The following is a 220674-nucleotide window of genomic DNA, read 5'->3' as shown; positions in this document are numbered from 1 at the left end:
AGTGACCGTGCACTGGAACAGATTGCCCAGAGAGGTTGTGGAGTCTCCCTCATGTGAGGTATTCGGGAACCGTCTGGATGCCATCCTGTGCCGTGTGTTCTAGGATGATGCTGCTTGAGCAGGGAGGTTGGACCAGATGACCAACTGTGGTCCCCTCCAAGCTGACCTTTTCTGTGTGGGTAGTTCTGCTGTCCTCCACAGCATATACAGATGCCCTGTAAAGTGACTGTATGGGTTAGGGCTACATTTCAGTAATTTCAATAATTTTACTTGCCTGCTGGCTTTGTTTGTTTGTTTTGGCAGATTCTGAAATAAAAGGCAAGGGTTTGGGGATTTTTTTTTTTTTTGTGATGACTTTTTGACTAGTAAGAGTAAAAAGCAGACGTCACAGCAACACAGGATCACAAAATGGGTACCTGGGAGTAGGAAAACCGCTGTAGTTCTCTTTCTTGTCCTGAAATTCCATGTGTTTGAACGGGCTCAGCTCTAGTGCAGTGTGCCCCTGGCTGTCATCTAGCCTCCCTGCTCCAGCAGGGTCATCCTAGACAACATGGCACAAGTCAATAAGGACAATCTAGCACAGCATAATTATTTCTACCTCTGCCTGGAAAGCAACATCTCATGCCGTTGTCAACACTGTGGAGTTAAGAGTTGGTTTTAATTCCTCCAAGTAACTTGTACTGGCCTCCAAGAAACAAGAAATAATATGGGGTTTTTTATTTCCCCATGTTTGTACCCTTTTGCTGCTGGCAACTATTGATTCTGTAGACCTTTTTCTTCACTGTTGTGTCTCCAACACAGTTTAAACAGACACATTCTGTTTATGCAGTGCAATGCCTACAGTAAAGTCAACCTTCTTATGTGACTAAAAATAAGTATTTACTGAATAAAAGCTTTCCACTTGGTTGTGTGTACCTGTCAAGTGTGCTTAAATTATAACCTTTCCACCACAAAAATGAACAGAGAGCAGCTCTGATGGTTACCCTGCTGATAAATTAGTACAGTTTCCCCATGACTCTGTGCATAATTTTATTTTGCTTTCCAGTTGATCTCCCTGTCAGCAGTTGGTGGCAAATTGGCTTTCACAGGACTTCCATCCCAAATTTCTCCCTGAGCTGCTGTGTGAGTTCCTGGACTGAGGGAAGATGAAGCATTTTGTTGTGTGCGGAGACAGACAGTGCAGTCCCTGGCTGAGACTCTCCCAGGATAAATGACAGCTCATGACCAGCTGGGACATGTTTTCAACTTACAGGATGATTTCCGCTCACACCGCCCTTAACCCCTGCACTCTCCTGATTCACATCTGAGTGAATGGATGAAAATTATCTCGGAGAGGTTAGCAGACTGGGTGAGACCACAGAAAAAAAGCCAGTATAAGATTTTGGAGCTTTTGTGTGCTTTTGGCTGTCCTCTTGACACCCTGGGACAATTATTCATTGCCATTTCTAGGCACTGCTGACATGGGGTCTTGACAATGTTTTTGAAATGGTGCTGCCAAACAGTCAGTGTTTAATAGATAAGTAACTCCTACCATAAATAAGGCAATGAAAAAGTCCAAATACCAAATAATAGTGTAAGTCTGGATTGGTTTTGGCCTTCATGGATTATCATACCTTGAAGAATACCTTTCTTCTTTCCTTCTCAGACTGTTTCTGGTTGGTCTTGGTTTTTCTCACCTAATTTCAGTTTCTGTTTACAGAAAATCTTACACCTTTTCTAGCTTTGTTTGATATTGGCTGCCTTCCTCACTATTAGAATCCAGATTGCACAATAAGCTGCAATAAAATCAACAGAAAGTGACACAAATTAAAATTTCAGTATATTCTCAGAGTAAGTTTCCAATATTATCTTGACAGAAGTCACCTTTTACATGTTCTAAGTAATGCACAATTTAAACCCATGTCAAACCTGCTTGACTTGTTTTTGTTAGCAGCTAATAAAAGTCATACCAGTAAAGTCCTTCCAGAAGAAAATAAGAGTTTGGTTAAATTTTAATTCTTTTAAAAATAGTGTCTGCAAAATGGCACTATAGCCAAGACTTGGTACAATACTTGCCATTTCATCAGAATCCCAGGATAGATTTGAGCTCATCCAGATGCAATTTGGGTTGTTGGTTAATATGGTAAACAGAGAAGAGCTAGAGGCTCCACATGGGCCCAAACCTAAGTGAGTGCTCATCAGGTGTGTCAGGTCTACCTTTGTGTATCGCATACATCTAACTCTCTAGGAAACATTTAAGATTGTGATTAATTTAGTATTAATCTAAACAGATTATCCTCAGCTTTGAGCAAATCAAATACATAAGTAGATTGTCAGGATGAGAAAGTAATGTTTTAGTGAAATGAATGGATTAAAAAGACAAAGGTCTAACTACTGAATCAGCTGTAATCTTGATAGCAGTGGGTGAGAAATATAGGTCAATGTAGATACTTCAACAGTCCAGAGACTTAAATGTATTTTAAAAATTGTAGATCTAAATTTGAGTCAGTAATTAGAATTTCAAAATGTTTTCAAGACAACATAAAATAAACCTCTCGTTATTTTGCTAATTTTTCTCGCTCTAAGCTGTATGGTGTTTTCCCCAGTTGAGGGGAAGAGCACTACACACACAAAATAGAGAGGTTTTCATTTGCAAACCAGGATGGCCAGGTGCTCCACATGAGGTCCCTTCCCCTTGGAAGTGAGAACCTCTCAGGTTCCTGAGCAAAATCCTGTAGCAATCATGAATCAGAGCTGTAAGCTACACAGCACACCATATGAGTGAAAATGAAACCCAACAATGCCTTGATAGCCCAGGCAAGGGTTGGAGACACCACCCACTCACCTGTCTCTCCTTGCTGGGCCAAAACTCATGCAGAGTGCAGAGAGCAAGCAGGGACACAAGCCCTGAAAGGACTCAGACTTTTCCAAACAGGATACCTAACACACTCTCCCTTGATCCCCACCTTCCCCACCTGGAGTTTTGCTTCCTAACCTAGTCTGTTTTCTCAGTCTCATTTCATTATGGGAAATAATTGATACAGAAATATTTGTATTTGCTTTAATAATCATAAGCTATTTTCCATCGTGCTGATAGTCCCCTGATTTCTTTTTTTAGACTTTGCACTAATGTGTTTGTTAGTATTTTCCACATAAAATGTTAGTCCACATAAAGCCTGAAGCTGATTGAGTGAATGGGTAATTCATTAGTTCCTCTATGGGAAATGTGAAGAAGTGCCCCAGTTGTTTGTCACTTAAATAGACATGGTTCCCAGATTTCCATACAAGTATAATTTTGCTTTGGCTGATAATTATCAGAATTGATGTTTGTGCTTCTTGGAATTGTTTTTTTGCTCCTACATCAACAACATGACTAGTATTTTTTTCAGCCTCCTAAAAAAGAGGATCTTCAAATACAAAATTATTTTTACCACCTACTTCAAACATCAGCCACATTTCATGTACTTAAATAATTTGTTTGGTTATTTTTTTCCATCCAACTTCTTGAATGTGGCTTTTGCTACTGAGTTTCATTTTGCTGTTGTTTACATATACGCATATTTAGTGATTTTGCTTTGAAACACAATGTCAGATAAAAAATGCAGGTGATTGGATTGCAGGGGGGTGAAGAATATCGCTTGACAATTAAAAAAGCAAGAAAATCATAGAGTAAATTTAAGAAAAATCCTTTCAAACTCAATTTACTATCTGAGCCCAGATCTCAAAGGAAAGAATTCTGAGTGAGACCAAAAAGATCAGTAGAAGCTTCACTTTTTTGCAGTGGATTTTATTTTAAAAGCACTCAGTTGTTGTGGTAGTGGAAGAATGAACGCTTGGAAGAGGTAGAAGAAGCAGTTATACTTTTGGGATAGAAAGGAATGGATTTGGGCAAGACTGGTCACATTACCAGGGGTGGAGCTTAGCCTTTAAATTGTGAGTTTTGGTAACTCCTAACAGGTATTACTTGTATTACAGGTATTACTGTTTGATGCCCCCTTTAGGTGGAGACTGGCCTTGATGACAAAGGAGGTTCCTGTCATCCAAACCAACACAAGATTTGTCATTCCTTGGTTTGTCAGAATGAAGAAGAACTCACACAAATCATCAGTGGAAGAAAAGATCAGCTGTGTAAAAAGTCAGAAACCTCCCTGCCCCATCCAGTGCCTGGTGACCAGGATAGCCCTGTCTGGTTGGAAAGTATCTGTGCCTATCCCCATGCCACTCATAAAAACACTGAATGTTATGAAAGAATTTTGAAAACATGCAAGATCCAGACTCAGTGGAATCATATTTACCAGCATTGTTTTAGCAGGCTCATGTTGGTACCCTGAGCCTGGGGCTGGGACATGGGGCTGACTAATTTTTCAGATCTAGGTGAGCCTTATTCTGAGGGGGTCTTACGCAGCACCTGTATTGTCTTATTTACAGAAGGGTTCATTTAACCCAAAACACACATTCTCCATGTTCCACGTGAAAGGCATTAGACCAGTGACAGTCAGCAGCTTCTTACTGATTCAGAATAAAATCAGTGTGGGAGTAGGTGTGTGCCTGTGACTGGGGAGAAATTATCAGAATCGATGCACCTTTACTTTTTTGCCTCTCATCAGCAGCTCAGTTTTCAAACAAAGTGGTTGGTACTGTATTTTCGTCTTGGCCATCTCCTAATGCTCTAGAACAATTTTGCTGTTGGCTGGAATTAGTTATATGCACTGGGAAGCAAAACTACTCCTTTGCAGCTTTCAAAGCTACACATTTCTTGCTTTTCATCTCAAAAGAATTTTTTGTAAGACTGTTTAAAACTTTGAATTTACAGTTATTTACAGGGAGTAAGAACTCAATCCTTGAGAGCTGGTGAGCTCTGGTCACAGTGACACCATATTGTCATTAAACTATCTACAATTCAGGGGCATCTAGGAATATTATGTCTCCTTATTGCAGCTAGGAATGCAAGTATTTGAAACCTGGCTTTTCATTCTTCTGTCTTTTTTGAAGTGTGTCATTGCAGATGGTAAGTCAGTTGTATGCCTAGAGGCAGGTGATTCCAGCTGCTCAAAGCCCTTAGTGAAGGCTGCCACATTGCTGTGGTACATCTCCTCTACACATGTGTGGGGGAGAGAATCATCCATCTGGACAGCCACCTTACAGAGAGGCACTGCATCTCTCTTCCTCCACCTCCTCTCACAATAACTTTTTGTATTACATAAGTGTGTGCTACCATGTCAGACAAGAAGACACGTCAGATACTTGTTAATTAAACACTTGTCATGTGTTGACTTTCTTTCATTAAGAACCAGGCCCTCACATTTTAAATAGATGGCAAATGGACATTTTCTATTCACTGTGACTGTTAAAACAGCTTGTTGTACTAATGGACCAACTTCATCATTGCAATTATCCAACTACTAGATTGCACTTGAACTGTGTAATGATAGCAGCAGGAAACAGTTTGAGTGCCAGGTAAAACCATCCTGCACACTGGGCTTGTCTTGGTGGCTGTCCGCTGGCTTCAGAAGGAGAAGTGGAAAAGGAGGAAAGTATCTGCAAGTCTCAAAATTAATGAGTATTAATTAATCCTTATTGTATAGACAAGTGAAAATGGTAGTATTTCCTTAAAAAGCTCAGTGCAGCTTGGAAGTTGTTGTGTACAAATATTTACGTGTATGTGTTTGTGTTGCCCATGTGTGTATGCAATACTCATATGTACATACACATATATATATATACTCATGTTTTCTATCTATAAGCTCATCAACATGCCCCAGATGGAAGTGGATGTGATCTCCCTCAACTTTCTTCTGTATTTCTACACATAGTAAAATTACCAATGGAGAAAGAATGACTAAATTATTCTTTCTAGTTAAGCATAAAACAAACTGAAAGGAGCCTGGATTTACAAGGTGGACATGGTGCCAGAATAACCTGATAGCTTCCCCTAAATGAGATATGGATTTTCCAAAATAAAAAATGTGGTAAACCTCATTTGTACCTTAGCAAAGTAGTTGATACACCCCTATACTGGAAAATACTAATGGAGCAAAAGAAGACGGCGTTTAACAGATGACATGAAAGGTGGGAAAGAACTGACCAATGGGAAATGGCAGAGGAAGAGAAAGAAATGAGAGTCAAGAAAGAAGTTACAGTGAGTTCCTCAAGGGTCAATTTTAGGACCAGTGCTGGCAATATTTTCATGAAGTGCATTAGCATATGAAGTCAGCAGGCTCTTGAAATCTGAAGGGGCATAGCTAACATGTAAGACTTATCATTTATTAAAACTTTTCTGACTCTGACAGATAAGTGGAAGAGATATTTGATTAGAACAGAATTTCAGTGTGTGCACTTCAGGCTTAATGAGGAGTTTGTCTAAGGGAGACAAGAGATGACTCGGATGGTGAGGACTGCGTGACTGTGACTGTGAATTGACCATGGGATGAACCCATGAAGAAGGTGTTTGTGGCCATAGCATACAACACACAAGGTATTTCCAGCAGAAAGTGAAAGCTCCATTGTAGAAGGCATGGGTGAATGCACATCTGCAACACAACTGCTGCCACGTTTCTCTGAAAAAGATTAATTAATCTGCAACAAGTGCAGAGGTACAATAAAGCATGTCATATGAGAGATGACATGAAGTGCTGCTTAGTCTAAAAAAAAAGGTTATGATAATATACTAAATACTTTCTAAGAAGATATTGGTTAGCCTAGTACCATCTTTTTCCTATTTAAGGAAAAGGAGAAAAAACACGAAGTAACCATATCACATGTAGACTGGATAGTAAGAACAGGTTCTCATTGTTGGATCGCAGAAGTCCTCTAATCTTCTAGAGGACTACAGCTGGAAACAGCTTCCTCCCTTCAATAACTCTAGCAAGGTTTAGGACAAAATTCAGCCCCTTAACAGCACAATCTCTCTGGAAAGCCAGGGCCTCCTCTAGATTTGGTAATGCAGGTGACCTCTGGAAATATTATAACCGGTCACCCAAGTCCCTATTTTCCTGGAAAAATTGTAAATTACTTTGGTAAATAACATTTAAATGGGAGCCTTGCGTGCTAAGATTTAGCTTGGAATCACAAAGTAAGGCAGATACTGCAGCCATCCTGCAGTACAGTGGGAATCCTGAGTGTCTCATAGATATGTAACGCAAAGTTGGCATTTCTATAAATCACTTTCTGCTACCCCTTCAAAACTTGTTATGCTTTTATAAAAATGAAGATTTACATTCCAACAGGGGGACAGTCCTTCTGCACATTTTTCAGCAAAACTGCCAGCATGGCTTGCTGGCATACCAGATGTACCGGATAAGCTCACTCAGCGTTTCTTACTCCCATTGAAATTACTTGCTAGAGACAGGCAGGAGGGAATGTTCCATGCCTTCCTCTTCCAAAAGAAAATTCAAGCAAAGGACATGCAATTTCAGCACAGGATATACCTTGATTCATACTTTATTGATGAAAGAAAATCACTTGTTTACTCAAGAATGAGATAAGCCTGGGAATGATGGTTATGGGTGGTGACTCAATGCTGTTCCGTATTACCATTTCTTTACAATCGAGCCATGATATCTCCTTGCAGCTAGGGTAATAAAGTAGGTAGTGTTTCAGGGTATAAACTGTTTTCTTGTGCTAGGACACTGTGCCCTTTTTATACCTAAGGTAGCCAAATTGTGTGTGTCTCTGTCCCAGACCAGTGAGGAGCGATGTGTGGGAATCCCACCTTGGACCCTGTGGAGCCCACTCTGGGCATGAGGCTGGAGGAGTTTTTACCATGGCCTGTTTTAGCTGAGGAGGGCTTTACACAAAGGGAAAAAGTTAATCCAGTGGCAACACAGTGTACCTAAGTCAGACCCTGCTCTTTCCATACAGAAAGAGACCAAGAAGGGAGCTGGCCTTCCCCAAGGGTAGCTTTTGTCAAACTCACTCACTTGTGCCCTCTGGCCATCATGGACTGTTGTGAAGATGTGAAAGCTGCAGGACATCTTGGCACTTTAAAATTAATATTTTATGTTCCTTTACCAATCTGCTTCTTCTCATGACGCATGGACAGGCAGAAAAGCCAACAGTGCATGAGAAGTGAGCATGAGAAATTTCATGAAACATTGAGTATGATGTTTTGTCCCAACCTGGCTGCTGATCTGGGAATGGTGAAGGCTGCTGAGGTGCAGGAGCCCAAGCAGAATCAGCACAAGAGTAGCTAGATACTGGACCCAGCAAACCACTATGTCAGGGATGATGCACATGCGGTCTGCTTGCTCACGGTCCAGCAGAGAGTGTTGCTGCTCTAGGGTATTGCAAGTATTACACCTGGGAAAGTTATAATGTTTTTATTATGGTCCCTTGCTATCTCATGCAATTGCAGATAACTTATGTTCTTCATTAGTACTATTTGCATCTTGGAGTCCAGCTAAAGGAATTTTAAATTTAATTTTCTTTGGAAAGGAAGCAAAACAGGATTGGTAACACATTGTGGATGCTGTTTGGAGTTTGATGATCTTTTCTAATGATCACCTACTGTGATTTAACTTTTTTCTTTCTCCTTTTTCTTTTAAAAATATTTTTTATTAATTTAGTATGTGACTATCAACAGATATATTTAATGGCATGTAAACTACACAGATATTATGTCCATTATATAGTGTGGTCTTTGTTGATAGCTATGATGCATATGCTATTCAAATCCACTGGTACTAGATAGAAATCCTCTTGCATCTAAATTATTAGATAATGAATAGGACTTTTGAATGCTCTGGACTGCAATTCTTAAATACCAATTAACACCTCCTTTTCAGGATTTGATGTTATGAAACCTGTCACTTATTTTCTCTTTGTAGCTGAAATTATAGGAAAAGATGTCACAAAGCCTAAATAAGAAAATGGAGAGTATATTGCTTCTTACAGAAGATATTTGAGATTTGTGTGATATAGTTAAAATTAGAAAATATATTTTAAATGTTAAGCAATTCTATTTCAACAATATAAGACTTTTTAAATGAGTACAACTTTTAACAGTTGAGAGTGTGTGTTTGGAGAGTATGTCTCATTAAAGATTCCATTGCCATAAATAAACTCAACTTTGCCAAATGTTATTCTGGAATGCAAGGAAATTTTTGCTTCTAGTTATGCAGACCCAGAGGGATGCTGTGTATTTCCTGTCATTGTGTCCTTCATGAGAAGTACAGGGCTGCTTCAGTAATTGGCATTCCACTTTTTTTGTTTTGATTTGGTTTTTTCTTAGGTTTGTTTTTTTTTTGTTTTGTTTTGTGACTTTGCATGAAGTGAACAAAATACCAAAAGAACATTCAGGTACTCTGTCTATTACTCATACAGTCAGATTCCTACTTTTGATTCTTATTTCTAAAGGGTTTTTTTGATGTATTTTTTTCTTGTCAACATTCCCAAGTCTAAGCAGAGCATGTAATGTTTGCAGTTTTTGCATATGTTTTGCAAACCAAATACTTACACTGTTAACCTTATGTTAATTTAAATATTGTGTTCTACTCTTTAACATTCAAAAGCCCACTAGAGGAGTTAAGATTAAAAGGTAGCTTGACAACTAGGATCACCTGCCCACATTAGCACTGCTTTTACATGAACATAATGCTAAGATTTCTTAAGGCTTGTCCAGGATATTTAGTGCCTGTTCTTTATAAGAGTGTTTTGCTGTATCTGGATTGAAAACAGCCCATTGCTTGTATAAAGAGTGACAGAAGAATCGAGGAATGCTTCTTATTCCTTTCAGGCTTCCATTGAAGTACTGTCACTTCTGTCCTAAATCAAGGGTTTAAACTCCAACCTGTACTTGCCTTCTTGAGGCTGAGGTGTTAATCCAACACAGGGCACTTCCCACAGGACACTGTGGACAATCATTCAGCAGCAGTTTCTGCACTGTAGGACTTGGTGTGCCTGACAGCATGCTGTCCTGGTAGAAGTCTACCAAGTCCACAGGTTGGGAACTGCATGATGACTGTCTCTCTATTGATCTGAGCTTTGACAAAACTGGAGAAGAAAACTGGAAAGGAAATTTTACATGCCAGCAACTTCCCAAAAATCTGGAAGAGGTGATGGAGAAATAGATAGGTAAAGATCTGCCTTTAGATGTGCCATCAGAGAAAAAATAATTAAGTTTTTGATAATAATTTAGAAACTCTAAAATGGTCTTAGTGCATATGTGAAATGCACTGGGGGAGTGCTATGGCTCCGTGTTTGTGAAGTACTAGGTGCAAACAGAATGATTTATATTCTCTGGGAAAGTAGATAGTCTTGGCTTTCTAATGATATAAAGCAATTGATTCCTACCTTAATGCATCCAGGGGTTCCAAATCTCAAGCCAGATTTCGGTTTCAGTGCTTGGAGACTTGCTGTTTGGAGGCTGCAAGCAAGTGTAGTTTTTGGAGATTAAATTAATGTTTTGGGAAAGAAAGAGACACCTTTGTCTGGCGTGCTGTTTTGTGTTTTAAAATTGTAGATACTCTTTGTAAAATGTTGGTGTGAGAAGCCACCATGTGGTGTGTACTTGTTGGTGCTTGTTTTCCCAAAAGTCAGGAGGCCAAAGGTGCGTGATAAATGGAGCTTATTAGGCATTCAGCTGTTTGGCTAATTACCTACTTTCTGATCAGAGTGTAACTGAGAATGCTTTTTGTCCCAGTCTCCTGGATATCACATGGCTAAAACTGACCGCCAGGCTTCGTGAACCATTAATAATGAAATTTCTGTTGTGAAAGATGTTGGCTTCTTCATCACATCTACATCACTACATTTTCTGGTTTGCTGTTACCTCCCCAAAATCTGGGTGCAGCATCTGATTTTGCTGACAAAGAATTGAGTAATTAGGCAATAGTCTAGGGTTTTCTTGATGTCAAAGATCAAGAATCAACTAAGAAGGAAAGGGCTTCTTATAAATTAGACTTTTATTTAGATACTGAGAAGAGGTAGCACAGTGCATCATGCCTTGAAAGCATGGGCACTTTCCACAACCCTGGCAGTAATCTCTGGAATAATCTCACAATAGTTAATCAATTTTTGGTTTTCAAATACTTCCCTCTTATCTCATTTTTAAGAAGTTCCCCATATCCAGTGATTTACAGCTGAAGAGTTGAGACTCTGTGTAACCTAACAAGGAGTGATCCATTCTAAACATCAGTTTCCTTGAGTCCACAGGAAGACATTAATGCCTTTACCAGCCAGGGATTTGCCAAAGCACTCTGGATTTTGTAAAAGCAGTTATTATTAGTAATCAGCTGGACGCTGTATGCACAGAAAGGGGAAAAGGAAAGAGTCTCAGATATGGTGATTCTCTTTATGGATTGATCTTTGTTTTATTATCTGTAGGAACTAATGAACAAACCAAAATGCCAGCCAATCTCTCCCAGAAATCTGGATTCTCATGAAGACGAGCGTGTAACAATAGTTTTTTGCCCAAATAGGCAGCTTTTTCTACCCTATTGTATCCTACAGTCCCTCATCTCCTCATTGAGCTGCTGCAGGTAAAACCTTTCTACTTCCTCTTAAACCATTTTGATTACTCTCTCCTTTCGATGTTTGTGATTAAAAAATACAATAGGAAGATGACGCCTTACAGCAAGAGAGGCCCCCACCTGAGTTATCTTCTGTAGCTACAAGCAGCCATGGTTTCTCCCCCAGAGGAAAGTGAGGCAGATGAAAGGAAACAGTGGTAACAATTCTCCACTGACAAATCTGGAACTAAAAGAGAGAGAATTTACAAGATTTGTGGAAAGGAGATAAGTAGCAGACCTCAAAACTGAACCCAGATACCCTGACAAACAGCTGTGTCTATACTGAGCAGGCACATGCATTGTTTCTTTGTGATTGCCAACACAGAGGTATAAATCCAAGCAAGCAGTACTGTGCTTTTTCAGCTACAATCAAAGAAAGTAGGGCTCAGAGGTGCCTGCCCTCAGCAGGAAGGTGACATTGGACCTGCTATAGGCCAGTGTGGGTTCAACTCCTGCCACCCCCAGGCTCTGCTACCTGCCTGCGTCAGCCACCTTCTTCTATTTCTCATATGGCTCTAATCCACCAAACACACACGTGGGAGTATCTAAATTAAAAATAGCAACCCAGGAAAAAAATGCAGTGCAGTTGGAGAGCTGATTTGCAGCTGAATTATTCATCCCCACATATCCCTCTCATCCCAGGATGATAGTGCTGGAGCTGCGCAGGTGCAGCCTGGCCCAGGGACTGGTCATGCAGGGGAGAGACAACAACTTTGTGGGTGTCTGTCCCCTGTCAGCAAGCTAAACCTCCCACCTTTCAGTTCCCCTGTCTTTTTATACCAACTGCTACATGAAAACGCTTTAAACACCACCTCTCTCCCTTCCATGTTACTCCTTTCACCTACTACTTATTGCTCAATAACCAGATTAATGCAGCTTGGCTCTCTCCAACCCAAAGAACTGAGTTATTCCAACCTTTTAAAAGGTTATTGGAATGTTCTGTTCCATTAACACCAAACTTTAGTAGAGAAATACATAAAAAAGCTGCTTCTGTGCTTTTATTGGCCAGACTTGAGCTGGGATGCTTTGGTGGGTTGCCAGCTTGAGAAATTGCAATTTGCGAGAGACCTGGAGTGATTTTCCCATGTATCTGCAGGGATGACCTCTAGTTTTAATCAGTGCTCTGGTAGTTGTGATTGCAGTGTATGATGTAGAAAAAAAATCTGGCAGTTAATTGTCACTTTTTTTGTAAAGAATTTTTGTAAATAACATTTTTATTTCCGCCAAGAATCATTCAATTATCAGAGCAATCATAAAAACCTCAGAAGCCAGAAGGTTCTGTGACATGAAAGAAAGGCACAAAAAAACCCTGGACTTAACTTCAAAGTAGTTTTCATGGTTCCTGGCTGGCATCCTGCTCCCCATGCTTGGTGTGATATATTTGGCTTTTCTCACCACCATATTCCTGGGCCGGAGCCTTGCAGGACCCCCATCACGCATCCTCCCTGAGGATCACACCCTGATGTTAAACTCATGGGCACATGAAAGCTGAATAATGGCATAATAATTAGAAAAAACCCTATATATTTGGTAGTGCCTCTTGGCTTCCAGCAGGCAAAACCTCCCATTTCAACTGCAATGTAAGCAGAATGTTTGTATTGCACAAAACAGAGCTTAGTCCTAGATTATTCTGGGCAATGTCTTTTATGTCTTCCTTTTTGTCTCCATTGGCACTCCTGCCTGCGGGGTCCTAGCCCTCAGTTTTCTCTTCCATGGCTTCTGTAGGATAACTACATGAATGTGATACTCCCCATCTCATTCCTACAACCTGCTGTCATATGACACCAACTCATACCCAGTCCAGTCATGGCTGCTTTGGAGGTGTGTTGGTTTCTTAGAAGGCTTAATCTTCCCCCACAAAACTGCAGTTACTTCATTCTGAATTACAGCAAATTCCAAGAAAGACCTTATGAAGATATGAGTTCATGTAAGGGTGGTCCTACCTCACTCAGCTGCTGCAGCCATTTGAAAGGGAAGGCAGTGATGACTTCAGTAGCACCCAACCCTCTCCCGTGATCCAAGTATCTTTTCAGCTTCCACCTCAGCGTGAGGCATTGCATAGGTGGAGCAGGAGGCAGGGATTGGCTTTGGATTTTAGCCAAAGTAACCATGGGACTGAAGTGACCAAGAGAAATGGGAAGACAGCAGCTGTAAATCCGTGATTATCCAAGGAAGCACTTGCAACTTTGGATAGAAATGCTACAGTCTCTCTCTCAAGTTTCTAACCTACTTCTGCAGCTCAGTGATACAGGAGACTGTGCTAGACATCAATCTGGGCGCTTGCCTCAGGCCTTCTGCTTTGCTTTCTTCTAGTTGGCACTCACTAGTGTCATCCCTTCAGGGCAGGGAGATTGTTCCCAGTGGGAGCTGCAGGGAGCAGGACTGCTACTCACAGACACCCAGGCATCCTTTTCTGGGCTGTAAATGCCCAGGCTCATGCACTTCCAATGTACAGCCAGAAATAAGCCCTCCAGTTTTCACAGCTCTCTACGGCTTTTCCTAAATTTTGTATCACCTTGTCTTTAGCAGATAAATCTCAGCTGGGAAGCAGCTGTTCACTAACCACTGTAACAGGGCCAATTTCTCCAAAAAGGGCCATTCAGCAGGAGTGTTGCTACTTTCTGTGTTCATGCATATCCTCTATATCCTTCTTTTTTTGCAGCTAAACATTAGTTTTGTGTGAAGATTTGCTGAGCAGTGAAAGATAAAGCAGGCTGGAGAGAGAAGGGAGCCACAGAATGCTATTCGTGTGATGTCAAAAGAGCACCAGGTTTTACTGTTATCTCTGATGAAATGCTGAAGGGCAAGGTGAGAAAATGGAGATTTATTATCACTGAACATAGTTCTTCTTTTGCTGGACTCACAAAACAGCAGGAAGTAGAGAAAAGAGAGAATTTTGACTGGCTTTCAGCTGTATATTTAAGTATGAATCATCCTCCATCTATTGCAAAGTCTTTTTTTTATGTAGCTGAATTTTCATGAAGGAATATATGAACTTTGGCTACAACAGATGTCATCTTGAAGGTTTTTTTGTTTTTTTTTTGCTTTCAATATCTGACTGTAGCCCCAGTAAAATAGGCAATATTGGGCTTTCATTTTTCACCACTACTAGCTATAAAATCCAGAGGAGATGATCATTAACATGAATGACTTAAGAGAGGTACAGCACTCAGTGAGTCAGGATAGAGACCAAGAATTAATTGTTGAAGAAATTAAAAAATAATTCAAGGATGTTTGAGAATATTGCAGTCTGTCCAGACTCCAAAGAGCCAGTGCACAGTGAAGATGGCTGGGGTAATCTATTCTCCTCTGGCTTCCCTAAAGAGATACAGGGAGAATTTGCTGGGAATACAGTGGCCAGTAGGAACATGTCTGGGTTTGCAAAGGAAGTGCTGGCAACATGCTGCAACGTGAGTGTGGAGGGTGAGGTTGGATGATGGGAGCTTCCAGTACCAGGACTGAATTTTCATAGGAAAAGTAGTCACTCACTGAGCTGAAAATGGCCAAGGTGGCTGTCAGAGAGGGGAGCAAGAGCTGGCCAGAGTGCAGGTTGCTGGAGGCAGCCTTTTGCAAACTGCTGAGGAGGAGGCTTCAGTTTTCACAGCCCACCAGTATGGATTGAACATGCACATGCAACAGGCTGCTGGACTATATACAGGATGTGTATGCTTGGAGATGAGTGAAGTGCTGAAGAGGCCATGCTCTGTGGCAGCATCCTCAGACAGAGCCCAACACTCAGGGCTGCAGCTGAAACAGAGCTTTTTAGTAGCTCCCTGCATGATTGCCCTACTGAGCTTTCCTTCAAAATATTTAAATCTCTCCTGAACAACTGTCTCGGTGGCAAAGCCTAACCCCTGCCACATTTTAAGGATGCTGGGAGTTTTTTGTTGCTATTATTATTCACCCTGCCCTTTATGCAATGCCAACACTACTGCTGATTTATCTGCTGTATTCAGAGCCTTTTTCAAGACCTCATTTTCTCCATGAGAATATTTCTTCTTGATTTACATGGGCTGTAGTGAATCAGGCCATTAGGGACAGGAATGGCCACACAATTGGCCTGAACCTGCAGGCTGCATGGGAAGCTGTACAGTGAAATACTTATGAAAGAGCTGCCCCAGAGCTCTGTTTTTTGGGAAGATAAAAAACAGGTTCAGCCAATGCAGAGTTTTTCTCTCCTCTCCCAGAGTAATTGCTGGGTTCAAGAGGCCAGTATTTCTAACCACTTTCTTTGATTAGATCATTTCTTTGTAAAGAAATTATTTTTGAAAATCAATCATTGTTTTCTTCTGCTAATTTCCCAAATTTCTCCCAGCTCTCTCCTCTACTGCATCATGCATGTGCCCTCCAGATTGCATTGTCCTGGTACGTTTCTGTTGATTTCATATCACTGCAGGACAGTGCTCCTTGAGTGGCTCCACTGTGGCCTCTGCTCAGCAGATTCCCCTGAGCTTGCTCTGAGTCCCAGTGTGAAAACTGGCTCTAGCAGCTGTATATGTGTAAAAATGACAAGCTGGAAGATGGAAATTGAGTCAGCCCATAGTGTCCTGCTCTCTGAAAGCAGGGGAGTGCTTTACATTGTGCTCTCCCACTAGCTAAGACAAGATGATTGCTTTTCTTACATGGACTTTGTGTAGCACAAGACTCCAGAAACGTCACTCTGACCACTGACTGAGAGTGAACAATGGACTGTCCTTGAGTTTTTGCCAATGGGACAGGGAGACATATGGACATGGGAAGATGTTTTCTCTGTTTTCAGTGCCAGTACTTATTATTTCTTTGATCTAGAAGTACAAATTGTTAAATGTTAAGTGGTGCCCTGTTAAAAAGCCATAATTTCTAGTGAAAAGGTTGCCCCTGCCTTAAAATCAGACAAGAGCCTTAAAAGACCTCTCTGGTTGTTTCCCTCAGACCATCCAGATACTGGGCATTTTTGCAAATAAAGGCTTTCATTCATTTGTCACACTAAGGCTTAATGACTCAATAAAACAGTAGAAGTAGGGAGTTAGGTGGTCTATTGGCTTACCATTTTCCCAAACTGTAAGTAGTTGAACTTTTTATTGCCTTTGTAAGAGGTTTCTGGCCTAGTTCTGCCCCCAGCCTCCTGGCCACAGGGCTCTTGCCCTCTCAGTGATCTTTTTGTGGCCTGTCTCTGACAGAGGGGACAAAATTCTCCTTCCTTTGTGGGTTTGTGGGAAAGGATGATAATTGGCAGTTACTGTATGTGCCTAATGCATTACTGCCCAAGTAGTATTTACAAAGGTAACAACCCTGTCTGAAGCTAAAGCAAGGGTGCAGCTAGGAGTGACAAAAGCCTGTCATTAGAGCAAGTACATTACGGAGTTGATGTCAGTGTGTTTGTCTCTTGGTGGCATAAAAAGCCCTAGTGCTAAAAGAGACACAAGAAGAGCTTCATACATTACTTTGCTGATTATAATCTCTGTTTTACTGCCTTGGTTAGCAGTTTGTCGTAGAAGGTCTGTGCTTCATTCAGGTGCACATACGAAAGCTTCAGTGCCTTCCCCGGTTGCTCCTGTTGGATAAGGAAACTCTCTGATCCTGACCCTTAATCTGACCCATACTGGCTTGCCCTTTCCATTTGAGTAGATTGAATGTCTGTGCCCTTCCCTGGCCCTTTGCAATTGCACATTCTCTCTGCCATGTGAACAAAGGGGAGATTCACACTCCACCACGGGTGAATGGAGTTGGAACCTTTGGCTGGAGACCCTCAAGGGGGCATTTGAGAATTGGCAGCCAATGGTCTGAGTACTGTTGTGGAACAGAAGTTCAGAAGTTGCATTTGGGCTGGGAATGGAATAGCATCTCTCTTCATGCCCGTGCTATTTGCCTTACAGGTAGTCACTGATGTGGGTTATTTTCTGCTACTAACTAGAAGATTAGTTTTAGAGCTACATGTCACTCTCCCATTTTACTTTTAAGAGACAGTATTTATTTTTAAAAGAAATTGCTTACAAACAGTAGGTTTTCCTGGCCATATCCTCTGATTGAAATGTCTGTATTGCAGATGGCAGCATGTCTAACCCTCCTGAGACAAATTTCCTGGAACTGAACGGAAGACAAAGTGTGAATATCACAGCTTCGAATAACTGTGCCTGTTCAGTAGAAAATCAGTCAGCAATACAAAACAATTATTTAAGAAAGCACTGTCTTGGGCATCCATCTTAAGTTGCATATAAACAGCTCAATCTTTCTCAATTTAGTTGTAGCTGGCAGAAGTAAAATTGGGAAATGAAAACATTGTTTCAAGATGGAAATTAATGAACAAGATATTTACTAATCAGAGAGTGTTTCTCTGCTGGCACACACTGACGCCCTCTGGTTTCTCTTCCTTCTTGAATGACTATAATAATGAGACAAAATAAAAGCTTTTGCTTCTTAGAGAAATAATAGCTCAAGAACTACCTTGCAAGCCAGCAGAAGAACAGGGTCTTGAAGGGCCTCCTGCCAACTTTCTCTTTGTTGAAGCTCAGTGAAGTAGCTACAAGCTTTCAGAGATGGGCAATCAAACAACCAGACGGACACCACAGCTGTAGCTGGACATGCTTATAGTGAAAGGCTACGCTTGATGAAGACGTCTGATTTCAGATTAATCTTTGCTATGCAAGTATATTGTAGAAAAAGAATGGTGTAAACAAGTTAAGGAGAAAAGAGAGAAGCAGTTAAATAAAACTGAGGTCTTGACTGTCCTAAGCGATCAGGAGTACAATGCTGATTTAAAAAGCTTTTGCATTTATGTTTTGATATTCCTGGATAACTACAAACTTGTGAAGAGTAGGAATCAAGAGTACTCAAGAGTGACCAGTGCAGTTGAAAATAAAGTATTAGCCCAGGTTATGTATTTCAGAGTAATCTGTTTTTCAGAGGGAGGTATGTGGGGGGATTCACTAATATAGTAGAAAGGGGAAAATTATTAAATTTTGTCTGAGGAAGATATTCTTCATCTCTCTAAAGAGACTTAATCCCAAGCTGATTCAAGAATAATAGACAAAGCCCAGGAGCAAGAATAATAAAACTCAATTTTTTTGCTTCTCTTCTTTTTTTCTTCTTCATTTACCCTTCCCACATTCACTGTTTAAGTCTAAAGAAAAATAATCTGCATACAGTAATAAAGGGAAGGTCAAGATGAGACAGACGCCCCAGAATTCTGCCAGCAATCACTGAGATCTTTTCCCTTACAGAGCTCAGGACAGGGTGATGGAAGGAAAACTTCACTTCTTTTCCTGTCTCCATTTCAGCAGGTTGGGCATTTTCCCTTTTAATCCAATCTTCATTTAGTGGAAGGGGCCTGTGACATTTATTCCTTAGTTGCTCTCCTATGTATCCTTTCCTATTCTGGAAAGCAAGACGTATTTGGGATACCATAGGTGAGCAGAACCACTCCCAGTACAAGCATAATAAATATTAAAAAATTTCAGCAGCACAATTTGCTGGCAGAGGAGATAAAACTAATACAAGGTACTGTTTATACAAATCAGTATCTTGAGCACAGAAAATACGTGGCCCAAAGGCTCTGTTGGCTTTTTTTAGGTTTAGTGTAGGTGGGTGGAAAGCTCCTTTGTGCCTACAATAGAGCAGAATGGCTAATGACTCTGGGAGAGAAGGGAGGTAGGATGGATTGAACACTGTGGATGAATCACTGGAGCATGGCCCTGAGGAAAACTAGAAATCTCAAGGTTATGCTGCCAGGAATGGACTGGTGCCCTGGTTATGCATGGGATGGAAGCTACTTTAATTTTTTACCTACTCTGATAAAGGAGATAAATAGCTTCTTTGCAACTTCTTAAAAGGGTTCATATTGTGAGTTACTAAACAACAACTGAAGCCATGTGAAATACGTAGGAATTTTATGAGGCTGAAATTATGGCACTTTTCTCTGCAAAATAATTTAAACATCCCTTATGCCATTTGAATTATATCCTCTGTCACTACAGTGAATTGCACATGTTTGTAGATGTCTCCCTGCATATATCTGTGCACATATTTGTTGGTATAAAAGAACCATCTTCAAATGAACTGCTGAACAGCAGCAGTAAACTGGCTGTACACTCAGACTAGAAGGCTGGCGAATCTAAGTCAGGAGAAGAATTTATTTTTTAAGCATGAATCTCTCTTCTTGATGTTTGCTATCACTCAGATATCTCACATTTTAACATACTGTATCTTCTGCGGGGTGAAGGGTGGGCAAAGGGACTCATGAGAATGACACCTCCATATCTGGGCAAACACAGTCCATAGCCAGGAACACAAAGAATGCCTGGTATTTGTTCAGCAACAGGCTTTCCTGGAAGAGGAACATTAAGTCAACAAACCACTGTCTCTGAAGACATGCAGCCAGCTTGCAGCTTTAGTACTACTCCAGTCATTTTAACCAAAATATTCCTTCCAAGACTTCTGTATTGCATATATGGAAAAGGATCTCTTCTGACCATGCAATTCATCACCATCAGAAAGAATGTGTATAAAATCTTATCTGGCTACAAGCACCAACTGCAGAGCACTTTATGAAACTCCTCTTTGTGACAAAAAAGGAAAATAATTTCTCCCCAGTTTCTTGTACCTCACTTGCTGTATACATTTCCCCATCTCTTTTCCAGGCATTGATTCCATCAAAGGAGTTTGGGTTTGCTCAGTATTGCCTCCTTTGACCCACACAAAAAGTATGTGATGGGCAAGATTTTGGAATTCCTCTCTTTTAGCAAAAATTAGTTGAAGAAGAGAGAATGCCTTTTAATACTTACCTACCCGTCTCAGGGAAGATGGAAATAATTTTTCTTTTACCTGTGTTTAGCTTTTCCCCAATATACAGAGGAGGAATTACTCATGATAAATCTGTTTTTACATATTTACAATCACTTGAGATGCAGGTCCCCTCTTTACTTTCTAGAAGGGAGATTATACCAGGAGAGTGATGTGTATGGAGGCTATTTTCTTTGCAGGACCAGATCTACAGAGCAGAACATCTTCTCACAGCCTCACCTCTGCTGTCTTTGATGAGTCTCACCCTGCATTTTGCCTATCCTGCTGAGAAAGCCTCCCTTCACATTTCTTATGGCCATGGTGAACTCAGACCATGGCACCTCCAAGACCAGAGTGTCTTCCTGCTCTCATCTAAATGACTTATTACAAGGCAACCTTTCTGGAGGAACAGCAGCTCAGCTAGTCCACGGGTTACCTTACTATGCATTAATCATCTGTGCTTACATTTCCCTGGCGGTTTGCATCATTGTGTGACAATCTCTGGAAATGAAACTTTTAATGCCAAAGCAGCCCCAAACAACTCCCTGCATGCTGGTCAGTGAATCTCAGCCTTTAGCAAGAGAAGTGACTGCAGAGTTTTTCTCTGACTCCTGCGACCCAACTGCTACTGAGAAAATTAGGCAGGCAGCAGAAAAAGACCCAAGATAATGCCACACATAGTTGCCATAAGTATAATAGCTGGCATTTGTGTCTTACTGGCAACTTAAGGATAGCATCCATGATGCCCAAGAGGTTGCCCTACCAGGCTCAGGATTTAGAAGAGAGATTAGAGGCAGCTGTTCCCTTATCCATGTAAAGATGGGAATTGAGGGTATAAAAATAAAATGCAACTGATGATCATTTCCTCAGAGGCAGTAGCCAACTTCAGCAGTGGCCCTTGTCTGGAGGAGCAGTGGCAGCAGCATGGCATGCCCACCCTGTCATTGTGGAGGGTGCTTGGCAGTGCAAGCCTCAGCCCTGTGCAGTGGCTGCTGGCATCTTTGGGGGGATCTCCAAGTCATCACTGCTTTTCAGCTCCCTGGAGGGATTTATTTTAGGGGACAGCTACCTCTTTGGAAAACTTTTGTTTGGAAGAGCTTTGCTATTGAATGAACAGCCATAAACAACCTTCAGAGCTGCTATAAAGGGCACCTAATTTTGTTTTAATCACACAGAATAATTTTTCTGTGTCGCAATAGGACACGAAATAATGACACGCACGCTGGAACTTCTAAGGGTAAAAAGAAGTTTATTTCTTGACTTCGATATATATAGAATTCCAAAAATTACTTTGGATTGGAGGATGAAATTGTCACTTCTCTAATGACACTGGTCAAACTAACAGTCTATCAAATTTCCCCTCCTCCAGAAAGGAATGCAAAAACAATCATTGTTTACATAAAAGTGTGTGAGAAACTCCATCACAAAAATGTAAACATCAGAAGGCTTAGAAGAACTTAGAAGAACAGGGCGACATTTCTGGAAATGTGAAGTGTCCATGCAGGCTGGGAAGAAGCACCTTTTATTATGCTTCCAGTCTCCTTGTCATGAGTGAACAGAACAGAACATCTCCTTAGGCATGGAGCTGAACTGCTCCATGCCTAAGGAGATGTGACTTGAGTCCTTAGCACTGGGGGACAACTGCCACAGAAATGCTGAAAATCATGCCTGATGGGCCAGGGCAACCATGGGGTTTTTCCTAAAAAACAAAAATGTAACAAACTTTCACAATGCAAACATAAATTGAACTATTAAAGCCCAGCTGATCTTAATATGTCTTCATCTGGGTAAGCTGTTTTCTGTAGAGCATAATAAATTATAACTGTTTCTGCAAGCTATGAACAATGAGATGAGAACAGAATACAAACCGTGGGAGAGATATTTCAAAACCTTAATCCCAAGAAAGGGTACTCAAACACTGCTTAAAATTTCTGTGGTGTTTTAATGAACATTTCTTAACATGTCTCTTGTTTAGAAAAATCAGATTATTCAAAACAAAATGGCGTAAAAAATGGTCTTCAGCAAAAAATGTTTTTCCCCAGTGGATGTCTCAGGTTGCCACCATCAACTTGTACAGTGAAGCATTTAGTGTTGGCCCACAACATTTGTTGAGTTATATGTACCCCCTTAAATCTGCCCCTTATCCTGTATCACCATACTTTTTCATCAACGGATACCTCTCTTAATCATACAAAACAGTATGCTTATATAACGTGTTCTTCAAATGTAGATACAAAGCTAGAATGATTATGAACATTCGAAAGGAATCATCTTTGGGAAGGAACTAAGCACTTTAAACTTCATTGCTCAAAATGATTGCATTGGAAAGTTGTGAGATTTTAAAGGTGGACTTTAATGACACCTTCTTAAAGTACTGCTGTCTGATTTATTTTATGTATAGTCTGACCATCTGCCTTGAGAAAGTATCACTGCTAGTCATAACTCATAGATATTACACTGTGTTACTGGAAATGGCTGGTTTTTTAGACAATTTGGTAGATGATTACCAGTTTTCTAAGTAATTGACATCTTTTTACCTGGCACTTAAGCCATTTATTAATAATAGGATTATGTTGGGTAATTAAGAGAAGGATATACTTTAATCCTCATTTTGGCTAACTTCTTACACTCATCTTCATTTACTTCACTTCTGAAAATCATCAAATCTTTAATTCCAAGTTTTAATGATATGCAAACTGACATGTCTCAAGTTATATATTTGATCATTTTGTTAAGCTCTGGAGCCCTCTGCTCTGTCATTGCTGGGCAGCTGTACAAAAACCTTGGGTACTTTCTGTAAAATATCAGGAAGCTTTGTGCAGTGTGTGTTAATCTCTGGTTTGAACATCAAAATACACAGGGAATCAAGCAGAAAGCAAAATGAAAATGTGAAGAGTGAGGAATCTCAGTCACTTAATTCTTCATAGACTCTTGGTCATAAATTAGATCTAGCAGAATGTATCAGTATGTGAAATATACATTAAAAGTCTCCCAATGGGATCAGTAATTTTAATTGTTCCCGTTTACTTAATGCTTTCAACTAGTTAAAAAATTGCAGGTGGAAGAACAAGATGGTCACTGGAGGACTGGCAGCTCCACTCTGCTCTGCTCTTTTGCCATGAATGTAAATCTATTATGTTTCAGGAGAGGTATCATACCATGAAGCAGGGGAGAAAAATGCATATTTATGCAAATAATCCCAGTGATTTCTGTGGAAGTGACACAAAAAATAGATTCCTGTGGTTCATCTGTGAGGGAGGGGGGGGTCTTGTCTGATCACCCTGGATAGGTGAAGATACCAAGGCACTTGCTGACAGTGAGATATATCATTCTTCCCACTGGACTCTGTCTGTCCTAATGAGCGCCTGCTAGACCTCTCTCTGCAGAAAATGGTCCTCCCTGTGCTAAACAGTACATTTAACACTGGCAGTCATCCAGAGCCTAGGGAATGTCAGCTGTATGCTCTGTCTCAGCTCCTTTTCTGCCAGGTAGACCCGTAAATGTGATCAAGAGTGCGCATCTTAAAATAGCATGTTGGAGACATAGCACTCTCCAAATGTTAGCTAATTGTCGCAGCAGCCTGGCACAGCACATGCCTAGGACCTGAGCTCTGCACTGATTAGGGATTCACACGTGGGGAAGAGCAGCACACATGGGGAGAATGACAGCAAGAGACAGAATAAAGAGAAAGAAGATCAAATCAGGCAGGCAAACAGGGAAAGAAAAACCAGTAGATAGAGTTAGGACTGTCAGGGATGAAGGCAGTAGCTCACAGAGGATACATGAGTGTTACAAGCAGAGGACAGGAAACAAAGGGTTTGATTTCTTCTTGCTTGTACCAACTACTGCTTCAGTTTGATGCTCCTGGCAAACTGACCTATTCAGAGATTACAGAACACTCTCCAACCCAAGGGGATCTCTAAGCAGAGGATGTGTTTTAAGGAGAAAAACAGGTTTCTCACTGATAGGCTGGGGGAAGAATCCAGGAGAAATGAAAAATGCATCTGCAGAGCCCCAGTGGGTGTCAAACACACACATGATCAGTCTTCGTACCCTGACTTCCCATATGGGAAGAGAGCCACTAAAAAGCCTTCAGGATCCCCATGATGTAGGAGTGCACCCCCTCTTGGTTTAGGAACGAGGAAGCACACACAATTTGCAGTCTTTGCTCAGCCCAGGTTTAGGGCTGAAGTCTCTCAAGTCCTGGATTTTTAGATCTCCCACAATTCTGCGGTTTCCTGTTCATCAACCCTATACTCATCACAACACATTCAAAGCATCGTGGTGTAGAAGCTTTTCCCATCTGCCTTGTTAGTGATGTGCTACACAAACTTGTAATGTCACATATTGCCACAACTAGAATCTCCCTAATAAATATTACAGTTAGGCATGTAGTTAGTATTGGAAGGACCATAACTCCCAGCTTTAGTCCATATCTGGCATGTAACACTTGGATTTTTGTGTTCTTGAAAAGCATAATCATGAAACTCCTGTTCTATGTTATTAATAGCAGAAAGTAAGCCATCATTTTGTTCACATGCAGGCTGCAGAGTAGCCAATGAAGATATCTGTATTTCCACTGAACTGGTGTCTAGAAGATAACAGAGGTCTGAAACAGCTGTAAGTTCTCCCCTAAAATCACACTTTGAGAAGCCAAGGTCAATATTGCTTATTATGGTGTTTGCAAGAGTGAAATTAAGCTGCATAAGCATGCTGGGCCAGAGGAGTTGTGCCTTCCCCACGCACCTGTTCTTGTAGAAACTGAGAGAAAACTCTTTTAAGCGATGAAATACAAATCTGAATCATGACATCATCAGAAGTATCTCGCTGGCTCACATAAGCTGTGAGCAGGTTACAGTTACCTAGCAACTCCTGCAAGCAGCTCGCTTCAGCACCAAAGCATTAGGGTTTAAGCGGCAGACACGGACCTGGCTCTAACCACTTTATTCATCCTCAGAACACGGTGTTCGGTTGGCAGAAATCAGAAAAAAATCAGGAATATTATTAAAGACCCCCATAGCAGCTTCCAAAGCAAACCTGCTTGGGGGCTCACCCCGTTGTGGTGCTGCATGGTAGATGCCAGGCTTTTTGTCCATCTCTGAACGGCAAGCTCGGGCATGCTGGTGAGACAGACAGCCAAGCAAGAGAGCTCACGAGTGTCTCACAGATCTGCGAGCGTTGCTTTTAGATGACACTTGATGCCAACGCCCATAAATTTCCCTTTGCAGTTCTGTATTGATCCTAATTGCACGTGCCCAGTTAGTGCACATGTTCTAGGAAGGCAGATGGTTTTTATAGGAAGGCACCAAGCATGGATGAATCGACCATATCCTGCATTCTGCAGCAGGACATCTGCAAGCTTCCCTGGGAATGCCTCCACAGTCTCCAGGATAAAGGACACAGAAAAGCCTGAACAAGCCAGCTACCAGGAAAACTGTTCCACAGACTTCAAAGTCATCACCACTTGGTGACTCCATCAAGTGAATTATATATTTATTTGTCTTCACATTTTTAAAGAACTGCAACTCTACTTGCCTTTTCCAACACATGCTGGCATATCCTGAGCCATTCACGCAGTCAGGATTTCACCCAGATTTGCCACTTACATTGGCATCCGCTATGAGACACCTCCTATTTCTACATGTCAGTACCCAAATTGTCTCGTTTGTGGGGGAGCCAAGAGATTGCAAAAGTCTGCAGCAGATAAGGGGTGAACTGATAGCAGTCTGTACTGAGTAGCTGAGGAAACACATTGTGTGAGCATGGTGTAACGCAATAGATGATATTATTTATAATCTCATCAGGCTTTTCATGCCTTCAACTGCTTCCTCTGCAGATTGTCATAGATTTATTTCTACATGATAGTGACAGTTTCTATTCAATATTAAGGTGCTTTTTCCTTTTCTTGTTGAAACACTGAAATTCTAGCCTATGACTTAGGTGTCTAGCCCTTTTGATGGACTTTTCTCAGAAAATCCTTCATTAAAAAGAGGTGAGCATGATGTTCCTTCTCTCAATATTTTCATCACACTCTCCTCTCCTGCAAGCCTGTAGGAGGATATTGTCATCTTGATTAAGATAGGGCTTTGATGGGGTGATAAATACAGATGTAGATAAACTCCCCTGAGCAGGACAGAGCAAAAGGTAAGAGGAGCTCTGTGTGTTGTGGTCCAGGCTCTGACACTGCTCCTGCTTGCCTGACAGGTCTCTGGGGAGCAGCCAGAGACCATGGCTGGTGTACATGGGTGTGCCTACCTGTGAAAGGAGGACTTTTTTTTTCTTGCTACAGTACCTGGATAAAGATAAGCTTATCTTTAAGAGTGGATGAAGAGGGAGCAAACCATCCCCTGGCCACGAAATCCAGTGGATTGAGTCTGTATCTCACCACACCAAGCTCACAGCTGCATTGCTGCTATTGCAATGTCTTTCTTTAGAGGAAGGAGTGTGGGAGAAGAGACGTTTGCTCTCCATCTACAGCTGTTACTCCTCTGTCTATTCCAGTGGCATTAGTGTATCTGAAAAATCTTAGTCCCCCAAAAAATGTCACGCAGATTTAAACAAAAAATATGAGGCCCAGGGATGAGATGAGCCATTCATGAACACACTGACTAACCTTTATCAGTTTTCTTCTTGTTAGTAACTTCATAGGTGAAAATGCAGGAATTGCTGTCAAGGAGCAGGTGAGTGGTCCACCCATTACCATGTCACTGATTCTTCCATTTCACAAGGCTGTAGAGGAAGGTGATGAAAAACAAAAGGAGATGATGAAAAACACATAGGAGATTTGCCTGCTCACTGAAAGGAAGACTACTTCTTATCTTTTTGTTAGTAAATTGAGTTCTCTAGATTATAGCCTTACATGAGATGGGACAGAGAAAATAATAAATTGATATTTTATTAATATATAGAAACTTCTAATAATTATTATAGCTTCACTAAGTTCTTGGTTTCAGTAGTTATTGTATCAGGTTATCTATACTTTCAATAAAACTGACTTCCTTTTATCAGATTTCAAATTTGTTGCCTTTAAGTTAACATCTTGTTCTTCTGTTAAATTAACATCTTGTTCTTCTGTTTTATGACCTATAAAAAAAGGTCATTTTACCTTCTCCATGGTGGACGTGAGGAACAGGGAATATGAATCTGTCACATCCTTCTTATCCACGCTCTCTCCCGATTCAGCACTGCTAATTGTTCCAGCTTGTTTACCTGCAAAAGCTATTCCTGTGCACTGAGGCAGTCTTTTGAGATATCAGCTTCTCTTTTATCTGTCATGGTGCTTTAACTGTGGCGATCAGAGCTGTTGGGAACTGAGGGAGGATGTACCACTTGAGTCTCACAATTTAATGCTTTTGGGGCATCTAGTCTGTCTCAGGCATGTCAGTTGTCTTGGGAATGACCGACTTCACCTAAAGAAGATGGCAGAAATTTTGCTTCATTGATGAGCCCATGGCTGGGTTCCCCTAACAAAGGCAAAAAGTAAAAATGAATGCTGCTGTCCTGTCTAAAGACTTCAGCAATCCTAAAGAGAAAAGGGACTGATTGTTCTTTAGCCTTCCATTTTTCTTCTCAACAAACTGTTAGGAAAGAGTAGGAGCTGCTAGAGACATAGCAAGAATAACAAAAATCCTTGCAGTGCAAGATGTGTGGAGGCTCGGAGAGTCGTGGTACCATCTGTGCCTGTCTATTTACAGCCAGAACAACTAACGCCCAACTAATGGTGAAGAGAAGCAGAGCATCATGTCATGGAGACAGCTCTCTCATCTTACATAAAAGCAGCTCTCTGAAAAACCTGAATTGTTCAGATGGAGAGAGGAATGGTCACAATTTACACTTAGGAAGATTTATTTATGGAATGGTAGAAACACCTCTTTGTTCCAGCCACATCCTTTAAGCAATCTTCATCTGAGACTTCCAGGCAAGTTTGATCAGTGCTTTTTCAGCAATACAAAGTTTAGTACACACAAAACACGTCATTACAGATAGATCCATGGTTACAGCAAAAGACCGGTAATGAGGGGAAAAGCAAGTAAGCTGTGGAAGCAGCGTGCTTGTTTTGAGTTCAGAAAAAGATCTTTATATTTACAACAGCTGCTGGATGCAAAGAATAGGTATTTACTCCAAGGGAATGAATGAGCTTTTGCTTTCATACTTTTCAATGAAAATATGTTTTGAAAACATACATAAGACTGACATTTTAAAAATTTGTGTTAGAAAGGAAAACATAGAGTTAAATCTCCTGTATTTATGTCAGGGGTAATTTTAGGCTCTCAATCAATTTGACTCCAGCAAGGATCTGAGACTGGATGAGAAGCAATTGTTTTTGGGTGAAATGGTTGCAGGCAATTATCTACCAAAGGAAAAGAGCTGGGTGCACAGTAAAGGGGCAGGAACATGGTATATTCTGAAGCAGGAATAGACACAGCCAGGGAATAGAGAATGTGGGGACCAGAGAAAGTCCCAGATGAAGGAAATAAGAGGTAGAAAGGAAAGAAAAAGCATTCAGACTGAGGGAGTTCCTGTACAAAGGATGAAAAGTTCTATGGTTAAAAACAGTGTGTAGAATAACAAATTAGGTTTTATTCAAATCTATTATATGTAAAGAAGTCTAGATAAATCAAGACTTTTTCTTCATTCATAAAATATATATGGATTTAAGAACTCAGCTTCCATAATTTAAAGTTTTAGATGTTAATGATAAAGAAAAATCCACTTGATTAACATCTGAAGCCTTGAACTCTTTCACAAAGTATGTTAAATTTGATTGCTGTCCTGTCTTCATTAGTTTTAGTGGAGCAGGGATTTAGTCTCTTTCTCCTTTATTTATTTACTTTTGTCAGAACAGATATGTAGACCTCTAAAAGCTCACAAAACCATAATAAGAAATTAATAAAACCCACAACACAAGAAGAACAAATGATCACAATTAAGACTAGGGACACTCATAGTCACACCCCAGTGGATAGGGGGAGTATCAAAAGTTCTGGAGGAAAATATGAGCTTTTAAGTATTATGTTTGCTCAGAGAGATAGGCTCCTGCAATCAGCTGGTCATTTTCCCTTCTGACTGTCAAATTTCAAGTGATGAAGGAAAAAATAACTCAATTCACTGATAAATTGTGATGCTATAGAAATGTTCCGTGACCATACAAATTTCTGCCTTGAAACATGTCTGGAGACTTCCACCAGCCTCTCAGTACTCTAATATGTGCTGCTCAAACCTTCTAATTAACAGAAGTGCCTCTGAAGATTGTTCCACCAAATAGATGCAAATTACTCCTTTAATTTCTTTCTTCATTAGATTCCTTGTTTCCTTTGATGCTGCAACGCCTTTTTCTCCCCATGACAACACACCGGCGATGGCTGATAACACCTTGAAAGTAATTGCTAACATTTGAAATTTTGTTTTTAGTCTTGTAAGAACTTCTCTTTACCACGTCTGGGGGCTCTTCCTGTTCCTTCTTCAGCTTTCTCCAATCCTCAAAGAATTGACTTCCCTTTTCTCTGGAATTACAGGACTCTTTGCTCTTCTTCTCTGCTTTTCCTGACCCCTGCTTTCTTTTTTCTTCCCCCCCCCCAGGGTTTTTTTAACCAAATATGCAAATAGCTATCAGTCCAAATTATGCTGTTTGTACATGCCTGCACTGAATGAGAAAATGTCTGTTTGTTGGGAAAGGAATGGAAATAGAATTAAATACCCCATCTCCTAGCAAAAGTTAAGTTTCTTTATGTGCATGATAAGAACTTAAATGTCTCAATATGTAGTTATGGCTATTGCACATTTTCACCAAAATAATAAGATTTTTTAGGTAATTATATATGTCCTATAGTTATTTGGTAGAAACAATATTTTCATCTCACAATATTTTGCAGAAGCCAAGCTCTTAATAATAGAAAAATAAAGACACTTGAAATAATGTGGAGTTATACAAGTTATGAAAAGATGTCCTTGGCTATTCATTGTCTGTGTTTTACATATTTAGGTTCTTGGCAGTAATACCTTTGGAATCCAGCAGATTTTCCTGCTTTCATCATGTTTTGATTGTTTCTCCTTTTACAAGCCAAAGATAAGAATTGTAAGCACAGGAAAAAAAATCACCTTACATTTGTTAAAGTTAAAAATCAAGATTATTCCATAAAGCAAGCACAGGATTTACCATTGCAGCACAGCTACCCAGATCCCACATGGGAGTGTGATCAGAGGAACTGAATGTCCTACGTGGGCTACAGCAAAGGAATTTTTCAAATGCAGACATTCAAATTGTGCTATAATTTGTCTATGGAAGAGGTTATGAACACATTCTTTTGTTTAACAGACCAGCATATACCAAGGATATGCTATAAAATAAGTAACACTGACTTAGGTTTCAGTGTACTGCCAAAAATAAGTATACCATATACTCTTAGAATAGAGTATGAAAGGAAAAGCAGGACTTAATCTGATGGTACAATGAGTTGTTACTGAATCCATCCAACTTAGCAATTTAATCATCCAGTAATCAGTAATACCAAAAGTAAGTGTTTATGCATACTACAGAAGAGGTGAACTTGGGAATAGATGTCTCATTGCAAGAAGCAAGATAAAAAGCAGTATTTGGAGTGAAAAAAAATCATCATTAAATGGTAAGAGAGATCCATTTGATGTTCAGCAAATCCCCTTAAATATTGGCAAACATTTCTGGGTCATGACAGTTTTCTGGAGTATAGTTGTAGACACGTAATAAGGTATGACTGCAAATCTCTTGCTTTTGGAGAATTTTAGGAAACTGGTTACCCTAAGCATTGACATCACAAATGAAGGTTTTTCAACTCACAGCACAGTCAAAGGAAATGGGTATGTTAAAAATAAAAACTCAATCCTCTTTCATTCTTCCGATATCCTGTAAGAACAACATTGGGGTGTGGGGTGATTCATTAGGGAAGTCTTTGTTTTGGGTTAAGGAAACAGAAAAAGCTCCTTAACCTCCTGCAAAGTCGTGGTGGACTGGCTTCAAAAAGCTCTTCTTTAAAGAAAGGGACATTGTTTTTCACTAACTGTGGCAGAAACAGCCCCTTTAGTAGATAACAGAGGTGAGTCTGCTCCCTGCTAACTGTGAACTATTTTTCTTCTGAAGGAGAAATGATCAGATCATAAAATGTACATACCTTAATATGCACATATATACACACAGAAATTCAATTTGCAAACAGCTGTACCATTCCAGCTGCCTGACACTCTGTTTGTATTGGTTGCCACTGCTTCAGCTCTGCCAGAGGAAGGGACCTTGTGAATGCTCACCTGCTTCAGAAGAAAATTCTGGTGGGGTTATCTTGGTTTCAAGGATGAATATGAACCAACACCACAGGCAGATTAAAGAGAGCTGACAAAGCAGAGCAGGGAGCAGGTACTTCCAGGTACTGGGCAGCTCTGAGTCTCCAGACAGCCATGAGCAGAACTAAGGTTGTACTCAGGCAGCACTGCTGGAACCAAGAAAGAAGAACCAGAGCCGTGGGCAGATATGGGCACAAGATGAAGACTGGGAGCTCCCTGTACAGCCGACAGCATCCTGATACCCAAGGGTAATGAGCCTGTTTGGAAAACATCCCTGAGCCAAGCCTGGAGCATTTGTAGCGATCTACTAAACAAGCTGCTGAACTATGAAGACAGCCAGAGAACTTGCATTAACATCACCACTACTGAATAAAAAAGGACAACAATTAGTATGATAATCCACTCGGAAAAAGAATGTCATACAATTTTTGATTTTTTTTTTTTTTTCAAAAATAAAGTCTACCTACAGTGAACAGGCAGGTTTTCATTGATTTCCTCACCCTTTCGTATTTTCCCTTCAACTAAAATCAATGTTATATTAGATTTGATTCCTCTGGTTTCTGTTTACATTTTGAAAAATCCATTGTTGAGTTACAACAAGTGTTACCATGTAGGTTTCTGATTTACTAAACTATAAATAGAGAGACTTCCTTTCCAGGTCCTGTGCAGTTACTGTAACTGCTCAAGGTTGAATGTTTGGTTTGTAATGGAAACTCTACAGGGTGATATAAATATATAACAGGATAATCTGATATAAATATACCACAGGAGAATCACTATATGGGAAAATCTAGATAAGTCCATCAAGAAATACACAAATATAGGCATTAGATTACATAAATCTAAATAAAGAATTAGATTATCTCTGTGTCTGGTTCTGATGGGATATAAGCAGGTGTGTCCAGCAGTAGATAGGAATTTGTTTCCTCCTCTGAAGAAAAGGAGTAAAGTTTAGGAAAGGGTCTAAATAAAAATGTCAGTGAATGGAAATGAGAGCCTGAATTCATTAGGAGGTTGGACATCAATATTAGTTCAGTAAAGACTGTGTTAGGTTTCACAAACTCTTCCCATATTCCAAGACCAAAAATACACTTCACAAAGCCACTTCGTTCTTGAGATTCCTACAGGCATTTTTATGTCTTTGATTCCATCCCCTTATGAGCTTTACTTGAAGTTTCAGCTCCACAAGTGCCCAAGTCTAAATAATGGAAGTGAATTGATCAGAAATGACACCTGCTGTTTACTCTCACCGTTCGCCTTTCACTTACTTCAGAGTAACACAAAAAAAATCTGGTTGGTAAAAATGGCACAGGCCTTCCTTAAAAGGTCCTTGAAAGGTTTTGTATAAAAATTCTGCTAGCCCCAGCTGATGGTAGACTCCAGTTAGTAGAAAGGTTCCCTGCTGGCTGTAAATCTGGAACTAAAAGTCAGCTGAGTGGAGCTAGACTTTAGATGAGTTTCCCAACAAACAGATTTCTATTTATCTCATTTTGTAAGAATAATTTTCAAGCAAACAGATATGCAATGAGGCTACAATCTTCACTTTACAACAGATTATTTCTATCTCATTTTCTTTGCTCCAAAATTACCAGTCCTCATGCAATGTGTTCCCCCTTCTCTGCTGAAGGCTCAGGTGTCTCCACAGCTGCACAGTCTTTCCCTGCCTTTGCGATCCCCTGTACTGCATGTCCAAGTTGGCTTCATTGGAGCTGGGCACAGCAGCTGCTCTGGCACTGTGGGCTGAGGGAAATGCAGCAGCACTGCTCCAAGTGCACAGGGTGCTTCTTGGTGGGGCTTCATGCCCCTAGGAGCCTTGCTAAAACACATGTCCCAGCTGCAGTGCTGTGACTCATGTCGTCTCATGGACCAACACGTCCCCGGTGGGAGACCTCATGTCTCTCTCCGTGTGTGCCCCTCATGCAATCCATCACTGCAGTGCCCTTCCCAGTGACTCACTGTACTTGTTTCTCCAGCAGGAGCAAAGCTTCAAGCAGCCGGAAAACTGAAGCCACTGAGGTCTCAAATCAGTCAGCTCAAAATATTCTGTCATTTCTGGGAGAAATCTGCAGTCTGTACTAACCCTCAAGCTCAATAATATAACAAAATAAATTAGCTCACGGTGAGCACTATTTTGAAGTGACTAGTTCATTATCTCCTTGCCTAAGGGAGAGGATTGACAAAAGGAAGAAAGATCCAGATATTTTCTGGATTCTTCCTTGTGATAAGTTACAACTTTAATTAAAAATGCTGCCTGGGAAGATGGCTGAAGTGCAAAGCCTCTGTTGGTGCCCAGAAAGGAAAACGTTTGTCTCCTCAAAGAGTAGCTGTGCACATGTAGACTGTGTATTGCTTTCTCTGTCTTGATTTGGAATGGTGAAATGGAGTTATATTTATTTTTTAGTTTTAGCAGAAATTCAGGATTGTGCCTCCCATTCAGGAAAAAAAAAAACCCTCCTGAAAAACCTAGGAGCACCCACTGTCTGTCAGCCATGGCAAGCATTCCAGGTGCTGGCAGAAGTGGTGTTGGTCCACAAGCAGCTCCTACATCGCCAGGTGGCTGTTAGCAAGGCTGCAAGACATTCCTCCCCTTCCCCACAAGTACATCCAGCTCCATTTACATGGCCTTCCCCTCCTCCACAGTGCTATTTGCAAGCTGGAGTCAAGGCCTCGTGTCCATGTGCATTCTAAACTGTCCTTTCGGGACTGTCTGGCAAAGAAAACACCAGGCTTGGAGATGAATGAGCTGGTTTTGGAGGTGGCACCTGTGCTGGAAGGAGCACCCAGTGATTTAATTCCAGAGTAACTTCCTCTTGAAGTCGTGTGAAATACATGCATTTTATTAATTTTTGTCTGTTTAGGGATCATTTTCTTCATCTAGAATAGAGATTATATTTCTGGAACATACACGCATCTGCCTGGGTATGGCAAATGGGCAGCACCATGAGTGCTGCTTTGATAGAGCCAACAGTAAACTTTTACCCAAAAGACCCTGAAGAAATTAAATAAATATATGTGAGGCAACAGCCACTTTCTTTCTTTCTTTCTTTCCAAATGCAATTCCAAATCCTTAGTTCTTCAAAATGTTTTCAGAGATTTCTGTCCTAAAGCTGCTTTGCTGCTATCATCTGCTTCTTCGTAGCTCATGCAAACAATCACAAGTCTTCTCTGCTTGGGGCAGGATTGCTGATAACTTTCCAGGGCACTCAAGATGGGATGCTGATTCCTAAGTGGATTCCTTCTGCTTATATAAAGTTTGCTCCTTCTGGGCAGTCGTGATTATATTTGTGATAAGTGCTTATTGCATGGGTTCTTCCTTTGCCTGGGAATTAATGTGTTAGAGGCCACAGATGTGCAACACAAACCTGCAAGTCCCTTCACGTCATGAGGAGGCAGTTGCATTGTCAAGCCCTCCCATCCCTTCAGGCTTACTGGTTCCACATCCAGCAGATCATTGCAAAGTTGATTATGAAGCAAGAACAACCTAGTAGAGGGTTTGGAGAACAGGAACTAAAATGCTGACCTCACTTCTCATGAGGTGTCATAAAAGAGTGCAGCACTAGATTATATTCACTTGCTTGGCCTGACAAATAAACTATAGGTATTTAACCTGCTGGACCTTCACAAGCTCAGGAGTTCCATTCATATTCATCTCACTGTACTAAACATGCTAGGAGGACACAAACTTGGTGAACTAGAGCCCAAATCCAGGAGATGTGGGTGCTGTAGACTGCTCCTCACTGTGATTGGTGCTTGTGTGTACAGATGAGAGCTCCAGAAAAGACTGTTTTCTGAAAGCCATGTCAGCAAGGGGATGACAAGTGAATGACAGGTACCTCTGGAGAAGCAACGGTGATATTAGGACTGGGAAACTGCTAACACAAGCATTGGTGTTATACACTATATCCAAACTATCAACAGATCTGCTGCACTGAGATGATGTACAAAAACTGACTTGGCCTTTTTTACAGATACTGGCACAGGCTTCTGCTTAATTGGGTCATTATTTGCAGTTTAGTGAGGATGCATTCAGTCACTCAGGTGCCAGTATACCTAGCATTTAAGAGTTTAAATAGTTGCAAAGTCACAGGGTCTTGACAACAAATACTAAAGAGGCCACAAATTATATAAGGGAAGAATGGGGGGAAATCTCAGTTCAGTAAAATGTAAGCTCCTAGGAACCAAATTTCTCTTGTAACTTATTCAGTACAGCATTTCCACTTCATTTTTTGCCTTTTTACACTACTTAAGACAAAGAAATGGCATGAACTCATCTTTGAGGTATCAGGTTATCCACGGGAAGATTTAAGCGATCAGAGTCTTTTCTACACCATCAGGCACAGCTATTCTTGTGATATATTGCCCTTTTCTGTAAGTCAATAATAAACAAATGCATCATATTCTTTACTCTCTTTTCAAAACACAGCCATAGTTGATGTTATTTCCTTGAAGGAAATAAGAGTGTAAATAAAAAGAAGTAGCCAAAATTCTTGGCTTTGTTCAAGAATTCAAAGAATTCAAATTTACCAATTTGGTAAATTAGTTCAAGCTGCACGTTTTAAAGCCTTTTAGTGTCCTGGATCACTCTTAATAAATATTATACTGGACCAAATTACAACTAGGAAAACTGATACAATACTTAGCAAAATTTGGGTTCAGATTCTCGAAGACACTTCATTCAGCCTTCAGAGTTCAAGTCTAATAAGGCTGAAGTGTTACAGACCAACATATAAAAGCTCTGTTCATAACAAGCCCTTTGTTTTACAGAGTTTTAATTTGTTGTGGGGCACAGACCCAGTGTTTCAATGCTGCAAAATGGTGTGAATAGAGTTTGCAAAAATTCCAGACTGGAGGGTCACATTCTTTGCTTGGGATATACTCCAAATCATGCTAGACCCCCTTTAAAGTGGTAAAGCTACAACATATGAGAAATAGACCAGTTAGATTAAATTGTAATTTATATTGAATTTTGGGCAGGAAAGTCAAGAGCAGAGAGAGAAGAGTTCTTATTTCATGGGAACATATTCCTCCATTTCTCCATAATTTCTGCCTGCAAAGAAAGTTTGGTCAGACACCTGCTGCTTTGCTGAGTATTACAGGCATTAAAGGCTCCTCTACACCTTCCCATCCACTTCTCACTTTTGAACAAAGCTTCACATCAAGCATGCATTAAAATTGGAATAAATGCCACACAAAATTATTCAAATTATACATCTGAGTGACTGTAAAAGCAGTGCCGTCATCTTTAGCCTGTTAAGCTCGGGTTCCAAAGGTACACTGAAGAGTGCTACTTCTAGCTCTCCCAGACCACATCAGTGCTTGCTCTTTACCCTCTGCATTGTTGAGGTAAGAGCATGTAAGAGAAATCTGTTTTGGTTTGTCCATAGGATGATTACATGACCTTTAGGTGAAGCATGCAGAAAATACCAATTTTATTTAATGATTTGTAAAGCGGTTAGTTCCAGAAGAAATGGGACAGGTTAGATCATGTTTCTAGCTGACCTGGGAAACATTTTGCACCCCTCCACTGGGATAACAGCTCAGCTGCTGGTTGCATAATTCATTTTTATCCTGCCCAGCTGCATACAAAGGTTAAAAAAAGATATAATTAGTCTCCTTCTCCGTTCCCACCTCTGGCCCACACAAACCCTGTCTCTTATTCAAACCTGTCATTGTTGGCAGTATAATCCAGGTCTCCTGAAAAGAGGCAGCAATGAAAAAAATTATGGTAATTTAATTCAGAATGATCTTTCCTTTGTAGTTTTCACATTACTTTTGCAGATACATCTATTAATAACCTGTAGGAATCAGCTTCTATTTACGTAGCACTTTTCTTCCCAAAGGGTCTCTGAGTGCTTTGGTAACCTTAGGGATCATTTCATTCTTTCCTGACAAATGAGGCTCAGTTTCACCTTTGTGGCAAACTTCAGGCAAAGGATGGAGAAAGAAGAACACTGAGCCTGCCCTTGCACACTCTGCAGAGCCTCCAGCTCCCAAAGTGGGGTGCAAGTGTCCAGCAGAAGGTCTCCTGCCCCACAAAGGTATGTATTGCTCCAGTGCCTGAGGCTCTCTTTGTCTTTCTCTCCCTGCCTCCTCTCTGGCTGCGCAGAAGGAGCTGCAGCACCCAAGGAGACTCACGCTGCTCCTGTGTGGTGATGCACCTAGCTCCCACTCCATCAGCACCGAGCTCATCCTGAGCAATGTCTGTGGTGTCAAATGAATTCTTTATTCCATTTAACCAAAAAGCACAGGAATCCTCTGGGAATTATTGGGGAGAGAAATCCCGCATGACTGTTGCTGCTGTTTCTCTGTGGAGGTTTTTTTGGCCTACAGGGACCTCCAAAACTAGTTGTCCTTGTGGTAGGTGCTGTAGTGACAGCCACTGAGTTGTAGCTCAGTGCTATCCAGTTAAAGGACAAGAGGCAATATGCACATGTTGAAATAAAGGAAATTCCATCTAAGTGGCGGTAAAAGAGTGGCACAAGTTGTCTAGAGAGGCGGTGGAATCTCCATCCTCAGAGACATGAAAGACCTGACCAGACATGGCCCTGAACTATCTGCTCTAGATGACCCAGATTAGAGCAGAGGGTTGGGCTGAGTGGTCCAGCGGTCCCTTCCAATTTACCTATTCTGTGCTTAGCTGTTCTTGCTCGTATAGAGCAAAATGCATTCCCAGATGTTTGCCATCACAGGTTGAAGATGAAGAAAGAAGTGACAGAATGAAGCATCCTGTTCTGCCCAGTTACCAGACAGGTTGCTCAAAGGATTAGGATTCACTCCAGGACCTTTTCTGACCTCTCCAGGGTCTTTCACTAGACCACACTGGGGACAGAATACAGAAGGCCAGGAACTGCCTCCCATTCAGAGCTCAGTTGTTACAATGAGCTTCAAAATTACTCAGTGTATTGCTCAATTTCAGCCTAACTTTTATATAAAACTCACGGGAAAATGAAAATAAGCTTTCATATGAACATAATATTATAAGTGTATGTGTATTTATGGGGTCCTCCTGCCTCAGGTATAGGCGTTCAACTCTTGGAATAGTTTCGTGGGCTACCTATTTATAAGAGCACTGCCACCATATATTTTTCTAGTACTTCTTGTAAATCCTTTGAAGAGAGCTGAATGGATCCAGGTACAGTCATACTACAAGTACACCATTTATATAAACTGATCAACATCAGTGGTGAGCTCCTGGAGATCCTCATTTAGTGCTGACAGTCCCTGTGGGACACAGGAGTGTGAATACTTTTTGTGAAACAAATACTTTTTGAAGGGATTTGACTTCAAAAGCAGTTTCTAGTAGCTGAAAAACATGACCCAAAAAATTACTTCTGAAATCACAGAGAACACCATTATTTCAGCAGGTGCCTGGCCATATTGCAAATGAATTTATGGTCTCAGACCTCTCCACTCTTGTCTTAATCAGGAGTCTGTCAAAACCAACAGGATGATGTTGATGTAAACCTTGTAATCTGGCCTTTGGAATAAATTGTTTAGCATTCCTACCCAAACCTTTTTGTAGCCTTGGCTCACTGGACCCAGTATATTATGAGGACTAGAAGAATCTGGTCATTTGTGAGTGACCAGATGTAAAATCTCTACAAAGGATTTTTCTAACAAAGCTAATAATCAGGGCAGTGTTAGGTGTGTAAATGAGCCAAAGGGAAGGCCTGTAAAGTTGATACAAAATATGTCTTTGTCAAAATCAAACCATTTAATGACAACTTGCAACTTTCTAGTTCAGTTTTCAGTGATGTAGCCAACCCTCTCACCTTTTTAGTTCTGTTGGGATCTTGCAGAAATGCTTAGTGTAATAGAAAGCTTTTGGTGTTATTGCTTGATCATTGGCTTTTGCATGTATTATCTTCTGGTTTTTGTATTAAATCATTAGATAATATATAAACATGATATTGCAGATGTGGGATATTTGAGACATTAATTTGATGAAAAGCCTATGCAAAATTAATCAAGATAGTACAGCTGGCACAAAGCAGTTTCTGTTATTGACGTGACAGTAGTAAGCCAACTCCTTAAAATCCATATTTCAGTAGCTTGGAAACAAATTTCTTTTGAATTTTAATTTCCTGAGGCATTTAGTTTTTCAGTTCTACCTCAGAATGATTTTGTAGTCATTTATTGAAGGTCAGAATGGCCTGTGGAAGAATGGCCTCACCCTAAACCAGTTCTAATTATAGTAAACAAGAATTTTCACAAAAAAAGCTCTACTGCCTTGAAACTGTTTGGGTTTTTTTTGCCTTGAAGATGCCTTTTTCAAACATATCTCAAGCTCCTCTTTTCAAGACTGACACAAAAAACGCCCAGTTCTCATGTCAAATGTTTTTTCAAGGACTGTCACAAGACCACCTGTGTCAGTTAAGCCTCAGATTCAAGTTATATGGACAATTTTGCTTAAATTATATGATTTTCTTTTACCACTGGGGAAATCCTTGTACCACATCATGTCAATATTTGATGCTTAAAGATATTATTTTGAATAAGGAAGTAACGCTACAAAATTAACCGTATCATTTTCACTTATCAGTAGAACCTCAGTGAGTCCTGTTCATTAAACTCAGATTGTCCCTTATGTGTGCATTCAAAGGTATAAAATTATGGGACAAAAATAGCATCAGCATTTGTAAAATCTCTAGAGAAAACCAGCTGCTGATGTACGTGACAACAGGGAAAACAGCTGGAGAGCCTAATAACCACTTCCTCTGACCACATAAAACCCAAAAATTCTGCCAAACTAAGACTAATGCTCCATACTTCTTTCTAATTTTGTTCCTATGATCTTCTCTGCAAGGCACATTTTTTTTTGTTAAAATACTGTGTTTCCCCTTATGCAATTACCAGTTTAACAAGCAACTACCTTTACTTAACATTCCTGCAGCTTCCTTCTTATCACCACCGACATATCAAATCTGTCTTCCAATTTGTAGGCTAGAATCAGGGAGAATAGAAGTGATATAAAAACGCCCCTAAACTGAGACTGTGCTCCTCATCTCCTAGGACCCGCCACCCAGTAGGCCCATTTAAGCAGAGTTGCTGGCAGAAAGCAAAAATGAACTAAAACAGGTCACTTTAGGCAGAGAGAGATGTCTAAATTGGAGCCCCAGTTAGGCTGTCTCAGAACTGGTAGGTACAAGTCATAGAGGAGAAGGACTGGAAGTGTTGGTTCAGATGCTGCAGGCAGAAAACCTGTGCTGCCTGGGGAAACTTCTGCAGCCTCTAAGCATGTGAGTCAGGGTCCAGCCTTCTGGATTTGACATCAGTGGATTAGAAAACAAAACCTCTACAGGGATGATAACGCAGCAAAATTGAAAACAGAAAGTCCAAGAATTATAATTTTAAAAAAAGTTATATTGTTACATTGTACATATTATATGCTGCTCTGCACATAAAGGCTCTGACATCCATTCAGAGGTACTTCAGAAGTCATGATCAGTGGATTAACATCTATCACTTTGTAGCACAGAGAAGCCATCTGTTCTACTGTAGGCAGGAATATGTGTATTGGCAGACATCAGTGTCAAGAGATACGCATCAAAATCCAATGCAAAAGCATGAACACAAGTTAACAGAAAGGAAATGGAGGAACTTCTAAACCAGGCTAGTCAGGTAATCCTGAATCAAATTTCTCAGCAAACTGTTTCCCTGTGGAATATAATACTTTCTGTTCTGGCATTGCACTTGTACTTATGCAGTAAAGCTGGGAAAACAGGTTTTGATCTAACCCACTGCTTGCAGAGGCTATTGATCTGGCATGAAGAAGCAAATGTAGCCAATGAGTATTTTATGTAAGGGATGAAAGCTAATTCAATATTTAAATATGCAGACAACACAATGGAAATAATATTCTCATAAGGCATTAGGCTAATTAAAGCATTATAAACTCTCTCTCAGATTACCCACTTTATCCTAGTGGTCCAGTGGTGTCACCATCCCTGACCATTATGGCACATGGAAATCCCATGGAGACTAATTAAATTTTCCTGTCTTGCAATAAGAATACAGAGGATTATTTTTAAATCCTATTTTTATGGCTATGATTTTATCCAACTACAATGGATGTAACCAAAAGCACAAATATGCATATGCCACCTTCTCATAACTGCCACTTTGGGATTTGTATAACAGAGCCTGGAAACCAGGGGGCCATAGCAGTTCCACCAGCCCAGTTTGTTGACTGCAGCAGGATTAGGGCATAGTGTATGGGTATAGGTGAGAAGAGAAACAAAGCCTTCTTTCATAGCTAGAGCTTGAGAAGAGGAGCCTAAACACACGACACATTACCACTTACCAGCCTTCATGAGAAGATAAAAACCCAATTGTCAGCTCTAGTGCTTTACAGCAACAAAGTAAAAAGAGCCGAGGGCAATTAAAATGATGTGGGTGATGGACTTGTAAATATTAGAAACAGTAGCATTTGGCATGATGGTTTAAGCAACAAATCGCACAAACTAATTTAAGATAAAAATCTAAGGGCTGAGATGTATCCCTCTTTAATTTACAGAATCAAGCCAAGATATCATAAATATCCAGGCACACCTTCTAAACCTGGTCAGTTCAGCAAAGAACCAGGCACAAAATATCAGAGGCTATATTTCCTACTTGTCTTGTGATTATTAGTTCGTGGAAAGTGCAGGTAGTGCTGAGTGAATACGAAGCTCTTAGAGTACAAGCAGTTTGTACTGCATGCGTTTTCTAAGCATCTCCTTCTGCTTCAGAACATTGGGAACATTTGCATGAAAATAGAAAATCTTTTTTCTCTGAATAGCTGGTGTTCCTTTGCTGCTTGTTCAACGCATCAGGCTTACAGGAATTTGTTCTTACTTGGGTACCCCTGCACTAGAGGTGAGCCTGTACTATCATACGGAGCAGAATTTGTGAGTGCAGGGTCCTGCTGAAAGCAGTCAGCCACCTTGTTCATATGCTGACTTTGTTGGACTGGGACAGGAGTTCTTTAAAAGTTAGGAATTAAAGCTCTGACTCCCTTGACTTCCATGAAGCTACTTCAGCTGAGCAAAGGTATAAGTCTTGAGGCTGGAATGACTAATTATGGCTCATACTGATTGTGGCCATTGCTGGCAAAATAAATCATATGAGCAAGCAAATTCCCTGGAAATTAAGAATACTTTTTTTTTTTTGTTTGTTTTGTTTTTTTTGTTTTTTTTGTTTTAAGCTGACCACCAACTAACTCAGAAACAGATGACAGTTTTTTGAGTATGACATTAGAAACAGTCTGCTGTTTTGCAAATAACAATGATGCTGGACTGATGAGTGGAATGGGAAATATTAGCACCTTCTCTTTGGCAGTTCAGGATTGCTGCCCAGCTGAAGGAACGGGTGGGCATCAGGCTAGCTGTATATACTTGGATGACTCAGCCCCATTTGCTGGCACTGACACTTCCACAAAGAGTTAATGCTGTTCTGCTGACTCACTGAGGCAGATGAATCTCTTTTCCTGTTTGATGTACAGCAAAAGTGTCTCACTGGAGAAGGGACAGCCAGCAAGGCACTTATAACTACTCTGCACAGGGGAACACATATAACTACTCTGCTGACCACCAAGTGCTACCTGTGTGCTGCTTCAGAATTCTAGTCTGTTTCTGCATGTCAACAGCTTACAGCAGCTCTGAGAGCCCCAGTCTAAGGTGTTGATACATAGTCTGGAAGCAGAGAGGAGTTTAGCTTTTACTGCTAATTTTGCTGATTGTGTTGATGCTACTGTACTTGGTATGTCACTGATTTGTTTCATGCAGCATCTCCAAAGTATCACAATTCATCTCAGCTTGCTCTGCTGAAGGTCCTAGCCAAGGCTTGTACATCTCCCCTCTTGTAATCTCCTCTCTGGCTACACCATCTGGAGCTGTTCATTCATATGGGCACATCACTCTTTTTCCACAGTTTTCTTGTCATTTCTCCTCTTTTCCTGCTCCAATGCAAACTCCTTGTTCTCACTTTCAAAGCCTTTCACAATTTAATCATGCCTCATACCAGTTCTGGTATTTGCTATCCTTCCACCCACCCTCACTTTGTTGATTGCAGCCTCCACTTTTCCTTCTTTATTCTGCACTTGCTTTTATGGCTGGGGACAAAAACCTGCAGTGAAATCAGTTAAGTCCATGCTGTAGACTCCCTTACAAGGTCTCTGTCCTGTGTCATAGAGCACTGAAGAAGCAGCTAGTAACAGACACAGGATGGTCAGGGCTGCAGGTTGGCTAAGGAGCTGCCCACAGGATCTCCTGAACCCAGATTCTCTTATTCTCACTTATGTTTGGGAAAAGTTCCTTAGGATATAGACTGCCACTGACAATGTCATGCATTTTTGTGTCTTCTGTAGGACAAAACAAGTGTCAAATGGCCTGTGAACTAGCTTGTCTTCCTCTCCTCTGGAACAGGATTTCTTCACAGTCCAAGTGCCTTCAGAGGGAAGCAAGGTTCTGTATTTCACAGTTGCACTTCACTGAGATACTGAGGCAACACTGGACGTAAGCACCAAACTCACGTGTGCTTCATGCAGACTAATACCAGACTTTTTCACCTGTCTCTTTTTCTCTACAGAGATAAATAACAGTAAAGACAAGCCCTAGAGCCACGTTCAGAACAGGCTGGAAAATAAAGTATTTGTAGAATTAAATGCTTCCCAGGGAGCTATTTTTCAATGTATTATTGTAGTAAATGTTTAGATTTTCCAAAGGCAAACTCATAAAATAGTCATTAAGCAATGCTATTTTATGTACAAATATTTTGCAGAACAATTTAATATGTAATCACACCAAATGTTTTTCCATTCCTGCTACCTCCACAGCACTGGCATTACACAACTACTCTTTTACTGGATCTCTTTTCCTTCAAGAATGGCTATGACACCTCAGGGCTTGCTCAGGATCCCAGGGATCATTTAGACATTCAGAACATCTGTGCTTCAAGAACACATGAAGTCTGACACCTGGACAAACTCACCCTACAATGGCCTTTAGCAACTGGTAGCAACTAAGCCTGAGTCCTGCAATGTGTGTACTCTGGTGGGAACAAAGTTCTTACATTGCCCTTTAATCCTATATGAGGTTTCTTTAAAATGATTGATTGCTGCTCTCTCTACCTGCACCATTTAATTTGGATTCATTATTTTTTTTTCAACATATCAGATCCTAAATTTGCCGGTTTCAGCCAAGCTCCAGCACTGGATAGGTTGGCTGGTGAGATAAATATGAGGCAAATAGATTATAAATATAGTCTGGCTCCTGGCCAATAAAATATAAAATAAGCAAGCGTGGTAGTTACAAGAAAAAATAAATATAGTCCAGGGCTCAATCTTGCCTTAGCTTTAGAAATTCAATTGGGAGGAAGTCTCACATGAGTGAGGGTTTTGATCAACCTGCAAATGGGAACCTAGGCAAGAACATGAATCCAGTCTTCTGGAACACTGCTTCATGTTAAATTCAATCTTAAAAACTTCATTGTATAAATAGAATACATGAAAGCACTGCATTTAACAGTCTTTGTAGGCAAACTAGACCTACCCAACCTATATGGGGTGGGGGGGATTATATTTTGTGATTATGTCAAGATCACATTCATCTGTGAAGGTGCAAAGTTTGTTTACTGTCTTATACCCATTCCCACAGAATCCTTTTTTCCTGTTTTTTTTTCCCTTTGATGTTTGTCTAAAAGCCTCAACCTATATAAAGCATGTTACAAAAAAAGTTCTGAAAGTCTATTAATACATTCCCGTTAGCGTTCTCTGCATATATTTCACACTGATCTTTAGAATTGAAACAGTGTTTTTAGTCTGTGCTCGTACAATGCACAGTCTAGTGGAATACCAAAGATGACTTTGTAAGCAGTCCTCGAAGCTCCCAGAGCACTCATCCAGCAGGCTCTCTACCTTACTGACACCACCTGATGCTCTGAAAAATGTTTTCCTGATTTCTAGCAATTGTATTTACAGATGGATTCCACTTTGTAGCAATTGCCATGGGTAACTCCTCTTCAGTACTCCTTCTAGGAGCCCTGACTGGTGGTTGCTTTCCTTTGGTCCACTTTTCCATCATCTGTGTGGCTTGCAGACCATGGGAGCCCGAGCAGAGCCCATCTGACATCCAGTAAGGATGCCTGGCCATCATTGCTCAAACCCCTTCCCTTGCCCCATTCCCTCATCTACACAGGTACAGCTTTTTGCAGGAGTGTGTGGTGATCTGAATAAGGGGTTAAAGATTGTAGTTAAGGCTGGGCTGAAAATGTTTACAGTTTTTTAATTAAATAGGGCATGATTATCGAAGTTATTTTAAAATTGCAGTCATCTGCCCCAGCTCTTGCACGTGGGTCATTTTATGGCTTCAGGGACATCTGTTTGTTTAACTGAGAGGGTGGTGCAGAGGCAGAATCTGCTGCTGACAGAAATGCCTGTGAAATGATGAGCTTAGTGTCTTTACTGAGAGAGATGTGTTGACTTCTCTGGAGAGATTATGCCCTTGTTGTTGGCCTGCTTGCCAAGTGGCTGTTCCCTTTGTCTGGGCTTCTGCTATTCAGGTAAAGAGTGGTACAAAACCCTGGTTTGTTGTGTGCAGCACATGATCTCTGTTCTCTGCAGATAAATCATTCTGACATGATGTAGCAGTAGCAAGCTGCTTAGCCTGAACAGCTACTGTTATCTATTTCAGAAGCTTCAGTGGCCTTTAAGTATTTAATCACAAATAATTTCTGGCAAATCCACAAGAATACCAAGCAAAAAGGAGGAGAGTTAAAGTCCTGATTACTGTACTTACAATCAAAGGAACACCTTCATGGCAGTATGAAACATCCCTTAGCTCCTTCCTCAACCAGCAAACGATTGATTATCGATGACTCTTCAAAGGATACATTCCACAGACATTACATGATCCGTTCACTTCCTTGCATTATTCTGAGACTCTCCCTCCACATCAGCTGTGAAACCATTAGCCAACCAAGCCTTCTAAATTGTATCACAGAAACATTTTTCCTCAGCTAGGAACAAGTCGATCTCTCAGAAGAATTCCCAGAATGATCTGATCCTACTCCTTTCACAGAATTGAAACTCCTTTTTTTCTGAGAGGACTCAAGTACCAACTCCTTTCTCCTGGCCCAGCCTCCCTCTCCAGCTGTTGACTGTGAAATTCTCCCTATTTACTTGGCACTTTTACAGGGATTGGTAATGCATCACTATACTTACTTGCTCCCAACATCTTTTCCCCTGGAAATTGACAGCAGGAGTCTTTCCACAGAAAAATATCTCTGTGATGTTACAGCTGCATATCCAACCCTGTACTCCACTACTTTTCATGTCTTCTCTTCCACATGCAACTCCTTTCAGAAATGACAACCTCAAAAGCATATCCTCTGTCAAGAAAATTTACACAGTTACTCCCTTTCCTCAGTGCAGAACAACATGAGCTGGCTCAATTGAGAAACACTGCCTGAGCATCACAAGCTTTTGACTTGAATGCAACTACAGATTTCTTTCTGGAACCAGTACCTGCTTAGGATCAGTCTTCGCAAGCTGCAATGAGATTTGAGGCTCTGAAACAGCACCCTCATGAGAAGCAATTTTAAGGGTACTTGGGCAGAAATACTTATTCTTGATTTCATCTTACTTGAAGTATTTCTGAAGCAATACTTTATTAAAAATGCTTAGTTAAAATGTCACTAAAACAATTCCAAAGATTCTGATCATCCTTTACTATTAGTCTTCATCCTGCCAACAGCTCTGCAGTCTGTCTCATGAAACTCCTACTGTCTTGTTGCCTCATTATTCCCTTCTAAAATTTTATCATTATAGCCCACTTCACACCTCCTCTACCATACTGTCAAATGCTACTGTGACCTATGGTACATATTATAGTTCTAGTTATAGCTATAGAATCAAACCTGCAAAACCTACACTCTGATCTGCCTGTGACATCTAGATCACCTTTTTCTGGTCCCCAATATCTTTATGCTTCAGCCTCCCCAGCCATAAAACTACTTTGTTCTTTGAGATTTATGGCTGAAAACAACAGAATAGAGCTATATAATAATTCTGCTTACAAAGTTTTCAAGTGTGCTCTTGTCTCTTTGAATGGCTGAATCCACGCAGAGATTAATTATATATGGTAGACCTAGAAATAAAGTATCTGTAAAGGGCCCTGCTGGACAGTGCCTTTCAATCAATGATCTAACACACTTTCTGCTTCTTCCACCTGCTTGGTCAATTATTCCTTGATGAAGAGGAATAGGTATGAGGCACCCATGCATCTCCAACATAAAATAAATTGCTATCTTTTAGCTCTTTGCTATGGAGTTCTAAATGATGCTGAATGCATTTAAATTTCCTGTGGCAGGTTATTGTTCCTTGCAGAAAAAGAAACTTAGCTCAAGTCTTTCCCCCTCCAATTTCTTCGCAAATACCCCTGACTGCATTCAATTGGATGCTGGGAGTGAAAACCAAAAGAACTGAAGCTCTGCCTGAGAACATTTGCCACCCACATACTGCAACAGTGTTCAGGAGCTAAATCTTATTTATGAGGCTTAGTTTCATTTCCAGTCCTTTGTGCCAAAAAATCCCAATGCAATGTAATTTGTGCACACAGTGGCCACACAGTTTTGACATTACTTGCTACACACTGGCCCTACCTCAGTCTGGTCTGGGGTCTATAGACATACTATAGCCCCACAAATGTGTGGGCGTGTGGATATGGCAAACAACATCAAGAGAAGCATGTAGAGACACATTCAACAGGCAATAAAAAATATCCGAGAGCTCTAAAATGAGAGACACCAAGAAAGGTATTAACTGTATTGCAACATTTGAGCATGAGCCCAGAATTGGAAGCAGACAGCTTGCTTTCAACTTTTCATCAGGCATCTTTCTCTGTAGTAAGCCAAACTACAGGTAGCCAGTACCCTTTAGACAAATCTGTAACTAAACAAATTTGTAACTCACATTTTGCTGTGCAGATATCTTTTGAATATAAGGCAAACAATTCTGGATTTTGTCATGATATATTTAGGCACAGGTTTTAAAAGAAAACCGACTCACTACCTTCATTCATGTTGAATAATATAAAATTTAAAATTCACTCTCTACCCTCATTCACTACCCTCACTCACCTGAAGGACTTGAAGCTGATATTACAGGAACTCATTTTCCAAGTGAGAATGTGTCCATGTGTCACTTTGACATGGCAACGTCTGACATGGGACCAAGGCCAATCTCAAAGAGGAGCCTTATGGACTTTGATTCTATCCTTTGGGAAAGACTAGTGTACCCCTTTTGCATCTCTGTTTGTCAAAAAAGGGCTGCAAACACAAAGAAGACAGTCTTAGCTCTGGATGCCTGCCTGCATAATGTAACTCTATCCCATCCTCTGCTCGAAGTAAAGACTAAGAAACGTTCATCATTTGTGTCATTAGCTCTGGCCCTCCCCGAGGCTCCGAGTGTCAAACTGCAACACAGCAAGCCTCAAACCGTGTCAGGAGTAATACGGTAACTAGCACAGGGTCACGAAACAAGCCTGACTATCCGGTCTTTTTATAAATACCATGCTTATAAAGCAGCGATTCAAAAACGCTGCCAAATCTCACGGCTACCACGCTTAGGAGCTTTGTGCGGCTTGTAAGCAGATTCCTCGTTTAAATCTTTGCGACAAGGACCGACAGCGCCCGTCGGATGGGTGGGATGCCTGCGGTCCAAGGCCAGGCAGACCCTGGGGCCGAGACCGGACTTGGAGGGCACTGCTGTGGAGGACGCAGCCACCGAGTTTAAACTCCCTTTCTCCGCGTCTCCCCAGTCCTGTCCCGTCCCGTTCCGTCCCGACCCGTTCCTATAAAGTCGCAGTGAAAGCCTGTGCAGTCGTTTCCTGGATGCTATTCCCGGATCCGCGCCCCCCGCCCCGGCCCGAGGCGGCGGCGGGAGGGCGCTGCCCGCTGCCAGCCGCTTTCCCTCCGCCTTGCCCCCCGAGGAGGGGGAGCGGCGGTCACCCCCGCAGCCCCCGCGGGTGAGACGGCGGCGGTGGAGCTGGCAGGCTCCGGCTCTCCCCTCGGACATGGTTGCGGGGGGCCCGGCGCGGTGGCGGCGCGGCAGAGGGGGACCCTGTGGGGGGACGGTCCCCGGCTGAGGGGACAGCGGCTCCGCTGCCGGCCCGCGCCCCGGCAAGGAGCGCGGCGGCCCCGGGCGGCTCCGCCGGGCGCGGCAGCGGGGCCGGGCGGGCGCACGGCTCCTCCCGCCGGAGCGCTGCCGGGCCGGGCCGGGCCGGGGGCGGAGGAGGCGGGGAAGGGGGGAGCCGCTGCCGTCACCGAGGCTCCCGGCTCGCTCGGCTCGTCGCCGCGGCAGCCCCAGCCCCGCTCCCACCCCCTCGCTTGCCTCCACCCTCCTTCCCTTTCTCTCGCTCGCTCGGCGAGAGCACTGTGCCTCCTTTCCCAGATGGCAGCCGGCAGCGCCATGCAGCCTCCCGTTCCTCCTCCTCCTCTCCCTCCTCTCCGGCTGTAAGTTAATGCCATGCTGCCGCTGCTCTTCCCGGCACTGCTGGCCGCCTGCCTGCCGCCCTGCCAGGGCTGGAGCCCCTCGGCGGCTGCCAGCGGGCAGGAGGAACAGGAGCAGGAGCTCTTCTTGCCCCCTGCCAACTCCTCCTCCCGCTCCTTGGCCAGCCTCGAGATGGACCTCGACGGGGCAGCGAGCAAGGAGGAAGGCAGCACCGACAGCCCGGGCACGCCGGCTGCCCCTAGCCAAGAGCCTTTCCCTTCCGCTCCCACCACCTCCGGACAGGAGCAGCCGGAGCCGGAGCAGCCGGGGCAGGAGCAGCAGCAGCGTCCCCAGCCGCAGGGGCAGCCGCAGCCCGCCGAGGACCCGCACTGCAACATCAGCGTGCAGCGGCAGATGCTGAGCTCGCTGCTGGTGCGCTGGAGCCGCCCGCTGGGCATCCAGTGCGACCTCCTGCTCTTCTCCACCAACAGCCACGGGCGAGCCTTCTTCTCCGCCGCCTTCCACCGCGTGGGGCCGCCGCTGCTCATCGAGCACCTGGGGCTGGCGGCCGGCGGCGCCCAGCAGGACTTGCGCCTCTGCGTGGGCTGCAGCTGGGTGCGGAGCAGGCGGGTCGGGCGGCTGCGGGGCTCCGCGCCCCAGCCCCAGCCCCAGCCCCAGCCTCCCGCTGCCGCCGCGGCCGCCGCCGCCTCCTCCTCCTCCTCCTCCTCGTCCTCGTCCTCGTCCTCGTCCTCGCTTTCCTACCCGCCGGCGGCCGAGCCCGGCCAGTACTGGCTGCAAGGGGAGCCGCTGAATTTCTGCTGCTTGGATTTCAGCCTGGAGGAGCTGAAGGGCGAGCCGGGCTGGCGGATGAACCGCAAGCCCATCGAGTCCACCTTGGTGGCGTGTTTCATGACTCTGGTCATCATCGTGTGGAGCGTGGCCGCCCTCATCTGGCCCGTGCCCATCATCGCCGGATTCCTGCCCAACGGCATGGAGCAGCGCCGCGGCACCGCCGCCGGCACCGCCACCGCCGCCGCCGCCGCCAAGTAGCCTCTCCCGGTGACCCCCCTTCTCTTCGTCTTGTGCTCTGGAGGGACGCGGGACGGACTCTGTCGCGTTTTTCTTGTTTGCAGCGTGCCACAGGTGCGCGGCGGGACGTGCGGCCGCCTCAGCGCCCGGCCCGGCCCCGAGGGCACCAAATCATATGTGCGCGTTTTATATCTTTAATACCCGTTTTAAACGAACCTTTTAGTAAAAAAACCAAAAAACCAAAAAAACCAAACCCAACCCACTAAACAACCCCCCTCCCTCAGGGGAAAAAAAAAAACAAAAAAAAAAAAAACAAGGCAAGGAAAAACTCCCCTAAAAATTCATCAGTGGAGGAAATCAAAGACCCTCCTATTCGGCTGCATTTGTTGTCAGAGTAGCGTTTTTGTATAGGCTATGGTTTGAACGGGTTTTTCCTTTATGGACAGAAAGGGATATTTCTCTTTGGCAGAATGGAGAACCGATGCGGTATATATATTGTTACTGCTGAAGCTGAACTTTAATGAACCTTTCACACTTAATTTCCTGGTTGAGATAGTGTGTATTTATTATTGTAGCGCCGCGTTATTTGGCTTTTAATACAGAGGTTTTCTTTCTGGAGCCACTGTAGCCTTTTGTTGGTCTGTTTCCTCCAGGGTGGAACAGAGGGTTTGGCTGGCCTTCCTGTCTGCGAACCTGCCACGAAGCTCCTTTCCCCGTGAAATGGTGTTACCGGGGCTGCTGGTGGCAAAAGGAGAATCCCAAACCCTTTCTGACTGGTGCTTGCCCTATGTGTGCAGCAGATGTGGGTCTGAATGCCTGCACCAGGGTTGGGTGGAGAGGGGTGGGGAGCACAGCTGTGCCAGAGATCCTCTGAAGCAATTTCAGCTCCACAGACTACGGCTTTCTCCTCAGTTTGAGGTTGGGTGGCTTCAGTCCTGGGAAGATGAGGCCCTCTCTGAGTTGTGCGAAACAGCGTGGGGCAAGTCTCTTGACTTCCTCAATGTTCATTCCTCAAAACCAGCTTAGATGCAGTGTGTTTGTTGGAGACACAGTAATACTGTACCTCTTTTTCACCTACCAGTCTGCAGGGTTGCTCACAGCAAGTCTGTGGGGTGAGAAGGCAGGAGCTGCCAGTCCAGAACTAGATTCCAGCTGCTGCTGTGCAAGGGTGCAAAAAAGAAAAGATTTCTTCTCTCTTGTTTGAGCAGACAGTTGTGTAGCCTGAAATATCATTTGTTGTATACTTCCAACTGTTTAGCCTTATAAAAAGTTGTTTCATTTGCCTTAGACATGATTAGTCCAGCTGAAGTTTCTAAAACCAAAATAGGAGCTAAGTGACAAATATTTGCAATAGGAATTCTCTCTTTTTTTGTCGACATCAATGTATTTAATTTGCTAGGAACGCATGAATTTGCTTGGAGCTAATTTGGTATATTCGTAATGTATGGTGGAAATGACTGGATGGAAAGTCTGGAAGGATTAAATTCTTAGGACTCCCACATTTTTTAACTAACAACAAAATAAAATAAATGCATGCTCTATGTGTGTGCTGTCTGGACAAAAAGACAGAGATAAAAAGATTGACAAACAGCAGAAATAAATCAAGAGGTAAAAATGCTCCTTTTTACTAGGCTGCCTCTACACCCACTGTTCCTCCTGTTAATCCTCTTGTTGGGGATGTCACTTGAGTAAACATTGCAGTGGCATTGTTTTCAGAAAGCAGAGGATCTGGTCACTGTGGGAAGTGCTCTCTTGACCTGTTGATCCAAAGGGCACCTGTCCCTGTACACCTAGTTTAGAGAACCCCTATTTTCTTTCCTTGATGTGTAAAACAATGTCATTTACACCTTGTGCAAACTCTTGTCAGACATTTGACATGCTGGAGAGCAATTCTTTGCCTATCATCTCCTGAGTGACAGACATGTCTTCATCCTGAAAGGCAGGGCTAGCAGGAAAACATGAAGGTACTGCTGACACCCTCTCAAAAGAGAAATGTTCTACATATGGAATAGACCTCAGAAAAGTTGCCATGCTAGGGACTAATTTAATCTTTTGAATGAGATGCATTTAGGCAGAGCATTAACAATTTTTACTGGAAATTTTTCTGGCTTTATTAATTCATGCTGTGTAGTCCTCATTGTGGTGCAGGCAGCCTGTGCTTAAACTCAAGGGTGGAATCTCTTTTTTTTGCTTATCCTTGTTTCACCAGTGATGTTATATTGGGGTTTTTTTTTGCTGAATTGCATCAACACAATCAAGGGAATGGTGTCTGAATATCTGAAATAGGCAACTTCAGTTATTAAAGGCTTATTATTTTGCAGTTCTTGCAGACATGTAGCAGGTGGAACACCCAAACTGGTACAAAATGGGTTGTTTTTCTAACTTCTATCAATATTAGCTTGAATACAAACTTTGTGAATAGACAGTGACACAATCAGAATATTTTGCTTCTTCACTTAAAAAACATGATACAAGAGATGGATTTTCTTATAGTTATTCTATAAATACACTTGTAACTGAAGCTATTATTAAAAATCTGCTAAGACACGAATGTTTATAACACAGAAATGGCATCAAACATACGGCAAAGGCAAATCTTGTCCAGAATACAAAAAAATGCAATGTTTTCAGGGAGCGCTGGTCTCAGACACAATGTGCAAAGAGCCCTTGTGGGCTAGGGAAGGTGTTTCCTTAGGTCACAGTGATCGCGTGCGTGAGCGTGTTCCCTTCGCAGAGAGAGACTGCTCCGTGTTTCTGTGCCCTAGAGAGGAGTTTAAGGCACAGCAGGGGGCACAGGGATTACATGCTGTACAGCCTTTAGGCTGAATCTAACTCCCTGAACCCTCAGGTTTCAGTGAGATGGCAGCAGGGCTTCTCCTGTAAGGAACAGACAGTGGAAATGCACTATGCAAACTGTGAGCTTTCTTCAGTCACTGTTACACCTAACATCAGTAACTCTGCTCCTGGAGCTGTGGCTGCTACTATGACTCTAAGTAAACTATAATTCTGAGTAACTTTTGCCTTCATCCATGGGAATTTCACATGAATGCAACCTAGAAGAGGCAAGCCCAGGGCAATGTGGAATGATAAATCTGCACGCCAGCTAGTTTAAGATTACAGGTTTAGACACTGAAATGTCTATTTCTTTTCTTCTGCACTGGGAGTGGAGCTTTATTGTTTCTTAGCTGGAGTTGACTCTAAGCCATTTTTATTCATTTGGATTTATTTTTAAGACCAGCTGGTAGCAGGGTCAGCACGAGAGCAGATTAGGCACTATGTATAATCCTTTATGTACTCAGGGAGGGCATGTATTTGTATATCTATCTACATATAAGGACTAACTCTGTAGAAAAGAAGGTTAAAACAGAAGTGAGAAAAGGGATGATGAGAAACAAGAAATACTGAGGAAGTAGTACTGATTGTCCTTCACTATTTGTTTGATCGTGTTTCCTGGTAAGTAGTCCTGATTTTATTTACATATGAGTGTTTGTTGGAAAGCAAGGGATATCTAGGAACAGAGGGAGTTTCTTGATTTACTTTTAAAAATTCAATTCAACTCTATTACAGATTTTTGTTTTCATGCCAGAAACCAGGAACAATCTTGACATTTAGCATTAGAAGGTATTAAGCTTGTGTGCTAATGTGAGACTGGTACAATTTTTTTGTATATTCAGACCTCACAGTTTAATCTCTCACCTGTTTTCTTAGTTACGTTTCACAGATGTGTTAGAAGTGGAAGTATACAGAGGAATGTGTAGTTTTAGCATGGACACAGTTTTGCTGTTACTTAGTGCCACATCGATTCCAATAATAAAAATACAAAAATGTAGTGCAGTGTAATAATAGTTATATATTATGTAAGCACACTGTTGCTCAATAGGTTGTCAGTGATCAAGCGTTTCTGTATGTCAGGAGGCATTTGGATATTTGGGGCAAAATTGCCATACTAGTTTAGAGGTAAGAGTTATTACTTATCCAGGGCTTAGTTCACCAGTGCTTTCAATGATTAATGCAACAGCAGGACTATTTGTGCAGTGAATGTTACTCAGTATGAGTAAGGGCTACTGAACCAGACCGTAAAAAAAAACTAATTAAAAGCTGTAGTTGGCTGAAGAAGTATTATTCATCATGACATCTGCTTGCTGAATAAAAGTATCTCCTGGGCTGACATTATGTGATCCCAGGTGCTGAACAAAAACCTAGTGAAATCAAATAGTTAATTGAAGTTTTGTAGGGCTGGAGGTCAAAGGATTTATTTTGAAGATATATATATATATATATATGAAAGGGTAGGTATGATGTTCTTGTTTCTCTTTGGTTTTTATACATGTAGTTTATAAATCCGAAGCCAGGATTTCTCAGTCCAATGTAGGGCCTTGCCAGTTTGGAAGTTAGCTTCTTTCTGAAGCTAGTATGAAAATGTCAGTTATTTTTCAAGGAATTTTACAGAATAAATGTAAATTTTTTTCCAGTCTATTTCAGGGAGAGGCCTTGACTTTGCAAAAAGCATTTGTAATGATTCGGGGAAGACATGTAGATATCAAATCCAAAATTTTAAAATTTTGTCTTTAAAAGCATATTTTTAAACAAACAAAAAAAAAATCAGTTTCCATTTTTCCCCTCAGAAGCTGAAAATTTCAGTGAAGATCAGAATTGCATTTGAGTGTTTCACATTGTGATTTTGTATGTGATTTTTTTTTTTGTGGGAAAAAAATTCTCTTCCATGATTTGGAACTGATAGCAACTTTTGACAGTTAAGTTACTGTATTTCTTGTCCCATCTTCACGATAGTTCTGCTTAAATAAGTTGTCCAAAATAATTGTAAATCATCATCATCATAATAATAAAGTAGCTTAGCCCATTTGTTGTGTTTCTGTTCTACTGTAATGAGGAAGAAAGCAGTCTGGTGTAAAATTTGGGATATTAAAGATATTTATTGGAAATATCTGGGCAGTGTTTCATTAGATCTGTGGACAGGCTTCAGTCTCACAATCACATCTCCAACTTTTTATGAAGTCTGGGTTCATTACTGAGTGTAGCAGTTTGAGCCAATCAGAGTCCCTGGATCTGCACATTGGGAAAACCAGGATCTAAAACATTATCTCTTATTTTCACTTTTGTATTACCTCGGCTGGTTAACAATGTCAGAAAAAAACAGAGCAAAACTGAAAGATGAAAATATTCTGTGAAATGCTGTTTGTTTCTGCATGTTTGACTTGTTCTTAGCTGTGGTAGAAAGCATTGGATTAATGAGACGTAAATAAGAGATCAGTGCTGTTCTGAGGAAATTAATTCGCTGGGAGTGTGAAGGAAAATTTTATTTGTGTTCCTTGTAAGGTGAGACTTGTTAGAAACAGTGGGATTGTACCTTGTTGGTGTCATTCTGGGTGTTGCCTAGCAACATGAAGTGGTTTAAATGGAGATACAGAAGAACATCGTGGAGGAACAGAAAAAATGAGACATAGAAAAAGCATAAAAGGGAGAAAATGTGCCAGCACATCATGCAAAGAAGTTGCCAAGTATCAGCTGGGAAAAAGACAGTGTTTAAGATTATGGAGAAGAAAGAAAACTGACAAAAGTTGAATTAGAGACTTGATTACGTACTTCATATTTAGTCGTTCCATATTCAAACATTTCAGTTCTTTGCTTGAACAACTGATAGCAGTTTTGACCCCAAATGACCCAACTAGTGGCAAAAGAGAATAAAAGCCTGGAAAGAAATGTGAGGCTTAAGAAAAATTAGGAAATTATACCACCATACCATTAATAAAAAGAGAGTTCATTCCCTGTGTTGCTGGCAGCTAAGCAATGAAATGGCAGGGCACTTCCATGCATGTGTTTTCTGTTCTACCCCAGGGAAGTGGTCATGGCACCAAGCCTGCCAGAGTTCAAGAGTTCAAGGATTTGGGCAATGCTCTCAGAGACATGATGTGTTTTTTGGGGTTGTCCTGTGCAGGGCCAGGAGCTGGACTCTGTGGTCTTCCTGGGTCCCTTCTCCTCAGGATGTTCTGTAATTCTGTGGTTCTGACTCTAATTACCCTTCACATGTTCTCTGAGGTTGTAAGGAAAACATGCTAAAATACCATTTTTATGGAATGGGTATGGTTCTTCCATCACATCTTGCACTGATCCATGTCAAAAATATGCTTCTCATTGTCCAACAAGAATGTTCATCATGACTGTATTAATGCTTTCCACCTGAACTGAAGCAATGCTGGTCCCAGGCTGGGTCAGGTCACTGCTGCAGACAAGACTACGTGCTGGAATGCTGTGGATGGCATTCTGATTTATATTGCCAATACTTTCTCACTCCAACACTTTAACGACTACCTACAGAATCTTCCCCTTTTTTGTGCCTATCTTCATTGTTTCAAAAGTTCCACTCCATTTGTCTTCTGTCACTGAAAATTAATCATTCTTAAGATTTGTTCTTTCTCACTTGGTATGTCCCTCTTCCCTTCTCTCTTTCCATAGCATGTATTTATCTTGACATTTTGTGCCTTCAGATTTCCCACAAGTATATCTTTTGTTATCAAGCCCTAAAAAAGTACTTCAGGAAACTGAAGCTGTCTGTTTCTTCTGCTTTTCCACTCTGCTTCCCATCTGTTCAGACTGCACCTTTCATGCCTTTGGTCTGTGACACTTCTAGGGCAAAGATGAACAGGAAACCTTGTGTTGAGGGTAAAACCCAAGTGCAAAGTTGTCTCTCACAGCAGTCCTGCCATCACAGGATTTCTTCCACACATCTGCCCCAGACACTGAGCAAGGGACCTAAATTATTTTGTCTTCTGGTAAGTGAAAAGTAGACCCATTTGAAGAGTTCCTTCCTCCTTAATTTCTCAAAGTTCTGCCTATGAATCACCCTCTACTCATGCACCTGCCCAAAACCCTATCTCGTGCATCATGGGAGCCCTCACATGTCGGTTTTCCCACGTATCCTCAATTGAAATGTCAGGACACGCCTCATTCTGCCCTCTGCTCTAACCAAAGGTAGTTGTCTCACAGCCAGAGCAGAAATTATCTCACCTAGGAGTGGACCAGCATTGAAAGTTACACTCGAGTCAGGTACGCAGCCACAGGGCCAAAACCCACTACTTTTCAATTAAATCTTGGATTCTGCAGACAGTGAACACTGTTGCCCTGGATTATGGCCATGGGCAAGCTGTATGAGCCACAGATGTGGCAGATTTTTCAAGTGTTGCTCTAGTAGCCCTCTGGCTTTACCAGTAAAGCCGAGTGCCAGGCTAACTCACCACAGCCCTCCTTTTATTAGATGAGGACAAATACGTTCAGCTCAGACAGGGGCTTGTGAGGTTCAGGCCTTATGAAAACTTGTCTGTGTCCCTTTAGCTGTGGACAAAATAATATTTATGCTTTTCATACTGGTAGTGAAAGGATTTTAATGAGGTAAATTCCATAGGGCATTTTGATCGTGTGAAGCACAATAAAAATGCAAAGCATGAACATTACTTTATTCCTTCTGTGTTCATTTTGCACTGAAGGGCATGTACAGAGCCTTGTGTTGTTAAATTAAGGTATTCTGCACAATTTTGATCACAGTTTAGCCAGGCAATAGCTTTATTCTGGAAATGTTTTTTGCATTGATAGGTATTGCTGTGAGCAGACATATTAAAACAAATCATTACTAAGTGATGAATGTTACTGGAAGAGATTCTAATTAATCCAAAAGAATATGAAAGAATCCCCCAAAGTGTAAAAAATATTTTTTAGGAGGTGAATATATGAAAGATTTGGTATGGATGTAGCTGGTGGAGATTTAATCATGGGGCTATTTCATTTCTTTTCTTGCACTTTGTGTTTCATCATATTTTCTCTGGAGAATATGAGCTGTGCCTAATTATGCCAGAAATGTAGTTGCTCCTAAATGGAAACTGGAAAGTACTTTCTTCAGGCAATACTTAGTATGAATTCTTGAATTTTTTTTTTCATTTCCTCCAGGACATGTAAAGCACTTAATGAAGCAAGGTCACATCGTTTACTTAACACAGAGAAACCCACTCTTGGGGCATGGTATTTATGTGCAACATCTCATCCAATCCCTAAGATGAGCATTCTCCAGTGTATCTCAATTCCTGCTATCTTTTTGTAGGATTGCTTAGGGGCTGAGAAAATGAAAACTGATGTCTTATCCCTCTGTACTCCACCCCAGCCACACATGACCTTTCCTTCTTTCCTGGAAACACAGTTATGGTGGATATTACTGTGAATAAATTTACAGCAAGGCCATGCAAGCAGCAGTTTCTCACAAAAACTAAAACAGTAGTACTTGTAGCTCTTCATGGAAAGGACCACATCCAGCAGACCTCTCATTCCTCTTGCTCACTTGGTTGCATTCCATGCCTGTGGAGCGCTCCCCAGCACTGTGGCTGTGGACATTCCTTATAGGTCCATGTGGGGCAGCTAAGGAAAACCATATCCACCCTTTTGGAAATGAAATAAGGCTTGGCCTAAAAGTAATTTTGAGCAGAAAAGTTCTTTAGCTGAGCTGTCCAGGAGTGTCCGTGTATTATATGAGCCATGTATGGAAGTCTTTATCTTATACTCAGAGTTTTGCAGGCTTTTTTGGCTTGCTTTATTATTTTTTCAGAGTTTGACTTCTTTTTTTTCATAATTGACTGGGATTTTTTTTTTTTTAGAATTTGTAGATACTACCTGGGAATACTTCTTTGCCCTGCATATAAAATGTAATTTCCTAGGCTTTGCTCTAGCTATCCTAACGTTAGAGTGGATTCCTATTACAAAACCCATCCTCCAAAATATCACTTACTTATCTCCATTCCTGAAACAGAGACTCATCTCCTCTCCCCATGAGATCCCCATTGCAACACTTAAAGGCATCAGCCCATGCTGGGTTAAGACAGAAGACGACAACTCTTTTTTTCTTCCTACAGCTGGAATTTGTCATGCCTGTGACAATTCTGAGTTCCCTGAATTCAGCCAGTGAGATTGATAATGGTGATGCCCAGTGCGAACTGAAGTGCCGTGGGTGGAATGGGTCAGAGAGATTTACTCTCCTCCCACACACGAAGTGCAGAAGGAAAACAACATTGGCTAATCTGTTTTCCTACATGTGCAGAGCACAGTGAAGCAGAAATCAGAGAATTTACCCGTGTAAGGAAAACAAACCCCCTGAAGCACAGATGCTGAATGATCCAGTTATTCAAAAACAAAACAGGAGCCTTTATCTGTGCATGTAACTCCTGCTGATTGCCATGAGAACAGCCCCCTGAACTGCACGATCAGAAAGTCTTTTAACATAGTGACAGGAATAGGATCACTTTTCAAACATTTCCCAATTAATTTCATCAAATTGCCTGTGATTCATCCAGTAACTGCACTATCTTTAATATCTTTGTGTCAATCAAGTGGCCTCTATTGCTTTGTTCCTTTTGTTGAATATAAAAAATAATGCAAAGCCTATGAGGATGAATAGTGCTAATGAGGTTTCTGACCAAAAAACTGCTTAAAATTTCAGTTAAATCTTTCGAACAATGATATTCAGAGAGCTCATAAGCTAGAAAACACCAAAGAGTTAGTAAATTTCTGTAATATATTAAAAATACCAGAAACCTCAGTGTTGAGGGCTACAGGTTGACTATAGCAATAGAAAGCATTCACAGCAAGTTCCCAAGCATGTGTTGTCTGCTATTGCTTGGCAAATAATCATGGTGCTTAGTTGCTTCCTAATATCTTCCAGTGCCACAGTTACAGTAAAACCAGTGACTCATGACAATGCACATAAAATATTTTCAAACTGCTAGTCTGAGTTCCTCAACGATACAAGCATATTTCATCTACCTATAAGACTGTCTTGAATATTAGGATTTAAAAGGTACAAAATGTGTTTTCACTTTGACAATCTTCATTTTCTTGCCTTTGTTTCCTGCAGCTGCTGTACTATCGAGTTTTACTCAGCATGTTTATAGTTGTGGTTATTCAGGAAGCAGTGGAATATGTGAGCAATTCAGCAAAAACTTTTTTCAAGCAATACTAGGCTGTGAGGTAGCACAGGAACAGAGTGTGCTGGATGTTTCCTTAGGCTGCCTGTTATAAAGAGTGGAGTGTGACTTCAGAGAAAAATGAAATCAGCGTTTGCTGCAATGATTTTAAGAAATTGATCTTTAGTTCTCAGTTCAAAGCACTGAGCAGTCAGTCTGGATAAAGCATAAGGCAAGGAGGATATATCAGCTCCTTTGTTTTGAATTTGAGGGGTTTAACTTCCCATTTTACCAAAGATTTTTTTGTTATTTCAGACAACTGAAATGTAGGGGTTTGAGTTACTTCCGAGAAAGTACAGAATACATATACATGTGCTGAAAAAATAGATCCCATGAGAACCTTACTGATGGAAAGTACCACACAGCAGCCCATGCCTCTTATTGACTCACCCCATGTGTCGCAGTCAACCACACTGAACTGACACATCCAAGTCTTCTCCTGGGCGAGCAGGAGGTGAAACTTCTGAGAGAGGGCAGGCCAAGGGCTGAGGGCAGCAGTCACCATCCCCACTGCAGGGTCATCCCTGTGCCACCTCTGAGACACAGCCCCACATGTGGCACAACCCCACGTGTGTCTGTGAGCTGTGGGCATGTAGAGCAGATATCTGGCACAGGTTTAAGGAGGTGCTTTCCTGGTGTGGCTGCCTGGTGAGAGCTGCCACGTTGTGCTACCATGGCTGTGGCTGTGGGTGCTGCTTCAGACAGAGCAGCACAATCATCATGTGTGTAGGCTGGTCTAAAGAGGTACTTATAGCTGCTCTGACCAACTCTAGTTTCCATAGAACCAGAGAATTGTTTAGCTTGGAAAAGAACCTTAGATCCTGAAGCCCAAACTTAGCCTTGCATGTCTCCGTGTTCATCACTAAACCATATCCATAAGAGTCACATCTACAAGTCTTTTAAATACCTCCAGGAACAGTGACTCAAGAACTTTCCTGGACAGCCTGTTCCAGTGCTTAACAACCCTTTCTGGGAAGAAATTTTTATTAACATTCAATCTAAACCTTACCTGGTTAAGGCCATTTCCTCTTGTCCTGTTGCTTCTTACTTAGCAAAAGATGCAGACTCCTACTTGTCTACAGCCTCCTTTCAGGGAGTTCTAGAGGGTGACAAGGCTTCCCCGAGCCTCCTGTCCTCCAGGCTAAACAATCCCAGTTCCTGCAGCTGCCTCCTGTAACACTGGTGCTCCAGACCTTTCCCCAGCTTTGCTGCTCTTCTCTGGACCCACTCCAGCACCTCAATGTCCTTCTTGTAGGGAGGGGCCCAAAACTAAACACAGGATTCAAGGTGTGGCCTCACCAGTGCTGAGTGCAGGGGGATGATACTTAGTCCTGCCATGCTCAGTCATGTTGTCGTGTTTTTGCTTTGTTAGGTACTCATGGGAGCCAGAATTTTTAAAAAGTGTTTCAACTGAGCAAGATTTTCTGCAGTTTTTTGCACCTTAAGGTGCTGTGCAAGTGGAATCCAAATGTCATGGCTGAAAGACATTTGTGTTTACATTGCCTGTTTCAGTTCTCCAGGTTTCTTGCATTTGCAAGGTTTCACACTTCCTTCCGCAAGATATTTTTCCTCATTGGTGGTTTGGCTGCTAGATCCCACCATGACTTTGGTGGTTTCCTGTTTTCCCTGACCCACATATCAGAATATTCCATGTACAATGCTTTTGAATAAAAGTATATTTTTGTAATGTATTTCATTGCATATCAATTTTCTCTGAGTGCCTTTTTGAAGATGATGGCAAAATAAACCAACTACCACAGTTGTTCTCACAAGAAGAATCCATTTCTGTCTCTAATTTTGTTAGGTGAGCATCGCTTGTGCCCAAAGGTCTGAGTGATTAGCAGTAACATGACTGGTATTTTAATTCAGGAGTACATCTGGTTATAGTCTCTGTGCACAGATATTTATGCCTCATGTCACTAATAACCAGTAATAGTGCCTAATAAGGTTACATTTATGTGTACATTGTGCTGCGAATGCCATTTAAAAAACAAGCTATGCCTTGTCTTAAAGGTCAAAGTTGTAATCAGATTACCTTCTGCATATTGAGAAATGGAAAAAAAATTAATGTATGAGATGGATAGCAAAAACACGTGTTTGCATAATAATTGGAGGCAGTATTAACAATAGCTGGGCCTCTGTGAGGAACTACTCAGTATAGGAATGGTAACATGATTGACACGCAGTTGACCTGTGAGAAGATGTAGCCAGTGTATGACTTTACTACAGGCTTTCCAATCCTGGCATGAGTACACCTTTGTGTAACCTTCAGCAAGCCCATTCTGATGTGCTGCACACACAAGCCAGTACCAAAGCTGTGTTCCAGCAGCAAACTCAGCCCGTGGCACCTTGATGCTTCCTCACAGGAACTCCACTGAATTTTCAGCTGCACGCTTCCAGCTTACCACAGTGCAGCTGAAGAGGTGCAGTGCCATTGCTGCCCTGCTCTGAAGGAGGTCTCTGACTACAAAATGTCAGGGGAATTCTGAGCCCAATCTGTGGGTCCCAGACAGTCGAGCTGCAGTTGGTCACCAGCCCCTAGACTGTCCTTGAGGGCTGCTGAGATGCCCTGACTTTGCTTAACCCAGCTCTTGGCTGCTGTTATGCTCCGGATTCTTGCTGCTGGTCGTTGTTTTAGTCTCCTGCTTTTTGGCTCTGCATGCTGCTTCTGCCTCTGAACACCTCAGCTCTGACCTGCTTCTCTGTTCTCAACTCAAGATCACTTCACTTGATCTTGCTTGATCCCTGACTGCATCCTTCACTACCTCCTCTGGCCATCCCATGCTCCTGGCCTCACCCTGGGATATGAGTTTCTTAGATGGGAGACATGGAAAAAGGAAGTGCTTACTCCTTTAGAGCAGATAGCTTTTCTCTTTTTATCTCATCATGACCCATGATTAATTTTAAATGTAAATAATTCACAAAGTTAAAAGTAGCAAACAAGAAATTTAGGTAGCAACTGCAATTAAAATGAGTGATTTCTCTTAAGTACATCAGAGAAAAATGGGACTGTACATATCTTGCTTTCTCAAGGAAGACAGAGAGAGTCACAAAAATACGGATATTCACAAGGCACATCTTTGTTTGCTCTACAGAGATGGTTATTTGCTTTAACACCCGTGTGATTTATGATGTAATCACAGTCTAATGATGCCATCAAAGACTGGCCTGTGCAATGAGCAAAAGTGACTCATTGGCAAGTTAAATAGCAGAAAGGGAATGAAAATGTGCTTTCACCACATTCACCAGTTGTCCCATTAATGCACAGTGGTGTAAAGCACCATGAACACCTCAGTGTATGCAGGCTCAACAGACTTACCCAAATCTGTTTTATTACCTCAGTATGTGTGTGCTTTAGCCTGCACACCAAATCCCTGTGCTGGCTTTTCCCCCCTGGGAGCAGAGCTGTGTCCTGTCAGGCTCTGCTGGCTGCTTCCCTCCCCACACAGTCCAGCTGCCCATGGCAGCACCCACATGGCTGGGTGCCACCCACCCCACAGCCCCTGTGCACCTATCCATGATTATCCTGTTTCCAAGACAGCAAGAATGGCTATGACAATAACTGTGTCCAGAAAGTATCACCTGTTTGTCTTTAAAGACCTGCTTTTTAACTGTTTGTAGTGAATTAGGAAAGGATAGATGTTGTGTAGTACAGTGCTATTAGTCTAAGAGGAAAGATGTTAAAAATTGCCATAAATAATTTGTTGTGTAGTTCCTTAGCCTCTAGAACAATCGCCACCAAACATTTATTTCTTTAATGAAATGTCTTTTCTTCTCTGGTTGACTCTTTGTAACACAGGAAGAATTGAATCCTCTGTGTGATCAATAAATAACAAGGAATTATTCCCTTGCAACTACTCTGCTTCTAATGCTGCAAAAAACCCCAGTGGTTTCAGCATCGTTTCTCCTGACTTGCACTAGAGAAGCTGAGATCAGGACCTTTGTGTTCTTTAGCAAGTAAGACCAAACTCTTTCAAATGTCAGACAAAGTACTCCTAGCTGTCCCTAGCAATTGGTAAAATGTCAGGGGACAAACTGGCCTGGCATCCTGGGGCTGGCCATGAAATCTAGAGGGGAGGAGGCTGGTGGGGCTCCTGCAGCCAGCTCTCCGTTATCCTCCCACCGCAGCAGCTGGCTGACCAGGAGATCTCCTTCTCCAGGCTGCAGAAGGATTGGTGGCACTATGAAATTACTCCTGGGTGCAGGCAAACCAAGTGACTCCCCATGACTGAGCTATAAATTAGTCTCTGCAGCCTGCCAGCATATCCCGCCTGCTGATAGCTTATAAATAAGTCAGTTGCAGAGCAGGGTTAATATTTACCTACATCTCAGACGGGTGGCATTCTGAAGATGAAAAGTGTTACAGAAATGCTACAGCAAGTTATCATTAAGCCTCTGCACTGGCACATTTACTCACCTCTAACAGCTTACAGAGGTGCAGAAATACAATTAAACCAGAAGAAATCTATAGCTTCTTGCCTCCTGATAATACCTCATCTTCCCATGTATTGATTTAACGCCTGTGCTGGTGGTGTAACATATGTTTACTGTGTTTTACAAGTACCACTGTACTGACCTGATTTCTGTGCACTGCTTATGGCTGTTTCTTTGCTTCTTTGGGTGGTATTTATTTGTTTATTGTTTCTGATAAAATATATGGAAGCTTACCAGAGAAAGGCAGGGTGGCTTATCCATAGCATAGGTGCATATCTGGAACAGAATTAATATGTTGAAGGGAAGGTGTTATTTTGACAGTCATTTAATTTATTGTCTTCTGATACCTTAAGCTGTAACTCTTCTTTGATTATATAGGACTTGGAAATCAGACACTAATTGTCCACATCTCAAAAACCACGATGCTGCGCAGACATCTGTGCTGTGACTTCAGCTTAGAGTGCAAGAGAAAACCTGCCCTTCACCAAGGTAACGTTCCCTCTTCCTTTCTTCCCCTTGGTCCTTTTGAAAGGATTCATAGCAAGAATGACCCAGAGCCAGTTCCCAGAACATGGCAAGACGAAACAGGGACATTTATATTCTTCATAAACACGTGGTCTTTCATTGGCACTCACAGGGATGTACTACAACTGCTAAGTATGAGCCTGGTCACAGCACTAATTGGATGCAGCAGTTCAGCCTGCTCCAGGATTTGCTCTTTGCCTTAGCAAACAAGGATAAGGGGGGTTAGCAGACCCTGGCACGCCATCCCACATATGTGGTTCATTTGCAAACTTTAGTGTTTATGGCTGTGAGAGCAGGAGCCAGTTTGGAAGTGCTGGATGCAAGAAACAGGTTGCTTTGCTGTGGATGAAAAGCACGAGGTGTTGTGAAAGAACTATTTTAGATGTCTATTTTAGGATGAGATGATCAGTGCTCTGTAAGTGACTCTTTCTTTCCACGGTTACAGATGAAATGTAGATGGAGTATTTACATGGCAGATGTCTGTACTTGCTGAGATGAATCCCACCCTTAAAGTCAAATCTTAATGTCACCAGGTGTAATTTAAACCCATTATTCCTTGTCCTACTCACCACACCCTTTCCCAACCAAACAATCCCTTTCTCTGTCACTCTTCTCTTTGGCTAAAAACCTACATCCTTCCATTTCTCCTTGCAGGTCTTATGTTCCAGACTTTCAAATTTGTGTCATCAGGGATCTCTTGTGCAGGCTGGCCTTCCCAAGCCAGTCCATCCTGGGGTATAACATGCTCTGTAGGCTTCCTGCAGAGCTGTGCTTACTCTGGTGATGATCCTGCCACTGTACCTGCCTCACAGCCACTGCTGGTTTCGGAGCACCCAAGCAAATCCCTTAACCTTGACTGCCACAGGCGTCCCCCCCCCCGCCTTTCTCTCTCTACATGCTATTTAATATAATTCTATGAAGACTGGAATAGGAATAGAGTATAACAGGAATGATATCCTGTGTAGAATAAATTACCTCCTGTAAGCTCTGGATGGAATTCAGAAGCACATTCTATGGAGATATGTCTTTTGGAAATGAGAGGAGGTTCATAATCAGACACGTAAATGTGCAGAATATTCTGTTTTCCCAGCATCTAACTTTTGTTAGATGAGCCCCACCTTGAAAGTCCAGATCATATCTCTTATATTCTAAAACAGCCTACTGCAAAGCACTAGAAAAGAATAATTGATTTGGCAGGTCCATTTTCATGCCAAAAACTTGGATCTAGCATTTCCTGAAGTGTCTTCAACTAATAGTATCTCAAATTTACACTGATTACTGAAAAGGGAAGGAGCTGGGAACAGTGGATGTCCTAAATTTGTGTGAAGTCTCACAAACATCTAGTTACTGGACTGGGGGTTTTCAGACACCTATTGCTGGACCCATGAAGACACTGAGAAGTCATTCCTTCCTCTAAAACTTCACTGGTAGGGGCAGGAGCCTTGCTTGAACCTTGGAAACAGCACATGTAATACCTTTGTTAAACTAGTTTCCATGGTAACAATTTCATGTCACTGAACATCGATAAAGACAATAAGAAATATGAACTATTCTGTTTGCTTGTGTTTAGAGTTCTATTGACCTCCCTTTCTGAATAACTGTTCTCCTGGAAGAAAAGACTCAGGGCAAAACAACGGATGCTGGAGGTGTAGTTGCTTTGCTGTCACATTATTATCAAGCCTTTCCTTTGATTTTTCAGCTTGGGATTTCAGAAGAAAACTCTGTAAATATGAGTAGGCATGGAAACGTGGCACAGATATTTCTGTCTCTAACACAAAAATAAAGCAACCAAAGATGACTGTGGTTAAATGGCTTGTCCAGAGGGGAGTTAAAGAGAAGCATGAGGAGGCTGAGCAAGAAACTACTTGCTGTGATGACTTGACTCCCCCATTTACTCCTTGCCAGAACATGATGGTTCCACTTCATGTTAGAGCTGGATAAACCACTGTCAGGCTCCTTTGCCACCTGCCCCTCTGGCACTACTTTAAAAATTAAAACCCTGGCAAATCTTGACATATGTGAGCAGCTCAACTCTTTTTACAAAATGCTCTAGCAATAAAATAGAGCGAGATGCACTAGTAGGAAAATTCAGCAGTTGTCTGTCATTTTCTCTGTGCACTGGGTGGGGATTTTTTTAGCTTACATAATTAACATTTGTCTTCTTACCCAATGATTTTTTGTGTACTACACTCTTTTCTCATGGGCAGCATTTGTCACTCCTTCTGCTAGTGCAGGATTGCAGCCCCAGCACTGGAAACAAAGCGTGTCTTGGCTCTGGCTCTAAAACCACACTGGCTTCTACGTAAGGCTTTTCCAGCAGCCTGAAGGTCTCCTGTGGCACAACACCTGCAGGGACTTGCACAGCACTGAGCAAAGACCCTTGAAAACTACTGCTGAGAAAAGCAGTCAGTAAGAAGGATTTGTGGATGCCTTCTCCTCTGCATGGTAGCCATAGGAAGCTGGGAAGGGTCTTTCAAAGTGGGAGGACAACAGGGGAAAAAAAAATCTGTATGTCTGTACGTGTCAAAACCAAGCTCACAGAATCGAGTATTTCACATTTTTATCTTTGCAGATTTGATATTTGCAGATATGATGCTGGCAGCCCATGTTACTCCAGTATGTTAGACTGGGGTGTGAACTATATCCAGAAGGTGCAGAGTGTAGGTTTCAGAAGACAAACGGTTCCCCAGCTGAGATATGCATTCAGGATGCTGCCATCCTATGGCAAATAGGCTAGCTATTTAGCAAATATAGCTAATTGGCTGCTATCACCAGCAGGATGCCTGAACAGAAATCAAGGGAAGGACACGTGCTCCATTTCTGCCTGGTGGAAAGCTGTTTGAGGGGGGAGGAAATAATGCACTGTGTTACTATAGGATTATAATTCAATAAAGAACTATTCCTTTTGGACTGACCCTAAAATCAAGCATTATTTTCCACACCAAAAAATTGAGTAACTGTTTCAGGTGAAATGAAAAAATTTATAAAGCTTTCAGAGAGCCCTTCTGCTGCAGCCTGAGCAGCAGGAGGTGGAACACAGCTGCAAGGGAGCAAGAGGAAAGGTGACATTCCTGTTTCTTTAAAAAGTTCCAAAATTATTCATATTCAGGTACAGTATCACTTTTTGTTCTGGATACTGAAGACTGACAGCATCATGATAATTCTTCCCCCTTCTCTGGGAAGCCTAGCATTTTGGGGCATACACCCTAGAGGTGGGAAGACAAAGTTGGACTTCCTGATCTCTGAGTTGAATGATGTGTCTCCAAAATTCACTTCCTTAAATATACAGGAAAATATTTGTCACTACACTAAGCCAGCAGCTCCCTAACCTGGTTGGTGACAGGTTAGGGGGGTGAAGGGCCAGTGGGTTCCAACTCATAGAGTAGTAAGATGTGGACTTTCCCTCAGCACTGCCAAATGTAGTGAAGGATTTGACATTAAAAAGTGTTTTCCTCTGTTTCCTTTAGCTTTACAATGCTGCAGCAGAATGAAAAACCAAAATCTTAAAGTAAAATGATCTGACATTTTCAAAATATTTTTTTTTCTGCCTGAATTATTCAAAACATTGAACATGAAACTTCAATAAGCATAGAGACTCCTAAACTGTCTCTCACTGGCAAAAAAAATTATTTGCTATGAAAATCAATTTAGGTACCCACTAGGGTTGAATGAGGCATGAAAAGTTCCTTACATTAGTATTCTGATTTGTAATTTTTCAGGCAAAAACCCCTAAAAATAGTTTAGCATTGCAACTTAATTTTTTAAAATAACATTCTTCCTGCTGGAATGAAAGGAAATTCAGAGACTTTGAAATAAGGGAAACCTCAACCACAACCCCACTTCCAGCTTTTTTAGCGGAGCCTTGAGTATTTTCCTAATCCCAGGGCAAGCAGTTCCCCAGGTTATTGATCTGTTTTGGTCCTGGCTGTGTCTACCTGATGGAGCTGAGCAGAGCTGCTTCCAGCAGGGATCTGGGGATCCTGTCTCTGAGACACGCTCCTTTACAAGCTGCAATGCTGCTTGCCCAGAAAGTGGTTGGCTGAGCTGACAGAAACCCAGGATAAAATAACATGCACAAAACTTTGGATTTCAATTATCAAAACGTTTTTCATCTGACTTTTTTTCCAATGACCTTTTAAAATGAATTCAGCCTTCTTGGCACATTTATTATCAGTGAGAAAAACAGCCTTTACCTTTGAGCCTACACATGATATTTTCCTTCCCTTTTTTCACTTTCTCTGCTTCACTCTCTCTTTTAAACCTTAGCAACCCTTGTGTCTTTTTCCTCTTCTTGCAGCAAATCCTAAATCTGAGCAAAAATATGCCTCGTTGGTACAACTTGGGACCTTACCATTTACATGGGCATGAACTGTGGTGTCATCTGACACTGGAACTCATTTCAGATGAAAAAGTGATGCAAAGGAGGGGGTGGGCATTACTATTTCAAATTATGTACGTTACACCAGATACCTTTTCTTTCTTTTTAAAAACCTTTCTTAGTCCTAAAAAAATTTTTGTCCAAGCCTCCTTTCTACTTTGAGGAAATTAAAAGTTGTGACTGAGGATTGTCTCTATCAACAGCTCAAATCATTCTCTAATGAAGAGAACCAGAATCTTGTCTCTTTGTTTTCACACAGACTTCAGTTCAAAGGAACTTGCTTGAGGATAGCATTTAATTGACCTCAGTGATGGAGCACTAGCAGGATGCCTTTTGCCTAGCAACAACCTCCAGGTAGGAAAGCTTTAATAACTGCTGGGATTTAGACACCAGGGAATGCTGTTGCACAGCTGTGATGGTTTCTGAGCAGCCCAAAAGTGAGCCAGGCTGGCTCCCCTAAAGCAGCCTTAGACCAGGGAGGCTGGCTCATGGGTTCTGAGCCAAGCATCAGGAGGTTGCACCTGGATCTATAGGCATGCCAAAGCCTGCTCTGTCCTGCAAGCTGCAAGGGCTCACACCAGCACACAGCAGTTCTCCTCCACCTGCTGGGGCTCCCAGGCTCTCTGAGCCATGTGTGTCAGCTGTGGTGGCTTTCAGCTTTGCACATCCAGCTTGGAGGTCAGGCTGGCTACTCCATGCAAATGGCTTGCAGGGAATTATGTGGAAGCTTGAAATTTCAGGTGGTAACCAGAACTGTTCCTTTTTGGTAAATAAGCAAATGTTACCTGGCCAGGGTTCATTTTATGCAATATAGTATGTGAAGTGATTGACCAACCAAAGGAGAAAAACACAAAAAAAGGAGATAGCACTCAAGTTTAACCAAATTATTTTAACAAAGAACTTTTTTCTGCATCTTCAGTTCCTAGAAAAAGAAAAAATTTCCAAAGCCTGCTAACAGAGAGGGTCTTCTCCTACTAAGGACATGCTGGGGTTCAAGTCCTTTATCTTTTAAATATAGGACACTTTGGGAAATGAAGCTGACAAAGAGAATTTAAGAGAACAATCAATATTTCCATTATCCTCGTTCCAGGCACAATTTTTATGGGGGGATTTGCAAAAAATTGTGCTGAAAAGACTCTTTGTGTTCTAATAATTATGCATTTCTTACATTTGTCCTACTGCTTTCAGAAGTGGCCTTCCACTAATACTCAGTAGTTTTTCTTTACTCATTTTTTGACCGAGAATTTTGTATTATATATATATATATATATATATATATATATATGTATATATATTTTTGTGTGCTTGTGTTTGTATGTATATATAGCTCATACACCGTTATGGTGGACTTTGCAGTCTCATCCCTTTCCACACTGTCTTCCCCCAGATCCATTCCTGTTCTTGGCGTAGATCTTCAAATCAGCTGTGATACCTAACACCAGAACTAGAGAACAGTAAAAAACCCAGTAGTTACCATTGTTCTCCTGGTCCTCCTCTCTTTTCTTCCTTCTCCTGTGCATCAGCATCCACAACCACACATGGGGCTGCCACATGAGACGTGAATACGGTCAAGCCATGCCAGCTGCTGCTGAGAGAGAGAAGGGCAGGCAGATCTACAGCCACAGGGGTTGAAATGATCTCTCAGGATGGGCTAAATAAGGTAAAAATTGATTGTTTGGACAAAGAGAATTAAACCAGTGAGTTCCCCCTCCAAGTGCTGAAGTATCACCTTTGGACCACATCATCACTGGTGGTCTGCACTCATTTGGTCAATGTCCTCTGGTGGAGCCATGCTTTGATGTTGGAAACAAAGGGAGACAGCAGAGACAGCTGTTCACATCTTACCCACCAGAGTGCAGGAGAAGTTTCCCACCTTATGCTTTTCTTTCCTGTGCTTTTGCCCAAGAATGTATCTCTGTGGGCATTTGTATTCTGACGTGACTGAGCTCAGGGTATGCTCTGTGAGTCATCTCCAAGATGGAAGATGGGGAGCTGAAATCAGCATGGAGCTGAGTCCAGTGCAGAAGCTCCATCCTGCAAGGGGCTGGAGCTTGTACAGGTCCAACACTGGGTGTATTATTTCAGCTCAGAGCTCTACCAGGACACTGAAAAAAACCCCACTGTTTTTTTAGTCTAAGCCTCTTATAGAAACATGGTTTTCAGACATGTCTGGGTAACATCTGGAGTGGCTGGCCATGAGATTTCAAGGGAAATTATATTTTCTTGAAAGTGTGCTCCTTTTGGCTTTATTCTGATGCAAAACTGAGGAGTGGACTTTGTTCTCTGCTGAATGAGAGGGTGTTTGCAGCAACATTATGGACAACAATTGAGTTAGTCTCCATTTATAACATCTGAGAGTTGAATCTGGCCTGCAGTCGAGCCACTAAGTCTCACGGGATCTTATGTACACTGTTTTGAAAACCTATTTTTTTAAGGAAAACAAAGGAAGTTCCCGTAATTTGAAGCTCATAATGTTTGCAGTAATCCAGCTATACAAAACCAAACGCCCCCCAAGTAAAAGTCCATTAGGCAGCAAACAATGATTTTTTCCTGGTGCCCTGCTGCTCTGAAAGAAGGACCAGCCCTATTTTCTTCAGGAAGCAGCACAGAGGCTCCCCTGCATGCAGACCTCACCAAGAAGGGAAGAAGGGATGGCTGAAAGGAAGGCTGGAGTTGAGCTTGAGCAGATCCAAATCCTGCTCTCATGCAGGCTGCCTGGTTGAACTTGAGCATTGCTTTGCTTCTCTTCCCATCTGTCACATGGGATTATTGCTCCACTCAGGCACTACAGGGATGGGGGCCAGGCAAGAGCCTGTAGCAAGATGAAGGCTTTCTGATCTTGCTGCTCCTGACATCTGTGCTGGTAACAAAAAGGCCACAGGTGTAGGTGGCTTTATGATGAGGATACTGCATCAAGACCTGAAATAAACCAAGACCACTGGCTTCTTTGTCTTAATGAAAGCAGCTGAACAGAGAGTTATTCCAACAGTTTTGATCTGTGAATAGGAGTCCTGGTTCTCTGGGGGGTTAGGGTTATCATTTCCCATTAGTGTTCATGTTGCTCCCCAGTAATACTTTCCCTTGTCTTTTGCGTGTCTCCTTTCTTCCCCTTCCCCTTCAATTCCCTATTTCTATTTCACTATTCCTGCTTTTATTTTCTTCCATCCGTCAGTTCTCATAATTTTTCAAAGCCAGACTAACTGTTAAATCACAGCCTTCTTTCACAAACCAACTCCTGATCTGCGCTTATATTTTAACCCAAAATGTACTTTTCTCATCCCACCTCTCAGTGGCTGAAATAAGCAGAATGCCTGAACACACTGAGGAGTACATTTCTATTGCGTAAGGAAGGGAGCTAAAGAAAAATCCGCAGCCCTGAGACTCCCAGGAGTACTGGGAGCTGGTACCATTCCTTTTGCCCAGTTTGCCAGGTACCAAACTGCTGTTTTCCAATCCAGCAACTGGGTTTCCACCGATGTGACAGTCTCTATATTCATACTGTAATCAACATCCACCTCCTGGCCGTATTTTAAATTGGATTAGGGTGTGAGTTTCCTTCTCATTTTACAATCAACATGAGCAAATGCTTTGTTTATCAAAGCAATCTGAGTGATGCATAATGGAAAGCATTAGATCTATCTGGAACACTTATAACCCTGGAGTAGGCGCGTTACAATAACGGGAAATCTATTCTGCTAAAAGCTTCCTTTGGGATCATTATCTAGAGACCTGCTAACCCTGCAATTGTTCCCACAGCCCCAGTGCCTTCTTCAGAAACAAAATGAGACCATAGCTGCCTGCTTGAGTATGAACAGCCCAGCTTGCTGGCGCTCAGGTGGATGCAGCTCCCCATGTGGATGCAATGCTTCCCTCCCAAGATGATGAGAAATTGTAGACTGAGTGCTTTGAACGGAGGTTTCCCCACTACTGCAAATCCTTCTTATTTAAAGCCCGTGAGGGAAAGAGCTCCTCTCTGTCTGACAGCCTCCTTGACTTCTTTTTACTAAGCAGGAGAGTTTTATGTTTAAACCAAATGTATGCTTCCATTTCCAAGGAGTGAGGGCCCGATGTATATGTATAAATAAATGGTATCCATTTGTACAAAGTTGGATACTTACAGTGGTACTTTCAATAAAATTGTTTTAAAAAAGCTGCTTGCTTTCTTCTCAAGGTTATTTACACATTTGATATAAGGAGAAGAAATATCTCTGGTATTTTCTGTGACTTTTTTTCTGAACTCAACAAATGGACACGAAATATCTCTGGTATTTTCTGTGACTTTTTTCCTGAACTCAACAAATTATTCCCCTATAACGACTTTTATAATGTTTATAATGTGTTTTATTCATCCGACTAATCTTGATATTTATGAAATAATTCATGTCAACACACTCAGGCTTCTTCAGAAACTTGTTGCTGTGGCTGTTGTCATATGCATGGTAAAGCAGAGCCACTCAGCCTAGGAGGGGACAAGGCTTGGGAGGAGCAGGGGAGGGACTGAGCCTTGGCTTTGTCTCCAGCTGGTTGGAGACTCTCCCGTGGGCTCAGCCCCTCAGGGTTACTGTGGAGGTCACTTCTGGTCTGTCTTGGCTACAAGTGGACCATTAAATTATTATCAGAGAAACCTCCTTTAGTTTATCTACTTATAGCAGCATTAAGCCTCTCTCTGTGGCACTCCCAACTACAAATGAAAAAATAATGATGAGCCAAAATGCAAAAAAAAAAAAAAAAAAAAAAAAAAAAAAAAAAAAAGGACAAATAGCAGCAGGACACTCAGACTTGCAAAAAAGATGATACTTGCAAGGCTGTCCTGCTGGTCTCCAATGATTAATCCCAGGAGGGACCTCAGTTAAATTGGATACCCTTGGAAAGGCATTGCATGGTGAACAGCAGTTGGAGGAGGTGGAATCAGAGGGGAAACACTTTATCAAGCGGATATTTGAGCGTGTTAGCAATTGAAGGAAAAACAAAGGTAGGGCAGGTGAGTAATATCTGTGGAAAGGCAAAAATCTGTAGAGAATGAAAGATAGGAAGGAAGCCAGGAGAGAGAGCTCTGTGCCATGGGGGAAGGAGAAACTGGAGGCCGTGTGAGAGCTCAGCACTCTGCAGCCCTTGCTTCAAATGCTGGCATGAACACGAAGTGGCTGCATGCCCCTGAGCTGGGATGGATTTGGGCAGCGGATGGCACTAACCATGGCAACTCACCAGCTGGAGCTGTAAGCATCGCTCCTTGCAGGACTGCCTGCACCTCCTGGTGCACTGCTCCTCTGGTAGAACCCATTTCAGCCTTTCCTCAAGCCTACTAATGCAAGGCAAAGAAATTAAAACAATTTTGTAGCTGGCCTGGCTCTCTGACAGAGCCTCCCACCACTTCAGCAGTACCCAAGGTTCACTAAGGTGGATACATGGCATTTCTGTGGGAATAATTTTGCAGAGATACTCCTCTGGAAAAGAGGTTTTCAGTGTGCAGAGGGAGGACCTTTCCCAACCACAGTACTTGTAGATTTCCTTCCAAAATAGTTTTTTGGTGTGTAATTTTGGGGTTATATTATGTGATATCATATTTGTTGTAATATTATTGGACTGTTGTATTATATTTGGGTTTATAATTTTTTTTCAGTAATATCAAACATCTCACTGATTTAAAATCACACTTCAAATTCTCACAAAAAACATGGGCTGATGGCAATAATTACGCTTCAGCTTTTAGGAGATCCTAATCCTTAGGTTTCAGGTTGCTGCAGTGCCATTCATTCCCAGGAGCTTTGGGCCACGATGAGAAGGGGTTTTACTGAGGACTGATAGAACAAGAAAAAGCAATGGTCTTTTGAAGCAACTGTCTCAGAGACCCTGGGAATGCAGGTATGATTCTCCCTCTGATAAAGGCTGCATGCTGCTGCTAAAGAAATGATGATTTTTTTTGAGCAAAGTAACCGTCTACCGAAAGGAGCCAGGATGGCTCCAGGATGGCAGATCCATCTGCCACTGAGGTCAAAAGAAAAGCTCGCACTAAAGCTGGCCTTTGCAACGCAGTACCAGGAAAGTAATGTTTATTTTTCATTACTGCTGTGAACTGGATAAAGAAGCTCTTAAATGCCTATCAGAAGTATAAAAGAATGCTGGGAATGCATTAGAGAAAGGAAGATGTCAGAACCTGGAGGGAATAATGTCTTTTATATAGCAGTCTAATGCAGAGGCCTGAATGCATCAGTTGCACTTGAATGACTGGAAAAAGATGTACAAATAATCAAGTCACAAGCTAATAACCATTTGAATTTTAAATACATTTGATGTAGATGTGATGCCACACCTTTTGTGCTCATTTGCTTGCAAATATTGGGGAAATCATGGTTTCCAAGTTCAAATCAATTCAGAAGAGAATTTTCAAAGTTCATATGTCCAATTGTTCAAAAAAACAAGCATTGCATTCATGTTTATGAACGTTTGTACTGGAAAGGACTGCAGATGTATTCAACCAGCAAATAAAAATGACATAATTTGATGTATTTAACCAGCCACAAGAAAACAATGTGCATATTAATGAATGTGAATAATTACTCAAAATTAACATTCAATCTACAGAGCCCTAGGATCATTAAGCTGTAGCAAATAAACTTAACTAAGGAATAAATGCAAAAGAAATTTGTGATCCTCTGGCAGTTATTAAATAAATGGGAGCAAAGACTGCATTAATTGTATAAATTATTCATTTTTAATTATTTGTTCAACTGTGATAAGTATTGATAATAACTTTATGTCTCAGGGAGGGAAGAATGATGACAACGAAACTTTGCTTATTCTCCTTAACAATGACAAAGTAAACAAAATTGGAGAATGAACTGAAAAATCTGGGGGTGTTTTTAAGTGTGTTGGGGACATCTTGTTGTTCATTGGTTTTTCTTCTGTCTACCCTTGTGCACAGCACTGGTGACCCTTTTTAACAGACATGCCTTTTGAATACTTGACTGATTAAAATGTTGGTTGGAAGAAGAACTACCCAAAATAAAGGGAGCCTTGATGTAAAGGTTAGATGACAAATAGCTAATACACTCTCTGGAGAAGGTGCACGGACATGAGGCTGCAAGTGAGGATTGCAGCAGCCTGGTGAGCTGGTTTGATTCTCAGCAATGTGACTGCAGAAACATTGTGTGCTTTGGGGATCCATGAGCATGCGGCAAAAATAAATTAAAATTCTTCTACTTCTCAGCATGCGACCTGCAGCTTTTGATAGGTGCCAATACACAGCGGTGATCCCCGAGCTCCTGAGACTTCTTTCCTGAAGCAGGTGTTGAATGCAGAGGGCAGCAGGGATGGTTATATTGGAAGTGCCAGCACACCATCCTCCAGGTATTTTCCCACCAGGACAGGCAAAACTTCATGACTGCCATGCCAGGTACTATTCCAAAGACAGCTGCAGATCTCCTCCTTGGGTTGCCTCTGGTATTTGCTTTGTGATCTGGTTCAGTGAAATTTTCAGATAAGACAAACTTTTACCAAAAATCTTCATTCTGCTGCTTTAACCTGAGAGAGGGTTACCTTGACTTACAACAGTGCTGCCCTGTCTCCTACCTTGCTCCCTGTCTCATATCACCTCTAGGACGTATCACCTTCTTGTTCCCTTTCTCCCATCTCCTTGAGAGCTTGTTGCCTTAAGCTTCTTGGCGCAGCAAACTGGGACACCTGAAAACTACATGGCATCAGCAACAGAAGGCAAAGAGCTTTCAGACTGCCAGAAATTTTGGAAAAACCTAGCCAGACAAACCACCCCCATTTTATTTCTAGCTGGTTCTCTGAAGCATATGAACAGCAGAGTTTTTTGAAAAAAATAAATGCTTTCCATATTTTTTTTTACCAGCAATAAAATTATGAGTTTATTGAATCAGTTAAATCAAACTGGCTAGAATGTACTCAAGGAATTCAGGATTAATTAAATAGCACAAAAAATTTCAGCACCAGGACTATGACAGGCTTACAAACAATCAAAATCCATTTTTGAGAGAGAAGCATTAAACAATCTTAACCAGAAAGTGCCATTCCCAATCTACAATGGGTGCAAATTATATATTCCATTAAATGCCATGTATGATATGTACCTCCCATGGTGCAGAGCTGTTTTCTTGAACGATGATGATGATCATGATAATGATTTTTTTCCTGTGAAGTTATATTTTCATATATTCACTGGGGTCTTTTATTAAAGAAACACAATTCCTCTGTGCAAGGAATTGTGTTGGACCTTGGCAGATCCAGCATTAGTTCATACTACCTGTATGAGGTGTCTGCAAAGGAACAAATGTCCCAGTGAACAGCTGGGCACTAATAAGGTTTTTCTATGTGTAGCTGTTGTCTATTGAGAAATGAGAAACTGACTTTCCATTTCACACAGTTTCCCTCTGAAATGAACTAACCATCACTTTATCCAAGTTATTGCTCTGCTGAAATAACCCGAGGGCCATTCAGCCTCCACACAGAGAATGGTGGCACTCAGCAAACCAATCAGTTTGAATCTCCCCTACAGTCTCTGTTCGCTTCCAAGAAGCCTGCTGGCCTCGCCTGTATCCCGGGGACAGCGTGTAAGGAATCCGGCGGGATCGGGAGGTGCCGCTGGCGGTGAGAGGGATGCTGTGAGCTGCGCCATCTTGTGTAGCTCCAAAAAAAGCCATCTGACAGCACGAAGATACTCAAGAATATTTCAGGAGGCAGTTAGCATCCATGTACCAAGTGCTCCAGAGTGGCTAAGCTTTAGGAAGTCTCCTTAGGATTTTCAGCTGAGTTTGCATTCCAGCTCTAAAGCCAGGAAGTTTTTCTACATTTGCTGCATAATGCTGGGAAGGAGGGGACAGCAAAGGTGCAAAGGTGAGTCAATAACCTGTTTCTCCCTTCAAACCTGCACCAAAGGCCTCTGTTTGGAATGTATTATAGAATCAAATGTGCAGAATTTGAAGTCAAGAAAGTTTAAGCACCTAAGCAGGGGTAGGTATAAATATCGTGCTGGGATCTGTCCCTGCTCTCTTCCACGAATGTGAATCCCCTGACGTACAAAGCCGACAGAGGGCTCGATGTCCCAGCAGGGGATGGATTCGTGCAGATCTCTGCAGCAGTGACATTTGCGTCCCGCTGATTCTACCTGTGTAGAACAGCAGGAATATTTGACAGCACAAAGGGAGAGTCAGATGAAATCGAGCAAGGAAAATAATAGCATTGAAAGCATACACGAGAGGCTTATGCCATGTCCTGTTATAGAATTTAATGGAGACATTCTGCACCTACTTTTCTCAAAGTGCTTCTCTGAGATGGAAGATGTGAATTCGTGTTTTGCTGAATGTGGAGTGAGAGCCAACTGACTTTCACAATTAATTCGTGATACAGATGCAGTGTCCTAGAGAATATGCTCCCTCTCTCCTCCTGTTTTCTACAGAGCTTTGCCAGGAGGAAGAGATAGCAGGCTCAAATGAGTCTGTAGGGGCTCATTTGAGAGGGCTTGGTGCCGTCTGCTGAGCTTGAATGCACAGGCAGGGATCAGGGAAGAAAAAGATGTTGAGCCTTTTAAGGCAGAAGGATCTTACATTGCCTCCTGTCACCAGCATGTTCTCCTTGTCCAATAAATTGGACATTTGTAAAGTAATTTTTCACTGAGTCTGTGCTTCTCCTAAGGATGATACGTCTTTTTAGTGTAAAGTAGATGTTTTTTGAAGTCCAGCTCTGAAATCCTAGGGAGAAAATCTTTTTGCTGAAAACATTATTTGCTCTTGGAAAAACCAGCATATGTGCCAGGTAAATACATTCTGTGGTATTTTTGTAATGACTATAGGCAATGTGTGGCAATTATTTTCTGAGAAATGCTGATTTTCTAGTACGTGCCTTTCACTTGAGTTTTGGTCTTAAATGAGATGAGCTTTGGGATCTGTGAATGTATCACCTCTGGCAGAAGTACAACACATTTTGAAGTTCCTACCCAAAAGAGCAGTGGATAAGCTGTAGACACAAAAATAGAGCTAGACCTCACCCCAGGCTTGTATGTTACCAGGTTCTACAGAAAGTTTCTGCTGGCTTTGGTGACAACTGAATCTAACTGCAGACTTTGGTTACAACAAAACTTTAACACTTCACGTTAGCCTGTTGGGCAGAATCTCACTCTTTTTTTTTGGATACGTTCTGCATAACTTAAAATAGCTTCAGCATATGCTCACTTCTTTCCCATTAAACATTTCCAGGAAAGTCTTAGCAGTCTTATATGTGGAATAAGAAGTTTAGCTTTAATTTCCTGGAGAACATGCAGCAATTGAACCTATAACAGCACCACTAAATCTCATTTAAATCCACAATTGTCTTTAATCCCTAACCTAGTCAATTTTTTTCCCCATGTCCACCTGAAATGGCAAATATTTTGCAAGAATGGGACGAGGTATGAGTGACACCGGAAAATCTTGGGATGCAAGCTCCCTGCTTAATCAGTGTCTTTGTGAATTGGACCATTTCAGTACGTAACACAACCCCTTTAAAAGCAGAATATCATACAGTAGGCACCTGGCTCACTTCCATAACAAAGCCACAGAGACCTTTATGAAGGCATGGGAATGCTAAACCCTCTCCACAGCCCAAGGAGGAAACGTCAATATCTCAAGCTCTTTTTGGCTTTATCATGTTTTTATCAATATAGCTGATCATTCAGGCACATCACTAATTGTTCCCATCTATAAAGGACCTATTTCATACATGCCATGGGGAAGTGCTGGTTTCCCCTTGGAGTCCCTCATGTGACTCAGGCTGTCTCTGCTAAACACACATACAGGCATATGTGCCATTTGGTCGTGGTATTCTATCCTACGAGTTGTTTACCACACATGCTATTTATAACTTTTGTTATCAGAGCTTGAACATCTGTACCAGAGATGTCTGTACAAAGTGACAGAGATCCATACAGTATGCAACAAATAACCAGAGCTTACATGATGAGGAATGTTCCTGCTGTTAAGCTGGTTTGTTAGGGTTTCACTTAGCTGAAAGATAAAGATGATGGAATACGAATTCTCCCTGACAAAAAATTGGGTTTCTTCCCAGCAGCTCAGAAATGCCTGAGCCTCAAGACTCTCTCTGCTGTCTCCTTTGCCTGTCTGGGTGATCTGTGATTGATGCCTTGAGAGGCTGCCTAGAACAGAGGCTAGGCAGTGTTAAAGGAATAAAGTAAGTATTTATTAAAAGGCCTTTAAAGGATACACCTTGGGCAGTACAAGAGACTGGCTGTGGCTCTACCCAAGATGGACCCAAGATGGATGACCAGTCATGAGTTTTCACACTTTAATAAGTTTTGGCCATTTATATATTTGGGTTAATTGTCCGATTACAGCTTCAGGTTATGAAATCCCATCCTCTCAGATTGCTCTCCTCAATTTGCTGTTGTTTACACTTTTGGGGCCCAAAGCTGCAATGGTGTCCTTTGTTCTCAGGCTGGAAAAGGATTGTTTTGTCCAACTAAACTGTGAAGAGAACTTGCTAACACTTTATATGAAGTTCATATTAATTCAGTATTAGTTAATATTAATGAATTACAGAATCTGGAAAACACAAAAGCTAAAACTTAAGGCATCATGATGAGCACTCCCTTCCTATGCAAGCAAGTCACTCCTTTCAGGCCACTGTGTCTCATGTGGGAAGGCAATACTTTTTTTTCTGCTGAACCACCCCTGACTACCATTTAGGAGCAGATGGATACAAACCAGCCAAACAGGCACTCTGTGTTGCTGGTATGTTTTTTCCTTCCCCTGCATTTGGCATAGCACAAGAAGTGGGAAAAGCAGCCCCTCACGAAGTCCTGCTTGTTTCCCTTCCTGAGTAAATTCCCTTTCAACTATGATCAAGAAGAAAACAGTAACTTTATACCAGGGATACATGAAAACCTAGCGGGGGGGTGGGGGGGGCCAGCAATTTCTCTCCCATTCTACTGTAACACACCACATTCTTCACAGCCAGTTTCACAGGAAAATTACAAGCTATCTGTTTATTGAAGCGTGCTCGGGGATAAATCCCGCTCCTCTTCTTTACGTGAATGAGCAAGCCTTATTGCACGAGTACCGTGGCCAGGGGCAGAACTGGCTCACAGCCTGTGCCCCACCTCCCCCTGGCTCAGGGCGCAGCTTTTCGCATCCCTCTCCGCTCTGCTGCCCCATCCAGCCCCGCTTGTGACGTCTCAGGCAAAGGGCAAAAGATGACAGGATAAGACCTTTCATGTACAAGTTGCAATCTTTGCAGAAGTCTGATTGTCTCATCATTTTCACATCAAGGCTATGACGAGAAAAAAGCCCCATGGTAACTGATCAACGGGAGAGTAACCACTCAGCTCCAGGGCTGTTTGTTTTGTGGCATAAAATCATTGAATAAGCAGTAACAAATGTTTCTGCACTCCCTGTGCAGGCCTGCCAAGTCAATTCGGAGATATCAACAAGAACACTTTAAATGTTTTGGCAAGAGAAAAATTTCTATAAGCCATTGAGGTGCTTCGTGCATGTATTTCCAGGTAACAAGCCTTAGCTCAAAGCCCTGCATTCAAGCATCGCTGAATATCACTCCTATTCAAAAACTAATCAGAATAAGCATTCAAGTGCTGTAAGCACTATGTTTCCTACAATTCATCTAACCACCATGAATAACTTGGAAATAATTAAGCTTTTGACCAAAATTATGTGCTGCATAATTTCAGTCTATAGACTTGATTTGTTGAATCCAAAATATTCCACAGATCATTATTTTAGCTGGACACATATTTTTAAATTAATGATCAATAATTTATATATTATGACACATCATGCAGAGTTGTATTGCTTATTTAGCATCATGTGTATCCTTGATAAACACTGTAATAGAATAGCTCCCAAGCACACCTCCAACTCAGGAAACTTCTTCTGATCTTATATGGATAGCAATGCAAATAATTCTATTTCATTGTGGAAAATTCCATTTTATCCTGCAGAGATGGACTTAATCCTATGTCCAGAGGGTTGAGTGGACTAGATCCAGTGTCAGTACAACACTGATCATGCTGATAACATAATTATCTGAGTACATAGCTGCATTTATCAGAAGGGTCCTGACTCTAATGCACTTTGGCCTTTATGTTTGTTGCTCTCCCTTGCTCCTCCTGAGTCACTTGCTTCCCCCAAGCAGTGACTCACCAGACCTGGTCAGGGATGCAGGGGCAGACTTAGCCTGTGGAACCACTTCAGTAGAAGAAATGCTTTGGCAGGAGAACTGCTTTAAGAAGTTATCAAGGGAATGAAATGTGCTCATATGGCTCACATTTTCACAAATACGTAAAAGACCATGTGGAGCTGTACGCCTGGCAGGCAGTAAAAATCCCATCTCCTTCCTTCCATATTTGTTGAGAAAGCCATGAGACTTCAACTCCTTCTTCTCCACACAGCTGGCATGCACAGCAGAGAGGAGCTGCATCCCACGAGTGCTGAGACAGATGTGCTTGTATTGCTGCAGCTGGATGTTCCTGTTAGGATGGAAGCAGAGGAAACAGTGTCTTTGGCTTTCTCTTGAACAGAAATGAGAAAACATAAAAAGCTCTCACATCTTTTCCTTAATATTAGGAAAGCTAATATTTCTTTAATATTAGTTCTGTCTTATTTAGTTTGCTAGGGTGATGCAACTACAGTACAAGGGTAATCCATCGCTTTCATTAAGCATGGTAAGTAAAACTAACTCAAAAAATAAATAGGCTATTACATATTTCCCTGCCTACCTCTGGAGATAGTACATTCATTATATTCCAAAAAGTCCCAGATAGAGATAAAAATACTCCAAAAATTTGGTAAGGTTGAAAAATGCTTTTTTTCCCTGCGGTCTTACAGGAGATGCTGTACTTTTCACCATTTCCCTGCCACAGTGAGCTGATCTTCCAGCCCAGGAAAGCAGATGTTGTGCATCATTGCTGTTCTCAGCTGCAGCAGAAGCGAGGAGCCAGCACACAGCAATTTCCCCAGTACTTCAGCCCCCAGTGATGTGTAGCTGCCCTCACCCCTGTCCAGTGTGTACAGGCACCAGCAGCCCGGGTTCTGCTCCCTCTGACACATCCTCTTCTCCATTACGAGTTTGTCTCACCTTTGGCTCATGCATTTCCAAGCTCTGTGGAGCAAGGCTCACTCTCAGAGCTGGCACAGTGACAAGGCTCAGATTCTCCATGTTAAGTTAGGTCTTTAGTCACAACCATGGTATAAGGTCATAAATCATCTGCTTGACCTGATCTTAACAGAGGAGATGAAATACTTGGAAGTTCAGCTGGAACACTCTGTGAGCGCTCCAATTCTCACCAGCATGGGGTACTCTTTGGGCAGCTGGATGAGTATTTCAGCCAGCACAGCTCGCTGAAAGCTGCTTTGGTTTACCCAGTGAAAGCAAATACTATCTCATACAGCAGCTGTGTTTCAAGCACGATGAGCTGCATTTTGATTGCTCTCTTTGAGTCTGCATTGGCTCCTCTTCCACCTACCTCATGGACATCTGCACTGAATACACATCCCATCAGTTCAGGATTCACCAAGCTTGTTCTGGGGCTGAGAGTCAGAGCACAGTAGAAAGTACCATCCTAAAAATTACTCAAGTGAACATTCTCTCATTAGGACAAAAAGCACCTCTTTCTCTGTCTCAGTGTGAGGTGATGGATTATTTTCTCAGCAGAATTTTCCTCGGGCTGACCATAAGAGTCTATGCCTGTGTGCCTTTATGATAATTGCTATATGATTATTACTGTAATGATTTCTTTCTTGGTGAAACAAGTAGGGAGCGGAATCTCTGACTGACAACAATTGGTAGGGACAACACTGTCTCAGTCTTTGAGGTATTTATTTAGCTGTTGCACACACTGGATGGGGGCATAAGGAAGCTGAAGTGGAGGTTTGCTCCTCAAAACCAGTATAGTTCAGAATTCATGTGCTTCCCTTTACAGCTTTTCAGTGTTTTCTTGCAACTTGCTATGTGTAATTTATAGGGCATTTCAAGGCAAAGGATATGATTCCCATATTCAAAGGAAAGGTGTATTTCCCATAAACAAAGGATAAAAATGTTTTTGATTAACCAGCACATACATGTTTTTTTTATTATTTTATCCCATTTTTTCCTCTTCCCTGGACTCCCTTGTTAAATTCACATGTCCATGATGATTAATCCCAGAAGTGTGTTGACATCACTGTGGTGAGCCAGTCAGCAAAGCTCACCAGTGAAATGCAGAATATGGCCCATGTGAAATGGCTGCTACAACACCCTTCAAGACTTGCAGAAGAAGAATACAATAAAAACAACAAATAATGTTAAGGAGAATTAAACTGTATGATTTTCTACACCATTTCCAGCTGGACCAGGGCATTTTGCATTAAGCTAATGAGAGGTGAAAGCCAAATTAGACATCCTTGATAGAGCTTTCATTGTGTGTGGGTGCACACTAACTGCAGACGCAATTATTTTTCAACCCATGGGAGCTTCAATCCACAGACTTGCACACCATGTCAGGCTGATCCAGTAAGTCTGGCCCCCAAATCTGACCCAGCTGATTCTTGTTCTTTTCTGGGAAATTACTCTAGAGCAGGGAGGAAGAATGTAAAATGATACGTGCTGCTCTTGCTTGCCTCCAGCCTGAGAGGATAGGTTTGCTTACAAACACTTTCACATTTATCCTACATTAGGACTAAAAATCAAGGTTTTCCCATCACTGCCAATATAGAGGCAGAACCAAAACGAAAGTAAAACCAGAATAGGCAACAAAACAAACAAACAAACAAATAACACGTGTAAGAAGAGGAAAAGAAGAACCTGCAGAACATCATCACAGAGAGCAGTGAGAATATGTGAAACAACCCAGCAGTAACCAAGATCAGTGCAGAAGGAGGGGCAGCAGGTGCTCCAGGCGCCAGAGCAGAGATTCCCCTGGTGCAGACCGTGGTGAGGCAGCTGTGCCCCTCCAGCCCATGGAGATCCATGGTGGAGCAGAGATGCACTTGCAGCCTGTGGAGGGACCCACACTGGAGCAGGGGAATGTGCCTGAAGGAGACCCCCATGGGAAACCCATGCTGGGGCAGGCTCCTGGTGGGATCTGTGGACCCATGGAGAGAGGAGCCCAAGCTGGAGCAGGTTTGATGGCAGGTCTTGTAACCCTGCAGGGACCCACACTAGAACAGTCTGTTCCTGAGGGGCTGGAGGGGACCCATGATGGAGCACTTCATGGAGAACTGCACCTGATGGGAGGGACTCATGATGAAGAAGTTTGTTGAAAACTGTCTTGCATGGCAGGGACCCCATGCTGGAGCAGGGGAAGAGCACAATGAGAAAGAGCAGCAGAGACAACATGTGATGAGCTGAACTACGACACCCACTCCCCATCCCCATGCACCACTCAGGGGGAAAGAAGGTAGAGAAAATCAGGAGTGAAGCTGAGCCTGGGAAGGAGGGTGGGATGGGAAGGTGTGGTTTATGATTTGGGTCTATTTCTCATAATCCTGTTTTGTCTTTCACTCTATTATCTCTCCCCTGCCCAGCTGATGGAGTGGCTTTGGGCATCTAGCATTTAGCCAGGGTCAGCCTGCCACACACATGGAACAACTCTGTAACCCCAAGACTCTGCTATAGCATCCTGGCATGTCTAGAAAAAATGTAGGATGCAGGTTGACCCCTCCACTGTTGCTGATCAGCAACAGCCACCAGGACTGCTGCCACTGTAAGAAAGCAGACTTAATGCTTTCTTAAGACTCGTGTAAGCCTTAATGAAGTAATTGGAAAATGCTTTCACTTTGTGATGGTGATTTTTCCTCCATAAAATTATATGTATAGACAGTCAATGTTTTTCGACTTGAAGCGGTTGTTTCTGCGTGCTTTCCCATGCCAAGTATTTTAAATATCTCAATCCAGCTGTCTACACTGTTTATGCAACAGTAGATGTCCAAATCTACTAGGAAGTGACTCTCATATGTGGCCAGCCCATCATATGCAGCTCTCTGGACCCTGTGGGGGAGGAGCACTTATTCTCTTGTCACACCAGGAAAGTCGTACAGACTTGTCCCTCAGCACATCAGCTCCAAATCACAGGGAACTGAACTTAGCTGTCTCACTGAGGTGATGTTAGCCTGGCCAGCAAATGTTCATAGAGCTTACAAAGGGATTAGATGGTGATGTTCCTGTTTGGAAATTCTGGTAAACCACTGGGAAGACTGAGGACAACATAAGAGCAGCCAGACAGTGGGCGGTTTCTGGTTCTGTGTTCCTGCATCAGAACTACAAATGACAGAGTAGTGTTAAGATTTGTAATGGACATAAACATCCATTTTAGGAAGTCTAACTTCTTAGGAAGTCTAAGCTTTTTCCATGTTTAGATATTGGGGAGAAAAAAAGAGAGAAGAAGAACTTTAAGGTAATGTAAAGCTGAGATAAGAATTACTTTTAGTGGGGAAATACTGAACTTTATAAAGATGGGAAACCTGATAGGACACATTTAACATAAATTAAATACTTTCCTCTTTCTCCAGTGGAAGAAAATAAAAACTCCAGACCTCTCCTATTTCCTTAAATTAATGAAGTGGCATCAGATCTGATTTGAGCTCCTCAGAATCTCTCTATTCCCCCTCGTGAATGTAAAACTCCTGTTTATTCATTTCTCTGCAGTCATGTAACTACTTAATTACTTTCTTATTAGCACTATCCTTCTCTAAAGGCTGATATGTTTTTCTAGATAGATTTTCTTTAAATTGCATATTCTTTGTTAAGATGAGTAGAAAAGCCATACTATGCAGAAGATCACTGAAAAATAGATTTATTTATAAAAGAGGTGTAAAGATCTCCCAGGAGAGCCGAACGTCCTCACTGCCTGCTGAAATTGGCAAGAGCAGAGTCGTCTCCAAAGCTCAGCCTCAAATCTGTAACAGGCTGGGAATTTCTGACCTCATTAGGACTTCTCTCCTTCTTTGAACATGAATATTCTTGTGTACATTCCCATACATTTCTATAATAGCCAGGTGCTGCTGTGGGCTAGTACAAATCTGCAGGGGTTTTGTAATGATATTGCCAAAGAAACAAATGCTCCAAAGCAACTGCATGGAATTACTAGGAGATGAGCTGTCTGACGTTAGTAAGGTATTTAGTCATTGGGCAAACATCTACTCCGGACTATGTCACGATGGTTTCTGCTCAGTTTTCCCTTGCAAAGTCCCCAGATATTTAACAAGCAGAATACAAACTGCTGTTCGCTGGGAGGAACCTGCTTCTGTCTGAAACGGGGCACTTCCAAACACAGAATGGTTTGGATTGGAAGGGACCTTTGAAGGCCACCAAGTCCAAACCCCTTGCAATGAGCAGTGACATCTTCAAATAGACCAGCTTGCTCCGAGCCTTGTCCAGCCTGTCTGTGAATGCTCCCAGAGATGGGGCATCCACCACGTCTCTGGGCAACCTCTGCCAGTGGTTCACCACCGTCAGCACAAAACACATCTTCCTAATCTCTAGTCTGAATCTGCCAAAGTGGTTTAAAATCATTACCCCTTGTCTGGGAAAAAAAGTCTGGCCCCAACTTTAAGCTCCCTTTAAGCACTGAACCTCAGAGATGCTTTGGCTGGCAAGGGGCCCTTTACGCGGTAACACCGCCGAGGGGGAGAGGGCAACTTGGTGACCGACGACACAAACCCCTTTCGGTAAGTGTAAATGTTGTCGGGAATGGGCAGGGAAAAGCGTTTAGGGCAGGAATAACACCTCCCTGCCAAGGACCCGCACCTCCGGCACCCTGCCAAGCCGGCTCCACCCCGCCGCGCCAGAGCCGGGCCGGAGCAGCGCCCGGGCGGGGACGAGCCGGCCGGGAGGAAGAGGAGGGATTTCACCTGCCCAGCCCGGCCCGTCCCTCCAGGTGCGAGGTGGAGCAGGAAGCGGCGGCGGCGGCGCCGGAGGGGACCCGCGCCCGCCCGCCTCGGCGCCGGGCCCATGCGGGGAGATGGCGGCGGGCCGAGCGCTGGCCGCGCTCCTGGCCGCGCTCCTGGCCGCCTCGGCACAGCTGCTCCCGCGGGAAGGTAGGGACAGGGACGGGGACAGGGGTAGGGATGGGCCGGCTCCCGCCACCCTGGGCTCGCTTTCCGCACCCCGGCTCCCCATCACCCCCAGCCGGGGCTCAGCTGCCGTCCCCTCCCCGCTGCCCCTCAGGGGCTGCCCGGGCCGGCGGGACCCGCCCGGTGCGCGGCCGAGCCCGGGCTCGCTTCAGGTGGCGGCACCGCAGGCGGGAGACTGGTGACTCTGCCTTTATCCCCGTGTGCTGCTGCTGATTTAATAACTATTAGTTATTTAAATGGGACGGGGGTGGTGGGGTGGAATCGCGTCCGTAATGTTTGCGCGGTGGGACATTTCAGTTTCAGCACTTCTAGTCAGAACGCTCCCTCTTCTTTCTCTTTGAAAATGCTAACAAGAAAAATTATTTGATCTTTACATCCTTGCTTGCTGGAGTATTGATTATGCAAGTAACTTCACAAAGTCCTTTCCCCTGGACGCCAGAGGGGCAGCTGAACTCTCTGTAAAGAGCAGAAGTTCCTCGGTCTGTGCTCTGTGTGGGATCGTGCCCGAGTTTTTCAGCAGAGAATGGTATTATTTATGTAGAACAACTGGTAAACAGTAGATGCAGGGAAGTGGAAAGGTTTATATGCCCAGACGAGTCAGATGGTTTAATGCTCACTACAAGCTCTGCATCTCTTGAAATTCCTGGATGCTTGTTGAAATCCCATGTATCTAACCCTGTGTGCGACCCCAAAATAATTCCAGTTATGAATACAGTTCATAGGGACAGTGTGTGGTGTTTTCCTCAATTTCCAAAGCTGCTTGATTGCAAAAAATGCCCATCCTCAAGCCTAAACAGTCTGTTTAACTGCTAGCTGTAAGTCCTTTTAAAGGCTCTTGAAGTATGAGTCCTTATGTACAAAATAACTGGTGAGTTATTTGAAGTGACTGTAAATTACCTAAAGAGTCTGATGTGAAATTTGTGCCTTTTAAATATTTCTGTTGCCTTTAACTGCACTGGTTCTGCTGAAGTGGAGCTGAGGCCATTATTATCATGAACAATACATGCAATATGTTTCCTTTGAAATTGGGCAGCCCTGAGGTTTAAGTTTCAAGCTGTGCAGTCTTTTAAATAAAATATTTGCATTTAGCGTATTGCCTTCGAGTTGAGTGAATAAGAGCAATTTGCCTCTCTAAGCCTCTTCAAAGGAAAAAGAAAATAAAGTGCTGTTTAATAATTGTGCTTTGTTTTCAGAGTAAACAAATATTTAAAACCTTAGATGGCTCAGCACTAGAAGCAGGGGAGGCAGACTGTCCAAGGATTTTAGCTTAATCTAGAGGAATGTGGGAAAAAGAGCTCCCCAATCTCTGGCCTTGCTCTTTGGCAAATCCTGAAGCTGCTCTTTAAGTTAGTTAACTTAACTTTAAGTTAAAGTTAGTGATAGAGAAGTCACAGAAAACGCCACTGATAGACCCAGTGGTTTGTTGCCACTGATGGTGGCCCCTCTTCCTACCTCCTTCCATCCCTTCCTTTCCAGCCGCAGGCTTCCCCCCGCTGGTCTGTCTCCTGTACAAGCACCACCACCACTCCTGTGTGCCAGGTCCTCTGTCACCCGCTCAAACTCTCAACGTGGTGCCTTCCTCCTCTTTGAGAAGCTCCAGTCCCCCAAAAAAGAGGTGGCTCAGTCTCAGCTACCTTGGCAGCATGGGTTGGCAGACTGAAGGTTGGGATGGTGTGAGTGGGACATGAGGCAGAGGGGAATGGTGCCTTCCCGGGTTTGTTGGCACATGAGATCTCGTGTGTCGTTCCTTCCAATTGGAACTGCTGTTGTTATTGCACAACCAAAACTATTGGAACATTTCCCTGAGCAAAGGTTTGTCCTGAAAGCCCAAGACAGCTCAGGTTAAGATTTTCGTCAGCACACCTGTGCGGTTTGTAATTTTTAAAGAGTTCCTGTTGCTCTGGTGCTGACTGGTGGTACTGGCTCTGCTGTTGCTGTGCTTTGGATGCTTCCTTTTCCTTGGTTGCAACTTCCCTTTCAGCAAGGCCAGGTTTAGGCTGGATGTGCATGTGGGGTGTGTATGAGGCACACGTGGCTCCCCCTGGAGAGTGGTGATGCCCTGGTGGGACAGCTACAAATTTTGCTGTGCTTATCTCTAAAGCTGTCTCTTGTCATCCTTGGGGAAGTTCTTTCTCCTGTCACCCCCCTGCTCCACCCTTTCCCAGCAGGTGCAGTATTACAACAGTGTTCCTGTAGGAAGGTGTAGGTGGAGCATGGCTGGTCACATGGTCCTCAGAGGAGCTTGTGGGTTTTCTTGAGATGCAACTTTATGCGTAAATTATCAAATGAAAGATTGGCTCTAACTTATAGCTGGAAAACTACAGAAAGAAGTATTTGGTGTGCTGGCTGTGCACAGACATGGGAGTGTGAGCGGAGTATTGCATATCTGACCTTTGAAAATGTGTTTTCCAACTAAAAATGAGTTTCTTTGAGGCACTAATGAAGTTAATCAGACTTCTGTGCTGTCTATGAAACATAAACGTTTCAGGTTTAAAGTAGCCTTATGAATGTGATAAAATCTGCGTATGTATTCTGGGCTTTGTCTTTAAAATGTCATTGTTATAATAAGTGAATTTAGAGATGGTGCCATGTTGATTCTTGCTCTACCCTCCAGTTATCTTTTTCTTGGCAGCTGACTGATTTGAGTCACACGTCAGTCTTAACGTGTAAAGCTGCTTCATTTAACAAAATAAAACCCCCCGAGCTGTTAGCAGGGTCATTCTGCTGCTCTGACAAAGTATAAGTAACGGCTGTGTTTGTTCTCCTCTGAAAGTCGGTGGAAACTGGATTATTTCCATTCTGAATCACCATTTGTTCATTCGATTGAGACCTCTCCTTTTAAGACTACAACCAACGTACATGTGTTGTAACTTTTTTTTTTTTTTTTTTTTTTTTTTTTTTTTTTTGCTTGCCTCATGCCATTATCAGTCTGGAGTGCTAACTTTTTATTCTCTAGAAACAAACGTGTTTATAGTAATTATTTATAGTTTGTCTCAGTTCTGGTACTACTACCTTAAATTCTCTGCCAGAAAGTACCCCTTTTTTTTTTTTTTCTCTTTTCACAATTCCAGAACTTTGTGTGTTTGAAATATTTGTTTTTAAGAGGTGAGCCTTGTCTGTGTGTGTTTTTCATTCATCTATAAGTCTGAAGGAATGTAGAGGTGATGGGAAGGCTTGAGTGAGTGTATGAGGTAGTGGGAATGTGAAAATTTTGAGGATTGATACACTGAGCTGAATTCATTGTCCATAGCAGCACAAATAACCAGCAGTTTGAGTGCCCCCCACTAGAGATCCTCAGTAAGGCTGTTGTCTCTGGAGTTGTGTGAATGAAGTTCCTCCCAGAGCTCTACTCTTGTTCCTGGGCTTACTCATACTCAAAACTGGAAGCACCAACAAATAACAGCCACTTGCTAAGTGGCTGTTATTTGTTGGTGCTTCCAGTTTTGAGTGGAAGTACAAAGTGGCCAGGAGAGAAGAAATGGGATGTGATGAGCCAGCTCCTGAGCCTGGCTCCTTAGGTGGCTGGTGTCTTTTTCATGCCTGGGGTTGTGATTTGATGTGGTGGCTCATCAGACAAAAAATAATTAGGGGAAAGCATGCTGAAAAGGATTATTTCTTGGCACTGATTCAAGGCAAAGGGCTAGTCAAGGGAGAAACAAGGTCAGAGGATTGGAGGCTGATAAGTCTCACATCTAGAGTACCGCCATGGACCTGTGACATAGAAGAAGTTATTTGTTAGCTAGAAGGTTGTCCTCCTCTCATTTTTATCACAGTTCTGTGTGTTGTCTTGCTATACCACAATGAGAGTTTCTAGACAGAAATTGGGGCTTGCTGTATGAAATAAAGGAAGAACCTTTCCCCTGCCTGATATCTGATATCATTTGGGTCAATTGTGCTCAGGCTTGTTAATTGCTTATATGAATTATCTTATCTACAAATAAGGTTGGAATAGAAAAAGAAAGTAGGAGAAAACTACTGAAAAATAATCTGACTTCTTGAAATATGTAATAGCAGCAGCAGTATTTTCACAAATAAATGTTGCCAGGGTTCAGTTTATTAATGTAGCCCTTATCACTTAGCCTAATTGATATTGATACCGGCATATGTTAAATGAAAAGCTTTGTGATACACAACTGCCAAACCCTCAGTCTTAGGCAGGGGCTGAACAACTTTGCACTTAGTGCATTCCAGAAATATTTCAAATTGGAAATAGCATGAGGAGCCATCCTGTGCTGAGAGCAAAGTCAGGATACTTTTGGCTTTACCTGTGTTGACTAAAGCTGTGGGTGACAGGGGCATGGCGTGTTTGCAGATTAGTGTAGATGATGGCTGAATAGCTCCTTTCTTCACCAGTTTTTCTGTATTAATCCCATTCTCACTTGCTTTTTGTAATTGCTGATGGCAAAACATGACCTTCTTCAGGTCCTGGGCAGAAGAGCAGTGAGTGTGTGTGGAGTTGTACCCCTTTGTGTTGTGGCTGGGGTGGGATCAGTGGTGGTGCTGGGTTATGCCTGGGGCTATGGGAGAAGCTGAGTGCTGCTCACCACTGCCATGAGTGGAATGCGCCTCTGAGCTAAGCTGACCAGTAGTTCTCTTACAGCAGCAAAGTCCTCCTCCTCTCTTCTGGGCGCTCCCTGGAGCCCTTTGGATGCTTTCCGGTCTTGGTGTCCTTGAAGAGCTCCTAGAAAGACTCAGCTGCAGCAAAGCATGTATTAGCTAGAGAATATGTGGAGAATCATCTTGGATGCAAGTTTTGATCTATAAGAGCTCTTTTGTTAGACTACTCTTGTACCCTTCTGTTAAAATATTTTTTAAAATCTGCACCTTTAGTAATTTCTGTAATTTATAAACTTTTGCCTGACTGGGGGAAAAACTAAAGATACCACTTTACCAAAGCACTTCCAGCAGTTTCTGGGACAGTATCCAACTCACTGGTGCTGCTCAGGTGTCTCTGTCAAACCTCAGCTCTGGAGAGAACACACCCACTGCAGCAGGGGTTGGCTTCTTGGAACCAAACCCTTAACCAGCTCCTGAAGAGCAGCTGCTGACTTTTAGTGCTCTCTTAGTAGGATTCAGCCAGTAGGGCCAGGTCACCGTCCCTTGATTCATAAACTTCTCAAATATCTTGCAGATGTTACCATACAGTTTCTTCTTGCTTCACATCTGCTTGTGCCACCAGGGTGTGAAGGAAAGGACGTGGGCTGGGCTGCACTTAGTACATTGTTGGCTGCTGGCCTTTACAGCCAGAGCAGAGCAACATCTTGAGTTTCTGTATTGGCTGGTGACAGAGGCGAGGGTTTGCTCCCTGCAGCTGAGCCTGCCTGGTGTGGATAGTATTGATGGGAATTCCAGGAAGACCTTCAGCTGAAGAATTGTGTCATAGTGTCTAGCAGATACACATTTCAATATGTTAGTAAGATCTAGTCTGCCTGTGAGTGCCCAGGCTGCCATTACTGTGGAAAAGGTGATTTTTAAAAAAAAAATCTATCTCCTGTACCAGGGTAAAGTCTCTACTTTCCTGTTCTTTTAACAACCATCCACAAGGGTGCCATGGGGCAGCCTGCTTTGAGCTGTGCCTTTTGGTTTCTTGGGGAACAAAGTGAATGTGGTTACTTGATGTCGGATCAAACTCTTATTTTGGGAGGTAGGATAATGCTGGCATTTTGGAGTTGGTCCTGGATTTTCTGAGTTGCTGACTGTAAGACAGAGGGTAGAGCAAGCTTTGAGGAGTGGAAAGAGATTATTTGGAGTTCCTCAGAAGAGAGAGACTAAGAGCTGACAGCAGGATGTTTGGCGTGGGAGGGATCCCTGATTGCAAAATGTGCTTTTACACCTTTGTTAACCAGAGCCAAGACTGAAGAGCTGCTCAGACATGCTCTGAGGTGTTGTCCTCCTGCTGGCTTAAATCAAGGTAGGGATAAAAAACTATGCAAGCAAACACCCCTTTGATCAAGGGAGGCTCCTGCAGGGACCTGTGGGGTGTCAATGTTTCTCCAACGAGTGTGACATTTTCTCCTCAAGCTGTGCAGACCCAGGTGTGGAACATTTTATACACTGTATGCTGGTGGTCAGCTCATAGGCAGGGATTGCTGAGCTCTCCATCTCACCTCTACAGATGCAACAACACTTCATATCTGTAAAATAATGATTAGGAAAAGGCAGCTGAGAGTCAACAGTGTCTCTTTCCCACTTGTGGTGAAAAAAAGCTTCTTTTAAAAAAAAATCTATTGCATGAGTTATATGAGTGTCTTAATTATCTTCAGAAAGGTTCTAGAGAAAGCTGTGTAAGTACAGAAATATATCGTTGTTGGGTTTTTTCTTCAGTTATTTTAAATCTGAAGGTATTTTATTCCTGTTAGACATTACAAATTAATGAATTAACAACTTTTGAGTAAGCAACCTCGTTGGCCTGGGATGCTGACAGATGTTCTCTGGTGAACTGTGCTGGAATGGCTTGTAACATGACTATGCCAGAAGTGTCTGCCCTTCCTCCCTGATGAGGAGTAAAATATGAACCTCTCACCTGCTTTGCATCCCCATCCTGGCTATCAGTTCAAACAATCAGTGATGATTAGGGGGCTGTTCTGTGCTGGCTGAGGAATGGGTATTCTCCCACAGGAGCCCTCTCCTGAGGTGTGTTAGCATGGCATAATAGCAGTTGGCAGCATCTATCTCTAAGAGTTTACAAGCTTTGCCAGGTTTTATCACTGAGATTTCCTGGGTGATTCTCTGAAAGTAATCCTTTCACAAAATATGGGCCTCATATCCCAGACAAGTGTGGTGGTGGAAGACAGGTCCAAATATCAGGAGATAATCATGTAATGTAGGGAGTAGTTTGCATTTAAATGAAGAAGGGTTGGCTGTACTTTGTGATGGTGATCTCTTTTGCTGCGCACAGCGTTGTTCAGGAGATGAGAGGAGTCCAAACAGTGTGTGTATCCCTGACTAACTTTGCTATGGGCTTGAAGACTGTGAAGGCAGTCACCTTATTGGATTACATTGCGGGTGAGACTGGAGGCGTGGATGATGCTTGGGTGCTGCAGTTGAACTGGAGAGTTGGATTCAGATTGTCAAAGATGTTAGCAAGGCAGGTGCAGAACAACTGAGTTGGCAAAGCAGGGAGTCGTTTACTTTTTCAAACATTCCTTTTTGTGCTTTTGGCCAGTTTTGAGTGAACTGTGCAGTGAATTGTGACGCAATTCACAATTCACTAGTGTGAATTCAGTGTGGTGCTGAGGTGATGCACCAGCACACTGAGTTACTGTATTATATCCCTTGCTTCCCACCCTCTTGCCATGACTCTTGCAGCAGATTATGTGTAGTAGATTATGTGTAGTAGATTATGTGTAGAGCAGCAGGCTCTGAGTGTGCCTGCAGGTCAGCATCCCTGCAGAGGCCCGGAAGAGGCAGTGAGCCTCCAGGAGAGCCTGCCAAGCTGTAGTGGCAAGCAGCATCCCTGTGCTATCCTTGTCCCAAGCTGGTGGCACAATATCCTGCAGGGAATGAGCCTGTTCTCTGGAGAGGCATGTTGGCTGTGTGGGTTCAGATCCCCCTGGGGCAGAACAGGAGTTTGGATATAGGTGTTTCATAATCAGAGCAAGTTGCTGCTACTCATCTTGCGCAGCAGCTCGGCTCCTCCAGCTCATGAATGGTGGCTGAGTCAGCCCCATCCAGCTGGGTTTCAGTAAAAATGGCTGTCATGGAATGAGCCCGTGATTTAACCGGAATGGGCAAACCAACAGTTTTTGTACATAATTCCGGGATAAATTAACATCTGGGATTTCGTTGTAGGTTTTGTCTTCTTGGTCTGCGTCTTTTTTGATTGTTTTAATCCAGCCAGTCAAGTCGTGTGGAACAATCCATGGATCCTTACGGGTAAATGACTGCAATAAAATGCAGCTGTCAAGCCAAAACTAGTTGGACTCTGTTCTAGCTCCTGCTTTGTGTAGCAAGGCACTTTACAAAGCCATAAAAATTGCTGTTCTGCCAAGTCCTTTGCTCGTGTATATATGTACATATGCTCCATGTGAGTGCTACTGCCCTGACTATTTGCCAGCTGTCTTCTACATTGCACTCCCTCTTGTACAGGAAAAATGCTCTTTTGACATTTATATATACATGTTAAAATTACTATGAGCTTGTCAGATGCAAACACAGTAAATAAATTTAGGCTCAACTCTCTGGAGTGATTGAACTTGTTTTACACTACGCAGTTTGCTTCTAACCCCAGTGGAAGAGCTCTGAGCATTAACTTAAAAGTTTGGAAATATCATCCTGTTAAGAAAATGCTGTTTGTGTAAAGAGGGGCATTACTGTAGTAATAAAGGGATGCTGTGATGAGAAAACTTATGAAGACCCATTCTGAAATGAAGATGAGCAGCAGAAAAATCCAGTTGTGGAGGGGAGGATGTAGATTGAGATTAGGGAAGTTGATGAAATATCCAAGAGAGGCTGGAAAAATGTAATTGCTTAGAGGAAAAAAGAATAGGATGAGATCAGCTGTCTGCATCAGCTATGAACCAGCTCAGGACTGCAGGCTTTACCTCTAGCATCTTCTAGCTGAACAATTCCATTGTTGTATAGACAAGAGACGAGATCCAGCTTGGCAATGCTTCCTCATGTTGGTTTGGATATCCTGTGTGTCATCCCTGTGCAGCAGCAATAAGGCGTGGAAATTGCTTCTTTTCAAGAAATGTGTCCAGTTACTGGTAATCCTAATAAAAAGGCATGCAGTGGGAGTCACAGACAAAGACAGATTAGTGTGACTCATGAGGAGACTCACTCGTGTTTATAAAAGCTCTCCAATGAAGCTGCTCTTTAAGTAGTCCCTCTGTCATGCTGCTCATGTGTGGCTGTAGTTTGGGGAGTTTTAGCCATTTCTTCACTTATTTTTAATGACTTTGGGGTCACTGCTTATACTTCCCGCATGATTCTTTTATTCTGCTTTTCCTATTGGATTTGATAGTCTAATGCAGTTTAGCACATCCCTAGCAGCTGGCTGCTGTTGGCATTACAGCACCACGCTCTTATTTCTTGGCCAAAATTATTATCTGTGGATTTTCTTCTGTGCAAGCTGTTTGTTTATGCACAGAAGGTGTTTGTTCTTATGTGGGCTTCTAGCAGGCAACTTTGCTGGCCTGATTTGGTATAGATCTGCATCCTTTTTGCCTGCTGCTGTGATGATATATATATTGATCATTGGAAACACTTCTATGATTTTGGGCAGGTTCTGTTTAGGAAAGCTGAGGAATGGGATAAATCTATGCTGGAAAATGATATTGACCTGACAAATATTTGATATTCTTGCAGAGAGATCAAATGAAGAATGATTATATGGTCATGAAGTCAGCAAGAGGAGCAGAAGGGAGGGGAAAAAAGCCCAGGCAGCTAAATTTGGGTCTTTCAGGGGCTGGAGAAGGGGATACTTTGTTTTGACCCTTGTAGGACCCTTTGCTTATTTCAAAGTGTTGAAAATTTCTGTTCTTTGGTTGCGGCTCAGGGTGTGTATTTGTTTTGATTTAAAACTAGTCACGTGCTTAAGGCTATGCTTAAACCTAATCCTCATGACTAAAAATTAGAGCCATGTGCCAGCATGTGGTGGAGGAGGGCTGGCTGTTAGTGGGTCCTGGTCTCTGTCCTGCCAGGCTGGCCATGTGGCTGTGCTGTCCCAGGGATGGGGAAAGTAACAGGGATAACTGTTTGAACAGAGAGTTAGAAACGGACTTTTCAGTAATACTTTTAAACTTACAAGGTGAGTATGACAACTACCTTGTGCAAGAAAGAAATGTCTTTTTTCCATAGTTATTAATTATTTAGTTTATGTTATTAACACATCATATCTGAATGACTAAACATCAGAAATGTTATGAACATCATGGTCAAAGATGTTTTGTGCACTAGGTGTAGTAAAATAAAACCCCAAGAGAACCCAAAAAGAACCCAGTGGTATGAAAAATAGAACTCTGGACTAGGTTGGAAGCAGTTGTTTCGCTTTCTTTTCTGGAGACTGCTTCCTCCTGAAGAATGAGGAAGAGCAGCCCTGACTGCTTGCTTGGCTTTACTCTCTTCCCCACCCCATGGACATTGCCCCTGCAATTGTCCCCTGTGTGCTTGGAAGGTCATTGTACAGGCAGTTCCCAGGCTACACCATCATCTTTTTTATTTCCTCAGGAAAATCCATATTGAAAATCTCTTTTCTAAGGCACAAACACAGATGTAAAGCGTGCCAGCCATTGGAAGAGGCAGGAGAATGCAGTGTAGGCTCTCAGGTCAGAGAACTGTTCTGTCACTTAAATGCTGTAGGAAAGTTACTCAGTGACCAGGTTCTCACTAATGGTATTAGGGGGTTGGTAAACTTGTGGTTAAAAATATGTGCTGCAATTTGGCAATCCTTGTGATGTTTGAGATTTTCATTTAAAACCTTTGATCCTGGAGGCAGATAGGTAAGGCAGTTTCAAGGTTTCAAGATACTTACTAAGTATCTTGATACTTACTAAGTTTCAAGATACTTACTAAGTCTTTTGACTCCCAAGATTGTGTAGAAAAGCTGGAAAAGCTGCAAAAAGGCTCAAGACCAGCAAAAGTCAGGTAAACACATGATGGGCTCTGTCTCTGAGTACTCTGTTCTGCCCTACTCTCCCTAGCAGTGGGGTTTTTGATGCCTGGTGTTGCCAAACCTGGAGCCGCAGTGTTTCCAGTGGCAGGGAATGGACCATGCTGATCCTCGGTCCCCGGGGCCTTTGCAAAGCAGTGAAAGTCAGGCCCTGCAAAACCATAAGATTTCTGTAAAAATTAGGAGGTTTTTAAACCTCTCTTCAATAGAACAGATGGTTTTTGTGTGAAATTGAGTCACTAATGCAATAAGCTGCTTTCAGCAGCTGCGATGACTGGAGCTTTGAGCTGGGTGGGTGTGTCTGTTGAGGGTCTCTGGTGTGCTCGTGTGCCATTAGAAGGCTCTGCTGATCAAGGGTTCCCATGGTGTGTCCAGCCCCGCTCCCCACAATCCCACCAGGTGAGCCCCTGATGTCTGGGCTCTGATCAGCATCCTTATCACCCCTGCACCAGCAGCAGCTGGTGTGGACCAGACTGGTGCTCCAGGGATGCTGAGCAGTTGGACAGAGCCTGGAGCATCCTGCAGATGTGTGTGAGCCAGCTGTTCTCCTACACCTTCCTGACATGCTGCCTGGTAATTGGAATGGCTTCAGGGGCTCCCTCAGGGCGCTGCTCTGCTGGGTTTGCCAGCACTAATCTTTTTTCGTTGAGGTTAATGAGAAAGAGGATTCCCAACCTGGCATATGGGCAGAGCTTTGTCATGCAGCCCTGTGTGATGTGCCACTCAAGGCAAATACGTTTTTGAACCAAACTTGGGGTACCTTTATTTCTAGATCTCTTACTATTTTTTTATATGCATTATTTTTTTGTCATATGCACTAAAAGCTCAAGTACTGTAGACACTGAGATTCTGTCTTCCATACTCCAAAATAGGGAATGGAGAACAATGAAAACAAGCAGCAGAAAACTTACAGTCTGTCCTGTCCTTAGATATTCACCTGGGTCTGGGGTATGGTTGACCTTACTGCAAATCTGACTTATTTCAGCCAGGGCTGGCCTCATTATATGCTAAGCATCCAACTGAATTAATAATAGTCATCTTGACTGTCCAGTCAGTACTCTCTGGTGTCTTATATTGTGTGTATATTTTTAGAAGACAGCCAGGTTTGAGTAATTTTTTGATAAACTGCTACCCATAAAATAAAGATTATTCAACAAGCAGTTTATTCAGTGGCTCCAGTATTTCCTGTGAGAGCTGCTCCTGCATCTGGCAGTACTTGAGGATGGGTTGAAATCTGTGAAGTATTTCCCAAAAGCTGTGAATCAATGATAGTCGTGTCAGAGATGGAGAGGAAGTGTCCAAGCACACCCACACTCTGTTCCAGGCCACAAATGCCTTCTGTGCTGGTGAGGGGCACTGCACAGACATTCTGTACCTTCAGGGAATGAGTTGTGAAGGGTGGGGATGGTGGGAGAGGGCCATGACTGCACCTAAAAGTATCTCTTGGTATGTGCTTTTGGTACTGCTGGAATACCTCATCTGGCCTGCACTAATTGCTGAGGTATACCCTCAAATTCATCTGTTACCATTGTCTGTGATTGAAGTGGAAGCTTGTTTTTTTTGTTTGGCTGCTGAATAAACTTCCTGAATTGAGTCGTGACTTGATGGGTGCCTTCAGAAATGAAGCAGGCTGTGTGATAACAAACTGAAAAAAAAAATCAGGGGAACAACAATTTGAAAGCAATAGCTGAGCTACTTTTTAATTGTGAAATAAATGACACTGGTGAGGGTAAATTGGAGCAGAACTGATTGTGCATAAATTCCCTGTATACTTCTCCTGGGCACATGCAGCAAGCGTCTTTTTATGTTGTCTGTGCTGGAAGAGAGGAGGCATTTTCTATTGGTAAAACACCAGAGGCTCCTGAGAAGTGGATGCAAATATTCCTTTGGACACTGTGGCATCTGCGGGGCTGTGTGGAGAGCCTGGTGTTGCTCATATGTGCTAGTAACAAAACACCTCTGTTCTATGTATTTTTTCTTTCTTAGCTTCCTTTACAATCTCTCTTCATAAAGCGGACAACACCACAGTTACGATTAAACTGAAACCTGTTCTTCCACTAAGCTGTCGAATACGCGTGAAAAATGTCTTCATGTCGGAACTCAAGATAAAGCCTGGGGACAATGTGACTTTTACCTTCACCTGTAGTACTCCCGAGAAGTATTTCATCGCAGAAATTCAGAAAAATATTGGTAAGATACAGATTTTTGATTTTTCCCCAGTGGTAATTTTCCTTCAGTAAAACCACATGCTTTTTTTCCTGCTGCTGTATTAAGGTATCTGCCATAATCTTAGGTAAGAAGAAATCTTTGAGCACTGATAGTAAATAACCTTGAATGACTACAACTATGCAAGCTGAAGAAGTCTGTATTGCAGCTGGCAGAATTAATGGTGACTTGGCTGTGTTGGAAACAGCTAGAGTGTGGTTTGCTGCATTAATTCCTTACTGCTTTTCCTTTTCCCACAATTTGTAAACCCATCAAAGAATCTTTTTTGCTCCTTACAAAAGCCTCTGAACACTTACAACAATACGTAATGTATTTGATGAACAGCTTGGTTTTGTCTATACAGACAACAGAAACATTGAAGACCTGCACATGTTTCTTTATTTTTAATGAATGTTATTGAAGTCAAGAAACTGTAAATTCAGAAGTGTAACTAAAGCTTCTTTTGCTTTGATTGTTATCCTTGGTATATGTACTCTTTAATGGCATGAACACGTGCTACTTCTCAACTAGATCCCAAACTTCGTTGGGTATTCAGTCTTTAGTAACATCTTCATTATTTTTGGGGTGGTGTTGAAGAACAATTCTCTTCATATTTTGGAATTTTATTCATATGATTCATGCAGATAGTATCACTGTGTCTCATATATTTGCAAGACACACTTGTGATATTTCTTCTTTTAAGTCAAAGCCTAGACACAGATTAAAGTTACTTATTTTGAGTGTCAATCAATTGTTTGGATTTTTCAGATAAAAGTTTTCTGGGTTCCCTCCAGAATCCTGCAGTGGCAGTTGTTGTTGTTCATCCAGGCACCAAGGGAACAAACATACAGTTCATGGCAAGCATTTAAACATTTAAAAATTAATTATTTGCCAGGAACTCTCTGGGGCACACAGGATAAAATGAATTCTCTAGATCTGTGATTTCCAGCTCTCTTGACACTACATTTGTCCCTTTTGCCCATTCAGACTCTGCCCTATTCACTAAATACCTTCTAAATTCTTCAGCAAACAAGGCAGAATACTAGGGACAATGAATCCCTCCTATTAGTCAGCCTGACTAGAGCAGGTTTATCCTGTCTGTTCTGTGGGCTGGGAGTCCTGTTTGGAGACAGCCTGTGACCATGTTACAGGAGTGTCTTTTAGTGCACGTAGAGGAAAAGATCAGTGCAACCTAAAAATTGTGATAATAGCAAGGAAGGGGAAGTATCAAACTCCCCATTTAATGGAATGCTTTCCAGAGTGTATCACAGCTCTTCTCTCTCTGCATTTAGACTGTGTGTCAGGCCCATGTCCCTTTGGAGATGTTCATCTTTACCCACCGGGGCTACCTCGCCTTAACAGGACTTACATCTGGGACGTGAAGGCAAGTACAAAAGCTGGACTTGAGCTAAAATTTTCTACCTCCTGGCTAAGACAGATTGAACCAGGAGAGACGTGCCCAGACTCCGTTAGCTACAACATCAACAGCTGTATTGATAAGGCCATGGTGAACATTGGCACTTTCTGCAGGAATGGCTCCGTGTCTCGCATCAAGCTGCTGGGAGGAGTTGTCATGTCACTGCACCTCCCGTGGCACTTGCCTCTCACCACCTCAGGCTTCAACATAGCCAACAGGGCTTCCATAAAACGTGAGTACGGAGCAGTGCAGCTGCCTCCTGCAGATTGCAGCAGAATCCATTTCAACCTGTCTTCACAGCTAACTTTCCAGTTTTGGTGCTGCTAGCCCTAACTCCCTTTCACTTCGTCTTTTCTGGAAACTATTGTTCTATGAAGTTAGTTTAGTTAGATGGTGTTCTTCTGAAGTCAAAGCATTTGATGTACATTAATAATTGTAAATCTCTTTAAACTTCCTAAAACTTAAACATACCTGCTTTCTTGTTTTTGTGCATTCAGCTAGGTGAGACTGGGTAGTATAAAATGAGCCAGAGAGTTTTTCGCTGGTTGCAGTGTGTAGTTGGGCTTGTTTATTTTTAAAAAAGTTTCTTTCTTCTGGAGCCTCAAACCAGTACCTCTCTTCAGGAGAGGAGTGTGGGAAAAGGTGAAGCAGTGCCTAGAAGGCACAGGAGGGCTCATAAATACATTTGTCTGTTTGAACCTGCACAGTAACATAAACTGTTGTGTAATAATCTTCCTAAAATACCTGGAATATTATACAGCAATCAGTGGGTTACTTTGTGATCTCATGACAAATCTAGCTCTATACTTGAATTCTAGTGTTGTTGCTATCAGTTAGAAACCTGGTCCAGTTTCAAGCTTCTAGAACATGAGTGTTTTGTAATTCCTGGCACTCCTCACGCTTGCACACCATCACTGGAGTCCTAGAGTGGGACCATAATCTCTATGTACTCAACTTCATACTGCCAAGAGTCATCCAAGGATAAAGTGTCTTACGCAGCCTGCACAGTTCACATTTGTGTTTTAATATGCCTATTTGAGGCTCTTTGCTGGTGTGCTTTTGTTCAGTTTAGGAGATTTTTGTAAATGGAGCTACATGCTGCTATAAAAGCTTGCATCTTTTGTTTCCCAAAACCCAGTGAAGCAGAAGCAGTTATTGGGTTTTGTGTTTGCTCTTGCAAATCCAAATGTAGAAATAGGAATTAGGATCTTGCCTTTGCCAGTAATAAAGGCTTGTCTGTCCATGTGCTTGAAAGGTTAACCTGCTAAACTGCAAATGCACTATTAATACATTCCTTACCTTTTCTGTAATTGAAGACATAAGAATCAACTCAAACATACGTTTTAGTCTGAGCATTTTGTAATAACCTAACCTGTATGTGGAGTGGGTGATCTCACTGTCAAAATAAAAAGACTCTGCTTCTTGGGTGCTAGGTATGCCAGTGTGTCTTCAGTAACTGGAACTTGTTTTATATATTGCGATTCCCTCCCTGTTTTAGGGTTATGCATCATTGAATCAATTTTGAAGGGGGAGTCTTCAATCACCCTGATGTCCCCTAACTACCCGCTGGGCTTTCCAGAAGACGAGCTCATGACGTGGCAGTTTGTGATTCCTCCCAACATGAGAGCAAGCGTGTTCTTCCTCAACTACAGCCTCTCCAACTGCGAAAGGAAGGAGGAGAGGGTGGAGTACTACATCCCCGGCTCCCCCAGCAACCCGGAGGTGTTCAGGCTGAGCGACAGCCAGCCTGCCAATATGGCTGGCAGTTTCAACATGTCCCTGCAGGGCTGTGATCAGGATGCCCAGAACCCGGGCATTCTTCGCCTGCTCTTCCAAGTCATCGTTCAGCACCCACAGGTTGATGAGAGTAAGTACCTGCCTGCCTCTTTTGTTGCTTTCACTTACAGATGTCTGGCCTGAGCACCTCAAGGGAGATAAATACTCTGTTTTGTTATTTTCCTTGAACTTTGGTCCATATATGCATTTAAGGAGATTGCCAAGCAACGCTGTGGCCTGTTTCATTGCCCAGGGTACCACTGGCCACCCGTACAGCAAGGCGAGCATTTATGCTGAAATGTGCAATTTGCAATGGAGTATTTAGTGCTGCTGTATTTTTGTACACCGTAACTTATAAATGGAGACTCCTTTCCGTTTCCAGCACCTGAATAATGTAATTGAAAAATGTCTTTAACAGTTTTGCTTTCAGACATGAGACTCAACATTTTAAAAATCATTCTTTAAAGCATGAACCCAGTTTTTTGTTCCCTGTGTGAGCAGTTGCACCTAACAAGGTGAAATCCACTGTCATGGTAGGTAGCAAGATCTGTGGTATTAACTGGTGAATTGAGAGATGTAAAATTGTCTCTGTATTGCTAATGGCATCAATATGCATCTTCCTTTCTTCCTTTGAGTTTTAATTTTGCTTCCTATTGGAGGTTGAACATCAAGAAGTGTGAAGAGTCACATTAAACACAAAAGTTGTCAGTAAGCTATTCGACTAATAATATCCCCTACATTTTTGGATGTTCTTTACATTTCTTTCTGTATATTGAGAAAACATTTTTTTGTTGTTTTCTAGCCCTAAATTCAGATTGGTTTAGCACAATGACTTGTAATACCAGAGTGTTTCTCTAAAAACAGAAATAAGAGGCCTGTCTAGGTAATGAGCCATGGAGTTAGTGATTTAGCCTCTGACTTTGCAGCTCTGACCTCAGTTCAAGATGAAGGTTAATAATCAAGGTGCACTCAATGCAGAAGAGCAGGTGGAAGAAAGTCAACACTTGACTGCCACTGTGTTAGGAGCTACTTAGAGGCTGTCTAGGTAATTTTAGAGAGAATAAGGTTTGAATGACTTGTGCCCTAAAGTCACATATCCAGAAAGGATCTGTAGCATCTCACGATTACAATTCTGTGTTCTTTGTCTGTCTAGCCTGGCTCTGTTTATGAACAGCAAATCCTCACAGAATTGCTGTTAACAAAATTGTGTTTGCTTGCATTTATTGTGTGAGCATCTTGGAAGCTAGACAGAATGAAAACATTATATTCCGTTAATCAGCTTTATCTCCCTTCTTCTTTCGAGAGCAAAAAGAACTTTAATATATTTATGGCCAGTAGACAAGATGATAATCACGTAAAAAATTAAAAACAGGTTGTCATTCCATGAATAAAATGCAAGTAATAAACCATTTGGATTTAAGAGACAACAGTGGTTTCTCTAGGGATTTTATAGGATTTCATGATTGATTTTTGTAGTTATATAAGTTCCATCAAAGATTCAAATTCAGCCCTCAGGTTGCCATCTGCAACATTGCTCTTATTAAAAATTCATTGCTATCTGCATATTCTCAAAGCTTCCCAAACATTTGGGTATTCCACAGCTGTCTGTGGTTCTTGTCATCAAATAAGAAGAAAATATGGCTCTTTCCAGTCACAATAACTTCTTGATCTAACTCTTCCTGTGTTTAGCTGCTGCAGGAAAAAACATTCTGAAAAATGATAACCTTGCAGTAGGAGTCCTAGGTTACGTGCTTGGTTGTGCCAGTGACTTAGATAATTCCATTTGCCCACTTGCATTTTTGTCTGCCTGATTTCCCACACAGGAGAAAGCTATTTTATTCATCTTTTGTGTGAATAAAAGACTTTGAGATCTGTAGCTAAAGCTAAAACCAGAAAATGAAGAGTAGTAATAGAATATGTGTGTATATAGGTACACTATTTCCCCCCCTGTCCTTTGTAGAATCATTGAATGGTTTAGGTTGGAAAGAACCTTAAAGATTATCCAGTTCCAAACTGCCCTGCCATGGGCAGGGACACTTCCACTGGGCTGGCTTGCTTTTTTTAACATCAGAGAGAGGTGCCTTAGTAACAGCACCAGGATGTTGCGTGGATCCAAAATCTATCTTTCCACATGACAGTCAATCTTTATGAGCTGCACTTGCATTTTTTTTCCTCTTTCCTTCTATTTTCTCCTTCCAGATGTTCCAAGTATTTGCTGTAATAGCTGCTCCTATAATGGGGTGAGAAAAGGTGAAGGAAGTTCTGATTCACACTGTGCTTGGCTGTAGTTGCTCTGGGGTGTTTTTTGTTGCAGATGTCACCCATTTGGTCGACCTGAGCAAGGAGAAGAACATGACTGTGACAATACACTTGGAAGGGTGGCTCAGCCACATCCCCCTCATGTCTGAACCCATATGCCTGATCTGCAAGGATCCTCGCAGCTGCGACCGCGTCTTGACTTTAACCTCTGGTGCCGTCTACAGGATCTCCTTTCTGTGCAAGGACTTGTCCCGGCTGAGGATCACGGCTGAAAAAGTCATAGGTACTACAAAAGTGCCTTAATGCTGTTTCTTAGGGAATGCTTCTGCTTGTTTTTCCCCAAGGGTCAGCCAAACTTGTTCCCTTGCTTTGGCTTTAAATGGATGGAGGTTGGAAACCAGGTGTTGGCCAGCTGGGAGATGGGTACAATGAACCTGGAGGTGACCTTGTTCAGTACATCATTCTGCCTTTAAGAACAGAAACTGCGTAGCTATTCCTAGAAGAGAAGTGATAGAGGTCACCTAAGTCACTGCAAATTATGGAAACAGAGCCAGAGACCCATAAATCTGCCCATAAAAATGCAGGACTAAGGTTGCCATCAGGAGTGCATCTTGTTCTGCATGCATGTCCCTTTGATGTAGGATCTCCCCAGATGCTTTCAGCTACAGGTAGAAAAGAGATTTGAAGTATCCATACCTTGATTAGTCTGCAGCAGTGCCCCAGTCCACAGGTATATCTTGAGTGAGGGCCTTCAAACATGTTTCTGTTTCTTGGGTGTCCTGCACCTATAAGGAAAGCTCTTTAAATACAAACAATACACATTTGGATAAAGGTTACTAAGAGAGGATATTTTCTTAAGTAGATGCTTATCTGGGTCTGTAATGCAAACCTGACAGTACTCTGTGTGTGCCCAAGTATTTCCTCTGCAAGAAATACCCAGCCCTTGGGATTTTGTGTTTGTTTTTGCAGGCTGTATGGACATTCGTTGGTGTCAGAAGAAGATCTATTCCCTTTCAGTGCCCAAGGCTATTACCCGATTGCCAATTCGGCTGCATAAGTTTATTTGGAAGCTCTTGGCCACTGATATGATCAACATAGAAATTATGTCTCCGTCCTTGAAACTTCAGCAACACGTCTCAGAGCAGAGGTGCAACATGAGCTACAGTTACAGCATTGTTAGTGCCACCCCGGAGACAGAGCTGAATGTTGGTGTCTTCTGTCCCGGTGGATCTATTGAAAAGATTCAGATGAGGAATAATATCTCCATATCCTTAAAAACATTTGGGAAAGGATTCATCAATGAGTCAATCCCTCAGGATCTGAAAATGTCTTTCGTGCCACATATTAAAGGTAAGGTAGTAGATTTTGTACTACTTTGTTGTACAGTGATAGATCTCTCAATAGGCTTATTAAAGCACATATGGATAAACAGAAATTAGGAGTTCAATCCTTTAGCAATGGCTCTAGGACTAGACTCTAGAGTCAGTCTTTATCTGAACCAGTGATGTGGTTTATTTTGGGAAGAGAGAAGGAGCTTTGTATTCCAGGTAGAGGATAGTTGATTGTGGCAAATTCTGCAGGTGTGTCTGTGTTTATTGTGATAACACTGATGTAGGAAAAGACAATAATTATCAAAACTAAGTTTTCTTTTCTTCTTTCCCTTTTGCTACAGATGAGTGCATATTCACTGTGAGTCCAGATCCAAAAGCTAAAGTTTACTTGCAGACTCCCAACTGGCCTTACGGTTTACCTCCTTATGTTTCCATATCCTGGTTGATCGCTGTGCCCAGCAAGCAGACTGCCCGCCTCGGGTTCTCCAAGGACCGCATGGGCATTGCCTGTGAGACGGGCCGCGCCTACGTCAACATCAAGGAAGAGACTCTGGGAGCAGAGGAGATCGTGCGCCGCGAGGACGAGCTCCTGCCCCAGCCCCGAAACATGCTCCACAACTTCTGGGTGAACGTCTCCAACTGTAGACCTGTGGATAAGACGCAGCTGACACTGCAGTTCTGGGTGACTTTGGCTGACAAGCAGATAGGTGAGTGCTGTAAGGTTGTGGTGGTTTGTTTTCTGCTTGTTTCCTTGCTTTGCCTTGAGGTAACAGTAATGGATGATGGTCCTCCTTGGATGTAGGCAGTTTGTGAGATTCCTGCCTTTGGAAAAGTCTGTCCCTCAAAAACTTCAAGAGTTTCAGCTGGGTATTTCTAGGAGCTGGGGAGGAAGGAGGGGTTTGAATGTGGTATGGCTTTTTGGGGGGCAGGAGGTGTATGTCTGGGTTTTCTTTCATTGACACAAGAGAAATGGCAAGGATCAAGGTAGTAAGACTAGATTTCATTTAAAAAAATTTAATTTAGCTTTTTTAATTGGACATAACAGACAGAATATATAATAAGATGAAGTGATTTTTTTCCCTTCCAGGGTCACAGACCTAGTGAACAACTTGGGATTTGATTATGCAAACTTATTCATCCAAGCAGTCCTCACTTCATGTTAGCAGTTCAATTAGTCTCAGTGTTCACATGAACAAGAAATGCTCCCTAGGACAGGTCTGACCATTTAATGGAGATTGGGCCCTGACTGCTAGCAGCAAATTCTGTTTTTTTGTTCTCTTTCATCTCCCTGAAACATAAACTGTTTTTTAAAAAAAGATGAGGCGGCATTTTTAGGGTAGGCTTTACTTATGTAAATTGGCTTCACATTTGCTCTTTCTAATTTTTTGATCTTGTTTTTTTTTTTCAATCTCTGCTGCTTTTGAAACTTGCAGCATTTTTCTTTGCTCATGCATGGACTTCCCTAATCAATTTCATGACTCCTAGAAAACCCCAGGTCAACACAACCTGTGTATTTCAGAGGAAAGGAGGGTTTTGAGGGGAATCTGTGGAAATACTGCTATTTCTTCTTTTGAATCCTTCTCTGCTTCTTTCTGTGCTTTCATCTCTTCCTTGCCTATTCAGCCAGAGGCGTGTGAGGTGCTGTAGGTAAGTTTAGCAGTGCATGAGCTGTATCAAAAACTCTTGGAGGTGGGTGGGTTGGTTGGGTTTTTTGGTTGTCCTCCACTGCCAACAGCAGGAGTTTGTTGTTGCTTGGCCTCCAGTCTCTGGGGAATGGCTTGTGTTGCCCTGTGGCAAGCATGGTGTAGGAACTCCTGCTCTGCCAGCAGCTGCTATGCTTAGAAGCTCTTAAAGGGGTTCAAACCCAGATAGATTTTATGATAAAGCTGGGTGTTCCTTCTTTTGCTCAATGTCCTTGTTCCTGTTTGCAGACCTCGGAATCATACTTGCTGTGGTGGCTGGGGCTGGAGTTCTCACAGTGATTGGACTGACCGTCTGCTGTGTTAAGAAGAAGTAAGTTCATAATTCAGCATGTATAACTCTGCAGTTCAAAGAGGGCATTTTGGGAGAGCTGCTGGGCCCTCTCTTTCATGTGTTGATATCCTTTGAACCAGGGTCTAAAGCATGAGGATGGCACAGTGGAAGTAGTGTTGACCCCAGGAATGCTTCCTTACTCTAAATTGACTAACTTCAAGAGCAGAGCAGCATTCCTGGAGTCACATTACTTCAACCTGCAGAGCACTACTTACCTTGGCCTTAAGTGCAGGCTTTCGGGTGTAGTGTGAGTGTTGGTTGGACCTCCGCAGCAGTCCCTGCAACGTGAAATCCCAATGAATGTGGCTGTTGTACGCATGACTCCACTCAAGTCTTTGTTCAAACAAGCTGTGAACTCATGCAGATGCACTAAGAGTTTTCTTTCATCCACACAGCCTCCAGCAACTCCTGGAGTTTGCACATCAAGTGGGAGCAACTTTCTGTGAGATGAGCTCTTGGGGAGAGAAGTGGGTTGTGCAAAGCTTACCTGCATGGCATTACTCACACGAGCAGAGTCTGAAGTCATTGATAGCTTGGGCTTTCTGATACATGTATGCTCAGTGCTGTCAGGGTGGTTGGGTCCTGAAGCTGTAGAGCTGGAATTAATTTATGCAATATGGTGACTAGTGCAGTTAGGAGCACATTTTCCTGCCACACAGGAAAGACTACAGGCTTAAAAGTTTTCAGTTCAGCCTTTGTTTTTCCAATTTAGGGGCAGTCAGTCAGGAAAGCATAATTAAGAAAAAATTCATTTGACTTTCATTTTGACCCACTATCTTGTCTTCAGTAACACAGCCTTGTTTTTGTGAGGACCTAATGGTCTCTGTGTCTTACTAATGCCAGTGGATGTTGTGGGGCTTGGTACAAGTGCACAGCCAGAGCCCCAGTGCTTGGGAGACCATTGGAGTTAATCTTGCAGGGTCAGCAGAGCAGCAGTGGGTAACCAAGTAGCATAAAGTTGTTTTCTGCTCTGTTAAAAAAAGAATGTCTAGGCTCAATAATTATTTCTCCCAAAATTGCAAAAAGTTTTTAATCCAGGTAGGCTGCCTGACACTGTGTGATTGGGATGAGGGAACGAAAGCTGTTGTTACTGAGTTCCAACATGCCAGACGTGTTGTTTTTGACCTGTTAACAATGTCACCTCTGTAACAGGAAGAAGAAAGCCCAGAATCCCATGGTGGGAGTGTACAATGATAACGTGAATACCCAGATGCCTGGAAAAAAGGGCTTGTTCGGAAAAGGGAGGCAAAACAATGAGTCTCATGTCTATGCAGTTATTGATGATGCTGTGGTCTATGGACACTTGCTAAAGGAGTCAAATGGCTCAGTCTCTCCAGAAGTCGATGTCTACCGGCCTTTTGATGGACCCGTTGGTAGCTTGCCACCTTCTCCTCCTCCATTCTCCTTCAGAAAAGACATTAAACGCTCTTCTAACACCGAGGAGGAACCTCTGCCCCTGGCAGACACAGACCAAGACACTTACACGTTTGCCCATCAGAAGTCAGGGCAGTCAGAGGACAATGGAGATGCAAATAAAAAGGATAAGGGAGATACAAGCGTGCCCTTGCTGGAAAATAAGGAGCGGGATGGTTTAGTGGAGTAATTTTATGCCAGGTATAGCAGTTTCCTGTGGAAACACAGGTGTAAGGACAGTGGCCTAGGAGAAAAACATACTGAAGAGGAGTGTTATTTTTAACTACGTTTTTATCTTGTTTTGTTTCATGTGTGTGTTTTCAGTTGTTTTTTGTCCTTTTTTTTTTTTTTTTTTAATTTCAGCTGTGGATAGCTTTCAGTTTTAAAGTGAACACCTAGCAAACTCAATACCAGTCAGGACTCTCCAGGACTGATTGTGAAACAGGTGCCAAAGGTGTGCTTCTGCTTTTTATTATATGGGCATCAGGAAAGTTAATTCCTAACCACCAGCTTAAAACTGGCCACTGGCAGTGGGGAGAGTGTTCTGTCCTGTATTTCCTCCTCTCACAAGCCATTATTTGTCTGAGTGTTGGTTGGTGACTCCTAGCAGATGCAGACTGCATCACTATCTCAGGGCAGCTCCAGGTTGCACACATCCAGGTGATCTGCCAATATCTGACCAAAGGTGGGGGCACCGTCCTTTCCATCACTTGCAGCTTGAAAATCCATCAGATTTAACATGCCAGTGGCTGTGTGAGTGTAATGAAAGACCATGTATGCTGCCTGGAAGAGCTCTGTGTCTGTAAATCAGTGTGATCACTTGAGCTTGGGCTCTTCTCTTTCAGAAAATAAATTATGGGCTTTCTAAGTTTCAGCTGATGTTGTTATACGTGGATTCCACCATGTGAGCTTACACCAAAGACTATTTTATTTGCTCTTTGACAAAAATAATTTCAAAAGTCTAAACCAGTTTGTGGTTCTGTTCAGGTGCCTGTGACATTCACATTTTACTAATACCTTGCACTTTTGGTTGAAGTGAGAGTAAGGATTCAATAAAGAAATAATGACGTGGTCATTCAGCTGTTTACCAGTGCTTTTCACTTCACCTGTTACTAAGGTTTAAAATACAGGGTAAAGAAGATTGTTTACAGCACCTGGTGTCTCTGAAATGCAAAGAATGAATCCACAAGAAAAGCCTAGATGTTTTAATTTTTTGTTTGTTGTTGTTGTATCAGTCTGAATTTATTTAGCAACCATGTTATGATGGTGGGGACAGTTTTTGACTTTTGGCAGAACTTACACTTCAGTTGTCTAGCTGCCCCTGAAAGGTATCTCTTGAAATCAGGTCTCATTTTAAGTGCTGTAGTTAGCATGCCACTCAGTTTCTGTGCCTTTGGCAACACGAGGGCCAGATTCCTTTGTGGCAATGAAGTTGCCTTTTATATACAAACATCTGCCTTGTCCAGGTGTGCAGTTTGCTGAGGGTGTTTGTAATTTTGTGTGCAGCACTAGACTCAACAACGGGAGAATTTCTCTCCAAAAACCTTACCATGACTGTTTCTGGCCTGGTGATACACAGAGGTGACATGAAGCTTTTAGATAAGTGTTGCATGCAATGATGCTAAACATATAATATTTAAAATTAAAATGCCTTTATTAGAAACCTTCCTGTTTACATTAAGTAAAAATGTGGATTTCTTCCTGTGTTAACTATGCTGGCCTTGCTCATTGACTATTTGGTCAAGTGTTTGTATTTAACAGTGTGTTAATACTGCTTGGACCTCTACACAATTCAGTATAATGTCATACCCGACACAGTTTTCTGTAGCATATATCAAAACACGTCCCAGCTAAAAGTGCCTTTGATTGTTCCAGGTATCTTCCTGCTCATTTTGATCACTTTCAATACATAAATGTGTATCCCTAGATCTCTGGCTACTCACTGGGATCATATATTTCAAGTGTACTAAATAATTTTGATGTCATTTGAAAACTTAAAAAGATTTCTGCAATACTGGTATCACCTTTTCTCAGGTAACTGAATTGCCAAAAACTATTCTATCAGAGTACTCCAGTTGTGCATTTGTCTGATCAATGTTCCTCACTTCTGTTTTATTGAATAGTCTGTAAAAGAAATCCAAGGCTTTCTCATCCCTCTAGCTCAACTTCTTCAGTTCCTTAGATGAAATTTTTAGTTCTTGTTCCTTCTAACCAACAGGAAGAAAACATAATGGAGGTTGGGCTTTTGTTCACAGCCTCTTGATCCTTGAGAATATGATTGTTGACTGATACTTTTATGTGTTCTAACTCAGCTTTTCACGTGACACTATAAACCTTAGTTTACACATGTCCCCAGTCTAAGGTTGACCTTCACTATGCTTATTTGGTGTGTTTAAAGAAAGAGCTCAGACACAGATTTCAGTTTGTTTTACTTTAAGAGAAAGTTGTGACTTAATATTTTTTTATTATTAAATAAATAAATAATAGTGCTACTGCCAACTGGAGTAACTAATGTATCTCCTTTTTGTGTGTGGGTGTGTGAACTCGGGCTGAAGTATTTTGATGTCTGGCTATTGGTAGCTATGCCATCACCGTGGACAATAGAAAGGGGTTTCTAGGGAACTTGGTTTCCTGGGATAATAAACTGCTCTCTGTGCATGTCCTTATTCTTGCATAGCCAGTGATATGCTGTTAATCACTGTTTTTAAAGGCATGTGTTCAGATCATTGAGGAGAAGGGTTGTAAAATATTTGTAGATTTCATATAAAAATAAACAGTTCAGTGGCTTCTCAGTAGGGTTGAGATGTTTGTAATTTATTTATGTCAAACTGACACATAAAATTGAATTCAAAATTAATTTCTTTTCAGGGATAATAGCACATTTTATGAACAGTCCTTCAGCCCAGCAGTGACCCCTATGGAAATGTGTGAAGCCCATTTTGTTTTAAATATAAGCTCATGGAATCAGTACATACTGATTGCTCTTTTGGGGATTTTTACTATTTATGAATTTATTTATTTATTTTGGGACAAGTTTAATGCGCATAGAAAATGATGTTTGAAATCCTTACTACTGAGGATCCTGGTAATTGCTGGGGATGGATCCTAAACTTAATTAATGAGATCTCCTCTTGGAAGGCTTGGGAAACCTGGCAAGGATCATCCAGTCCCTAGGCCTTCTCCGAAACTGCCACTTAATACAGATGTAGATGCAAGTGCTTATCATTTGTGTTTTTACCACAATTGTGCCATGCTGGAGTAATTCCCTGGCAGTGGTCTTTATCTAAAAATGAAAATTTTTTAGTCTAATTAGCTGTTAATTGAAAGGTGGGTGTTCATAGGAGGACAGCAGTTGCAGAACTCCTGGCCCAAATGTAGTTTGCTTTTGAAGAGCAAAGAGAAGCTCAGGGTGTTGTTGCCCAAACCAGCAAAGCTGAAAAGATACCTCTTGCTTCTTGGGCTTGCATTTGTGAGGTTTGAACAATCTTGAGCTATCAAAATACTCAGTAATTGCTTTATTTTTAAGCTTGTTTCTGAATAGTCTAGTTACATTTCTAGATGGATCAAAAGCCAAGTTACTATTTTGTTGCAAAACAAAACAAATTTTACAGCAAAATTTGTAGAGCACCAGTAGGAAATGATAAAGTCATTTTTATTGTTGACACCACATGAACAGACTTCAACTCCTTGACCCTCGGGGGGGACAAAATCATGTTACTCTGAAGAAACTATGTTGGGGTACCTGTGAGTGTGACAGAGGAAATATTTAAGTCTGTGAATGTTTTGTGGGGAGGAAGGAGAAAGCAAAACACTGGCTATCACTCATCCATGTGCACATCTTCACCAGCCAGCATCTAACTGCAGACTGTGACATACACAAAGGTGGCAGCAAATCTGCCTCCCCAAAAAGTTGGAAGCTAAAAACAAAAAGGGGAGGATATATTTCTTGAGTATAAACATCTTTCTACATCCAACTTAGTGATCTTTAAAACAGGAATTGTGGCGTGGAGAACTGATCCAGCCCGGGGGAAGGAACAGTCCTTTTACAAGGACTTTGAAACAACATGCCAGAAGTTTCTTTGACGTAAATGAAGCATGGCAAATTGCTTCAATTAGCAACACTTAACACATAAAAGGTGGTTTTTGTGGTTTGGGCTGTATCCATTTCTCGTCTTAAGGGATTGCTACGCTGCCGCGCACAAACCGGGCTTTACGCTTCTGGGCAAGATGGATCTTCAAACACCCAGGGAACTGCTTTGTTCCTGCTCCGTTTGTGAGTGCATTTTGTGTACAGATATGTGCATTTGTCCTGGTACAACTGCTGCAGTCACTCACAGCTGTAGAAAGTGCCATGATGCATCCTGTCAGAGATACTTCAAGAGAGCAGCACTTGCTCAGCACACAGCACTTTTTTAAGATAGGAAGCTAGAAAAAATGACCTCCCTTTCTGAAAAGTGCTTTCTCAGAAGAAAATGAGATAAAATGTTTTGGCAGCATCCTGTCATCTTTCCAACAAAACTATTTTATTTTTTCTAACTGGAGATTATTTGACTTGAGAAAGTATTGTTTAGAACCAAGTAAATGTTTCATGTAAAGTATGTGCTCCCTTTTTTATTTATTTATTATTTTTTAAATAAAATTTTAAAAGAAAGTTTTTTAGTTTCCAGTTGCATGTATTTAGTACTTAGTTTCCTTTAATATTTAATTTATTAAATTGATTTTGTTAATTTATTTAGTATTTTTTTTATTTCAGTTGTTGATTGCTCTTGTTGGTTGCCTTTTCTTTTGGAGGCTGCATCCTCTGGTGGATTGGTTTGGGTAAATGTGGGGAGAGTAAGGGAGCACTTCCCTTTCACCTCCTTAAATTAAATGGGGACAGGCTTGGGTGTTTCTCAGAAACCTTGGGAATGGTTTTGCCTGAAGGTGATACCACCTTTGCCACTTGCCATGATGGGGAAAATGTCCCATATTGGTCTTTACCTTAAGGGCTAAAAATGGCAGACAGAGCCCATATGGACATCTCCCTTCATACATGAGATTAATGGTGGCAAAGCAGCTCCTAATTACATGTGTAAATCTAGTTTTCTGCACAGAAGAACCTGTCCTTAAATGAGATTCATCACTTGGTCTCAGGAGTATGAACTGCAGGCTCTTAAGCCAAATTGTTTTAGCATCTGCTTCAAATTCATCATCGCAAATGCTTTTTATTTAAAAGGTGCTGTGTGCTTTTTTAAAATAAAGGAGAAGCAAACTAGAGGTGTGTTTTTCCTCTCAGAATGCTACTTTTAATGAATTGCTGGCTTCTGGAAAAAGTAACCCAGAAACAAATGTACAGAGGTGTTGTTTTGTAATACAGGGTTAATATCAAAGGAGAAAAAAACTCCTACTGCTCTACAGTTTAAGCTGCTAAGTAGAGTTTTGCTGATACTAAATTCTGCACATGCACTGTGGGCCATGACAGCCTGAAGCTTTCAATTCTGAAGACCTGGACATCCACTGGCAATTTCTCCTGAGGCAGAAAATCTATTAGTTAGGATACTTGGAAAAATGTCCCTGTTCCTGATATCCTCAGAAATGAAGGCTTTAAAGAAAAATGCAGTGATAAATGTTTTTGTATAAGAATTATCATTTTAGTAAGGCGCTAGCTCAACAGCTTGAATCTTTTTAGATTTCACCTTTGCTTAGTAAATTAAAACTGTTCTACTTTCTGCCAAGTCAAACCTGTTTAGATACTTGTTAATTCCTTTCACAGCTGAATGCTTTACCCATTCAAAAGCCTATAAACAGTTAATAGGTTTTCCCAAAGTTTCCTTAAGTTAATGAGAGTTTATTTAACAAAAGGCAAACCCTAAAAAGTAACCAAAGGCCTAATAAAATGTTCTAGTATGATTGTTTGGTGAACAATTTATAGGTTAATTTTTCAGAGCAATTAAAAAAAAAAAAAGCAGCAAGCAATTGGATCTTCCTCTCTAATTTCTCTTTTCTGGGTTATTGAAGAACAAATTTCTATGTATCTTAAACCAGCCCGACAAGCATATGGGTTCCAGTATGTGTCTAATATCTCAGAAGACAATATTTTTCCTTGCTAGTCAAACATCTTAGGAAAATGGGCAATTGGCTATATATCTGTGTATTCTGACATTTTATACATTTGGCTGGTCAATTCTGCAGGTCAAACTCTCTCACATTCTCCTTAGGTTTTTATGGTCACCCATTTGGGTTAAAGAACAAGATACAGCTTCAGCTGAAAGGAGTTGAATTTCTGTAAGAGTGCTTCCCAATACAGCTTGTGGGGAATCTGTGCCCAGGTTATGGCTGGGAAAGGAGCACTTCTGGACCTAAGACAGCTTGGGCTCCAATGGTTGAACCATACATTGATGAATCTGCTCCAAACACCACTGAAAGATGGATTTTTGTCATCACCCTCCTTTCTTTTCCTACTGTTGTATTTTCATGTCTTGCCTGCCTTTCTCCCCACGCTCCCAATCAACAAAATTCAAGACAGAGGTCTCCAGAAACCAATTTTTTTGGTGAATGTTCTCTCAGTGTTGGTGTGAAATACTTATAAATCTCTGTCTACAATATATTTCTTACTCTAGCCTCACCTGAACCTGCCTGGAATACAGAAAAGCTGCTGTATGAAGTTTGCTACTGCAAGGTTCTCAGGTTTCACTACTGAGCAGCCACAAAGCTGCTTCAGTGCTGAATGAAGTGGCAGTACTTGAAGTAGTTGACATCTCAAGTAGCTGGAGAGGTACTTAGGAAAGCATTAATATATGTAGGAAAAACTCAAATTAGTCTGGAAAGTACTGCTTCTCTTGACATGAATGACCTCTGGTATAAGTAACACCTAATTATACACCAAATTAGTGGAAGGGTGCAGAACAATAACCCGGGTCCATGAATGGTGCAATGGAGCCTATCTCTACCAGTGACCTTTTTCCAAGATGCTTTACAAAATCTGTGCTTGCTTCACTAACACTGACTGTAGTAGAAACATCTCCACCGATTCACACTGTGCTTTAGGTCATGACTTGGTGGCTTTCTGTCACTGAGGAGCAAAACAAAGGATAGACATTCCCCTTGCTGGCACCTCGAAGGTGAAAAAGATGATGAGAACAATGCATCCCTTCACTTTTGAAAACTCAGGTATCATTTTTAATTTTAATCATTGAGCTGAAACTTAGAGCTTGTTCTGAGGTTGGAGATTTTTCCTTTGCTTCCTTTTGGAGGATTCCACCTCATTCTGGTATATCTTATTTTTTCTAGTATATCTTATTTTCCTGATTTTAAGGTCCAGAGCCATAATGTCTCTTGCTTTTTTAATACGCAAATTTATTGCAACTTCAAGTCCCTGTCTTTGTGACTATCAACTTTAATTCCCAAGGAGTGTGAGTTCAGGGCATTGGGAAAGGGCAAGGAGAGGAGGAAAGGAGTGGTGTTGTTGGCCCTGCAGGGAAGGTCAGAGGATGGTGACCACGAGGCAGTATCTCACTACTGAGCTCTGCCTCACCTGATGCAGCCAGTTCCTGAGACTCAAGACCAAGATTTTCTAGGGACCTCCAGGGTCATCCCAGCTCCCTCATTAGCACATGAATCAAAGGCTGAATATTTGCTTTGCTCGCTGCAGTGTGGCCTTCAGGGCTGTCTGCTCTCCTTCTTTAACGGACATTTATCACCTGATCAAAGTCATGAGGTGGTTTTATATCTGACTGTGAACACTACCCACGTCTGTAGTTTCAGCAGGCTTAAAAATAGGCTACTCATAGAGGCTGGCAAACAATTTCTCTGAATGTTTAAAAGAAGGCAAAGTTAATGATGATTTCTGTCTGTTTTCAAGCTCTCCATATTTTATCTGTAAGGTGTGTTTTTCCCTAGTACTGTGCTTTCAGGAGTGTTTACCTTTCTCCAGCGATACACTACAACTACTTGCTGTGTTTGCATTCTTTTTTTTTTTGGTGCATACATTTTAATTTAGGAACAAACCCCACTAATTGATGTTCTTCTTTTTTGAAAGCAAGTTCAGTTTCCTGGCTGGGTACAAAACTTGTCAGTCACTCGCTGTAGGTACACAGCACCCCACCCACACAACTCCTTCCAAGTCCTCACTCTTCAATGGAACCAATTGTTTAACCCTGCTTATAATCAGTGCAATTCTTGGAGTGTTTCCTAAAATTTGATTGGTTTAAGGTCACCTGGGGGTTTGGCTTTCTGCTCTGATGTATTATAGAACAAAGTGTGAGAGCTACCTTGATGTAGCTAACACTACCACAAAGGTGTGTTGCATCACCTGTGTGTTGGTGCTCGGGCAGGTGGGACCTGTGCCACTGCCCATCTCCTGGGGTCTGGATCCCCCATGTCAGCATGGTTTGACACTCAGGGGCTTTGGATCAAAGCCTTCCCAGTGACAGAGCAATGTCCACGTTTTACATGAATCCAGATGAAATTCAAGCTGCCCTTGGACTGTTCTGCTCTAACAGTGAACCAAACTTTTCACTGTGGTTGATCAGAATCACATCTTTATCTATGCACTCCTGAACTGAGTGATTGGATTGAACATTTAATATTTTTTAAAAATATATATTTCTTTTTTTTTTTTTTTTTTTGGTGATTTGGTGGAGTTTGTTTCCAGTTTCCTTCTGGTTGAATAACTAAATGAAGTTTCAGCTCTTGTCTGCTGATCACACTTGGCAGAGCAGCAAGACCTAGTTAGTATCTAGAGCTCTGGCAGCACTACAGTGTAGAAATCACTTCCCACAAGGGATTATTTTATTGGCTTTCTTGCTAACCTTGTTCTGCAGGAAGGCGTTTACATGACAGCTCGTCCATCAGGTGTCTGAGGTCAGCTGTCTCCTCCTGAAATGCCTGTTTTTCTCCTGTGACTGTAGAAGAGGAATAAGTTATGTAGGATCCCTTGCTCAGTGGCTGTGTTTGCACAGAAGTTGAAAGGGACCTCTGGATATGACCAGATTGCACCTCCTGCTCAGAGCAAGGTCTCACTGGCCAGGGCCACATGTCCAGTCAGGCTTTGAGTGTTTCCAAGGATAGAGGCTCCACAGCCTCTCTCAGCAACCTGTGCCAGGGCCTGACTACCCTCACAGAGAAAAAGGATTCTCTTCTCTTTAAGCAGCATGTCTTGTATTTCAGTTTGTGCCCGTGACTCTGTCTTCTCTACCCTCCCCATCAGGCATTTAAGATGAGATCCCTTGAGCCTTCTCTTCTCCAGGCTGGGCAGTCTCAGCTCTTGCTCTCTGCTCATACAACAGTTCCCCAAATCCCTTCTAATTCCCTGCACTCACTTCACTAGGTCCATGCTCCTCCTGTACTGGGGAGCCCAAAACTAGACCTGGCACTCCAGATGTGGCCTCACTAGTCCTGAGAAACACAGAAACAGGGTAAACTATTGAATGTCAGAGACCTCACTTTTGGGATCCCTGTTAATGGACATGGTAGAAATAGAAGTTACTGACACTGCAGTGGGAAACCAAGCTGTCCATGGGGCATTTCTGCAAAGCAGTAGGGGTTGTAGGTTTCATCTCCCCTCCAGCATTTTCTTTTACAAGCTGCTGTGCTTTCCAAACAGTGTCTTCTAAACACAGCTTCTTGAGACATGCTCTCCATTTCCATTACCAGGCTGGCAAGCAGCTCAGGTGTTGTGCTCCCTGCTTCAGGCTCAGGGCCAGCTTTCTAAAAGGGCTGAGGTTCTGTGAGCAGTAGCTGGCCTCATCTCTTGGCAGCACAGCATCTTGGGTTTCTCTTTCCTTCCTGGAGCGATGCTGCAGGCCCTGGGATGCCTTGTGGCTGCTGCCAGCTTGGATGGCCCCAGGCTCGAACACAGCAGGACAGGGGAGTCACAGGGAGGTGAGGCAGACACTGACCTGTCTGCACAGCACAGCAGGGAGTGGAGAGGCTGCTGGGTGTGAGGCTAAAATGGTTGTGGCTTGTTTTCAGCTGTATCTGGAACAGTCCCAAACTGTTACCTTTGGACTCCCTCTGGGTGCTTCTATATATAAAAGCAATAAACCATTTTTTTTTTGTTTGTTTGTTTTGTTTTGTACACCACAGCTTGATATCCTCTCATCTATCCCCAAGGAGTTTATTTTTATGCTCTCCATTAGTTTAGTGACCCCCCCCCAACAGGTTTATATTTATGCTCCCAAGGGTGTTTTGGTTTAGCCTTGTTTGCTGAATCACAGATCTGTGCTTCTTCCCTGTCTATGGCGTCTTCTGAGATGGAGAAATGTAACTTTAATTTAGCTTTTTATTTTATTTGTAAAAGGAGACACTGGCAGTGGGGTTCAGTGATTGCACAGGAGCAGGAATGAGAAGTAAAGCCAATAGGAATCACAAGACTCAGTGGTTCAGGGGCAGAGGAGGTCCTTCCCTTTTGAGGTTCATTCTACCAAAGGTCTCATTCTGCAGCCCCAGAGGGGGGAAGTTTGCTCCCTCTGTGCCAGGCAGGAGCAGAGGTGCTGAGGGACTGTTCCTTGCAAAGGGTGACAGGCAGAGGGGGCACCTCACGTGGAGAGAATCTCCGGCCTGAGTAACACCCGGGCTGGGTGGGCATGCACAAGGAACAGGGGGTGGGGTGGGGTGTCTTGTTAGGACTACCAAGTGCCACAGAAGTGTTCAAGGCCCCAGAGAAGCTTTTGGCTCACAGCTCCCAAATTCTTACCCACCTTTGCCTACCCAGACCTTTAACTGACTGAAGCCAAAAGCAACCTGGCTGCTGAGGTGTGTGAATACTGTGCTGTTCTGGCCCTTGTGCTGAGAGACTTCAGAAAGCTATTACCTGGACCTCCCTGGACCTTCAGGCAAAGACCTGGACCAGGTCCTGAACTTCTGGACCAGCGTGAATTGGGGTGGGGGCCATCAGTGGGGTGGGTTAGCACAGCTCTGTTGAAGTCAACTGCGGATGGCGTAGTGCTGAGGGAACTCCCTCTGTAGGTTCACCTGGTAACTTGTTCACCTGCCGCATCACAGAGCCACAAGCAGCTGAGCAGTGCCACCAGTGGCACAAGGTCTTACACAACATCCTCTATTTTTAATAACATAGTTCATTAGGGATTGCAGACATCACAATACATTGTTTCAGACAAGATCACTTCCACATTTCCTTTTCCTTGGGGAAGAGCTGAGGTTTCTTTCCATTAGTCTGCACGCCCTTTGGTTGAGACCACACTTCATGGACAGCAGATGTTCCACTCTGGCTTGAGTGCCAAAGGACTTAATGGAAGATCCAAAGAGTGATGCTTGTTCTGGCTCCCAGCAGATGGACCACATGTGCTCAGGACAGTTTCCCTATGGAGGCAGCCAGTGGCTGTCCCCCGTTCAATCCCTCCAACCTGGCATTGCGTGTGACCACAAAATACAGGGTTGGACACATAAAACAACATTGCTGTGGTAAGCAAGGATGAGGAATCTTCTAGAAGTTCTTCCTCTTTGGCTTTTCAAAGAAAATTTGTAGTTCATATTGTAAAGTAAGAAGATTCTAAGAATAACAGGACACTTATAAATATAGCACTGAAACTGCAAGGACAGTTTTGTCATTCTGGACCCAACAAGCACAGCAGGGGCAAACCCACCCTTCCCTGTGCTCCTCCCAGCTTCAGAAGAGCAAAACATCTATGAGAAATGGTGCTGGCAGGAGTTTAGCTTTGTGAAAATAAAGAGCAAGAGAGATAGGAGCAAGAAATCTGCTGAGAGCGAATTGTTTTTTAGATTTGACAGACTGACTTCTTCATGTCCTCTCTGGGATATCCTTTGGCATCCATCTACATGGCTGTTTTTCAGATTCACACTTCATACCAAGATGGTCCGGCTCCAGCACCCACAACTTCCCTGAAGCTAAGCATTGCACGGTCCATGGTTTTCACACTGTTCCTCTTTCCATAAAAGCACTCTGTTTATTTCTCTGACAACACATTTGTGTTTTAAGACCTTGTGGTTTATGACCAGTCAGGATTTAAGCCAGCAACGCTTCCAGCATTGCTGCTTTGCCTTCAAGTGTATCTCAAAACATGGAGGGAACATCTGCCAAGGGAACTAGAGGATTTATACTGAGACAAACTGGCTTGTAGAGTGTAATCATGGTCTACGGCAGAGAGTCTTGGAAAACATATGAATCAAGATCCAAAGTAAAGCTCACTGGAGGGCTGTGCAAAAGAGACCTAATTTCACATGCAGTCCTGCAGCAGTTGAAACTTCTCAGACTGCTGTGAGGCACTGTCTTCTACATAGATGGTCTTCTCTCCTACATTGGATGCTGGAGAGGAGGAGGAGGAAGAAGTCATCACCACCTCAGTGGTCGAATGAGAGGGACTCCTGGTGCAACTGCAGCTCTGCTCATTGCGGAGGATGTGGGAGGCAGCCTGGGAAGGAGTGGCTCCATGCTGGGACCTGAGGTGCCACCTCCCCCAGCACCATTAGTGCTGCCAAGCAGGGCTGAGGGAGGGACCTTCCTTCTGGGCTAGCTTGTATTTCAGAATGCAATTTTCCAGCAGCAAGGGAGGAAAGAAAGGAAATCTTATTTTCCTATAAAAGGATTCCCTGCCTGTATCCTGTGTATGATATGTGACTGGGATGATAACGGGCAGAAGGGGGAGAATCCTATAAAGTGTATTACAGGGTGGGAGGCTTTCACTTCCTGCTTTTCCCCTTCTGCCTTTGTTATCTCCAGCCTTCATATATATCCCTGGAGCTGCTCTGAAGAGAAAGACAAGAAAGCATTCCAATCACATTGACACAACTCCATTCCTTCAGCAAGCTATAAAGATATTTTTATTTTATAGTCATTTGAACAGCGGAGAGTTTGGCAATAGTGACAACCTCAGAAGCGTGCACTCTGCATTTGTGTGTGTGTGTGTGTGTGTGTGGTGTGTGTGTGTGTGTGTGTTTCCAGCTTGGATCACACTTGATGGCTTGGAAGACCTACCACCATGCTGCTTTTAAACAAAGCAGCAAACTGGAACACCTGTCCTAAGGGCAGGATCCTGTCTTGACACCTCCAGCCTGGAAGTGCAGGGTGTGAGACCCAAATTGGAGGGGTTATTGCCAAGCACTGGACTGAAAAGAACCACTGATACCTCTTGGCCAACAGCCAGCAAAGCTCTGTTAAGCTGCCAGGGTGACCTGCACTTCTTTCCTACCATTGGAGTTTTTCTGCTTTGTTTTGCTTTGGTTTGGTTTTGCTTTTTTTGTTTTGTTTTGTTTTGTTTTACTTTAAACCTTTTCTCAGTAAAATTCACTGAGGTCAGGCCTTCAGCTGGGCATGACTATATTGGCACAAACAGTGCTCAGCACATTTATGTTTGGCAAGAACCAGCAAAGACTGGACTAGTTCATCTGGATTCCTGTCATATAAACAGGTCAGGTCATTCCTAAAGCTGCTGGAGTGAGTTGTCCCAGGGCTTGTTTTCAATATATAGCTATTTTTATATAGCAACACACTCCCTAAGAGTATTACATTTATGTTATTTATGTAATACACACATCTTCTATTTCTAGTAAAATTGTTGACTAACTATGCTCAAATCTTTGCTGCTTTCCCCTTGATACTGCAGCACAAATAAGGCTTTTGATGGGTTTTCTTTTTCAAAGGACCTGACAGTGGGCCTTGCTCTCCCACTGAAGTCAGTGGAACTGGCTTCTGGCTGGTGAGAAGAGGACCAAACATGCCTGTAACTTGCTAATTAATTCATACATGTAATTTGACTAGTTGAGCAGCTGGTACCCTACCAAATAAGCCAAATTGCATCTTTCAAAGCAAAGCAGGAGCAGCTCCCTCTGCTCGTTGAGACAGGACCTTGATCCTCACAAGACTGAACTGGAACACTGTGAGGAACATGGAACTCTCAAAAATTGCTGCCAGGGCTTATGGGGAAGCAAAACAAGAGAAAAAAACAGAAACTGCCTATGCTGGTGTCCCAAGAAAGCCCAGCAAAATGGGAAAGGACACTCCAGAGTGACAGCCCTGGGCAGCCGAGGCAGCTGTATGCCAGGCTGGACTGCTGCACTGGTTCTTTGCACTGGTTCTTTGCTGGAACAACTGAGCTGTCCTAATAAATTCCCTGTGTAAAAAAATATATATCTATAAATCGTGCCTTAGGAAGAGCAGTGCAGCTGTGAACAGGGCTGGATGTGGCCAAAGGAAATGCTCTAGGGCTCTATAACCCGCCAGCGAGCCGCGGCGACTCTCTCTGCAAAGGGTGACTCTTTGAGCGAACACGTGCGTGTGGGTGTGCGGATGGACAAGGAGGCGTACACACAGCTACAGCTTCATCATCCTGCTGCCCAGGATGGAGACCGGGCTGGCTGGGCAGGGGACAGGCCCAGCCACTACACGATCATGAACTGGCAGATGTAGGGCAGCTGCTCTCGGCACCTCTTGTCAAACCACTTGCCATTGGCGGTTCCCGACAAAGCCGCACAGTTTTCCAGCTTGCCACCGTCGGGCTGGGTGGTGATTTCAGTCTCCCAGTTCTTGTAGCGGATGGGGCTGCCCGTCATGTCGACCCACTTGGCCTCCGTGGCCATGTCGTTGAGGCCCAGCCAGACCTCGGCCTCCGAGCCGATGCTCTTGCGCATGTAGTCATAGAGGGCATCGTTCTCCTCCCCGTTCTGCGGCGTGCTGAGCGTGCCGCCCTGAGAGATGCAGTTCTCGCTGGCCTCGTGGTATGTCTTGGTCTCCGAAAATGCCAGAAAGCATTTCAGATGAATTTTGGTGCCCTTCAGGCAAACTGAGAGGTTACCACACGAACAGAAAAAAAAAAGATGGAAAGATAATTTGGTTTTAAAATGGTGCCCAGGAAGAGGCAGCAGCAGCAAATGCAGCAGCCAAATTATAAGCTTAATTTCTTAGGCTGCACAGTGACCCTTAGCAGCATGGGATTCCAAGGGCTCCTTTTCCTCCTATGCAGGGTAGGACACAGTCATGGGGATGTGCCCTCCCTCCCTGCAAATCACTGGGTGAAATGGATTTTTGGGGTGCCCCTGCCACCCTTCTGGGCTCTGCTGCTTCTGGAGCAGAGACACAACATGATCCTCCTGCCCCTTCCCCTGGCCTTGTTCTTCCCCAGCCAATGCTACTCCTTCTGTGATGAATTTGTTGGAAATATGGTTTGTCATGGGCACTGCCGGGTGTTGGAGTGTTTTGGGAAAAAGCCTGCATGCCGATTAAATCATCTTAATTATGCAAGATGAAAAAAAATTTTTTTAATAAGCTTTGATCAGAAGGGTTGCGCTTGCATAGCTTGAGGTCTTCAGAGGAAATTTCTACTTGCCTCTGATTTTAGTTTTAAGGATATCAATTTATTTTGTTTTTCTTTAAGCTTTAAACCGTTATAGTGCATGCTACTGTAGCCAAACAATACCTAATCAGAGCCACACATTAATATCCAAACCGATTACTTCTCAATGAATGTGAGCTTGGAACTAAAGCCTTGATTTTGCTTGTGTTCCTTTTCTTTTAAGGAGAAAAATCTCCTTAATTTGCATTTTCATCTCATTTCTGCTTCATGTTTTGCAAATCCTACTCCTGCTGATGTCAGTGAAGTTTGCACAGAATAACTACAGAGCACATCTGGAAGATGGACATTTTGGGACTGTCCTCTGTGTGTGTTTAATGAAGCAGGACTGCCCTGCAGTGCAGTGCCCTGGGCAATACCATGGTGTGCATAAGAGACCAGGTTGCCATTTCACTGGGGTTCAGACAAAAGAGTAAGCTCCATTTGGTTAAAGCACAGACATCCAAATCCCATCCCTCCACCTCATAAAGGAAAATGAACATCTGGCTTAGCATCACAGGAATATACAGATTGGAGGCACATAAAGAGAGGGGCTCCACACAGCAAAGCTCCTGTCATTAACTGCCCAAGGAGGTTCACCAGCCGAGAGGAATTGCAGAGACCCACACTCTGTTTTGATCCCCCAACCTCCCTCCCCATGGTGGGCTTGTTGCTGTGGGGTGCTTGGGCATCTCTCATTAAGACACGTGGAGCAATTGCAGCCACTTCATGAGCAGCTCCTCTCTCGAAGTAAAAGTCGTGTGTTCTTCAGCAAGCCCTTTACCTGTCTGGAGTGCTTGCTTTTCCTTCAGTAGAGCAACCTCCTGAGAGATGTTGTCAATCATAGCCTTCAGGTCTTCAATCATTTTGAGGCTCACACCATCTGTTGGAGAAACCAAAGAAAGAGCACAAATATTGGTTGTATCCCAGGGGAGGCAACCAAATCTGTTCCTATCATCAAAACTCCATGTTTCTTTGCCCTCAGAGGAGGATAAACAAAAGGAATCCACAAAGTCAGCACCTGTGTCCCCTTGCGCATCCATCTGAGTGTGTGTTTGCTTGCCAGCCTGGTTCCACTATCAATTACAACCTTGTTTTCCTGGTTCAGGTTTTGAGACTGTAGACCCCATGCATCTTCCAGCTGCAGGGGTCACCCTTTGGGTTGGCAGTGCTGGGGAAGAGGTCACATGAGCACTGCAATGTGCAGGCTTATCTCTGGCACCCCTGTGTGGAGCAGTCATCAGGGGTGGTGCTGCACTGGGGTTGAACTCCCAAAATGCAGGAGGACACCCCTGCCTGAACAGAAGTCCTGACACACACACAAATGCTTTGTGGGCAACTTGAAGTTGATGATGAACTGGATTTATTTTTTTTTCAGATTCTTCAAAAGCATGCTCTCTCTCTATTCACAGCACATGCTCCTGGCTTCCCTTAAACACCCTAACACATGATGTTCTCTGGATGCACTCCTGGCTGCACCCACCTCTTGTCCGCTGTCATTGGTGGGTTGGTAGGAAAGCACTTTGCTCACCAGGCTGATGCTCAGCAGGAAGGGCTGGAAGGACTGCAGATCCTACCTCCACTAGGTCTGCCTCTGCACCACCAGCCACCAGCCCCTGCCCACCAACCACCCCATCCTTTGGACCATGACAGCTGCCTCTGCCTCATCTCTGCCTTCATCACCCTCAGTTGTAGGTACCCAAACATGTCCAGAGCTGCTCTCCTGCTGTGAAAAGACACCTCTTTTGCTGGAGAGCTGGCTCTTAAAGCCTACGTCTTGCTAGGTGTGCTGCTTCTGCAACAGCTCCAACCAATTATTGGATTTCTCCTAGACAGGAGCAAAGGGACCACTTACACCTTGAAGGTGGTGGGAGACTGGACATAGAGGCTTTTGTATGCTTCCAGCAGTTCTCACATCAAAAGCATCTAGCAGCTCTCCTGGGGTGAAAGGAAAGGGGACAGTTTGCCCATGAATGCAGTAGGACGGGCTTCCTGAGGGCCAAGGAGATGAGGCACCAAGGCAGGCAAGTAGGGAAGCAGCCTGGGTGCAGATCAAAACTACCAACCCAAGATTACATGGTGCCATGAATATGAAAAGCCAGACACATCAGGAGGAGGCATTAAGCAGCTTTACTCATTGCTCAATTAACTTTAATGGATTCACTTAACACTGAGACACTAGATATTATTTTGCTGCCTTTGATGAAAACACTTTGTGGTAAATGGCCACGGGGTTTTTTTTCCTGTGCAAGCCTGTCTTGCTGCAGAACAAATGTTCTAAGGTTTAAGTAACATCCAAAGGCCACGGCAGGACACTGCCAATGAGTCTTGCTGGGGCAGCTCCTTACCATGTTCCAGCTGGGTTTGCTGGTGGGTTTCCACCTTGAGGGTCCCTGCCATGAGAGGTGACATGTATCCTTGGTAACTACCTAAGAGCCCTGTCCCTTTTCAGTACCTTATTTCCAAATCCTGGGCCACAAGATGTTCCTACAGCAGTGCATTCACTGGGATGCCTCAGAGAACCAGGACTGGCTGACAAACCCTTAAGCTATAAAGTGAGGACCATGGCTACATAAACAGACATTGTGTTGTCTATTTTACTGCCATGGGTTTTTGTCTCAGTGCTGTCATTCCTTCAAGGCCCACCACCTGAAGCCTGGGATCAAGCCTGTTTACAGTCTGGGTTTCCTGTGATGGAAGCTGGCATACTGATGATCCCGTGGGAGCTGCAGTGGGTCCCTGTGCAGGACCGTGAGCAGCACAGGTTTTTAAGCGTGGACAGAGGCAAGATCAAAAGGAGACTCACAGAACTGTGGGTCAAAATAGTCTGTTGGTTTGAAACCCTGGCCAGGAATGCATTTAAAGCTACAAATTGGAACTCTCACTCATTCTAATTATATACTGAATAACAAACAAATCCCTCTGTACTTAATTTTAATGTCTTAACTATTCCTGTATGAAATTTGGACATATATGCATGTTTCTTAGCTTTGCCTGGAGATCCAAACAGCTTTCTGTCCCCCAGAGGAATGAGCATTGCTCTGGTTCACAATGTTTGTCATCAAAGCTCTCTGGCCACCAGTACTTAGACACCAGGCATTTCTTCAAAGGTACAAAGTGGAACAGTCAGGTCCCATATTGCAGTCTGTCCCTGGAGCAAAGGAGGAGACTGAACACACCCACACTGGATTTAGAGCAGTGTAAATGTTCACAGGCATTTGCAGGGACGAGGACCCAGACAAGAATACACTGAAATTTTGGGCAGTAGGTGGCATTAGGCGAGAAGCCCAAATTAGTTCCTACCCACTGAATTAAGCATCCAGACTCTGACTTCTGTCTCCAGTTACCTTAGAAATCCATGTGAGAGCTATGCAAAGAAGACCCCAGCACCCCACCACACCTGTGACCAAGGGGAGCCCCCCAGGGCTGATGCCTGCACCCTCAAGCCATGGGGTGTCAATGCTGCCCAGGCAGGGATGCCAGTGCCTGCCTGCCCTGGGCATTCTTTTGGATGAGACCTCCAGAGCTGTCAGACAAGGGCAAATCCCATCTGTACCTCAAGACACTGGGGCTTAGGGAGAGTTTGCTGAGCTACTGCATTTGGAACAATAACTGGGGAGTACTTTGAAGGGGTGAAACCACAACAGCAGGCAAAGTGAATGTGCTGTCTCAGCATTTTCTAAATACTGCGGTTTGGCTTTTTCATGTTGAAATGGCATCATTTTTCATGCTGAAGCAGATCCAAATGTAAGCAATAATTACAAAAAAAAAAAAAAAAAAAAAAAAAAAAAAAAAAGAAAAAAATTTTAAAAAAACCAACATAAAAAGCTTGGCTTAAACCAGTGCTTTCTCTTCTAACATTTGTGGTTTGGTTGCATAGATTAAAAAAAAAATCCAGCCAAACACCCCAACCGTCCAGTGGCTTTACTCTTCCTGACCTCCCCAGGCAAAGTGCAGGGCTGGAACCAGGATGGGGGTACTGGATGCCTGGATGAGGATGAGATGGAGCTGTCCTGCCATTGTTCAGAGCAGAAGCGGCTGAGCCCTCGCACCTGTGGTGGCTGGGCAGGCAGGCTTGGATGTAGAGGCAAAGAGGAGCTTCATAAGGGATTTTTAGTGCTTTTCTCCCTCTTTTCCTACCCTCAGGCATTGGTAAAAATCTGAAAAATATTAACCAAAAATACTGGAAGCTTCCAGTAAAGGCAGGGCAGCTGATTCCCTGTGGGGCTGGATAGGACTGATCAAAAAATGCCAACCTGCTGGGTTTTTCCCTTTCCTCCACAGAAAATATGATCTCTCCTTTGAAAAGAAATTGACTAAAACCTGCCACCAGCTGGTCCAGACGACTTGATTTTCAGAACACCCCCCTCAAAAGTTTTTAAATCAGACAAATTTTCCTGTCAAAAAGGAGATTTTTCTCCCACCTTCTTGTCACTAATCGATTACAAACAGCAGTTGCAATGACACCTAGAGAAAAATAGGATTTCTTTAAGAAATGTCTCTCTCCTGGTACCTCCAGTGAGTGCAATGCATGTATGTGCCCTATATGAGCCCAAGGGGGTGTTTTTTGCTCTAGAGAACAGTCAGACTGTTTTCTCTGTTATTCCATGTCCTGCAGAATAAGATGTGGAATAAGCAGCTAAGTTTGTGAATTCATAGAAAGATCTAATGGGAGAAAAGGCAGAAATTTCTCAACGATGGAATCTGACAAAAATAGCCACTGGGTGAGTGTAAGACAGCAGCCTGGCCAAGTGAATTCCAGGGATGCTTCTTCCTTGCTCCCCACTTCATTCCAAGTAGGAAAGCGCCTGCCAGGAGCGGTCCAAGCCCACGCGGCTGCAGTCGGACACATCAGGCAGGCAGGCAAGCTCACATGCTGCCTCCTCACCTCACCTGCCTCCTCCTCTACTTCATGTGCACTGAATCAAGGATGGGACAGGAGGAAAACAGGAGAAGAAAAAGCGAAACAAACCCACTAGGGAATAGAAAACCCAGGCACCTTTGTGTGTGCACTGCTGTCTAGCAAGCCTGAGAAGTCAGAGCTTGTGTCCGGTGTGAAACAAACCCGAGGCCAGCGTTTTAAATGAAGAACCCCGTTGATGCTTAATGGCTTGGATATTTTCTGCCTGCTCTTATCTCCAAAACTGTCTGTCATCTGCCACTTACTTGCTTCTGAAAAATGAATGACAAAGGGTGAGTGGGTTATAGAAAGGGAGAGTTTATTAGAGGAAAAGCTTGGGATGAACCTTGGAGGGAACACGGAAAATGCGTTTCCTCTCAAATACAGACTCAGCTGTCCAAACAAATTTATTCAAGGTGGGAAACCCCAAAAACCGTTTCCATACCCTCACTATTTTACAGAAGAGCTGCACGATCATTCCCACGGAGGAAGGGAGGAAGATGCTTTATTGGGTTTTTAGATATTTTTTCATGAAGTTTCACTAAAGCACTGTTAAATGCCCAGACAAGTGGGCTGACTGCAACCCCCCCGAAGCCCTGCAAGTCTTCCTTGCAAGGAAGCTGCCGCTGCCCCTTACCTTTCTTGGAAGCCGCCGGTTTTTGCCGGGCTTTGCCGTTCTGCTGGTCGGAGAGCTGGGCGAGGGAGAGGAGGCAGAGGAGGAGGCAGGCTCCCCGGAGCGCCATGCCGCTGCCGGCCGGTCCGAGCGGAGCTGCAGCGGCTCTGCCCTCACACCGCCGCCTGGACACCGGCTGGAGTCGGGAATGGCTGTCCCAGAAAGCCTCCCGCTGAGCCCGGGCCAGCGCAGCCTCCCGGCCCCGGGGGGGCTCCGGCGGCTCCGGCCAAGGCTGAAAACCTCCCAGAGGGGTTGCAGTTCTTAGCACGCCGCTTGTTTTTGTTAAAAAGAAAAAAAACAAAACAATAACCCTACCAAAAAAAAAGGGGGGAATGAATGTACTGACAGTCTGCTAAGCTAAACATAAGGAAAGGCTGGGAGTACAGCTGGAAGGATTTCCTGTAGCTTTTAGCACAACGCCACGAGTTTGATCTCGTGTGTCAGCGATGGCAACAGCAACGCGAGGTGTGAAGCAGCGCTTGGGTGGCCGAGGCGGCAGAGAGGGGCCGAGGGGGCAGAGAGGGGCTGAGGGGTCAGACAGGGACCGAGGGGGCAGAGAAGGGCCGAGGGAGCAGAGAAGGGCCGCGAGTCCCCCGGCCCTCAGCAGGGATCCCGTGAGGGACGTGGCGGCACCAACAGAGACAGAGGGGGCGGCTGCGGGGACTGAGCACCCCGGTTCCTTGCTCAGAGGGTAGGGTGGCTCTTACCCCTCTAAAAAGCAGTCCCACTGTGGCTTTGTAGGGTGGTCCTGCTGTCATTGCTTCTCCATGGGATCTCCAGTGGGACTTGGGAGACCCAAGGGGCACACGCTCCACAAAAAGCCATTCTCCCCGAGGGCCCTTTGCAGGTTCCCAGCCTGGCTTCTCGGACCAGCTGGGCTGTGCTGAGCAGCTCTGCAGCCCACACCAAGACCACTGCCTGGTTTTTTGGGTTGTGTGGTTGTTCAGCAGCTGCAGCTCAAGAAGGTAAATCCTTCCCACAGGAGGAACAGCAACAGTTTGAACAAGTGGAGGAAATTCATGAAGGGGGAAGAAAGATGGGCATTTTGGAGAACAAAGTGCTCCAGACATCAGCCATTAGCCTTAAAACTTTTCTGATAATTTAAGGCAAGATGCCACCCAGCACCATGTGAACCTCTGGAGTTGCAGGAGCATAAAAGGTCCGAGATAAACAGGGATGTGACTGGACAAAGAGCTGCCAATGAGTTAGTTTGGCAACCACTGTGTTACCCTGCCTCACACTTCTGCTGAATAAGGAAAATCCTGCCCTGATGTCCTACCTGAACAGTCCAAGCTTTTGAAGCATAGGAGGAACAGTTTTATTTTCACTGCTCTTTATCATGTGCATCAACCCTCACTCAAATTTAAACTGGAAAATACATATTTTGGGGATTTACTGTTCTCATGCCTGGACTATCCCAAAATGGGATGGATGGAGCCCAAGAGATGCCAGACACCTACATACACACACGTTTCCTTTCCTTGAAACTCCAAAGTACTTTTGGTAGGTAACTCAGTACCTCCCAGTTTTCCTTGGCAACAGATACGCTTGCCTGCCTTCGCTTTATGTGCTGCCAAGCTGGATAAAAAACCAAAATGCTCCCTTTATTGCTGCCCATGAAACAGATTGCTGTGGAGTCTGACAGCAATTCCTAACCTCAGACTTCCAGTCTGGGGCCAACCAGAGTGTTGCCCAGATGAAACAAGAAGGGCAGGGTGACTTTCCATTAGTCCCTGAAGAACAGGTCTGCACCAAGGAGATCCCTCCCTGCACCATCCAGCAGATCCTGTGCTGCATGCCACCATAATTTTTCTTGAAAAATGAGAAAAATGAAAACAAGTAGACTCAAAACACTTGTCTCCAGCTGTAACACTATCCACAGGGGGCTTTGCCCCAGTTCTGTCCAGTGTAGACGGAAAATAAAAATCCTTGACATGACAAAAGCTCATAAACCCTGGCCCATCCAGCTGATGGGAGCAAGCTTAAATGTTGCTGCATTGGATCCAGCATGAGGATATTTCAGGGAACAGCCATCCCCTGCCCAAGCTCCTGCTGAAGCCAGAGGTTCCAGTTAAATAATGGGGCTCTCAATGGTCCTTTGCTTTTGAGATCCCAATGATTCACACTTCTTATGTAAGAGAGGTGTGAGAAGCGAGTAGAGGTAATCCTTTTTATTAGATGAACTAACAGAACTGGAAGTCATCAGCAAATACTAAAATTATGCCAAGAAACCAAGGTTTTGTCCATGATTTTTAACATCTGTGCAATTATGGATTTTACTTCCCAGTTAAGGCACTTCACTCTCTGGTTTCAAGCCCGGACTCCTGGTTAGAGAGAGAGCAGCTCCTGTTAATTGCAAGATAACTGGTTTGAGATGAAAAAAAGAGGGCAGAAGAACCTATGCTTGTGGAAACCATTCCAGGGCCGCAGGGAAGCAGACTGAAAAGTTTACGTGGCTTTGGGAAACCCAGTAAGTAGGCTGGGATGCTGAATTTGGAAGGCTTTCAGTTAGCAAAACAGTAGTTGGAATAAACCCATGAAAGGAAGCTGGATGCTCCTGGCAGCAATGCAGACCTGTGATTTTGTGCCCAGCTAGGCAAGGAAATGGGCAGCGAGATCAGAGGCTATTTTTCTTTGGCTCCTAGGAAAAGAGCAGGTATGGCCAAGCCAAGAAATGAGGGAGCGCCGCCGCACAATGGCTGGAAAGTGCAAGGGTGGACTGGATAACAGTATTCACACGGTTATTATCAAGATCAGCAATTACCAGACCTGGCCTTTCAGGGCTGTCACCAGTTCAAAGGCAGGCCACTCTAATGCTTTGCCTGAAGCTTCTCCTCCTCTGGGAAGGCTCCTGCCTCCCCCATCAGCACTGACAGCAGGAGTGCAAAGGGGAGGCCCAAAAGCATCTTTACATTTGGGGCCCTGCAGCTCGGGGGTCTGATCCATGGCTGGGGCAGCACACTGGGATTCACACCTCTGCTCCCTTGAGATTAGCTCAGTGCATTAGAGTCTGGTGCTAAAAATGCCAGGGTTGTGAGTCCCTGTACAGGCCATTCACTTAAGAGCTGGGCTTGATGATCCTTGTGGGTCCTTTCCAGCTTGGAATGTTCTGTGATTCGGTGACATCCACTCTGCAAGGGTAAGATCCGTGTGTCAGTGGGGAACAGGAGAGAAACAGCACTGGAAAGTAACAAACACTCTGTGAGGAAGTGGGGCTAGCACAAGAAAATCTCTGATATTCATTAGCCGCTGCCTGAACTCGTGCTGGCATAGTTCCTGATTTCCACCAGCATAAACATCGGAACAGGTTAAAATGGAGAGAGCCAAATCGATGGATCATTGTTTTGGAGACCAATCAAGAAGAAATGCAATAACAATTCAGGAAAGGGTGGTTTTCATAAGGACAATGATGGGGAAAACCAAGGATTTTGCCAAAATGTTATCCCCAGCATCGACTTTAGGAAACTGGCGCTGAGCCTAAGGAGGGAACCTTCCCATCATACCGCATGTCAAGCACAGCTCACATCCCTACCCCATGTACACCGAGGGCTACAGGACAGAAGGATCCATCCTACAGTAGATCCTTGGGCTTTAAACCAGATGCAAATGTGAAGCACTTTAGTACAAGTAGTATCAGCTGTTTAAAATCCTTCTGCTTGCAAAGGAGCTGCACCAAAGGACTCGCACTCCCTTTTGTTTGGAGACTGTAGCTCCTGTAGGCTAGAGGTAATCTGTCTTCACTGCTTTGTGTTTGCCCATCATCCAGATCCCAAAGTCCAAACAGCCAAAGGAAAACTGTAGTGAAGTGTCTAAATTTAACATTAAAACTCTGGAGGAATTCCTAACTGTCTAGGTCCACTGCCTATCACAGCATCAGTTCAAGTGAGGTCAGCACTGAACTTGATGGTCAGTATTTTTGGACTGGAAAGTAGACAGCAGGTCTGTCAGCTTAGGCTCTTACTTCATGTTGTTCTCACTTTTGAGCATTAGTTTGCTTTCATATTGCTGTGGATGCTGAACTGTGGATTATGAGAGAATTTCAACTTCAGCTTTGTGAATTCTTTAATTTTTTGAATTTAGAGAATAGTTTGCATGATCAGACAGCAGAAAGAAAGCAATCCATGGTCTTGAAAAGCCTCATTATGTTAAAGTTGGTCTTTTGCTGGAGGGAAGACAGAGAGGTAGGACTTAAATAATGACTTTTCAACCCATAGGTTTCCAGCTGTAGCAATAGCCAAACTTATCATTCACCAAAACACAGAGAGAAGGGGCAGTGAGAGAGCTCCTCTGGAAGGGAGGGTCTGCAGGCTGGAGGTTCCTAGTACCTCCAATGCCTGAGCACACTGGCTTGGCTGTGGTCCCTGCCACAGCCAGCTGGGTGGAAGAAATCAGAAAGGGCCTGAGAATCTTAGCCCTCTGAAGGTACAAGCTAAGGGGCTACAGCAGCTATGATGATCTCTGTCATCAAATCTCCTCAACAAATTGTGTGACATGAAAACTCAGCCATGCCCGTGCTGCTCATCTTAGCCAAATCTTGAGATCAGGATAGCAACAGAGATGTTCACACAGCTCGAGAGATACCCACAGCTTTATTAAAAAGTGTTCCAGTCAATGAAATGGAGGTTTAAACCATCACCAGGGAGTCATTAGCAGCATGTTTGAGATTCTAATGATGTTTTGCAGCAACAGCAAAAACATCTTTGTTCCTGGATAGCTAGAAATGCAGCTCCAAGGAAATAGCTAGAAATGCAGATCCAAGGAAAAGAAGGAAAAAGGAAAAGAAGCCTCTGTGAGGCACAGCTATCAGGAGCAGCCACATTTTGCCATAGAAGGAAAAGCTGCCTTGCATGGGCAGGGTGTGCAATGGGGCAGAAGTACACTAAGAGACAAGAGGTTGGGGAGCAATGAGAAATCACAGAGAGGCTGATGTCTGAAGAGATTCAGTACCAGTGGCAAACCTGCTCTTGCATTTTTCTCCAGCATGTTAAAGGAATGGGGAGAACAAGGCTCTGGGGTCAGGACTGGAACACTCAGTCTCACCAGTCACAGCTTTGCTTCTTCCACGCTCTGGGAGCCACCAGCCACTGACCACAGGCAAAGTAAACCAGTGCCACAGCAGGGCTGGAGAACACCGTGAGTGGCATCTGCTGCAGTTCACAAGAAAAGCTGGAGGCAGTCCTAGCAGAAGTGGGTAAGGCTCAGGTAACTGCAGTTTACAAAGCAAATGCAGAAACACCCTATTGTCCGTGTCAAATCAAGGTGCAAAACCCCTTGAAGAGAGACTTGCACACTCCAGTCTCACAGGAGCTGTGAGCAAGCTCACACCAATTTGTCTTTACACAGGCTGTGCTGAAGGAAGGCTTCATTTAAAGCCTGACTGCAGGTGGCACAGCCACGCTCCTCCCTACTGCCTCCACAGGGCAGAATGAGCTCCCCTCTTCTCCCCAGACTGTACAATTAGTATTGAACTGTAGCTGTACAACGTGGGCTGACGGGATTCCTGGGCTTGGTACATCTGCCAGGTCCACTGACCTACAGCCTAGCTCTCCTCTGCTTTGAGGGGAATGCTGTCCCTGTGAAACAGGTAAATTGGAGGTGTGTGCTTTCTAGGCAACATGAGTAGAAGCCTAGCAGGAGTTTCTAGACTCCTCATCTCTAGTACACAGCTTGCAGCCTCTCGACACTCCCAGCAGAAGCAATTAATTTCTGGGACAAACAGAGAGCTATCCCACTCCACAGATGTTTCCTCTTAGTTCTACTGGACTCAAGTCAATGAAAACGTGGCAGTATCTGCACAGCAACACATGGAACTTTCCACCAGCTCAGATGGGAACAGGAGCATTCTGAGCTGAAATCTCTATTAAAATTCTGCTATTTTTGTTTGGAAGAGAAGGGAGGGGTTAAAGGGAGATAAGAAAATAGAAATTAGCCCTTAGCATGCCTGAGAACCACAGTCTCACAGATTTCTTGGCAGATACTGTATCATCTGGGAGTGCTGTAGGACCTTTTACCCCTGTCAGAGCTTTGTTTACCCATTTGGGACACGAGCTGGTAGCAGCAAACCTCCAGGGGCAGCTGAGACCAACTAGCAGCTCTGTAATACTTTTGGCTGGGCTCATTATTTGTATCTCAGCGGTCAAAGCAGGCCCCATCTGAACTGGGGTCACTCTCCACACCACTGTTTTTCCATGCCACCAGATGGGAAGCAGTGACACAGAAGGAACTGGACCCCTTGGGACCCCAATTCACTCTGTGCCTGCATACCCAGCTACAGAAGACCAGGGGGAGGACACACATGCACAGGGGAAGCACTGCAGACACTGGCACCAGGTTAATTTACAGTGTTGCTCTGAGGAAGTGCTTGGCACCAAGTCTCTCTCTTGAGTACCCAGCCTGGATCTCAGACGGCTAAATATTTGCTGTCCTTATTAAGAAATGGAGAGGGAGTGCACATGTACTCCCCTCTACAGAGGCGTCAGTTCACACACTTGAAACACAGTGATGTTTCTTTTCCCACCACCACCTCCAGCTCTCATAAAAATATATTTAAAATTAAAAGGATCTGGAGAGGGGACAAGAAGCATCTTTAAGTGATGTAACTTGCAAAATGCTTGGACATCCTTCAACTGGAAAGCTGTGTAGAAATACACTATTCATATTACAAAATTCACCCTGAGTGTAACTCGGGGCAGATTTTTGGTCTCCAACCACAAATCTGCAATAAAACATTCAGAGAATGGCTGAAGTTCAAGACTTGCAGTCTCATTTACATTAACCGTTTTCTGAAACATTAAATAATAAATGATCAAAAAACTGCCTGTGGTAAGTGTAAGATACTTTAAAGGTTTTTTCTCCCTTCAGTTTTTTCTTTCTATGTTTTTACAAGCAGCTTAGCATGGCAATGAGTGGATCATAGCTACTGTAAAGCTGATGTCAGGTTAGTGTTTGCCTCACACAAAATAACTCTGCTGAAGTGACAAAAGACAATATGTGCACTCGTTGTCATTTCTTGGCTCTACCACTGTGTAGCAACATTACAACCTACCTAAACCATTACTTAAGGGACTGAAAAAATCCCAGCCCTTCAAAATACAAACCTTGGGCAAATTTTGGGGGATGTTTTGTTTTTTTTTTAACAACCTGCTTGTTACATTGCTTGTTATAGCAGTGGCTGCACATACCTGAAATACACAGTACTGCTGCAGTCACCTTGAATAACTACGTGTATGAGCTCTAGCAAAAGGACTGAAGAGATGTGGGAACCTTAAACACTCCATATATTTTAATTATTACTTTGAGCTGTAATAAGTTCTGTCCTGTATCTACAGATTTCCTTCAGCAAAACTCTTCCTCCCCTTTTCCCCAGTAAACATGTTACAGTCAAGAGAATATTGCTAATCTGGTATTATAAAATTGAAACAGAAAATTCAGAAAATGTTGCTTGAGTAAGAGCTAAGTAACTCCTGGATTATTGCACTGATTTCTGCCATAAAGTTTGTTCAAAACAATCCTTAACATTCGCAGATTAAATATCAGCTTCTTAAAAATCAATTTCTTCCTTTGACTTTTTCCATCTGTTGTCTCTTTCTATCAAGCCAAATAAACACCTCTTGCTCTTTGCTGGGCCATCCAATTGATGTAGGGAGGGAATCCACTGCTTTCAACACCTGGTGATGCAACTTGTATCCATGCCTTATCTGTAATCCTCTGCTTTTCCCTGTGAAGGATCATTACTGACAGCCACTATGCTTTTCCAGCTGAATTATCAAACTCTTAAAGCTCAACTTAGTTTTCCATTTACCTTGGTCATGTCCCTTCTTCAGGGTTACTATTGCACCTGTTGGCAAAAGAGACAGGTGGAGCTCTAGGGAGCAGGGAAGTCATAGCATATCCTGAGCTGGAAGGAACTCACTGGGATCATCAAAGCTCAACTCCTGCATAGGACACCAGGAGTCACACCATGTGCCTGAAAGCATTGTCCAAACACTTGAACTCTGTCAGGCTTGGTGCTGTGACCACTTCCTGGGAGAGCCTGTTCCAGTGCCCAGCCACCCTCTGGGTGATGAACCTTTTCCAGATATCCAACCTAAACCCTCCCTGACACAGCTTCAGACTGTTCCCTCAAGTCCTGTCACTGGTCACCTAAGAGAATAGTTCAGTGCCTGCCCCCCTGCTTCCCCTTGTGAGGTAGTTGTAGACAATGTTTAAAATATGAATTGTGAACTTGGGACCATGTTGTATTTATAGTAAAATCTAACAACGTTTTATTCAAAGAATAGCAAGGTAATTTGAAGGAAGATTTCCACCTAGAGCTGGTCTCATTTGTTCTGCACTCAAGACAGCCCCATATGCATTCTAGAACACAGCAGCTGGTTTACAGAAGTGAAACAAATGCAAACAGAATTAAGTGGAAAGTACACCAGTCACTCTGGAAAACAGACTCAAGTACTTCCCAGGCAACAGCATTATGTTTTGCTGCATTATGAAGTGCTGCTGTTGCACTTCCTGGGTGCCAGCAGTTACCTTTATGGAAAGCATCTCAAATTTGCTTATTTGCATTTAACTGTAGCTTTCTTTATTACTACTAATACTCAGTAACATTTTGAAAGCCTCTTAACCAGGAGGATGACTCTACTGGAACAAAAAAAAAAAAAAAACCAACAAAAACCACACAACCTTTTCTTTATATACAAACTGACAAGATTGCAAAATCATTTAAAAACAGTTTTAAACATTTAATAAAAACTCATCCTAGAAATCCAACTTTTGGTCGTGAAGTCCCCAAATTCTCTTCTTCATCCAAAATCTTCTGAAGGGCTACGTGAAGTGACTTGCCTACTCTTTGTCCTGTCTGCAAAGCAAAGAAAGTAAAAAAAACCTGAGACATATGTTTATTTGCAGGAAGACAACTCTTACGGAACACTTCCTTTTGACAAATATTTTCCCTTTGATGATTCATATACACCAGCTGGTATCCTGAAATACGCTTTTAATTTAGAAAAATAATGGTGGTGAAAGTTTCATTTTAACTTGATTAAGTTTTGGAAAAACATACACACAAAGCCAGTGCTCTCATTCATCAGAGAAGCATTCCACAATCATTAATACCAGGTCTGCACATCACTGGATCACCAGGAATACAAATTAAATTCACATCAGGCACAAGCACACATTCAAATCAGCCAGCACACAGAGCACGAAGCAATATTCTAGCTGCCAGAGGACAACAGACACCTGACCAGCAAAGCAGGCTACTAACAGAAAGTTCAGTAGACTCTTCTGAATGTGCTCAGAATCAGCAGAGAGAATTTAGGCCAGCTGAACACCCTGTCCTGTGGCCAGAGAAGCCCAAAATGCACACTGGCTGCACGACCAAGTCACTCCGTGGGCAGATCCTTCATAAGATAAGGATAAGGATAAGATCCTTCATATGTGTAATTCTGTCCTGTCCAAGGACCTTAAAGCAGTTAACAGAATGCTTTCTTTACAGAAATAAACTCCAGCAGTGAAAACCCAACAAGATTAGCTCCAGCACTGACCTCTACTCGTCCCACATGCCCAAGTAAGACTGTGCAAGTTACAGGCAGGGTGAAATAAAGTGGCGAAATAGAGATCTTAAGGCAGTATTGCTCATTGGAGCTTTCCCAGGGTCCCTCTAAATGACCTGAAATACTGACTGCAAACAGAAATAAAAGGCCTACTCACCCCTAGAAAGCCAAAGGCAGATTATATTAAAATGAGTTTACTGGCTCCTGACCTATGCAGCAAAGCCTAGGCCAGCCATACAGCTGACACAAAACTCTGTTTCACCTCCTGGCAACAATTACTGAAACCATGCACAAACCTGAAAATAAGCTATATTTTTAATTGAAGAGCCAGGTGCCAGAATATGCCCAGTGGTACCAAAGGAAATTTGGGAAGAGCTTTGATGCATCAGGCTAGCTGTCAATCCTAGAGACCATGAGTAAAGCTACACAAATGGGGGACACAAGAACAAGAACTGTTACAGCTCTGCACTGGGAGAAAGATCACTGCAGCAGTCCAGAGTCAAGAGGGTTGATAAGCTTTCTTCTCCTCAAATGCAGGACAACATCACTCACCCCAGGTCAAAGTAAGTGGGATCTCTGCAGAGCTTTGGTATTGACCCAGCACTGTTGCCATCATATTCCTGCTTGCCTCTCTAGTGGATCGGATCATAAACTCAGTAAAAAAAACAAAACAAAAAAGCCTTATGCTTTTGGCAGTGTCCCAAAACTTTCCAGTGAAACTCCCTTCCTAAGAGATATGTCCTAGAATGTCTGTTCTCTACCAGTGAGGAAAAACTGAACATCCCCTGACCGGCAGCCAAATAATTTGGGAATAGAGGTGTCAGACATTGGTTACTCAGCTCCTCCACTGGGCATTCCCAGGCCTTTTTGTTTTTCTTGATATCCTAATCAGGATGCTGAGCTTAAGGCAGGACCAAACAGATAATCTCTGACCTTACACAAAACATTTTGGAGTTTTTTTGTGATCAGCTTTATCTCTCACTCCTGCAGAGGAATTAAGAGATAACACCTCTCTACCCAGGTAAGGGGCATGAAAGGCATATTTGAATGCCGATAAAAAAGCCCACTGGTTCCACTGGGATTAGCACTCTGGATTGACATCATGACGCAGTCAAGTGCCATATACTCAGTAATTCCCTCTTGAGACCAACTGTTGTCAAACTTGGCTCCAACTTCAGCATTCCTCACTAGAGCCATGAAGAAATTAGCCCTGTGTCTCTAGGAAACAGAGCCAGCTTGAACTATATACTTTTCATTCTGACTTTGAAGTTCAAAACCCATTTCTGTCTCATGCTCAAGGCCAAACTCGGGCATGAGAATTTACACTGGAGAACAGATTTAAGAAGAACCTGAAGAAGGGTTTAAAATGGATCTTATATGAATGTGGACAATATCCAGATACTAGTATTTTTATGAAGTAGGGACAGACTGTAAACTCAACAAGGAAGCAAAGAAAAACAACAGCGAAATGAGAACAGCACATTTATCATACAGCAAATGAGTTGTGCTAGAACACCATGCACCACCAATTCCAAACACCACCTCTGTTCTTATAGGGACTTTAGAAGTTTTGCTCTTTCAGTCTTTAAAAGATATAAAAGAGGGAACATGTTCTTTAAAAATACTCTCAGAAGTTTCTCAGCTTAAGCTTTACTGTCTTACAGCTGTGAAGTACTTGCCTGAAACAAATGTGAGTACCACACATTTCAGGCATCTAGGAGTTTTAGACAGTGTCCACTCACATTAGAATCTGTTTCAAAGAAACTGCCTGTGACCTTCACAAAGTCCCCTGTGCATCAAATCAAAGCACCAACGTCTCTGCTCTAAAAGCCCTTATTGAAGCTTTCTGTACACCCAAGCTCCAGTTCATCCAGTATCATCCAAGACAGTCAGCTGCTCAACACTCCTTACCTCCATCATTTCAAAAATACTCTCAGGATCCAGGCTGCCTTTCCCCACCTTCTTCATAGAAGTGATGGCACCTTTACTGGTCACTGAAATAAGCAGGCTTGCCAAAGAACAGGCTTCTTCCTGAAGGGTAGCATCCACCACGTGCCTATATCCAATCTGCAAGTTAGTGACAAAACAATGCATTAGTTTGCAGTGCTCAAAGCCCCCCCACAGAGAAATCAAACTGTGAATGGTGGCTTTGTTACTTATCTACAGCCTCTGATCCTAAAATCATGTGGCCTTTGGAAACAGCACAGGATTTAAAGCACAGGATTTAAACAGCTTCTGACCCCAGATTATGGGTACATAAACAATAGAGGTGAGATAAACCTATCACTATTTCATACTGTTTTCCTTCCTACCATCCTTTCATCTGTATGAAACTCCATATTCACCTTTTCCTGCAACTCTAAGCATAGACTTTCCTCCCCTCTACCTGAAAATAACAAATCCCAAGACTCAGTCAAGCCCTCATTTCAGCAATGACCCCTCTACGATTTATGCAAATTGCTTAGAAGAAATGCCAACCAAACTTCCAGGCACCTAAGCCAATCACTGACACTTGCAATGGAAAATGCAGCACCCATAAAATCAACTGTGTTAGCTGTGTGCTATGTATGGAAGACAAAAACCTGTTTGAATGGAAAGGAATGGTATTGCAACCAAAAAAATGGAGTTCTGTCCTCAGCAACAAATACACAGCAAGTAACTCCAGGCAGATCACACAACCTCCACTCTTGAACACAGTGACCTCTTGTTTTAACATACTGAGCTTTCTGCTGCTCTGTATCTTAAGCAAGGAGCAGATGAAAAATAATAAACAATTATTTCTCCTCTGCATGCAATAAGATGCATTTTAAGAATGCATCAAATAGAAACCTACAAGCCAGAGGTGCAAAAAATCCCATTATTCTGTAAAAGTTCTTAATTAGAAGGCCAAAGACAAACAAATATATACATAGAGGACACTGCCCATTTCTGTAACTCTAATTTTATCTCTAGGGAAAAAAAAAAATGGCAGCTGAAATTAACAGGAACTGGAGTCTCCAGGCAGAAAGGCAGAAATTTGTCAGGCTTACTTTGCTTAGTGTGACAATACAGGGCACCTCATCTACGTTGAGTCGAATGCAATCATAAGGGTCATCAGACAGCTCAATCTCTTTGGTGCCCTCTTCGTCCTCCAGAACACGCACTTTGGGTATTCTGTGGAAACAAAAGGTGCAGAGTCATTGCCAGAACACACAACAGATACAGCTGTTATACAGTCACAACTCCAGGAAGTCCCTGTTCTTCTAAATGAGGCAAAATGTTTAGCAGAACAGGACAGAATGTGATCAAAGTATTAACAACTCACTCCCTGAGACTACAAAGAAAACACTGTAAGTGGGAAAATATTTAGGATAAGATCATCATATTTACATCATTCAAACAGTCAAAATTTGAGCTGTTCTTTACACTATTACACGGGGAGAAAATAGTTTGGAACTTACACAAATCAGTTCTGAAGAATTTTTTGTATGCACCAGAATGTCATAGTTGTACAGGAGAAAAATTACCAAGACTGAACCCTTTTGTTCTGTGGCTCCCAACCTTGCAGACAACAGTAAAATTGTCAGCATTACATCAGTTGCATTGCTTGGCAAAGGTGTGACATTAGTAGCAAATACAAGTAGTAAAGCTGTTCAGGAAAGAATAGCACCAGCTAAAGAGATTTTGGGTGAAGAGAGAAGGTGACATTAGTAAAATCCTTTCTCTAGCAAGATGAGAAGATTGGCAAGATACTCTACTGTTCTAAGGACAGATATACAAGCAATATATAACATATCAGGATGAAGCAGTGATGAAAACCCAGGCAGAAATCCAAGAAATGCTTTCTTCTCAGTTGTGAATGATGAGCGCTCTCACCAATGAGCTAGACAGGCTCCTTATCAGTCGTACATACATTGTATTTGTGATAGCCATCTAATGGAAGTTTTATGGGATGATTTAAGGCACTTTCCTTAGCATAATAAATAAAGTAGTTTAAAATAATTTAGTAGAAGATGGTATCTCAAGCTGCCAAGAGTGTCAGCATCTTATACACCCTCATTTATCCAGGTGCCTGCTAGGATGGAGTGCTGACTGAGAGACTTGGCATTACTGGCCAGTAAAACACACACAGAGCTCACCCACACTACTCTCTCTTTCACACATTTGCACTTGAAAACAAAGTATTTCAAGATGTACCAAGACAGCTAACTTCAGTAACCACAATCTGGTTTTATGTTAGTGCTTTTGCAGTAGCATTGTATTTTGTAACTAGACTCCGAAGGTTACATTCTTCTATGCCCTCTGTAACAAATCTCCTCCTTTAAAAGAGGAGAAATAGACTCATTTAATGAACATTTCCCCCCAACCAACACAAAGTGATTTTGATTGATCCTTGGAAGACTATTTTAGTTATTTGGGACTAAAAGTCATAGTGGCAAGTACTTCAAAGCAGCTAACTCTGCTCCAGTGACAACAAATTCCCTGCAAGCACACTGGCCTGAGCCAACCCAAAACTAAGATTTTGAGTAAGCAGAACAATTGTGATGTCCACTTTTTCCAGAAATGAAACTCCAAATGTTTTCAACTCATTAGAAATGCATCAAAGCCTATTTTTAAGTTTAAAATATTCCATTAGAAGCTGATGAAATAAAGTCACTAAGTGAGTAACCCTCAAGCTGCACAGGACAATGGACAACACTGGACAACAGCCTAGTCAAGGAAGAGGTTTAAGTGCCAGAGTAGTGTTCAAAAAACAAAGCAAGATTTTAAGAAAATCTGTGAGATTAAGTAATTTTTAACTTCAACCTAAAATAGCTTTGAAACCAGAGCAGTGTTTGCAAGAAAAAGTTGCCAGAATTAATATCTGAAAAATGCCCGCAAGGAGCTTTTTTGGCCAAGAACAGATGAGAGAGGTGTAAATTGGAAATACTGCAAAGGCAAAAAGATCAGACACTAGCATCACAGTTGCATAAAAAGGGGGTATATGGACAGAAAAACTATGCAAAGTGGATGCAGCACAAAGCTTTTCCAGAACACTGTAGATTCCCTTTCCCAGCTTGTGAAGATTTGTCTTAAGAAATTGCTGTACACGATTACTTTGCAACTTTTATTTTTCTATTTTGATTCCTGCAACTAATCAGGGCAGAGATCTGTACAGCAAGACTCAGTCCTGTAACAAACAGTGCTCTTTTCTATGTGTGCAGACCCAGATTTCACAAATGCAAAAGCAGTCCCACCCTTCCAAGCAAGCATTGGCTCTGCCTCTACCACGCTGTGCAGCAAAAACCTTGGTATCTGCAAGGCTGTTGTGTTTTTATAAACTTTGTTGTTTTTGTAACTTGCCTAACTTGTAACTATTTTCTGCAGCCTCGGATGTAGGTAGGCACATTCCACGGGACCAAGTTTAATGTCCTGAGACAGTAGCTAGCTGAACATTTTGCAATATCTACTTCCATCATTAGTAAATCCATCCTTAAACATCTGGGAGACGTGGGTAAGAAGAAAGCCTGGTATCTGCTGTCTTGTGCACATGATCTTGATAGCAGTTTTTAGAACTCGATGAACAATACAAAACTGTGAGGAGTAAATATTCCCCCTAAACCAGTTCCATTGCCATTGCTCCATGCCAGAAGGGGAGAGAACAAGTCAAGTCAAGCATTCAAAGGATTTAAATCCCCTAAGTCTTGAGCAAAATTCCTTAAGTTGTGATGTTGGATTTACTTAGCTCTAAAGCAAGATGTGTCCACAGATATTACAAAAATGCTTAGAGCAAGATTTTAAATTGAAGTTTTCAAATGCCTATCTGAATATCTAAAATTTTGCAGCTTCAAAGAAACAACAGCAGCTTGAGCTCCCTGCTCTTTGTTCCAATGCTCTAGTCAAGACTTGCAAAGATCTGAAAACACTTAGAACAAAAACTTGGTTGTAAACAAAGTAGGAAAAGCAAGTAAGAGTCAAAGAGAGGACACATGTCAAACACAGTTCAGAACACTTAATCTGAAGCAATCTTCAAACTGACATATTTTCTGGTTTGGGGAATAATACTTTATAGAGAACAGGCAGCTATTCTTGAACAACCTTGTGTCAATCCAAAGAAAACCCAGTAGCTACAAAGGGAAAGGGAGAGAAAAAAGTGAATGAGGACAACAGGTTTTCACTTTGAATTTCATCTCTTGACTTTCTGAGCTTGTATGAGATGAGCTTTACTAGCACTCCCTGCTCAAATCAACAAGATAGGGTTTTCAAAGGTAAAAATTCAACAGGCAGTGTCTTACTGTACCACATTTTGAAATGACACTCAACTTCAACAAGACTCATGATGTGAGTCCACAGCTTGACGACGAGATGATGTTTGCCCACAGCTTGAAGATTATATAAAGGACACAGTTGTCAGAGGAATAAAAATAAGTAAGAAACATTAAAATAATTACACCCTCCATCATGCTGTCCATGTTCTTTTATTCACTTATTTAATTCACTACTTTTTATATGATCGTCTCTCTTTATTCTGGTTAAAGTAAGAAAAAAGACCTAGTTATCTTATAAATAAAGTATGAGCTGTGGATCTGCAAAACAACTTACATGGTAGTAAGCATTTTAACTATATGAGTTTTGCATCCTGGCAACTCACACACAGAAATACAGGCATTTCTTCTTTTTACTGTACTGCCAACTCCTTTGTGAGCCATTACATTTCTAAAAGTATTTCTTAATGTTATAAAAACAATCTACTGTTAAAAGTTACTGCTGAGAACTTGATTAACATGAGAAATTTCTCAGCAACACATACAATTTCTAGTCTCAGATGGATAAGTCTCCCCTTATCCTTTTTAAAGTGTTTATAACCTGATATACTGCCTGTCTTCAAAAGCTTATTTTTCTCTTCTTTTTGCACATACTTTTCCAGATCTAGTACTGTGCCTTGGTTACCTGATAAATAAGCCAGAACTACACTAGTGACTTTAGCAGATCTCTAATTAATGCTGAAGAACAATTTGAGATCCACTTTTAAAACATTTATGCTTGCAGCAGTCTAGGTTTCAAACCTCTACCAGCTATTTTTGCAATGTAACTTTTCTAGCAAAGCTATTCACTAGGTTGTTTTTCTCAAGGGTGCTATAAAACACTGTATTCCCTTTCAACTACAGATAAAGAAAACAGAAACAACAGAAAAAACAGTAGTGAGTCTTATTAAAAACACACAGAGAAGACGTGCATCATTCATTCTACCAGATTTTATTTTCCCATTCTTTGAATTAAAATGCATGGAGCAAAGTTCTTTCAAAGACACATAATTTCCCCCTGCCCACAATCTCTCACTACCACTTTTTTCCTCTTGGTTTTAAAAAGAACTCTGGGCTGACAGTTAATGGGAACAAAATCAAAAGTAGAAAACCAGGGCTAATTGCAAAGCAGTAGTAACACTGACAGAGGGCTTCTTATTCAGGAGCATCACATATCAGTAAATACTTCTTGTTTCAAACCCACAAGGCATCAACACCAAGGCCTCCAAATACTTGCAACAAAACCATATGGTCAACACTACTTTTGTGGATCTGGCTACAACAAAAGTTACACTGTGAACGTGACTGTGCATAACATGCAATATGACACTTGATCATTAGAAAACGAATTAAAATAACATTAGTTTATGGTACTTGCATGGAAACGACTGCCTTGTATCTGAATGCAAGCTGTCTTGGGAACTTATTTAAATAATTAAGCATTAAAAATGCTTTGCTCACAGAGAGTGTTTCTCTTCCACTTCCCATGCCACTTCTAACCACATGAAATAAGATCTGTGCTTTACCTTGTGTTAAAGAGAGCTGCCTTCACTGCGACAGAGATTGCATCAAAGATGTTCCCACCACATTCCAATAACTGGGGAGGAAAAGAAGAATCTCTTTAAAAGAAAATCAGTCTAGTGGCTTTAAATGAAGCCTTTATTTTATTTAAACCTACTTGAAAAGGAAGAAAATCAATTACCAGAACAGGTTTTTAAAAAACAAAGTTGTCTTTAAAGCCTATCTATGAAAAGAAACAGATAGGAAATTAAGATTTCAGCTAACTGTATTATACATGCAAAATAGAAGAGTTAATGCACTTTATAATAAAATTAATGATAAAATTTAATAATAGAAGCTGAAATGAAACCACCACTGTTCTTAATCTTCTTGTGCTAAGGTTCTGATCTAGACTATGGCCAGAATACCTTTTATGAACTCATCACATTAATTCTTTAGTGTTAAATTAAGCCAATCAATTTTCTATATTTCATTTCAAAGAAGAGCCTTTAAAAAATATCAGATGGACAAAACCACCTGGGAGAATTGCTTTCACAGAAGAAACACACACCGACACTGAGAACATGGTATGGAAAGCAAGTTGTATAAGGTGTAGTTATGAAGGTACATCATGATTTATTCTCTTTATGGGAAAGAGTCATTGTCAGGTTTGTCTCGTAGCCCTAAGTGATCCAAAGAGAGCCTGACGTCAAAGTCTTTTTCAAATGAGTGTTATCAACAAGGGAAGTGTGTGGAGGAAGCCTAGCTCAGCTTCTTCCCACGAGGATCGGGGGAACAACAGTCAAAGGGGAAAGCAGCACTGCGTACAAGATAAAAAGAGAGGGCTCCCCATACCACTAATGCCTTCTGCAGGCTGCCAGACAAGTCAGAGATGTGTCTGTCCATAGCCCACTGTCACTTCTCTGACAAGCTCAGCTCCCAGCTGCCAGTACTATTTCCTGAGGACACACACACACACAGAGCAGGCATTTGGAACTACTTCAGCAAGAACATATGGATGCTTCTCTGTGACATCAATCTATGCTGTATGAGGAGAGTAAAACACATTTTGCAATCCTGACTACATTGATTGTTCTTCAAAATTTATTTTAAAATGAGATAAACTCCTGCACAGGGAGCAAATAATAAGCAAGATATTCTGTAAAGACAGTTACTTTTTATGAAGACAGACTGAATAGTGTAAAAAGAATGACAAAAAGTTGGGACAGAAAGCTAAATACAAAGGTGATCAGATTATTTCTTTGCAAGCAGCTGCTGGATACAGAGAGGTTAACTTGCCCCTTTCAGTCATTATTGGATTTTACTCGATAACACAATAAGCCCCACAATATCTCTGTTATTAAAACACAATGGGATGTGCTTGCAGTGTTGCTAGGCTTGTGCTCAGGCTGCTGTTCTAAAGCCTTATCTGTACTACAGCGGCTCCTAGAGGCAAGGAACACTGCCTGCACAGAGCACGGTGCAACAATTCCTCCACAAAGGAATGAACACTTTTCTAAGCTCAAGAACCTTGTACTGACATTCCCCCCCCCCATTTATTTAGTTATTTTTAGGACTAAGAAAGTCTGCACAACTGTGAGTTATGGGAAGCAGAGGGGTCTTTTCTGCTTTTAATTCACTGATATGCAAGTGAAAAAGTTATGGGAAAGAAAAGATAACACATGACTGTCTAACTGTAGACCTCACCTTATTCAGAAAAGCCTTTCCTCCAAAAGTAGATTCCTAACTTCTTTTTAATCAGACTGGGGGCAGGAGAGGGGGAAATAGAAAACATTAGGAAATCCTGGAAGGTGCTCATTAATGAACTGCAAAAATTTCAAGAGAAACTAATGCACCCTGTCCTCCTGACACACAATCTACTGTGACTGGATAGGGAATTATAAGAGATTCCACACTTTGATTCTCCTTCCTTAGCCCAGCAGATTGCTGGGGCAAATTATGGGGGAAGGCTATATATATATATATCAAAACCCACTCAAAAGTGCCTAAAAGCTTCTTATTTCTGACATCAATGGCTTGCTTAGAAAAGGAAGAAATTGAGGGAAACACAGAGAGGGTGAGAACAGGCCTTTGCAGTACTCCACGTTGATAAGCTACTATTTGGAAGTGGAACACCCTCCATTATTAAAAAAGAATGCATACACTCTGAAAGGTCAAGGTATATATTCTCCACCTTTGACAGATGTATCTCAGTTTGTCCATGTGTCTGCATCTTTGTGGTGTGCATGGCTGAAGTGATTTTTTCCTAGTTTGATTGTACAGAATTATAGCATTTCCCAAGTACAATGATCACTAGAAATTATTTGAGAGATGTTTTTAATTGATAAAGCTTTTGCATGACTGCAAAACACACTATTTTCTCTTTTGAGGCTGCATGTGTCAAATTTTGTTTACACACAGGAGCTGAATATAGGTGTTTCACTCAAACTGCACATGGTTAAATTGCATAGCAACAGAGTATTTCCAGGCTCATAACATTCTTTCTGGATCTTTGTCTTTTGGAATGAGAGACTTCCAGACAAGTACCTTCACACCTGACTGCAAGGTACCAGTATTTTCAGCTTTACGACAGATTTGAGGTTTATTTTCCCTCCAATTTTACTATGCAACACAAACACCAATGTGAAGAATTTTCAGGAATTCTGAAGGAAAATATCACCCAAAGGACCCTCTGTGAATGTTGTTTTTATATTCAGAATCTGTCTCCCTCAAATGATGAATAATATGAGTTGCTCCTTATATTAGCCCAAGTGTCATCCTTACACCACAACCTATAAAAAGCAAAATTCTATAGGAATGATTCAGCAACGGCAGCTTGAGGAAAATCTGTAGGTGTCAGGCACCTACACTATCACATGTAATATACATGTCTACTATTTAGAAAAGGAAATATTACAAATATGTCCAAAAAGTGAAAATACAGAGGACTGAGGTGGAAAAAAAAAGGTGGGGGTAGAACAGAGTAAGAGAGAAATGTTAACAGTATCTTGTTCTAACTGTACCAACAGCTCTTCAAAGGCTCAGACACAAAATCCCTGCAGAATATAACATCAAAAAGACTAATCAAGTTTAGAGTCGTAATTATGAACCTGCAACAGATTCTTTATTGGCACTGTAAAAAGAGCTAAATGTAAAATTCCTCACATAACATAGTGATGCCTTGATACCCTGACGTTCATAATTCCGATACAATTAGTAGCATGAAAACACAGAGGCTGTTTTTCTCTGTAACTGTGGACAATCAACAAATCTGTCCAGGAAGAATCAGATAATGACCAGCTGTATCTCAAACAAAAGCTATACAGAACAGTGTGTGTGTATATATATATATATATATATATACACACACACACACACAGAGAAGCAGACAGCTTTATGAAAGTCTTTGTTTATGCAGTGCCTATGCAACATTAAGCAGCATGTTGCTTAAATAAGCACAGCATTTAATATTCTGTACCTCTGCTTGTAATTACCTAGTAACTAAAGGCCCCAGTGTGATTTCTCAGAACTAACACTTCATTCTCCATTAAACCCTGCCAAGCTGCAATAAGCCAGTGACTTGGGCTGTTAAAGCACTCAGCAGAGGTACATATTCCATCGTTTTGCAGCTGGACTGTTGTACCGTATCTACTATAATTAGGCTAATGCTACTGCTTTAAATACTAATGAACTAATTTTCACATTTATTTAGGTCTTAGTCTAAATGTTCCTGTATTGTTCAACAAATCCCTGTATTTAATTTTCTGGCCGTAGAGCTTAACATTTTTCACATTATTTCACAGACCCCAATGATCACTTAACATATTTTCACTTCCAAATTTGATAAACAGAAACTCAACACTGGACGAATAAGAATTGGGAATAACGCTCAGGAGAGTCTGACTGGCAGATTTCTATTGACATTCCCATGACAGAGTGCTTTAAATGCAGCATATTTGGAAATTGAGCTGCTGTATGCATCAGATTTGTACACATAAAATTCAGTGTCCATTATTGTCATGGGAACAAATATTCAGTTTATCCTCTATGTTTAATACACATATACAGCTTTCATCAAAAAGCACCTAGGCTAAACCTAGCTTTTGCCAAAAAAGTTCCTATTTTACTTTAGTGAATTAGTTGTGGTAAGAGTACAAAAACCAGACAGATGGACAGTTCTGTTAGGGCTAACATAAACCCATGATAATTTACACTTGAACAATATATTTGCTGTTACATCTAGCTTGGAAAAGGAGTTTACCCTTCTTTAGTGGTAATTTCCTTGTCAGTATAAGATCACTGATTTTTATCTGAGACACATTCAGAGTATTCAGTGTTTTATTAGTTCTGCAGTGGTACAGCAGCATCAAGAAGAGTAGAAAAGGAGCAAGCTGAAATTAGAGATTAATTACTATAAGTAGATAGAAAACTGCCATACATGCTGTGATACATTATATCACATAATGAGAAGCTTTTTTTTTAAACAAAGAAATACAAAGGACTATGCTAAGTCAGTCTCTGCCTTAGAAACATTTTGCTGAATCTTAGTTTTCATTTCTGTACTTACCAATACATCCACATAGAGAACCCAGCAGTGCTCTTTGGGATTAATACAAAGGGATTTCAAGTCTACACTGTTCTCGCAGCTGAATACTCTGTATAGTGTATTTGCTATATCTGTGCCAAGTTCTTCTCCTCCCCGGCCTTCCAACTCAGGAGAATTTGAAGAACTAGAAAAAGAAAGAAAAGAATATTTTCACTTGTGAAGCAGCAAATACCCAAAGAATACTTCTTAAATATAAAGCATTAAAAGTATCTAAGGATTTCTTTGTACAAGAATAAACATCCTATCTGAAAAGGAATTATTTCCATTTTGCATAAGAGAAGGTTTTGATGCAGATAATATACTGACATTTTGTTACAAATACTAACTAAATCCCCCTACTATCTTCAGTTCCCCAGTTATAACTAAAGTAAAATTTGGTGAATTCTCTCAGAGATTATTTCTTAAGCACTGTCACGTTCTATCACCTCAACTCTTAAAAAAAAAAAAAGTGGGACATCTGTATTAAGTTCACAACAGCTACCAAGACAGCCTAGTGAGAGTTGAATGTTCAATTATTAAGAGACTGGCTAAGAAGAGAAAGATATGATGATATGACAAGTAGAATACTAATTTCTTGTAAGTAACACGCCTGCCTGACCTTAATTGGTAATTTTTTTACTGAGTGTATTGTCTGCTATCAAGCCCCTTAAAGCATGCCACTACTCTCTGCAGCTTATGGAGAACAGCAACTAAATGATCTCTTTTCCTGAAGGGATCTGACAAAGCCTGCGGTCTTCATTTCCCTGATTCCAACATAACAAACTATTTACGAGCAGTCATGCAAAAAAGTCCTTGGGTGCTGGGGCCTGGTACATAGCTAAGAAACTTCTAATAATAAAAGAAAACAAGCCTACAAAAAAACCCCCAAACAAACAAAAGCCAAACCAAACTAACCAAACAAAACCCACCAAAACCCACCCCAAACCTAACAAAAAATGCCTTCCCTCCAAAGAACAACAAAATAAGAGCATAAATGTCCAGAGATGCATATACAGCAAAACAATGAGCCAATTTTCCAAACCCAGCCTCTGGTTTATAGAGAGAGGAAGAATATTCTCAAGCAGTGGACCTGTAGCAGCATTGCAAATCTTGTTTTAAAATAAACCAGTCAGACCTCCACCAAATTAATTTGTCATTAGAGAACATATCAAAGGAAGTGGTTACACAGAAGTAGTTTTGGTCTGCTCAAAATCTGTAATGGCCACGCTCCCTATTCCTCTGGTGGGGAATGTCACAGGGCAAATTTTTCATGTATGTTTTGTGTCTATATGATGATACAAAACACCAGGAATACAAAAATACAGGAGAAAATTAAGTATTGGAATATAATCCCTTCACCTTAAAAAAAAAACAAAAAAAAAACAAAAAAAAAAACCAAACAAACAAAAAAAAACAAACACCAAAAACCAAACAACTGAAGATTCACATTATCAAGGAGTGACTTAAACATCAAGTGAGCTGTGCCAATAATACAGCAGAATCTATAAGCTGACATATAATTATCTGCTATTATTCTTACCTCACAGTAACTCTCCCATCTTGTTGTTTTGCAGAGTTTATGAAAACTCAGAATGCCAGGAAGAACTACTGGATTTTATAGAAGTTTTTTGCTGCTACTAGAAACAGATAGCACTGTACATGCTTAAAAATACAAAGAAACATTACTGCCAATTGAGCACTGATCTACACTTCGAAACTGTATTTGCCACACGAATAAGCATTGCAAGTGTGACACACAATATTATTCAGGGTTATTAGACACCAGTTTTATGAGATAGGATCTGATCTAAGTATAACTCAGTGCTGAGTCAGGTCTTCAGGTTGTATTAAACAAGCACTTACCAAGTAAGCAGCTTTTATGCGAGTTAACAAGATCATTCTGTTTAAGCCATTCTGCTTAAGCCATAGTTATACAAGCATTATGATCCCTATGGCAAGTTGCAAGAATTATGCAAACTTCAATCAATGCCTCATTATTATTTCTAAACACAAAGTTTTATCAAATGTTGTACTTTTTTATTACGATTGGATGCTTTGACAGTGAGCAGAAAGAGCCTAAGACTCAACTGGAATATCACTGTACATTTCACTGCATCTTAATTCCATTATCATTTTAACACTTCATTTCCTTGCAATCAAAATAAAATAAAGATGCAAGGCTAGCAGGATATTATAACTATTTGGTAAATACTGCCACCTAATGCCTACAGACTATTGCAACAACTTATACTGGGCAAAATTTGGAAAGAGGATGTCTTAACAGACTACAAAATGGCAAAAAACTTGGCTTACGGAGAACAGAAAGAACTTAGTAGTGGTACAGACTTTCTATGCCCAAGCAGCATGTAGCTTTCAAGACTATCAAAATCATTTCAGTGTCACATTGCCTAACAATCAGAGACTCCTCTTAAAGCATAATGATGCTACTAGCACTCTATTCAGATCTCTACTGAATTTCAAAACTCCTCCTGTTGCCAGTCAAAATCTTTCTGTTGCAACAGTTAAACATTTCTCACTTATTGCTCAGGCCATTAATATACTGTAATCTACAGATGGTCAGATCTGGACAAATACATTCCTTGCTTCCCTAATTCCACAAACAAAATCTGATGTGTTCAAAGAATTCAGATGTCTGCTTTTCTTGTTGTTTCTATTTCTTACAGTTTCAAAGTGATAAATCAGATCAGCCACAAAACTTAAATGTGAGACAAGCAGACATAGCAGTCTTTCAGCATCAAGGGCCAGGATGAATGTCTTCTCCAGTGATGAAAGGCAGTAAGAATATCACACATATTAGGACATAGACTTGTTTTATGATAATTAATTTCTAGGATCACAAATCAGTGCCCCAAAAATCATCCCCTCCAGAGATTCGCATTAAAGTCTGTCTCAAAATAGGACTAAGTGTGCTCCTCAGATTTCAGGTAAAGGACTCAGAGCAGAATAAAGAGAAATAGAAGTTTGGAGCAGAGAATTATACACATGATCCAGCAAATGATTATCTTCATCAGTAAAAGAAACCATGAAAGTTTTGGGAAATAAGCATTTTAAGATAGTAATCACGGCAGTCTGAGTTTTTATTATTAGCTTCAACAATATAAAAGCCAAATAAAACACACAGGAACTTCCACCAGAAGATTCAGGGTGGAATTCTGCTCAGTTACTACCACCCAGTGGCAGTCTGCAAAGCATCAGGGTACTAACAGCAGCTCATTCCCCTTGACAGGGGGAAGCTGCCTCCACTTCACTTTTTGTCTTTTGCGTCTTTCTGGAAGCTAAAGAACACCTTTCCCCGTGCCACAAGCATGTGACAAGTGACTACAGTCCACTAAAGTTCAGGCCCTTGGATGCTGTTGTCACAGAAATTAAAGATTACTGATTTCCTGAACTGACTAAATCCAACTCCCACAAGATTGATGCCCATCTCCCTCCCATCCCCTGAAGCAGAGATTAACATTTGATTAAGTTTGATTAACACAATCAAACATTAATGAGTTGAAGTTTTTCTAACATCTATTTCCATACACAAGAAGTGTCACAGAATTGCCACATGTCCAGAGACCACTTTTTTTAGGAATGAAATGTCCCTGCTGTCAGTGGACTTTCTTCATGTAGAGACAACCAGAAAAAAACCCCAAAACAATAAACATGTACTGTTTAAGACACTTCATACACGAGTTCTAACAGCAGGACCACGTTCAAGATCATCTTCCCATCTGGTATTTTTTGAACAGTGATTTTAAACAAACTATCAATTCACAGGTGAGTGCTTTCCTTTAAAGCATAAGTTTCCACAGTTAACTAGAACATACTGATGTACAGAGGCAGTCTTAGATAAGGCTGCATTATGTGACATACCAACATTAAGGCAGATATAGACAATTAGGTCAGAAAGATTATCAGAAATACACTTAGCAGCTCTCATACCTTAGCTTTAACAATGGTATATTGGTTTAATGTCAGAGTAGCAACATTTTTTTTGTTTTTAATAAAAATTTAAAGAGATGTCACATGCAAATCAGCCAACTTGACAATGCCAAGGCTTTTACGAGAAGTCCCCAAAGCACTTTAAATCATAAAGAACAGTTTTGGGTAAGTCTGCAAGACATGGATACTGTAGTCTCAGGCTGCAGACAATTTAGACTAACACTGAGATGTCACTGTGCTATCTCAGAGCAACCTGAAAACAAGAGTTCTCAGTTTTCTTCTAGCTTCTTCCATAATTTAAACACTGTCAAGACTGTAAGGATAAACAACAGTCCATTTGTAGCAAAATGCAAGAAATCTGATTAAAAACAAACACCCTTTTAGTTAAAGAAAGATGGATTCACTCATAAATATAACACTAAAATTTTGAATTAGTTTTTGCATCTGAAATTTACACTGGGGGAGGTTTTCTTTTTTTTTTTTTTTGTAAAAAAGTTTTGTACTAAAAACACGTCAAACTTTTTCCACTGCATTCACAAAGTAAGCAAACCTTTAAGTACAGTTAAAGTACAGTCTGTAATGGTCAATTATTTTCTTCCAACTTACTTTTTTTGAACGAGATTTTTTCTATTTTATCATGGTAAAAACAACAGCTAGACATTTTAGTCATGAAGTCTGGTTCCAAGTGTGTGTACTTGAACCATTACCCTTTTCCAGCTACAGTGATGCTATGCAATTTGGGATTGTTTTATTTTACCTTTTTTCATTCTTTAACTCCGGCTGACTTGCTTCTTTTGGGTTTGCAGGACCAGCAGAAAATTTCTCAACATTCACTGTTACTGAAACAGTAAAATAACTTGATTCTATTACTCAAACCCCTAGAGTAGGTTAGTGGAATGAAGGCATAAACTTCTGAAGAATGGCAAGATCTGATTAGTCATTTATTCCAAATATTAGATCTATTTCATTCTTTTCTAGTATACTAACCAGTCAACAAAAAATTCCAGGTAACCTTCATCTGGTTTCTCCAACTTCGGTGTCCCCATTTCAGCTTTTATGCCTACCAAGATATCAGTTTCTCCCTATTAAAACAAAAACACATCACACAAGTGGAATCATAATTACAGAACTATTTGTTTAATTTAAATGTCTACGGTAAGCTGACATTTATACCTTTCAGTTATCGGATCATTCTATCAGTGTGAACGTTTTTAGTAAAAAACAAAAGGCTTTAGAAGGACAATATGAAGTGTAAGAAGATTCTTCAAACAATTACCATACGTATTACCTATCTCTAGGTTGAAAAGATCCTTAATATCCAAGACTACTTCTGTCAATTTTGGTTCTGAAAACAGCTCTTTCTGCAGAACCTCCATAATGGTGCGCAGTACATTTATCTTCTTCAGTCAACAAGTCAGAAATAGTTTTGCTTCATTTTAAAGGAATAGAAATTTTTGCCTCTCCCAGAGGAGAGGCAAAAACTAGAACAGCAACTTCAGTTTTCAAGATTAAATGTTAGATTAGTTCAGACTGAAGGCTGTCCAGGCACTTTACAGTAAATCCAGCTCAGGCCAGCCTGAACTAATTATACATCCTGCCATTATTTCCGTATCCCATAGTTTCAGTTACACACACATGTCATTACACACACAAACCTATCTACAAATAGCATCAGATTAACTAGTCACATGAACAAGCAATTTCACCAGCAAGGTACCCAATCCCTAAGAAATTTACCTACCAGCTTTACTCTTGCAGATCCACTTGTGTTTGATACAACATCTGTTTCTACTTCTGCACATCTGTAGTCTTCACAGCCTCGACCGTCTACACGAAGGTCTTCCTAAGTATGACAACCAATATATTGCTAAGGGAATCAGTAATGAAAAGTAAAAACAAAACAAACAAACAAAAAAACCCCACCACAAACCAAAAACTCTGACTTTAAACTTTCCCTTTCCTATACCAAATGCAGCAGCAAAAACGATATAAAAGCAACAGCTTGTAGTTTCGCCATGGAATACAAAAGAACCAACTATACTTTTTAATTTATGTCTCATTTATGTAGAGCTTGTAACAAGCAATCTGCAGGCAGACAGGAATTGCACCAAGTCCCTCTAATTCTCAAAAGAAAGCTTCAGATTTCAAAACTGCAAAGGTCTTGGCTTAAGTGATACTTTACCTAACACAACTCAGCTCTTTCCTGGGATAGGCAAGTTCAGTCTTCTACATCAGTCATTAGAACCCCAGCAGACAAAAATAATACAACAGCCTTCCAAATGCTTTCATCCATTTGTATTCCACAAACGGATATTCCACATCCTCTGATACTATACAGATTGTTCCCATAAAAACTGGTTGTTTTTCAGTAAATTTCAGTAAGGATACAGTTCTTTTATCTTGGAGGCTTCTCCTTAAGCACCCTTCACTCTTCCTCCTTTGTCCACTCACATTCCTTCACTGTTACAGGCTAAAACTCTATCCAATAGCAATAACTTGAGGAAGAGCCAGGGAAGAGCAAGGAAAGAGGAGCAAAGGGGGACAGAAGGATATTAAGCTCTTAGAGAGCATCCAGAGGAGGGCAATGAAGATGGTGAAGGGCCTTGAGGGGAAGTCGCTTGAAGAGATGCTGAGGTCACTTGGTCTGTTCAGCCTGGAGGAGACTGAGGGCAGACCTCACTGCATCCACAACTTCCAAGAGGAGGGGCAGGCACTGAGCTCTTCTCTGTGGTGACCAGTGACAGGACCGAGGGAATGGCCTCAAGCTGTGTCAGGGGAGGCTAAGGTTGGACATCGGTAAAAGGTTTTTGACCCAGAGGGTGGCTGGGCACTGGAAAAGGCTCTCCAGGGAAGTGGTCACAGCACCAAGCTTGACAGAGCTCAAGGCGCATTTGGACAATGCTCTCAAGCACGTGGTGTGACTCTTGGGGTGCTCTGTGCAGGGCCAGGAGTGGGTGATCCTTGTGGCTTCCTTCCAAGCCAGCATATTATGTGATTCTGTGAAAACAAATCCACGTCCCGCTCTCAGCCTGCTTCCCGTTCCGATGCTCGGGGTGCTGTGATGATTGTAACTCCAGAGGTTCGCCACCACACACAGCGGTGGAAGGATCTCCCTCGCTGCCTCCCCTCCCTCCTGCCCAGCCTAACTCGCTCCCTGCCGCCCGGCGCCCGCCCCGGTACCTGCACGCCGTGCACGATGTAGAGTTTCTCCGCCTCGCTCAGCACCACGGACGCCATTCCCGCCGCCTCCCGCCGGCGCCTGCGCAGTGCCGCGCTTCCTCCCTGCCTTCCTGCCCGCCCGCCTTCCATCCGCCCGCCGCGGGGAAGCTGCCGGCTATCCAAGGCTGGTGTCCCGCCCGCCCAGCCGACACCGCCGCCTCACAGCGAGGGCTCCCCTTGCCTGGTGGCAAAGCGGGGGATGCAGCCGGGAAGCCACAGAAGCCTTTCACGTGGAGTAGGCACAGCGCTCTGGACGCGGTTCCCACTGGGCACCCCGCATCCCCGACAACGTCCCGTCCAAGAAGCTGACCCTCGCGGTAAAACCAAAGCTCCCGCTTTCTGCCAAAAGCTCCTCCAGGAGGCTGTGGAAATATCCCGGTGCACAGAAATGGATCGTGTAGTCATAGTCCTCTGCGTTTCCTCCCTTTCCTTGCGGAGTTTTTAACCTCAGAAAGGTCCAAGCGAGGTGCGGTGCGCGGGGAAGGCTGGTGCCGGAGCAGGGAAGAAACAAAATGCTGAGGAGATTCTGTTGGTCCTGTGCCAGATATCACTGGGAAGGTGGCGTGGGAAATGTGATTAAAAACTCGCACGATATATTAAAACAATAATTAAGGGTTGGGTTTTTTTGACAGCCTTAATTGAAAGTTTCGTAACAGTCATTAATGTAAGTTTGCATGCTTTTTTGCACAGCTCCTGTGTGATAATTTTCAGAGTATTTTAAAAGATGCTATCTTGACTTCACACTGATGCTTGCTTGGCTAAAAATGATCCATGGCTCCCAAGGATTACTCAGCACACTGCCAGAGTTTATCCAGCTTTCCACAAGTCCTTTTTCAATCAAGTGTACAAAGCATTCCTGGCTGTGCCTACCTGAGCAGGTGGCATGATGCAGTGGGAGCAAACTTCAAGAGTGATGGATAGTTTTGGGAGTTTTAGCTTGGTCTGGTCCCATTGGCAGGCTGCTTATCAATCAGCAGTCGGGACAGGGCAGATGCATTTCTGGGACTCTTCCCACAGCTTACCTGCATCTGAAAGGAGCCACATTTCTGCACCCCAGGGTTGCATGGGGATTGCTTACTGCTTCTTGGTGGGGAGAGCCAGCAATGGAGCCTGGCAGAGCTGGGAGCTTGGGTAGCTTGTCCTCCCCACTCACCCTAGGGAGGTGAGCAGGGCCAGGTCTCCTTGCTGGCTCAGAGGAGTGCCAGACAAAGGCAGTGCTCATGCATGAAAGGGCCCAGGTTTGTATGTTCTCTCTAAAATAGCATCTGCCAGTGCTGCTGTCCAGCACAGACTAACCCTTCATTTGACTTGAAGTGCGATACTGGTGTCCTCATGTTGCACAGTGTGAACCAAACAAGAAGTGAGAAGAAACCAGAAACTCTCCGAAGATGTGAGTGAATTCTTGACCTGAAACAGTGTTAATGCAGATGCACCCTATGATTTCCACTGAGAGCATAGGGAGATGACATTCTGGCTCTCATCTTAGTTCCTGACTCTGATGGCTTAACCCACAGCAGCTAACAGTTACAATTGCCAGGAAAGTGTGATGTGTTAATTTTTTTCCCATTTCTGCCACCCCAGCTTAGAGTCTACCTAATGTTAGTCAATTGCCAGGAAAGTGTGATGTGTTTTTTTCCCACTTCTGCCACCCCAGCTTAGAGTCTACCTAATGTTAGTCAAATTCCTCCATAGTTCAGAGGTTCAGCTAGCAAATCTTGTTCACATGCAAACAGCAGGTTTTTTTTTTAAGGTGGGAGGAGCCCAGGTTTGGCTCCTTGTTCGTCAGGGAGGGCAGAAGGCAACGTCTTGCCCTTCTGAGAACATTCAAATTCCAGCACAAGGCAGTGGTGAAGCTTATCATACAAGAAAGGATGCCACTTGTTTGGGTTTGTATGTTGAATTTGTTTTTTCTTTTTTAACAAAGGCAAAGCAGTATCTTTAACTTCATTGTGGTAAATGAATTATGTGTGTTGGCCCATGTCGTGGTTTGACACTGGCTAAACACCAGGCACCCATGAAAGCTGTTTGCTGTTGCGGTGTGATGTCACTCCAATAGTTTGCTGATCTTCTCTTGCTCTCAGCTGGGCAGAGGAGAGGAAAAAAAAAAAATGAAGGGTTCATGAGTTGAGATGAGGACTGGGAGAAAACACTCTAAGGGCAAAAGAGGTTCAAATTTAAAGGTATAAAGTAAATTTATTATTAACAGAGTCAGAGGAGGATAATGAGAAGTAAAATAAACCTTTAAACAATATTTTCCCCCCCCCAGCCCCTCCCTCTTTCCTACTGACAGTGCAGGGAGACAGGGTGTGGGGGCTTTGGTCAGATTGTCACTTGAGATTTTTTTCTGTTCAGGGAGAGGAGTCTTTCCTCTGCTATGCCCTGGTGTCCCTCCCCTGGGCAAACAGTCTTCTTGAAACTGCTGTGGCATGGGTCACTCATCCATGGGGTGCAGTCCTCTAAGGATAGGCTGCTCTAGTTTGGAAGCAAGGGCCCTCTATCTCTGGAAGCAGGGGCCCTCTCTCTCCATTCAGGTCTCCCTCTGGATCACAGTTTTCCCCGGCATCCACCTGCTCCAGCATGAGTTCTTCTCTCATGTGCTGTGAGTGGATCTGCGCATCCCCCGTGGACCTCATGGGCTGCTGGGGGACAGCCTGCTTTACCATGGTCCCCAACACAGCCTGCAGAGGAATCTCAGCTCTGGCGCTTGGAGCACCTCCTCCCCTTCCTTTTCCACTGACCTGGGTGCCACCGTGTCGTTCTCCCTCACATGTCCTCACTTCCTCCTCTTCTCTGACTAGAAGAAAAACTGCTTGTAGGTACCATGGTAAACAAGTTCCACCAATTCAAAGATTCTTGCAGGATCCTGCAGTGCTCAGAGGTTGATCTCGTCTAGGTTCCGCATCGGGGAGTCGAGTGGGCAGTGGTGGCCACCCCAGCACTGGCGCTATTGAGTGCCTCTCCTCATGCAGGGCACCAGGAAGGAGAAGCCACCACCACTGCCACCCCTGCCCTTCTGCTCGCAGCACAGTTGGCCAGGGGTGGCCAAGCAGGCTAAGCTCACTGCGGGTCATGCACAGATGGTGATGGCCACGGTGCTTAACCATATGCTGTGCCGGGATGGCCCCGGTGGCACCTCACCACCCCTGGAAAAAACTGCCTGTGCACTGTTTTGATTTTCTTCTTAAATATGTCATCACAGAGGCATTACCAGCCTCTCTAATTGGGCCAACAGCATGTTCATCTTCAGAGCCACCAGATTGGCTCTGTCAGATGTGGTCAAAGCTTCTAGCAGCTTCTCACAGAGGCCACTTCTGGCCTTCCCCCACTACCAAAAAAACAGGCTGTGCCAAATCAACACAGCCCAAATAAAGCCAGCCTGAGGCAACCCCCTAAATTGTGAAGATTTGCACTGCATGATTAATACCTGGGCAAGGCCACAAAGGCTGGAAGCAGTGGCTTGACATGGACAGTGTCAAGCAAACTCAGCCCTTGCTCCGGCTCTGAACATGACACCTGCAGTGAAGTGCTCTGTCACAGAATCACAGTCACAGAACAGGTATGGTTGGATCACTGGTGGGTCATCTGATCCAACCTCCCTGCTCTAGCAGGGCTGTCCTAGAGCACATGGCACAGGATTGTGTCCAGGCAGTTCTTAGTATCTCCAGTGAGGCAGACTCTACAACCTCTCTGTACAACTTCTTCCAGTGTTTACCCACACAGTAAAGAAGTTCTTCCTCATGTTCAGGTGGAACTTGCTGTGCATCAGTTTCTGCCACTCGCATCCTAGTGCTTGGCATCACTGAGAGGAGCCCAGCTCCATCTCTTTGGCACACTCACATGCCCCTCCTTTTAGACATTTATACACATTAATGATGTCCCCTCTCAGTAGTCTCTTCTCGAGACTGAACAGGCCCAACTGCCTGAGAATGATACTCCAGAATGATACTCCTTCCAGAATGATACTCCCTGAGAATGATACTCCAGTCCCCCGGTCCTCACTGCTCTGCATTGTACGGCTCCTCTCTGGGTGCCAACAGTTTTGGATACCTGCAAACCAAAACTACCCTGGGGCTCAGAGGTGCCCGCTGACGCAAAACCATCTGTTCCATGTCAGAACAAAAAAGTGTGGGGTTTTTCCTCACAAAACCCGCATTTCCCCCCAGGCACCCGCACGCCCGGGCCGTTAACGCGCAGTCAGCACAGGCGGTCCGCAGCAACACGGGGCCAGCCGCCGGTGCCCGTCCGTGGGCCGGGGAGCCCTTGGCGGGGCGGGGAAGGGCAGGGCCGGGACGCGCTGCCTCCCGCCGCCGCCGTTCACTTCCTGGTTCCTCCCGGCGGCCGCTCCACCTCCGCGCAAGGGGCGGGCGGGCGGGCGGCGGCCGCCGGTGGATGCCATCCCGCCGCTGCCTGCGCCGCTCCACCAGCCGGCCCCGGCCCCGCCGCTGTCCCTGGTGTCCCCGGCCCCGCGGCCGTGCGGGAGCCCGCGGGTGGCGCGGCCGTCCAAGGGCCGCGCGGTGCTCCGCATCCCTCGGCGGGGCCCCGGGCCAGGGCCGGGCGGCGGGTCGTGTCCCGCAGCGGCGTCCTGAGGACCTGTGGGCATCGGTCGGGAAACGGGAGGAGGGCTCCCGCTCTGTCCTCGCCGCCTTCCAGCGCTGGGCTTTAAATACTGGGAAGCTGAGCACGTTAAATGATAGCGTGCTAAATACGCGGTTGAGGTCTGCTCCGCGGCCTTTCGGAGCAGCGTTGAGTCCCTTCGGCAGGAAATTTAAAGTCGGAGCCTCCAGCGATTTCGTCGCGGTCCTGTGACCCGTCAGTGGATTGCAGTGGTCTTGTAATTTGCCAGTGCATTGCAGCGATGGGACGTGCTCGCCAGCGAGCAGCTGGACAGCGAGTGGAGCTGACCCTGTCGCATCCGAGGTGGCCCCTGGTCACCAGGCGTGTGGCTGCGGCTGTCCGATGGCACCATCGGCCAGGTGCGCCCCCGACATCGGGAGTAATCCGTGGCGAAAGCATGGCGCTGTGCTGTGGCGGGTTCAGTTGAAATGGATGGTGAGTTTTACGTGGCAGTAGCAAGCGATCCGGACTGGTTTGGAACGGCAGCTTCTAGGTGTTACTGGAGTAGTTCTGTAAGGTAAATTTTTAAGAAGAAGCAGGAGTTCACGATGGCTCAGCAGAAAATAATCTTCAAGAAAACAATCAAGAAAGCAGGCCTTGGGGAGGAGGGGGCAGCAGCCTGATGGGCTCTCCACTTGGTGTGTGCCATTGAGGGATGTGGGATGGACAGCAAAGTTCGTTTAGATCTTTTTCCTTTGATCCCGATTCAGAAAAGATAAACTGTGTTTTTCAACATGAGAGAGAGAGTGACAGTGTGCCAGACTCCTGGCACAGCAAAGGTGTGTGTGGAATGTCAGATCTGTGGGAAAGGAGCCCAGATTTGGATGATTGTTCTGATACGGTGGAATCACAGAGAGGGGAGGGACTGGTGACTTGCGGTGGGTGACTGCATTGGGTGTCTTGTGGTGTACACAGCAAGGCATTAGTGATGACCATGTTTTCCTTTGCTTAATGAAAGCAACAAGTCTTTTACATAGCATTACAGGCATTTCAGTGATAAGAGTCATCATAAGGGAGCCACGCCATTCGTACGTCTTTTAAAAATGCAGCCCCATGTGCAATAAAGATCCGCTCCTTCAAAGGCTATGACTGTCAGCGTAGCTCTTGGTGTGCCGCACTGATGCAATAGTGTTTGTCACACCAGAGGGACCTGCTGCTGGTAGTAAGTTGTGTCTGACTGAATGTTCATTGAGATTTAGAAGGTGCGGCCCAGAAACTCTTGTGTGTTTATAGGTTTATAAAAGGGCAAATATCAGGTCTGCCTAAAACCCAAAATGCTTGTTATGACTTTTAGGACCTATAGCAATAATGTCTATTGGGTATTCTCATGTATGTTTCTGCTTCCTTTTAATTTTCATTTTAAGTGGTGTAGTTACAGACAAGGGTGTCTATTTCAGTTTGAAATTGCTTGTTTGGTTGTAGACAAAAGTACACAAATGTAATTTAATCCAAATAATGGGAGCAGGCTGCAAGAAGATGAATGCCTAATTCCTCAGCAGATGCAGGTCTGCTGTGCCTAAGTAGTTATGTGTTTTTTCTGGGCAGTTTCCTTTGCGTCAGCAAAGGGGAGCAGCTGACAGTCTTCACCAGTATGTGTGTATCCTGACCAGTGGTAGCTTAGCTTTGGTGAATCTTTTACTTACCTAATATGAATTTACTTTTCTCAGTGGGTGGGTTGCTGTGCACCTTCAGCAGAACAGGAGCCAGCAGTGTTGCATAGTCCATGCAGTTTAAACCTGTGTGTTGCGTTATTTCAGGAGGACTTGCTCATGGAGCCAGTTTTACTGTGCAGACATTTCCCATACAGCTGTAACAGGGCATCTCTCCTGTAGAGGAGACTAGATGGGCACCCACAGTGGTGTCAGTCTGAAAATGGACTGGCTGTAGCTCAGCCAGTCGCTGCAGATGTTAGTTGGCTGAGCTTATGCTTTTCTCTGATCCTCTGCAGTGTAGACATGGCCTTTTTCTTAGGGCGATATTCGGGAATACAGTTTTTCTGCCTTCCTGTCAGAAGGCAGCAGATAACGTAAAATATGACATAACAGAATAGCTTGTTGTCAGTTTTTATTTCCCCCATCCTGTGCTTAGCTGGTGGAAGCAAACTAAATGTGACTGATTGTACCTGGAGCATCATATTTAACCTGTGTATGTAACTGATCTGAAGCTTTGGGTTGTGTTCAAGAAAAAAAGAAGTTAAAGCTTTCCTAATTGAAGCTGTGTGTTTCCTAGGTTGTGCAGGCAGTAAGGAAAGAAGATAGCCCTCGCCTGGAGCTGCAGTGCAGCAAGTCTGCCAGTAACACTTCACACATTGTCCTTTTGAGAGGGAATCCAAAAACGCGAGCCAGCTTGTCTGTGGCGTGTGGGTGCCAAAGACCTCCCCACATGGCAGCAGTTCCCTGCTAGTGAGGTGCAAGGTGTTAGAGGCTAGGTACAGTAGTTACTGGCTCACTGCATGTGAGCGCTGGTGGTTAACTCCTGTCGCCTGCTTCTGGCTGTGTCCCAGCTTGGGGGCTGCTTGGGAGTGCTTCTGGAGACTGGAGCAAGAGATTTGTCTAGGCTTATAGCCCCGTGTCTCTCTTTGCACCACCAGGTTACAGGGTGACCATACAGAACCCGTGCTGTTACAGGAGAAGAGGTAGGAGTGCAAGAGGAGAGGGAAAAAAGAAAGAGAGGATAGGTATGGGAAGCTAAGGAGATGAGAGGGAAGAGTACAACAGCAGAGTTCAGCTAGAAAAATGTTGGGAAATGCTATTCCAGGAGCAAGTAAAACAAAGGACACAGAAGACTCACTGTTAAGGTTAAGATCCTTCAACAACAGAGGAATGTTTAATGAGAGGAAATGCAAGACCTTTGTTGATGTTCCTGGTGATGGATAGTGTGTTTGTCATGTCCAGCTGTGAGTTTTGCAATAATGCAGAACTGACAGGGGTGACCATCTTAACTGTGGTGCAGCATGCAGAAGTTAAAACAAGTGGGCTGAAGCTGAGACAGTGTAGAGTGAGTAAAGGTAGTGTAAAATACTATGCTCTTGAAAAAAAAAAAAAAAAAGGTAAAAAAAGACATATACAGGCTTAGTGGGAAGGCAGTAGTGTACCATACCATAGATTACAGAGAGGACTGTAGCAGATGATAAAGGTAGGTAACGTGATATGCATCTTTGTTCTTTGCAGTGGCCACTTGAATTACAGATGTCCAATACAGCACAGAATAGATAAGGAAGATATTATATATGGTAGCTGGTCTTGTCTTGAACTCTTTGTATTTCAAAAGAAAATTAAGGTTTACACACAGAAGCTATTTTTTATGGCAGCAAGGACCCCTTCTGCTTGCCAGCGCTAAAGTGAGCAAACAAGAAATGCTTAGTTTGTCAACTCATATGTTCTTTGCTATCTTTCAAAAGCTTTAACCTACAGCAACTTTGAACCTGCAGGTATTTCCAGTTCTCGGAAGCAGCAGCAGCATATGTTTCTTCTAGTTGTGATTTTAACTTTGCAGGATAGAGGTGATAATTTTTTGGTTCCTGTGTTTTTAATGTGCTATTTTAATGTATGCCCTGTGTACTTTCTGTAGTTGGCTTAGGGGTCTGCTTAGGTGTAGTATGTAGATTTAAAATCTAAATGCCTTACAGCCTTTATACCTACATCTTTATCTACCCATATGTGTCAAGGCAGAATAATAAGCTACAGGCAGGGGAATAAAATCAGAGAGTGAGTGACTTGTTCATGCTTGTGAAGAGGGGGCTGTAGCAAAAGCAGGTGAGAGCCAAATCCTGCGATAGACCATCTTGAGTGAAAACGTATGTCTGGTAGTTAAAGTATTCTTTCTGCCTTGAAAGATAGTAGTTAAAATATTTTTTTTAGACTAGGGTTCTGCCAGCTTCTTACTATGATTAAAACTTTAAAGCTGCAGCTCTTTCCTGCTCTGCAAAACATATTCCTTATGCCATGAAAGTTGTGTGTTTTTTTTAAATTGAAACTAAAAATTATACCAGTTTTATAGATAAACCTTCCCCTTTACTTTTTGTTTTTCTTTTTCGTGCCTTATCACAACAACGGACAAATTGGACACATTGAGAATTTACATTCCCCTGATCCAGTGGCTTGCTGTTTTAAGTCCTGAGTCAGCATGTAAATTGCAAAGCTGTCTAGAAGACCAGGACAGCTTCTCCTGTTTTGTCTCTCATAAGGCTGTGCATTCAGGATAACTGCAATGCTGTGGGAAAGCATGACATCCCCATCTGTTGTTTTCTGTTTCCTGGTGCAGTCTTTCCTGCACGATTGCTCTTTCCTTCCAATGCTTAACTTTAGATAAGTGGCAATGCAACAAGGATGGTATGTTCAGGATTAATATTTCTCTTTTGACGTGGGTTAAGTGGCTTGTGTGTATTTGATCTATTGGGAAACTGTGAGACTGAAGTGACGGAATTTCTCTGTTTCCCTTGCAGCTCTGATAGTTTAAAACTTACCAGTTATTTTGCAATGGTTCGTTGCTTAATGATGGTTTTATAAAGTACCTTCTATCTCTGATGAAAGACTTATTAAGATCACTGACTTTGTGATCAGACCAAGTCAGATCCAAGTCTGACCTCAGTCCTGGTACCCTTGTGATTTGTGCCCTGTTTCTACATGTTGCCCCAATTTTGTCACTCATCCATAGTGGTCCAGTGTTTTTGTACCTTGGACAGTAACTACATTGTCTTTGCTCTCCTTTGCTCAGGCTAGCAGCTGACAGGCCTTTTGGTGGGGGTGCAATCACCAGATAACTCAGACTCTTAGGGCAGTCTTTATTGCGTTATCATTTATTTATACAATACATGTCCATTAGTTAAACAGTAATGCTACAGACATTAACCAGGAAGCCGTTCCATCCACCCTGAGAGACTGCATACCACAAGCATCAGGATAGGGAAACCCCTGTATTCGTAATTCAGAAAATGTGGCCTTATTTTCCTTTCAGTTCTACTAATGGAATTCCTCTGGCACTGTTGAATTTGCTTCTTGTCTACCCTGATGTAAATTAGAGGAGGACTGAGGGGTGTGTGCCTTATGTGGCTGCATCTCTTTTGAGACGCAGACCGATCCAAGCCCTGAGGATGGAGTTTCTAGGTATGACAGACATCTTTGAGGTAATTTCCCCCTCCCCTTTTTCTCCTTAGGGAGAAGTTCCCTCTGTGTATTTGCACTCCTGTTCAAATGTGTTCTTCAGGAAGGCATGATTTCAATTAAATCTTCCTCTCTAATAAGATGCTTCTGATAAAAATAATGAAAGTATGATTTTAGAATGAGCCATTTTTACTATGGTCTTGTTCATGTGTGACATCATTGAAGTAAGAAAGAAATTAAAAATAGAAAATAACATCAAAATCGTTGATGTTATAGACAGTTTTGTAAACAATTACTATAAAGCATTGTAGTGCAGCCGCTTACTCCCTTTATGTATAAAAAAATGTTATAAATTGGTTACCATCTGGTTTTACATGCTCTCTATTCCCCTTTTCAAGGGAGGTAATCCAGGCCTGTGTTTTACCCTTAGGAAACATAAATTTATTTTAAGCCTTGTAATTTTTTAAAGATTTATTTACGCCATTTTTCTTTAGTATGGAAGTGTTGAAACTGTCTGACTTCAGGAGCCAAAGGATTCAGGAGAATCTTGAGATGTTTGAGAGCCTTTTGCTAAAAGCAGATGCATAGTTGGTAATGTAATATTTAGGCTGTAACTATACTCCTTAACATAGCCTGGATTTCCAGGAGAAAAGTGAAAAAGTATCTGTGGTAGGCACAATCCTGTTCCCTGCCCCTGGGGTGGCTGGAGGAAGGCTGGCAGCGCCGACTTTGCCCTGCGATAATTCGATCTGAGTCATCGGGTGTCCGTAAGCACAGCGTTAACTTCCGTGCCCGCTTTTTCCCTGTTCCCTTTGCCACTGTAACCCAAGAGGAGGTTTCTGCCCGTTGGGGTTTTTAGCCCAAATTGAGGTGGGGTTTGTTTTGTTTTGTTGTTTGTTCGGTATTTTTTACCATGTGTGGAGCCCCGGAAGTATGCCGATGGAAGTACAGCTCTCTGTAGCAAATTTGAGCCTGCTAATAATAGGTTTGCTTTTTTTAGCTGCCTTTCACAGACCTGTTAGGTGTGCCCCATTGACCCTCCAGGGTTTTGTAAATCAGAGGTTGGAAACCGCCATGCCAATGGATATCTGGATGAATCTGCAGGAGACTGCCAAAAATTCTCAGCATAGCTGGCCTGTTTTGTTACCCTCCTGCAGACCAGATAAAGCTTTTTAGGCCTTGCAGGAGCCATTAGAAAAACACATATAAATACTGATATTTTCTTATTACCTCTGCTTTGGCAAGTTTTCGCAAGCTTGTTGGATTTTGGCTGCGTGGAAGTGTGGCAGGAGAAGCATAGGTAAAAACCCTTTTAGTTAGGAAACTCACCTTCTGTCTCATACAAAGGAAGATTAGATATGCAGTGTTTTAATCTATGCAGTTCTATGTACAGAAAAAATGAAATATACTTGAAAATGAGTTCTCCTGCAGTTTCTGTCTATCTGTCTGGAGCTGGCTGATTTTGTTTACAAGGACGACTGTCCTGTGGATCTAGATTGCTTGCTTTGGCTGTAGTGAATATAGTCAGGCTAGTTATGTGTATCTGCTTCCTTTTGATGATGAAAATTTGACTTTAGTGTTGTTTGTCAGCTCTCAAGGTACTCTGTGTGTCATAAAAGCTGTTTGGAAGTATTTCTTTAAAGTAAATAAAAAACCAAACTGAAAACCTGAAAAGTCCACGATCTGCCCTTATCTCTCTTCTTTTTATTATTTTTTTAACCCAGTATTGTTTTCATGTAGTTGGCAGAACTTGAAATTCACCTAGTTCGTATGGCAGAATGAAAATGTAACCTTTTCCCAAAGTTCAGTGTTAATGGACTTGTAATGGAGGAAATGGTTGCAATGTACATAGTAATGCTGTAGTTCTGCAAGTCATACCCATGTGCTTGCCTTCACTAACATGAATAATTACATGAAAATCAGCAGGTTCACAGTGATGGTGGTTTTAAGCTTGCTGTAAGTTTTACATCAGAACCTCAGGTAGCTTTCAGGCACTTATTGGGTGAAGGCCCACATCATTTGTTTGTTCATTCTTAGCAAATTCTTTGGCTGTCACAGGCGATTAAAATCTGGATTTTTTTTGACATGGCTTATGGCAGGTAAAAAGACAGTTTATATAGGGTGTAATAGCATATTTTAAGTGTTCATTGTAGCAGGAAGTGGATTTTTATTTACATTTCTAACTTATGTATTACATGTTTTTTGATTGTTCCTCTATTGCCAAATGCCTTCCAGACAAAAAAAAAAACAAAAAAAGGTCTTTGCTCTGTCATGTCATTAAGCTGAATTGTTGTGTGTATTGTCATTGTATTTCACATTTACCTAGTGGCCTCTCTTGTAGCCTGACACCAAGATTAAGTCCTTAAGCCCTTTGCCTGCATTGTTTACATATTGTTTGCTCTAGAGCAGGAGGAGCTGACATATTCCATCTGTATTATAAATTAAGTTCATATGCAGCATGATTGAAGGGCAAACAAGTTAGGGCAAGTTACTGCTTCCACCCTGCTACAACCTTTTTTTCTTTTTTTTTTTTTTTTTGCTTGCTGTATTTTTTTTCTGAAAATACCAAACTGGACACTGGACAACATAAACCAAAACAGATGTTTGTGTATATAAGTGCAAGGAATTAAAAAACCTCACTAACCGGATCATGTAGGAGAGAAGCTGAGACTTTAAGCTCCTATAGCTTGACTTTTAAGATAATAAACACTAAAACACATATGTATTTCTCAAAACAATGTATGGTGTTTATGTACTGATTTATTTTGTTGCCTAATGAGGCCTCTGAAGTGAGCATTAAATGGCAGAGTACATTAAATAACAAAATTTTCCTCCAGCCGTAATCAGGGGCCTGTGCTCTGTTAACTCATTGCAGAATTGAGTCACCAGACTTTGAGACTGAGGGGGCCTCAAGGCTCCTGCTAGTTTCTCCTTAGACAGTTACACATCAATAGGTTTTTCTTATTTTTCTCCCCAGTTTAGCTTAATAGTATATCTGAGAGAGAGCTGTAGAACTTTTGTTGGAGTGAAACTACTTCCTGCACTTGCAAGAGAGATTAATTTTTATTTTACTGCTGAAGTGTGCTGTTCAGGACTAAACCCACAGCTTATGACTGTGTATTTGTTCAGCTTTCAGTCAGTCTTTGCTCATACTGACCGTAAGGTGACTTGTCAGACTGATTCCTTTCTTAAATAAGAGTTTGCTTTTCCTGTGACTGTTTGATTCCTTTGCTTTGGAATACAAAAGCTTAGGGGGGAAAAAGGCTCAGAGTCTAGGCAAAAAATCCCAAGAGTCTGTGTTCAGGGCTGTCCCAGCTTGTTACTGCACCTGTTGTGTCAAGTCTAAACTTTTGATTGAAAGTTGAACACCTAAATTACAGTTTTCTTTCTTACTTTTTAGTGTAATGTGATGTTCTTGTCAACTAAACACTGTTGTCAGGTGTCTTTAATTATGTCAGTTTTATTTTGAGCTGGCAAACAAGCATAGCAATTTTAATAAGATTATTAAACAACGCAGTGAAGGTTAACCTGTTTCCTTGAGGGAGTGGAAGAACTAAGTCTTTGAAATACTTGTTATGTGTGTGTGAATGTTTGAATACATAGTTGTCCTTACAGCAGTTGTGAAAAATGGGAGAAAAGGTATGCATATACTGGTAGGTATAGATTTATCTGAACTTAGACTGCCAGATTGTTTGGGTAATCACTGTTTACAAAAATTACATAGCTTGTCTTCCTAAATATCAGAAATCACAAGGCTAAATTATAGCTGTCGTTACAATACAGAGTAATTAAAAAGTGTTATGTGAATTTTGTGAATGAGGAGTGGGTTTTTTGTGGGCTTTTTTCTTGTTGAAGTAAATGACATCCTCACAAGGACATTTTCATCTTGATATTTCTGTTCTGTGTGATGCGTGTATAAATACAGGACTGATACACTTTAACATTAATCCACGTGACTTTCTTCAGATGCATAAACCATCGTAAACTCGCTTGGCAGCATACTAAGTGTTCAAAGTGGGAAGATAAGAAAATACCTAATTCTCCTAGTTTATTTATATGAGTTGTGTTAGTAAACAAATACTGTAAGTTGTCTAGTTCATCTGCTTCTGTGAACCTAGGAAGTTTGTGCTCCTGGCTTTTGCTTCTCACTGTGGCCACAGCAGTTCCAGTACCTCTCTTCGTGTCACTCGCACTCAGGCGCACAAAACTCATCACTTCTGCTCTTGGATATAATTAATCATCCTGCTCATTAATAACATTATTCTTCAGTTGTAAAAGAATAATTGTCCACTTATGAATTTGGTCTTCTTAAAATAACAGCTGAAAAGTAAACTATCATCTTCCCTGTTGAGGTAGGAGACGCAACTTCTCCATTTAGGTTGGTGTTAGGCGGAGTAGAGCTTTCTTCCTGTACTTGATAGAACTTAGCCGCAAAATTTGGAGAAAAGTTTGAAGTCCTAGGGGTTTCTGCAGTTCTCTCACTATGTTTTATGTAAAATATATCTATTAAAAAAAATTAATGACAAAATTAGCTTTAGGGTGAACTTTCTTGGCTGAAAAAATAATTAGCGGTGAACATTTTCTCTGAATTTAAACGGCATAACAAACACTCTTGTTTTGCAAAGCCAGGAGAATAAGCCTTACATTGTGAAATAGCAGGAGGCTGATACCTTCCATTCAGGGATCTGCAATTCAGTGTGTTTGGTAGTAGAATTATTGCAGCCATTTTTGTAGAAGGTGGGTCTTTAGAGGGTGTAGTGTTATGAAGCATTTAGAGCACTGAGCAAATACTCTGAGTAGAAATGTGTTTGGAGGAGATTGTTGGGTGTGTAAAGAGCTGCTTTCAAAGTGTAGCATTCCAGGTGTGCTCAACATTGAGTGGTGGATGGATTGAGTGCAGATGGATTGATGCCTTGCCAAAGACTTAGGAGCACCCTCTCTGTTTTCTCTAATGCCTACATTTGGTGGGAGTTACATTGAAACACAAGCATGGCAGGTACCTGGAGCATTACTCTTCCTGGTTCCAACGTGGCTCTTACTCTCTGGATATACAAGGTGTCTGCAGAGCTGGAGAGAAGAAGACAGGGCAATGTCAGTGTTGGTCCTCTTGCTACAATAGAGTTGAGTTGGCTGGAAAATGGGAAGCAAAACAAATGCTGTTGAGGGATGGGGCAAAGGTGGTGGGAGAAGCATGGCAAAGCATCCTTGCAGGGGATGTAAGGCCAGAGGAGGAGGTGGGAGTGGGACACAGCTATTGTTGGGAAATTACATCCTCCAGCCAAGACTAGAAGTTTCTGTCAAGATCTTTTCTGGGTTGCTTCTTAATCAGTTCCTGCAAATCTGACTGTACAGCTGTTTGGTTTTGCCCTTTTACCCCAAAGCTGGGAGTCAGTGGGTAAGGAGAAAGGAAGCCTCTTCCACTTGCTAAGTTTCCCAGTATGTGTAGGAAAGACCCTTCCCTTCCCCAAATATGAAGCAGAAAAAAAGGGACCCTGCCAGCTGTGACAGAACTTTTCTCCCCTCACGTGACAGTGCCGAGTTCTTGCTTCAGTTCCTGTTGTGGCCGCTCCTGTTGGCTCCTACCTGATGACTTTTTCTTCATTAAAATGCTTGTTGCCTTTCCACTTAGGGAGGTGGAGGTGGCACACAGGTAGACCTAGTGTGTAATTAAGCACTTCTTAAAAGCACTTAGAGTCTTCTGAGTAAGGAGTGTTCCGATAAGCACAAGAGTGTGGTTTCCCAATCCATTATTTTATGTTTGATTTATTTACCTTTTTTGCTTTTTCATTTCACTTTCTGCAGTTTTCCCATGTGATGACCATGCCGTTATGTGAACAGAGGTCTGGATGTCTGGCAGAGCAGTGAGCACTGTTTCTGACTTTCTTTCAGATGCAAGTATGGACATAATAGCCTATGATGATTACTCCACTCCACCGCTTCAGAGATATTGAAAGGACACCTGAATACCTCCAGCCAGAAAAGTGTGTTCCACCTCCTAGCCACGCTTCCCTGGGAACAATGTGGTTTATTCGAGATGGCTGTGGTATTGCATGTGCTGTCGTTACCTGGATGCTGGTGTTCTATGCCGACTTTGTAGTCCTTCTTGTCATGCTAGTTCCATCGAGAGATTATGTTTATAGTGTCATCAATGGCACACTGTTCAACACCTTGGCTTTCCTCGCTTTGGCTTCACATTTTCGTGCTATGCTGACAGATCCAGTAAGTATACACCTCTCTCTGTGTGTCTCGGAAAGAAACAGTGTTTTTCTTGTCTGCTAGATGTTGGGTAAATCAGTTGCTGAGTGAGTGGCAGATTTAAATAACTTTTGTGTGTCAGCCTGCTGAGTGAGGTATGTGGTATGCTAATTTTTCGTCCCACTCAAGTCGGATGCAGAGTCAGGGACCCAGCGTTAGATTCCTGGTGTGTGAGCAGCTCCTCTTTCTCCACTGGGAAGGAGAGTGTTTCTCTCTGATGCTGTTTTCTCCCCAATGGCAGACCTCGTGTTTGTGGCTTGTTGTGTCTTGACAAACAGGAAAGCTGGAAAAGCTGGTTTTGGTTGTCTGCCTTGGCAAGTATTGCTTCAGCAGAACAGAGCAGAATATGTGTTGTTTTGAAAAGCTGTGTTACCATCTCTCATTCTATTGATTTTGTTGAATGTATTGGACAATGCTGAAATAAATACGGTCTGAGCATGCTAAGAGATGGCAGTTCTTAGACAAGTTTGGAAGCATCAGAGTTGTGAGATCCACTTGTATGTATCCTTAGGACATTGCCTTGAGAGATCAGATCTGCTACTTTCTCATCTTTCAGTTTGTGATAAGATAAAGTTTAGCACCATGATGCTAATTCTGAATGGCCTGGGATGTTTTATTTTGCTTAATGACCTCTGGACAGTAGACTCAGTTCAAAACCCCATCTCCGCTAGTCAGTGGAAGGAAAGACAAGCTTAGACTTCTTCTGTCTCCTTCCTCACAAACGTTCTTGCTGCTGTTGGGAGTGATGGGGTGCCTCTGATAACTCTGTCCCTTCCAAATGTTATTTCCCCCTTGAAACCTTGTTAGGTGCTGTTGAGACTTCAGTATAATCTTTGTTTCTTAGATTCCAGATCTTCCAGAAGTCCCAGCACTGCAGAAATGGCTTGATTTGGGGTATTCTCCCAATTTGTAGTAGTAAAGACTGTTGAATTGCATGCTGCTGCTGCTGGGCAGAAGTGTAAGCAGTACTTCAGCCTCTGAAATTTCTGATCACTGGACTTGGGAATAGAGGGTTGCAGCAGTTTGTTAGATAGTTTGTATCCTAAGGGTGGTTGTTAATTATTGTATGTTGTGTGATTTTAATGCTTAGGGACCTTCAGGTGGCTGGAATTATTTTGCAGAGTTAGCAGCAGCTCTTGTGAAACAAAAACTGTATTTTGAAAAGGGCTAGTTGGAGCAGTGTTGGAAAAGGAGATAAAATTTCTGTTGAGACTAATTGGGAAAAGATATGTTAATTCCTAGTGTGAGATGGAATTTATGTATGTGGATGGAGAGACAGTGGGATTTTGTTTCATTTTTTAATGAGGAATTCAGCTAAATAAAATGCAGGAGGGAAGATACAGAGAAGGGATGCACTAACACCTGGCAGACAGTGAGTCTGGGATTAAGGAAGCTTCCAGGACATGGGGAACCAGGGGTATATGTAGGATCAGAATGAAACAAAAAGTACTGCTAAGGCAAACAAGCAGAATTCGTATTATAAATAAATTAACAACTCAGTTCTTCACAATTGATAGCATGTGTCCTGCATTTCAGGAGCTGCTTCCAATGGGTCCTTGCTAAAAGCATTCCTAAAGTTTTAAGCTTTGCTGCATACTGGAGAGAAAGAAGATGAGTTGTAGCATTTTGTGGAAATTGGTTTTGGTAATTTTTAAATTAGTCAGGCCTATTGGGAGTTTTTGTGGGAAAAACCCCCCAAAGACTGCTTTAAAAAGCCTCATACTACTGGTTTAATGTTCAGTTCTCTCACTCGTGTATCATTCCTGTTTACTGCTTTTAGGAGGTTGTATAAATGTTTTGGAAGGAGACTCTTCCATCAGAAATCTGTTGAAATACTGCATCTCTGTTTTTATTTCAATTAAAAAAGCCTTAAATTCACAGAAGTAAATTGTGCCAATGTACCAGCAGTGATTTCATACACCATGTTTCATGGTGCCTTTTTTTTTTTTTTTTTTTTTTTTTTTTGGAGCAGAGAGAGTTTCTTTAATTTGTTTGTTGTTTTGGTGGTTTTTTTTGGAGTAAGTTTTTGTCCCTATAAAGACTGGAAACTCATGAACTTGGGTTCCTGTAGCAGCAATATGTTACCTATTTAAACATATATTTTTTAAAGTGGAAATTACACAGCTAAGCATGTTTTACCTGGTCTTAGTCAGGTGTGGCAATTCTTAGTGTTCACTGTTTGAATGTTAACCCCCAATTTAAATAGCAAATACACAGTGGAAGCATAACTATAAATACTTGAGTTTTTTACCAGCAACTCTTAGTGTACACAATAATACTTCGGAAGAAGCTGCTTCTACTGGCATAAAACATCTGCAGTTTTCAGTGTGTGATAGGAAACACTGACATGAGACATTTGTTGATGTGAAAAGAGGGATGAGGATTCTTAAATATTTTAAGGTTACTGTAGGACTACAAAAGACTAATTGCTTAAGTAGAGGTTTATTGATGTTTAAAAAAAAAAACAACAAAAGCCCCACCAAAATTATGTGTAAATATGCGGTTCCATATTTTAAGACCACATTTAAATTTCTTTTCTGAATCTTCTTGCTCTTCTTGAAACTGTTGATCTTAGGGAAGCTTTATTTCTTTTTCTTTCTGCCCCTCCCATAGATTTAAGTCATCCTGTTGTTCTTAGCAACCATAATGTGCACAAGTTAATCTCCTCATTTGTTTTTTTTTCCCTGCAGGGTGCTGTACCCAAAGGTAATGCCACAAAAGAGTTCATTGAGAGTTTACAGCTAAAGCCAGGACAGGTGGTTTACAAGTGCCCAAAGTGTTGTAGCATCAAACCCGACAGAGCACATCACTGCAGGTAAAGTCTGTTCTGTGGAGGGCTGTTTCCTCAAGACCTCAAGAAGTATTCACCAGTGTATCTTGTTATTGCAGTCTGAGACTGGAGTGGGTCAGTTGAGGGACTGGCATACAAATTCTGTTGCCAATAGTACCAGACACATTTAAGCTTCTCAGAAGAAATCTCATACCTTTTCTGACAAATTTTTTATATATAGGAGGCCGCAGCTACTTCGTGCAAAGTGAGAAACACAATTTTTTAGTGCTGCCTTGGTTCCAGACTTCTAACTGACATTCCAAAAATTGTCATGTAAACATGACTTGAAAAGAGACATTCTATACCAAAATGCATAGAAATCCATAAAATGTCTACCAAAGGGTCAGTGTCTTTTCCATTTTTGTTTTTATTCACAAACCCATTTGTCTAACTGTGTATTCTATTTAGAAGTGATGTTTAAGTTAAAACTGAAGTGCAGGTAACCGTATATATATTTTTAAGAGTTCAGACTTCCACATTTTCATTGAGTACTGTGACTTTGTTTTTGTGCTGTGTGATAGATCAGTATGCCTACTGATCTGTCATGTCCTTTCTTTTTCTGGTAGGATAAACTTCCCGGAAGAGAGTAACTGGTAGTGAGCTTTTTAGTACTAAAGGCAGTGAGCAAAAAAATAACTACTTCCTAAAATTCTCTTCTGCTTTTAAAGCAAGCGAACCTGCTTTCCAGTAAGTAGTTAATAAGTTTGCACTGGTGTCACTTCCTTGCCTACTCAAAAAACAATACATACAGAGAGAGCTCGCACCTGGGCTAGTGCTGATTCATGCAGTGGTCTTGTGGGGAGGGAAATATGTGATAATGAGCTGAGCAAACTTGTCCTGCCGTTTGCTTTTTTCATATTTGTTTTCAGAGCTTCAGTTTGCAGATGTTTTTCTTTCTTTCTTGTTTTTGTTGTTTTTTAAAATTGTAATGAAAATCGGGAGTCAGTTATTCAGCAGGAGCAATGTGGTCATGCCTATCACTTATTAATGCTGCTGTAAAATCCCCTCTGACAGCTTTTCAATTATGAATGAAACTTCACATCTAAAATGCTGTCTTGATGATGACTCACAGTGTAGGTAAATGAAAAGGACTCTGGCTAAACACAAAACCTTATCACCATTGTCCTTTATTCTGTCCTTTAAGATAAGCTTTTAGACATTAAGGTTTGGGAAGGTGATCCACTGACCACTGATAGTATTGAGAATCTTCAGTCCGACTTTTTTTTTTTTGTGGCCTAGGGAGATTTATTAGGCTTTAAGACACCAAGGTTGAGTGTATGCATCAGCAGGAGATACTGCTAGCTGTATGCCAGAGGGACCAGGGTGTTTTTGATGAATGTGCTGCTTGGTGAGTCCCCTGTGCCCAGTGAGCTAGTCCTGCCAGCATTTGGAAGCTGCGTGGTTGAATGAGGGAAGTGTCTGAGTATGGGCAGTCCCGGCTCCCTGTAGGGTTTAGTTGTGGTTTGTTTCCTTTTCCACCAGCTAGCTTCCTGTTCTGCCTGTCATCCAGTTGTTTTTGGTATGTGTACATGGAATAAAACTGCCCTCCCAGCCTCCTCTCCTGTCTCTTCCACGTCTGTGGCGTGGCTGCTTCAGGTAGTCCGTCTAGGGAAATAGGAGCAGTTGGAGGGTTGCTTGGGTACTCACCTCTCCCAGAGCCCAAGGGAAGTGTGTGCACACTCCTCCTCCTTCATCATCTTCCTCACCTTACCCCTTCCTTTTTTTTTAATCACAATGAGAGATAATTGTCTTACAAAGTACATTACCTGGCAGATAAATTGCTTTTGCTGTGCCTGCTGATTTTGGACCCCATGTAGCTCTAAATAATTTTAAGCTGCTTGTTCTGGCAAAATGAGGCTTTTTCTTGTTTCCCACTGCATGTGGGGCTGACAGGTAGTAGGGCACCCATGTTTGCCTGAGGAGAAGGAGCTCCTGATCTGCCTGCCTGGACTTTCATTTAGGATCAGGCCTATAGCAACTCATTTGTTTTTCAGGCATGGCACATATCCTTGGGGATTATCCCCTCCCACCAATTAAAGTGAGTGAAAGGCTGTTCTGACAGAGATTTTCTATTATTTATTCATACATGCTGATAAGAACATATTTATATTTTTGTTTGAGTTTCCCTTAAGTGTTTGGGTGTTGAAGTTTATTATTTATATTAAGGTCAAGATGATTTTTGTTATAAGAAGAAAAATAAAACTAGCAGAGCACTTAGTCCTTTCTGTTTAATTGCTGCCAGAATTGTTCTGGAATGGCTGTTTCCTTTCTGAGTCTATTGTTTGTTTGCTTTGGGGTTTTGTGTTTTTTCATATTTGATTTCTGTGCTTGTTTGTTCAATGTGGTATCAGGAGACTGACTGCCTTTCATCTCCTATCATATGAGAAAGCAGCAGAGAAAAAGACTTCCTTTATTATGTGTGTTGAAGCAGTTACTGACTAAGCAAGAGGATGATGTTCAGAGTAATATATAAAGTAATAATGTTTTAATTATTTGACTTCCAGCCACAACTTGCACGCTGGCAAGAATCTGAATTTTGATTTCATTAGTCTGTTTTTGTGAAGTACTTTAACATCTAATTTCACCTTGAATGTCTATTGTGGTACCATCTTCCTGAATGACTGCCTCAGCTATTTTCTTCTAGTGTGTGGCTTACCTTGATGTCAAGAATCTTTTCTAATGCCTTATTTGATTGCAAGTTCCTGCTACCAGCAAATGTTGGCAAATAAACCCGAGCTGTTGTTAGCAACTCTGAGAAGTATCTTTATTCATTACTAACTTTTGTATCTTTTGTATCTTGTGATTTATGTTTAGTTTTAATCTGTAGACATTTTTACAAGCCAAATAGATTAAAACTAAACAAAATCACAGCTTTTTTTCCATCTGTCTGAATGTATTGTTCAAACCATATTTTGGAAAGAGCCACTGATGTGTGGCATTAATTTTTGCAGTGGTGGTTTTTTATTTTATGGTTCATTTTGAACAGGCTTAGTCAAGGAAGCAAACCACAAATATAAATGTGGTGGCAAGTAAATTGTCTTATGTTCAGATTTCACCTCTGATTCTTTAGCTGAATTTCTTTGTCCCCCAAACCCCTGTAAAATCTTGTGTTTTGGAACGAAAAGTGCCGTTAATGAAGACCTGTGCTCTTTCAGTGTTTGCAAGAGGTGCATTCGGAAAATGGACCACCACTGCCCGTGGGTCAATAACTGTGTAGGAGAGAATAACCAGAAGTACTTTGTACTGTTTACAGTAAGTATTTTGCAAGTATTTTACAGTAAGTATTTTTGAGGTTGTCCAGTGAGAAGTGCTGAAATGCAGTGCATACTCTGTGAAGCAGCTCCCAGGGCTGGTGTTCTCTTGCTTCATGTTTTGGAAGAACTTTGTGGGGACCTGCTGCAGGTTTCTATTTCACTAATTAAGAAACACCTCCCTTGCTCCCCCTCCATCCATCCACAGCAATAGGAAAAGGCATCACAGGAAGCATTTGTCAGGGTTTTTCGAGGTTTGTATTGATGGTTGTTCAGCACCTATTTTGTAAGGCGAGTAGTGTATTGTGGTGCTGAGCTCTTTGAGGGAGGGGCCATCCTTTTACACCAAACACTGGCTGGTAGGATCCCAGGCCATATGTAGTGTTCCTAAACATTACAGTTGTACAAATATCTCTGTGGGATCACGAATAAGAGGTGTTGCTGCATCTCAAAGAAGGAGTGGGAAGTCTGCTGCATCCCCTTGGATAAGAATTCTCTACCTTTTAATTGCAAGTGGTTTATTTTTGTACTTGAAAACCAAGGAGGTGCTTGACTTTTTGTACTGTATCTGTAGCATCATGAGTAAGAAAACAGGAGTACAAACTCAAACAGTGGATATTTCTGGAAGGTTTGAAAAGTGTTTCATGAAAGTGAACTGCAAATATCCCGTGGGAGTAGTGTGAACATTACAAAGCTGAGTCTCAGTGATGCTGTGTTTTATTAATAAATCTTCTGAGATATCTGTGGGTTTGAGGAAGTATGTTCTCATATTACCAAGCAGAAAGGAGGAGATTTGCAGTTAAATGACAGGCCTAGTGTTCTATGGTGTGGTTTCAAGGATGTGGATTACAGAACAAAATTAATCCCATTTCTTTCCTATGAGCAAGCGGGGTTTTTTTTCACCTTGAGCTAGGTGTTCTATTCCTCTCGAAAGGATTTCAGTTTCTATTAGAACTTGATACCCACTTTCTAGCAGACTGTATTTAAGACTTAATCTGGTTTAGAGAAACAAAATAAGGGTTGCTGCTTGTGTTCTTGGATATTCTTTTTGACATGAGGGAGTGAAGGAGCAGCAGCATGCTCAACTGGCAAGGAAAACCAGAATGCTCCCCTATTGCCTTTTACTGCTTCCAGAGGTGCTTCTTGTTACAAAATCTCTTTCACTTCTGCTATATGCCTATCTTTGTCAGAGTTTGTAGGTTCAGAAGAAGAAGTAAATTGTAATCTACGTGTAACATTGCACATAGCTTTTGTTTTAACTTTTTGTTACATACAGTTTTTATTACAAAGCTAAGACCTGGTTTAAGCCAAAAATGATTAAGTACGAAGTATTAAAACCTGAGAGAAACTTTCTATGCCAGTGTCTGCCTCAGAGAAAGTACTTCTTAAAAAAATATATCATTTTTCTGAACCTCATGCTGGAAAACAAAGTGCATTTTCTGGTTAAAACAAAATTACTGTTGCTTCTCTGGGAAACTGTAGTGCTGTCAAGAGCAAGGATGTAAGCTTTGACCACAGAATACCTTGATCAGTGTTACTGTTCTCTGAAAGTCGTGCAGTGCTCAGCTGAGGTAAGGGCAGTAAGCTTTGTGGCCTGGGACACAGGAGGCTGGGTTTTGGATCCAGCTGCTGTTGGATTCAGCATCTGCCTTGTGCTCGCTCAGAGCTGCTCGTAAGGAGAGAACGAGTCTGTGTAGTCGTGGCATTTGCCAGCTTCATGGTGCTTTTTCAGGGATGATGGGAGAGCTTGATGGTTTTTGGAGTTGTTTTGTGGTTTGGTTTTATTTTGAGATCTTAGCACTATGCTTTTAAATAAAGTCTTGGGAAGATTTAGCATTTTCCTCTTTGAAATCACTTGGTATCTGTATTACATTCTTTATTTTTCAGATGTATATAGCACTGATTTCCCTGCATGCCCTAATCATGGTGGGATTTCACTTCTTGTACTGCTTTGAAGAAGACTGGACAAGTGAGTATAAACAAAATACCTTATTAAAATAACAGATTATCCTTTGAATAAGAACTTAAAATGCAGTTGGCTTGTTTCAGAAGAATGCTATCAAAGTTCTGCATGCTATCTCTATTTTTTTTTTTGTCTTTTTAACGCTCATTTCTGGGATTTCATAATTCTTTTTGAGCTGCTGGAATCTCTGTTCTGAAAAGTCCTCTTTTAACTTACACCTGATAGTGCCTAGGAAAAAGCTGATATGTAAAGGTGCCTAAGGAGTATGTGTGCAATAACATACTGTTGACATGAACACAGCACTAATTTCCTGAATGCCAGCAAAAGATAAGAATAATGTGTATGCTTTTTTTAAAAGGGTACTGTGAATCATTCTTGCAGGACTGCCAGGAAAACATGCTGCTCATATCCAAAAAATCCACCCTTACAAGAACAAACAATTCCTTTCCTCAGAAAAAAAATAAACCAAACAAACCAAAAACAGAGCCCAAGCAGCTCAAAAAAGTGAAACCAAAAACCTCAGCATTCACTCTGAAGTAGTGTGAGTACATTTTCACAAAGTCAGTCTGTGTATGTTCCTAAAACCACAAATGGATCTAGGAAACCCTCAATGTAATGCTGAGTTGAACAGCAAGGAGTCAAAGAACATGTGCACATGTAGGTACAGTTTGTAAGTTTTTTTGGAAAAGGGGGAGGGTTTTTCCCCTTGGAATTTCAGTAGTGGTGTTCAATATAGTGACTGGTTTTAGATCATAGTACTGCAGAAGATACACATGTGAATTGAATTTGAAAAGGTTGTTCTGCACTTCAAAACTTTGTAAAAAAGCTGCCAGCAGTCACTGAGAACATCTGCATTTGACTGCAGTGGCCAAGGCCATAAAGGAAGGATACATCAAAAGGTAGTTTCCCATGTGTCCTTTCTCTGAGCCTGTTCCTGTGGGGAAAGCACTTTCCTGCCTGTCCCAGGTTTAGGTGGCAGAACAGAGCTGTTAGGAGAGATGGATATGTTGTTCCAGCTGCCTTGTGTTTGTGCAGATTGTGTTAGTTTCTGATTATGGTTTATCTGTTTAAGCCTAAGATCTCATTAGGAAAATACAGGCTTTTGGTATGAGTCTTAGACTTTGGAAAAATCTGGAGACATTCTGGCATTTACAGCACTCAGCTGTATTTGCAGCACTCAACTATGACTTTGGCCCTATAACATTACTTTCTTCTGCTCCTCCTAATTACCTTCTTGGGTGTCTTTTTCAGCTCGTGCTTGAGTTTACACTGTTGAGTATGAAGAAAAATAGGAACTTGGTTTAATCTGACCTTCTTTAAGTTGTGGCTTAGAACAGTTACGAAAAGAAGCACACCCTGGTTTTATGTTGGTGCTCATGTCCTGACTGCCAGCTTGAGATTTTTAATGGACTTATCACTGTGGAAAATCTGTTAAGTCTAAGATTTAAGAGAGAAGCTCCAGGTGAAATGGAGGAGAATGGCATCCTAGTTGGTGTGCTGGGGAAACACTGAAGTGGAAAAGAAAGTTGCAATCTTGAAGTGTTGCAGGGTGGGCTCTTCAACTTTTTTTAAAATTTGAGGGAGTGATCTTGTTATGATTGAACGTTAGAGCTTCCCTGTGTATCTTTTCTGGGAATGTTGTTAGTATAATTTATTTGATAGTTTGGGTATGGGAAACCTATGGCTTAGCAGATGTTTTGCAGCAGGTGCATTACTTGGTGTCTACCCTTCCAACTCCATTGTTTTGTCTTCACAGAATGTAGTTCCTTCTCTCCACCAACTACAGTGATTCTACTCATCCTCTTGTGTTTTGAGGCTCTCCTATTTCTCATCTTCACCTCAGTTATGTTTGGGACCCAAGTACACTCCATCTGCACTGATGAAACGGTGGGTGTCTCACACTCTGTCCTTTACCCTGTCTCTCACCATTTGTAGAAACAGTGACGGGTTACAGGGTTTTTGCCTCATGGCACAGGGAGTCCCATGTAACCTCTGAGGAGAGATCCGGTGTAATAAAGCTGAGCTAGCACAGTGCTGGCTGGTGCTCTCTGAGGGCTCCTGTGGCACACAGGCTACCCTCTGTATCGCCTGGGGTGCCGTGTTGACCGTACCTCCCGTGAGGTAGGCATAGGTATCTGGGGTTACTCTGGCGAGAGTATTTGTCCCTGTGGATTGGAGAGCCTTTCTCCTTTAATGAAGTGCTTTTACATTGGTATTGTGTGAAATTCAGCTGTGTGTCCTGGTTGTCACTGTTCACAGGTTTATGGGCTGGAAAGGCTGGAAAGCCAAGATGAGAAGCTGGGGGAGGAACACACGCACACACGCACGCACACACTTCTTTTAGGCTAGAAGATTTTCCAGCCTTAACTACCTGTTCAACAGTTCAAAAACTCCTGCCAGAAGGAAGAAGAAAAGGGAGTGGAGTAGGCTCATGGAAACTGCTAGATACAGTCTGCTGTAAATCCACCAAGCCATCTCCAATTTGAAGATGGCATAGTAGAGAATGTATAGTAATATTACAGTCCTAAATCCATGTATTTGCCCACTTCTGCAAAGATGAAGCTGGTGACTCCTGGGGGTGTTTTCACACTTGTGAATACTTGCACTCTTCACCAAGCACGCTCAGGTAATTGAATTGACCAGAGTGGCTGGAGAGAAGTGATAGTCTTAAAAGAGGGACAGCTCTTCTTTTCTCCCTTGCCTCCTTTAGGTTTCTTTCCCCTTGTTTGCCCATGGCCAGTTGAAGCTAGAGTAGATGTTTTTGCCGCTGTCAGAGAGCTGTGACGGGCATTATATGCTGTACAAGCCCGTTGTTCTGAGCTTTTGTTTGCAGTGCTTTCCTTAATGCTTGGCTTCTGCAAGAGGCTGATGTTCCACCTGTCTGTGTTCAGAGGAAGACTGCACTGTGCTTTCCGATGGGGAGAGCCCCAGGAAGAAGTACAGCATGGTACATATCCTGCTGAGCTTGTGTTCAGCAGTAAGTGTGTCAATTAGCAATGCTGCCTGTGGAATCATCAGTTGAATTTCTCCATCTTTGGAACCTGTCAGGAATTTTTAGAAGCTGCTTCCTACAGCTGGGCACGCAAATAAGTCCCCAGATTTTCCCTTCCATTGTAGTTCTGGGGACTCGTAGATGTTAAAGGATGAATGCCACGTTCTAAAATAAAGGAATGAAATATGGTCTCCCCGGTTGAGTTGTGGGTTTTTATTTTTGGGTGGTTTTTTAATATGTACCAGTAAGGATTCTGCTCTGTGGAATGTCTCATTGTTGGTTTGCTGGCACTGAGCTAGCTGTATGCAAGCAGTCTGTTTTGAGCAGAGCAATATTTCCAGGTGAAGTGCTCTTGTTGTGCTCTCTTGCAGTGTTCTAATTTGCATTTTAGAGACAGGGCTGTATCTTGCCCTTTTTTTGCCTTTCTATTCCAGTCACTGGGAGACTTCATTGCTCATCTTGAGTATGCTGTCCCGCCAGGATGGTTCATTTCTGCCTGAAGGGACCCAGAATCCTGGTATTTTGCTGTTATCTCTGGAGGTGACATTACCAGGGATCAGCACAACTCCTGCAGCTGGCCCATGTTGTGTTCTCAGAGCTCCCAGCGTCAGTAATTTGAGGCACACCGATGTATTGCAGTGCATTGCTGTGTAGAGTGGCAGACACATGTAGGTCAGGAGGAACCTTGCCTTGCAAAAGATGCAGAGTCAAGGAACTGGGTGATCTGCCAGCTGCTGCTGCCCTTGGGAGAGTGATGCTCTTCAGTGACTGCTGTTACTCATTGTGCTTCTGTAGCAGCCAGGCATAACTGGCTTTCCTGAAAGACCAAATTCTCTTCCTGGGCTTCAGACACAATATGGGTTTTTATTTTGCTTTTAATGTTTAACTAGTGAATGTTTCAGCTGATTGCTTGATGGCTTATTTTTGTTCTGCCTCTAACCTTTACTAAACAATGCCAGTGATTTCTTCAAATCAGTATCTCAGTATCTTGTTTAACCCTCTCTCCCTGCAGTCATCCCATGCATGTTTTAGCAGTGATTTTAATGACACATGAAGAGGCACCAGGTAGACTCAGCTACACTGAGCCATGGGCACTTCCTCCTGAACTTGCTTGGTGAATCTGAGAGCATTACAGAGATTATCTTTGGGTTTGTGGGTTTTTGGTTCTTTTTTTTTTTTTTTTTTTTTTTTTGGTCTGCAAGCTTGTAATGGTTTCTTCTAAAGCTTTTCCATCTGGTTAGCACGTAAAGCATTCAGCCATTAAAGCACATACTTTTTGTTTGGTTGTAAGTGGTGGGGTTTTTTTTATTGACCTCAGAGGCAATTGGATGGCAGGTCTTAAAATGGTTCTGAAGTATGTAGGTCTGAAGAAAATGAAAGCAATTTTATTTCCAAGGAACAGCTTCTAGTTTTAGTATTTTTTAATATAAAACAGTGAGAAGAAAAGGAAAGGCAGTACAGATGCACTTGTATTTTCTTACTCTGTCCTTTGGACAAGGGGTAATTGAGAGTAGACTTTTCCCCGAATCCAGAGCAACAAAACCTGAGTATCTGACTGAAAATGTGATATTTCTGTTTTCAGGGAATAGAACAGTTGAAAAAGGAAGAGAGAAGATGGGCTAAAAAAACAAAATGGATGAACATGAAAGCAGTATTTGGCCATCCGTTCTCTATAGCATGGCTTAGCCCATTCGCAACACCAGACCAAGGAAAAGCAGACCCGTACCAATACGTGGTCTGAGGAATTCCTGACCAGCATTTCCACTAAAATAGAAACAAATTACAGCACTACTGTTACAAATTTTCCATGAATGTTTAAAACAAAAAGCAAAACAAACTTTTTTATGTCTATTAAATGGCTGATAATTGCAGAGGAAAAAAAAGCCCTGTGTTCCACCATTTTAGATAATTCTATCTCTCTGGCTGAAACTGCTGCTTTTTTTTTTTTTTCTCTTTCTTTTTTTTTTTTTTTTTTTCCTTTCTTTTTTATCACATTAACTTTACTGGCATTTGTTTCTCTTTGCTTTCTGTATGGCATAACTAATGTGAAGGGAATCCTCTCTTCTCTGTTATGACCCACCTCTTCTGAGTAAATTCTCATGCTGTCTCCTGACTGTGATGAGCTCTGTGGATGACATGTGAGTGCCAACAGCCCTACACAGACACCTTTGGACTTCCTGAAGGAGCACATTGCTCTTTCCTAAGTGAACTTGAACAGGGAAGCAGATACTTCACGTACCAAAAGGTGCAAGACCAGAAGGCAGCACAGCAAGCGAGCCAGTTGACCTGGTGATCACAAGCAGTTAAAGTACTTAAAAGTTGCCAACACCGATTCTCACTCCACCCTCCTTTTTCCTTCCAGCCACAGAACTGATTCCATCTTTCTGGCATTATTTTATCTGGTCCCTCCCTTGTGTGCAGGAAATTGTTGCCCCTTTAGGATAACTGTGGCAGATTTAGAAGACTCTTTGGATTATTACATGCCTTACACTTCCAGGAAAGAAAGCAAGCTAACTTTCAAGTGTTTAGAATAGCAGAATCATGTTTTTTGATGTGTGTTTGTCTTGGTAAATGACTTGTTAGAGCAATGCCTGCTAAACAGTGTTAACGTGAAAAACTGACATGAATGCCCAGATTACTATAAAGACTAATATTGATGGGATGTATAAGTGTTCCAGGGTGATTGATTCTATATTGTTAGCTTTGTCCTGGTTTAGAGCTTTGTAAATCTTTTCTCCTGTTTATGCATACATGTGTATGTGTGTAAGCACACGCACATATATGCGTAAGGGTTTGAAACTGGGAAATATTTATGGTAAGGAGCATGCATGCTGTTATGAACTGTGTGGTGATGAAAAGTGGGAGGGACAGAATGCATTCCAAAAACAGGTAGAGCTAAACCATTCATAATTACAACTGTTAATGTTAATTATAACATCTTGTGTTCAGGCAGGAATTTTGTTATATTTTTGATACACATCTCCCATGGGCTCATCAAATGAATTGCAAACAGAGGAAATACACAAATCAGCTGCATCTGTGACTTCCAAGGAATCTTTTCTTTCCTTGGTTTAAAATATTTTTTTGGAAACTGACCTGCTAGACTGCTTCAAAGCCACGGGGGAAGGGAGGGAAATCAGGGAAGGAGAAATTTAATGGATGTCTCATTTTGGAAGTAATGTGAATGCTGCATCTTTTCAATCTGTTAATGCTTCCATATGGAAAACAAATGCAATAAAACTTTTCCAAAAACTTGTTTGCTGTTCTTTCTTTCTTTCTTTGTTCCAAATCTTGGGAAAAAATCTGTAATGGTTTTCTAAACTTTCACTTCTATGTGCAAGCAGGCAGAAGCATATAAAAGTTAATTAACTTGTGTGTTCAACTTCTAAGTTGAAAAGTGAGTTAATAGGTAATATGCTGATCTGTTAATCAGTGGTTTATTTCAGCAGCTGGGAGAGGCTGTAACTCTGGTTTGAGTATGTGATGGTGTTTCTCAGAGAACTCTCCCACCTTAATCTTTAAGCTGGATCTTGGGCCATGGTCAGTCCAGCCAGTGAGACATGTGCAGGTGATAATTTGAACTGGCAGAGAGTCTGGCCCTAAAGCTGCCTTGATGCAAAATCAGATATATTGAGGGGAGAGGCTTTAGTCACCTAGGCAATTAACTAATGAATGCATCTCTCTGTAGTTCACTGCTTCAAAAATTGTTTTGATTACAAATTCTGCATTCCAGTTTGGGCTTATTTTAATTACCCTTATTAGCTGTGTGTTCTGGAGGAAGATTAATTACATTGTTCTGGCCTTTTGACCATTGTGGAAAAAATGTGTAACTACTGAGTTTTTCTTATTTCAAACCAAATGCAGATTGTTATACAGCACTATATAGTACTGAGATTTTCAGTCAGACGGTGTGGTTTGTCTTTTAAATGATGCTCCATCACAGAAACGCCACCCTTACCTGTCATGTGTGTGGTGATAACCAGGGCCTTCAGATTTTCTTGTGCTGTACAACTTTGATGCAGTTTGAATGGTACTAAAAGTAAGTCAGTATTAATATGAGAAAGGCAGACTTGCTGGTTTGCTGATGGAAAGTATTTTCTCGGTCAGGACTACCTGATTTCAGGTGCTGGTTCTGTTTTAGTGTGGCCAAGAGAAATTGAAGGACAAACTCAATCAGAGCACTTCTGTTTTTAAAAAAAACTAAGTGGTGCTCCATGCAGAAATGTCTGAAGGAACTGCTGTAAGAGAATTTCTGCCTTAATCATGATTCTCCAATGGCAATGCTTCCTGTGTCTTCTTAACCATCACTTTGTCTCAATGCTTGTCTTTTTGGTTTGCTCTTTCCTTTCACATCATTAACAAGAAGTTAATGCATTTCTTCTAACATTCAAGAGCTGTCCTGCAGATTGCTTCTGGGTCAGACCATGCAGCCCACCATCCTCCTCTGGCACTGGGCAGGAGCAGATACCAAGGGCAGTAATTGAAGAAATGGGTGTTATTCTACAGCGTCTCAGTGGTCACAGGTCAACCTTGTCTAACTGTCCCCATGTTTGCAATGTTGTGCCTTTTACTTAAAGGGGAATGTCCAGTACCTTATATTTCTCAGTGTATGTCTTTTCAGTATTGGTTCAAAATTATGTAATTTGAAATAGGGAAAGATGATGCTTTCTAAGCACTTTTTTTAAATTAAGTGGAATAGCTGCATGATGGGAAAGAGAAAGAGGTGTTGGTTTAATTCAATACAGAAAATTCTCACTTTGTAAAATAATGGTGAGAGATTTATGTAAGTATATTTTTAAAAGTTTAATTAAGCAGTAGTGAAATGTCTTCAACAGCTGTGCATTCCTTCCATCTCCCTTAGATTCTTTTTAAGGCATAACCTCATGCCCTACTGACCATGTGGCCAGCAGCCAAAATTAGATCAAGATACAATTATAAAACTTCTGTTTATTTTGAATACATGCTGTGAAGGGATTAGTGAGGTCAGGTTGGGAGAGACAAAGTACGCCCCTGGCTGTTCTGATGAACTACTCCCTAATTTGCTTTAGCATAACCTCAGCCTGACCTTGCTTGTTGCCTTGATTAGCAGATGCTGATAGAGCAGGTGAGCAGTGTTTTTGGGAGAAGGGAATGAGGGGTTGCTGCCCAGAAGTGTTCCAAATTTGTATTCCCAGTCTAGATGGCAGCAGCGATTGAAACGGATTACACAAATGACTGAGGGCAGGGTTGAAGCTTGTGCTCTCAGGGAAAGGTTTAAATGCCTGATGTCTGTCTCTCCTCCTGCTCTGTGCTCCTTGTTTTCCTTCTCTCTAGATGCTCATGCTGTAAGCGCTCCAGCCGTGCTCCAGCCAGTTTGTTACTAACACACGGGAAACCTCTGCAGCTCGCTAAGGAACAGCGCACAACCAAAGGTGGTGTCCTGCTTTAATCTGCCAGAGCTTCTGCCCCCTGCTTGCACAGCCACTGGGTGCTGGAAATGCAGTATGCTGGAGGAAAAGCTCGTGGTAGTGCTAGAACACTGCCAAGGGTCTGCTGTTCACAAACTCTGCTCCTCTCCAGCTTGCTCAGCAGGGAGGTAAGGTCAGGCCCTGGCTGTGGCACACAAAGTGTGGCATCCCAAGGGACCAGAGGCTGCAGGAGATTCTCCCTGGAGCACTTGAAATGGGACATTTGCAAGCCTGGGAGCAGGCTGAGATGCCACAGGCCTGTGCTTAGCATTCAAAGTCCTTCAGGGCCTGAATTTTTCCCAAATTAGAGCCCTGAGGAATTCCAGTTTGGTATTGCATCATTCCTTTCTGCACGTTTACTGCTGGGTTTCTCTTAAGTCAGCACGAGAAACGGGGCATGAATGAAGGAATGAAGTTCATAAAAGCTTTGCATGCAGCGCTTTGGTTTATGGTGTGCTTTCTCCTGGGTCTGCTCTCTGGTGCTGACTCAGTGTTGCTGCAAACTGAGCTGCTGCTGTTGTTTTATTTGTGAGGCTGACAGCTAGTGCAGCTGTGGTGCTGCTGAGCTGCTGCGTGCATTCCTTTCCCCTCGCTGCAAAGCTTTGAATGTTTTGTGTGTTGTCAAGAAAAATCTGTAGAACTAGAAAGTGAGAAGTGTACTGTTCTTCTAAAGCTGTTCCTTCTTACAGTTTTAACCCAATTTGCACATTTTTTTCTTTTCCTTGAGTTTGGATCCCAGTATTCTTGCTTCTCTAAGAACAGACTTTCTGTGTGGTCACTTGTGTATCATCACAAGTGGATCATACACAGCTGCAGATCTGACTCCTCTCTTACATGATACAGAAGATGGGCATAAAAAATTGTACCCTATTTCACACAGTGGTAGCCTTAGAAAAATCATTAAGAAAATAAATTTTAGTTCCCTATTTCTACATGGAGAAGACTACCAGGAAAAAAATGCCGCTGCCCAAAATTTGGTGGATCTGTTCTTTAAGTACAATCAAAATGTTTGCTTTACTAAAAGTGACATTCTTGGAGGGAGAATGAATCAGAATATTGACTGACCAAGGCTCCAGTCACATTTTGAAGCCTCCACATTAGCCTGTACAGATTCTCTCACCTCCCAGCAGGTTATCTGGCTTGCATTGTGATTTGTCTTTGACAATTTGGTAAATGGAAGTTGTGTTCTTAAATATTTGCTCTTAACTGGCACAGAGTGAACTTCTAGTGACTAGCCTAGGTGTGGCAGTGGTAAATTCCTGATTGCTGTGAAAAGGTGCAGTATTTTGGCTGTGTCTGAACTATTGCAAGAAATGCCCAAACAAGGCGAAACTCTTAAGTTGTAACTGTAGTTTGTCACTCCTTGGAAGGGTTTGAAAAGCTATGTGAGAAGAGGTCCCTGTTTCCCAAAAGGCTGGCTTTTCAGAAGCCATCCCTGTACCATGAAAATCAACTGATGCCAAAATACATCAGCAAGATTCAGGATGTCCATGAATTTGATCTTGTGTGAGGGTTTTGCTGTTAAATTTGGAGATGAAACTCTCAGTAATGCAGAGTGTCTGTCTTCATTGTTAACTCAAACTGGAATAGCATCAGCCTGGCTATAGGTAGGCAGTTCTGCATGTGCTACAGTGCTTGATGCTCAAACACCTGCTGTAAGTGTGAGATGACCATAAACTCTTCTCTTCTTGCAGGGTATTGAGCGACTTAAAAACCAAAAGCCAACCTGGGAGAAGATCAGCGGCTGGGAAGGAATGAAGCTGGCGTTTGGAGGTGCCTTCTCCCTGGGTTGGTTCAACCCTTTCTCAAACCTGAACTGCGAGAGCCCAGTGCCGGCTGAAGCGGCGGCAGCAGCTCCTGCGTCTGAAATAATGACCCAAGAAGAAATCGAGCAGTTTCTGGCTCGAGATGTTGCCATCCAAATGTTGCATGAATAAGCAAAACGTCCTTCTCCTCCAGGAGAAGCTTTGAGGTGTTTTTTTTTGTTTTTGTTTTTTTGTTTTTTTTAATAATTACTTGTGCTGGAGATTTAAGGGTTGTTTTTTAACATACTTTCTGGTGCATTAAAAAATTCAGGAGTATTGGTCTGGAACAGACGCTACAGCACTAGCAGAAGCAATGCAAATCTCCAGAGAGAGCCTCTTAAGTGATGGGGTTCATAACCTCCTTTTCAGACCCATGTCAGCTGCTTTATCGGTCTTTTCTTACATGGCATTTAAGGACAGTTTATAATTGTCAGATAGATTGGCTCCATTTCTCAGAAATGTGCCATCCTAGGGAGTCTGACTAATCTTTTTTTTTCTTACAGCCCTATGGAAGACTAAATGTGTGATGGCAAGATTAGCCAGCTCTGAAAGTTTTCTGGAAAAATGCATCCTCTTTAGCCCATCCCATCCCATCCCATCCCATCCCATCCCATCCCATCCCATCAGTGCTGCTTGTGGGTTATGAATGTTGCTAGTACACTGGTCTTAGCAGAGGTGGGATGCAGGGCTATGGATGCAGCAGATGGATGAGCTCACCCTGGGTGTAATTCCTTTGGGCTCTGAAATATCTCCAGGGGTTAATTTTTACCCTCTGTGCTTGTGAGACTGCCCAGGACTGGTGGTGCTTGTTGGAGGTGGTGGTGGGCTTGTGATGGTGCTGGCAGGAGCATTGACCCATGCCAGTGCAGCCAAGAAGGAGCAAGTGTTGGCTGGGATGCTGAGCTGCTGGTGTTGGTGGGGGGAAGCTTTTCCCTGGGGCTGTGGTTCATTGGCATGTAAGATGTGTGGAGTGGGAGCTGCCTGGCTGAGCCCTGCAGCCCAGGGAGCAGGGAAGCAGTCTAGGCCAGATACCAGGGGTATTTTTGCAGTGAAAGAGAGGGCGATGTGAACACCCTGTGATGGAGGTAATACCTCTCTGTTTGACTTGTCTAATTTAGATGTTTCTGTTTCCTTGGTAGCTAGAGTGGTAGAGAATGAATAGTGCCTCCTAATCTAATCTAACTGGGTTTAACATTGTCCTACTAGTATGTGCCATTACTCCAGGTTTCCTTTTACTAATTTTGCAGCCAATCCCTGGGGAATGCTGGTGAGCCTTTAGAAGGAGCTCATAAAGAGGGCATCACTGCAGGAGGCAGTAGTTGCAGCAAAGTCCTGCAGAGGTGTTGCCAGCTGCTGCATTCAGATGCACTGCAAACACTTGGCATCCTCCAGATGTCAGGCTACTTTTAATTTAGACTGTTTTTCATCTGTGTTTTTGTTCCTCTTCTGTCATATCCCTTAGATTAATTGTCATTAAATTTGCAGGAGACTAGAAATACGCTACTGGTTTCCCCCTACAGAACATGCTTGCTTTTATCTCCCCCTCCCCTGTAACCTGAACCAAAGACAACTGCTTCCTCTCAAAAGGAAGAGAAAGGAGTTCTTGGGATGAAAGCATGGTATTGTGAAAGACCTATATGAAGTTTTTATTATTTATAGGAGCAATATGAAATGGAATTTGTGCAAGATTTTTTTAATGTTTATTTTAACCCCTTGGAAAGCATCTTTGTGTACATTGATTGTGTGACATTCAGGGCTAGTGTGGAGGGATGAGATTCTCTCCTGGACTTGTCCTCTGCCACAGCAATCCTTTTTCTGGCAAAGGTAGTGGGAACAAATAGAGTGCCTTGGCTGTTAAGAGTACAGCTTCACCAAAATCCAGGGGGTATTTCTGAATAGTTGTCCCATTCCCTGTTCCCTCTGGATGTCTCTTTGTCAGTGAAAAGTAGATCTAGAGAACATCAGAATTGTGTATTTATAACCTTTGGGATAAAGGGAAACACCCCCCATTTGAGGGGAAATGAGATATCCTCTCATGTCATTTAGTCATGAGGTCTTGAATGTCTTTGTGCTGTGCAGCAGGGTGTTGAGGGAAGAAGCTCCTCCTTCTGCACTAGCCTATGTTCATCCCTGTCAGCATCCCCAGGAAAGGGATGTCAGGGACATACACGGGTCTGTAAGGGATTTCCTTAGGGAGGAATGGGCATGTTGAAAGAGGAGGAGTGCCCTTTTTAGCTCATGTTTTCTAATTTTGCCCTGCTGCTGCACCTCTGTATCCAGTTAACACCCCTGCCTCTGGTGCTGTTTCTGCAGTGGGAATGGTGCTACAGGGAGGAACTAGTCCATGGCTGAAAATCACCTTGAGGCAGGCATATAGGGATGTCAGCTTGGGAGAGACCCCCATGTGCTGCATTCCAGGGATGCTTCTCAGGACAGGGACCCTACTCTGGGACATGGCTTTGGGTAGGCATGGATGGAGGCAGCCAAATTTCTCCTCCACTCTCAAACCTGGTTCACTTCATCATGAGAACAGTTGTAATTTGTTCTGTTTCCCACCTCTCCTGTTCCTCAGGTGCTGGCATTTCTGGGTTTGTTTTTTTTAATAGAGGAAGCAGAAAAGTAGTGTGAAGAGGAGGGTAAGAGCCAGAGCAGTCATCTCCTCTCCTCCAGTTACAGTCTGAATGAGACAGGGACGTGTCCCTGGGCCATGCTCTCAAGGACAGCCAGCTCCAGCTGTGGTGCCCCCAAGACATGGCAGGGTAACTTCCTATGCCCAGCAAATCAGTTTGGGTGTTTCTTGGCTGTCAGTCTCCCTTGGCCTCTCCCAAAGTCCCAGTACCCCTTGGTGTATCTCCTTTCTGTCTCAATGTATTATGACAACTGTCAGAAATCACAAGTCTTCACAAATTGGAAAAATCTGTTTTATCCACAGCTTCTGTATAAACTTCCTTCTTTAAGGATTGACTGGTAGCTTGAGACCAAACATGATTTACATGGAATTGAAACTAAGCTCAGTGTTTACCTTCCTTTCCCTCTACACACTTCTTGCCCTTTGTTAGAGCATGCCCTCATGTTCAGACCATGCTGCTATGGTCCTGGCTAGCTCGCCAGGTCCCAGGAAAGACATTCTGGAGAGCCTGCTTGTAGTGCCCTAAATTTATGGGGCTAGGGAGGATGCTCCCCTTGCACTGCTCAGTGGGACATGGTCTGCTGAAGATCCCATCACTGCTGTGATGTGAGGTTAATATGTGATGGACAGAGTCGTGGCATTTGTGGAAAGTGTTCTCATATTTCTCACCTGGTGTCTTCTACAGCAGGTTTTCTATGCAAATAGGGAATTTACATCTCGTGAAGAAATACATTTTTTGCTGTTTGTAAGTCCTTTTGTGCCTTTGGTCGCTGCTGCACTACTTCATCTGCCAAGCACCACCTGCTCCTCCCTACTCTGCGGACGTGATGCACATGGACCCTGCACCTGCTCTGCCTGTGGAGAGGAGCTCACACTCCCTGCTGTGCCACCACAGGAGGTGGCCTTTGGGGACCCTGTGCTGCTGTGGAGTGACACAACGCTGTGGGCAGAGGGCCAGCAGGGGTCAGGGCAGCCTTGACCCCCTTCTGTGGCCTGGCAGCCACTTGCGTGCTGGGAGTTCCCCAAATCTTTGAAACACAGAAGAGTGGTTAAAACCTTTTTGCCTTTTTATGTCCTTCTTTTCCCTCTTCCCTTTTTATGGGCTGGCACATAACCAGACGTAGTCATTTATTTTTTCTGCTCCACTGCCTTAATGCTTGAGCATTTGCCTTTTAAATAAACAGATAAATTACTCCCTATACTACTGTGTGACCTGATTTCCTCTTTACTTGTGGAAATGCTGGGCTGGCCATGGTGTGGGACGGGGAAATCCCTTGCTAAAGGTGGGCTCAGGAGTTGCTGGGGTGTGCAGTGCAGTGGTGGGCTCCAGCTGTGCACAGCTGTTGTCTTCTCCAGTGTGACTATGGCTGGAAGAGCTCCTGGTGTACACTGCCATGGAGGTTCTTCCTGTAGTCCAGCAGTGTTCTGGGTGGAAGGGGAAGAATAGAGGTTGTACATTTCTAGGGAAGCACTAGTAATGAATGCTGCTGGAGATGGCAGCATCTCTTCCAAAAATGCCTGAAAACCTTCAAAAGAAGTGGGATAGGAAGATGTATGAAAAATAGTGTTTGGGGAGACTGTGCTGGGTTTGCTTTTTCTGAGCTCTAAAGACAAGGAAAGGCATGTGCTGGTACATTCCCGAGATGGTGAACTGGGAGGAAGAGGGAGTTGCCCAGGAGGGATTTGCTTGAAATGTTCCTTGAGCTGCACCGGAGCCCTTGGTGCAGTGAGGTCCCTGTGTGTCCTTCCATGTGGGACCACAGCAGTGCTGCCCCTCCCAGGCTCACACCCATCTCTGGCTGAAACTGGTACCAACACGAGCTCCAATCCCTGGTCTGAGACGGGAACATCCCCTTGTGGGTCCAGAGCCATCCCAATGTGACAATATCATCAAACCAAATCACACAGTCAATTTTCACATTCTTTATTGAATCACAATTAACTGCGGTCAATGCAACTGTGCCCTTAAGGCAGTTTAATTCCCTTAGCTTTATGGCATTTTCGCTCTTTAGAAGTACTGTGCAGCAATCAAGAAGGCAAGAAGTGCCCGGTGATGCGATACATGTAGCAAGGCCAGCATCTGCACACTGACAAGGCACCGATCCTACTCGGTGATGAAGACGCCCTTCTCTGTAGAGATCCCTTTGATCTGGTTTGAGATCAGCTTGGCTACGATTTTCTTATCTCCTAGTCTTGTCGGAGTGCATACTATTTCAGACTTGATGATCCTGCCAGGCATTATATCCCTGAGGACAAAGGAAAAACCAAAATAATCCCAGCATGAATTGGGGTTATTTGCCACTTTTGGATAATTTCTATTAAAGGAATAGTGACTGCGTGTGTTCAGGGTGGGTGTTCCCCTTCCCCCATGACCAATTTGCAGCAAATGGGGCCTGGCATGGTGGTACTGCCTGGTGGTCCCAGTGATCCTGGGGACCTTCCCCAGAGTTCCCTGTACTGCTGAAACACCACATCCAGCTCTGAATGAAGCAGCTGTGCTCACACTTGTTGGGCAGCACAGCAGGAGCGTGGGGGGAGTCCCTGTCATGCCCATCTGCCCTGAGCCTGTCAGCTGCTGTGTGGGTCTTCCTGGCCAAATGTGGTGCTGTTTCAGGCACAGCTGGCAAAGGTCCCTCTTACTGCAAATCCCATAGCTGCTTTTTCAAGCACATTTAAAAAGAAAAAAAAAACCAGAGCAGAGTCCTGCCATGGTCATTTCATTGGCTCATCTCCTTACCCGAGCTCAAATGTTGTCATCTTAAATATGCCCAAGCCCTCCACCAGCAGCTTGCAGTTCTCCAGGGCCACATTCAGCTTGTTCTTGAAGATGAATGCACAGTTGAAGTCATTGTACAGTCTGGCTGTTTCTGGCATCTGGCAGAGGAGGAAAGAGAGAAACAAACCCAAAGACTGGGGATTAGAGGGGTAATAAAGATGCCAGAGCTGCTGCAGGTTTGCTCACCACCAGCATGGTAGGGGACAACCCCTTCATATTCTTTCCACCTGTGTTTTCCCAGATGGTTTCTCAACACGTTTTTCCTTCAGGAGGAAGAGCTGTGGGCTTGGAGATGGGCCCTGTATAAACTGCCCTCTCCCACCCCCTTCCCTCCAACAGCCCCTGCCTTCCCCTTTTAGAAGGGGCAGCAATAAAACTTTCATTTCATGGCTGCTTTCAACCTTCAAAGGAATGTTGAATAGCCAAATAAGAGGCCAAGAACTGAGCATCCTAGGAGGCAGCTGTTTGGGAGATCCCCCTGGGAACGCTAGCACCACCGTGGTGCTGCAGTGAGCAGAGCTTTAACACTTGTCCTCCTGGAGCCCAGCTGGCAGCTGCCTCACCTGGACAGTGATGGGGGGATACTCGAATCTCATTGAGGTCTCCTTGGTGAGTTTGTCGTTTGTTTCCTTGACCTCAGCAATTGCAGTGACAAGGATGAGCACTTCATCTTCCACGGTGGATAGTGTCTTCATGTATGCATCAGGTGCTATTTTCATGGGGATCTGCATCTCTGCAGGAAAGAAAACACAGCTTGATGTTTCATCACATGCCCAGGAATTGGGTGGCAAAGTCGGCTCTGGTGGCTGGAGTCCCAGGGTGGAGTCCCAGGTGCTGAGACCATCCTGCTTTCCCTTCAAGCCTAATCCCTGGCTGAGTGGGTGGTACCTGGCATGTGCAGCCCTTGGGAAGGCTGGCTGAGTCCCACCATCACCCTGCTCAGACAAGCACTGGCTTAGGCTCACATCCAGCACCCCAGCAGCCCTCCTCCCTGGCTGCCCCAGCACTCAGGAGGAGGCAGAGGAGCAGGTGGTGGGGTACATCTAAGTCTGCACCCCCGAGGGTTTCTCTGCCTGCTATAAAATTGCAGGCTTTCCTTTCACTACAGATTTTATCTTTGATTGCCTGGACAACCTTCCAGTGGCTCAGAAAAGTCACAAAGTCAGCAGTGCTGGTGCTTGAGCATTGCTTTAGCTGCAAAGCTTCCTGGCTTCTGGGAATAAAACAAAAAATACTCATCCTTTTCTCTAAGTGTATATATGTATGTATATATGTATGCATGTACATATGGGGCTACCTTTGTGTCCTGTCCTGCTGCATTTTGACAGCAACAGTATATGAGTGAAAACATTCAGTGCTCATCACCAGCAAAGTTGGTTTTCTTTGGTTTTTTTTTTTTTTTTTTTTTTTTTTTTTTTTTTTTTTTTAAAGTTGGTTTTCTTTGTGTTGTTTTTTTTTTTTTTTTTTTTTGGTTTTTTTTTTGGTTTTTTTTTTGGTTTTTTTTTTGGTTTTTTTTTTGTTTTTTTTTTTTTTTTTGTGAGTGATTCATGCTTGGAATCAGCAAGGGTTGTTAATTATTTATCACTCATTAATCTCTTGTTTAGCAAATTTCAGTTACATTGCTTGGGTTCAAAAATACAACCCAGGTTACTCAAAGATGTGCAGAGCACAGCAACAAACAGGTCCTGGGATCAGCCACACAGGCAGTTGTGGAGAGGGAATTTGCCTGGGCAAAGAGTTCAGAAAACAACACTCACCATCATCACCACCACCCAAATTAGAGTGGCAAACAGAAAAACAAAAAAAGGCTGAAATTTCCAGCCATTTAAATCCTGTGAGGGATCTGATCCACAAAGCCTGTGGTGGCATCTTTGATGTTCAGACAGTGAGGACAGAGGGAGATTGCTTCAGCACACCTCGCTCACACCATGAGGACCTCTGTCTGCCCACACTGATGTATTCCTAATCACCTCCTTGAAGCTGCAGCAGGGCCTTCATGTTTTGGTCCCTGCTACAGAGGGATCCCAGTCTGTAACTGAGACTTCCAAATGCAGTGAAGAGGGAGGCAGGCTCTAGGCAGGCAATTTCTGTTCTTCACAGAGTACAGAGCCATACACTGGTCTATAGTGGAGCCAGTACAACCCCCAGAGTGCCAGAGTAAATTAGTCTACAGAACACAGCAAGCTTTCTGTGCTTACCAGATGGGCCTTCAAGATTGATGGTCTCCTTGATAGTTCCAAGATTGGCCTGAACTTTTCCAGTATAGTACTGCAGCTGGCAGGAGCCAGTAAGGTCAACGGTCCAGTTCCCAGGAGCAGAGATCTTCACTGTGATGGCCATTTCAAGGGGATTGCCAGGATGCAAAGGTTCTGTATTGGATATCTCCAGGTGGAGCCCAGTCTTGGTGACTGGTTCCTTCATGACCAAAGGCTGGGTGTTGGCACCTTGTATCTGCATAGTCGAAGCATAGCCTGAGCGAGGCACCAATCCCGAAGGGCGTATGAAGCTGTAAGCTCTTTGCATGGACATCCTTTCCTCTTTGGAGCCTGGATGAAGAGAAATATGGGTGACAGCTGTATCTCAGTCTCCTCACCCAGAGCTATCTTCCCTTTATTTATGCTTTTGCTGATAAGCAGAGAGGATGTCAGAGCACCTCCAGCCTCTGCTTAGGACAGCTTCTTGGTTTATGCTACCACCAAATCTAGCTGTAGCATTCTGGTCTGGAAGAATTTCCTGGAAGAGACAATTTAGAGGATGGATACTCTTAAATATTTCAGCCTGATATTTTTGCCCTCCTCACTGAGAAGGTTTTAACAATCTAGGACAACATGGCTGGATCTTGAGAACTGTGGGAAGGAAATGTGGGATTTTTTTTTCCCAAAATGGTTTGGGGAATGGAAAGACGAAATGAAGAAATGTAGAAATGAAAAAATAAAGCAAAGGTCACTGTGATGAGTAGGTCGATCACTCAGCCCATTTCTTTCACTGTCTGGAAGCTTGCTCGTGTCTCTAAGGAGCAGCCCATAGGTGTCACTGCGGGCATGTGGATGCCCGGGAGCAGTGCTGCCTCCCGAGGGTTTCCAGGCCTTAGGCCGAGTTTGCCACTGCAGCTACTCCTGCAGTTTCCTCCTGGAAACAACACGTGCTGTGGGGTGACCTGCAAGGTCGGGGTCTCCTCTTAGAGGATGGGGGCAGTTACCTTCGGGGTACTTGTACTCCCGGGTGATGTCTTCCCGCCTGTTCTGCCCCACAGCCTTTGTGCTGATGTTCTTGCCGATGGCTTGGGTCTCCGTGCCGACCCTGAAGTATTTATCCTTGCCGTTCACTTTCTTGACGAGCCAGTAGACTCTGTCTGCGTTCACTTCCGCGTACACGAACTTGGCGTCGTAGGGCAAGTACACATCTCCTTCCCGGACAGCCTTCACCGGGCATGGGCCACACTGGAAACGACCTACAAAGGGCATCCAATACCAGATGGTTTTCCAAAGATCAGCAATGACTCTGGTTTTTGCTCCACACCCAGACAACACTCAAGCAGGAATCTGTGGCCATGGCAGTTGACACTTAGCAGTAAACAGCCCTCCAACTCAGTAATGAACTCCAAAACCTCTCATTTATCCCACAGCTGCTTGGGAATTTCTTATAGATGACCAAGGTCTGGTAGGAGCTTTTGCATGTTTCCCCCCACTTAGATAATTTTAGGGTTAGAAAGCCTCGGCTTGGTTTGATGAAAGGAACGGAACATAACGATGCCTTGTCCAAACACGGGCAATGTGTTTTAAAGAAGTAGATAAAAGAATGTAAAAGTAGGTGCACAGGATGCTAAACATAGCTGGAACCAGTGGATAAACAGATAATGAGGAATATAGTGGCTTTTGTGGCAATGTTATGTGACAAGAAACCACAGCACACGCCCTAAGAGAAGTTCTGGGCAAGGTCACCTGTAACTCTGGGGGTACTCAGTGAGTGCGACCACCAGGGACCCCTTCAGATGAGCCCCCAGAACCATAAAAGCCCTTCCAGTACGAGTCAGATGCAAACAAATTAGTTCTAGAAGAAGTGATGTTTATGTATTAGCCAGAAGGGACACTCTAATGAATATGTATGATCATGATGGAATAAATAGCTTGTTGTAAAATTTCATGATACACCCAATCAGAGGAAATACCCTCCGGGTGTTCAGCGTGCTGCAATAACGAATACCTGCTTTCTAATGCTTCAAGATTGTGTTAGAAAGTTTCTTCCTTAGCCAATTTCCATATCAAGTTATGAAGTCAGCTGTGTCCAGACAGCTGTGTTTGATTTCTAGGAAATACTCCACTTTCTGCACTTCCCTGAGGATTAATCTTTTGGGTTTTTTCACCTTCAAATTCCCTGAACCTGTGCATGGAGTGTAGTCACCAATTTTGGTGGACACTCCTCTCACCTACCAATGAACAGGCTCATGAGCCCAATGACTCAGATGTCCTCTAACCTCTGAAACAACATTCACGTTCCCACACTGTTGGTTTTCTGTCTGCCAAGAAATGCTGATCTTTCCATCCTGGACTGAGATGGCAGGAGCGAGACCTGCTGCTTTAGAGTGTCACTGCCCTGGTGCATGAAGTTGTATGTGGGGTGTACCTGGTTTGCTTAGTGGGAGGCATGTTTTTCACACAAAATATCCCTGCCTCCCTCAGGAATTGCAGAAGAGCCTTTCTAGGCAAATCCTACCTTGACTTTGCTCCTGAGGGGTTGCATCAATTGCCTGCCAGCCACTAAACCCATTTGGAATGTCTGTTCTCTTCATCCAGGCATCATTCCACACGTGGAAGTTCCTGCGTGCATTTGGGTTGTAAAGAAAAGGAGTGAGTTGTTACAGCCTGAAGAGTCACGATCTCCTCCCTTAATCCTTCAGTAAGGGCAGATTTAATGGGTACTTGCAGGTAACCCTGTGAAACCCCTGGCTTTCTCTCTCTCTCCTGGGCAACAAACCCCAAGCAGCAGTGAAATTCTCAAAGGAATTGCTGGGGCTGGGAAATGGGGCACTGCAAGGCAGCACAGGGTGTAGGAAGCGTTAGCCCCATTTGGCAGTACCAGACAGAGTCCAAGGACAGCGAGTTCAGCTTTTCTCCTTTGTCGTTCAGGTAAACATCAACTCTCAGGTTCTCCTCCGTATCGTGGGCCGAGTCGAAGGTACTCACACAGCGGCATGGCACTCCCAGGCAACGCATGACTGCAGCACAGACAGACAAAACACAGGGTCACAAAATCCCTCAGGCTGGTGGGTATCCTCTCATCTGACCCCTCTGCCCTCCCAGGCTCCTCTAGAGCAGGACTGTGTCCAGATGGCATTTGAACGTCTCCGAGGATGTAGATTCCGTAACCTCTGTGGGCACCCTGTGCCAGTGCTTGGTCACCCTCACAGTGAAAAAAGCTGTTTTCCCAGGTTCAGACAGAACTCCCATGTTTCGGGCTGTGCCTATCACCTCTGGTCTTGTCATTGGGCATCACTGAGAAGAGCCTGTCTGCGCCCCACTCCTTCCTGTCAGGTATTTACACACAAGGATCAGAGCCCCAAAGCCTTCTCTTCTGGCTGAGCAGCCCTGGCTCCCTCAGCCTCTCCTTACAGACACACCCTGCCATCTCTGTTGCTCAGAGGCACAGTAATTTGGCTTATTAGCGCAGTAATTGGGGTGTCAGAGAAGGGAGGCAGGTCACTCTGCACTGTTCACCTGTGTTGAGTACTCCTGCGAAGACCCAGCACTGGCCATAGCGGACCGGCTTCTTGGTTTTGTAGTACTTCTGCAAAATCGTGACACTCCCAATCCAATCCATAGGAGATGTTCCACTGATATAATTCCCTGACCAGTTCCCCAGCAGGACTCCGCTGTCATCGTTGGCATTAACCTGTGGCCACACACACACACACACACACACACACACACACACACAGAGAAAAATAAAGGGATGAGGCTGAATGAGCCTTAAACCCCAGGGTCTCTGCTTTCCCTGTGGCTTCCCAAGTACTCCACAGCCATGTGGGATGCATCAAGGCTGCTGGTCCTAGCTGGGGGCTCCCTTGGTTAGAAAGCCTCCACCTGGATATCTAGAGGGAGGTGACAACTCTGCTCAGGCCAGTAAAAATTAACTCTGCATCTTGTGTCTTAAACCACAGGGCTCCAAAAGGGTCCCACCACAGAGAGTAGCTACCTGCCCAAAACACAGCCCCTTGTGCTGGCCTCACCAACACAACTGATGAGAAAGGACGACCACTGGGGCAGCTGCAAGCTTTAGAGATGGGAACTTGCTATATTTTTGTTTGCCTCTTCCCTCCACCCAAAAATGCCTCTGTCTCTTTCCTTGCAGTTTCCCAAGGAATCCCTTTCAGATGCCTCCTGAAATGGTGCTCATGGTCCCAGGGAAAGAAGAGCAAGCAAGGACGAAGGAAGATATGAAGGGGCAAAGCACTGCACTGAGAGAGGCTTACCAAAGCAGACATGGCTCTGGACACATGTGCAGGATCCCTTCTCTCAGCCAGACTGAGCTTGCTTTTGTCCAGCAGATACATGCAGGCATCCAAGACAAATTCCTCAAACTGTTTTGGGGAGAAAACAGAGACATTTTTATATGCTGCTCTAAAACAGAATTTGCTCGTGACATTGGATTTCCAAGGCAGTGGGCCTTCCCAAAGCTGTTCTCTCCAAACAAGGGCTCAAAATGAAACCCAGCCTTGGAAGACAAAAGCCTGTCTCAAGCGCCTTGCAAACACAGTTGGAACCTGACCCAGCAATCTTTACTCCTGTGCACAAAAGTCACCAACGTCATCTCCCTGCAATTCTGCAAATTACTCACAAGAGTAATGAAAATTTAAGACCTCTACTGATATTTAGTCTATTGACATAGGTACAAAATGAACCTTGGAAAAAAGAAAGGTACGTAAATGCTAATTATTACAACAAGATTCGTAACTAGCAATTGCTGATAAAGCTCCCTGAGGTCCAGTTCAGAAAGATGTCAAACATATGATCCAATGAAGCTTGTCAGAATATCAATATCAATTCTCATTGCTTAACAGCAGGATAAATATTAGGATAGGAACAGCCTTTCAGATGATGCCCTTTGGCCCCTTTCAATGCTCATCAGTGTGAACACCTTGCTGGGCTATGTGTGTCCTGCAGATACATATTCTGCAGATATCCTGCAAAAATTGTAGACTTATAAAACAAAACAAAACAAAACAAAACCCCAGATTTGAATGGTTTTTTGCTGGGGAGTTCTGTCTGGATAGGGTGCAGTATACCATGCTTGGTGCCTGTGTGCTTTGTACAGGGTGCAAACAAATGCTCTGGCATCCACCTCTTATCTCTAGCCCAAGCCAATTTGACATTCCACTCCTCTGGAGTTATCTCAGAGGCAGCGTGCAGGAACACCCTTCCTGAGAGAGTGGCTGATTGTGTCCTGCACACAGCTGTCAGTGAAGGCACCACTTGAAAAGTGATAACCTCTGCCAGTAATTTTACCCTTTTTATTCCCGGCTATGATGCAACAGGTAAATCAGATTTTTTCCCCCTCAGCCCTCTCCATGTCTCATTAGCTGACTAACAGCACCTACAGTTGCATGAGAACAGGAATTCCCTTGTGGGAATTATTTCAATGAGAAGTACCCTGTCCCCAGTTTCCACATCCTTCACCAGGTGGGTCATATCATCAGACTGTGAATGTGCCACTAAACCCCATTCTCCAGCTGTGGATGGGGAACATAAGTAGGCACATAGGTGACTCTAAGCAGGTGAGCCCTCCCAGTGGAGGGTCATTCCAGCACTCAGAGCTACCCATGGGCTTCATGCTGAAGGGATGAAGAAGGGTAATAGGGCTGACAAGACAGCTGTGTTTTACCTGCCCGAAATTCCAGGGCCTGTCGTAGATGCTGTACGCAGACCCAACATAGATGTAGCCAGTGTCGTTGAGCACATATTCCTCCTTCTCTGCCTCATTGGCCATGTAGACAACATCATCTGCAGAAAAAATTCCAAACCCTCAGACATCAGGTTGTTTGCACACCCTATATGAAATTTTCCATGGAAAGCTAAACTGGGGTAACCAAGGGTCTGTAACATTCACACCAACAGATGACCATGCAGCATTCCCATTGTTTTGCTCCTATCATGAAAGAATTTCCAATAAGACTAATTTTAATTTCCCCCTGTAGGTCCATTGTTATGTGACCACTCTTCTATTATTGCAAAAATCTTATTTCTGAACACTGTAGAGTAGTGGGTATAGAGCAGAGAGGACTGGGGAACTGATGCCCACCAACCACACAATTTTTTATTCTGTTTTTTTCTGGATCTTAAGCCAACTTGGTTCTCTCATTTAATCTTTGGCTGGCTCAGGGAAACAGAGAGGGATGATACAAAGGTGCAAACAAATATGACAGATAGATGTCCCTCTATGTCCTGGCACTGTTGAATATCCAATGAGGAGGTGGCTCATTGCTATTGCCCAGCTTCCCACTGTCTCCATGAGGATGCTGCTTACAGTATTTTATGGGGAAAAGGCAATGTATGTAAGAAAGAACAGGGAAAATATGAGGCAAAATTCCATCTGGTACAATCCCCAGTAGGAGTAATTATCACTCCCAGTTGCAGGACCACTCACCTTCACACCAAGGATTGAACAAAAGGTAGATGACACCATTTTCAGGCTTGTAAGTGTTAGTGCCAGTCTTCACGTGCAGGTTGTATTTTCCCACGGGGGCATTGGGTGAGCTGGTGACAGACAGCAGGCACTGAGGAGACAACAAGGAGAGATGGCATGAGGGACACCCCACCATGGCCACATGCATGGCACAAACATGGTGCCACAGAGCTGGCACGAGTGACAAAGCTGGGGGCCATGGAGATCCCTGTGGGGAAAGAGGGGAAGGCAAGGGGATAGGGTGAAGCCTGCCTGTGCATGGGGGAAGCAATGAACCAAGGAGGACAAGGCTGCTGCCCATGTAAAATCACAGAACTAAGGGAAAGCAGGATGAGGGTATGAGGATGCTTTGCTCTGTAGCTTTTGATGGGCTTGGTATTGGGTTTTGGGTCCCTTGCCCACAGGCTTTACCTCTTTGCCATTCCTCTCGACAAGAGAGATTTTCCACCCATTGAAATCCTCCCGCTCCGGTTTCAGCGACAGCAGGCTCCCCCTGTTTTTCATTGGATTTTCACCTAGAAACAAGCCCAAGGCAATGTGTGTGAGGGTTGCACAGCTCTGCAACGCCTGTGCAGTGCCAGGAAGAGGCAGCTGGATGCTCTCTGGCTTTGCCTGCTGGCCACATCCTGCTTACCAATGCCAAAGCGCAGGGACAGCTTGTCGGCAGCCCTCAGCTCCCTGCTGAGGCTGACCTGCACCTGGAAGGGCTGCCCGCGCCGCACCACCAGGTTCTTGATGTTGTACCCATCCGTGTGGTGCTGCCGGCTGTTCTGGCTCTTCAGAAGGTCAACCCCAGTGACCGTCAGACTGGTGTCTGGAAAAACATTCGGAGAAAAGGAGAAAGAAAAAAGAAGAAATGGTCATTTTCTCAGTAAAGACAGTTTTCTTCTCCTTAACGCAGCCCTGTGAGTCATCCAAATATCTTGAGTAACAAGAGATCTAGCAAAAGACAATACAAAATAAAATAAAATAACATAAACATTTAAAAACTTAAAAATTAAAATTTTAAAATTTTAAAAATTTAAAGAAAATATCCAGAGGTGAACCTCAGACCCCCCTGGACAGACATGGAGAGAGGAGGAGGAGGCAGAATCATGCCACAGCAGCTCAGGGCTGCATAGTCCGAGGGCAAGGCAGGAACTTGTCCCTGCCCTGGATGGATTGCTGTAGAACACTCACCACAGAGCACTACCCCCCTTCGGGGGGCTGTTTTTCCCATTTGGCTTCAGCAGAGATTTACTCCCCAGCAAGAATCCCTTGCAAGTGCCTTGCTCCCATTCATTCCCAACAGGGCAGCTGATTTTTAAGACACAATATTTAAAATTACTGCCTCCTCTCCTGCAACTCTGGATGGGATCAGGGCCAGGAAAAGCCTCAGCATCTCTGTGCCTAGTGGCTCGTGGTTCAGGGCTGTGGCATAGGAGTGGAGCTGCGAGAGGCACAACCCAGTGATACACCTGAGCAAAAAGAAAGCCCTCAGCTTTGAATGATGATGGAGAATTGGGGGTCACTGCGTCAGGCTTTGGCAGGCTGCCCAGTTGTGACAGGAAAAGCCAGAGCATGCTGGAATGTGGCTGAGCTGTATTTCTTCGGGAGCATTTATGTCTTGTACCTGCCCATTAAATATCCTCAGAGGATGAATTCTGTGTGAACAGCAGGGAGTAACAATACCTCATAAGCACTCTTCTCATGAGTGATTCAGATGAAGACATGGGAGCGGCAAAAACGGGTTACGGTAACTTTGATATTAGCAAGTCAAAAGCATAATGGTTGAAGAGATTAATTCACCAAATGTCTTGACAGATTTTCATGGTACCTAGCAACCATGTTAATTTGAGTATCAACAAGAGCCATCCTTAACACAGAAGAAGCTGGAATCTGGTAGCTGGTGTGGCGTGAGAGATGCCACATGCAGGGCTAGTCCCAGGGCAGGCTGAAATCAGCAGCACGCTTCCTACTGCAACCTGTGCAGTGCAGTGACTGCAGCCCTGGATAAACAGAACCGACCACCCATGGATCCCCACCATACCTCTGTGTATTTCTTCTTAGTAAATACAGAAACCATATTTATCTTAATTACATACCAGATATCATTGGCCCAACAAATAGACTTAAAATTGACCAGCATTTTTTGTTAACCAACTTAATATTTGAGTGCTTTTTGTTTGCTTGCTGCATGCCAGTTGCCAGCCTTGGGCTGATATTTTGCGCAATGGGGTGTGTGTGCATTTGTGTCAAAAAATTTCAGCTGGAGCTAGCTGCTTAACCCTCTTGAGGACAAAGAGGAAGTCCATCTTCAGCATTCAGAAATCTCCAAACACCAAAGCTGCTCAACCTTGTTCTTTATGGAAAACCCTGGTGCTGGGCTGAGAAGACACCAGAAAGCCTTGGTCCTGGGAGAGGGATGCAAAGGGATATGAGAGTTGAACACACAGGATAGCTATGAGAAAAGGGCCCAAGGAAATCCATCCATCCAGCATTTCTTAACTTAGGGACTGCATACCCATCCCATTTCTGGACATCACCAGTGATGCTGAGGATGCACAGGGAAGATTCAGTGACAACAGCTGCCCTGGAATATGGCCTGACCGTGCTGAGCACTGTGCCAAAGACCTGTCTCCACTCAGCGCTGCCCGTCAGTTGTGCTGCATTTATTCCTGTGCAAACACACCTGCGATACCCTGTGACCTGACTGGCACGGCGTCCTGTGCCAAGGAATGCCTCAGAGCGAGCCAGTGGCGCACCCATCACCACATCCGAGGGGGCCTGGCTGCAGCTTGTCTTCCCTGGGCAACCCTCACCTGCTGCTTTTGTCTTCCTGCCCTGCTTCCTGCCCTGGGCATGTAGCTGGGCCCCCACACACCCTGTGTCTGGCTGCCTGCAGGCACCTTGTTGTGCCAACACAGAAATTCATGATTTATAGAAGAGCTGAGTACACCTAGAATGTGCAGGACAGAGGCTCAGGCTGCGAGAGGCAGTTCTGTTTGTGCTCATTCCTGGGTCAGGCCAGAAGGAAACCCAAACCTCAATTCCTGTCAGGTTTCTTTTCCTTTTTTAATAGAAAAAAATTCAAGGCAGTATTTTGTTGCCTAGTTCCATGATTTATCCTTTATAGAGCTAAAGGAGCTTTATAGCTCCTTTCTACACTAATCCACAAGCCCCATTGCATCGCTGCCAGAGAACAGTGATCAAAGATGGACATATGAGACCTTGTCACTGGTAAGAATGTGGGGCCTTTTTTCCCTTATGATGAGGAGGTGATGTGGTTTTAAATATGGAGCAGGGTATTTATAGTATATCTGGCTTCAGTGGGAACAAGGGCTGCTCAGAAGGGAATTGGGATGAGAATTGTAGTTTTTCAAGAGACAGCTTAATTTGGACACCTGCACTTACTCCTGATTTTTGCCCAGCCTCCAGGCAAACATTCATGCACATCCCAGAGATGTGAGATCACATGCCAAAGATGCTGCAGTTTTCCAGTTCCTGGAAAATTTTGGCTCATCCACACTCAGAGTACAGAGGTTTAAAACTGAGGGACTCAGAGCAGTGTTAAAACACCCCTCTGCTCCTGAAAGCCATGGAGACCTGCTCCCAGCTCTGCTGCGGGCACCACCCAGCCCACGTGTGCATCTGCTCAGCTACGTCCCAAACCCCAGGGGTTTTGGGCATTCTGGGGCTGGGCTGTCCAGTGGTGCTGGCTCAGCAGCTGCTGCAGGAGTGACCCAGGCACCTTTCTAGGCAGGTGCAGGATCTCCTGACAACAGGGCAGGCAGGACAGCCGTGGGACAGAGCTCAAGCCCAAATAAATTCTCCTTTCGGTTATTTTGAAACTTCCGTGAGATGCTATCAGCCATTGCTAAAGAGCAATAATCTACATGATAAAGTAGCCTGAAAGAAAGTAATTATTTTAACATTGATGTGGAACAAATTTAAAAGAGCTGCATTTCTTTCCCATTATCACTGACAGAAGCAGATGTCTACAGGTTGAAGAACAGTGATGAAAAATGATTAGTTTACCAATCTGTCAAAAGCAGAATTTGCACAGCCAGAGCAAACTGATCCCCTGTGAGCAGTGCTGGCATCAAAAGTTCTTTCCTCAAGGTGTCACCCATGGCAATCAGAGGGCTGAGAACCTCTGGAGCTGCCATCCTCCCTGCAGGAGACTTGCCAGACTTCACACCTAATGTATGCCAAGCATTAAAAACTCACCAGTGCTGCTGAACATGGTTCTTGTCAGAGTTTCTACCCGAGATGCTTGCGATGCCAGCAACTTCCAAACTCCTGAGCAGTCTCTGCCACTTGCTTCTGAGTGTGGAGAAGGAAGACAGGCTGCCCTTTTTATCTGTGTCTTGCTCTGAGGTGTCAGCAGGTCCACTGCCAAGGGGTGGTGTCTCGAGAAAGGAAGTTCCCGTGGAAAAAAAAAAAAAAGACTACAACTCCCTCTGCACATAGTCAGACCCTGAAAAACAGCGAAACTTAAATCCCGACTCACATGGAAGGTGAATTTGCATAATCAGATGACAAGTGGACAGACCCTTCACTGACAAACAGTAAAATCACGGGCCAGGTGAGTAACAAGAATTCACCAATGCCCTAGTATCCAGGTCACCAGGACTGCAATTCCAGGGCTAACTTTACAAGGAAGCACACAAACATTTAATCCTTAGGAGAAGAGAGTTCCCCATTAGGACCAGTCTAACATTCTTATAAGTTAATGAGGTTTGTGTCATCACATTTGGAACAGAAGTACTTGGAGCCATGGGCTAAAATCTGGCATTTACACATGTGTGTTGAAAAGCTGAAGGCTCCTAGCACTGGCCTCCTCCCCACAGGATGAGGTGGACTTCAAGGGAGATAGCCCAGTGGGAGCACTGAGTGGGAAAGAGGAGAATCAGGCTATGTCCGGGAGAAGGAAGAAATGTAGTGGAACAGGAGCTGTTTGCTGGCTGCTCTTTGCTGGCAGCTCTGCCAAAGGTCTCTGCCAGGACATGGTTGAACCCCACATGCCCCACTGCCACCCTCGTCCTCAGGGCGACCAAAGATGGAGAGATGACCCTACACCACAGAGAGGAGAGCTGGTGGTAGACAGGCCACCAGTGGCACAGGCACAGTGTCCAGAAAGAGATACAAACATCCCCAGGCACCCGGAAACTTAGAGGTGGCTCAGCTGTGGGAGCAGCCTCAGCCTCCCGATGCCTCCCTCAGTGGGAGCAGCCCAGGGTTCAGCAGTGTAGAACTCTGTTTGCAAGGCTGCCCCATCTAAATGTAGGTTCTTCCTAAAGAGGATCTCCCTGTGGAAGCCTTCAAAGGCACCGACTTGTCTCCACTGGTTTAGGTAAGCAGGCATTTCCTTTTAGGAGGGCTGTTTCCCTTGGTGCAAACGTGGAGCTGAGTTAGCAGATCCCACCCTCCGAGCGTGTCACTGCTTGCTGCAGGTGTATGTTGGGTGTCCTCACTTGAGAGCATGACTAGGGCACCACGGGGCACTGAGGGTTCAGCACGCATCCATAATCTCGCCGGACATCTGAAGACGAACAAGAACATCTGAACCACCAATGTTCTTAGCAGACGAAGCATCACTCACCAGCATTCAGCACCAGACAATGCGCTGGCAACTATGTGTTTCACTATTGACAAAAACACCACAGCCCTGATTTACCTTTCTGTGTCGCTTTTATTCTGCATTTCCTTCCTTCCTCCTAGAGTGAAAGACATTTTTGTTTAGAAGCAGTATGGGATGAAGTGAAGTATACACGGAATGTCAGTACAACAACATAACCAGTAATGCATGTAATCTGAACATTTGTGATGTATCTTACTGGTTTCCACTAACTGCAGCAAGAGTAATCCACATCAGCTGAAGTCACTGACAGTAGCTTCCTAATCCAGTCTCAACCTGTTTTATACATCATTCTATGCTTGATTGGAGGCATCTTAGATTGTGTTGACACAATAGTCCTACAGCAAAATTACAGATTTTTGCAAACAGGAACAGATTTATGTTGGTAACACTTTGCTTCTGAAAAAAATGTTCTAGATGTGTGATGGAGGGTGAGCAAGGGAAGCAGGGCATGTATTCACCAGGCACAGTCATACTTCTAGTCCTGTGGAGTTTTGCAAAACTTTAATTTCAACAGTGTGCTTGTCCTGACCCTCACTTTTAACATCAGAGTTCAAGGAAAGATTGTAAAAATTACCCCGGTGTGGGTTCTGCCCTGCCACCTTTGAACTTCCTCCATCTTGGAAGGTGGCTGACCTTTTTTTGGGGGCAGTTTTGGCCATTGGGGCATGGTTTCAGTTCTCCTTTTGCTTTGTGCAGCTGCTGGTCTAGCCTGTTCCCATTATCTTTCTCTACACACTGGTAGTATCTCAATTCAACAGAACTAAACTTGGCGCATGGTACCACGCTCCCAACACAACCTCCCGCCCCTGGCTCGTACAAGCCTGCCCTGCCAGGAAAGGCCATGAACTCCAATACTCTCCAAGAGTTGTTGGCAAGGTCTGAGAAGAGGAATTTCAGCTTAAACTACAGGAATGTTTTTAAAAGATGTGGTTTCAAGTTTTTTCACGTTGTCAGGAGGTGATCTCTATCTTTTTACAGGTAAACCTCCTGTCTTTGCTGATCAGAGTGGCTGGCTATGGTCCAACTCCATGGCTTTTTTCTTCTTGGCACAGCAATGAAAAACACCAGCCCATTTAAATTTAATCTTTTTATCCCCAAACAGTTATAATAGTTAATCACTTCAATCTGTCTCATAAAACTATAGTCTTTTAATTAACAGTGGCAGGAGATTTTTTTTTCCCACAGGCAATCTCCCTATTCCAATAATTTCAGCAACTTACTTCCCAGCTTGCAAAATAGGACAACAGAGGTGGTCAGCCTTATCTACATCTGTCTGTTGCAAGGTCACCTAATTAGCTGGCACAAGAAGGTAATAAAATGCAAACAAATAAAATAAAATTCCCCAGTGGCTGCTCCCCTATTTACAAGCTTGGCCTTTGTCTCAGGTTTTGTTTATTTTGTGTATCAAAAATGACAAAACAAGTCAAACTTCCAGAGCATGACCACAGGTATTGATGCCAAATAGGAAAGACAAATCCTTAGCTTAACATTTTCATTCATTTGCAACCCCATGAGAAGCTGCCCTTTATAACAGCAGTATACTGAGCTACATTTTTTATAAACACCTGAGGCTTCAAGTTGATTTTGTTTTGTCGGGGTTTTTTTTCTATGTCTAGTCAGAGTAACACTCAAAATAAATAACAGAACAAAAGGTTTCCTTTTCAGTGCTCTGGAAGGGTGAACTCATCCTCTCAACCTTCCCACGGGGTTGCTGTGAGGTGTCAGAGGGTGAGCAGTGCATCCGGCATGGTACGCATGGACACAGCCCCTGTCTGGCTCCTGAGGGGCACCACGGCGAGGAGATGTCCTCCACTGACCACAGCAGGACTGCTCCCACGTGCACCACCCAGTAGGTGTTGAGTCCTGCCTGAATCACAGCCTAGGGTGTGATAAGTAAGTAAGCAATCTTGGGGGTGTCAAAGACAAAAAAAGGCACAGAAGAACAGCTGAGGATCTGGTCCATCTAATTTGAGCTGGATTTGAGGTGAGCTGCTCTCACAATTTCATTAAGATGTACCTCAGTCTTTAGGAATGTCCTAGTATTGAGACACACCACATCCACACAATGATCCTGGCATGCCAGCGCTGCTGCTGCTCTGAAAGGAACATTGATTTGATCACTTCTCACTCACGTACTTCGACCATGGACCATGACAGTGGTCTGTGCCCACAGGGCATCCCATGTATCCAGCAGGCAGATTCACTTCTAATCCAACATGAGCCAGCTTGTGCTAGGCATTCGGACGTCAGGGGTTGATGAAAGATGGCCAAGCCCAGATCTTAACTGATTCCAAGTCATCTGGCCCCAGGTACCTGGTAATGAGTTTCTCACAGGCAAATACCAGAGAAGTGATTGATGCCAGTATAATTATTATGGAAATTCCACTGTTTCACAGCATCGTGAAATCATAGACTATCCTGAGTTGTAATGGACCCACAAGAGCCATGGAAACCCTACTCCTTCCTTCCAAATGAACACTGAAAGAGGATTTTTGGACCTAAGTTAGGGATATAGGTGACTGGCTTTGGGCATTTACCTGCAGAAGGAATGAAAACTGTTATCACCCTGTGCCCAACCCAGCACCACCCAAGGGCTCTGCTCCTGAAGAAGGCAAAGACAGAGATCAAACAGCGACCATTCCTCCACATATATCAAACACAGACTTACGGCTGCTCAGGCAAAACACTCTCCCTGCCCTGAAAGAGACGTTCAGTGGCCCAGAAACTGAGGTTTTAGGCCACTGGCAAAAGAGAGAGCTGCTTTAAGAGCAAGCCAAAATTCTATGATGTTAAAATATTTTTTAAGATCCCTTTCCTAGCTAAGGCGCAAAAGGCAAAATTGCAATATCAGTCCAGATATATGGAGCAACAACGTGTGAAGGCTGAACCTGGAATTTCAGTACTATGACTTCTTGACCCTCAGTTCTAGTACAGCTGTTGCTGTTCTGGAAACACTGAAATATGCATGCTCCAGTGCCGAGATATTACGTATTAGTCTAAAACAACTCAACATGATGTACTTCTGCTTCTTGGTAGAAGACTTTAGAATTTTGTGCAATAAATTACAAAGAAAGATCTCCATCATGTCACCTTTTCCAGACAGTAGCTGTTTTAAAAATATTTGCCCATTTTTTGAACCTGATGAGCCAGCTAGCCTCTGCTGCTTACTGCAGGCAGGAGTTCCTCATCCAAATGACACACTGCAAGAAGAGGAAGCTCCTTTGGCTTTGACGCTTACTGGCTGCCTTTGTGGCAGAGGGGACAATTAACAGCACACTTTCTCCATTATGCCAGCTTACTTTCTCCATGCAACTTAGGGTCTTCTCAGCCCCTATTACAAAGCACCATGGTCTCTTTTGCAGTCTGAGTGGCCCTAGCCTGCTAATTCCCTCCTCACACCTTCATCCCATCCAGAGACCTGAAACGGGGAGAAGGACCCCCATCACTATGCCATCCCATAACCTACAGTGTGTGTTTGGAAAGGGTCCAACAAGTGGGTGGGTGTAGTTATTCCAGGGCTGTATCCACCCTACTGCCACTGACCCATGAACTTGCTTGCATGTATGACCACACTGACTGATTGCAGTGTGAACACATACCCACAGCCTACACCTAAAGCAAACAATATGAAAAGGACGAGGAAAAATAAAGCAAAAGAGGGCTGCAAAAAATAAATGGTAAGGGCAAGGAAATCAACAGTGCAAATATTGAATCAGGGATAAAATAGTTTATCCATGTATTAAAAACAGCTCCAGCGAACAAGGAAAATACTGAAAGAATACCTTCCCACCTACAGGATATGTGTTTGGTTGCAAATGTCTAAGTGAGAAAACAGAAACTTGCATGCCAGTGTCTTCGAGTAACATTTCTTTCTGCAGGGGAGGTGTAGCAGCTTCTCCCACCTGTCTGTGTGGGTGTGTGTCTGTATACATCAAGATGTACATGGTCTGCAGACTACAGGTCACACTGAGCCATGCTGCATTCCCGCCAGCCAGCATTGCAACTGAAATTGTCACGTGGTGGGAAGGGAGAAACTTCCTAGAGCAAGGTTTGCAAGGAGGAGATGGTCCTGCACAGTGCTGGGGATCTGGCTCATGTGCCGCACCAGAGCAGACCAAAACCACAGCAGGTGCAAAGGTTTTGTCCCGTCCCTGAATGCATCCGTCAAGTGACAGTCTCCAGGTATGGCGGGACTGACTGAGCCAAGGGGTCTGTGGCTATTTGCCCTGAAAAGCAACCAAGCCACAGTATTCCCTCCCAC

The 220674-nt window shown here is 42.9% G+C and overlaps 6 protein-coding genes across 7 annotated transcripts; 3 read left to right on the top strand and 3 right to left on the bottom strand.

Annotated features, from left to right (window-relative positions):
• Positions 1-49960: 49960 nt before the first annotated feature.
• On the top strand, positions 49961-51587 carry TMEM158 (transmembrane protein 158). The gene has a single exon (XM_041466828.1). It carries the CDS (start codon positions 50056-50058, stop codon positions 51067-51069), a length of 1014 nt encoding a protein of 337 aa, XP_041322762.1. The 5' UTR covers positions 49961-50055; the 3' UTR covers positions 51070-51587.
• A 37728-nt stretch (positions 51588-89315) lies between these two features.
• Positions 89316-112817, top strand: CDCP1 (CUB domain containing protein 1). Its single transcript, XM_041466602.1, has 9 exons — positions 89316-89444; positions 102079-102282; positions 103590-103946; positions 105213-105581; positions 107805-108032; positions 108719-109099; positions 109422-109787; positions 111012-111093; positions 112267-112817. The coding sequence occupies exons 1-9, from the start codon at positions 89369-89371 to the stop codon at positions 112715-112717; spliced, it is 2514 nt and encodes an 837-aa protein (XP_041322536.1). The 5' UTR covers positions 89316-89368; the 3' UTR covers positions 112718-112817.
• A 12467-nt stretch (positions 112818-125284) lies between these two features.
• On the bottom strand, positions 125285-133678 carry CLEC3B (C-type lectin domain family 3 member B). The gene is made up of 3 exons (XM_041466732.1): positions 133349-133678; positions 128596-128694; positions 125285-127265 (listed from the first exon to the last, which is right to left on the bottom strand). Exons 1-3 carry the CDS (start codon positions 133452-133454, stop codon positions 126865-126867), a joined length of 606 nt encoding a protein of 201 aa, XP_041322666.1. The 5' UTR covers positions 133455-133678; the 3' UTR covers positions 125285-126864.
• A 7946-nt stretch (positions 133679-141624) lies between these two features.
• Positions 141625-163060, bottom strand: EXOSC7 (exosome component 7). Its single transcript, XM_041466788.1, has 8 exons — positions 162409-163060; positions 160970-161071; positions 160216-160310; positions 155263-155425; positions 150722-150792; positions 145962-146085; positions 144844-144999; positions 141625-142235 (listed from the first exon to the last, which is right to left on the bottom strand). The coding sequence occupies exons 1-8, from the start codon at positions 162535-162537 to the stop codon at positions 142131-142133; spliced, it is 945 nt and encodes a 314-aa protein (XP_041322722.1). The 5' UTR covers positions 162538-163060; the 3' UTR covers positions 141625-142130.
• Positions 163061-166832: 3772 nt separating this feature from the next.
• ZDHHC3 (zinc finger DHHC-type palmitoyltransferase 3) lies at positions 166833-200534 on the top strand. 2 transcript variants are annotated; one of them, XM_041466430.1, is made up of 7 exons: positions 166833-167496; positions 178053-178382; positions 181109-181233; positions 184404-184500; positions 186387-186468; positions 188219-188349; positions 196596-200534. In XM_041466430.1, the coding sequence occupies exons 2-7, from the start codon at positions 178077-178079 to the stop codon at positions 196836-196838; spliced, it is 984 nt and encodes a 327-aa protein (XP_041322364.1). In that variant the 5' UTR covers positions 166833-167496; positions 178053-178076; the 3' UTR covers positions 196839-200534. The 2 variants fall into 2 exon arrangements, with proteins under 2 accessions (XP_041322364.1, XP_041322365.1); XM_041466431.1 differs by lacking the exon at positions 196596-200534 and adding an exon at positions 191037-192706 and having other exon boundaries at positions 166841-167496.
• A 715-nt stretch (positions 200535-201249) lies between these two features.
• TGM4 (transglutaminase 4) lies at positions 201250-215156 on the bottom strand. The gene is made up of 14 exons (XM_041466440.1): positions 215000-215156; positions 211425-211604; positions 211202-211305; positions 210752-210881; positions 209990-210108; positions 208581-208688; positions 207826-208000; positions 207188-207326; positions 206825-206928; positions 205311-205562; positions 204310-204657; positions 202675-202844; positions 202073-202209; positions 201250-201581 (listed from the first exon to the last, which is right to left on the bottom strand). The coding sequence occupies exons 1-14, from the start codon at positions 215013-215015 to the stop codon at positions 201440-201442; spliced, it is 2124 nt and encodes a 707-aa protein (XP_041322374.1). The 5' UTR covers positions 215016-215156; the 3' UTR covers positions 201250-201439.
• Between the last annotated feature and the right edge of the window lie 5518 nt (positions 215157-220674).

The sequence above is a fragment of the Pyrgilauda ruficollis genome, unplaced genomic scaffold (genome assembly GCF_017590135.1).
Source record: "Pyrgilauda ruficollis isolate IOZ18807 unplaced genomic scaffold, ASM1759013v1 scaffold2, whole genome shotgun sequence".
Taxonomy (NCBI): domain Eukaryota; kingdom Metazoa; phylum Chordata; class Aves; order Passeriformes; family Passeridae; genus Pyrgilauda; species Pyrgilauda ruficollis.
This window is presented reverse-complemented; position numbering and strand designations above follow the sequence as displayed.

Excerpts from the sequence above, each read along its gene's own strand:
- EXOSC7 (XM_041466788.1), bottom strand. The coding sequence starts at position 162,537 with ATGGAAGGCGGGCGGGCAGGAAGGCAGGGAGGAAGCGCGGCACTGCGC. Across the intron at positions 160,311-160,969 it reads GATCTGCAAGAGTAAAGCTG|GGAGAAACTGATATCTTGGT; the intron begins GTAGGTAAATTT and ends TTGTTTTAATAG. Across the intron at positions 145,000-145,961 it reads GTATTGTCACACTAAGCAAA|ATTGGATATAGGCACGTGGT; the intron begins GTAAGCCTGACA and ends ACTAACTTGCAG.
- TGM4 (XM_041466440.1), bottom strand. Across the intron at positions 211,306-211,424 it reads GTCCCTGCGCTTTGGCATTG|GTGAAAATCCAATGAAAAAC; the intron begins GTAAGCAGGATG and ends GCTTGTTTCTAG. Across the intron at positions 207,327-207,825 it reads CGCAGGAGTACTCAACACAG|TCATGCGTTGCCTGGGAGTG; the intron begins GTGAACAGTGCA and ends TCTGTGCTGCAG.
- TMEM158 (XM_041466828.1), top strand. The coding sequence starts at position 50,056 with ATGCTGCCGCTGCTCTTCCCGGCACTGCTGGCCGCCTGCCTGCCGCCC.
- CDCP1 (XM_041466602.1), top strand. The coding sequence starts at position 89,369 with ATGGCGGCGGGCCGAGCGCTGGCCGCGCTCCTGGCCGCGCTCCTGGCC. Across the intron at positions 89,445-102,078 it reads ACAGCTGCTCCCGCGGGAAG|CTTCCTTTACAATCTCTCTT; the intron begins GTAGGGACAGGG and ends TTTCTTTCTTAG. Across the intron at positions 102,283-103,589 it reads AGAAATTCAGAAAAATATTG|ACTGTGTGTCAGGCCCATGT; the intron begins GTAAGATACAGA and ends CTCTGCATTTAG.
- CLEC3B (XM_041466732.1), bottom strand. The coding sequence starts at position 133,454 with ATGGCGCTCCGGGGAGCCTGCCTCCTCCTCTGCCTCCTCTCCCTCGCC. Across the intron at positions 128,695-133,348 it reads ACCGGCGGCTTCCAAGAAAG|ATGGTGTGAGCCTCAAAATG; the intron begins GTAAGGGGCAGC and ends TTTCTCCAACAG. Across the intron at positions 127,266-128,595 it reads AAAGCAAGCACTCCAGACAG|TTTGCCTGAAGGGCACCAAA; the intron begins GTAAAGGGCTTG and ends GTAACCTCTCAG.
- ZDHHC3 (XM_041466430.1), top strand. The coding sequence starts at position 178,077 with ATGATGATTACTCCACTCCACCGCTTCAGAGATATTGAAAGGACACCT. Across the intron at positions 186,469-188,218 it reads CTTTGAAGAAGACTGGACAA|AATGTAGTTCCTTCTCTCCA; the intron begins GTGAGTATAAAC and ends TTGTCTTCACAG. Across the intron at positions 188,350-196,595 it reads CCATCTGCACTGATGAAACG|GGTATTGAGCGACTTAAAAA; the intron begins GTGGGTGTCTCA and ends CTCTTCTTGCAG.